Source organism: Podarcis raffonei, chromosome 9 (genome assembly GCF_027172205.1).
Source record: "Podarcis raffonei isolate rPodRaf1 chromosome 9, rPodRaf1.pri, whole genome shotgun sequence".
Classification (NCBI taxonomy): Eukaryota; Metazoa; Chordata; class Lepidosauria; order Squamata; family Lacertidae; genus Podarcis; species Podarcis raffonei.
In genome coordinates this window covers 70,598,633-70,882,251 of record NC_070610.1, presented here as the reverse complement: position 1 = coordinate 70,882,251, position 283,619 = coordinate 70,598,633, and the positions used below count along the sequence as shown (strand labels likewise).

The 283,619-nt window shown below is 45.3% G+C and overlaps 11 protein-coding genes across 25 annotated transcripts in view; 6 read left to right on the top strand and 5 right to left on the bottom strand.

The window, feature by feature from the left end:
• Window positions 1-3,520, top strand: part of SDAD1 (SDA1 domain containing 1) — a 26,095-nt gene extending 22,575 nt beyond the window's left edge. The window contains exons 21-22 of the mRNA XM_053404382.1: window positions 1-36; window positions 2,561-3,520. The exon at window positions 1-36 is cut by the window's left edge and continues 126 nt beyond it. Coding sequence (XP_053260357.1) covers window positions 1-36; window positions 2,561-2,611 — 87 coding nt within the window. The 3' untranslated portion in view covers window positions 2,612-3,520. The remainder of the gene's footprint in view (window positions 37-2,560) is intronic.
• Window positions 3,521-5,312: 1,792 nt separating this feature from the next.
• Window positions 5,313-21,646, top strand: LOC128421503 (N-acylethanolamine-hydrolyzing acid amidase-like). Its single transcript, XM_053404400.1, has 11 exons — window positions 5,313-5,824; window positions 6,812-6,976; window positions 9,457-9,583; window positions 11,222-11,312; window positions 11,698-11,774; window positions 13,442-13,614; window positions 15,753-15,815; window positions 17,972-18,038; window positions 18,653-18,681; window positions 19,119-19,200; window positions 20,700-21,646. Exons 1-10 carry the CDS (start codon window positions 5,586-5,588, stop codon window positions 19,192-19,194), a joined length of 1,107 nt encoding a protein of 368 aa, XP_053260375.1. The 5' UTR covers window positions 5,313-5,585; the 3' UTR covers window positions 19,195-19,200; window positions 20,700-21,646.
• A 3,342-nt stretch (window positions 21,647-24,988) lies between these two features.
• LOC128421504 (N-acylethanolamine-hydrolyzing acid amidase-like) lies at window positions 24,989-41,449 on the top strand. 2 transcript variants are annotated; one of them, XM_053404401.1, is made up of 11 exons: window positions 24,989-25,245; window positions 27,269-27,433; window positions 28,865-28,991; window positions 29,685-29,775; window positions 31,313-31,389; window positions 34,064-34,236; window positions 35,671-35,733; window positions 36,360-36,426; window positions 37,639-37,667; window positions 39,070-39,151; window positions 41,124-41,449. In XM_053404401.1, the coding sequence occupies exons 1-10, from the start codon at window positions 25,013-25,015 to the stop codon at window positions 39,143-39,145; spliced, it is 1,101 nt and encodes a 366-aa protein (XP_053260376.1). In that variant the 5' UTR covers window positions 24,989-25,012; the 3' UTR covers window positions 39,146-39,151; window positions 41,124-41,449. The 2 variants fall into 2 exon arrangements, with proteins under 2 accessions (XP_053260376.1, XP_053260377.1); XM_053404402.1 differs by lacking the exon at window positions 41,124-41,449 and having other exon boundaries at window positions 35,671-35,755; window positions 39,070-39,119.
• An 8,493-nt stretch (window positions 41,450-49,942) lies between these two features.
• Window positions 49,943-82,101, top strand: PPEF2 (protein phosphatase with EF-hand domain 2). The gene is made up of 16 exons (XM_053404381.1): window positions 49,943-50,107; window positions 51,856-51,983; window positions 56,028-56,085; window positions 57,501-57,679; window positions 60,699-60,813; window positions 62,690-62,736; window positions 64,825-64,991; window positions 65,087-65,123; window positions 67,754-67,903; window positions 69,809-70,036; window positions 74,985-75,170; window positions 76,728-76,870; window positions 77,878-77,981; window positions 79,080-79,249; window positions 79,737-79,824; window positions 81,553-82,101. Exons 1-16 carry the CDS (start codon window positions 50,035-50,037, stop codon window positions 81,795-81,797), a joined length of 2,118 nt encoding a protein of 705 aa, XP_053260356.1. The 5' UTR covers window positions 49,943-50,034; the 3' UTR covers window positions 81,798-82,101.
• Window positions 82,102-83,410: 1,309 nt separating this feature from the next.
• Window positions 83,411-98,595, bottom strand: NUP54 (nucleoporin 54). The gene is made up of 12 exons (XM_053404394.1): window positions 98,409-98,595; window positions 93,908-93,991; window positions 93,671-93,802; window positions 92,721-92,947; window positions 92,331-92,518; window positions 91,187-91,383; window positions 90,407-90,461; window positions 89,684-89,777; window positions 88,773-88,880; window positions 86,329-86,448; window positions 84,612-84,722; window positions 83,411-83,990 (listed from the first exon to the last, which is right to left on the bottom strand). The coding sequence occupies exons 1-12, from the start codon at window positions 98,461-98,463 to the stop codon at window positions 83,862-83,864; spliced, it is 1,500 nt and encodes a 499-aa protein (XP_053260369.1). The 5' UTR covers window positions 98,464-98,595; the 3' UTR covers window positions 83,411-83,861.
• Window positions 98,596-108,616: 10,021 nt separating this feature from the next.
• SCARB2 (scavenger receptor class B member 2) lies at window positions 108,617-140,512 on the bottom strand. 2 transcript variants are annotated; one of them, XM_053404398.1, is made up of 13 exons: window positions 139,950-140,512; window positions 129,477-129,634; window positions 128,530-128,677; window positions 124,754-124,942; window positions 123,921-124,012; window positions 122,333-122,452; window positions 120,920-121,098; window positions 119,282-119,400; window positions 117,119-117,192; window positions 115,902-115,953; window positions 114,109-114,267; window positions 113,816-113,887; window positions 108,617-109,882 (listed from the first exon to the last, which is right to left on the bottom strand). In XM_053404398.1, exons 1-12 carry the CDS (start codon window positions 140,064-140,066, stop codon window positions 113,858-113,860), a joined length of 1,437 nt encoding a protein of 478 aa, XP_053260373.1. In that variant the 5' UTR covers window positions 140,067-140,512; the 3' UTR covers window positions 108,617-109,882; window positions 113,816-113,857. The 2 variants fall into 2 exon arrangements, with proteins under 2 accessions (XP_053260373.1, XP_053260372.1); XM_053404397.1 differs by lacking the exon at window positions 113,816-113,887 and having other exon boundaries at window positions 139,950-140,510.
• Window positions 140,513-153,335: 12,823 nt separating this feature from the next.
• On the top strand, window positions 153,336-182,748 carry LOC128421473 (protein FAM47E-like). 2 transcript variants are annotated; one of them, XM_053404349.1, is made up of 8 exons: window positions 153,336-153,822; window positions 157,585-157,969; window positions 160,129-160,283; window positions 163,360-163,513; window positions 168,908-169,087; window positions 172,932-173,084; window positions 174,158-174,235; window positions 180,188-180,730. In XM_053404349.1, the coding sequence occupies exons 1-8, from the start codon at window positions 153,806-153,808 to the stop codon at window positions 180,404-180,406; spliced, it is 1,341 nt and encodes a 446-aa protein (XP_053260324.1). In that variant the 5' UTR covers window positions 153,336-153,805; the 3' UTR covers window positions 180,407-180,730. The 2 variants fall into 2 exon arrangements, with proteins under 2 accessions (XP_053260324.1, XP_053260325.1); XM_053404350.1 differs by lacking the exon at window positions 180,188-180,730 and adding an exon at window positions 182,243-182,748 and having other exon boundaries at window positions 153,343-153,822.
• A 10,573-nt stretch (window positions 182,749-193,321) lies between these two features.
• Window positions 193,322-198,758, top strand: STBD1 (starch binding domain 1). The gene is made up of 2 exons (XM_053404366.1): window positions 193,322-193,745; window positions 197,558-198,758. The coding sequence occupies exons 1-2, from the start codon at window positions 193,520-193,522 to the stop codon at window positions 198,325-198,327; spliced, it is 996 nt and encodes a 331-aa protein (XP_053260341.1). The 5' UTR covers window positions 193,322-193,519; the 3' UTR covers window positions 198,328-198,758.
• Window positions 198,759-204,171: 5,413 nt separating this feature from the next.
• Window positions 204,172-243,294, bottom strand: CCDC158 (coiled-coil domain containing 158). Of its 4 annotated transcripts, none has more exons than XM_053404334.1 (23): window positions 243,003-243,294; window positions 242,126-242,235; window positions 240,669-240,996; window positions 236,878-236,954; window positions 234,794-234,904; window positions 233,495-233,609; window positions 231,378-231,497; window positions 228,531-228,728; window positions 225,255-225,737; window positions 223,475-223,664; window positions 221,164-221,322; window positions 219,036-219,148; window positions 217,742-217,900; window positions 217,137-217,229; window positions 215,964-216,080; window positions 214,731-214,897; window positions 213,244-213,297; window positions 211,696-211,755; window positions 208,798-208,865; window positions 208,414-208,623; window positions 206,259-206,279; window positions 205,325-205,426; window positions 204,172-204,359 (listed from the first exon to the last, which is right to left on the bottom strand). In XM_053404334.1, the coding sequence occupies exons 1-23, from the start codon at window positions 243,228-243,230 to the stop codon at window positions 204,283-204,285; spliced, it is 3,360 nt and encodes a 1,119-aa protein (XP_053260309.1). In that variant the 5' UTR covers window positions 243,231-243,294; the 3' UTR covers window positions 204,172-204,282. The 4 variants fall into 4 exon arrangements, with proteins under 4 accessions (XP_053260309.1, XP_053260310.1, XP_053260311.1 ...); XM_053404335.1 differs by having other exon boundaries at window positions 221,170-221,322; window positions 243,003-243,293; XM_053404336.1 differs by lacking the exon at window positions 206,259-206,279.
• Window positions 243,295-244,877: 1,583 nt separating this feature from the next.
• On the bottom strand, window positions 244,878-254,708 carry LOC128421481 (uncharacterized). 3 transcript variants are annotated; one of them, XR_008332325.1, is made up of 5 exons: window positions 254,162-254,683; window positions 249,642-249,693; window positions 248,612-248,648; window positions 246,908-247,029; window positions 244,881-245,796 (listed from the first exon to the last, which is right to left on the bottom strand). XR_008332325.1 is itself a non-coding variant. In XM_053404367.1 (4 exons), exons 1-4 carry the CDS (start codon window positions 254,563-254,565, stop codon window positions 245,586-245,588), a joined length of 789 nt encoding a protein of 262 aa, XP_053260342.1. In that variant the 5' UTR covers window positions 254,566-254,708; the 3' UTR covers window positions 244,882-245,585. The 3 variants fall into 3 exon arrangements, 1 of the variants encoding a protein (XP_053260342.1); XM_053404367.1 differs by lacking the exon at window positions 248,612-248,648 and having other exon boundaries at window positions 244,882-245,796; window positions 254,162-254,708; XR_008332326.1 differs by lacking the exons at window positions 248,612-248,648; window positions 249,642-249,693 and having other exon boundaries at window positions 244,878-245,796; window positions 254,162-254,687.
• A 4,721-nt stretch (window positions 254,709-259,429) lies between these two features.
• Window positions 259,430-277,791, bottom strand: ST3GAL5 (ST3 beta-galactoside alpha-2,3-sialyltransferase 5). 7 transcript variants are annotated; one of them, XM_053404358.1, is made up of 7 exons: window positions 277,768-277,791; window positions 266,250-266,371; window positions 263,942-264,056; window positions 263,196-263,539; window positions 262,494-262,680; window positions 261,440-261,598; window positions 259,430-260,119 (listed from the first exon to the last, which is right to left on the bottom strand). In XM_053404358.1, exons 2-7 carry the CDS (start codon window positions 266,291-266,293, stop codon window positions 259,856-259,858), a joined length of 1,113 nt encoding a protein of 370 aa, XP_053260333.1. In that variant the 5' UTR covers window positions 266,294-266,371; window positions 277,768-277,791; the 3' UTR covers window positions 259,430-259,855. The 7 variants fall into 7 exon arrangements, with proteins under 7 accessions (XP_053260333.1, XP_053260329.1, XP_053260330.1 ...); XM_053404354.1 differs by having other exon boundaries at window positions 266,260-266,371; XM_053404355.1 differs by lacking the exon at window positions 277,768-277,791 and adding an exon at window positions 277,734-277,756 and having other exon boundaries at window positions 266,260-266,371.
• Window positions 277,792-283,619: the final 5,828 nt, after the last annotated feature.

The following is a 283,619-nucleotide window of genomic DNA, read 5'->3' as shown; positions in this document are numbered from 1 at the left end:
CGGTCCAAAAACAAGCGCTCGTTCAGGGAGAAGCAGGCAAGTTCCTCACAGCTTTGCTCCCCTTGAAAGCTTCTCACACCTGTGAAAAAGATCTGGCCAAAGACCCAAAAGGAGGGATTTCCCCAGTTAGGAGTGGCAGTTTACCACATTGGTGAAATTGCTTTCTTTGCTATATAGTTAAGTTACTCAACTTCATATTTCAACAGGGTACAAAAGGCCTCTTTGGGCACTACTTACTTAAAAATCACAGAATTGTAGAGTTTGAAGGGACCCTGAGGGTCATCTAGTCCAACCCCCTGCAATGCAGGAATCTTTTACCCAACGTGGGGATCGAACCCACAACCCTGAGGTTAAGAGTCTCGTGCTCCACCAACTGAGCTACTGAGTGTGTGGAAGGGAGCAGCAGGGCTACACCACCACCTCCACCCTAACAATATGTGGCTGCTCCCAACCCTGCCCATGTGCAGATGCCTGAAACCAGCATATTCCTCTCTGTCTTAAGCATCCCCAGATCCCGGAGTCATGCACAGTCAGGGCTCCAGAACACAGGGAGAAACCTCCATGTGCAAAGATAGATGCTTAACTACAGTTCCCTTCTGTACCTGCTTCGCATAATGTATTCTGCGCAAGGGGCAGAAGTCAGGTTTCCAAATGGCATGTCTGGAAGATGAGGTGGTTCCCCCTCCTTTTTTAATTTTGTGGCACTGCCTCTTGCAAACAAGCTAAGGGGTTTTAAAAGGTAAAGGGACCCCAGACAGTTAAGTCCAGTCGTGAACGACTCTGGGGTTGCGGCGCTCATCTCGCTTCAAAGGACGAGGGAGCCGGCGTTTGTCCACAAACAGTTTTTCCGGGTCATGTGGCCAGCATGACTAAGCTGCTTCTGGCAAAACCAGAGCAGCACACGGAAATGCCATTGACCTTCCCGCCGGAGCGGTACCTATTAATCTACAGTGGTACCTCTGGTTAAGTACTTAATTTGTTCCAGAGGTCCGTTCTTAACCTGAAACTGTTCTTAACCTGAAGCACCACTTTAGCTAATGGGGCCTCCTGTTACTGCCGTGCCACCGGAGCACGATTTCTGTTCTCATCCTGAAACAAAGTTCTTAACCCGAGGTACTATTTCTGGGTTAGCGGAGTCTGTAACCTGAAGCGTATGTAACCTGAAGTGTATGTAACCCGAGCTACCACTGTACTTGCACTTTTTGGCGTGCTTTCAAACTGCTATATTGGCAGGAGCTGGAACCGAGCAACGGGAGTTCACCTCGTCGCAGGGATTCGAACCGCCGACCTTTGGATCGGCAAGCCCGAGGCTCAGTGGTTTAGACCACAGCGCCACCCACAAGGGATTTACTGGAAACCAATAATTGCAGTGGCTATGTAAGAGGAGTACCTTGTCCCTAAAGAGAAGGCGGGAAACGGTTTCTAGTTAATTGCAATGGCAGTGATGCTTTCTCGAATCTTCTGCCATGAAAACAGGAGAACTATGTCTTATCAACAGGCTGCAAGGAGCACAGATGCAGCCGGGGTGCCTGTTTTCACGGTGAAGGTGGAGCGATGAATGGGTCAGCCTCCCTAGTTCTCAGCACCCCTTAGAACCTGTGCTTACCCCCAACTTCATTTTCACCTTTTCCACATTTCTAAATACGAGCCTCTGTCCCTCGTGTCTGGATAGAAATAACCGAGAAAAGGAAGTGCATGGTGAAATGACAGAAGCTGGGATTTCCAGGGCATCAGGCAGAGATTTCCCGTTTGGCAAAGTCACGTTTTGGGGAAGCCCCTTTCAGAAGCAGCTGCTGTTAGGAAAGAACGTCAGCGCGGGGGAATCCCCTGCAGTCAGCAAGCAGGGAATCTTAAAGGAGAAACACTGTCTGAAGCATGCACCGCCCTTTTCCTTTAAAGGAAGAACATCTGATGCTGAAAGTGTGCTTTTGAGAAGTCCTTTAAGGCAGCCCTTGTGCTGCTCCCATTTCGATTATGATTACGATACGATTACGATATCTTTATTGTCATTGTCCCTTGCAGAACAATGAAATTGAAAAACTACATAAAACTACCACAAAACTACCACAGAACCACATAAAACTACCACAAAACTACATAAAAACTACATAAAACATTCAAAAACCCATAAAAACTCTAAAACCCCATTTTAAAATACACTATACTATAGAGACCCCTTATGCTGCGTTTAGAACCAGAATTGCATTTGCGTAGAAACTGTTTCTCAGGCGGCTAGTCCTGGCCTTTTCAGGCTGAAACAGGAGTGCGGGGCTGTCTTACAGCCTTCTGAAGTCGCCCTGCATTCCCCACATAAGCTTTGGAGACTTGCAAAGCCCCACACTTAATAGGTGGTCGGGCCACACCTGTTAATCGTGTGACAATATGATGTTGTGCAATTGGCAGGCAGGTATCCCTGCCCACCTGCCAAATTTGGCCTGCAGGGCCCATTCCGGGAAAGGTGTGCCACATGGAGAAAGGTTCCCCATGCCTAGCTTGGGTGATGGAGTTTTAAGTATTACCAAAGTATTGCGTGCTGATGTTTATCTTTCTGATTTTGCAGCTGGCGTTACGAGAGGCACTCTTGAAGCAGAGGAAAAGGCTGGTGAAATAACTGGCGTGATGCCAGGACCCGGAAATAAAACCGACTGTGTTAACTAATCGTACTGAATGAACCAGCTCCAACAAAGACATCTCGTACCTGCAATTAACTTCATTTTGCCTGAGCTGTTAAGTTATGTTTACCACCTTTGGAGCAAGCCAGTATATCAAACCGACTTCAAACCATGCTTTAATATCCTGATTTATTCAGAACCGCAATTCCCTAGTTTAGACAAAACAGAGGACTGTAGCTAATTATAGTTAATTCCTGGGTTCCTGGCTTGGTTGTTCCTTCCACGAAGGATGCAGCGAAGGGGCTGTTCATTCATAGCTTTGTAAGCAAAGAGGTGATCATCCAAACCTGGCCATTGGTTGTGGTTAGAACCAGGTAAAATACCTGAAAGGTGTTTCGACCTTGGATGCAACAATGAAAACGTACAGTTTTTCCTTAACATAACTTAAAATATATTTCTAACTGGTGGCAGATTAAAGACTAATCATGGCTGCTTCCAGACGACTTGCATGTTGAGCATTCATTCTGCCTTGTTTGCAGAGAGGTTACACTAAGTTGAGTCAAGCAATTGTCACTTTTGCTCATCAGACTTTTGCAGTATGGAAAAAGATTGTTTTAGGGGTGGGCTTGTTGTAGCAAGGATGCCTAATCCACTTTAACTGCGCAACCTAAAACCGCCAATATGCTGGTTAATTCCACCTGCAAAATAGTCTAGAAGCACTGCTTATTCACGAAAGAACAATTATTTGGGTCTTAGACCTACATGCTCAGAGGAGCAAACCCTGTGGGCAGCAATGGGATTGATTTGGGAATAAATCTGTGTCTGAGCACAAATCTGTAAATGTTTTACATAGATGGAGGGATGTAACTTCTGTATTCCTGTAAAATATATTTTAGATCCTTCCCATGGGTACTTGTTAAGAATGTTATTCTGAGTACAGAATCCGTTCTGGAAGTCCATTCCAAAACCAAAGTGTTCCAAAACCAAGGTGTGCTTCACCATAGAAAGTAATGCATAATGGATTAATCTTTTCCAGACTTTTAAAAACAATCCCTAAAACAGCAATTTAACATGAACTTTACTATTTAACGAGACCATTGATCCATAAAGTGAAAGCAATAAATAATGTACTGCAGTCACAGTATCATTCAGTAGCTGAACTGGGTTCCACACAGTCACAAACACAAAACAAAAAAAGCCACAAAAACACAAAATAATAGCAATAATAGCAAAAACAGACAGACCTCAGCGTAACACTCAAAACCAAAGCGTGGCACTCAAAATAGAAGCATAACACTCAAAATGGAGCACGTTTGGCTTCCAAAAAAAGTTCACAAACCAGAACACTTACTTCCGGATTTGCAGTGTTTGGGCTCCAAGTTGTTTCTGTACCAAGGCATTTGTGAACCAAGGTACCACTGTATTGTAAAATTAAGGCGACTAACTTGGCTGAGTCTCATTGGACAACATTTGATGTTCGTGTGTGTGTCATGACACTACTGCCCTTCCTAGGGTAGGCACCAGGGATGGATAACCCATTTTCAGGCTGAGGGCCACACTGCCTTATGGAAAACTGCAGTCTGGGGGCTGCATTATGCTAATGGGTGGGCCCAGGGATAGAGGGAGGTGGAGCAAGAGGTGTCACAATTGTCTTGGTAGGATGACCAACCACACAAAAGTCTGAGGTTTCTACGCCCAGCTCTCCCCATCCGTCCTGGCAATGCAATAGACGATATCATAGCTCAAGGACACATTCCGGTTAGGCAAGAGCTCTCAGTGTTAAGCAGTGTTGCCTAGGGGGAGGCTGAGAAGCTGCACTTGATCCCTACAGTATTGTCCCACTAATACACGTCACATAAGAATGTTGTGGGTGTCCGTCGGTCTCGAGAGACAACAGACTACACCTTTGGGGGGTGAAACCTCTTTCCACCTGCCTTGCCCTACCCTCCGACCCTAGGAGTCCTGAGGGAGCTTTGCCTGGATGAAGAACTGTGAGGGGGGAGAGACTCCATCAAGCAAGGCCTCTTTCCACCTGCCTTGCCCCACCCCCTGGCCCTGGGACTCCTCATAAGGAAGCTGGTCCTGGATGAAGAACTGTGAGGGGAGAGACTTTGTCAGGAAAGGCCTTCTTCCACCTGCCTTGCTCCACCCTCTAGTCTCTGCTCAATTTGCATTGTATTATTTTATGTACTGTGGCTTGCCATTGTTTTATTGATTATAGTTTTGAAATTATTTATTGTAACTGTTGAATGGATTTCTGTTTAATTTTTACCCGGAGGGTAATCTGGTCCAACCCTCATCTCAACCTGTGGGCTTTTATGGCTGCACCACCTGTTGGGTTACTGCCAGCTCTGCAGCTATTAAATCATCTTCTTTGGCAATCACTCGTAGCCGAGGAAGATTGTCTTCCATAAACACAGTCTTAACAGTGAGTCCGTAAGTGACTGTGGAGGCCAATTCTGGATCCACACCTCCTTCCACACTGGGGACATAGGTTTCCAGGCAGGAGTTGATCACGGTGAGGGTTTGCCAGACCTGCCTTCCTCTTAGCAACTTTCTCGCTTTCGTCCTGAGTTCGAGCATCTTCAAAGCCCATGACACCTTTGGCAAAGGCTGTTCTCCAATGGGAGCACTCCCAATTGTCAGTATTTATACTTCATTTTAAAATATTTGCCTTGAGAGAGCCTTTGAACCTCTTTTGTTGACCACCAGCATTACGCTTTCCATTTTAAAGTTCGGAATAGAAGAGTTGCTTTGGAAGACTATAATCAGGCATCCAAACAACATGACCAATCGCAGGGGGAGGTGAAAGGAAAGCGGGGGGAGTGTTTCTATTTTTGGCCCTGCAATAACCCCTGATGCGCGCACAGCGGCGCTCCGCCTTTCGTTTGCATTCCCTCCCTCCGCGCCGCGTTTCCTCCCCATATCCGGGCTCCTGGCTTGAGCTCCTCTGTTTGCTTTTGGGTTGCAGCCATGGAGCGGCGGCTGCCACTGCTGCCCGGGCTTGCCTGGAGCTCCTTCTGCCTCCTGCTGTTGCTGAAGCTGCTGTGCAGGGGCGCTGCTGCCCCCCACATCGCCGGGGCTGCTGCTGCTGTTGCTGCGCCCTTGCTGTGCAATGTCAGCTTGGATAGCGCGCCCGAGGAGCGATGGAACCCGGTCCTGCGCCACTTCGACCCGGAGTTCCTGCGAGCTGCTTTCTACCAGCTCATCGAGTGAGTCCGCACTGGAGATACTGCTGTGGATTTTTTCCCCACTTGGAGTGGGAGAAAAGGGATTGGTGGTGGCCACATCAGCGCTTCGAAATTATAATTACTGTTATTTTTATTTTATTTTTAAACGGATATGGATACCTTTTCCATCATCTCCAAACAACTTTCTGCAAGTGCTTTCTGCAAGCCTGTTTGAGTAGCTGTTTCCTATTTTGTTTGGCTGCAAATTATTCCTCTTATTATAAACTTATTTCTACTCCTCCTGCAGATAAAAACAAGTGCCGCTAAAAGACCAAGCCTGTTTGAGTAGCTGTTTCCTTTTTTTGTTTGGCTGCAAATTATTCCTCTTATTATAAACTTATTTCTGCTCCTCCTGCAGATAAAAACAAGCTAAAAGCATGGGAAGCGCAGTCATTAAAAAACACTGAAACATTGATAAAATCTTAATTCATATGTGGGTTCACGCTTTCATTAAACAAGTAGAGGCAGCTTTTAACACCTGCATTTTTTTGGCGGGGTGTGCCTCCTGTTCCCCGCCTTTTTCTCCTTAATTGAGTTAAAGGTGCAGCACGTTATATAAAGCCAGGGTTTCTGCCAATAGAATCTGTGTATAAAAGCTCTGTATATGCAATTTGACATTTAATAAATAGTTTCAAAACTAAAAAAGGACGAGGAAGAAGCAGCCTTCATTTTGCTAGACAGGTGGCAATTTGAACCTTGGTCTCCCAGGTCCTAGTGCAACACACTGATCTCACTTGCTCTCTCAGAGACACCTTGCTTCTCAATGTGAGCTGCTATTTTCTCCTTGGGTTCCCATGGGTTTGGGTCTCAGCGGTTCCGTTCAAAAGCAAAGCAGGTCTTCTTGCTCACAATAGTCTCAAATCCTGACTGCCACCGTTTTGCATTCAGAGGTGGTTCTCCTGTCGCTCAGCTGCAGCCCCTCTGAAGCCAATGACCCCAGTTTATTGCTGTGTTTTCTTTGTTTTTCAGCAAAGTGGTTCCCAAGTGGGTTCATGCGATTATCCGGCCTCTGGCGGAAGAATTAGAATCCTTTGCCCCTCAGCCATTTGCAGGCGAGATCCGGGGACTTTGCCAAGCCCTGGGGCTGAATGTTGGGGATGGCTTGCTCATCAATTTGGCCTACGAATCTACTGCGTAAGTGTCCTTCATGTTGGTAAGGAAGAGCTCATTGGTGCAAGGGATTTCTTGTACAGTATTTTTAAAAACACTGTCTCCACAACGTAAATGTACACCTCTCTCCAAGAATCCTGGGAACTGTAGGTTGTCCGTTGTTGTTGTTTAGTCGTGTCCGACTCTTCGTGACCCCATGGACCAGAGCACGCCAGGCACTCTTGTCTTCCACAGCCTCCCGCAGTTTGATCAAACTCATGCTGGTAGCTTCAAGAACACTGTCCAACCATCTCGTCCTCTGTCGCCCCCTTCTCCTTGTGCCCTCCATCTTTCCCAACATCAGGGTCTTTTCCAGGGAGTCTTCTCTTCTCATGAGGTGGCCAAAGTACTGGAGCCTCAGCTTCAGGATCTGTCCTTCCAGTGAGCACTCAGGGCTGATTTCCTTCAGAATGGAGAGGTTTGATCTTCTTGCAGTCCATGGGACTCTCAAGAGTCTCCTCCAGCACCATAATTCAAAAGCATCAATTCTTCAGAGATCAGCTTTCTTTATGGTCCAGCTCTCACTTCCGTACATCACTACTGGGAAAACGATAGCTTTTACTATGCAGCTTACAGGGCTACTGTTCCCAGCGCCTTTAACGAATTGCAGTTCCCGAAATTCTCTGCTGGAAGCTGTGTGCTTTAAATGCATCATCATCATCATCATTTTTTATTTGTATGCCACCTTTCCACTGTTAAAAAACAATGCTCAAGGCGGCTGACAGCATAACAAGATTTACGTAATTACAAAAGTCATAAACAATAAATAAACCACATCAAAAAAATACGCAACCAAATGGGAAAGAATTTCCACATAAATTGAAATCTAAAACCAAGAATACAGCATTAATATCACAGTTTAAAATGACATAGGTAGAAAACAACAGCAATTTAAACCAAAAACAAAACAAAATGGAGCCCTCTCTTCCTAGCGGCGGTGGCAGCAGTCCTTTATAGAGCCCATCAGGCCCGCCCTGGGCCAGGTGGTGAGTGGCAGGACTGGGGCCCTCAGGCGCTGAGCAGGGATGAAAGCATCTCCCTTTGATCTTCAACTTTTGGCAGCCATGCCCTCAGGCTACTTGATCTATTCTACCCCAGCTGCTTGTTATAAGAACTATAACTGGTACCCAGGTTTGCTTTTCCTCCCTCCTCCCACCCCACTTTCCCTTGCATTAGAATAAGTAGTACCTTTGGTGGGGGACACATCATGCTCCAGGGAAGCCAACCTCCTCCCTCCTCCCTCCTCAGTCCTTTTTCCTTATGTGCCATGTATTTTAGGAAGCAAGCCTGCAGGCAAGGTCTCACTTTTTCTTTTTTACTGTTCTCTGCAAGCTGCTCTGAGAGCTTTTCCGGTTAAAAGAGCAGAGTAAAAATAATAACAATATCAATAATTTATTATTTATACCCCGCCCATCTGGCTGGGCTTCCCCAGCCACTCCGGGCAGCTTCCAGCAAAATATTAAAATACCGTAATGCATCAAACTTTAAAAGTTTCCCTAAACAGAGCTGCCTTCAAATGTCTTCTAAAAGTCTGGTAGTTGTTTTTCTCCTTGACATCTGATGGGAGGGCGTTCCACAGGGCGAGCGCCACTACCGAGAAGGCCCTCTGCCTGGTTCCCTGTAGCTTTGCTTCTCGCAATGAGGGAACCACCAGAAGGCCCTCTGGCGCTTGACCTCAGTGTCCAGGCAGAACAATGGGGGTGGAGACGCTCCTTCAGATATACTGGACCGAGGCCATTTAGGGCTTTAAAAATCAGCACCAACACTTTGAATTGTGCTCGGAAACGTACTGGGAGCCAATGTAGGTCTTTCAAGACCAGTGTTATGTGGTCTCGGCAGCCGCAATTTGCCGAGGCAAATTGACCCAGCTATACTAGGGGCGATGTTGGGCTTGGCTACTCAGAAGTAAGCCCCACTGTGTTCAAGGGAGCTTACTTCCAGGTGACTGCATTTTTATATGCATTTTTATATGTTATCATAACAGCTCCGATATAGGTGTACGCAGTTCTTGTGTAAAACAGACTTCGCCATTCATTCCAGTGGAGGGGGAGTGTTACGTAATTAGGTGTGCCTTAAACTACTCCGTCCATTTAAGTGAATGGGGGAGACCTTGTGGGGGGGGGGTTTCAAGTGCTCACAAGAGCTGTTGCTATCACAGCAATCTGTGCCCCCCCCCCCCAAAAGGGAAGGATGTCCATTTGATCAGTGTTGCTTATTTTCTAGATGAAATATCAGGGGAAACACATAATTTTTGTGTGGATATAGAACCATAGAATTATAGAATTGTAGGAACTTGGAAGGGACTTCCAGAGTCATCTAGTCTTGCCCCTTGCAATGCAGGAATCTTTTGCCCAACGTGGGGCTCGAACCCACGACCTTAGATTGACGTTCTCATGCTCTACCAACTGAGCTATCCCAGACGTGGAGTGTCCCTTTTCACCCCACGATCTTTTATTGTCCCACAGATTCTGCACCAGTATCATCGCTCAGGATAACAATGGGAACATATACCATGGCCGGAATATGGATTATGCTTTTGGAGATATTTTACGCAAGACAACCATTGATGTGGAGTTCATAAAGAATGGGCAGGTACAAAGAGCTTTTGGTGGTGATTAAGAATGACCGAGAGAAGGATAGAAAACGCAGGATGAGTGTGCATTTTGCATTTCAGAATCTGTCCTATCCAGGATTCTGAAACGGCATCCATCATATTTTACAGGGGCGGGGGCAGGATTTAGGCACCTGACTGCCTGTAACAGGAATGGGGGTCCTCCAGTGCTGTGTACACCCAGCCCAATTAAATCACATGACTAATTCCAAAGAATTCTGGGAACTGTAGTTTGTAAAGGGTGCCGAAAACTATAGCTGTGGGGGGGGGACTACAGTTTCCAGGATTTGTGTGTGTGTGTGCTTTAAACATGTGTTGTGTACACAACTGATTTGTCATTAGTCTGCAATTCACATAAGCCCCAGTTGCTGTGGCCAAAGGCCGGAGTGTTAGCTTGAAGCCTAGAGAGAAAACATTTGTTGAACATTTCCTCATTCTCTTTGTGTTACTAAATCAGAGGCCTTGAATTTTAAGCTTCTCCCTTAATCCTATTCAAGCATTTTATTGTCAGTACGCCTTTCAACCGATGTGCAGCGACTGGGCTCAATAACTGGTTCTGCCCCGACTGGGCTAGGCGACTGGAGCACTTTCAGAGACCTTCCAATCCTGGAAAACAGGTTCCAGTGCACTGGACTCACAAATGTTCATTGTGAGCACCAGACTCATGCAGAGTATAAATAACGCAGAAGCTAGCTGTGAAGCATAACTCCTTTTATTTCTAACAGCTACTACAAACTAAAGAACTACTGGCTTGCATGAGTGTTACAACTCCCACTCAGCCATTTAGTCACTACGTAGATAAGACTCTCTCCACACACAGAGTCAGGCAGTCAGTCAGTCAGGAGTGGAAGAGTAGAAGAACAGTTTCCGCCCCCTCCTTTCTCAAAACAACAGATCAGGAGATTCTGGCAATGGGAGGGATGAAAATATCAACATTTATGAATTAGGCCTTTATTTAAATGTGGGACTCTGAGTTTTAAAGTGACAACATCTCTGACTTGACCGTGTTTTGCAATGTGCTATGCGTTAAACCACAGAGCCTAGGACTTGCCAATCAGAAGGTCGGCGGTTCGAATCCCCGTGACGGGGTGAGCTCCCGTTGCTCGGTCCCTGCTCCTGCCAACCTAGCAGTTCAAAAGCATGTCAAAGTGCAAGTAGATAAATAGGTACCACTCTGGCAGGAAGGTAAACGGCGTCTCCGTGCACTGCTCTGGTTCGCCAGAAGCGGCTTAGTCATGCTGGCCACATGAGCCGGAAGCTGTACGCTGGCTCCCTCGGCTAATAATAATAATAATAATAATAATAAAATTTATTTATACCCCGCTCTCCCCAGCCAAGGCCGGGCTCAGGGCGGCTAACAACCAATAATAAAAACAAGTTGAATGAATACAACTTAAAAACAAGATTAAAATACAGCATTAAAACATTAAAACATTAAAATATTAAAATGCAGCCTCATCACAGGAGGAGAAAGAAAAAAAGAAAAAGGGGATGAGCGAGATGAGCGCCGCAACCCCAGAGTTGGCCACAACTGGACCTAATGGTCAGGGGTCCCTTTACCTTTACCTATGTGTTAAAAGCAGTTAACTGCAGACTGTTCTCCATCTTCGGATTTTCAGGTAAAGTTCAGAGGTACAACATTTCTCGGTTACGTAGGTTTATGGACAGGACAAAGTCCACACAAGTTTACAGTTTCTGGAGATGAGAGAGGTAAGGAAAGCTCATTCTTTCTCAACAGGGCAGGGTATAATCTACAGTCAGAATGAATTACAAAAATATGTGCAGTTGCCAATGTCTTGTTCAGTTCGTATCATGTGTCTTATTGTAATTTTGTTGGCTTTTTGCGTTTCGGATCTATTTTGCTAACCCCTGCTCCGTTCTGGAGCACAGTGGATAAAAACATACGATCCAGAATGCATTCATTCAAAAGAGAAAAACATAACTGAAATAAAAAAACTGCATTTTAAAAATTGCTTTTCTTCATCCCGGCCTTTTGGGGTGGGAGCAATTAAACACCAAAACAGCAAGAGGAAATGTTGATTCTTATGAATGTTGATTCTTATGGAGTGTCCCCCCCCCCCTTTCATTTTTATAGATTCTGGCAAGTGGTGGGAAAATGCCATTGCTGCTTTTATAAATCGAAATTCTCCAGTCAGCTGGCTGGTCAGGACTGTAAGTAGCCACAGTTTTGTCCTTTGTAGACTCAGTGCTCACTTTCTGAAAATCAGAAATTTTGAATTAGTCCATGCTTTTCTTGCAAAATTGCACTGGTAAATTGTTATGGAAAGCAGTTCTAGAGGTGGGACATGTACAGAAATGTTATGCATTTAGTTTATCACTCTTATTTGTTAAGAGATTTTCTGTGCTTCGTGTGACAGATTGCCTTTTCTGTGGCTCACAATGACAGATATTTGCATTGCCTTGTTGCAGATTCTTTTGTGGAATAGTAAACCCCAAGATGGTGCTCTCTAAATTTATTATTACTGTTCTTTTACTTTGATTCATTACCTGCACTTCACTCTAAGATCCCAGGGCACGTCACAACAATTTGAAATACAACGTTAAAAAGCGTTTAAAACAGATTACCACCCCTAGAATAGTGTGGGTCCTTTAAAAAATAGACATCTCAAGTGTCAAATGCACAGGCATGAGTCTTCAGCGTACAACAAAAACTGTATAATTAAGGTGCCAGATTCCTTTTAAGGCAGTGTTGCTTAAATTTTGGTCTCCACCTGCTGTTGGACTACAACTCCCATTATCCCCAGCTATCAGGACCAGTGGTCAGGGATGATGGGAATTGTAGTCCTATAACAGCTGGAGACCTACATTTGAGAAATACTGCCTTAGGGGCTTTCGCAGAGAATGCCCTCTCCTGGTCCGCTACCACCCTGACCTTCTGAAATGCCCGCTCTATAAGGAAGGAGGGAGTCTTTCAGATATTTGTTGGACTACAACTCCCATCATGCCTTGTGGCTGATGGGAATTGGAAAGTGACAACATCCGGAGGGCAGCCCCACATTGGCTACCTTGCCCTAGAGCAGTGGTGGCCAAACTTGGCCCTCCAGCTGTTTTGGGACTGCAATTCCCATTATCCCTGACCACTGGTCCTGTTAGCTAGGGATGATGGGAGTTGTAGTCCAAAAACAAATTTGGCCACCACTGCCCTAGAGCATCCTTGCACATTTTGTCTGCCATAGGGTAATCTGGCACATCTCAGCATGTGGATCTTGTTGGCTTGATGTAGGATGAGTTAAAGCAGAGGGTGTAAAAGGGAGAGAATATTCAAACTTCGACAATACTCAGGTTTTTGTGATGAGAACTCAAACTAGCAATAATAAAATTGTTTCAGATGTCACGGTGTTCAGAAGTCCGTTTTTCCTACACAGATGACTACAAACATTGTACGTTCTGTTGAATTAATTTCTTGCAAATTGGTAGGTGTTCCAATTAAAAAACATGGTTTTGAGGCCTGAGGTGAGCAAGGGTTATTTGTCATTTTCGCTTTTGCGTGACAGCTCTGTGCCTGGTGCTTTTCAGGTTAGCTCTGCAAATAGGAGAGCTAGAAACTTGCTTCCTTAAAATGGGAATTCAGGCTTTCAGGACACGGATAAGCGGCAACTCGGTTACTTCTGGAGCCTTGGGAGTAATGCACAGTGTGATAAATGTTTGCAGGTTTGCCAGTTCCAGACCCAAAGAGAGGCTTCTGTGACTTCTCCCAACTCTAGAGCAATGAGATAGGAAAATCTGTGCCTTCTATGCAACCCTTAAAGGCACAGGAGCCCCCTCATGGTGTGGACCTCCCAGTCCAAAATGTCCACTCTGTTTCTGCTTTGCTGCAGGTTTTGAGCGACGCTGAAGACTTTGAAGCTGCTGCTCTCATGCTGTCCAAGACACCGATTATAGCTGACGTCTACTACATCATTGGGGGCACCAGTCCCAGGGAGGGGGCAGTCATTACGAGAAGGAGAAGCGGTCCAGTAGATATTTGGCCCTTGGATCCTCTGACCGGAGGGTAGGCATGAAATTTTGTAACCTTGGGTTTTGCAGGTGGGGGAGGAAAAAAACAAGCTGTGAATTTGTAAGTGGAAGAAATATCAGTGCCCCTTGGTAGTTTTTGAGCAGGGCAAGAGGAAGCAGCTGTTTGGAGTAGCCGGAAGGGATATTTGTGCCTGGGATGGGGGATAGAAACTAGGAAACTAGTGTAAGCGACAGGAAGAGAAAGAGGCCAACCAAAACAAAAAGCCTAGAAGGATTGGAGAATCTTTAAAGAATATTTAGAAAACGATGGAATAAAAGGAAACATCTTGGCAGAGTTAGACTGATCCCTGTATTGTATAAATATAAGTTTGTAGGGAGGTAAAAAGAAATGATAGAAGAAATATGTAACTGTGCGGTATAAAGTAATGGATAGACAAAGTACAGTGAGATTAATTGGAAGTCAGCTTTAAATTTCTTTTCTATAAATTTTATAATTGTGTTCAATACCAGGAGTACATATGATGATAATTATATTAATCTTCTTATATCTTATAGTGTGGTGGTTTGTTTGATTTTTCTGTTGTTTGTTTGATTGTATGTTTGTTTACTTGTATGTATGTCTGTTTTTCATTAATGTATTTATTTTAAATTAATAAAGATATATTAAAAAAAAGAAACTAGGATTCTGCACAGAAGCAAAATGTACATTCATTGCTCCGCCATATTTGCCCCTAGCCCCACCCAAGAGCACCACGCAGCCCTCCGAAGGTTGCCCGGGAGAGACTGTGGCCTTGGGCTGAACAAGGTCTCCCATACCTGGGCTAGCTTGACATGATACGAGCAGCCATTTGTGCATAAAATCAGGGTGGGTCTAGTTTTTCCTATCCAATGTGATGTGTAGGTGAGCAGCAGCCTCTCTGAACTTCTCAGTCTGTGGTCCACCGCAGCCTGGCTATAATTCAAGCTAAGGGATTAGTGTCTATAAGTTATAGGGAGGCGAGACTGTTAAGTTGTGGGTGAACATATCAGACGACACAGCGATTCTTCAAACAGCTCTTGTTTATTCAGAGGCCAGAAGAGAACTGAACTGAAGAGCTCAGTCAGCCTACTTATATAGAACTCCAGTACAACGTTACTGTAGCGACTTTCTAAAACTATCCAATCATTGAACGTCACTTTCAATCCTTCATTTGCATACAAACTATCCAATCACTGAACGTCACTTTTGATCCTTCATTTGCATAACTATCTACAGTATCCCCCTGCTGGCCCAGGGTGAGAACTTCAGTACATAACAGAGACAGCACAGCACATCTGTATTGTGTCCAACTCCTAAAGGGATGAGCAGACCTGATGTGTGTGGAAAGCCAAAAAAAATTTATATGTAATATTTTTATTAAATTTTCAACAACAACCACAAACAAAGAAAAATATACATAAAAGCAGTATAAAATCCATAAATTGGGATTCCTCAAATCCTGTGATTTCCCTCCCCCCCCCCCTGGTTCCTTAAATTTCTTTTTCAGCTGCATATCATTTCTACTTCAAATTATTTTTTCTACCTCAAATTTCCCACACTATTTCTAAAATTACAAGTGTTCTTAAAATCCTGCCAGTGTATTAACCTGTTTACAATACTTTTGTAAGTGGCGATCCAATTTAAGCCAGTTCTTTTCTATAGTTGCCCATTTGTTGAGGGCAATTTTAACACTTAATTATTTAGGTTATATTGGTATTTGTATCCTCCCTTTTCTGTGCCAGGGGCAAATTTTGAGGTGGTGTACAGAATAAAAAGGCTTTAGTAATCAACAGGCCTTGTTCATTAGGATCAATGAGTTCGCCCTGAGGAAAATTTATTTGAGTATCATCCGAAGTGCAGTAACAAACAGAATTTGAAAAATAGCAACAAAAATAAATACAAACTTTGAGGTTAGTGTATAACCTCAAAAGGGTGGTATTCAAGGATGTTTTACTCAGAGAAGACCCGCTGAAATTAATGGACCTGACTTAATCTTGTCAATTAATTTCAGTAGCTTGAACCAAGGAACGTTACAGATCTGAAAATCTTTCTGAAGAAACTAATTAACCCCGTTTAAAAAATAAGTACTTTATTTGTATATTCTGTGCAAAAATAATGGAATGATAAACGTTTCAACCATGCGTTTTATGTAGGTGGTACCGGGTGGAGACAAACTACGATCACTGGACAACCCCTCCTCCTTTTGATGATCGAAGGTTTGTTTGACTGTGTGAAGATGATGTTCTCCTAAAGAAAAAAGAAAAGCAAAAGTACACACATGCTTTCTTATACCTGCACTGTTGGAGGCAATATGCAATTCCTTTCAGTTGCAGCTCCTCTGTCTCTCTCCTTCACCAATCAGTGCTGAAATCAGGCCTGGAGCCAGACCAAAATGGGTTGAGATCAGGGATGGAGAACCTCTGTCCCTCCAGATGTTGATGAACTACAACTCCCATCAGCCCCAGCAAGCACAGCTAGGGATTATGGGAGTTGAAGTTCAGCAACATCTGGAAGGCCAAAGTTCCCCATATTCAGTTTTATCCAGGCACAATTGAAGGTGGCTGGCCACCACTATCTCAGCTGCCTTGCCCATGAATGAGACACCTGCCACCAAGTTTTGGTTCTCCAATACCTCAAGGTTCAGGGTGTATGTCTTGAAATTCGGCGTCAACTCCTTCAGGGCAGTAGGCCCTGCCTTCTCCCTTGGAGGGGGACCCACCTGGTTGGTTCTTCCTGGGTTGTTTTATAATACTAATAATAATAATTTATTATTTGTGCCCCAACCATCTGGCTGGGCTTCCCCAGCCACTCTGGGTGGCTTCCAACAAAGATTAAAAATACATTAAAATGTCACACATTAAAAACTTCCCTGAATAGGGCTGCCTTCAGATGTCTTCTAGATGTCCGGTAGTTGTTTATCTCTTTGACATCTGATGGGAGGGCGTTCCACAGGGTGGGTGCCACTACCGAGAAGGCCCTCTTCCTGGTTCCCTGTAGCTTTGCTTCTCACAGTGAGGGAACTGCCAGAAGGCCCTCGGCGCTGGACCTCAGTGTCTGGGCAGAACGATGGGAGTGGAGACGCTCCTTCAGGTATACTGGGCCGAGGCCGTTTAAGGCTTTAAAGGTCAACACCAACACTTTGAATTGTGCTCAGAAACATACTGGGAGCCAATGTAGGTCTTTCAAGGCTCATGTTATGTGGTCTTGGTGGCCATCACCAGTCTAGCTACCGCATTCTGGATTACTTGTAATATCCGGGTCACCTTCAAAGGTAGCCCTACATAGAGCGCATTGCAGTAGTCCAAGCAGGAGATACCGTATTTTTCGCCCTATAGGACGCACTTTCCCCCCTCCAAAAATGAAGGGGAAATATGTGTGCGTCCTATGGGGCGAATGCAGGCTTTCGCTGAAGCCTGGAGAGCGAGAGGGGTCGGTGGGCACCGACCTCTCTCGCTCTCCAGGCTTCGCGGACCTCCGGAGTTGCCTGCATGCCGAAGCCTGCGCGCGCTGAGCTCAGCGCGTCCAGGCTTCGCGGACCTCTCCGCAAGCAGCGGGAGCGCTCCCGCTGCTTGCGGAGATTTGCCAGCATGCCGAAGCCTGCGCGCGCTGAAATCAGCGCGTCCAGGCTTCGTGGACCTCTCAGCAAGCAGCAGGAGCCAGCGCTGGGCTCCCACGGCTTGCAGAGAGCTGCCTGTTTGGGGGCTGGGGTCGGGGGAAGCTCGGGCCTCCCCCGCCCCAGCCCCGCGCCTGGGGGGGGGAAAATATTTTTTCCCCTTTATTTCCCCCCAAAAAACTAGGTGCGCCTTATGGGACGGTGCGTCCTATAGGGCGAAAAATACGGTAACTAGAGCATGCACCACTCTGGCGAGACAGTCCGCGGGCAGATAGGGTCTCAGCCTGTGTACCAGATGGAACTGGTAGACAGCTGCCCTGGACACAGAATTGACCTGTGCCTCCATGGGCAGCTGTGAGTCCAAAATGACTCCCAGGCTGCGCACCTGGTCCTTCAGGGGCACAGTTACCCCATTCAGGAACAGGAAGTCTTCTACACCTGCCCGCCCCCTGTCCCCCCAAAACAGTACTTCTGTCTTGTCAGGATTCAACCTCAATCCATTAGCCACCATTCATCCTCTTAGCCATGACAAGCAAGAGTCGAGAGCGTGTGGTACACAACAACTAAGACTGAGCCCAGAAAAAAAGACTACATGTTGCTCAGCTTTCTGTTCTTTTTGGTAATTTTTACATGCACAAACAGAATCCCATATAGGGCAAAACCCCAACACACCTCCCACCTGCAGTATGAAATAGTCTTTTGCACCGCGATTCTTCCCAGTTTTGATTCATCCACTAACATTTAATTTTTACTCTGCAGAGCCCACGCCATGAAGGCGATGAATGCCACCGGACAGAAAAATATTAATCTCGAGTCTCTCTACAAAGTAAGTTTTCCGTTTTACATCATGCCCTTTAAAAAAAGCAAAAATAACAAAGCCTTTTACTGTTCCTTTTATGCTAGAATAGTTTTCTGGTGGGATTTCTCGAGGGTTGCCAAATTTGCAAACAAGCAAACCTGTTGTGGGTAACGCACACGCAACTAAGCACACACTACAACAGATTGTATTGGCTACAATATTGTGCTGCTTTCAAGCCTAATTTCAATGTGGGGGAGAGTCTGAGGATGCCAGTGATGGCCTCTGTGGGCACCTGTACAAAAAAGCCTCAATTTCTGCACTCCAGAATGGACTTTCCTCTGCCCTGAGTCTTGTCAGGGAGAAAGGCAGGGTATAAATAAATAAATTTAATAATAATAATACATGAAGCATCATCCTTCAGTTGCTTCAGACGTCTTTATAAGGCTTTCCCTGACCCAGAAGATTGGACCCTATTATTACTAGAATTAAGTTTCTGTCTGTTTCTATAGTACTGTTTTTATCATACTGTGTTTTCTTCTTTTCCTTTTTATGCTGTATTTTTGTGTACTGGCGCTTAGACATTTCAGCCATTTAGAACTGCTTTTTAGTAAATGGACCCCTTCCATTTTGTTGTTTTCCAGGTGCTATCCGTACAGCCGGTCTTGAACAAGTAAGTTGGCATTTCATAGAATTTGAAGGGCTCTTGAGAGTCATCTAGTCCAATCCCTATAATGCAGAAATATTCTGCCCAATTTGGGGCTTGACCCCACCAGTCTCATGCTCTCCCAGCTGAGCTTTGCAGATTTCCAAGAATTCCGTAATTAAAGAAATAATGCCTGGGTTTCCTTCTCCCTCTCCTCCAACCCCATCCTTTTTCCTTGTGTGTCGTGTCTTAAGCTGGTCTTAACACTGACATTTATAAGTCTTTTTTTGTGGGGAAGGGAGCCTGTTTTGGACCAAAAAGCGAGATAAAGATGCTTCTAATAAATCTGGAACCCAGTGCAATAAAAGGGCCCCTCTACATCTGACCTCTGTTTTATTCAAGTTAATGTTTGAGTTAGAATCTTAGGTATAACATGACTCAGTTCCTTTCATATCCTTTGCCAGGCTCACAATTTATACCACTGTAATGAGTGCTGCAGCCCCCAGCAAGTATACGACATGCATCAGAAACTTGGAATGAAAACGAGTAAGTTACCATATTTTATGCAAATTGCCATTGGGATTGCCATCCAAATACCCAATAGCTCTGGCTTGTCATTAGGGATGTAAAGAGGCATCATTCATTGTCCAAACGTGTATTCCGAACGTGCAGTACTGTTTTCATTCTGCTGCAAATCACCTTCTGCCAAAACCTATGATATTTGTCTTGCTGTCCACTTGTGGTGATATGACATATGTTGTGTAGTTTTACATAGTCTGCGTAATTAATTACATAACTCACATTGGCATTATGTTATAAAGGTAAAGGGAGCCCTGAGCATTAGGTTCAGTCGTGACTGACTCTGGGGTTGCAGCGCTCATCTTGCTTTATTGGCCGATGGAGCCGGCGTACAGCTTCCAGGTCATGTGGCCAGCATGACTAAGCTGCTTCTGGCAAACCAGAGCAGCGCATGGAAACACTGTTTACCTTCCCGCCAGAGCGGTACCTATTTATCTACTTGCACTTTGACATGCTTTCGAACTGCTAGGTTGGCAGGAGCTGAGACCGAGCAAAGGGAGTTCACCCCGTCGCGGGGATTCGAACCGCCGACCTTCTGATCGGCAAGTCCTAGGCTCTGTGGTTTAACCCACAGTGCCACCCGCGTCCCTATTATGTTATCCCACTCCATAAATTTAAATGCAAAGGAAAACCAATGCAGGTTGTCCATGATCAATTGCATATCATTTGTGGTCTGAATGCAGCAGTGAACACCAATTGCATTTGCCGGATTGATTTATGTTCTGTGTGTGGGATGAGTAAGCGAACACCAGCAATTTCTGTTCCCGTTTCTGTTTTCCTCGGAATTCTCTGACATCCCTACTTGCAGTTCCTGACATCTAACTTGCAGCCACATCTAAGTGCATCTCATTGCAGAATTACTCTCTATCTTTTTTATATTTATATATAGTTTTTATTTACTTTCCATTTAATAATATACATTCACACCATCATTATCCACTTTACCTCCTTGGCTCTTTAGAGCCTATCAACTTCCTCCCCTCCCGCCTCAGGGCTTTCAAAATTAACTATTTTATCATTGCATTTTGTATGTTTTCCAGTTCTAATTACACTCATTACAAAATAGCTCAAAATTTAAATATAGAAAGGTAGAAAACTTCTCTTAAAAGTCTTCAGATAACCCTGCTAGTGATGTTAATTGCTTACAATTATCTTTTAGATATCGTGTAAATTTACTCCAGTCCTTTTGGAATACCTGATCGTGCTGGTTTTGAGAATTGCCCACTATTGGGAAGTTTTCACTTTGCTGTATTTTGCTGTATTTTTATTTTGCTGTATTTTTATTATGTTTGAAGCTACCTAGAATGGCTTATGCAACCCAGTCAAGATGGGTAGGGTATAAGTAATAAATTATTATTATTATTATTATTATTATTATTATTATTATTATTATTATTGCAGCTTGTTAAAGGTGCATGTCAACATACACTAATTTTAGTTTCCCCTTTTTTTTTGTCTCCATGCAGATCATGGAGGGATTTGGAAAAATGGGCTTCCCCTAGAACCCACATCGAGATTTATGCTCCCTGGACAAGCAGTTCAGTACATTAATGGGGAAATTTACCATCCTGTTCTTTTACAAAGAACAACAGACCACAGTGGAAATTCACTAAATGTGGCTGACTGCATAGAACTTGAAATAATCTTTCCCACCTATACAGGAATGCAACTAAGGTTGAAGCATAATCATCTGAATATGATTTCCAGTGGATGATGCTTTGAAGGCAGATGATGCAGGAACCTTGAGGAAATTAAGCAGGTCTGAGTCTGGGATGGCAGAGTACCTGGTAACCCTACTGACGATGCCTTGATTTCCACAGAAGAACAGCAGGATGGAGGCGCATCAAATTGTGTCAAGAGTATGCGCAGCTGTGGCCAATTCCAGAGAATGGTGGGCTTGAGCAGGCATCCCCAACCTGTAACCCTCCCCATGTTTTGGCCTACAACTCCCATGATTCCTGGCTAACAAGACCAGTGGTCAGGGATGATGGGAATTGTAGTCCAAAACATCTGGAGGGCCGAAGGTTGGGAGTGCCTGGGCTTGAGCATTCGCTGGGCTCCCTACATAGCCAAAAGGCCCACTGCCCCCAAAACCCTGCTACTTTGCACATGGCACTTGAGAAAGTTAGAGACTGCACAATATAATTCTCATTTTGCACACACATAATCTTTGTAGGCTAAGGGAGCCTGTTGAAGATGCTCTGCCTTTTAGGTGCTAGCACTGCATATAGTAATGCCCTGGTTCTGGTACTCAGAAGATGAAGTTTAAATATTTTAATGTTTGAAATCTTAAGCCTTCAGACAGGACTGAAAAGTTAATGGGTTGTTTTTTTATCGTCGCTCTTGGAATAAAATGATTGTTCTGCTGTTGATCTTTGATGAAAGGACTGTAAATAAATTGATTTATAAAGCAGCGGTGGTTGGTTGATTTCCCCCCTGCGTTATATCTTCTATTTCCCATACTGCAGCAAAAAGATATCTGTGAATTTGAGCCAGAGGCACGTAGTTCAGTGGTACGAAAAGCTAGTACAGCCTCTTCTTCATTTCTGGGAGCAACAATTCAAGGAGGTTCTCTGGAGAGCCAGTGTGGTGTAGTGGTTAAGAGCGGCAGTCTCGTAATCTGATGAACCGGGTTCGCTTCTCTGCTCCTCCACATGCAGCTGCTGGGTGACCTTGGGCCAGTCACACTTCTCTGAAGTCTCTCAGCCCCACTCACCTCACAGAGTGTTTGTTGCGGGAGAGGAAGGGAAAGGAGAATGTTAGCCACTTTAAGACTCCTTAGGGTAGTGATAAAGCAGGATATCAAATCCAAACTCTTCTTCTTCTTGACAAAAGGCCCCTTTTACACTTGTGTTGCAGCAGCTCTTGAAAAGCAAGTTGGCTTCTGTGGTCAGGGGAGAGTCCCCTTAGTCACCTAAACACTATTGGGTGGTTGGGCTTGATATGGGAACATTAGGTTGCTGGGCGAACTCTTCCAGGTTACTCTGGCTTGCATACAGAATCAGAGAACTCTAAAGTTGGCAGGGACCCAAGGGTCATCTAGTCCAGCCCCCTGCAATGCAGGAATCTCAGCTAAAGCATCCATGACAGATGGCCACCCAACCTTCTTAGAAGCCACCAAGGAAGGGGAGTCCACCACCTCCCAAGGGAGACTGTTCCACAATTGGAACAACTCTTGCTGCCAGAAAGTTATTCGGAATTTCCTTTCTTGTAAATTGAAGCCATTGTATGCACATTTCAGACCTTAGATCTGTTAGAAGGTGCAGAAGGGAACAACAGACCCCTGAAGGACCAGGTGTGCAGCCTGGGGGTCATTTTGGACTCGCAGCTGTCCATGGAGGCGCAGGTCAATTCTGTGTCCAGGGCAGCTGTTTACCAGCTCCTTCTGGTACGCAGGCTGAGACCCTACCTGCCCGCAGACTGTCTCGCCAGAGCAGTGCATGCTGTGGTTATCTCCTGCTTGGACTACTGCAATGCGCTCTATGTGGGGCTACCTTTGAAGGTGACCCAGAAACTACAACTAATCCAGAATGCAGCAGCTAGACTGGTGACTGGGAGCAGCCGTCGAGACCACCGGTCTTGAAAGATCTACATTGGCTCCCGGTACGTTTCCAAGCACAATTTAAAGTGTTGGTGCTCACCTTTAAAGCCCTAAACGGCCCAGGCCCAGTATACCTGGAGGAGCATCTCCACCCCCATCGTTCTGCCCAGACACTGAGGTCCAGCGCCGAGGGCCTTATGGCGGTTCCCTCACTGCGAGAAGCGAAGCTACAGGGAACCAGGCAGAGGGCCTTCTCGGTAGTGGCACCTGCCCTGTGGAACACCCTCCCACCAGATTTCAAAGAGAAAAACAGCTACCAGACTTTTAGAAGACATCTGAAGGCAGCCCTGTTTAGGGAAGCTTTTAATGTCTGACGTATTTTAATATTTTGTTGGAAGCAGCCCAGAGTGGCTGGGGAAGCCCAGCCAGATGGGCGGGGTATAAATAATAAATTATTATTATTATTATTTATTTCAGTTTTATTTACTGTATAAGATTTCTTTCCCTTTCTTTCACCAGAAGGTCAGAGGTGGGTTTGCCACAACCATAGAACGTATGCAATTACAAGAACAGATAAAGGTGTTGAAAGGATGGTGAAAGGTAAAATGATTCCCAATGAACCAGAACAGCTTGAGTCGGGTCAGCAAACTACGGCTGCTCCTCGTCAACAACACCGGTGAGCAGGCACCGCCGAGATGCGCTCCTGAGCGCGTGCAGAGTGCGTTCCTCCTCTAGGTCCGGAGGCAGCTGTGGGATCGGCTTGCAGGGTATTTATATTTTTCAAAATATAGTCCGGCCCCCTGCTAGGTCTGAGGGACAGTGGACTGGCTCCCTGATGAAAAAGTTTACTGACCCCTGGCTTAAGTTCAGCAGAAGAGCCGCACAAAACAAAGTGCATTATATTATTATTATTATTATTATTTATTTTATTTTATTTTCATTTCACTTTTAATTTGTATTCTGCCTTTCTATATTACTATGCACAAGGCAATTTACAAGCTGGAGAAACAACAAAATAGGCAGCAAAGTTCACGCAACTAATAACAATCTGACCCAATAAAAATAAGTCATAATAACTTTAAAATAAACGACTTAAATAAAGCAATATTCAATAATCCATTAGAATATAATAGTAAACAGTAAAATTAAAAAGCAATAAACAGTTTACACTTAAAAATTACAATGAAGAATTACTATACTGCAATCAATAAAAATAACGGCAATCACAATGCATAAAATCATAGAAATGCCACAAAAATATCTGCCATTTTCAGATATTGAGGAGGCAAGCCCCACCCCACATAATCGATCACATGACATGGTGCACACACGCCATTTGAATGGCAATGCCCATCCACTGGGGGTGGGGCGGCCCCATCAAATATTTTATGGGAGGGGAGGCGAAGAGTTGCGTCCTGTGCTGAATAGTAACAGATAAACCTTGCCCTCCGCTGCTTTCCTGCCTTTCAATGCAAGGTCCTCCTGCCTTTGAGCCGCCAACCATGCCGTGGAAAGCTTCACCTGTTGAATTACTGCCTGCCCACCCCTATGCCGTGGAAAACTTCACCTGTTGAATTACTGCCTGCCCACCCCTATGCCGTGGAAAGCTTCACCTGTTGAATTACTGCCTGCCCACCCCTATGCCGTGGAAAACTTCACCTGTTGAATTACTGCCTGCCCACCCCGCAGCTGTTAAAGCGGGTGGGAGTGCAAAAAACCCAAAGCGGTTTAAAATGTGCCGACTCTAAAGAGGTGCGGGATATACCTATTAATGATGATAAATTAACACGTGCCATTAAGGAATACGCAGGAGAAATGATTTTGAGGAGCTATGGAAGGTGTTTGTAGACTCCCTACTGCTAAAACGGAAAGGGGTCAAACCGTGGCAACAGGTGTTGAAGTTTTGGGAGGCTGGATAAGTTACAGTGGAATGGTCTCGGTGGTGGGGCGCGCATTTTTATTCTTATTTATTTATGATTATTACTTTGTCAAAATAAAAAAGAGGCAAAAAAATGTGCCGGCTATTAGGCAAGCCGCGCTTTCTCGCCACACCCCGAGATCCGAAGACGCGTTTATACATCCCCTTATGCAATAAACATTGCAAAGCGGCGTCCCTGGTTGCTGTTAGAGCACTTTCTCTCTTCGGGCTCCGCCCCCGGTCGCCTCCCCTAATCTTAAACTCGCCTCCCACGCGCAGCCCGGGCTTCTTTGAAGAGCCGCTTTTGCTCGCGCGCATCAATGGAGCGAGGGCTGCGCCGGCGGGGCGGGTTTGCGCGGCTCCCTTTCGCCCTCCCGCTCCTGCTGCTGTGCAGTGGGGCTGCAGCCCCCCAGGGGCCGGCGAGGACCGAGGTGCCCGCGCCCTTGCTTTGCAATGTCAGCTTGGACAGCCCGCCCGAGGAGCGCTGGCTGCCGGTCCTGCGCCTCCACTTCGACCCGGCGCTCCTCCGAGAGGCTTTCGTGCAGCTCATAGAGTGAGTGCAAACCGGGAGGGGGATTTGGGTCGGGGGCGTCAGTCTCTCCGCTGCTTTTTCCTTCCTTGCAATCCTGGTTCATATTAACATTAACTTCAGAAAGAGGGTGGCCGGATCCAGCTCTGGGCTTGACCGCTTGATGCACTATTAAAGGGACCCCTGACCATTAGGTCCAGTCGTGACCAACTCGGGGGTTGCGGCGCTCATCTCGCTTTATTGGCTGAGGGAGCCAGCATACAGCTTCCGGGTCATGTGGCCAGCATGACTAAGCCACTTCTGGCGAACCAGAGCGGCGCACGGAAACACCGTTTACCTTCCTGCTGGAGCGATACCTACTTATCTACTTGCACTTTGACGTGCTTTCGAACTGCTAGGTTGGCAGGAGCAGGGACCAAGCAATGGGAGCTCACCCCGTCACAGGGATTCGAACCGCCTACCTTCTGATTGGCAAGTCCTAGGCTCTGTAGTTTAACCCACAGCGCCACGCGCGACGCACTATTGGTCTCCACTCAATCCTACTGCATGGGTTGGCAAACTAAGGCCCGGGGGCTGGATCCTGCCCAATCGCCTTCTAAATCCGGCCCGCGATCAGACCAGGAATCAGCGTGTTTTTACATGAGTAGAATGTGTGCTTTTATTTAAAATGCATCTCTGGGTTATTTGTGGGGCCTGCCTGGAGTTTTTACATGAGTAGATTGTGTGCTTTTATTTAAAATGCATCTCTGGGTTATTTGTGGGGCATAGAAATGCATTATTTTTTCCCCAAAATATGGTCTAGCCCCCCACTAGGTCTGAGGGACAGTGGACCGTCCCCCTGCTGAAAAAGTTTGCTGACCCCTGCCCTAGAGCCCTGTCTTCGTCGGATAAACTCACCTGCAGGGCCGGATTTAGGTTTTACGAGTCTCTAAGCCAGTGGTGCCCAAACTTTTTTCAAAGAGGGCCAGATTTGATGAAGTGAAGGGCTGTGAGGGCCAACCAAAGGGCCAACGAAAGTTGTGCTTTTTTAGGATTTAAATTGTTGAGGGTTTTTTTAAGGATTTTACCCCAGGAAATAAACTGCTGGATTAGGCCCCCGAAACAGACTTTGGACATCCCTGCCCTAAAACTACTGAAGGTAATGGGGCCCTTTCTATGTCCAGCTGTCCTTGGTCAACAACAAATTGTTGCTGTTTTTTGTGTTGAAAAAATACTATATGGTAATTTATGGACCTAATAGGTATCTAAGGCCATTTGCACATGCAGAATGTAGGCACCCTATATATAGAAATGAGCAAACCCGTTATATTTTAGGGAGCCGGCTAGCAGGTGGGGCCCATGACTTACATCACAGGAGCCTACACAACACAAAACACTGTTGCTGTATGTAGGTTTTATTTTATTTGTTTTTTATCTTATACAGTGGTACCTCTGGTTAAGTACTTAATTCGTTCCAGAGGTCCGTTCTTAACCTGAAACTGTTCTTAACCTGAAGCACCACTTTAGCTAATGGGGCTTCCTGCTGCCGCTGCGCCGCCGCTGCACGATTTCTGTTCTCATCCTGAAGCAAAGTTCTTAACCCGAGGTAATATTTCTGGGTTAGCGGAGTCTGTAACCTGAAGCATATGTAACCTGAAGCGTATGTAACCCGAGGTACCACTGTATTTTGGAAATGTACATAGAGGTTTTTTTCCCTTTACATTTTTTTGGGGGCCCCAAGAGAGTGGGGCCAAGTGGACGCTCGGGTTGCGAACGTGATCCATGCGGGAGGCACGTTCACAACCTGCAGCGCCGCGTCTGTACATGTGTAGGTTATGATTCAGCGCTTCTGCGAGTGCCGAAACCCGGAAGTAACCGGTACTTCCGGGTTTCAGAGCGTCCGTAACCTGAAAACACACAACCTGAAGCATCTGTAACCTGAGGTATGACTGTATTCTGCAGCCAGGTGGCCACCGTTGGGTTCTACCACCCAGAGTAGGAGCAAATAAGCTTGTTCCAGCAGCCCTCTAGATATTTGATGTACTTGCTTTTTTGTCTTTCATTCCAGCCAGGTGGTTCCTAAGTGGGTTCATGCGATTATCCGGCCTCTGGCGGAAGAAATAGAATCCTTTGTCCCTCAGCCGTTTGCAGGCGAGATCCGGGGACTCTGCCAAGCCCTGGGGCTGAACGTTGGGGATGGCTTGCTCCTCAATTTGGCCTATGAAATTACCACGTAAGTGTTCTTCATGTTGGTGAAGAAGATGCAAGGAATCTTTGTTTGTTTGTTTTATCCATCAGTGAAAATGAATGAAAACATTAGTACAATCATCTGTTGTGTGGGGAGAAGTGGGGTTTTCCCTGTCTGTGCAAACTTAAAAACACACTTGCTCAGATTTCTTTTTAATTTAAAAACTCTTTACAAGCTCTGCAGCCACTGTTCTCAGAGCGCCTTTCAAGTGAGGAAATAAATTTTCTAAAAAAAAATTAATTAGTGCACAATACATAAAAGAATATCACAGCAGAGCAGAATAAAATATCAGCATTAAAATATCAACACCTAAAATGCATGGGAATATTCTTTTGCATCAGTGGTTGGATGCTGGCCGCCATTTTGAATCAATATGGCAGACAAAAACAGCACATTAGTGTGACTTTCTCTGTTTCTTTAGCATCGCTTTAGCTGATTCTCAATATATTGGCATCAGTCTCTGCATGAGGGTTCCTAAGGTGGAGGCGGCAGTCTTTGTTGATGTTTGGATTCCAGGGGCCATTTTGAATCAAGATGGCGGACCAAAATGTGGCTTTGGCATGACTTCACCTGTTTTTTTTGGCGTGGCGGGTCCAAACTCATAAAATTGCACTATCCATTTAAAGGTCTCAATATTTTTTAGTTTCTAAAAATATTTGGGCAGAATTAAACACTCCCAGCTACTTGTGTGCACGTAGGTAGGTCCTCTGACAAACTTTCAAATTCTAACGACAATGCTAATACAACTGAAATATACTCTGAGTCAAGTGTGGATTTCATGCTCTTTATTCAGCTCATAGTAGCGAGGAATGAAAGTTCCCCCCAAATATCTGCTTTATATACATTATTTACATAATGGGTTGCACGTGATTGGCTAATTCCGGGATTCTCCCGTGGCCCAATCAGGTTGCAGATTCACTTCCACCTGGAGCTGGATTGCGTGGCTCCTGCGGACCAATCAGACTGCTGCATTCTGTATCCTATTGTTCTAGGACCAATCAGACTGCTGCATTCTGAATCCTACTGTTCTAGGACCAATCAGACTGCTGCATTTCGGATCCTATTGTTCTAGGACCAATCAGACTGCTGCACTGTGGATCCTATTCAACTCAGTACATAACAACAACCCTTTGGTTTTGGCCCCATTTCTGTTGGCACTCACCATTTGAGTTCTCTATTAGAAGAAGCAATCTTCCTAGAGGTCCGTAGCCAAAGAATTGGCTGGCTATATCAAATCAGTGTGTGAAATTGAGCTTCCCCCTCTTGGGAACCCCTCCTTGGTTCAGTCTCTCATCATTGTTTGCCCTCCGTCGTGCTTGTTTTCTGGACAAAGCGTCGGAGAAAACATGTTCTTTTTGTGAACCTTTGTGAGTGTCCTCTTTTCCTACGCCACTGTCTTGTTTTCTTATCCCACAGATACTGCACCAGTATCATCGCTCAGGACACTAATGGGAGCATTTATCATGGTCGGAATCTAGATGCACCGTTTCTGGACATTTTTCAGAAGACAACCATAAATGTGGACTTTTTAAAGAATGGGCAGGTATAGAAAGCTCTTGGCAGCAGTTAAGTATCACTGCGAAAAGCACAGGGAGCATGCATTTTTGTCAGGTTGCTTTTTAGATTCTCTATTATCCAGGATTCTGCAATAGTGTCCGTCATATTTTCCAGGGAGGGAGGTGAGGTGTGAGATTTAGACACCTGACTGCCTAGGGCAGAGATGGGGGGAGGCTTTCACTTCTGCATAAGCTTGGCACATTTAAAGTGCATGACACCCCCAAAAGGATTCTGGGAACAGTAGTTTGCTAAGGGGAATTGTAGCTGTGTGAGGGGATAAACTGCAGTTCAAAGGGATCTTGGGGTGTGTTCTAAATGTTCAACATGTTTGCAGCCCACATATAGTTGAAGCCACAAACACTGTGGCCCAATGGTCAAGGTTTTAGCAAAGTCAAATAATGCAGGTGACCTCTAGAGAGATAATAATGTTTTTGGAGCTTTTCCCTCATTGGTTTTTTGTGTTGTTGTTTTTTTGCATTAGTAAATGAGAGAGATCGAATTTTAACCTTTTCTTCCTAAATCCTGAGCATTTTAACTATTAGAGCCTCAGTTTACATTCAAATAAAGGTCTCTGTTTTCTTGAAGTTAAATTACTTACCTGATCATGTTTTGGGTTGTGCTTTGCATTAAAAGCAGTTAAGGTTAACTACAGTCTATTCTGTGTCCTCTTTATTTTCAGGTAAAATTCAGAGGCACTACATTTTTCGGCTACGTTGGTATATGGACAGGACAAAGTCCATATAAGTTTACATTTTCTGGAGACGCAAGAGGTAAGCAAATTTCATTCTTCCTGAACAGAAGAATCACATTTCTGCCACAACCTACATGGGGAAAAAACCCACATGTGCAGTTTCCAGTATATTGTTCAGTTCATATTTTGCGTCTTGCTGCCATTTTGTTGAATTCTTACATGTCAGCTCTACTTTGATTCCCTCCCCGCTTACATTCTGGAGCATAATGTAGATTAAAAAAAAAAAAGATTTAAAAGAACGTTAAAGAGAGAAAACCATAATTAAAACCAGAAAATTACAGTAAAACACAGTACAACAGCCGTGATACATATCAGTACGGCCACATTTGGAAAATAGTACACTTCATACGCGGTGCGGGTGGTGCTTTGGGTTAAACCACTGTGCCGCTTGGGCTTGCCGATCGAAAGGTCGGCAGTTCGATTCCCCGCGACGGGGTGAGCTCCCATTGTTCAGTCCCAGCTCCTGCCAGCCTAGCAGTTTGAAAGCACACAGTGCAAGTAGATAAATAGGTACCGCTCCGGCAGGAAAGTAAATGGCATTTCCGTGCGCTGCTCTGGTTTCACCAGAAGCGGCTTAGTCATTCTGGCCACATGACCCGGAAAAACTGTCTGCGGAAGTATACAGTCATATATCGGCTCCCGAATGCCTTGGGAGTCGAATGTTCCGGTTCCCGAAAGATCAAAAACTGGAAGTGAGTGTTCTAGTTTTCGAATGTTCTTTTGGAAGCTGAACATCCGATGGGCCTTCCGCAGCTTCCAATTGGCTGCAGGAGCTTCCTGCAGCCAATCGGAAGCCGCGCTTTGGAAGTCGAACGTTTCGAAAGTCAAACAGACTTCCAGAACAGATTCTGTTCGACTTCCAAGGTACAACTGTACTTGGGTAATGTATACAGTGGTACCTCGGGTTAAGAACTTAATTCGTTCCGGAGGTCTGTTCTTAACCTGAAACTGTTCTTAACCTGAAGCACCACTTTAGCTAAAGGGGCCTTCCGCTGCTGCTGCACGCCGGAGCACGATTTCTGTTCTCATCCTGAAGCAAAGTTCTTAACCCGAGGTAATATTTCTGGGTTAGCGGAGTCTGTAACCTGAAGCGTATGCAACCCGAGGTACCACTGTATAGTACATTGCAATAACAAAAATAATGGTCCTGGTCCTGCCGCTGCAGGCAGGGTGACGGCGCTTACCTGACCTCCTGTCACTGTCTTTGCTGTGATGTACCAGGAGGAGGAGGGGCAAGGCCTGCAACTTATGCAGTGCCAGGAGCACCAGGTGGGCTCTGCTGGCAAGTTTGCACTACGTTGACCTTGCCACTCCCTTACTCCTCCTCCCTATCAATACACCCCCATAACGCAGGTGGAAGGACGCCAGCTAAGCACTGCCACTCTGTCTATGGTCTGTTCTGTGATTTTATTTTGCTTTGAAGAAATGCTTTTTATATTCATTCTGGCCATTTGGGATGGGAGCTCTTAAGCCCTGAAGCAATAGGAGGAAACGGCCTATGTTTGTGACGGCTGATTCTCATGAGGCGTTTCTCTTCCCCTTACACGCTCTTATAGATCGTAGCGCATGGTGGGAGACTGCAATTGCCACTTTCCTGAATCGAAATTCTCCGGCCAGCTGGCTGGCCAGGACCGTAAGTAGCCAAAGTTTTGCTCTTTTCAGATTCATTACTCACTAACCACCAAGTTGCTGAAAATCCAAATGTCATTAGTCTTTTCTCTCTCTTTTTACAATTGAACAGATAACGTTGCTTTGTAAAATAGTTCTAGGGGTGGTGAAGGTTCAGAAATGTTATAATTTGTGTAGCGCAGAAAAAGAATGGTCCCTGCCCAGTACATCTAAGAATTTGCAAGGGTGGTTTTTTTGGGTGGAGGGGGCGATTACAAATGGGAGAAATGTGCATTTAGTTTATTTCTCTTATTTATTAAGATATTTTCCCTGCTTCCTGTGACAGATGGTTTCGTTTTGGGTTTTTTCCGAGAGCAGGAGAAGCCAGCATGGTGCCCTCCAAATCTATTATTATTATTATTGTTATTATTATTATTATTATTATTATTATTATGATTTAATCTTAATTTATTTATTTATACCCCACCTTTTTCCTTGACAGGGGCTTAAGGCAGGGGCTTATTTATTACCTGTCCTTCACCCTGAGGTCCCAGGGAAGGTCCCAACACTTTAAAATGCAACATTTAAAACAGTTTAAAAGAAACCACAATTGCAAGAATAGAGGGTGGGGTCCTTAAAAATATGCGTTTCAAGACCAACAACACTCGGTTTTCTTGATAGAACTCAAACCATTGCAGCAAAAGTAAATTTCTTTCAGATGTCACGACATTCAGCTTTGAAGTCACTTTTTATCAGCACAGATCTTAAACAACAATCTTTGCATCCTCTGTTGAAACCTGTTCCAGGTTGCTAAATGTGCCAGTTAAGAACAAACATCATTCTGAGGCTTGTTTTGCTTGCCAGCTGTTTCCGGCACTCTGCCCTTGGTGCTTTTCAGCTTAGCTCTGCAAACTTTCCTTCCTTGGAGGCTTTTAAGCAGATATCAGATGCCCACCTATCAAGGTTGCTTTAGTTGAGGGGCCACCAGGTGGCGCGTTGGAAGATGGCCGACAATAACATCTCTCTGACCCATCGAGGTAATTAAGGGGCTGCTATGGGAAGTATGCAGCCTTCCCCCGCCCCCAGGATAATGGGGGCGCCCTGTCTTGCCAGCGGTGTTCACAATGCACCCCCTGATCCGAGAGATGGGGGTGCCGAACACTTGGTACAAGCCCTCGGTGAAGTCAGCTCTTCCTGACGCCGATTCCAATTAGCGTGTGCTGGTTGCTTCAGCTCGGATTTATATTTGGAAGATTTATGATTGGAAATAAGGCTGAAGCACATACATCAAGTAAAGCTCGACGATAAGGCTGCTGATTAATGGATCACTGTGATCGGGAGTGACGGATGGATAAGTAAATCTTCTGATGAATTAACACTAGGAGACTGTATGTTTGGAACAAAGGGGGGGTGGGGGAAAAGACTCTTTTTTCCTTTTTGCATAATGTGATAAAATAACCCCTCACCCCAGAAAGAAATAAGATTGTCGCGTTTTTATTAATCATAAGCAGGACTTTAAGAACTGTGTGGGAATGGATTACAACAGGAGAGAAGATCTGAGCCAAAAGGCCGAGAAAGAGGAAATTTTTATGACGCAGTTAAAAATGGCGTCTCACCAAGACAGGCTTGCCGGAGAAAGGAGGACAGGGGGAGGAGAATCAGGACTGTTTGAAAGAGAAGGAGTACTGGAATGTAAGTTGGACCTGACAGAGCCCCCTGATCTATCTGATTTATTTGGCTAGCCGGAGAAAAAACAAAGGACAGACCGAAATTTAATTTTGTTTATGGAAGAACTGAACAGAGGCTGTCCCTGGCTTTTGAAGAGTACAAAACCCACACAGAGACGTCAGTTTTCAGTCTGCTTGTGAGAATCATCAGAGATCGCAAAGAAAGGAATATATGATAACAAGATGAAGAAGAACGTAATAAAGGACTATTCGGATTGAACTGGATAGAACTGTCTAATTAAAGCAGTAAAATAAGTGATGCCTGGAGTTATCCGGAACTTTGGACTCGTGCCGAGCTTGATGTATGGGTACCCTAAAAAATAAATAAATTAAAATTTGGCTGTATAATTTGGAACTAATGTGATTTGAACAATGTGATGTGATTGGCCTGTTAATAAAATTATTTTTTAAAAAAAGGATGCTTTAGTTGAGATTCCTGCATTGCACAGAGGTCTCTTCTACGATTCTATGAAATATGAGGACTAGAAGGTTGCTTCCTTAAAATGGGAATTCAGGTTTTCAGGATTCTGATAAGCAGCAACTCAGTTACTTTTGGAGCCTTGTAGGTAATGCAGTGTGATAAATGTTTGCCAGTTTGCCAGCTCCAGCCCCAAAATGGGGCTTCTGTGACTTCTCCCAACTCTATAGCAACACAATGGGAAAAGCTTTGTCTGGTGAGAAGCTTGCTTCTACGCATCTCTTAAAAGAGCAGGAGGCCTCTCAGCATAGCTGTCAACTTTCAGATTTGAAAATAAGGGATCAGCAGCCTCGAAAATAAGGGATCAGCAACCTCACCTGTCCCGGGGGCAGTCTATGGGATATCTAACAATCAGGGATAGCAGCGGGAAGCAGTGGAAAACGGTGCTGAAATAAGGGAATTTCCCACCAAAAAAGGGAAGGTTGACAGCTATACCTCTCAGGGTGTGGACCTCCCAGTCCAAAATGCCCACTCTTGTTTCTGCTTTGCTGCAGGTTTTGAGCGAAGCTGAGACCTTTGAGACCGCTGCTCTCATGTTGTCCAAGACACCGATTATAGCAAACGTCTACTTCATCATTGGGGGAACGAAGCCCGGGGAGGGGGCAGTCATTACGAGAAGGAGAAGCGGTCCAGTAGATATTTGGCCCTTGGATCCTCTGACCGGAGGGTAAGCATGAAATTTTGTAACCCTGGGTTTTGTAGGAAACAAGTTATGAATTTGTAGATGGAGGGGTATAATTGCCCCTTGGTGTCTTATGAGCAGGGCAGAGTGTTGGGAAATAAATAACTGGGGAGCACCAGTAATTGTGAAGTGCTCCCCCCATGTGTGGGGAATCACAGAGAAAAAACGTCTGACTGCCTGAATTCAACAAGTGTACGGGGCCTGATTCACTCTTTAGCCGAAACAGCCCCCAGCAGAGTTTAAAACACAAATCTATGCATTATTTGCAAAGCACGGGGAATATAGATTGTTACACCTTTAAATGTCCCAGTATGAATGAACTTTATTACGGTCACAGACCAGGATAAAACAAACAAAAACAAACAAAACCAAAACCATATGATGATGAGAGTGGAGGCTAGCATCTGCCGAACATCAATCTGCAAATGGCTGACATTGAATCTGCTCCCCCGCGGGATAGCCCCATTGATTCTCTGTGACCAATTCCAGTCAGGCTGACAGACTGCAGTTCTGAACACGCTCCAGAAACTGGGTTTTGCCCCTCAAGCCCTTCTAAGTCTGGGCTTGGGCCAGGCAAAAGCTACGGTCAGGCAAAGAATATTAGACACCAAGAGACAACAGGACTGCGCAAGGTGCCCCGACTATAAAATTGGAGAAATCGAGAGAGACATATAGCCGCACCGGCAGCATATCTCTTCTTTCTCGTATCTAGAAATGCAAGAAGGGCCTTTACACTCACCAGAAGCTTGGCTCTTCCCTCGCCAGTCCTGGACGGAGCCTTCAGAAGGGTCCCGTATGCTCAGAGACTTTGCACCTGTCCATTGGGAGAGATAGGAAGCCCAGAACACTTGTTCTTTAGATGTCCCTTTTATGAAGAGGCACGTAGTAAGATCATTGATCCCCTACTGGTGAGGCTCGCAGACCTCCCGCAAAAGCAAAAATTTGACCTTTTGCTGTTAGGCAAAGATCAGAAGATGACCTGGATGGTCGCCAGATTCTGCGTACAATGTCCCAGTATTAAGCGCTTACAATTCTTCCCCCTCCTCTATCCCTCTCGGAGTGAATAGACTACAACCTTTAGTAAGTTAAAATGTTTTACTTACAGTAACCACAGCTCTCATCATGAATACAGCAGAAACAACACAGGTATTCTGGGTAACAAAATACAAAAAGGACCTTCAAGTAGTGTGGTAATCAACTTAAGTTTTGCTCAGAGAACACCCGCTGAAATTAATGGACCTCACGGGATCTTGTTCCTTAATTTTAGTGGCTTGAACCAATGAATGTTCTAGACCTTACAGATAGTAGGCCTGAAAAGCCTTTTGAGGGAACTAAATCCCCCCCTTAAAAAAAAAAAAGTACCTTATACCCATATGGCAAAGGATATAGTGATACAGTTTTAATGTTCATTTTATGTAGGTGGTACCGGATAGAGACAAACTACGATCACTGGACAACACCTCCTCCTCTAGATCATCGAAGGTACCGTATGTTTTGCTGGGAGGTAAATTGTGTCAAGATTATCTTATTTTAAAGAAAGAAGAAAAGGAACTGTATATGCATACTTTGTTATACTTCCACAGTTGGAATATCTCCCTTTTGTGCATAGGTAGGGTTGTCAGAGGGATGCGGGTGGCGCTGTGGGTTAAACCACAGAGCCTAGGACTTGCCGATCAGAAGGTCGGTGGTTCGAATTCCCGTGATGCGGTGAGCTCCCGTTGCTCAGTCCCTGCTCCTGCCAACCTAGCAGTTGAAAAGCACATCAAAGTGCAAGTAGATAAATAGGTACCGCTCTGGCGGGAAGGTAAACAGTGTTTCTGTGCACTGCTCTGGTTCGCCAGAAGCGGCTTAGTCGTGCTGGCCGGCATGCCGGCTCCCTCAGCCAATAAAGCGAGATGAGTGCTGCAACCCCAGAGACGGTCATGACTGGACCTAATGGTCAGGGGTCCCTTTACCTTAGGGTTGTCAGGCTGCGTCAATCGAAACGGATCTCACAGAGCAAGACTGCTGTTCTTTTATTATTTTATTTTTGCATGGACAAGGAGAATCGCAAAACACTCCAACACCTCTTACCTCCGGTATGAAATGGTTTTATTTTTACTCTGCAGAACCCAAGCCATGAAAGCGCTGAATGCCACCGGACAGAAGAATATTAATCTCGAGTCTCTCTACAGAGTAAGTCTTCTGTTTTACATCCTGCTCATTTTATAAACAAAACAAAACTCGCTTTTTTTGAGGTCTTTATGCTAGGAGAGTTCTCTCTTGGGATTTTTCAAGGTTTGCCACATTTGCAAACGAGAACCTTTTGGGGGTAACACACACACACACACACACAAACAATCACACACCACAGCATATTGTATTGGCTGCAACGCAGTGCTTCTTTCATGTCTAATTTCAGTTCAGGGGTTGAGCGATTACCTCTTGGGGTGCCTTTGGAAATGTCAGGCTTCAGGGAACCTGCTTCCTCCCCTGTGACAGCAGATAAGCAGAAGAAAGGAAAAGGAGTCTTCTTACCAGTTAGAAACTTTAATAATCACAGTGAGAGAAAAAGAACACATCTCCCAGAATGGCGGTGCTCCCAGTTAAGGCTAACACCCCCTCCATCCCTATTAGTCTACGCCACTCCTACATCTTGTAATCTGAGCTTGTACCCTCTGTGCTTTCTGTGCTGACACTTTCTGAGCTCTCAATGACTTTGGAGACACGTGTGTGTGTGTGTGAATGTGTGTGAATGCTGCCCAGAGACGGTGAATCTGTTAACCCTCTCTCTTCCCGTGTTTCTTCTCCTAGCTGTTCCCCTCAGTATTTCCCAGCTTCTGCCTTCTGAACTATGCCCCTCTGCAAACCACTGTTCCAAATCTACACTGTCCTCTGCTCCTAGGAAAATTCAAAATCCAGAGCAGGGGGAGCGGGAGGGGGAGACTCCCACCATTCCTCTTCAGCACACGCCTCCTCAGCACAGTCCCTGACACATACAGGTGCCATTGCCCCTGTACTCAGAGAGGCCCTTCCTTTTGGCATACCTAAACTACCATCCATCAGTTGCTTTGTGTGTCTTGTAAAGGCCTTTCTTTTTGCCCAGGCTTTCCATGGCCCACAAAATTACACCCTGTTGTTACAGGGAAACCCTTCATTTATGAGCTACCGTGTATAAGCACAACACACTGAACCCAGAAGTGACTCAAAAGCTTTAAGAAAGAGGCAGGATGGGGCAGGGTGCCTGCAGGCTTTTTCAAATGTCTTTCAAATATACAGGATTTCACTGGTGCATGTGGTGCCTCGGAATATAACCCCCATCAGCGTTTTGAAAGGTTCAGCTATTTAGAAATGCTTTTAAATACATAAATAAATGGACTCCTTTCATTTCATTTTGGTTTTTTCCAGGTATTATCAGTCTATCCAGTCTTAAATGAGTAAGTTTTGTTTGTGTTCTTTCTATAATAGGTTTGGATTCCACTCTGCCCGCCTTCCTTTAGGTCTCAGATGGGGAACCTTTGCCCCACCCACCAAATGTTGTTGGACTGCAAATCCCATCAGCCGTTGCAAGCATGGCTAATGGCTAGGCATTATGGGACTTGTAGTTCAGCAACACCTGGAGGCTGGCCTATCAATATCTCTATGGCAGGACTAGCTGACATGGCGCCCTCCAGATGTTGCTGGACTACAACTCCCATGAGCCCCCAGCCAGCGTGATGATGGGAGCTGCAATGCAGCAGCATTTCAAGGGCACCAAGCCAGATGAGGTTGTATGATGGAGTCCCTTTTAATTCCTGGGATCCAGCAAGGATCCAGCTGTTGAATTAGCCAGGCAAGGGCCATTACGGTCCCTTAAGTATGGGTCGCTAAGGTAACAAAGGAAATGGCTCTGTGCCAGAGGGCAAATAGGTGGGGGCCCCTCTCTTGCCTTGCTGGTAGTTCGAAGGACAAAAGCCAGAGTGGAATGTGTGCTCTGGAAGCAGGCTGTAGGCTGGGCAGTGGAGAGGCAAAGCCATGCCTGGTTTCTGCTGGATCCAAGACTGTGGCTATGGCAGAAGTAAGACGCTTTTGGGGCATTAATACAGTGGTACCTCGGGTTAAGAACTTAATTCGTTCTGGAGGTTTGTTCTTAACCTGAAACTGTTCTTAACCTGAAGCACCACTTTAGCTAATAGGGCCTCCTGCTGTCGCTGCACCGCCACTGCACGATTTCTGCTCATCCTGAAGCAAAGTTCTTAACCCGAGGTACTATTTCTGGGTTAGTGGAGTCTGTAACCTAAGCGTATGTAACCTGAAGTGTATGTAACCTGAGGTCCCACTGTACTGTGAGCCTCTCCATCGTAGGTTGTACAGTCTCTGCTGTCCCTCATTTCAAGGAAACCAAATGCTGGATAAGCACCTGGAACACCTGGAATCTCACGGTGCTCAGAGATTGGGGTGCCATTCGACAGTATATACCAGGGATGTCCAACAGGTTGATCGTGATTGACTGGTTGATGATAATAATAATAATAATAATAATTTATTATTTATACCCTACCGATCTGGCTGGGTTTCCCCAGCCACTCTGGGCGGCTTCCAAAAGAATATTAAAATGCTGTGATACATCAAACATTAAAAGCTTCCCTAAACAGGGCTGGAAGGTTTTGGTAGATTGCAGTCGATCGTGGACTCCCTTTCCTTTGCGGTGGCAAAAGAGTATCTTTGACCTGAACCCCCCAAAACGGGACTTTCCTCCCTAAAAAAATCTCAACAATTCTGTGAATAGATCACAGTCTCTTGGGAGTTGGACGTCCCTGGTATATACCATGACACAATTCGTTTCCTATTCTTTACCAGGGGAACAGTTTACACCACCGTAATGAGTGCTGCAACCCCTGGCAAGTACATGACACGGATCAGGAACTTGGTGTGAAAACATGTAAGTTCTGATATTTAATGCAGATTGTCATTTGGAATAGGAGTTCAGACACCCATCCAAATACCCGGCATTTCCGGCTTACAATAAGGGATGTAAGAGGGTTTTCGTTCCACCTTGCATTCGTCACATGCAATACTGTTTACATTTTGCAGCAGTTCTTCTGCCAAAGCCCACAGGATCTATCTTGCTGTCCTCTGTAGCAAAACTACATCATTTGCTTAATTACGTTATTGCACCCCATCCATTTCAGTGCCAAGGAAACACAATGCAAATTAAGCGGGTGGGTCGTAACTAATTACATATCATTTGCACACTGAAAGCCAACGACACCAGAAAATTCTGATTATATTCACTGGATTGATTTTAGTTCCAGACATGGAGCAAATAAGCAGCCAGTGGCAATCTCTGCTCCCGTTTGTGTTTTTAGAGGAATTCTCCAACATTCCTGCTTGCAATTCCTGGCATTTAACTGCTTTGTGCTGGCCAGAAAGCTCGGTATTCAAAGTCTCTCATTTTCTTATTTTCCCGGAAACGCAAGCTTATTTTATGCCCCCAGTAATAGAGAACTACCCCAACTGGAAAAGGAAAGAAAGGGAAAACCCTTGTCTGACTGCCTGTTTATCCATCAGGCTCTGCCTGATAAGAGAACTTCGTCATGATATTGTGGGTTGATGAACGCTGAATTAAAAACCTCTGAATGAGCCGCCCTCTTTGAGATCAGACCTTCTTTGATATCCTCTTCAGCAATGCAGGAAGCGATATCTGCAGGGGAAAACCCAGGAATTTTGTGGCTGTCCAATGTGCCCTGCTAGAGAGAAGTGGCTATTCAGTTTCATGTTGGGATATCCACCATGGCAAATGTGGTCCTGGAGTTTTGGTTTGCTATCAGACATCTGCTACTGAGCCAGTTTGTGAAGCTGGTGTGGGAATGTTCAGGGTGGCAGGAGGGGACATATTGTTTATTAATGTCCTTCTTAACTTGTGCTAGCAAGTTCCTTTGCATTGCAGAGTTACATTCCCCTTTTTACATGCACAGCAGATAGCTGGTTGCAGGCTCGTGTGAGCCTCTCACTATTACACAATTCAGTCTGTCTCAGATTGAATTTATGTTCCTAATAAGTTTCCTTGAATCCCTCTTAAAAGAATAAAGGCACCACAATCTTACTAAAAGTCAATAAAAGAAGTTTCTCACATCAGTTCACAGTTGGATTCCTGAAGGCAGACTTAGTAGTAATTATTATTATTATTAATTAATACCCCGCCCATCTGGCTGGGTTTCCCCAGCCACTCTGGGCAGCTTCCAACAAAGATTAAAATACAGTGGTCTGTTAAACATTAAAAGCTTCCCTAAACAGGGCTGCCTCCAGATGTCTTCTAAAAGTCAGATAGTTGTTTATTTCCTTGACATCTGAAGGGTTCCACAGGGCGGGTGCCACTACCAAGAAGGCCCTCTGCCTGGTTCCCTGTAACTTGGCTTCTCGCAGTGAGGGAACCACCAGAAGGCCCTCGGCACTGGACCAAATATGTACATGTGGATCTACCCCATATGGGGGAATAATCCCAGTGCTTCTGCCAGCTGAGAGCTAGCAGAGCAGTCATAACCAAAAGCTGCTCAAACGAAGAAGGAAGTCAAAAAGAAGGGAAGGGTGCTGTGTGACTTGTCCTTTTGTTACCTGGACAGGTTAGGTCACACCTACCTTCTATCACATGCAGAAGGAAGGATGCTGGAGCCCAGAGGAACAGGAAGTTTCGACTGGCTGGACCAAACATTCGCTTGCATGTCTACTCTAGCATTACAAGGAATGTTGTACTTGACTGCCTCTCATGGATCACTTCCCACAGCTGGGAGACAACCTACCAAAAGTTGCAGCTCATTACAGAATTGCCATGTGTTACAGATGCATGTCGGCTTAACAGTAGCAGGGCACTGATTTTAGTTATCTTTCTTTTTTTTATTCTGGTCTTTGTGCAGATCATGGAGCAATTTGTGGGGGGGAAACGGGCTTCCCCCACTGCATCGGTGTGGTAGATGCTATCCCAGGACAAATCAGATCAACACACTAATAGGAAAAACCATCATTCCATTCCCATTACAAGGAACAAAGACACCAGTGTAAACTTTTTATCAGTCTGGAAGTTAGCAGGAGTGGCGAAAACCGCGATGCCTTCATTTCTGCAAACTGCACCTTGCCAAGGAAATGGATGTGGGTATTTGTGTCTGGAAACCCTGCTGTACCAATTCACGGCAAACACATACCTCGGAGAAGAAGGGGTTGATGGAATCATAGAGTGCGCCCCCCCAATGCTATTCAGCCACGGTTTTAATAGGTGCACAATTTGGTTGCTTTAAGGGATGCTGTCTCACATGCAAACTCCCAGTTGCTGAAGATAATTTGTCTGCTGTAATAACAGCCTGTGTTGTCCTGTACAATATTTGTGAGTTAAAGGGTCACTCACTGGGTGCAGTTGACTGTACAGAACCTGAAATCATTCCTCCCTCATATACAGAGGAGCGCTGACCATACTGAAACAGAACTGCAACAGAGTGGAGCATTATTAGTTCCGTCTTCGTATGTTTTTCAGCAGATGATACTGGTTTTTTCACTTTGCATGGGACACTTTAGAAAGATGCTGTGGAAGAAAATTCCCATTTTGCACATCTCCTTCTTTTGTAGGCTAAGGAGACTCACTGAGGATACCCCAGCAGCCCCCACCTCCCGGTGTATAAAGTCATTAATAATGTACTGAATTTATAAGACCAAAAACATTTTAACTTACTAGTGCCTTTTTTCTGCTCTTGCAAAATGATTGGTAAGCAGAAGCTGAAGTTGATGAATTGATGAATTATTTTTATTGTGCCCCCACCCCAGAAATAAAATGTTTTGCTGTTGATCTATGAGGACAGAACTGAAATAAATGGATTTTTAAAGCGGTGGTGGTTTTCTTTCCCTCCACCCTCCCTCTTATCTTGCCTACTTCTTATACTGCAGCAAAATGGTATCAAAGACTCTGTGGTTTCTGAGCCAGAGCCAGCCTTGTAGTAAGGGTAAAAGGACCCCTGACCATTGGGTCCAGTCATGACCGACTCTGGGGTTGCGGTGCTCATCTCGCTTTATTGGCCGAGGGGACCGGTGTACAGCTTCCGGGTCATGTGGCCAGCATGACCAAGCCACTTCTGGCGAACCAGAGCAGCGCACGGAAACGCCGTTTACCTTCCCGCTGGAGCGGTTCCTATTTATCTACTTGCACTTTGACGCGCTTTGGAACTGCTAGGTTGGCAGGAGCAGGGACCGAGCAACGGGAGCTCACCCCGTCGCGGGGATTCGAACCACCAACCTTCTGATCGGCAAGTCCTAGGCTCTGTGGTTTAGACCACAGCGCCACCTGCGTCCCCAGCCTTGTAATACTGCAGCATAAAAAGCCAAAGCGGTATAATTGCATCTTACACGCATTTAACTTTCGCAGTTTCAACCACATGCAGCTGGTTGAAATTGCACAAGTCAAATCCAAGCAAGCTGGAGAGCTTAAAAGCTCTTTTCGTGCCAGGTATGATTGAGGTTACTCCGCATGGAAAGAGTTTTTAAGCCTTTCCTCTCACATGAAGGTGAGACCCACCCAGTACACCAGCTGTAGAGTACAAGGGATTCCATATCTCCCCTCATCCGCTAGACGTAGGGTGACACCAAGGTCTCGGGTATATGTGATTTTTGTGTGTGCGTATAATACAGTGGTACCTCTGGTTAAGAACTTAATTCGTTCTGGAGGTCCGTTCTTAACCTGAAACTGTTCTTAACCTGAGGTACCACTTTAGCTAATGGGGCCTCCCGCTGCTGCCACACAATTTCTGTTCTCATCCAGAAGTAAAGTTCTTAACCCGAGGTACTACTTCCAGGTTAGCAGAGTCTGTAACTTGAAGCCTTTGTAACCCGAAGCGTTTGTAACCCGAGCTACCACTGTACTTGGAATCCTCAGCTTATATATGATCATACTGTATAGCACATTCATTTCTGGAAACTACAATTCAAGGAGGATATTGACAAAATACTCACACTTACAAAGTAGTAGCTTTTGAACAAGTTGTTTCTTTGTGTGGTTCCCAGTCCCCCTCCCCAATGCGGCAAATTAAGAATGTTTGTAAGGTAAAAAGGTAAAGGACCTCTGGACGGTTAAGTCCAGTCAAAAGCAACTATAGGGTTGCGGCGCTCATCTCGCTTTCAGGCCGAGGGAGCCACAGACAGCTTTCCGGGTCATGTGGCCAGCATGACTAAACCGCTTCTGGTGCAATGGAAACGCCATTTACCTTCCCGCTGGTGCGGTACCTATTTATCTACTTGCACTGGCATGCTTTCAAACTGCTAGGTTGGCAGGAGCCGGGACAGAGCAACAGGAGCTCATCCTGTCGCGGGGATTCGAACCTCAGACCTTCTGATCAGCAAGCCCAAGAGGCCCAGTGCTTTAGACCACAGCGCCACCCTGTGGATATCATAAAATTGTAGAGTTGGAAGGGATCACGAGAGTCATCTAGTCCAACCCCCTGCAATGCACTACTTTTTCACCCAACATGGGGCTTGAACCCACAACTCACTTAGTGATCTAAGTGCTAGTTGGAAGTGTGGGAAGCTGGCTTGAAACAGGAACATGAGGTTGGGGGATACGTCTTGCGAGTTATTTTTGCTTGTATATATGTGTACACTTCAAGTACAGTGGTACCTCCGGTTAAGTACTTAATTCATTCCGGAGGTCCGTTCTTAACCTGAAACTTCTTAACCTGAAGCACCACTTTAGCTAATGGGGCCTCCCGCTGCCGCCGCGCCACCACGGTGCGATTTCTGTTCTCATCCTGAAGCAAAGTTCTTAACCTGAAGCACTATTTCTGGGTTAGCAGAGTCTGTAACCTGAAGCGTATGTAACCTGAGGCGTATGTAACCTGAGGTACCACTGTATTGGATCTGTCAGAACGTGGCAGATCATTTTCCGTTTTTAGCTGGATGGCAAAAATATCTGCCCCCTTCTGCTTGGTTTTTCTTATTCGCTAGAATGCAAAAGTGTTCAATACTGAGAAGCAGTTATCTAACCATTTTGTTCCCATTGCAACACATTTACTTGTAGTTCACCAAACGAAACAGTGACCCTGTTTGTCATCTCTCATCCCATGCTGTCTTAACTGGGCGACTGTTTTTTTAGAACTTCATATCTCATATTTTAAAAACGAAGTGAATTCTGTGCTTCTAAGGTAAAGTACAACAGACATGGACATACTTTCTCACCCCCCCACACACAAATACACACACTCCAAAATCCTTGCCTGTGAAATTGTGTTTTGAAGTCAACAACAAACATGTTGCCAGGGGCTTTAATAGGATCAAGATCTCACCCCAAGTGTTGCTACCTGCTTACCAACACGCTCTGCTTTAACCCTCAAGAGGGTTAAGGGAGCTTTTCATTGACCCAGTTTATACTCACTAGCGTTAAACAAGTGCCTAATGAGGTAAACAGTGCAGAAATTGAAGGCTTCCGTGCCAATGGGCTGAAAGCAAATTCTAGACAAGCAAAACAAAGTGTTCATCCTAAGTATATTTCTAGTGTGGAATTTTACCACTGCAGTTGGGTGCATCCGTCCATTTTGGTTCTCAAAGTTTATTTTTCCAATCTTAAACTTGAGCTTATCATTTTTCTGCAATGATTTACAGACCATGAAAATTTGTCAATGTTGTATGCAAAATTTCTCCCAATAAACAGCTTTTTGTATGCAGTTTTGTCTAACAAAACATTTTTGCAAGCAATTCCCCCAAAGATAATGAATTACTGTGTGTTATTTTCACTGTTACATGCTTTCCCTAGTACGCATTTATTGGCTATAGAGATGAGTTGCAAAACTCTACCAATTTTGAGGGATGGCTGTGTTTTGATTTGCATATTGTTTTGGAAAGTGAGAATTTAGTAAGTTTGCCTTTAAATGCAAACTGATTGGATTTCTCCCCCGTGTCTTAAGTACCACAAGATGTAGCAATGGATAATGTCTTAGCTAGCTCTTCAAAAAGGACTAGAGAAATCCATTGAAAGATAAATGCATTGCAGCCTGCAGCTCATAAACTGAAGTACAGGCAACTCCCTGTTTGCGCAGGGGTTGTGTTTTGGGTAATTGTGTGCGTCGGCAGTCAGGCATAAACCCGTGTTGTCCATTGTGCCCTGTTCCATCCCTGTTCTGCTCTCTTCCGGGGTCAAAAGTCCTGTTAACATTGTAATAAACAAAAATCTGCCCTTATTCCCTTATGGGGAACACAAGGGCCCTTATAGAGTCCTTTGTAGGTTCTCCATCGGTCAGAGAAAATAACAGGCCAACCAGAGAATATTGAGAAGCAAAGCAGCTCATAAACCTGATCTTTATTGAACTGTTGCAACAGGGTGCTCCCCGCACGGGCAGGAAAGGAGGAGTTGTAGTTCAGCAACTATCTGGAAGGCCAACGACAGAGGGTTTTTCAAAAACAGATGGAGTGTCCAGAGGTGTGCATGATCAGGTCCTCAAACGAGAAAGGGCAATGGACTATATCCTTTGTTCTTAATCCTGTATGTAATCCTAATCCATTTCAGTTTGCAGTCTTTCCTTGTCACATGGGAAGGCTCTTAAGACCTCTCAGAGCAACATCGAGTAAATAAACTAGACACTTCTCATACAGGGGGCAAAAAAAGGGGGGGAAATTTCCCCTTTCTTCCCACGGCGACTGTATCTAGAATAGAATGTTCATCTTGTTAAACCTCTGGAGATCGTTTATTCAGTCTGGAGTGTAGAAAGCTGTCTTGGAAGCATTTATAACAGCTGTCTTATAAATGCATACGGCTAGCAGGAAAAACCAACCTTCGAAATCAAGTAGACATCCCATCAAGGCTTCAAAGACAGAAGAACCCCTCTCTATAGCAGTCATCGGGATTAAGGTATGGTTTTCCCCCTCTTAATTGTCCTGAATTTCTATTTACGTACAGGCATATTGACCAAAACATCTCCTCTTCAGCCTGTATGTAAGAAGATCACTCAGAAGTCAGTCATGAATGGGCCCATTTATCATGGTGATTTGTTAGATTTCATGCTCTCTGCTCACCATAAGATCCCAGGGCAGGTTATGTAAGAATGCGGTATAAAAATCAGTTAAAACAATTTACAATCAGAAGACTAGGGTGGGTCCTAAACGTATATACCTTAGGTGTCAAATGTCAGGCAAATTTCCAGACCCTCCAAGTGTCCTTATTTTCCAGCGACACTCCCAGATTTATAGAAGCCATCCCAATTTCTGCTTTGATCCCAGAATGTCCCATTTTCACTTAGGATGTCCCCGTTTTCATCAGATAAATGTTGGAGGGTATGGTAGGATGTCCAATTTTTCGTCAGAGAAATGTTGAAGGGTATGCAGCACCTAGAATTCTTTGAGGGAAAGAATGTAATTTAAATGTGCCCTAAAGGAATACCACACATGCAGTTTGAAACTCTGGCAGTTTGAAAGTAACGTCACAGCAGTTCAACCAACGATGGAGGAAGAGAACACAAATTTGTCAATTTCTTGTTTTTCCAATCTTAAATTCAGTTCTCTGTATTTCTTCATCAGCCTGCAATATTTTTTTTGAAGTTCTCACAAACATTCCTAAACATTTTAGTACAAATTTCTCCTGATATGCACATTTTTGTATGCCATTTCTCAGAACACAAATTTTTCAAAACAATTTCCCCTCATGCGATGCATTTTTATGTTGTTGTCATTAATATAGAATCATAGAATCATAGAGTTGGAAGAGACCACAAGGGCCATGGAGTCCAACCCCCTGCCAAGCAGGAAACACCATCAGAGCACTCCTGACATATGGTTGTCAAGCCTCTGCTTAAAGACCTCCAAAGAAGGAGACTCCACCACACTCCTTGGCAGCAAATTCCACTGTCGAACAGCTCTTACTGTCAGGAAGTTCTTCCTAATGTTTAGGTGGAATCTTCTTTCCTGCAGTTTGGATCCATTGCTCCGTGTCCGCTTCTCTGGAGCAGCAGAAAACAACCTTTCTCCCTCCTCTATGTGACATCCTTTTATATATTTGAACATGGCTATCATGTTCATTCAGAATATATTCAGAATATATTCATTCTGATTCACACACCACCCCAGTGCTGCCATTTTTGTCCACATTACCGGAGTCAACAGCATCTCAAAATCCAGAGATGTGCAAATTCCAAAGTATGGTTGTGCTCTGGTTTGTGGATTGTTTCAGAAGGTGCAAATTAGGTCAATTCATCTTAATAGGAGTGAATCAAATTTCCTCCCCATCGCTCACAGATTGGGGACCACTGGCATGTAGCTTTTGCACATTTAAGATACTGTGTTTAATTGCAATCCGATAGGTGCGTTGCTCAAAGACTATGGGATGTGGTAGTTCTGCACACAGCACCTTTGTGTCCAAGGCAAACAGAGGTAAGTTATTTATTTCCTTTCTGAAACATTTTCAGTGTTGTTTTCTGATGTCCTTTCTGAGTAAACATCCGTATGTTCCTCCTTTCTCACTAGGCCATGAATTGCCAGATGCATCACATCCTGGTAAGTTAACGTTATATAATCTTTCCAGTAGGAAATTTGGTGGCCCTGTGAAATTTGACAACGCGCAGACAAGGAGGCATTGAGTCATATTCGGGGGGGGGGGGGACACTGGCCATGCAGAAAGGAACTACTTTGTAGATCTGAGTGGCTCATATGGTGTCCTCCAGATGTTGTTAAGCTACAACTCCCTGACTTTGGCTATTGTGAGATGTAGTTCAAAACACAGCTGCAGAGCTACAGGTTAGCCACCCCTGTTGTTGACAGTCAACTCCTGCTTCTCCTTTACCCCCTATAAATTAAAATTGTCATGGATGCAAAATACATTTTACTGATGGTCAACAATCTAAGCACACACATTATTATACATGATTTCATATCTAATAATTATGCTATATAGATATTGACACAACTTTGTTATTGTATTCAGAAATGTTTAATTGAGCATTCTGCATGCTGCTGATTTATTTTTTCCAATTTTATATTTTTAAGTTTCAACGTTTTTGACATAATGCAGTCAAAACACAATTTTGTCATTTATTTTTGTCGACTTCCCACCCAGTTTTCCATCTAGTTGTTGTTTCTCCCTTTCTGCTACACCCTATGTTCTTTCCATCAAATCATAAACACAGGATTATTTACAGTCATACCTTGGTTATCAAACAGCTTAGTTCTCAAATGTTTTGGCTCCCCAACGCCGCAAACCCAGAAGTGAGAGTTCTGGTTTGCGAACTATTTTTGGAAGCCAAACATCCGACGGGGTTTCTGCAATTTCTGATTGGCTGCGGGAGCTTCCTGCAGCCAATCAGAAGCCACGCTTTGGTTTCCGAACGTTTTGGAAGTCAAACGGACTTCCGGAACGGATTCCGTTCAACTTCTGAGGTATGACTGTACTCTTATTCTCGTTTTATGTAACTGTGCATCTCGTATGTAATAAATAAAAATTATTTTTTTATAAAAAGAATCTGAACAAGGTCTATGGAAGAACAGCATGTTAGAAAATTTGAGGGAAGGGAAAACCAATGAAGGAGCATGTGAAGAATGTTCATTCTCCTGTGGCAAGCATGGAAGGAAAGAAGTTATTCCCTGCCCACTATTGTTGATACTAGCTGGGGTTGGTGGAAATTGGAGTCCAGCAATATCAGGAAAGCCATTGGCTCCCCATCTCTTTTGAAAGCACAAACCCTCACTATATGTCAGGCTTCCGGGAAGCAGCTTCCTACCTCCCATTGGCCGTGGATAAGCAGAACAAAGCAAAAATAGTTTCTCGTCCTTTAAAGAGTTTTTAATGACCACAGCGAAAGAACAAAGAGTCCATCTCAGAGTAAGTAAAGGTAAAGGGACCCCTGACCATTAGGTCCAGTCGTGACCAACTCTGGGGTTGCGGTGCTCATCTCGCATTATTGGCCGAGGGAGCCGGCGTACAGCTTCCGGGTCATGTGGCCAGCATGACTAAGCCGCTTCTGGCGAACCAGAGCAGCGCACGGAAACGCCGTTTACCTTCCCACCGGAGCAGAACCTATTTATCTACTTGCACTTTGATGTGCTTTCGAACTGCTAGGTTGGCAGGAGAAGGAACCAAGCAACGGGAGCTCACCCCGTTGCGGGGATTTGAACCGCCAACCTTCTGATCGGCAATTCCTAGGCTCTGTGGTTTAACCCACAGCGCCACCCGCATCCCATCTCAGAGTAAAGGTGCTCCCAATTAAGGTTTCCACCCACTTTCCCCCTAGTCACCCCATCACTTCCGAGCCTTGCAACCTGATCTTGCAACCGCCATGCTTTTTGTGTAGCACCTTATCTGCTCTATGTGAGCTTGGACTGATAGGCTGGACAATCTCCAGTGAGAGTGAGTCTGTTAGCTCTCTCTTTCCCCGTTCTTCTTCACCTTGCTGTTCACCCCCCAGTTCTTCCCAACTTCTGTCTTCAGGACTACGCCCCTCTGCAAACCACTGTTCTAAATCTATGCTGCTCCCCTGCTCTTGGGCAGCTTCAGGATCCTGGTCAGTAGCAGGGGAAGTGGGAGACTCCCACCATTCCTCATCAGAGCAGTACTCCTCAGCCTGGTCTCTGACATTATATGACAATTTTCTATGGCAGGAGAGAAGCTTCAGGTTGGAACTTTCCTCCTGCTGAAGGTTCTAGCCAATGAGATCAGGACTTGTTCTTCCTGCTTTGCATCGGATTTTCCCATTGGATGGTTTCAGACAATGAACCCGTCCAGCTCAAAATGGGTTGATTGGCTTGTTTTGGAAGCCAGGAAAAGCCCTAGAACACACTAGCATTCTGGCTGAATCAGTCGTACAGTTGGGAGGGATGAACAAGAAAAAAAGTGCCAGGAATTTGGCTGAAGAAAACAAACCATCCTTTAAGCTCTTCCCTTTTTCTGGTTAGTGCCATACCCTCCGAGTGTCCCGATTTTCCAGGGACAGTCCCGGAATTGCAAAAGCCATCCTGGCTTCTGATTTGACCCTGGAATGTCCCTATTTCCCCTGCAAGTGCTATGAGTGTGTGTCTAAGGGGTTTTCTTAGTATGGTGGAATGTGTGTGCGCTATGTCCCACACATAGCAATGTGGAGCCAGCGTGATGTAGTGGTTAAGAGCGGTGGACTCGTAATCTGGTGAACCAGGTTCGCTTGCCCACTCCTCCACATGCAGCTGCTTAGGCTAGTCACACTTCTTTGAAGTCTCTCAGCCCCACTCACCTCACAGAGTGTTTGTTGTGGGGGAGGAAGGGAAAGGAGATTGTGAGCCGCTTTGAGACTCCTTAAAAGGTAAAGGGACCCCTGACCATTAGGTCCAGTCATGACCGACTCTGGGGTTGCAGCGCTCATCTCACTTTATTGACCGAGGGAACCGGCGTACAGTCATGTGGCCAGCATGACCAAGCCGCTTCTGGTGAACCAGAGCAGCACACGGAAACGCCGTTTACCTTCCCGCCGGAGTGGTACCTATTTATCTACTTGCACTTTGACGTGCTTTCAAACTGCTAGGTTGGCAGGAGCAGGGACCGAGCAACGGGAGCTCACCCCGTCGTGGGGATTCGAACCACCGACCTTCTGATTGGCAAGTCCTAGGCTCTGTGGTTTAACCCACAGCGCTACCCACGTCCCTTGAGACTCCTTAGGGTAGTGATAAAGCGGGATATCAAATCCAAACTCCTCTTCTTCTATTGGTGTGGAGGTGGTGGCAGCACTCGCCCTTCTTCTGATAGGAAATGCTTTGGGGGGGCGGGGAATGAGGAGGTCAGTTGGTGGGGAGTCAGAAATGTCCCCATTTCCATCTGAGAAATGTTGGGAGAGTATGAAGTGCTAGGAAGAATGGAAAACACGAGACTGTTGAACATGACGTGCGAACATGTTTATGTGCTGCTGCTTCCTGCACCCAGTGCAGCCAAACAGGTTGTGCTCCCCTAAATCTGCCTTTGTTGGGGGCAGAGGGCTTTGAGGTGTGTCAGAGATTGCCCTCATTTGGGCGAGGGGAGAGGGGAGGAGACTAATCCAATGGCAGAAGCTGTTCAACAGTTGAACGGACGATTTCAGAAGGAGGTGGGCTTCATTCGGGTTTTATAAACAGAGGTTGACTAGCCAGAGATTTTTGATTCCTGAACTGTGGTCCCTTGTGGCCCTACATTTCTATGGACAGCAAGAATATCTCCTACCAGATCTTAATTTCTCCAAAGCGCAGCACAGGCTTCCCTCTCCCATTTCTCATACCACACCGGTGACATAGTGTGGGTTGCCAGTGTCCGGGGCTGTTCTACCCATCTGAGAAGCTCCTAATGTTTCTTCCCTTCTCCAAAGAGCTTCTTGGACGATCGGAAAGGACAGGGTTGTGAGCTGCCTGCCATTTTACTTACCCACAATGCCCCAGTGGTGCTCTGCTATGGCACAATGTGGGCCATTTAAAATGGCGGGCTGCTTCCTAGGCCCAATCCCTACTACCAGTTAAGCCGATGGCAGCACCAAACTTCTGTGTCATGTGGACTCTACCATGATACCTGGCCCCAACAGCTGCCCAAGGTTGCTAGCTGCTGATGTCAGCTGTTTGATGGGCTTCATGTTTCTGCAAGCCTTTGGTGGGATTGTGCCAATATAGCAAGAGGCTATATCACACACCTCTCTTTTTGCATCTCAGCCTTCAGAGGAGCTATCCTGATCCAAACGTGGTATCGACGCTATGTGGCCCGGCTTGAAATGCGCCGAAGATGCACATGGCGCATATTTCAGTCCATAGAGTATGCGGGAGAGCTGGATCATCTCAAGGTATGATGGCAAAAGAGGAAGGCGGAGGGGAAATCCTTCCTTCTGCCTGTTCTAGTTTTCCTGTTGGTAGCGGTAAAAGGAATTTAGCTCTCAGAATTATTCTCCTGATTCTCATCTGCCCCCAACACAGCCCAGACTTGGCTGGAAGTACAACAGCAGGGAGCATTCAGTTTGGAACCTAAGGGTTAATTCTGTTCATAATTAGTAGGTGGGGTGGGGTGGAGGTGTTGCCTAGCAACCTGTCAGGATGGCATGATCCATGCTGAGGTAACTTGTGCTGATTGGCTGGTTAGTTCTAAGGGAGTTTTCCTCTTGTACGCATAGCTGAATATTTTTCTGATGTGTACAAGGCCCAAAGTAAGAGAGACAAAATCTTTCCCCCCTCAAATTATACACTGTTTTGGTTCAGTTGTCCACAGTCAAGTGTTATAAGGGTTTATTTTCTCCCTGGTCTCCAACTGTGTTGCTAACAGAATTCAGTGATCCAAATGCATTCTAAACCCTCTGCCTAAGTACTTTCATGCAAGCATAACTCAATCCAACAGTACTCTCATTCAAACTTTGCTTTCCTCGTTTTGAGCTGCGACTCCCATTCGTAATATATGTATATGTATGCATGTATGAGGGACAGAGGAGGCAGAAAACTCCAAACAAACCCAAACAGCCCCCTGAGCATCCTCAGTGGCTGCCCAACGATGCAGAGTGTGTGTTGGAAGGAGAAGCACTGCACACTCCAAAATTAGATGGCATGTGCCAGTTCCACACATCTTCTGAATCACATGCAGCTCTGTGTGGCACAGTGACCTAGCATGGGAGGGGGGCACAGTGTTGGTTGCCCCAGGCACAAAATCGTTAGGGGCACAAAATTTCTTCTTCTTCTTCTTCTTTTTTTTTGAAATCAATTTTATTTGACTTTTCCAAATGCAAATTAGTTACAGTGCCAAATACATATCCATAAAATGAGACTTTTCTGAATCTCGCGACTTGCCCCCATCCCTTCCATGGGTCCTATAGTCAACATTTCCAAATGCATATTATTTCATTGTGTTATGTATCCATCCATGTTGTCCGTAATATTTGTTACATGACAAGCGGGATTAAAATCCTGCTAATGTTTTCATCCGCTTACAGTGGTCTCCTAAATTAGTTTTAAACTTTTCCCATTCTTTCTTGAATTTCTTGTTTTCTTGGTCTCTGAGTTTCCCAGTCAGTTTAGCCATTTCCGCATAGTCTAACAGCTTAGTTTGCCATTCCTCTCTGATAGGGACTCTTTCTTCTTTCCACCTCTGGGCTAGTAGCATCTGTGCTGCTGTTGTCGCATCCATAAAAAGTCTTTTCTGTTCCTTTGGGATGTCGGTACCTATAATTCCTAATAGAAAGGCTTCTGGTTTTTTAACAAAAGATTTTTTAAACATTCCCCCCCCCAATTCATTATATATCATTTCCCAGAAGGCCTTTATTACCTTACAACACCACCACATATGATAAAAGATACTTCCTTTTCTTTACATTTCCAGCAGGTATTTGTACCTGTTCTGTACTTTTTTGCGAATTTACTAGGAGTTGAATACCACTGGTACATCATTTTCATATAGTTTTCTTTCAGTGTACAGCAGTACCTCTGGTTGCGAACGGGATCCGTTCCGGAGGCCCGTTCGCAACATGAATAGAACGCAACCTGCAGCGGTGCATCTGCGCACACGCAGGTTGCGATTCGCCACTTCTGCGCATGCGCGAGCGACGAGACCTGGAAGTAACCCTTTCCAGTTACTGGGGTCGCTGAGGGACACAACCTGAAAAAACATAGAATCATAGAATCATAGAATCATAGAATCATAGAGTTGGAAGAGACCACAAGGGCCATCGAGTCCAACCCCCTGCCAAGCAGGAAACACCATCAGAGCACTCCTGACATATGGTTGTCAAGCCTCTGCTTAAAGACCTCCAAAGAAGGAGACTCCACCACACTCCTTGGCAGCAAATTCCACTGTCGAACAGCTCTTACTGTCAGGAAGTTCTTCCTAATGTTTAGGTGGAATCTTCTTTCCTGCACTTTGGATCCATTGCTCCGTGTCCGCTTCTCTGGAGCAGCAGAAAACAACCTTTCTCCCTCCTCTATGTGACATCCTTTTATATATTTGAACATGGCTATCATATCACCCCTTAACCTCCTCTTCTCCAGGCTAAACATGCCCAGCTCCCTTAGCCGTTCCTCATAAGGCATCGTTTCCAGGCCTTTGACCATTTTGGTTGCCCTCCTCTGGACACGTTCCAGTTTGTCAGTGTCCTTCTTGAACTGTGGCGCCCAGAACTGGACACAGTACTCCAGGTGAGGTCTGACCAGAGCAGAATACAGTGGCACTATTACTTCCCTTGATCTAGATGCTATACTCCTATTGATGCAGCCCAGAATTGCATTGGCTTTTTTAGCTGCCGCGTCACACTGTTGGCTCATGTCAAGTTTGTGGTCAACCAAGACTCCTAGATCCTTTTCACATGTAGTGCTCTCAAGCCAGGTGTCACCCATCTTTATTTGTGCCTCTCATTTTTTTTGCCCAACATTTCTCCCTGTTAAAATTCATCTTGTTTGTTTTGGCCCAGTTCTCCAATCTGTCAAGGTCATTTTGAAGTGTGATCCTGTCCTCTGGGGTGTTAGCCACCCCTCCCAGTTTGGTGTCATCTGCAAATTTGATCAGGATGCCCTTGAGTCCATCATCCAAGTCGTTGATAAAGATGTTGAATAAGACTGGGCCCAAGACAGAACCCTGTGGCACCCCACTAGTCACTCTTCTCCAGGATGAAGAGGAACCATTGATGAGCACCCTTTGGGTTCGGTCAGTCAGCCAGTTACAAATCCACTGAGTGGTAGCATAGTCAAGACCGCATTTTACCAGCTTCTTTACAAGAATATCATGGGGCACCTTGTCAAATGCCTTGCTGAAATCAAGGTAGGCTACATCCACTGCATTCCCTTCATCTACCAGGCTTGTAATTCTGTCAAAAAACGAGATCAGGTTAGTCTGACATGACTTATTTTTCAGAAATCCATGCTGACTATTGGTGATCACAGCATTCCTTTCTAGGTGCTCACAGACTGTTTGCTTAATGATCTGCTCCAGAATCTTCCCTGGTATTGATGTCAGACTGAATGGGCGGTAATTATTTGGGTCCTCTCTTTTCCCCTTTTTGAAAATAGGGACAACATTTGCCCTCCTCCAGTCTGCCGGGACTTCGCCTGTTCTCCAGGAATTCTCAAAGATGACTGCCAGTGGTTCTGAGATCACATCTGCCAGTTCTTTTAATACTCTTGGATGCAGTTCATCTGGCCCTGGAGACTTGAATACATCTAAACTAGCCAAGTATTCTTGTACTATCTCCTTAGTTATTCTGGGCTGTGTTTCCTCTGCTGAATCATTTGCTCCAAATTCTTCCGGTCGGGCATTGTTTTCTTTATCGGAGAAGACTGAGGCAAAGAAGGCATTGAGGAGTTCAGCCCTTTCTGTGTCCCCTGTTTGCATTTCACCATCTTCTCCTCTGAGTGACACCACTGTTTCTTTGTTCTTCCTTTTGCTACGAACGTACCCATAAAAGCCTTTTTTGTTGCTTTTAACCTCTCTAGCAAGCCTGAGTTCATTCTGTGCTTTAGCTTTTCTGACTTTGTGTCTACACGTGCTGGCTATTTGTTTGAATTCCTCTTTGGTGGTTTCCCCCCTTTTCCATTTTTTGAACACATATCATGAAGCAAACGTAACATGAGGTATGACTGTACAACATGCCGTGAATTTCACTTTCTTATCTCTACAGCTGCGATCTCCTGGGTGATGCGGATGCCGATTGGCAGCTGAGTGCAAATGTGTCCATTACTCTCCCTTCCATCCCAGCCTCTCCACACGGCCCCGGGCTCTGGCAACCCATGCTACGTCACTGGTGTGGCATGAGAAATGGGAGAGGGAACAGAATGGGAGGGAGAGGCTATGGCAGGGGAAGAGAGTACAAAGATGGCTTAATGATGGACGTTGACAGCATTCTTCTTGTCTTCTGCAGCTCAACCATTTCTTTGACTACCTTATGACCTACTTCACGCCAAGCAACAACAAAGACAGTAAGCTCAAAAATGGGGAAATACAGTTTGTATTATATATCACTTTCTCTCTCGGAAATGCATTTTAAATAAAAGGACACATTCTACTCATGTAAAAACATGCTGATTCCCGGACCGTCCGCAGGCGGGATTTAGAAGGCGAGTGGGCCGGATCCAGCCCCTGGGCCTTTGTTTGCCTACCCATGCTCTGGAGTGTACAATCTAGATTTATATTTTGGAAAGCTGCACCTTTAACAACCATTGGCTTTAACCAAATTGGACACAATGTTGAAGAGCAGGCTTTTTTGTCTGTGTTTGGATACCATCACATCAAGATGGTTGACTGAACCTTTCAAAATGGCACTGACTTGAACCACGGGCTCTGATTGGTTGGTTTCTTAGGATTCTTGAGCCAATATAAGGCCAACTAACTTGTAGCTAACTGAACAGCACTCAGGTGTGCTAAATTTCATGGTGTGCTCACCTCTTTAACTGTCAGCAGGTGGCCTTTAGAATTGTTTCATTGCCTTCAGACTATTCTGATGCTTTCAACTGGTGTTGCCATCTGGTTTGTTTGTTTGTTTGTTTCTATTATTATTGTGTCTTTTTGGCTTTGGCGTGGTTTTAATTCCTTTGGCTTTTACGTGATACTCGTAAGATTCCTTTGAGGCTGCATGTGAGAAGGGGGTTGGGGAAAAAAGTCGTCAAAGAAACCGACATGCTTATTTTGCATCATACAATCCTAAGAGTTGGAAGGGACCCACATTTCCATGTGGAAATAACTAAATTAATGGTTCTTATTACCCTGAGTAGTACTGAGTTAAAAACAAAAGAGGAATGCAAATGGGTAAAATTGATGGTAATTGCAGCCAGACAGGTTATAGCGAGTAACTGGAAAAATGCAGAAGAGCTAGGGGTGAACCAATGGAGGAAAAAACTGAATAATATTATAATTTTAGAATACCTAACTGTGAAGATACATAGAATGAAAGGGTTTAAGGTCAGTGAGAAAGAGGAGGATTGGTTTGAGATGATATTGAATTATTTGAGTAGGTTTGAACAATTTGGGGCAATTAAAATGTTAAAAGTTAAATAAACCTTGTGGAAGGAGGAGTGTTAAGGTATATAGAAGTGTACATATGGTTAATTTGAATATGTTATTATTGAATATTATTGAATATGTATATTATTGAATATGTATATTATTGAATATTGTATACCCAATGTATCAGCCACCTGGGGGGGTTTCACTGTTTGTGTTTTGGTGGTTGGTAAAAATAAAATTAAATTAAAAAGAGTTGGAAGGGACCCAAGGGTCATCTAGTCCAACCCCCTGCAATGCAGGAATCTCAGCTAAAACTTACGCTGCTGCCCATGGAGAGAAGCAAAGAGTCACATTCTAGGAGCCAACCTTCTTGGTTTTCATCCCACCCTAGGAGATTTCCTTAACCGCATATTGTCAGAACCTGAAATCATCTTTGACCCCAAGCTCGAAAAACCCATTGAAACCTTTGAATCCGTTGTGGTGCCGGACACCTATGTGGGGCCTCGCCTTTCCTTCCCACTCGTGCCTGAGGATGCCACTAACTTACTGGAAGCGTACCAACACGAGCAAGTAAGTATCTTCACAGTAGCCGTCTACTTTTACCTCAGTTTTCGCTTCCAGAAGCTCCTGCTAGGTAAAGAATGGAACCGAAGGGGAATTTCTATAGCTCAGTGATACACAGGATTTGTGAGGTCCAGGCTGGGAAGGATTCATCTCCTTAAATCCCTGGAGAACCACTGCCAATCATTGTAAGCCTGGGATGAGGGATTTGTGGTCTGCCAGATGTTGTTGCACTACAACTTGTTCATGTTCCTTCTGGGATCGTTTGTCCACCTTTGGTCCTATGCCGAAAACGTACTTCTTTACCTTGGCCTTTGACACCTGAGCAGGTGCCATAACTAACCGTAACTTTGCCTGGTGCAAACCATAGGTTGCTATTTGTATAAACCAGGGGTCAGCAAACTTTTTCAGCAGGGGGCCGGTCTCCTGTCCCTCAGACCTTGTCGGGGGCCAGACTATATTTTGGAAAATAATAATAATAAATGAATTCCTATGCCCCACAAATACTTCAGAGATGCATTTTAAATAAAAGCACGCATTCTAATGTAAAAACACGCTGATTCCCGGATCGTCCAGGGGCCGGATTTAGAAGGCGATTGGGCTGGATCCGGCCCCCGGGCCTTAGTTTGCCTACCCGTGGTATAAACGATAAGCAGCCCAACCCCGAAATGCTTTGCTGATTTGGCTTCCCAGTATTTTACACCTCAGCCATTTAGCCGGCAACAGGGCCCTGTGGCTGATGGCTCTCAGACCCCGGCCTTAGCAATAGCTGTGGGAATAGACTGTTCTGGAAAGCATGAGCTGGTTTAGAGAAGGGACATCACTTTCTCTGCCTTTCCTGAGGATGTTGTCATCACGCCCTGTCTGTGTGAAGTCATGGCTATTTGTGTTGCAAGGATTTTTAAGGTACCTGTGACCCACTCAAATTGTGTCCAAGAATTGACAGACGCAGCAGTGGAGAAAAAGAATGTGATATTTATTGCTGAGCAATAATTGGCCCAGTGGAATGACTTCCAAAGACTGGGCCCCGGGCTCTAGCACCCTGAGGCTTTATACCTGAGTACATACATGGCATAATCAAATACAATCGAACACAGCAGCAAAAATAAGACCAACGAGCACATTCAAGCCTTGCCCCCTGATCATGTAAAGAGTTCCCTCCCAACTTCTGCTTTCTTCAGTCTGAACATTCAGTGTAACCTTTCCCCTGATCTATGGTAAGAAGGAGAAAAGGAAACTTAAGGCAAAAGGAACTTCGACCATTACGTTCTCCTACACGGCATCTGCTATACAGTGACATTTGCGGTTAGCATCTTCCTGTTTTTAGCTGCTCAGGACCCTGGGGAAAGTGCCAGCACATCAGATTTATTGCTTCCCCCTTACGTTAGCGAGACATTGAAAAGAACAAGGGAAGGGAACTGGGGCAGAGTGCGCAGCCTGGGAGTCATTTTGGACTCACAGCTGTCCATGGAGGCGCAGGTCAATTCTGTATCCAGGGCAGCTGTCTACCAACTCCACCTGGTACGCAGGCTGAGACCCTACCTGCCCGCGGACTTGTTGGAGGGGGATTTCCAGCCGGTGGCAGAGGAGAGAGTGACTCCAGGAGACATAGGTGTAAAAACCCAAACTAAAACAGAGACTTTATTACTAAATAAATAAACACAAACTCTGGTGGGTGTTATTCCTGCAGGCAGGCAACAAAACTCAGCTTTTTTCCTTTATAGCAACGGTCACCTGCAGCCAATTAATCCCAGAAACTCCTTAAAGGTATACACACGTTTCTGTGCCGAATGTCCTCTAACAGGACTGTCTCGCCAGAGTGGTGCATGCTCTAGTTATCTCCCGCTTGGACTACTGCAATGCGCTCTACGTGGGGCTACCTTTGAAGGTGACTCGGAAACTACAACTAATCCAGAATGCGGCAGCTAGACTGATAAGTGGGGGCGGCCGCCGAGGCCACATAACACCGGTCTTGAAAGACCTACAATGGCTCCCAGTACATTTCCAAGCACAATTCAAAGTGCTGGTGTTGACCTTCAAAGCCCTAAACGGCCTCGGCCCAGTATACCTGAAGGAGCGTCTCCACCCCCATCGTTCTGCCCGGACGCTGAGGTCCAGCGCCGAGGGCCTTCTGGCGGTTCCCTCATTGCGAGAAGCAAAGCTACAGGGAACCAGGCAGAGGGCCTTCTCGGTAGTGGCGCCCGCCCTGTGGAACGCCCTCCCATCAGATGTCAAAGCGATAAACAACTACCTGACATTCAGAAGACATCTTAAGGCAGCCCTGTTCAGGGAAGTTTTTAACGTGTGATATTTTAGTGTATTTTTGGTTTCTATGGAAGCCGCCCAGAGTGGCTGGGGAAACCCAGCCAGATGGGCGGGGTACAAATAATAAATTATTATTATTATTATTATTATTATTATTATTATTATTATTATTTAGGATTTTTCAAATCTAAGCAATTTGCTCTAAGCTTTGCAGAAGCCTTCATGATTCAAACATGGATTATATAAAAATCATCATAGAAATATTTGGTTATATATGGATATATGAATAACTGATTATAAGAAAGCATAAGGGTAAAATTCCTCCAGGTGGTCCTGCTTCTTTTGGAGAAAGACCGACTTTAGCCCTGGGAGCATCTTGGTGACTGTACCCATAGGTGTCCGAAATGGGAGCAGCGGGTTTAGGGGCTTCTGCTGGAGTGTTAAAGCTGCACCTGCTCCTAGGCTAAACTTTGATGTTTGCAAACGAATGCCATTGCTGCAAAAAGCCATAGGACACCAAATCTGGCTAAATTCCTCCGCCCCAGAAATCTCCCACCACTTGGAAAATTGGGGCATGCATAAAACTGTGTTGTTGTTTTAAATTGTGAACTGCCTAGTTTCTGTAGAAATGCGGGGTATAAATTAGCGCAAGTGAACAGTTAATTGTTTCTCCCCGAAGGATCCTGGGAATTGTAGTTTGAGAGGAGAGAAAACGCGGTTCTCCTCAATGGCTTTCTGTAATTTCCTCACTTTCTCCCAGTAGCATCTTCACGCTTACTATGTCCTAAGACTCTTGAGTGAGACTGAAAAGCATCTTGCCCAGCTTCCAAACATCACCTGCATCTCCACCTGCTACAGTGAGGAGATCACTGTATGTGGTAAGTGCTGTTGTTTACCAACGCTGCTGAGGTACATGCCTCAAGCACCGCCTCGGCCCATGTGATCTAATCCAGACCCTGCACTCATTATTTGTGCCAGCTCCATGAGAGGTACGGAGGGTGGCAACGCGAGAACAGGCCTTTTCTGTGGTGGCTCCCCACTTGTGGAATGCTCTCCCCAGGGAGATTTGCCTGGTGCCATAATGATATATTTTCAGGCACTGGGCAAAAAGTATTCACTCTCTCCAGGCCTTTTGCCTTTAACTACCTGTGGCTTTTTAGAAGTGGCTGGGATGTTTTTAATGTATTGTTATTGGCTTGTAGGTGCTAAAATTTAATTAAGGCTTGGGGCATCAGAAGCCAATTAGGATAATCTAGTCTCCTGTGTGAGGTGATGGCTGGACCCATGGGTGTATTTGACCTGTGTATTTCCAAACCCTCTTAAATTAGCATGTGTGAAAAGCTAATTTTGTTAGGCAAGCTTCCTAAACTGTGTATTAGGCACCTCTATAGCCTAGGAAATCAGCTTGTATTAAAAGCTAATTAACTCAGCCTAATTTCCTTGGAGGTGTTATCCTGTGGGGGTATTGATCCATTAGCACAGCAATGGCTCAAAGGAAACTCTGTGAGATGACAATCTGCCCTAAATCTTCCAACATACAAACAAATTGGAGATAAGAGGAACAGGTGTGTAACTGAAACAGATCTGCAGAAGGGAGACAGGGGAGGGAGACAGGTTGGGCATCTACAACAGAGTGCCGTTTGTTCGGATGCTAGTACCTGCCCTTTCCCCACTCTTAACATGAAAGAGCAGTGTGCCTCTAAGAATGTACAAAGTGCATTTTCTTCCAAATATTAAAGACCAACTGTAGTCTGTACCTTTCTTCCACATTTAAACATAAGGAGCAGGGCTAATGAACATCGCTTCCATTCAGATAAGCTCCAACATCTCTGTCTTTAGAAACCAGGCACTGCCCCTCTCACCTTTCTTAACAAACTGTATAACTTGTTTTCTATGGGAAAGTAATGCGATTAAAGAAACCCTGGTAGAGCAGAAACTACTCTTCCTGGTCCAGAAAGGAAACCTATGATGGTGTCGTGGGCTGGCTGGACTCAGAGGAATGGTGGGAGCAACCAGCTGGGGAAACCCCAAGGGAAGAAGACGCAGAACCAGGAGAGGGGTGATAAGGGCAGAGGAGAGATTGACTATGTGAAGGGGCACAGTCCCCAATTGCTTGGGTGGAAACCTGGAGAGGAGGAGGCTTAGGCAGCTGTGGGGAGTCAGGGACCACCTATCTCAGCAACTGATTCATGGGGTCAAGACCTGCCAAAGACAAGTCGCTGCGCTCATTAGCCTGACACTCCTGTGCAGAAGGTGTTTTTGCTAATAAAGAGTTAACTCCAGCTTGCTCAGTGCGATTTACTGCTGGCTCACTTCTGGCAGATGGTGACAGGCAGATCTTAATGGGGAGAAAAGCCACCATTCCCAGGGAAATATAACCTAGCTCAGTGCAATTTCCTGCTTGGCTCCCTTCTGGCAGATGGTGACAGGCAGATCTTAATGGGGAGAAAAGCCACCGTTCCCAGGGAAATATAACCACAGTTCCCAGGTCCAGTGGCATGGTCCGAAAGCACATGGCACCACCAGCTTGCTGAAGCTAAGCAGGTCTGGGGCTGGTCAGTGCAGGAAAAGGGACTATCTGTGAACTACTGAATAACACGTTGGGTTTCACAGCAGAAGGAATGTGGGATATAGAGCGTGAGAGGGGGGTGGGAATGTGAATAAACCAGCCCCATGAATGGAATACACTGCTTGATGTGAAATGCTTATAACTTTAAACCACAAAGCTGACTTTTTGCCCCCTTCATTTATTAGGAGATTTGCACGGACAGCTGAGTGACTTGTTCCTCATTTTCTACAAGGTACGTAAAGAATACGTCTTCGCATTTCATGTACGGCCGCATGCCAAAATGCAACATATTTTTTTTAAAAAATCATTTTTATTTGATTTTACATATATAAATTTATAACAATCCAAATGCAAATCCATGTATAGAAGTTACACTGAATCTTGAGACTTCGCCCCCATCCCCTCCACAAGTCCTATTGTCAACATTTACAACTGCATATTATTCCATAATCTATACTTTGCATCCATCCATATTATCCTTCGTATTTGTTACATTACAAGTGGGATTAAAATCCTGCTAATGTTTTCATCTGCTTACAGTGGTCTCTTAAATAAATTATAAATTTCCCCCACTCTTTTTTTAAAAAAATTGTTCTCTTGGTTCCTGAGCTTTCTGGTCAGTTTGCCATTTCAGCATAGTCCATCAGCTTAGCTTTCCATTCCTCTCTGATAAGGGACTCCTTCTTCTTTCCATCTCTGAGCTAGTAGCATCTGTGTGGCTGTTGTCGCATACATGAAAAGTTTTTTTTGCTCCTTTGGAATGTTAGTATCAATAATTCCTAATAGAAATGCTTCTGGATATTTTTTTTAACAAAAATTATCTTAAACATTTTTTCATTTCTTTATATATCATCTCCCAGAAAGCTTTTATAACCTTTTTATAACCAATTTAAAATGCAGGTTAAAATGCAATTTAAAATGCAGCCTCATTTTAAAAGTAGCCCATAGATCAAAACATAAGGGGAGGGAAACATAAGGGTCAGACTGAGTCCAAATCAAAGGCCAGGCGGAACAGCTCTGTCTTGCAGGCCCTGCGGAAAGATGTCAAGTCCTGCAGGGCCTTAGTCTCTTGTGGCAGAGCGTTCCACCAAGTCGGGGCCAGTACTGAAAAGGCCCTGGCCCTAGTTGAGACCAATCTAACCACCTTGCGACTTGGGACCTCCAAAATGTTGTCATTTGTGGACCTTAAGGTCCTCCGCGGGGCATTCCAGGAGAGGCGGTCCCGTAAGTACGTGGGTCCTAGGCCGCAAAAGAGTGTATCTGCCCCCTGACCTATCTGCCTGGGTAGGCTTGCTCTGCCTGTGTTGTTGGGTAAAGATGTCAGGTTGTCCCCTTGCCTTTAAATTTACAGTTGAATTGGGAGACGAGGCAGCTGTGGTTTCTCCCATTCTTCCCCTTCTTCTGTGTCCTCCTGTCAAGCCTATTCCCTTCACCTGTGGCTTGTGGAGTTCCTGACTGGAGATCTTCTCAAAGCATTGCAGAGTGGGAGCTGTGGAGGGTGGCTGGTAGAAACTTCCAACCATTTTGTCTCCAAATTTAGCATTTGGTAAGCATTTGGCATGTGGGTGGCGCTGTGGTCTAAACCACAGAGTGTAGGGCTTGCCGATCAGAAGGTTGGTAGTTTGAATCCCCGTGATGGGGTGAGCTCCTGTTGCTCGGTCCCAGCTCCTGCCAACCTAGCAGTTTGAAAGCATGTCAAAGTGCAAGTAGATAAATAGGTACCTCTCCAGCGGGAAGGTAGACGGCATTTCCGTGCGCTGCTCTGGTTCACCAGAAGCGTCTTAGTCATGCTGGCCACATGACCTGGAAACTATACGCCGGCTCCCTCGGCCAATAAAGCGAAATGAGCACTGAAACCCCAGAGTCGTCCACAACTGGACCTAATGGTCAGGGGTCCCTTTACCTTTACCTTTACCTTAAGCATTTGGCAGGAGCTGTGGTCTAAACCGCAGAGCCTAGGGCTTCCCGATTAGAAGGTCTGCGGTTCGAATCCCTGCGACGGGGTGAGCTCCCGTTGTTCGGTCCCAACTCCTGCCAACCTAGCAGTTCGTAAGCATGTCAAAGTGCAAGTAGATAAATAGATACCACTCTGGTGGGAAGGTAAACAGCATTTCCATGTGCTGCTCTGGTTTCGCCAGAAGCGGCTTAGTCATGCTGGCTGCAAGACCCGGAAAAACTGTCTGCGGACAAATGTCGGCTCCCTTGGCCAGTAAAGCGAGATGAGAGCCGCAACCCCAGAGTCGTTCACGACTGGACTTAACTGTCAAGGATCCTTTACCTAAGCACTTTCTGGATGACTGTTGTTGTTTTTCCATTGCAGAATGGTATTCCCTCTCCACAAAAGTTTTATGTCTTTAACGGTGACTTTGTGGACCGAGGCAAGTGTTCCATAGAAGTTCTGATCATCCTCTTCGTCTTCCTTTTGGTTTACCCGAAGGAGGTCCACCTGAACAGAGGGAACCACGAGGACTATATGATCAACTTACGGTATGGCCCCTGAAAACACGTTTCAGGAATTAAGAAATGTATGGGTTACGTTAATGGGTATCTACTTACAAGTCCTTTCTTCTCTTGATCTCTAGCTATGGTTTCACCAAGGAGGTCACGCGCAAATATAAGGTAAGCTTGTTTGCGAACCTTAGACTCACAGACGTTCTCAAAAGTCAACTAGTCCAATCTGCCCTGTCAACACAAGAAATCCACTGCTACAATCCTGCTGAGATCCAGCCTCTGCTTAAGAACAGAGGACAGTCCACCACTTTCTAAGCAAGGTTTCCCCACCCAATTATGCCATGTTTTAGTTTTTGCTATTTTGGTTAAAGTATCAATTCCTTCCGGTGATTGCTTAGTTTGCAGTTTAAGGTTCCTGAACCTGTGCTGCAAATATTTATGGTGTCGCCATTTGCAGTTTGAAAACTGCCCTCCACTGATGGGTTAATACTCTCAATGCCGCCAAAGAAACATTTATCATAACGTATTTGAGAAGGAACATTCAGAATCAATTTGTTGGATTTTGTATCACAGCTATTTACAGCTGGACTCTCCTCTTGCAAAAGAAGATTGTGTTCTTTGTCCCTGTTCCTCTTGTTTGCCTCTTGCCAGCGTGGTGTAGTGGTTAAGAGCGGTGGACTCGTAATCTGGGGAACCGGGTTCGCGTCTCCTCTCCTCCACATGCAGCTGCTGGGTGACCTTGGGCTAGTCACACTTCTCTGAAGTCTCTCAGCCCCACTCACATCACAGAGCGTTTGTTGTGGGGGAGGAAGGGAAAGGAGAATGTTAGCCGCTTTGAGACTCCTTCGGGTAGTGATAAAGCGGGATACCATGTCCAAACTCCTCTTCTTGTTTTGATTCCCTTGTCATTTTGTTGCTTAAATGAAAGGAATTTTGCTGGTTTGTGGGCTTCACAGAATTTAGATATATGCCCTTCTTTGTTACATCTGAAACGAGTAACTGTTTTTGGTGGAGCCTTGGCTTTTCTCTTAGAGTCAGGCATATACCGTATTTTTCGCACCATTGGACGCACCGGACAATAGGACGCACCTTGTTTTAGAGGGGGAAAACAAGGGGGGAAAATCTCCCCCTCTCTGCCCAGCGCCCCTTCCGCGAAGCGGCAGGAGGCGTTGCGCAGAGAGGGGGAGAATTTCCCCTTTTTCTTTCCCCCCTCTAAAACAAGGTGCCGTTTAAGGTGCGTTCAGTCGCCTTCAGGCGGCTACCTCGGAAGCCTGGAGAGGGGTGGGTGCGCAGCGACCCCTCTCCTTTCCAGGCTTCAGGTTCCTTTCGACCTGCTCCTTGGGGCTGGCGGGGGAAGCCCACCAGCAGCCCCAAAGAGCAGGTTGGGGAGAAGCGGAAAGGCGCGCGGCGGAGAGGCTGCTGCCATAGCCGCGCATCACCTCTCCAACCGGGAGAGCGCGCGCGGGGCTAAAGAAGCCCCCCGCGACCCTCTCCCAGCTCCTTAGCCCTGTGCACGCTCTCCCGGCTGGAGAGGTGACGCGCGGCTATGGCTTCTTTGCTCCATAGGACGCACACACATTTCCCCTTCATTTTTGAAGGCGGAAAAGTGCGTCCTATAGAGCGAAAAATACGGTAATGGCTCAGAGCCTCAATACTTCAAGGATCACCCCTCTCCATATGAACTGACCCAGACCCGGAGATCACTTTCTGAGGCTCTTCTTTGTGTGCCTCCTCCACGAGAGATCCAGAGGGTGGCAACACAAGAACAGGGCCTTTTCTGTAGTAGCTCCCCGTTTGTGGAGTGCTCTCCTCAAGGAGGTTCACTTGGCACCTTCATTATACACCTTTAGGCACCAGGCAAAAATGTTCCTCTTTAACCAGGCCCTTGGCTGAATGATATTCTATGGCCTTTAAAATGTGTATTTGGGGGGGGGGTGTTGTTTTGTACTTTTATTGTGTATTCTTATGTTGTGACCCACCCTGAGAACTTTAGATGAAGTGTGGTATATAATAATAATAATAATAATAATAATAATAATAATAATAATAATAATGCTCTATCTCCCCAATGATGCCCCAGTACAAAAAAACAAGCTCAGTCTGTGTTCTCACACTGTTAAATGGTTTGACACCCTGGTGAAGACTCCCAGCATTTAGTAATTCTGAATATTTAGTAATCTCTGGCATTTGTTGACTCTAGGAATTAAGGGTGCTTTTGCACCCACAAACTCTGGGACCTGGATACATATAAATATTTGTATATTGTTGTAAATATTGTATATAATTTTATATATTGTATATAAGATAATAAGAAATATATTATTCATTTTGTAATATATCATTTTCAACAGTCATTCAACATAAGTTACATCTTATACAATTTTTTTAGACTTCCATCAAACACATCTGAAAATTTTCCAATTTTTTCACTTAATTTACATTTCTTAATTTCACTATTGCTATTAATTATCTTATCTATTGACTCTCTCATCATAACCTTCCTTACAATATTTCATATATTCCTCCTTACAAAACTTCTTGCAGTCCTACTAGCGTAATCTGATGATTACTGTTGCTTTTCAAATAGTCCGCATATTTATTCCAGTCTTCTGAGAATCTCTGGTCCCGCGGGTTTCGAATCCTTCCTGTCATCTTATCTAACTCTGCGTAGTCCATTAATTTCGTCTGCCATTCTTCTTTCGCCGGTAATTCTTCTTGTTTCCATTTCTGTGTCACATATCAATATTTGTAGTGGGCCTTTCTCCCATTCTTCTTTACTGTTCCTGCCTTCTGTCTAGGAACACGGCAGCAAAATCCTGAAAGAGCTCAAGACGGTCTTCAGCTGCCTGCCTCTGGCCACCCTGATTGACCAGAAGGTCTTGATTGTACACGGAGGAATCTCGAACATGACTGATTTGGAGCGGCTAGCCACGGTCGACCGGCGCAAGGTACAGAGCCCTCCAGATCTGTAGATCTCAGGGCAGGTCCTTGGAAGGTTCCCTATGAGCAGAGCCAGCCCACTTATGAGGCAAGGGGAGGCAACTGCCTCAGGCGGCAGGATCCACAGGGGCAGCAAGGAATACATTGCCTGCTGCCACCTCTGTCTAGCTTGTTCCTCGGAGGGTGGACTTGCCAGCACCTCGGCAGTCCCCCAACCCCAAATTCTTCCTCTACAGCATCTTATTGGCAAATAGGGGGCACTGTTGTTCTCCTTCTGGGGTCTCCTGACCTTTGCACCTGACCAACGTTACTCGGAGTGGCCCCCTGCCATGATTCCCACTTCAACCGTTGTTGGATAAGATGGATTTGATGCCCCACTCCTGATGTAGATCTTCATTTATGCTTTCTTCCCCGGCTGGAGGGAGGGGTGACCGTTTTGTGGTTGACCTCAGGTGTCAAAATGTATTGTGCAGGAGCTGCTTATGGAAAGTGGTCCTTGGGATGGGAAGGCTTCTTCATCCCTGCTCTCAACCCAGTTTTCCTTCATCTCCTCTATAGGAGCGCAGGGCAATGGCGATTTGGCTCTAGGGACCACCCATTCGCTCCATAAGATGCACAGACATTTCCCCTTACTTTTTAGGAGGAGCAGTCAAGGACAACATTCCTTGTTTGCCTAGAGTGGACACACGGGGGGGGGGTGTTGGTCCAGCCAGTTGAACTTCCTGTTACACCTGGTCTGGAGCATCCTCCCCCTGCCTGTGAACAGGTAGGTGGGCGTGACCCTTGCAGACCCCACAAAAGGTCCAGTCACGCAGCTACCTCCCTCTTTTGATGCCATTTCTTCACATGGGCCCATCCTTGCAAGGATGTAAGCCACACTGTACAAGTTAAAGCCTGCCTTCAGGGATCCAGCTGTGAACTGAATGTGAGTAAACTTGTTATACATTTAAAAGAAGACTGTTTCGTCTTTATTCTTATTAGGAGGGAATCATAGGGGTCTTACCAGGAATATACTTCAATCTAGGCAAGCCAGATTGGATTGCTTAAGTAAAGAGATTCAAGCGAATCTACCAACTAGCTTCCTGCTATATACAGTGGTACCTCTGGTTACAGCCTTAATTTGTTCTGGAGGTCCGTTCTTAACCTGAAACTGTTCTTAACCTGAAGCACCACTTTAGCCAATGGGGCCTCCTGCTGCCGCTGCGCCGCCGCTGCCTGATTTCTGTTCTCATCCTGAAGCAAAGTTCTTAACCCAAGGTACTATTTCTGGGTTAGAGGAGTCTGTAACCTGAAGCGTATGTAACCCGAGGTGCCACTCTATTGGGGAATGTCGCTCTGCTGCTGACTCACAAGCGCGAGTTAGGAAGGATACTATTAAATCAATATATCCTCTCCTAGTATCTACAACGTTCCCACATTATCATCAGCCTCCACAGTGAGTCTGGGGAGCGTGATGAAGCAAACCCACCCCTCTCTCTGGCTCTAACCAGAGAACCAGTGTGGTGTAGTGGTTAAGAGTGGTAGACTCGTAATCTGGTGAACCAGGTTCGCTTCCCCGCTCCTCCACATGCAGCTGCTGGGTGACCTTGGGCTAGTCACACTTCTCTGAAGTCTGTCAGCCCCACTCACCTCACAGAGTGTTTGTTGTGGGGGAGGAAGGGAAAGGAGAATGTTAGCCACTTTGAGACTCCTTTGGGTAGTGATGAAGCGGGATATCAAATCCAAACTCTTCTTCAAACTCTTCTAACTCCATCACCTTGTCTTAAGTGCCTTGCGTGCAGCTTGAAGCCCATTAACTTGATCTGGGTGATCCGAAAACCAGATTAAATTTTTGTTCGGGGGGTGGGACAGGATAGCACCAGTCTCACAGTTCTGTATTTGGAATATCTGACTCCCTGCCTTGCTTTTCTTAGCTTCTCTCTGTATTGACCCAGAAGAGAAAACAGTCAAGAGTTTGGGGCGTCCATGAATCGAAAGCATCCCGATGTGGCAAGAGCAGTTTATCAAGCAGGTCTCAGCTGCCCCACTCGAGTGTCCAGGAAGAGCTCCGGTCCTGCCGCAGGATGGCTGGAATGTCACTTACCTCTGTGGATACCAGATCCGATGACTCATCAATCCTTGAAGACGAGGACGTTCAGCAGGTGGGTTGATTCGGAGAATGAACATTGCGCAAAAAAACCCACAACCCTGATGAATTTTCATGAGTTTTATTATTTATTTTTTTAATGATTAAATAATAATTATTTAATGATTATTTAATTCCAAAGTGTGAATTCTAGACTGGAAAAATGAGAAACAGAGGGCAGATCCACCCATCCCTTGTCATCTAGGGCTACAGGTTCCTCAGCTCTGAATTCAAACTTCTCCAGGATTTCAGCACTCTGGTTTCGTTTTTTCGGGTTACGGACGCGCCGAAACCCGGAAGTACCAGAACAGGTTACTTCCAGGTTTTGGCGGTCACACATGTGCAGAAGCGCTAAATAACGCTTCACGCATGCGCAGAAGCGCTGAATCACAACCCGCACATGCGCAGACGCGGTGCTGTGGGTTGCGAAAGCTTTGGGTTGTGGACATGCCTCCCGCATGGATCACGTTCGCAACCCGAGCATCCACTGTATATATATCAGTTCTTCCTTATTTTCAACAAAGTATAGTCAAATTATAACAAATATAGCCAGCAGAAGCAGCAGAAACAAAGTTCTCTTTTTCCGTCTTGACAGCTAATTTGACAGCTAATTTGACAGCTGTCAAACTCTTCAATGTCTTTTCAACAGGCTCTCTCGCGGATCACTCCCCACTTCAGCTCCCAAAATTAGCTCTTATCCTCCAGTAAAATTTCTTCTAGTGCCAAATCGTGAAATTAATGTCTTTTACCCAATAATAAAAGAAAGAATTCTCTCGACCTTAGTTAGCAGGTCCTTGCTTTAGGTTGTTTACAAGGCGGGGAGGCGGACTTCCTGTTTACGCCTTCCCCGATCGTGCCTAATTCACAAAAGAGAAATTTCCTTAGAAATCCAATTTCCGTAGTACTCACGGGTTGTTATTTTAAAGTCCAAATCACAAGAAGAAGTCAGCGCTCTCCGGCCATGGCAGCGCGGCTTCACTCCGCAGGAGAAGCAGTCGACTCTCAGCACCGCGCCGCTCACCCCGTCCCCCGTTCCAAAGCCTTTAAAAAGGCTCCTTCGCAGGTCGGGGGGGCACAAATGGTGCCCGCCGAGTCACCAGGTTCACAGGCTTCACCGCCTGTGATTTTTAAGGGTCCCCGCGTTGCCGCAGCGGTAAGACCCTAATCCTGTGGAGCCGATTCCCTCCGGAGCTCGGAGGGAATCCGCCATTAGCCGATGGCGCTAACCCGGAAGTCTCATCCACTGTATATATATAATTTTTTTATTTGATTTTCAAAAATGAAGGAAAAAAGGGAAAAAAAGAAAAAGAATAAAGTTACATCAAAATGTCATACACATTCACATATCGAGATTACTCTCAATCTCCTGACTTTCCCACCCCTGGGTCCTCTCAATTCTGTTTTCATCCACATATCAAGACTTCTCTAAAATCTTCCTAAATTATCTGTAGTTTCTATCACATTTCAAGAGTATTTAAAACCTTGCTAATGCTTTAACCTGTTTGCAATGATTTTATATACATTATAAACATTTCCCATCCTTATTTAAATTTCTTGTCGTCTTGATTCCTGAGCCTCCCAGTTAATTTTGCCATTTCGTTGTTTTTTATATGATATTTATTCAGAGTTTCAAAAATACATAAGTATGGAAAAAAAGAAAAAAAGAAGAAGAAAGAACAAAAAAATACAACAGAAAAATATATTTAAAAAAAGTACAAAAAGAAAAAACAAGAAAAGAGAATACAAATCCCATAGTGCATCTTTTCATTTGCTTGTTTCTTGGACCTCCTCACACCTCCCCTTTTGCATTCTAGCTTAATTCGTTGTTTCAGCAAATTCTTCCCATATTTCTCAATTTTTGTTTAAATAATTTATCTTAACAGTCTATCTTATTTATTAATTCAATATATCCTTTCCATCTTTTGCTATATTCTATTGTTCAATTTACATTAATTTATTTAACCTTATCTTACCTTAAAAATCTTAAAATTCAAATTTTAAACCATATTTCTACATAACTCCTTAAATCCTTTTTACTAAAGCCAATTGGTTCCATTCCAGCATAATCCCTAATATTTCATTAGTGTTACACTAATTCCAAAAATAAAAAGAAATTTTTCTTTTTATAGACTTTTTCTTTTTCTCTAGTTTTTATCCAATGTCCCTTCTTCCTGGTCTCGGGTTATGTCAGTCCTTTCTAACCATTGCATCCAGTCCATCAATCTGGTGATCTTATGTCCGAGGCCCTTAAGTCTCTTCTATGCCCCTTCTGCAAATTTTTTTGTTCTTGTTTATGCTTACGCTCTTCTTTGTCTTTTGTTGGTTTCTTTCGTAGTTTCTTTCCTTTCTCCTTGGGGAGTGGGTCTCTGGGGAATTCCAGCCGGTAATAATCTCCATTTTCAAGCTAGCCCATTCCCCGCAGTCCCACTCCCCGTCATCGTCATTGTAATCCAAAAAGTAGTTATCCAAAAGATAATTGTCAACCTGTTTCATAGTCCCACCAGAATTAAGAGCTTCCTTGACTCCAGACGCTTCCAGCCACACTCCAAGTTCAATCTTCCAAAGCAGCGGCTTTTGCTCCTGCAGGACTTTGGGTCTCACCATTTGTGTTGCTTGGGGTGCAGTCGCGACCTCTTCCGTCTTCATCTGCCCTTCGACTTGCCCTGTCGAACCAGTTTCCTGAATTGGTCTCTGTATAGTTTCTTTATCCTTGTTTCCTGTTAAATCATATTCACTGGCTACAGCAGTCATCAAGTCCAACTTTTCATTCATCAAGTTCATCTTCTCATGCAACTGCTCCAGCAATGCATTTGTCCTGCCAAGGGCAGACACCAAAACTTCCTCCCAGCACATTTCTGTTCAAGGTCAAACGACTGGTCCCACAATCTCAATCTCGCAGCTGTGAAGTCTCCGAATAAACTGCAACAGCAAACTGACAGGCTCCCTCTAGGGGACACAATTTCTATTTGTATCCATCTTTAAAAGTGTATCCAACAAAGGAAAATTACTTTCGATTTTCAAATACTTTGTTTCTTTAAAATGCAGAAAGCAGCGTTGAAGTTAGTTTGTTTCTCTCTTTTTTTGACTATCTGTCAAAGTGCTCCACTTTTAATCAATGGACGTCTCCAACGATTTCTGTCCTGACACCCCATTCCCAGGTTTGGGACGATGGAAACTTATATTCCTTTACTCTCTCTCCTGCAGGCTTAAACAGTCAAATCCCCCCCCCTTTTCTCCTGCTTCCAAGGGGGTTTTATTGGTAGTAGATGCAGGAAATTTCAATCTTTAAAACAACTTTCCAGGCTATTAGATTGCAAGGTTTTTGCTTCAGTCTGTTTACAAAAAGCGGAAGGCGGACTTCCTGTTTAAACCTTCCCGCTTCGAAGCCTAATTCACAAATTTCTTAATCCAATTTTCCGTTTTTACTCATGGGTACTTTGTTTAGAGTCCAATTGTCATCAGGAAAAAGTCAGCGCTCTCCGGTGATGGCTGTGCGGCTTCCCTCCGTGAAAGTAGCAATCGGTTCGCTGCACTGCGCTGCTCACCCCACTTCACTCCGGAGCCCCAAAGAGGGGTTTCCCTGCGAGTAGGGGAGGCGCTCTTGGTGCTCTGCTGAATCCCACGTTCCCAGGCTCCTCCGCCTGGGATTTCTAGCGGGTCCCCGCCTTCGCCGCAGCGGGAAGACCCAATTTCCACGGAGCCCGTTCCTCCGGTCGGAGGAACTCCGCCATTCGCCGATGGCGCTGACCCGGAAGTCCTATCTAATTTTGTCATTTCGACATAGTCCATCAACTTGATCTGCCAATCTTCTTTGGTCAGGGTTGTCTCTTCTTTCCATCTCTGGGCTAGCAGCATCTGGATGGCTGTTGTAGCGTACATGGATCTTTTGGAATCTCGGTACCTATAATTCCTACTTTAAAAAGCTTCTGGTTTTTTTTTTAAACAAAAGTTAATTTAAACATTTTTTTTCATTTCTTTTTTTTTAAATCCTTTATTGAAATTCATAGATATCATACAGTATCTTAAATCCACACATACAAATAAAATAAAATAAATAACCTTACATAAATTTACAGTTAAATATTAAATTACTCTTTCCACATATTTTCTAACTGAACTAAGATAAACTAAGATAAAGTAAAATAAAATAGACTTCCCATCGTTTCCCAATGTAAATTAACATTTGTAATATTGAATGTACTTATACAGTGGTACCTCGGGTTACAAATGCTTCAGGTTACAGACGCTTCAGGTTACAGACTCCGCTAACCCAGAAATAGTACCTCGGGTTAAGAACTTTGCTTCAGGATGAGAACAGAAATCGCGCGGTGGCGGCACAGCGGCGGCAGCAGGAGGCCCCATTAGCTAAAGTGGTACCTCAGGTTAAGAACGGTTTCAGGTTAAGAACAGACCTCCAGAACAAATTAAGTTCTTAACCCGAGGTACCACTGTAATTATTACCTTATTCTTAATATATTTTCTAATACTTTCTTACAACATGTCGTACCATTTCCCCTTATTTCTTAATATTTACTTTACACAAGGGTCATTCGAACACTGCCATAGATGTTATATCACTGTTACATTTTTGTAAATATCTCTTGAACACATCCCATTTTTTAATAAATGATTGTTTAGTATTACCCCTCAGTTTATTTGTCAATAGAGCCATTTCTGCCTAATCTAATAATTTTTTTCATTTCATTTTATATCATTTCCCAGAATTTTTGAATTACAGTACAGTTCCACCACATATGATAAAAGGTACCCTCGTTTTCTTTGCATTTCCAGCATGTATTGGTACTTGTTCTATACATTTTTGCTAGTTCTGCTGGGGGTTAAGTACCACCAATACATCATTTTCATATAATTTTCATTCAGTGAAGATCAGCACTCTGGTTTCCAATCTGGGTCGGCGCCAAAGCGGTGCTTAACAACTCAGCTCCCCCTCTCTCCATTTTCAGGTGACGGATATATTGTGGAGCGACCCCATTCCTCAAAACGGCTGCAGAGTGAATCAGGACCGAGGAGGAGGCTGCTACTTTGGCCCCGATGTGACGAAGGAGATTCTGGAAAAGTACAACCTGCAGTTCATCATCCGTTCCCACGAGTGCAAGCCGGAAGGTTATGAGTTCTGCCACGACCGAAAGGTAGCTCAGCAGAGCGTCAATCAAGGCTTTGGGCAGAGCTGGGAGTGGGAGGATATGTCTTGAGATACAGTATTTTTCACTCTATAAGACACACCTAGTTTTTAGAGGGAGAATGCAAGAAAAAAAATTCTTTAAAGGGAGCGCTGAGCAGAGCCTGTATGCATCCCAGGCCCTGCTCAGCGCTCCCTTTCATGAGCCGCGTGGAGCGTGTCTGCGGCGCTTGCAGGCTTTCCCCTGACGGGCTGCCCTTCTCCCTCCCTGGGGAAAAGCCCGCACACACGCTCCACGCAGCTCTTTAAAGGGAGTTCGGCTCTTGGGAGCTTTTCTGGGAGGGGCTGCCCTCTGTCCCTTCCCCCACCTCCTGGAAAAGCCAGCAAGAGCCACGCACTCTTTAAAGAGCCATGCCTAGCATGTGTGCGGCTCCTGGGGTCTTTTCCCCAAGGAGGGAGAAGGGACTGACGGGCTGCCCTTCTCCCTCCTCGGGAAAAAGCCCCCAAGAGCCGCACACACGCTCCACGCGGCTCTTTAAAGGGAGCGCTGAGTAGAGCTTCCCGCCTGCATTTGCTCCATAAGACGCACACACATTTCCCCTTACTTTTTAGGAGGGGAAAAGTGTGTCTTATGGAGCGAAAAATACGGTATTTCCTGATTGCACTTCATCATGCAGGGTGAAGCAGGGGTGCATGCATGCATCTTGCAGGAGTCCTCAGTCGCATATTCACATTACCTCCAGCCAGTTGCATTAGTAAGAGTTATAGGGGGAAATGAGAGGTGGTGTGGAGGGTGGAGTAGTGCAAATGAACTGGCAGGGGCACCAGATTGGCTCTGCCAGTGTGTTTGCACCATGCTAACCTTGCGGGCCCTCCTCCCCTTCCTTTCTGCCTCCACAGTAAGCAGCGTCAATGTGACTGATCTGAAGAAGCGTTTAATGGATATTTGGCATATGTTCAGGTCTAATTTAATATCTGGCAGAAAATGGAGGTAGAAAAATGAATATGAATGGGAAATCCTGCTAACGGACAAAAGGAGAATGTGGCATTTCATGATAATACAGTGGAACCTCGGTTTTCGAACGTAATCCATTCCGGAAGACCCGTTCGACTTCCGAAATGTTCGAAAACCGAGGATCAAGGGACTGGCTGCAAAGTCAATGGGGGGGAAATGAGAAACACGCCTCGGAAGCCATTCGACTTCCAAGGCGCATTCGAAAACGGAAGCAATTACTTCTGGGTTTTTGGCCTTTGGGTTCCAAATTGTTCGGCTTCTGAGACGCTCAAAAACCGAGGTTCCACCGTAGGTTTAAATGGAAGAGTTTCTGGGATCTTAGGCAAGGAAGAACCTCCCAGAGGATTTTATTCTCGGTTTTGCAATGTGAGTTTTGTCGCCAGGTAAATGCGGTTTTCATGGGGAAGAAAGTGCGTGGAAATGCTTTTGCAAATCTATAGGGCATGTTTATGGTGAGACTGTATAGCTGGGGGGAGAAGGGAACTGACTGTAAAGTAATATGTGCTTCTTATCGATTTGAAATTGCCGGTTTGTTTCTGTTTACTTGCTTAGGTAATCACTGTATTTTCCGCTTCAAACTACTATGCAGTTGGCAGTAACAGGGGTGCCTACCTCAAACTGGGGCCTGACCTGATCCCTCACATCGTCCAGTATCAAGCCAGCAAGGATGCACATAAACTGACAATGACTCAAAGGCAAGGATCTCCCTCTTTCTCTTCATCTCTTCCCCTCCCCATCAGTTAGGCCGTTGTAGAAAGCAATCCTTTGTAGGGCACTCGTGGGGCCATGCCATTTTGGGCCCTATCTTGCCCCATTAGCTTTTATTTATATGCTTGTTTATATCTGCCCCTTCCTGCAGATACGCCATTTAGAAACAAAAGCAAAGCAAAAACATTCTAAAACAGATGAAAAGGTTCTAAAAACAGTCACAGATAAAAAACATACTTCCATCCAATGACCTCGAGGTTGCCAGGAACTGTATTTTTCAGCTACTAGGAACACTTTTGGTTTCCTCCTGAAAGTTAATACTGATGGAGAGAGGAGCCACTCACTAGCAGGGGAGGGCATTCCACAATAGGGGAGCCACCACTGACAAGGCCCTGTCATGGGTCACTGCTAACTGGGCAGACCCAACTAGTGGGTGATAGTGATTTATACCAGGTGTGGCAAAGTTGGCCCTCCATGTGTTGCTGAACTACAACTCCCATCACCCCTAGCAAGCCTGGGCAATGGTCAACGCATAATGGGGGTTGTTCAGCAACAACTGGAGGACCAAAGCTTCCCCATGCCCTGATTTAGACAAAACCCTATGCAGGTTTGGGATCCAGTTAAGAATGCATAAATTTCTGTTCCCATCTGTACTTGTTAGTTTCTGTTGTTTCCATTCATCTGCAGTTCATCTTCTGCCACATAACTACATTGCTCATCGCACTGACCCCTATTTAACTTAAGTTACATATCTATTCATGTAACTTAAGGTCATTTTAGTATAAAGGAAATGCCAAAACAATATTTAAAAGGTCATAAATTAATACCTAATTTCCTTTTTGTGGTCCTTTCACCAAAAGCCCAGAAGAGCTCTTTGTTTCTCAGAAGGGGCAGTGACGTGTGTGTGTGTGTGTGTGTGTGTGTGTGTGTGTTTTGTATTTTCATCCCTCGTGTATGATGTTACATGGCAGAAATGTTTATCTCATCCCCTCAGGATCAGCCGGGTGGAGGAATCAGCATACCAGGTTTTAAGGGAGCAATTGTTTGCTCACAGGTCAGAGCTTGCCTCCGCCTTCAGGCAATGTGATCAGGATTCAGGTAAGGTGAAGGGTAAACACCTAATATATAAGGGTATTTAGAAGGAATATAAGGAATTTATTTATAAGGAATGTAAGTACCTGACAAAAAGAGTTTTCTGGCAGTGCAAGCTCCCTGCTGGATATAAGAAAACGAGGTTTGCCCTACGGATGCTCTGCAAGAGAAATGCTCCCCCCAAAACCGAACTCGTCATCGCAGGCTCTGCGAACCATTGGCAATTCTGCATGTGCAGACAATGAATTTTGCTGTGTTTGTGAACCCAGGATACGTCGACCATTGGTAGTGAAACCGTAGCAGGGGCGCAACAGGTAAATCAGGAAAGGGATGGGAAGACCTCCATGCTTGGCTGTGACACAGCCAGGCTTGCACTTCTGTCTGCCATTCCCACACTGACTGCCCTATTTGGGTGCTTCCAGATGAGCATTCAACCACATCTACACCATACTGTTGTGAGTTTTGGGGTGCCAAACACCCCCCCACAGCACTAAATTCCTGGGTCCAGTAGGGGTGAGAATTTAATCAATGCTTTGAGTCTGCCAGACAGCAGTGTGTGTTAAAAGGTAAGGCAGGGCAGCTTCTTGTGTTCAGGAGATCGCCTGAGAGATGGGCCATTGAAAGAGGGAAAAAGAAAAGGTGATGAGCCATTAAGGGAAATAAAGGAGGGCAGAGAAGTGGAGTTCTAAGTGTTTAATGGATTAAACCTTATTCTCTGCACTTTTGGAGTTCACTTTTTTATTTCTGCATGGTTGCTGCCTTCCCCCTTTCTGCTTCTGATCTATGGTCCTAAATAATCCACACTGGATTTGTGGGAGAGACTCTTTCCCTCGTGTCTCTCTTCTCATCACCCCCAAACTGATTTGGGAAGAAGGAGGCTGAAGAAGTGATCTATGGCTTAGTTTTAGAAGTCATTTCCTAGTGAGCAAACCTTTCCTGGAGGGGTGCATATTGGTGGGCGGGGTCAGAGGCAAAACCAGGAACGTAACTCTGCACAGTCAGCTAATTCCAGTTACACAAAAGCAATCTTTCTAGCTTCATGCCTACGGCAATTTTGGCAGCCCATTGTCCTTAAATCACCTTGTGGCTTCCCTTTCCGGACAGGAATGATCACACTAAATGACTGGGCAAAGGTGGTGGAGTCCGTTCTCAATCTAGGGCTACCCTGGAGGATGCTGAGACCACACCTAGTTTCCAACGCTGTCAATGGGATGCTGGATTACAATTTGTGGCTCAAAGACCTTGTGACGGAGCAGTGGTCAGCCTCTCAAGAGGTAACATGGACTTTGTAGTACATTGGTAAATCCGAAGTGGAATGCTGCCCCCAGTGGTTATCGGGTGGAACTGAGATTTCACCCTTTAGCTTGTTCCGATGTTTCCTGTAGCAGCAAATGAACTAAGGGGATGTGATAAATGATAGCGCCAGCTCCTATGGGAATAATATTATTCCCAGGTTCGGTTGGTTGGGGAGCGGCAATTTGACAAGAGGGGGGCAACGGAGCCAGAATGACCACAAATATTCTTAAATATTCAGGAGCTAAGTTGCCAGGCACATCTTTCATTCGGGAGGCTTCTGATGAAATGGCCAGTGGATGCGTTTTGAATTACTTACTATTATTTATAAAAGAATATTCATGTAGTGGTATGCCATGGGGGGGGGGAATCAAAGCTGTTTACAGCAATAAAACATTAAAACAGGCTAGCCATTTTTGTGTTTTGTTTATCTGTAAGGTAGTTAAGCCGTAGTCTTGTTTTTTTCAGCGCATTCAATCAAGTTTGCTGGAAAACATTTACCGAAACTTATCCAACCTGGAGACTCTCTTCAATATTATAGACAGTGATCATTCAGGTAAGTGCATTAATAATTCCCTATTGTTTTTAGTTCAGAATTTTAGATAGCCCAGTGTTGAAAAAGGAATAAATATCACATAGAAGGGGCAATAGAGGCCCCACTTTTTTATATTAAAACCCCCTGAAAGGAGTAATCAGAGAGGAGCACTACATAAAAAACGGAGGGGGAGTCCCTTAGATGGTTGTATGGTGTCTTGTATACCTCCTTCCAGCAACTCCTGCAGCAAAGCTGATACCAAATGTACAGTGGTACCTCGGGTTAAGTACTTAATTCGTTCCGGAGGTCTGTACTTAACCTGAAACTGTTCTTAACCTGAAGCACCACTTTAGCTAATGGGGCCTCCTGCTGCTGCGCCGCCGGAGCACAATTTCTGTTCTCATCCTGAAGCAAAGTTCTTAACCTGAAGCACTATTTCTGGGTTAGCGGAGTCCGTAACCTGAAGCGTATGTAACCTGAAGCATATGTAACCCGAGGTACCACTGTAAAGGTAAAGGACCCCTGGATGGTTAAGTCCAGTCAAAGGCGACTATGGGGTGCAGCGCTCATCTCGCTTTTAGACTGAGGGAGCTGCCGTTTGTCCACTGACATCTTTATATGTCATGTGGCCAGCATTACTAAACCACCTATGGTGCAACGGAACACCGTGACAGAAACCAGAGCAGCGCACGGAAATGCCGTTTACCTTCCCACCACAGTGGTGCCTATTTATCTACTTGCACTGGCGTGCTTTCGAACTGCTAGGTTGGCAGGAGCTGGGGCAGAGCAACAGGAGCTCACCCCATCACGGGGATTCGAACTGCCGACCTTCTGATTGGCAAGCCCAAGAGGCTCTGTGGTTTAGACCACAGCGCCACCCATATTGCTCTGCTTTCCTTTGGATCACATCAATGAGTTCCCTGGGCAACCTGAGACCTCCATACACACTGCGGTTTGAGGTGCACTCCTTTGCCTCTCGAGACAACAGAAGCCAACGGCAACAACAAAAAGATATCCCGTAAATAATGTGCACACACATAGCTGGTAAATCGTGTTCTCTCCTTTTGCAATTGGTGAATTGGAAGACTGGTGGCAGCAAGTGGAGTTTTCCGTAACATTTCTGAAGTTTGCTGCCATCGAACTGTTACAAGGCCTGGGGTTGAATTGTGAGAGGGTGAGACAGCAGTCAAGGTTCTGTTCTTAGATCTGCCAGAAGATGAAGGCCATGGACTTGAGACAGCTTAAAGAGGACTTTGGACGTTTACCTGTAGTTACTAGCCATGGTTTAGGGGCAAGGAGGGAGGGTCTGTTGTCTTCATGCTTGTTCCCAAAGACATCTGGCGATTGCCAGATGGATGCTTTAGCTGAGACCACTGCATTGCGGGAGCTGGGTCCCTTCCAACTCTTAAGTTTCTATGATTCTATGCTCCGGCAAACAGGATGCCGAAATTCCCGTTCCAGAACAGTAGGAGGGAAATAGAGGGTTCTGCTGTGAATAATGAGAATTTGTGAGTTTGAATTATCTGCTATGCGTCTGAGAGATGCAGCAGGCTACAATTCAGAGGTGGGGGAACCAATGGTCTTCTGGATGTTTCTAAACTGTGACTCCAAGCATCCCTTTGCCACTGGCCATGCTGGCTGGGGCTTGGGGTCCAATCCCCACCTGTAGGGTCACAGGTGAGCCACCACTGCTACATTTATTCCCCCGCTATTTGAGCAAATAAAATGCTTTTCCTCCACCACCTTCAGGGTTCATTTCTCACGACGAGTTCCGCCAGACCTTCAAATTGTTCAGTGCCCATATGAATATTGAAATCTCAGACCAGGATGTGACGAACCTGGTCAACAGCATCGATTTCAACAAAGATGGAAACATAGATTTCAACGAGTTCATCGAGGCCTTCCGCATTGTCCGACAGTCTTCCTCGGATGACATTAGCAGCTGGAATCCCGCCGTCACGGATGCCACCAACCCACAGACAGCATCTTTGTAGTGGTTTCTCAACCCAGGCTCATCTTTCAACCTAAGAACATGCCTCACAACTAAGTAGTAAGACAGTTCCTAGCAACTGCCTCACAACTGATACAGACATTTTCAGATTTCTTCTGTTGAGCAAGAGGGAAAAACAGGACATCTGCATCCCTGTTCCATACCAACGACGGCATCTAATATTAGGGAATTGCTGTAGCTTTTTTCAAAGCTTTTTTTAAAGCATTGGTGAGTCAGTCTTAGCCTGTATTGAACGTTTACTCCAGCCCAGCTTAAAAATGGATTGAATAAATGTTTATCACCCTGTGCCTCCCTTGACCCTGACCTCTCTAGGCAGCTTCCAATCCCCACTCGGCTATGAACCATGACCTCTCAGCCTGGCCTACCTCACAGGGTTGTTGTGGGGTTTCTTCAGAACTGTGTTATTCCTATGCAGTTCTAGTCCATATAGGCCACCCTGACAGTTCTTCAAGGCAGGCAGCTGTGTTAAAGGACTGGTTTTGTTTTTTAAAAAAGTTCCCTTGTCAAATAGGCTTATGTTAGAAAAGCCTGTTGTGAATACACTGGGAGTTTGCCAGATATTGCCACTTTCGCTCAAAGCGCCACAATTCTAGCATGGGCAAGAAGCCAGGATAAATTTGGCTCTGTAGCTTCCTCACTTCTCTGGGCCTGATACCCCTGAGTTGCCTTGCTTGCTCCACTGTCCTGCTGTTGCCCTGGTTTGTTCACCTCCCGCATACGCTTCAATTTATCTTTCTTTTTAGAACATTTGTACAGGACAGCCATGCATTCCACAATGATTCCCCCGCAATGCCTCTGGACTCGTGGAAGGGGCAGGGAATCTTGCAGGTGCTGCAGCAGGTGCTTGCTGGTGTTGACACCCACAGCTGCCGCATCTAAGGTGATTTTTTAAAAGGCATACCTAAATTGTTAACCCTTGTTTACAGAAATGCATTTGCACAGGAGGCGGAGTACTAGCAGCTGGATGGATGTGTTGCTGTTTTTATTAAATCGCAACAGCTTCTCCTGCTGCAATCATTGCTTGCAGTTTTTGCCAATTGTTTCTCCCCGCTCCAGGCATCTCATCCACTGCTATTTTTGAGGAGGGCTTTGTAGCAGCACTGCCCCCAGACCAGAGTCACGAAGCAAACTCTTGGCTTCGTTTCAGTGTCGGGTCACATGGGAAAAGTATACTTACTTTCAGCTCGGGGCTGTAGTTCAGTTTTGATCTTCAGCACATAGAAAGTATATAAGCAAAATGAGAGCTATAACTTAAACACAGAGAATTGTAGCGGTGATGTTAATGCAAGAGGAGGGATGCCCTGCTGAGGAATCAACAATAGAAAAATCACACTGTTGAAATGCTGCTCAGGAAGAAATTGCATCCACTGCACGAATTTGCAAACCTTGTTTTCCATTACAAACAGCATACAGCAAGATAATAAGGGTAAATATTTGATTTTATTACCTCTTAGAAAGAAGGTTTTGCATATTCTGTTGAATTAAAATGATATAAAAATATAGGCTTTAGATACCAATAGTTTTTTTGTTTTTAAACACCTTTATCCAGTGCTTCTTTTCCATCACCTGTCTTAAAGAAGCACATCAGACACCCAGTTTCCCCCCTGTAATGTAGAAGGTTCAAAGCTTTATTTCGAAGTTTGTTTAAACAGATTGGACAATGTCTTATGGGCACATAAACAACCAGCAGTTATTTTGGGGTGTGTTTGCTGTAAGCAATAGCATTGTATTTCCTCTCAAGATGTTAACACGGAAGGTGTTAACCTTCCACACCTAACCCACACAGTCGATATTGCCAAAATTGCAGGCTTAGATCACAAAGCAGCTTCTGAAGTGTCTAAAGTCTGTTCTTGAAACCAGCTGCACCATTAGGAAACCGAACCACTTGATGGCCAAATTGGGGAAAGGACACCAATACCATGGGAATCCTCTCGCCCCATACTAAGATTTATTGATAGATAGATATATTTTAAACCACCTAGTGAGTTTTGGTCATGGATAGGAAATTGCAGGTTCCATAAGCCTCTGCACAACGGAAGGGTGTCCATCAACTGAACACCCCTCCTCTGATAGGTAAGCTCTCATTTAATCCATGTTCTATGAGCTTTATATCTTCCAGGTCATCTTTTACAATGCTGATCAGGTGACTGAGCCCTTCTTGTTGCTGCTTCAGATGCTAAAAGAGAGGGAGGGGGAGAGAGAATAGCCGCGTAAACACTCCACTTTGACCTTCCCAAGCCTAGCCTGTGAATTTCCTGGCAACAGTCAGCCCTTCTGTTTGTAAAATGCTAGGCATCAGTCCTCAACTGAGAGATCACAACTGCTCCAATCTTTCCCCTATGTGTTTACATGAGAGACATGGGTTACTCAGTAGAAAGTCACATGCTGATATCCCCTCTTTCATACACATTAACACTGGAATCCAGACCCAGAATTAGGTCACAGCTCTTGTTGCCTTATTCAGCTTACTATGTTTCAATGTGTTGTTTTTTAAATGCAACTTTCTAGCCCTTATGTTTTGGAAGACAACCTTGGAAACATGTAAGCGTTGCCTGGTGGCAAATGGCCAAAAATTAGGGTTGACCAGGGCTTGCAGCGGAGGTTCTGCACCATGGAGTCCGTTCCCCAGGTTTTCTATGCTATCAAGCACAAATTTCACTGGCCATCCCGCTCCCTGACCTCATGCAACAGACACATCCAATTCTTTGGGAATAGAGATATTGGAAGCACAAAATATGCATCCGGGACTTTCTCATGTTATTGTGACGAAGGAATTTGCATTCCTGCCGATTGTTACCTGTTTAATTTCCCGCAAGAGGTCTGCATCGATGTAGTACCTCTCTTCCGATCTCACAGCTCCAAAATGGTTCTGCATTCTGATCTGGGACATCAACTCATTCAGCCGGCCCTGGAAGAAATAAAGGAAGAAACGCTGAATTCAGGGCAGAAAGCAGCTTCTTTTTCCCTGCCCTGTGGGACAAGTGGCACTTAGTACAGGGGTAGGCAACCTAAGGCCCTTGGGCTGCTCCCAAGTCACCAGCTCAGCCAGCCCCCGTGCGCTGCACTAAACCAGCGCGGCACAGGGATTTGCTTCCACAATGCTGGAAATTGCGTCTGCGCAGACGCCGGAAATCACGCACGCACACAATCCGGCCCACGGAGGAATCTCCGCTGAACAGCGCACGTACGACGTGATGGACGGGCACCCACAGTAGAAATTTCATGGATGGCCAGGCAACCAGGGCTCCCTAGGGATGGCACCAGGGGTGCTGGTGCTGGGTGGTGCTGGCAAGGTTTGAATGTGTGTGCGCACTGGTGGAGCCATTCCGCCAATGCTTCATCTACTGTATCCAACTGCTCCAACCTTGGTGCCACCATGACTTGCAATTGCCTTCCTGGCAGTGAATGGAGGAAGTCACCTCAGCTCTACTACCCACATAACATTGAACATGCTTTTCCCATTCTCTCCTACACATACCAAGATACAGTGCTATGTATAAAAGACCCATGGATCAAAAGTTCCAATCCTAAATGTAAGGTCTTGACCACACCAGCTTTTCATGTGTCATGGAAGCTACATGTCCTTGAAATTTTGAGCTATTGTCCCCATGACAACCCCACTCAATCAACCTTCATCTTGTTCCTTTTCAGCATCAAGTTTGGATTTCCCCTGTCCTGGATTAATCTGAAATGGGAAAATAATTCTACTTCAAAATGTTGCCATAGCTGTCAACCGTCCCTTATTTGGCAAGAAAGTCCCTTATCCCAGCGCTGTGTCCCGCTGCTGTCCCTTATTGATGATGTCCCTTAAATTTCCTGGGTTTCAAAGGAAGCAGCTCCTCTCCCTCCCTCCCTGCCTGCCGGCCAGGGAGGAAGGAGGCTCCAACTGTGTTCCTTGGCTGCGTTGCTCACCCGATAAGGAGTCTGAGAACGACTGGGGGGTGGAGCTTGCATGCCTTGTGCCGATCAAATCGGCTGCGTTGCCTGGGGACTCGCCTTTGCTCAGCGCTTCCCAGCGGAGAGGTGATGGTGGTTTTCCTTGCTGATTTTGATTTTTTCCGCTGGAGTGAACTGGCCCAGGCGAGGTAAACCTTGCCGACCCCTGCCTTAGTATCTCCAACAAGCAAGTATCTCAAGGCCTCTCAGACTGATGTGGCACCCTGCTGACTTGACTCAGTAACCTCCACTAAGGCTGCTTTCTTGAAAGGACGCATCAATGATCAGGTTGAGAGGCCTGCGAAAATATACCACTTACAGATTTTACCAGTATAGTTTGAAGGAGCTTGAGGCATTTCAAAGACACTGTCATTGCACCATTTTTTAAAGAGGCACTCTAAAATGCATCTAAACATGAACAAGCAGCATAGCATCGGTCCAAGGCGGACACAGCCTTCCGCGAGATGTAGGACAGGCATGAAATGCAAGTGCACAGAAGGAGCAAGCGCAAAGCACCAGGCAGCTTATTGCCCAGTTCTGTGTTTGGTATACGTGGCTATGCACCCTGAGTTGCTGACCTTGAACTGCGTGGGAGCATTGAGTTCACACTGGATCGTATCCAACTGTACGCGAAGCTGCTCCTCATCGGCTTGGATGGCATAGCCGCTTTTCCTCTGGATCTCTTGCTTGATTAACACCTTCGTGAAGAAATTGAGATGCTTTAGAAGGCTATCCCTTACCAAAAAACAAAAAGAGATTATCCTTTTTTGGGCAGCACAGCTGAATGTAGAGCACCTGGTCTGTTTTTCCCAAGGTGCCTTGGGGATGCAAAATATGCCTGGAAATGGGAAGGCCGTCCTCAGACACACCTGAGGTCAATAAGGCCACTCAAGGGAGTGGACAGGTGCAGAGTGTCTTTGCACAGAGCCACAAGAGGGCCTTATTGGTAGTGGCGCCCACCCTGTGGAGCACCCTGCCATCAGATGTCAAGGAGTTAGACATTTGAAGGCAGCCCTGTACAGAGAAGTTTTTTTAATGTCTGATATCTTACTGTGTTTTAGTATTTTGTTGGAATAATATTAATAATAATAATTATAATAATATTTGTCAGCGCTGCCCAAGGTCCCAGCTCACACAAGACCAACGCTGCTTCTTCCTCAAGTTAAAAAGTCTTTATTGAAGTTCAGTTTCATTTCCAGACGCGCAGCGCGCAACGCTACGTCTATGCATCAGACCGTAGAAGTCCCATCTGAATCTCCTCCCCCCTGACACCAGCTTAAGATTCTAGCCTTACTCCACCTCTTCCTCTGTTCCTTCTTTCTCTGGGTCCTCCTGCTAGTCGGAGTCTCAGCCCTCCTAGATTCTTCTGACGCTGATTCTGCCGACTCTTCTCCCCCCCTCCTTCGGGCTTTAGGACCTGGCTCCCAATCCGGGTTTTCTGCTGTCCCGCGCTCCTCCACATTTGAACTTGGCGCGCGCGCGCAGCCTCCCACTTTCCTTCTGACCGTTACACTTGTGTCACTGCTCCCCCTTTCGGGGAGGCTAGCTGGACCTGGCCTCCCCTCCGTTTCCCCACTCCCCGATGGAGGAGAAGCTGGTCCTGACTCATGTGACTCTTCCCCCCCACTGTGCTCTGGTGGGGGAACTGGTCCTAATCCTCCGCTACTCCTTTGGGACTCCCCTCTGGTTCCTTGTTTATGGATCGTCCCCCCTGGGACTCGCCTCGCCCTTACCATAGGCGCCCCCTCCTGGGAATCTTCTGATTCGCTGGAGAAGCTCATGGAATCTCTCGGTCCACTGTCATATTCCCCTACGCTCCCCTCTGATTCCTCTCCTCCGCTCTCTATTTGCTCTCTCCCCTGCTCTTCTGCTCCTGAGCCTCTGACAATATTACTAATTTATTTATACCCCGCCCATCTGGCTGGGTTTCCCCAGCCACTCTGGGCGGCTTCCAACAAAATATTAAAATACAATAGTCTATTAAACATTAAAAGCTTCCCTAAACAGGGCTGCCTTCAGATGTCTTCTAAAAGTCTGGTAGTTTGTTTTTCTCTCTGACATCTTGTGGGAGGGCGTTCCACAGGGCGGGTGCCACTACCGAGAAGGCCCTCTGCCTGGTTCCCTGTAGCTTTGCTTCTTGCAGTGAGGGAACCGCCAGAAGGCCCTCGGCGCTGGATCTCAGTGTCTGGGCAGAATGATGGGGGTGGAGACGCTCCTTCAGGTGGGCAGGGTACAAATAATAAAATTATTATTATAAGATACACATGGAGGTTTACAGGTAACAGAAGTAAAAAAAAGAAAGAAAGAGGAGCTTATAAGCCCATTTTCTCCCTAGTTGTGTAATAATTTATTTTTTAAGGTACAATTGAAAGTTAAGAGACCGTAAAATAAACATGTCCAATGTACACTATTCCATCCCATAAAACAACCATGTACCATATCAACTGTTGTTTTTTAATTATAAAAGGGGGGGAGGGAGTGGGGGGGGGAATGAGAAAGCAGAACCTAGAAAGGCAAGGGGCAGTGTGTGGCTAAACTGGGATCAAGACCAAAGTTTCTTTGATCTCCTATCCAAACAGCAGTTTGAATGGCTTTAAGAGGAGAATGAAGATATATCTACTGGTGGCTGATTAGCCAGGACAGCAATAGGGAACCTCAGTGTTCTACGGTAGCAGAGAGGTCTGGGAGAAAACACAATGTCAGGGAGAGCACTCTTGCCTTCATGGCCTGGGCTTATGGACTTCCCAGAAGCACCGGGGTGGCCCCAGATGGAATCAGGATGCAGGTATAGAGGGACCTGGGATCCTTTTTTATGGTCTTATCCATCTTCCCCCACACTGCAGATGGGAGGACTGAGGCAGAGACAACAGGGGCTTGCCTCAGGACCACCTTAGACAACCCTAGTTGAATTGAGACTTGACCTGAATATTTCCTGACCTTCATCTCGTGTTCTTTGCTACTGCACTTTACCTACATTCTTAATCACCACCCATTTTTACCACAGGGACAAGCAACAGCCTACCTGCAATGTTCTGTGTGAAAGATCCATTAGCTTCCGCTTGTACTGAGCTATTTTGGCCATCGTTGTAGTCTGGTTTTTCTGAAGCTCACTTATGTCTTCTGATATTATCTACAGACAGGGAGAGATTGGGTCAACTGTTTAAAGAGAATGCACAGGTTGTGAACTATCAGTCTAGTTTTACACCTGGGTGTCCTTTCATGTGTCAAAAGCCTTTTAAATCCTTTGCAGATGTAGCCCACAACCAGCTACAGAATTATGAAGCAGGGTGGGTCTACAGTGACTGCTCTAAAAATCCCCTGAAAATCAAAAACACATGCTTCAAAAATCACAACAAGCCAACTGCAGAGAGAAAACATGGATGCAATGTACCATAGCAGAAATATAAAAGTGTGAAGTAGAAAATGAAGCTTAGATAACGCAAGGGGATGAATGGAAGTCAAGAGAATGTGATGTTGTTTGTTGTGTTGTGTTTGGTTTGTGTAAAATGTATGTATTGTTCTAGTAAAGCTATAAATTAGAAAAATAAAATAAAATAGGGAGGTTAGACTTCACTTTGAGCATCTCAAGTGTAGCTCCCAGTGAAAGTGAAGAGACTGGGTTGATTTGTGCCCCTGGAACACACAAGCAGTAGCAGCTCAGTGGAAATATTGTAGAATGTGCTCTGCATCTTGACTTCTCAAAGTTTGGCATCTTCCACGCTCTTTACAATGGACTTGGAAATTGCTAACCCCAGCCTAGGTGGAGCAAGCGAGCAACCCCTGGCCCTGAGAGTCCAGAGTGCTTTATGGTATTAAGTTTCTGGCACCTGGAACACAGGATTTACAAAGCAAAAGGCAACTAGACTCTTAGCCAGAGCATCCATTGTCAGCCACAAATAATCACAACAGTGGTATTCAGAAGCTGGTGCTCACATCTAATCTGGTTTGATGCTGCTTTGTCATTTGGTCTTGGACTTTCAACCTCCTCAGCAGTTCTTTGAAACCAACCATCGGCACTGGAATCAGCCTAGAGAAGTAAGAGCATTGACGTGGTAGAAATTAGGCAACACATAGAAATGATTAGGCTATAGGAGCAAACAAGGCACTCTAACTAGGGAGTCAGGAGGCTTCACCATCCCTTTAAGGGGAAAGGATGGTGGTTTTTGTCTCTGGTAAATTACCATGAATCTGGTTCAAACACAGGCACACACACCCTTGATTGTGCTAACTCTGTTGCCAGCAGCTGGAAGTCTTAACAGATTCCACTGAAGATTGTTGGGTTTGACGTCCCAACAAGCTCTTAAGAGTACATATGAGGGATAGCATGCCTGAATATGCACCAACATCTAAAACTTTCTTCAACCTGCAAATTTAGCGTAGCTTCTCCCCAATGTGGTAGTAACAAAGCAAGATTTTAACACAGGGACACACTCAAGCATGCATTTCCCCACATGCATTCTTGTGATGGTTCAGTCTTGCATGCACCTCCTAATTGAAAGCCATGTAGATTTCAGTGTGGCGTTATGACTATTTTCCAGCTATTGCTCTTGGGAGCTTGGGTGCTCATTTTGCCCATCCCTTCTCAGAAAGACACATAATTCCCATTTCAAATTATCCAAGCAATGCAAAAACCACCTTGAAAACCACCAGACTTACTTTTCAGGATCTGGATTGTCAACTTTGGCCTGTTCCCAAATGATTGGATCAACTCCTGGAAAAGGAAAAACAAGGTAAGTCACTGAGGACAATATCGAGTCATTGAGCCTCAGCCATTGTTTAATAGGATCAGTTGACGGTAAGATTTATCTTGCTAAAAACACCCAGATTTAACACATGTATAACTCATAGCTCCCCCCCAAAAAAAACAACAGGTGAACTACATTTCAGAAGTGACAATTTTAACACACTTTAGATATTTTCTTCATATCACATTTCCAATTAATTCAGTCAATTTTTCTCTTGTGAGAACCCATCCCTAAAGAAGCATTAATCACTGCTGCAAGTACCTCTTTCTGTTTCTGTCCTGATGTTTTGTCTCATGAGGGAAAAGGAAAAAAAAACCAACCCACCATTGATCTACTGCACAATGAGTGAGTTAGATGATTATTTACTTGTTCTTTAGGTCTCTTTCCAGATTGTATCTACAAGCCAAGTCCAATTAAAATACATCCCATATCTAAAGCAAACCCCTTAAATGGCTGGCCAAACACTTATTTTTAAAGAACATGACAATTCTTTCAGCTTGTATTACAGAAGGACATGCTCCTCCATCATCTAACCTCGGCCCTCCAGATGTTTCGAGACTACAATTCCCATCATCCCTGACCACTGGTCCTGCTAGCTAGGAATCATGGGAGTTGTGGGCCAAAAACATCTGGAGGGCCAAGGTTGAGGAAGCCTGATCTAACCAAAGCACTTGGCTGCAGTACAGATTACCTGCAGGAGGATTCTGTAGCAGCTGCTTGACCTGCGCTGGAGAAAGCTCTGTCCTGGCCATGATGAGGGTGACTCCAAGCTGCTGCAGCTGGTTTTTGACATTCGCTTGTTCAAAGTGTGCATACAGAGTGGTAGAGGGGACTCGCCTGGAAGTCCCATTTGGAGATCGCTCAACAACATAGATGACTACTTCAGTCCTAAAAGAGCCAATGCAAACACTTACATTTTACACATTTTAAAATGATTTACTGTGGGACGCGGGTGGCGCTGTGGGTAAAAGCCTCAGCGCCTAGGGCTTGCCGATCGAAATGTCGGCGGTTCGAATCCCCGTGGCGGGGTGCGCTCCCGCTGCTCGGTCCCAGCGCCTGCCAACCTAGCAGTTCGAAAGCACCCCCGGGTGCAAGTAGATAAATAGGGACCGCTTACTGGCGGGAAGGTAAACGGCGTTTCCGTGTGCTGCGCTGGCTCGCCAGATGCAGCTTTGTCACGCTGGCCACGTGACCCGGAAGTGTCTCCGGACAGCGCTGGCCCCCGGCCTCTTGAGTGAGATGGGCGCACAACCCCAGAGTCTGTCAAGACTGGCCCGTACGGGCAGGGGTACCTTTACCTTTACTGTTGTTAAGCTCAAGGTTGATCTCAAGAAACCAAACGTATTCATAGCAGCATAGAATTGCAAGGGACCCTGAGGATCATCTAGTCCAACCCCCTGCAATGCAGGGGCATGCAGCTGTCCCATATGGGGATCGAACCTGCAACCTTCCCCTTATCAGCACCATGCTCTAACCAACTGAGATGGTCTGGCCAGCTTCCTCCAATTATTATCTGCCTGGCTGGGCTCTTCATCCGATGTATGTATAGAGCTTGCTATGGCACCAATTTCCACCCATCAGCAACTTGGATGGGACACTCTGTACATGGACCTCCAAATGAGAAGCCTCTGGGGTGCCTTCACTTGCTCCTGAGAGGGATGTCTTGCAGATAGGAGGAAGCACCTCAGCCCAAGCTGGCACAGAGAGGAGCAAAGGTGAAATGGGTGTGCCTACGCCTGTTAGCCATCCCTGCATCAAGCATGTTACTCTCCTTGGGCATAAAGAGGCCTTTTCTTGCCAGGAAGGGACACACATGCACCATGCAATTTACTTACTGATCATCTGGCATGGTCTTCACACCTTCCACGTTGACTGTGAGAGTCTGGTTTGAACCTAAGATTTTGTGCACAGATTCCACAAGCTGCTGCTGCTGGCTTCGAATTTCTGCTTCCTTCTTGTTGAAGACCAGTGCTACCAAGCCATCTTCATCCTTGTTGTTGGACATGCAGCTATAGCCAACAGCCTGTGAAAGGACAGCAGCCTTTTCAGCCAACAAAAAGATACCCAAACTTTTTGCTGCAGCAACACAAAGACATGAAAGCTACGATTCCACAACTCCGTGAAATGTAGCGAAGAAAATCAACTCTAAATGTCTGGCAGCAATTAAGACTAGCTAGCCAACCAACCGTTTCCAAGAAGGTGGTCTTCAGAAAAACCAATAATACCTTAAACCTGCAGAAGGGGTTTTCCTGCGAGAACTCCACTGGGGCAATGCTGTTGTTGAAATATCCTTTGCCTGTGCCCCAAAATGCCTGCAGCTGGTTCCACTTGGCCAAAATAGCATCTCGCTCATCTCCCAACAGTGTGGGTGCAGAAAGGGCACTTGCTGTGTTTATCAGCTGGTTAGACTGGGCAGGGGCTTGAGCCGGCTGACTGAAGAGGCTTCCTAGGGCTAAAATGAGACAGGAAGATAGATGGCAAATGAAATCCAACCACGCAAGGCTAGCCCACTATCCTCTCCTCAAAGTAGCCCCTTTGTAAAATAAGATGCTGACCAAGGGTTTACATATTTTCTGAGCTTATCGCTATTATATTTTTTGCAATTTAGGCAGATATATCATCATCAAACCTTTATTGGCATCACATACAAACATTCAGAATAAATAGGCCAGTGCGATCTCATTGCCATTTCAACAGTACAGTCATTTGCCAAAGGGAAGAAGAGGAGAGCAATCTATTTCATCTCTGTGGGTCCCCAGCAAGGGCAGGATCCTGTAGCGTACTTCGGTGACAAAAAAATCAAAACTTAGCTACTGTCTTGGTGAGCTCCTGGTTTCTCCCCTGTAATAAGAAGCGTATAAGCTCTGTCCCTGGTTTCCATATTGGAATACATAGACGTCTAGAAATTGTTGGCGGAGATAATCATACATTTTACATTTAAGGGCCATGTGAGCAAGATTCTCCACTAGGTGGGCATCACATGGGCAGATCCTATCTCCTTCAGGCACGCAACACTCAACCAGAATACAGTTCATAAAGTCCACTTCTTTGCCCAACAGGCTGTCACCCAGATGTCTGATGGGAGGGAGAAAGGAAGAGAGGAAAGAAGGAGCTCCAATATGAAATAAAGAGGTTAGATAAAACCCCTGGCACTATTTAGCCTTAGGGTACTTACTTGGTTGCTGCTGCTGCTGGGTGCTGAAGGCTCCAAATCCCAAACCAGTTCCCAAACCTGTGCCAAGGCCGGTACCTGTCCCGAAGCCAGTACCAAATCCAAACCCCTTGTTCTGGGTAGCACTAAACAACCCTTGAAAGAAGAAAAGCGGGACAACACAGTGTGAATGAGGTCATGCTAAGCTCCTGCAATGCTTTAACTGGAAAGACATGTGCAGTGCAATTCATGCGCTCTTACCACCAGCCCCGGTGTTGGTAGGTGCCGAGAAGCTGAACGTAGATCCAGCTGTGGTGTTTGCTGTCCCAAATCCTCCAAAGGCCCCTAGGAAACCAAAATGCCCAAGTCAAAAGAAGAAGAAGCCCGGAAGCCTTTTACGAGGCCACAGTTTTGACGATCACATGCCGGTAGGTTTTTTTAAGGAAGGGAGATGGTGACAAATGAATGCTGATGAGGAAACAACTCGTATGCGTTGCCCTCGTTTAAAGCCGAAGTGATTGCAGAGAAGGGGCTAACACTAAAGTAGCTAACACGCTTTCATCTTTTGGGAAATCATATCAGATGCACATTTTTGTTGTTATTTTTTGGAAATCATATCCTGTTACTTGAAGGAAAACACATATAAATTCTTTTTTAAAAAAACAACCTAATCAATGCAGTGCCTCTGCTTTAAACTACTCTAGAACATCAGTGCTCCTTATGTGGGCATAAATATGTCTTCTGAATTTTCCTTCCATTGTAGAAACCAGCTGCTCCCAGCACTCTTTGCATGCCTTTCTTTGTGCTAAACAAGCACAACAGAATTGATTAAATGGCTTTGCTGGATCTCCCAGAATAGGTTTCAATCAGAAGAAGGGTTCCAGCCTGCCATTGACACATTGGCCCTGCAACTGCTCTTCTCCTTGACCAAGCGCCAACCAGCACTGTTCCTGACTGAACTTTTTGGGTGAAAGATGCACTGGTTAAACCTGTCCTGAAGCACTCAAAACCTATACAGTCATAAAATTGGGGGATGGACCCAAAGACTAAGTTAGTTGTGCTTTAGCCCCACTGAAATCAGTGCTGCCCTGGGCACCTTTGGATGAAAGTGCAGGATTGTAAATGTATTAAACAAAAGAATAAATAAACAGATAAATAAATAAATACTAGTGTGAAACCAGGTTTTTATAAATGCATTAGAATTTGTGATCCCTGTCTGCACTCAAAAGATTCAAGTTCAGTTATAGCTGCCATCTTAAAACAATTACAGTATTTTAGTGTAATACTAGTAACAATCGTAGCTCAGTGGTGAGCTCTTTCTCGTGTCCTTCCTTGCACAGAAATTTTCCAAGAAGAATTTAAAAACTGATTGGAAGTGTGAATGCATTTGTATGCAGTGGGTAGAGGTGCGAGAGACTCACATTGTGAAAGCCATTCAGACCAATCACAAAGCAAACAATGTCACTGGGGTGAACAAATGGTTTCTTTTAACAGCTGAGATGAGAGTTACACTATACAAATAATTGAAACGGTTGCATATTACAGTACAGAAATGATAGGACTATGGAATGATATAATTTCCTATACGAACAGCCACAAGAACTGAAGGTTAACACTAAATGAGCGCATTAGAAATACTGAATATTAGAATACTGAATATTAATGTCAGGCAAATTCAGGTACAAAGATGGATCGATGCCTGGCTGTTCAAAATCAGCTAGTTGAATTATCAACTTGTTCTACAGACGGTAAATAGTTGAGAATGTTTAAAAGTCAGAATCTTTTTGTCAAAGCCAGCATATTTCTCAAAGACCAAAAGTTAGGATTGCTGATTTTTTTTAGCTGATCGTATAAAATTTGCTTCTCCATTAAGCCTTGATAAAAGTGTGGTGAGTTCGTGATGACTGAAATCCAATGAAGAGACGTAGGAAAGGGGGGAAACATAAATGCAGTAGGGTCCAAGAATTTGAGATACAGAAAAATACCTTTTCAAAGTTATTCAACTTTATTACCAAGGGATCATAATTTTATATCCCTGTTCGCAGAATGCACATGACAAATTTGGCCTGCTAAGACACTCTGGCTGATTTTCCTTGGGGAAAAACCATTTTAATGACTCAATCTAGATCTACATGGATTCAAGGTTAATTCACACATTACACTGTTTCATAGGCACACAGTAAACGGGAAAATTGTGAAAGGAAACTGAGAATTCAACACCCTCCCAAGCTTATAGGGCACAAACATGGTGGATGTGTACTATGGAGGCATGATTTGCCATGAATTCATCCCATGTTTGGAGAGGTTGTCTCCCCTTCACACTCTACATCACAGCAAGTAGCTAGTAGTCCCACAATGCTGTGTTCCGTATGTATTGCCTCTCACATGGATTTCCTGACTGTGCAGACTTCCTCATTTATTGAACGGAGGGACCTGATCAATAATTTCTTTAACGAACGCATAGACTGCATCCTTCTGTGAAGCTTTATGTTCCCATAAGCAACTGCTGGATCAGAGCAGTTTCTCTTTGCAGCTACTTCAGTGATAAAACAGCTTTGAAAAATTAAGCATTTCAGTCACACATTTAAGGAGTCCGATGCAAACGTTATTTTAAAAGCTACAAGAATAAAACCAAAAGAGGTATTCTGCTTCTACTCCAGTCCTTAAACACTGAAAGAGGTCTTCAATTTATTTTAATCGAACAATGCCACATGAATGAGTTTAGACCCCAGGGGCCTGACGCAAATTCTTGGACCCTTCCCAGCAACAATGCAATTACAAACACCACTTGTGTGCATTCTCTACCTGCACTGGCCAGACTGTTACCAAAATTGAATGGTGGAGCCGAGGTAGTAGACACACCAAAATTCCCAATATTAAAATTCACTGCAGGATTAGCAGTTAATCCAAAACCCCCAAAATTAAACCCGCTGGCAGTGGAGTTTGCTGTTTCAAGCCCACCAAATCCTGATGAGTGGGAAGCAGAAAAGAAAGCAAGGAAGTATTAGTGAGAAACAAAACATGTAAGCAGTAAAACCGTTTCTGATTAGCAAAAATGAGAAATTTCAAAGAACGCAGGAGAAGAAACATCAGTCCATAGCAAGAAAAAGTACAAGAGAGTTTCTCTGCTGTTATAGGACAAATGAAGTTTTCACTGCCAAATATTAGTTCTGCACCAAAAACATGCAAATAAAAATTCCTCCTCGGTATGAGAGCAGGGTGTTTTGAATGGTCTACGTTTTGAAGGGTTTAGAAGTAATGAGCTGAGCAGTACACTTAGGCTTAACATTTTGTAGATATGAATGACCAAGTAAAGAACCGTTAACAAACTTGATAGTGGTTCCCTTCCCCAAACTTCCATATGAGAATTACACTCTCCCCATGGCTGATTAATATGAATACTTTGCATTTAGACATGGATTTTTGTTCAAAGTGCTTCACATACATTATCACAACAGTCCATATCATCATGCAATTTGTGAATTCCCAAGTCAAATGCAGCCTGCCAGCCATATACTAGACAAACATATACTCTTTGCAGTACCAGGCAGACAACAGCAGGCTAGCACAGCACTTCTCAATTTGCTAAGTACTGTGGACCTCCTGTTTTTCAAAAGCCAAGCCACTGGACTCTACAATCCTATGTATTTTGGAGGAATTAGCACTAATTATGTTTATTTGTGGGGCTCTGCAACATGGGACTGGCAGCAGCCAGAGACCTAGTTTTGCTAATGGATGGGAACAGAAGCGTGGCAGTGGGAGAGCCACACTTTGCAGCCCCTTGGCCTTTCTCTACAATCACCCTGTGATATTAATGAATAATAATAATAATAAGTGCCTCTTTTGTGTGTGGGGGGGGGTGCTCGTTTTGGATATATATAGTTACATTTATACATAGACCCTGTGATATTAATGAATAATAATAATAAGTGCCTCTTTTGTGTGTGGGGGGGTGCTCCTTTGGGATATATATAGTTACATTTATACATAGACCCTGTGATATTAATGAATAATAATAAGTGCCTCTTTTGTGTGTGGGGGGGTGCTCCTTTGGGATATATATAGTTACATTTATACATAAACCCTGTGATATTAATGAATAATAATAATAAGTGCCTCTTTTGTGTGTGGGGGGGTGCTCCTTTGGGATATATATAGTTACATTTATACATAGACCCTGTGATATTAATGAATAATAATAATAAGTGCCTCTTTTGTGTGTGGGGGGGTCCTCCTTTGGGATATATATAGCTACATTTTTATACAAACCCTGTGATATTATTATTATTAATAATAATAATAATAAGTGCCTCTTTTGTGTGGGGTGGCGGTGGTTCTCCTTGGGGATATGTGTGTGTGTACACACACACACTTGCACTGCAGGGGTTTGGACTCCAAGCCCCTCGGGGGTCCCTTCCTGTTCTAAAACCCTTCGCCAAGCGGACATTCAGGCAACCTTAAGGCGCATCATCCTTTTGTGCTTCTTCGCGTCTTCCTTGCGCTCGCGTTCTTTTGCGCGTGTTGTCGTGCTTATCCTGAACTACGGCTGGAACAAATAAAGCTGACTTCCTCCCTCCCACCCCCTCTGATATCGCACTGCGCCTCCGAAGCTGCTGCTGCTGCTCCGCAATAGGCAGCCAGGGATTCAACAGGTGCTGCCCTTCCCCGCCACCCCCCCCCCGGCTACCTTCTCGGTTGCCACGGCGACCAGGGCTACACCCCTCCCTCTCCCCCTTCTCCGCCCCGCTGTCCCCGCACTCACCCGCAGGGTTGGGGGCGGCTGCAGCGCCGGCGGCTGGCCCGAAGTTGAAAGCCATGAGGGAAGCCGAGCGGCGGCGGCGACGGCGGCAGCACCCACTGACCCTGGGAAGGTCCGCTCAGCGTCGTCGTCCGGGTGGAAACTGCAACCCCGACGCGGGAGGCCGCGACCAGACCATAGAGATAGGAAAAGTGTAGAGTGGAACCCAATATTAGCGCCGGCCGCGGTTTTCTAGGGACCCGCCGCTCTGCCCTTCGGCCTCCCCTTTACGCATTTCGTGTCGAAAAATTAGAGCGGGAAACTAGCACCGGGCCTCCCGGGTTGAAATCGCCGTGGCGCGTCACTCCACACTTCTGCGTCTGTGGTGAAAAAAAGGTTCCGCCTCATCCCGGAGAGCGACGCTCGAGCTGGCTTGTTGCCCCGGCAACGAGGCGCTGTGGTGACGACAACGACGACGACGTAAGATGCCATCGCGGATTCCTAGACCGGCCCCTGAAGCGCCACCAATTGGGGAGCGGGCTGCGGGAAGGTAGAGGCTCCGCCTTGTGGACTGGAGGGGAAGTGCCCGATGGGATCCTGATGGGGAAAGTCGGCCGTAGAGCAACACATGTCGGAAATGTAGATTTTTTTGGGGGGGGGGTAGAATTTCCAACAACGTCCCCCCCCTCCAATAAAAAACCTCAACAAGTTTTCCACTTTTTGAAATATGGCAACCTGCCTTAGTGATCCTCACACCTAATGATGCGGGATATGGTGTGCAATAGGTTCAAACCCTATTCCTGAGGCATCTGATCAAGGCCTGTATTTTAAAATGAGCTTAAAGATATATTTGCAAATGTTTGTATGTTTCATGCCAGGCAGAAACCAGCTGGCTAAGTACTTTGGCAGTTGTTTATCTTCCTGCTCTCCTGAACAAGGCCCCCCCTGATTTATAGCAGTAGCAGGAGACAAGTTTCTCAAAGTTGTAAAAGGGAATTACAGGCTGGGAGCAAATGTTACACTGACCCTACATATTACAGAATACAATCAAGCTGCAAAAACACTAATTAAGAGTTGGTAAATAGTAAGGTAGTGTGGTTGCTGACCTTGAGCCAGACATCCTGGAAAGTGAAGTCAAATGGGCCTTAGAAAGCACTGCAAATAACAAGGCCAGTGGAAGTGATGGTATTCCAGCTGAACTATTTAAAATTTTAAAAGATGATGCTGTTAAGGTGCTACACTCAATATGCCAGCAAATTTGGAAAACTCAGCAGTGGCCAGAAGATTGGAGAAGATCAGTCTACATCCCAATCCCAAAGAAGGGCAGTGCCAAAGAATGCTCCAACTACCGCACAATTGCACTCATTTCACACGCTAGCAAGGTTATGCTTAAAATTCTACAAGGAAGGCTCAAACAGTATGTGGATCGAGAACTCCCAGAAGTGCAAGCTGGATTTAGAAGAGGCAGAGGAACCAGAGACCAAATTGCAAACATGCACTGGATTATAGAGAAAGCTAGAGAGTTCCAGAAAGACATCTACTTCTGCTTCATTGACTATGCAAAAGCCTTTGACTGTGTCGACCACAGCAAACTATGGCAAGTTCTTAAAGAAATGGGAGTGCCTGATCACCTCATCTGTCTCCTGAGAAATCTCTATGTGGGACAAGAAGCTACAGTTAGAACTGGATATGGAACAACTGATTGGTTCAAAATTGGGAAAGGCGTACGACAAGGCTGTATTTTGTCTCCCTGCTTATTTAATTTATACGCAGAATACATCATGCGAAAGGCTGGGCTGGATGAATCCCAAGCTGGAATTAAGATTGCTGGAAGAAATATCAACAACCTCAGATATGCAGATGACACAACCTTGATGGCAGAAAGTGAGGAGGAATTAAAGAACCTTTTAATGAGGGTGAAAAAGGAGAGCGCAAAATATGGTCTGAGGCTCAACATCAAAAAAACGAAGATCATGGCCACTGGTCCCATCACCTCCTGGCAAATAGAAGGGGAAGAAATGGAGGCAGTGAGAGATTTTACTTTCTTGGGCTCCATGATCACTGCAGATGGTGACAGCAGCCACGAAATTAAAAGACGCCTGCTTCTTGGGAGAAGGGCAATGACAAGCCTAGACAGCATCTTGAGAAGTAGAGACGTCACCTTGCCAACAAAGGTCCGTATAGTTAAAGCCATGGTTTTCCCAGTAGTGATGTATGGAAGTGAGAGCTGGACCATAAAGAAGGCTGATCGCCGAAGAATTGATGCTTTTGAATTATGGTGCTGGAGAAGACTCTTGAGAGTCCCATGGACTGCAAGAAGATCAAACGCATCCATTCTTAATGAAATCAGCCCTGAGTGCTCACTGGAAGGACAGATCGTGAAGCTGAGGCTCCAGTACTTTGGCCACCTCATGAGAAGAGAAGACTCCCTGGAGAAGACACTGATGCTGGGAAAGATGGAGGGCACAAGGAGAAGGGGGCGACAGAGGATGAGATGGTTGGATAGTGTTCTCGAAGCCACAAACATGAGTCTGACCAAACTGCGGGAGGTAGTGGAGGACAGAGGTGCCTGGCGTGCGCTGGTCCATGGGGTCACGAAGAGTCGGACACGACTAAACGACTAAACAACAACAACAACAACAAATAGTAAGATTTATTGTTTAACAGAAAATAATACCATGTGCCTCCCATCAGACTCTAGCCATATTTTCCTAAGGTTTAAGGTATACTGAGAGAGTTAAAGGGCAATAAATTTTGGGAAGAGCTAATGGGAAAAGCAGCTGGCTGGGAAAGGGGGGTGTAAACTGAAGAGGCTTCTTTTGAAGCTGTTTTTACTGAGTTCCTTTTTTACTTTGCAAAGGCCTTTTCTTCTAAAAAGCTATCTATGTTAATGTATGAGATTTGTTGGCTTAATGTAATTATGCAAAGGATTTAGAAAGTAAGAAATGTTAGATTCTTATGTTAAATTCTTATTTCATTGATGGTGTGTGAGAATGTGAACCCAAGATCTCTGTTTAGATAGAATTTAATACCATGAGCCATTTGTTTTAGTCATTTGTTTTGGAATGCAGGGGCAACAGGGGCAAAAGGTGATCTGGTAATTAAGGTGCCTTGTCAAGGCAAATGTAAGATATATGGCTACTTGTCTGCCATTTATGAATAGAAGGAAAGATAGCTCTTTGTCTCCCATAAAAGGTAATAGGAAATGGGTATACAAATTAAAAATGATGATGATGAAAGGAACTGCAAACTATGACTCAGTGAGGGGATTTAGGATGTGTGTTTCAGGCCTCGGCCAGTTTAGTCCTGCGCCATCCGGTCCCGTTTGTCACCTGTTAGTCCCGTTTATCACATGTTTAACTACACCACCATTGTGTTCTCCTGGAATCTGCTGCGGTGCATGCTTAGCAGTAAGGTTTGCAAAGGACACACTTGAGAATATTGCAAATGAGGTGCAGGGATCACTGGGAGGGCTTTTGTCTGTAACAGCTGCACACTTCCCCCTCTTCAGTGCATCTAGCCAGAATTCTGTTCTCTTTTCATTGGCAGGTAAACACACATGCCTCTTTGTCCAGGAGGGGTGAGGTGCACTAAGTATTGAAAATGTATTTTCTACTGCTGCTGCATGGCTATACAGTGGTACCTTGGGTTAAGAACTTACTGTAATTCATTCTGGAGGTCCGTTCTTAACCTGAAACTGTTCTTAACCTGAAGCACCACTTTAGCTAATGGGGCCTCCCGCTGCTGCCGGAGCACAATTTCTGTTCTCATTCTGAAGCAAAGTTCTTAACCCGAGGAACTATTTCTGGGTTAGTGGAGTCAGTAACCTGAAGCGAATGTAACCTGAAGCGTATGTAACCCGAGATGCCACTGTACCTCATTGTGATTTCAGTGATTTTGTGGTCTTTTGCTTTAGCTTTTTTGCGTTTAATCTAGCCATAATACCAAGATCCTTTTCAGAGGCAAGGGAAACTGCAGAAAGTATGTTTTAGGCCATACTAATGAGAAATGACTACCCAGAACTCTGGGACAGCTAGAAAGCACACGGTGCATACAGGGGCAGACTTTGGTCTTTCCAATTTCAATGGCGCCTCACCCGAGGCCAAAATTCAGTGCCCCTGCCTTCCGTCCTGCTTAGTGGAGTACATCTTCAATGTGATACCTTACAACACTCCTAGGCTCTGTACCCAGAGCGATGGAAATGGTCATTGCTGCCCTAAATTCGCCTCTGGTGTATAGTAGTTAAACTATGGCATTTGCTCCTACAAGAGGCAACAATGGCAATCCATTTTGATAATTTTAAGAGAGAATTAGACAAATTCATGGAGGATAAGGCTATCATCAGTAACTACTAGATCACGGGTGTCAGACACAAGGCCCGCGGGCCAAATCCAGCCCGCCAGACCTCGTCATGTGGCCCGTGTAGCCGCCGGCGGCCACCAGCCTTCACCTTTTATTCTCGCTTGTGTTTTTTTTTTTTACACAATAAAGTTTACATGGTGCGGCTCCCTACTCGCCTCCCCCCATCGCTCTTAAGGACATAGCTGCTGCTTCAAATGTCCCCTTGTCTCTCAACTTGCGCCTTCGTCGTCGGGGGCTGAACCGAGGCGGGCCGCGGAGGGGGAGTCTTTCTCCTCGGAGAAACTTTTTTATTCCAGCCTTAGATCTTCTCCGGGGATGCTGGATCCCGGCGTGCAAACTCGCCCTGCGGGAGGCGTCCTCTTCTCCTCCGCGCTGGATTTCACCAGCCTCTTCCTCTTCATTTCGCCTTCCTCTTCATTTCCCTTCCCTTCCTCTTCATTTCGCCTCCCTCTCCATCTTTGCACGGCCAGCCTTTCGAGGACCGACGATGCCCGTGTTCTTTGGGAATATGGGGTGGCTGGTGTGTGGGGGGGTTAGTGGGAGAGAGAGGCGCGTGCACGCACTCCAAACACCCTTAAAATAAATGTAAGTGGGGGCGGCGATGATGATGGCCGTGATGGGAGGGGGCTGTGTTCCCTGGCACTCCCTCCGCTCCCTGCACCCCACCGCCGCCTTCTCCTCCTCCTCCTCTTGCAATTTCGCGGCAAGCCAAGCGAGGAAGGCGATCTGGCGCCCGGCTCTCTATCTCAGCTCCACAAGTTGGACTCCGCGCCCGCGCAGCAGCGCTGGGCGGTTCTCCCCGTCCGGCACATGTCAGTCGCACATGTCAGTCCCGTTGGCACATTCCTGGGAGGAGATCGGACTGCGGCTCCTTGCAGCCCTTCCATCACTCGGTCACACAAAGAAGAGAAGAAGAAGAAGAGTTTGGATTTGATATCCCGCCTTTCACTCCCTTTAAGGAGTCTCAAAGCGGCTAACATTCTCCTTTCCCTTCCTCCCCCACAACAAACACTCTGTGAGGTGAGTGGGGCTGAGAGACTTCAGAGAAGTGTGACTGGCCCAAGGTCACCCAGCAGCTGCATGTGGAGGAGCGGAGACGCGAACCCGGTTCCCCAGATTACGAGGCTACCGCTCTTAACCACTACACCACACTGGCTCTCAATTGGGCGGCTCGCTCTCCGCCCTGCCAGCAGCTCCGCTTTGATCTCTCCCTCCCGTCTCGGGGAAGGAAAGGAAAAAGCCGGAGATCCAGTTGCAGGCAGCGTGCTCGCGCTCTTTCGCCTTTTGCACTATGCAATGGCACCCCGAGATGGGGGGGGGGCAGGGGAATTAGCCAAGGAAAATGAGAGTGCACAAGGCATGTTGATGCTTTCCTGTCAGAGCTCTCTCTCTCTCTCTCCCTCTCCCCCCCCCACATTTTATTTACAGCCCCATGCCGTGTATGTTTACTCAGAAGCCAGCCTCACTTTCTTCGACAGGAGTTTCAAGTAAATGCACATAGGATTGCAGCAATCGTCTCATTAGGGCTCATTATTTGTAACAACTTTGTTTCCTAGTTCTGCTGGATCTCTCAGCGGCCTTTGATACAATCGACCATAACATCCTTCTGGACCGTCTACATTATTACAAAAAACAGTAATAATTGAATGCAGTGACAATAATTTATGATAATAAAGAGTGGACACATGGTCCTACAGATACAACCGGCCCTTTGAGGGTGACCAAACTGCTGATGCGGCCCCCGATGAATTTGAGTTTGACACCCCTGTACTAGATGTTCTATCCTCCACTGTCAGAGGTAGCATGTCTCTGAATCCCAGTTGTGAGAATCACCCATGGGCAGAGTGTGGCTGCATTCATTCCTGCTTATGGACTTGCCACAGGCATCTGGTCCAGCTCATCTTAGCATTTGTCACCTGGACAACTGGCAGGTAAGAATGTATCTGCTCACCTGGCCCAAGCATATACAGTGGTACCTCGAGTTAAGCACCACATTTTTCGCTCTATAAGACGCACCAGACCATAAGATGCACCTAGTTTTTGGAGGAGGAAAACAAGAAAAAATATATTCTGAATCTCAGAAGCCAGAACAACAAGGGGGATCGCTGCGCAGCGAAAGCAGCGATCCCTCTTGCTGTTCTGGCTTCTGGGATAGCTGCACAGCCTGCATTCGCTCCATAAGACGCACACACATTTCCCCTTACTTTTTAGGAGGGGAAAAGTGAGTCTTATAGAGCAAAAAATACGGTACTTAATTCGTTCCGGAGGTCTGTTCTTAACCTGAAACTGTTCTTAACCTGAAGCACTACTTTAGCTAATGGGGCCTCCTGCTGCTGCCGCGCCGCCAGAACAAGATTTCTGTTCTTACCCTGAAGCAAAGTTCTTAACCTGAAGCACTATTTCTGGGTTAGCGGAGTGTGTAACCTGAAGCGTATGTAACCTGAAGCGTATGTAATCCGAGGTACCACTGTAAATAGACAGGATTTCCTACTGTCTTCTCTCAGAAGCAGCAGAACTAGAACAGGCCTGGTTGGCATTTTTTTTTACATAGAGGGAGTTTCACTAACTAAACAGATGTTCCTTTGGAGAAAAATATTCAGAAATGCAAGTTACAAGAATAAGGAGAAAAGGCAATGAAACAAAAAAGCCATTTAATGTGATATTCCACATTAGCATGACAACAGTTCATTGACATGACAACAGTCCACTTCGTTCATTACTAACAGGGCTGAGTGTAAAGAGTCAGTGTTAGATACCCCCCACCAAAAAAGGGCATTCTTTTTGCTTTGGAATAACTACCATGATTGACCTACAAAGAATTGCCCCAAATAAGAGCTGAATCTTTTCCATAGTTTGTCTCCTGATACTAGATTCCTCTTTTTTTGCATTAAAAAGCTGTCAACTGTGACATGTCCCTAGAGATTTTCTGGCTGCACCACTAAACATGTTTTAAATATGGAGAAGTATTATTGAAGAGAGATTTGATAGTAGGCTTTTTTACTGCTTCTACAGTGTGATGATTAAGATAAACTCGTCATCAACTATTGTTGTGGCCTCGGGAAAACTTAGGTCCACATCATATATGGGCCTAATACAGGTTTCGTGGCTTACATCAGTCTTATAAATATTCTGTACCTGAAGCTCTCCGAACAATTTAAATAAGCCCTTACAAACCATTAGTTATGTCAGCGCAGCCCACAAGAGAACTTATGTTCCAGGAAATCCCAAAGTCCCCTAGGAGCTCCTCTGTCGGAAGACGACAAGCTTCCTTGAAAGATGACTCATCCACAGCTTCAGGAGACTGTTGGACGTTTCTATTTAACAGGGAAACAAATGGTCTCCACTACAACTAGAAAAATAAAAGTGCCCACAAATGTCACCATCGCCACCCCTCAAACCAAAATAGCAAAGGATCCTGGGACTTTCAGTTTTGCTCTTTCACTAACTTTGTACTCACTCAGTCGTTCACAGCAAGCAGCTGGCCCATACATAAAAAGGTAAAGGTACCCCTGCCCGTACGGGCCAGTCTTGCCAGACTCTAGGGTTGTGCGCTCATCTCACTCAAGAGGCCGGGAGCCAGCGCTGTCCGCAAACACTTCCGGGTCACATGGCCAGCATGACAAGCTGCATCTGGCGAGCCAGCGCAGCACACGGAACGCCGTTTACCTTCCCGCTGGTAAGCGGTCCCTATTTATCTACTTGCACCTGGAGGTGCTTTCGAACTGCTAGGTTGGCAGGCGCTGGGACCGAACGACAGGAGCGCACCCCGCTGCGGGGATTCGAACCGCCGACCATGCGATGGGCAAGCCCTAGGCGCTGAGGTTTTACCCACAGCGCCACCCGCGTCCCATACATGGTTCTGTCTAAATTTATAGACACAGGACAGGCAACCTTTTCTGAGGGCTGCTCAGTATTTTATAAACATTGTGCAGCCCTCGCTTTAGCCACTTGTGATAGTACTGTGCGCAATCTCCCTGCCTTGACCAGACACTATAAACAAGGGAGGGGAGCCTGTGGCCTTGTGGAAGGTTGTTGCAACTCCAACTCCCATCAGTCCCAGCCAGCATGGCTAATAATCTGGGATCACGTTGAGTCGTAGTGAAGCAAAACCTGGAGTGCCATCTTTCCCAACTCCCACATAACATAACTTAAGCAGCCTAGGAGGCTTTGCGCTGTTAAGAGGGCCTAAACACTACTCAACCCCATAATACTAAGGCTGAGAGGCAGCATCAAAAGGGCAATTTCAAGAACTTGGAATTCCTTTTAAGGTATAAACGAACACTGAAAGGTGATCTGAGCCAATGACCTAGCTGTAGAGGCACATCTATCAGAAATAATACTATACTAATACTATTCATGGTTCTAAGTTATCTTTTGCTCCTTTGTACCCTCAGAAATATATATAAACAGCCTCTGCTGCCGCCTTCCAGTTATTTTAAGCAATGCTGTTTGCCAACTGCTGGAAGTGTAAATGTTCATGGTATAATTTTGTAAATGTACCACGGGAAATAATTTGCACAAGCTTCCAAGCAAACAATTAAGGATGCACATCAATCTGCAATGCCTGCAGCCTCCATTGGCCAACCACGGGGCAGCTTCCCTCCATTAGATGACTCTCAGGTTCTAGCAACGGGAGAATCATCTCTTTCTCCTACATAAACTTGAGGTCTTTAATGAAATCAGGAGTTGGACAACATCTGGAAGGCCACTGGTGAAACCACCGCTGGAAATGGAACAGTGGACCAGATGGGTCTTTCGGCTGCTCTAGAAAAGGAATTCCAGCAAGACATTCCGTGGTTCCCACACCAGCACAACCAAAATAAACGAATAACTGTTCTTAGTGAACACTATGAATGACAAAAAGTTGTTTGTCTTGACAACCACTCCAAAAATAGATGGGGAAACTGCTTTCTTACTGCAGCTTCAGGTAATAATTGCTTTTCCAATGGGAGGGGGAAATGCAATCAACTCAATAATGGGGCATTTGGATGGGGGAGATAGTTATACCATGTTACTCTGAAGAATCAATAAGAGATCTTTAAATATAATAGCAATAATGGGGCATTTGGTCAGCAGGCAGAATGAGATTTTAGGTAACGCCAGAAGCAATGCAGATTACATAAGGAAGAAAAAGTGTACAGAACACTTGTAGGTTATGTTGCTTGCTATACCTATCTAAGAATGAGCTGGGCCTCTCAGAAGAGGCTTAGCTGGTCATTAAGTAACATAGGTTGGTTTGACCTAATGGTTGGAGCTACCTTCTCTCCAGCGAAGGTAGCTTGCAATCCAACTCTTCCCTTCTTCTCCAGTGTGCACACCTGTGCAAGACAACAGTACAGCTCTTTTTCCATAGGCTTCTGATTCAGGTGTCATAAACTCCCCATTAGGCGACGCAGCCCTTTCCTCTTCCAGCTCTCACAATATGAGCTTGTGCCTTTTTACACTCAGGGAGGCTCAAATGTTTCTTTCTAGATAAGCAGACAGGAAGGGAGGGTTGGCACAGCTAGATGCCTCTCACTGAGAGATCTCTTAAAATGCTGCATGCTACTAGATCTGAGAAGCTGGCTTATTCGGAGATTATATCTAAAGAAACTAGGGAAGCAATTGCAACTCCAGGCTGGGAGCAGCGGGGCTGAATCAAGCAGCAAAACCACCATTGCATACAGAGCCCTCCTGCCACAGCAGAACAGGGTGGCAATAAAAGCTGCCCGTTGCTGTTACACCAACTCTAGGCTGGCTTGGCGAGAGAGATCAGGTCCATTGCCAATAGCTGATCCAGCTAAGGCAGCTCTCCCTGCCCATCCCAAAATCCCTGGGGGTTTTTTTTGGGGGGGGTGGCAGCGTAAGGTTTTTTGGGGGGGGTGGCAGCAAAGATACTGTTGATGGCTGCTTCTACCTGCCTGCACTTTCAGCATTTTTGCAATGATGGGAGGCTCCTGCTGGCAGAGCCGAGGGCAAAAGGACAGTGTTGACATTTCCTAGCCCCTTCGAGGTAGCATGTCAAGGGCTTGGTTTGGTCTGTAGGGAGACCTCACAGAGAATGCAAGAGGGGCGCGTCTTTGACAGTTTTAGGCAGCCCATGGAAAAAGAGCTATCAGTGATCTTTACAGGTGTGCTGATTCAAATGCACTCCCTTAGTGTTCCTTATCAAATACTTGAGAGCCGGCTCTCGGGGAACATTTTCTATCCACAGACCAGCTTTTAGAAAACATTTGCATGGTGGGCGGTGGGAAGACACACCAATTCACCTAAAAGGTGCTGAACTGGACACATTTTTAAAATAGCCCACTGGACCAGGTATCTGTGACTCCCAAGTGGCGCTGCTAGACGGGCTCCAGGTCACTTTCACAGGTATGCATTCATGGGGAACCATTCCAAAATTGATCCAATGGATGCAGAGCAGTATGGTACAATGGTGGACTGTGTTAGTTCTGCAGCCATACCCATGAAAAATGTGATGGAGGCTGGAGATCTCCCTTTGCATCGTAGGATCAAGATCATGAGCTAGCTAGACCGACAAAACATTCCCAGCTGTGCAATGTGAAAATGGACACAAGGAGAAAACTAAAATGCCTGGTATGTCAGAGAGGCTGGCAGTAAGTCAAGTTACTGAAGGACAGGATTGTACCTAGTGATTCTAATAAATAAAAACGGACCCATTGCAACTGACACAAACTTCTATGGCCCGCCAAACAGGCAAAGAAAAGGGGCCGATCCACAGACACCTACACTACTACAGTCCCATGGGAGTCAATGGGAGAACACCAGTGCAAGTGTCTATAGCCACACAGGGATATTAGAACGCTGCTTTTTGCAATCTCGGAAGACAACGGAAGTTGCCTTTGTTCCAGCTTTTTAGAAAAGGCAGCACCGCAACCTCCACTCTTCAAACAGCAGTCCACTTTTCACAAAGCAAACCCTTCCTGAATGCTGCAAAACCCGAAACAGAATGTTAACATATATTAGTGTGCAGGGGAGACGGTTGAGACTGTTGTACAGCGTAGTGGTTGAAGTTAAGAGCAGCTTGCATAGTTCAGTCATCACTAAGCTCATTTCTGAAAAGTGTTGTTCTTGTTGTTGCTGGGGAAATTGAGTCACGATGTCCGGATGAGCGGCGCTCTCTCGTCTTCGGAAGCCTGAAATTAAGACAGGTAGGAAAGACAAACACAGAACTGAAAGGTGCTATCCTGACAGGTATCAATATTGCAATCCAAGGCTGACAAATACATCATGCGCTTCCCCTACACTGTAGAAGTGTCTTGGTTTTATACCTGTAAAACTGTCACAGCTTCCTGCAAAGAATTCTGGGGCTTATGGTTTAGGGTGGGTGCTGAGTATTAAGAGATCCCCAGCTCCACTTGCAGAATTACAATTTGGGGGGGTGGGCAGAGAATTTCACGAAACTAGTTGAAGTCTGTGTTATGTATATGCCTTAAGAGATCACACAAGCACATATATTTGGAAAATTACAGTAGGGATATGATGTATATGGCTTTTAGGGAAATGACCTTAGATATCTGTCATGTCATGGTCAGAGGTTTTCCTTTGAAAAGTTGTGCATCTTAATGGGGCCGAGAAACCACATGGTACCATGTTCTAAAGACTGTACCATTCCATACTGGAGGTGTGGTACCACACATTTGAATATCCAGTTATAGCAATTATCTCCCTGCTTGTGGAAAATTAGCACACCAGGGACAGGCTTTTAAGTTTAGCCTCCTCCCTCATATGTCAGATTTCTACATGCGGGAAGTTTTCATCTCCACCATTGAACCGAGAAACCTGAAAGTAAGTCAAGATCACATAACTCTCCATTAGATGAAGTGTACTGCCCTTGAATGCATCTGGGATCCAATTTCTGGACAAATCTTCCAGTCTCCCCAGCCAACTGACAAATTGGGAATTGTACCCTCAACATTCCTATGATAAGAACCAGCTGTTGTTGCCGCTCGCCCCCCAAAAACTGGATACATTTTGCATACTGAAAATTCTTGCATAAAAGTAAATAACTGGCAATACCCCCCCACTCCCCAAAACCCATCACCATGGCCGCAAGACTTGGCCTCCCCTGGTCCATGCAGTCTCTTAGTCAACCCATAAGCGCAGTAGGTAAAATTGCTTCTGGGGGGAGCAGAGTGAGAAGGACAGGGAGAAGCAGGGCAGAAGGGGTTCACCTGGCGAAGCAGAATCGCTGCCGCTTTCTGTGAAAGCACTGGTGGAGCCAACCCAGGGTTTCCGCTGGTGCACCTGCACTGCGCTGACCTCCCCAATGCTTTCCGCTCTCACTTCAGGGAGAGGAAGTGATTGCAGCTCCATCCCACCGGGCAATGCTGCCTCTAGGTTCAACTGAGAAACCGATGTCCGGCCAGCAACAGAACAACACCCCTTGTTTCCTCTCTCTCTCGTTTTGGACAAAACCCACCACCGCGATGGACACCCCAAGCAAAGCTGCATGGCGCACACCAACACAGACGCAGGTTTGCTTTTGTGGTTGCAAGAACCTGCTCAGAAACGAAGCCCGCACAACAGGCAGAGTGGAGAAAAGACTCCTGGAATGTTCTGGTATCCCTCCACCAACTTTCAAACTAGGGTGGGCTCCAAAGTACTCAACTTGGACTGGGGAGACCTGGGTTCACGTTCTCACTTAGCCCATGATGATTGCAAGGAGACGCTGGGCCAATCAGCCTTGCGTGGTTGTCGTGTAATCTCCCGCTTGGGCTACTGCAATGCGCTCTACGTGGGGCTACCTTTGAAGGTGACCCAGAAACTACAACTAATCCAGAATGCGGCAGCTAGACTGGTGACTGGGAGCGGCCGCTGAGACCACATAACACCGGTCCTGAAAGACCTACATTGGCTCCCAGTATGTTTCTGAGCACAATTCAAAGTGTTGGTGCTGACCTTTAAAGCCTTAAACGGCCTCGGTCCAGTATACCTGAAGGAGCGTCTCCACCCCCATCGTTCAGCCCGGACACTGAGGTCCAGCTCCAAGGGCCTTCTGGCAGTTCCCTCACTGCGAGAAGCAAAGCTATCGGGAACCAGGCAGAGGGCCTTCTCGGTAGTGGCGCCCGCCCTCCCATCAGATGTCAAGGAGATAAACAACTACTTGAAATTTAGAAGGCATCTGAAGGCAGCCCTGTTCAGGGAAGTTTTTAATGAGTGACATTTTAATGTATTTTTAATCTTTGTTGGAAGCTGCCCAGAGTGACTGGGGAGACCCAACCAGATGGGTGGGGTACAAATAATAAATTATTATTATTATTATTATTATTATTATTATTATTAGGGAAGGAGGAATGAAAGAAAATGTGTATAAAATTAAAAGAAGAAAACAGTAACTAGGACTGTTCCTGACTAAATAAATCTAGATAAGGTGTTATAGGATTAGGATTATATATTATTTATTTCGGTCAATGGCCAGTAGAACTAGAAGAATTTTAGTCAGTGAATTAAATCCACACATGAGGAAAGTTGTATTTCTAGCTTAGGGAAAAAGACCACACTCACTTTCTTATTCAGTAGGGGAACACAGCAACACAGGAAGCTGTGTCATGCAGTCAGACCAACAGTTCATCCAACTCAGGATTGTCTGCACTGACTGGCAGCTGCACCTGCAGATTCTGGGGACTGGACTTGGCAAATACTCTACCACTGAGCTAGGGCCCTGACCCACAGCACACAGATGTCTGAATGGACATCACCTTAGAAGGGCATCCCCTTCTCTTGCTAGCACACACATGCTCACAAGGCGACTTGACTAATCAACCAAGCAACAGTGCCATTCTAACTACCGTATTTTTCGCTCCATAAGGCAGAAGGGACCATAAGGCGCACCTAGTTTTTAGGGGGGGAAATCAAGAAAAAAAATATTATGACCCCCACCCCCACCCCAAAGAGCAAAGAAGCCAAGATAGCGATGGATCCCGCTCGCTGTCTTGGCTTCATTTTTAGCCCAAGCTTCCCCCGACCCCAGCCCCCAGAACAGGTCTGGGAGCGGCGGCAAGGTTGCGAAGCCTTTGGAGCGCAGCGCGAGTTCCCGCTGCGCTCCAAAGGCTTCAGGGTTAGCCGCCTGAAGCCTTTGGAGCGCAGCGGGACCTCGCGCTGCGCTCCAAAGGCTTCGGGTTCCTTTCGCTGAAGCCAGGAGAGTCTTGCTCTCCTGGCTTTAGCAAAAGGAACCCGAAGCCTTCGGAGAGCAGCGCGAGTTCCTGCTGCGCTCCAAAGGCTTCAGACAGCTATCCCTGAAGCCTGGAGAGCGAGAGGGGTCGGTGCTCACTGACCCCTCTCACTCTCCAGGCTTCAGCGAAAGCAACGCGGAGCCGAGAGAGTGCGGAGGGAGCGCTCCCTCTGCGCTTCAGAGGCTTCGCATTGCTATCGCTGAAGCCAAGGAGCCTGCATTCGCTCCATAGGATGCACACACATTTCCCCTTAATTTTTGGAGGGGAAAAAGTGCGTCCTATAGAGAGAAAAACACAGTACGTCGACCCAGAAGTTAAGCCCTGCTGAATTCAATGGGGCTTACTCCTAGCAAGTGGGGTAAGAACTGCAGCCTAAACGTCCCAACCTTGCTTGGGCTGCAGGAGATTGCCAAGACCTTTAAGCGAGGAGTGTTGACCTTAAGGCTGGTTCACACATGCATGTGTTTGTAGTTCTCGACTCAAAAGATGTGTGCTTTAGGGTAAAATGCACTTGCACGCAGAGCGAAAAATACACATTTTGTGATAAAGTAAGTATTTAAATGTGTATACAAAGGTGATTTTCATACTGATTTTTTTTAAGTCAAAAAGGGAACAAGATGGGCATTGCAAACTGCCACAGATGGGGAATATATTGACTGATCCATCCATTCCCAGTTGGAGCTGATATTGGGTTATGTGAAAAAAACCGCCTTTGGCAATTAATTAGTCATGCAAATGTGCAAGTCATTACCGTCAATGAATGATGGCCATCACGCATGTGCGAAACAGACCTTAAGACTTTGGCGTTCACTAGCTAACCGTTTCTCCTTAGCGAATAAGGATTGTAGCTAGGAAGGAGGATTAGGAAAGAGATATGGACTTTGCTGATCTTACCATGTGACTCAAGACAGCTGCTGAACGTTTGCGGAAAGGTGCTTACTCTGTGTCTACTAAACCTTCGCTGCCCTAGAACCAGCATTTCGGAAGAAACAAATAAAAGGAAGACACAACAGAGAAAGGAATAAAACAAAAACACAAAATCTTTCTGGTGATTGCATGAAGAAAGTAAGTCAAAATCAAGAGAAAATTTTAAAAAAGGGAAAGGTTTTGATTTTTATGAAAATGAACAAAATAAGAGAGGTACAGAGAAAGCAAAGGGAAAAGGTCAGATCCAAGCGCTACCTTACCTCCTCCCTCGCCCGTAAGGGCTTGCAGACAAGCGCAACGAACAGAGCACCAAAAAGAATCCCTAGTGCCATGATAATATAGGGGACACTGGTCATCACCGCAGTTTCAAGAAGAACAGTCTTCAGTTTTGCCACGGATGCTTTGTCCAGCACAACACTCTGGAGGATAAAAAGGGGCAGGGAGGAGAGAGACATAGATTCATTCTGTTATCCACACGACTCTAGTCAAATATAATTCAGATCAGCCTTTGTCGACACGCTGCCTGCCAGATGTTTCCGACTTGCTATGCTGCCTGAGTGGGGCTGATGGGAGATGTAGTCAAAAAAGTTGGGAGGGCAAGCAGACTGGGGAAGGCTGATTTAGATTGTGTCTCAAACTGGTGCTGTGGAATGAGCTCCCTGCTGAAATACAAAAGGCCTCATCTGCATGGGCATTCCGCCGGCTCTTGGAGGCAACCTTCTCATAGAGACATTCCCTCGATCTGAGTCTGCTGTTTTAATCACTGCATTAATGTGTTAATGGGATGGGCTGCACTGAAACTCAACGTGCATCACTGCCCCATCCCTCCCAGAAGGAAATTCGGCTTGAAAGGCACATTCAATTATAGCAAGTAAAATACCTTGTAATTTGTGCAGGCTTGCACATTTTTTGTCGTGGGCATAAACATTTTATTGAGATTGCTTCATTTTTTTATTTTAATTACGGTGCGTTTCTAATCCATCTGTATTTCACCCATGTTGTGCAATTGGTTTTTATGTTTTGTGATCCACTTAGAAGCTATCCTGGCATTAAGCGGGATGCTAATTACATAATCATCAAGCTTCTCCTGCTTGTAAATTTGCCCCTGCAGCCTAAGGTAAATCTGTAAGCTAATACCCTGAACTCTTTCAGTGTCTTCTTTTCTCAGGACCACACCCAATATATTTTTGCTGTTGCAGGTGAGTTCGAATTTTGCAGCCGTTTTCTTCCCTTTCCTGTACTGCTCTCTAATTGTATGCTGAGTAACATAACAATGACATCAGAGGAAGGTCTTCTGGAAGTTTGATAACCCACCACCACCCTCATAAAGCTCCACACATAGGCAATGCAAATTCCGCACGAAGAGCACTGAATTCCGCAACCTATGCACATCGTTCAAGTAGACGAAGGCATATTTATTCCGTTTTTGGCAATCAAGGCAAGGAAGACTAATGATCTATGCACTAAAGCTTGGGTAGGCAAACTAAGGCCCGGGGGCCGGATCCAGCCCAATCAACTTCTCAATCTGGCCCGCAGACGGTCCGGGAATCAGCGTGTTTTTACATGAGTAGAATGTGTCCTTTTATTAAAAATGCATCTCTGGGTTTTTGAGGGGCCTGCCTGGTGTTTTTACATGAGTAGAATGTGTCCTTTTATTAAAAATGCATCTCTGGGTTTTTGAGGGGCCTGCCTGGTGTTTTTACATGAGTAGAATGTGTCCTTTTATTTAAAATGCATCTCTGGGTTATTTGTGGGGCATAGGAATCCGTTCATTTTAATTTTTTTTCAAAATATAGTCTGGCCCCCCACAAGGTCTGAGGGACATTGGACCGGCCTCCTGCTGAAAAAGTTTGCTGATCCCTGCACTAAAGTACTCTCTCCCTCTTCAAGTAAACATTATTCTGTAGCTTCTCTAGCTTCTGAGATTTCAGAATCCACATTATTCTCCAACAATTCTCCTTGCAGTATATGCCCCCCCCCAGCTAAGTTCCACCTGTCACAACACGCTGGGTTAGCAGTAAAGAAGCAGAAGGTGTTTTGCAAAAACGCCTACCTCGTTTACGTAGAACACAGGGAGGAACATGGTTTTGATGTTGCCTGTTTGGCTAAAAGAAGGTGAAAAAGTAGTTTAAAGAACTGTTGCATACGATATAGATTGCCACTTCACTCTCAGGTACTATGAGATCAGAGACTGGCTCTCTTCGCTACCCCCAACCCCAGTGGATAAAAGCTTTTGGAAATTCTGCTCCCCCAACGCAGTGTCTGCCCCGTCCATTGTACTGAGTGCAAGAGGTGAGGCTAAAAATTGACAACACAATGGTACAGCACAGGTGCCTAGTCAGAAGCTCGGCTGGCAGGGCAGCTCTCCCTATCCAGATGCCAAAATAGGCTGCTCACCTCTCTACACATGCAATTTCTCTCCTACTCATACCACAAGCTGCTTGAAGTGGCTTAGCAAGGTCAGAGGGTGGAAAAGAGAGGAGCACCCAGACAGCAGAAAGGCAGATCTCGTCACCCCTCCCCTTGCACTTATCCCTGGCCAAACCAGCACCAGACCTTTGAAACACTATTATACCACTTTGTAAGAGGCACTTTGTAAGGGATTAAACCACAAAGCCTAGGACTTGCCGATCAGAAGGTTGGCGGTTTAAATCCCCGCGACGGGGTGAGCTCCCGTTGCTTGGTCCCTGCTCCTGCCAACCTAGCAGTTCGAAAGCACGTCAAAGTGCAAGTAGATAAATAGGTACCGCTCCGGCGGGAAGATAAACGGCGTTTCCGTGCACTGCTCTGGTTCGCCAGAAGCGGCTTAGTCATGCTGGCCACGTGACCCGGAAGCTGTACACTGGCTCCCTCGTCCAATAAAGCGAGATGAGCGCCACAACCCCAGAGTCAGCCACGACTGGACCTAATGGTCAGGGGTCCCTTTACCTTTAAGAGTCATTTCTTCCCTCCAACGAATCCTGGGGACTGCAGCTTGTTAAGGATGCTGCCAGCTGTTAGGAGACTCCGCTCCCCTCTCACAGAGCTACAATTCCCAGAGCGGTTTAGTACTCAATCCCTGTTCCCAAGGAACATCAAAATGCTAAAGCGATACACTTTAAATAATTAAATATCCTAAAAATCTCATTCTTCTTTTCAAGCATCTACTGCGCCTTTTAATTTAACGTCCTTTGTTCCCCTTCTCCTATCCTGCTTTATATACAACTCATTTTAACCGTTTTCTTATACCGATTTTTTAAAAAAAATTAAAAACCCCAACAGAGTACTTACATAAAATCAGGTAGCTTTTCAACGTAAGTATTGATCTGCAGTCGCCGGGCTGCTCTGACCAGCACTCCTGTCAACTGAGGGATAAAGGAATTGTGACTCACTAAGATTTTAGAAATTAGTTATTGACATGCATTAGTGTGCGCACTTTATTTATTTGCATCTAAGCCTCTGCCATCATCATAAACAGTCCTAAGATGGTGCCCAAAGGAGACATCCCTACGAAGCACAGAATAGCGCTCAACCCAAGAGTCATTGACCTATCTAGCTTAGATTTACCTGCACTGATTGGCAGAGGTTCGCCAGGGTTTTACATCCTCAACCTGGAGATGTTGGGAGGTTAAACCTGGGACCTTTCTCATTCAAAGCATGCGCCGTGCCACTGAGTTATGGTGCTTTCTCGCCATGCCACATGGGCTGCAGCAGAAGCAATGGCTCCTGCTGCATATGGAGGTTCCCATATGCATGTTAATTGCTTGCTGAATTTGTTAATCTTGAATACAGGCAACTCTCCATTTGCGTTCAAGGCACATGTAACTGCAAACCCGGAAGCGGCGCAAAAAGGAGCAAAAACAGCCCTAAAAGAGCTGCGAAAACGGCACAAAAATGTTGTTGTTTAGTTGTGTCCGACTCTTCGTGACCCCATGGACCAGAGCACGCCAGGCACTCCTGTCTTCCACTGCCTCCCGCAATTTGGTCAGACTCATGCTGGTAGCTTCGAGAACACTATCCAACCATCTAGTCCTCTGTCATCCCCTTCTCCTTGTGCCCTCCATCTTTCCCAACATCAGGGTCTTTTCCAGGGAGTCTTGTCTTCTCATGAGGTGGCCAAAGTATTGGAGCCTCAGCTTCACGATCTGTCCTTCCAGTGAGCACTCAGGGCTGATTTCCTTAAGAATGGAGAGGTTTGATCTTCTTGAAGTCCATGGGACTCTCAAGAGTCTCCTCCAGCACCATAATTCAAAAGCATCAATTCTTCGGCGATCAGCCTTCTTTATGGTCCAGCTCTCACTTCCATACATCACTACTGGGAAAGCCATAGCTTTAACTATATGGACCTTTGTTGGCAAGGTGATGTCTCTGCTTTAGGCACAAAAATAGTGCCTAGCAATCCCATGAGCCCTTTGAGGCCTGTGGAGCATTGGAGTTTGAGGAAGAAGGTTTGGCGGGAATGACTGTGGTGTTTGCAGGCTTTTCCAATGGTGTTCCTAATAGACGCGATTTCACTTAAATGTGCAGTGCCTTGGAACATAACCCCCGCGTAAATGGGCAGTTGCCTGTACTACAGGTGAGCAACCTGCTGCTCCTAGCATCAGAAGAAACTGACTTCCAGCAAATAAAGCTTCTGGCCCATCCATCTCAGCATTGTCTACAGTGACTGGCAGAAGCTCTCCAAGCCCTCATAGAGGATTCTCTCCCAGCCTTATTCAGCGGCAACACCCACATTTGGCAAACGGCAGTTTCTCTGAACCATCATTTGTCTCCCCGCAGAGTCAGAAGTTGCGTTTCGAGCTCTGGTTTGGAGCCAAACCACTGGTCACTGGCAAACTATGGTTTGCCCAATTCAGATGCCAACGGCAAACTGTGGCTCCTGCGAACCAGGAAGTGGGAAAGGAAACTAGCACCCCTGAAAGGAGAAGGAAAGGGGCCCCCGTGAGCTCACATTCCCAGCACAATTCAAAGTGTCGGTGCTGACCTTTAAAGCCCTAAATGGCCTCGGTCCAGTATATCTGAAGAAGCATCTCCACCCCCATCGTTCTGCCTGGACACTGAGGTTCAGCGCCGAGGGCCTTCTGGCGGTTCCCTCACTGCAAGAAGCCAAGTTACGGGGAACCAGGCAGAGGGCCTTCTCGGTAGTGGCACCCGGCATATGGAACACCCTCCCACCAGATGTCAAAGAGAACAACAATTACCAGACTTTTAAAAGACATCTGAAGGCAGCCCTGTTTAGGGAAGCTTTTAATGTTTAACAGACCACTGTATTTTAATATTTTGTTGAAAGCCGCCCAGAGTGGCTGGGGAAGCCCAGCCAGACGGGCGGGGTATAAATAATAAATTATTATTATTATTATTATTATTATTATTATTATTATTATTATTATTATTATTACAGGTCCTTCCTGAAAGCCAAACCGTAACAACTATAAGGCACAGAGGGGTACCTACAGGGTTTATGTCCACATATGTCTCGTGCTCCTCCTGATTCGGATGCATGCCATCAATGTCCTGGACATACTTATCATCGGATAGGTAAAAATGTGGGGGTGATAAAAATATTGGTGCACCTGTAAGAACAACAGCTGTCAGAAACTGAACGGAAAAGGGCACATGTCCCTTTAAAAATTCCCTCCAGACATACAGCCACAGTTCTGCCCATGTGGTGTGGTGTCTTCAACCATGAAGCTCACTGTGTGACCTCGGGCCAGCCATTACCTGACCTCCCTCGCAGAGCTGTTGGGAAGATAAAATGGAGAGGGGCAAAGCCATATACACCACCTTCAGGTTGCTGTAGGAAAGGCAGGATATAAATTGAGTCTTGTATCCAAAGTAGGGCTAAGTAAGTGTCCTGATTTTGCTCACCCTTTAAATCTCATGGACTTAACACTATTATAATTATAATCAATAGTATCACTGTTTTAACATCATGAAGATGTAACTTTCGATGAATTAAAAAGCCAGATAACTAATCAACCGAAGCTGCTGTAATAATAAGAGCTAGCATTTATAAGGCACATTTTAAGCATTCAAAGGTCTTTACCTTCGCTCGGTGAGCCTTGCGACAGAACTATAAAACAGGCTAACATCATTATCCCCCTCCTGCAGAAGCTTCCCTGACAGACCACCAAATGAATTCGAGCCAGAGGTGAGAACTGAACCAGGGACATCCCAGCACACAAAATTCTCACTGGTGCCAAAGCAGCAGTTCATAGAATTGCAGAGTTGGAAGGGACCCAAAGGTCCTTTAGTCCAACCCCCTGCAATGCAAGAGTCTTTTGCCTACAGGGGGAAAGTGGTGTCAGGCTTCAGGGACTCGGCTTCCTCCCCCCGCTCCCCTTTGGCAGTAGATAAGCAGAACAAAGAGAAAGGAGTCTCTTACCAGTTAGAAATTTTAATGATCACAAAGAATCCATTCCTAGGAATGAAGGTGCTTCCAATTAAGGGTCCCCCCCACTTCCTCCCTAGACCCCCATGTCACTACCGCATCTCGCAACCTCATCTCGCAACCACTGTGCTTTCTGTTCTTCTTGACCTTGAGCTGAGCGGATGAACGCTTTCCAGAGAAATTGAGTCTGTTAACCCTCTCTCTCCCAGTGCTTCTTCTCCTAGCTGTTCCCCACCCAGCATTTCCCAGCTTCTGCCTTCTGAACTATGCCCCTCTGCAAACCACTGTTCCAAATCTATACTGTCCTCCTACTTCTGGGAAGATTCAAGATCCAGAGCAGGGGGAGGCTCCCACCATTCCTCCTCAGCACGGCCCCTGGCAAAAAAATGCTGCACCTTGGGGGGCTCCTGTTCAGGATTCCTTCCAGCCAGTCATACCCTTTCCCAGGATACTGCATTGCATGCCCCCCGCTCTGCCAGTTTCCATTTCCTGCTCCCTCCAACTGTCAGTCAGCATTCCATACCCACCGAGGATGCACAGTCCTTGCCGGGCTATTTTGGGGGTTTCCAGGAGTCAGAGATTACACACACACACACACACACACACACACAAAAACCTAAACAAATCTGCAAAATGACACAGGGAGGTGTGCAGGGCTGGCAACGTCTGTCCTGCCCTAGCATCCCTTTTGGCTCACGTACCTTGATTGCAGGCGCTGATGTTCAGGAGCCCTGCCCCGAGGCAGTTCCCTGCCGGCACACAAAACCCGGCATTGTCTGGATTGACAGAGGCGTTTGCAAAGAGCTTCTCAGGAGGCGAAAACCGGTAGGCTGAGATCCCTTCAACCGTCACGTACTTCTGAAACGTGAGGTACATGGACCTGGAAAGGACAAGAAGAGCCTGAAGCCTTCCGCCGCGGGCTTTGATCGGAAACAAAAGACGCACTGTGTGCTCTTCAGGACTGCTGTGGTGTGAATGGAGGGCCTGTGTCACTGGAAACCCCTGGGGCAAAAGCCAGGGACCCATCGAGCTGGAAACTGCTGCCCTACTCAGTGAGCCAACAAGGCTACAGGTTAGAGCATCGCTTGGCTGGCAATGGATTAATGGGCTCCAGTCAGACTTCACCCACCTAGGCTGGCCATTGCATCCCCTCATTAGAAAGAACGATGAAAGCTTCCTGTGCAGGGCTGAGTTGTTGCCTGGGCAGCAACACGCATTGGCTCTGACTTCCCAGTTTGTATTCCTGTCAGCATTGCCCTTGAGCCAGTGTCACCAACTGGACTCATCCACTCAGCCCCGACTGGGCTAGGTGAGCTGGGTAGCACTTCCAGAGACCACCTTCTGCCCAGGAACAGGTCAAAGTGCTGTGGACTCACAGCTTAGAGTTGTGAACACCGGATTCACTTCCACAAGAAGACAGTCGTCACACAGCAGAGTATAGCAGAGCATAAACGACTCGGAGAGCAGCTCTGTAGAATATCTTCTTTATTCTATCTACAACTATAATACACAACTATATACAGAGCTAAATGGAGTCTAAATGAAAATGCTGAACTGCACTGAGTGTCTGCAGCTGCTCTTAGCAGCAACCTTATCTATACACACGATCTCTCTCTAACACTCAGTCTCTCTCTCTGACACTTTGATGTGAGGCTGGAGCGGAATAAGTAGAAACCACCCCTCCTCTCTGGAGAATCAGCAGAGAACATCAGCAGATTCTTGGATATGGGAGGGGTGAAATCTCCTCAATTCCTGGCTTCTGATTCCTCTGGTTTGTGGCATCTGGTTCCCAGCTCCTGTTTGCTGCTTCCAGCTCAGTTTCTCCACCCCGTTTTCTCTCTTCCGTCTTCCAGACACAAAGACGTGGACCAAACACACACACGTGGTATGTTGGGGGCACAGCAGGGCAAGGAGCGATTTACATGGATTCCAAACAAAGTATAATCCAACGCTAGCAATGTTCACCAGCAAGTTATGGGCTTGGGATGCCCCATATATTCCACTGAAATGCACTAGTTAACTTTCCTTGTGGCCTGCTTGAATCTGCTCCTTCCTAAGTGGTGTTGTGACAGTAGGAAAAGCACTACGATATGAACACCTTCCACCATTCTTACCTACAGAAGTCTGACGAGAAAACGTAGATGGTTTCACCAGTGTCTATCAATGGGTGAAAAGTATCACCGTCGGTTCCATTTATCATGTTACAAGTTGGCGACGTCCACCAGTCTAGTGAGCTACAGAGGGAAGACATACAGAGGAGGAACAGCTTTTGAGCACGTAGAAAAATCAGTGTTTTGCAGCAGCCTCAAATAAAACAGTCTAGGGCTATTATTCCCAAGTCACTTCCCCATGCCCCAGATAGAACCTCATCTCTGTTTCTTCTTATCCCCTTCCATATGCAGAATAATTTCTTTGTCCTCAATTTAAAGATCTCCACTCCCCCTTCCTTTATTTTTACTTATAGCCCAATATATTTATCTACTGATCCCTGCCTCTCAACTTGGCTCCCTCGATCTTACCGCCTTAATAAGCATAGCTGTCAACTTTTCCCTTTTCTTGCGAGGAATCCTATTCGGAATAAGGGAATTTCCCTTAAAAAAAGGAAAATGTTGACAGCTATGTTAATAAGACCTCCTGGTCTTTTCAATGAGACGGCCCATTCTCCCCTGTGTGGAATCATTTTGTAGAGAACCAACAAAAGCCACCCCGTTCCTGTTTTTTTTAAAAAAAGAAACAAATAAGAACTACCTCTTTTTATTTAAAAAACAACAACAACACGACCCCTTCCACCAAGCCTTTGAAAAGTCCAGCAATCTCCAACCTGGTGCCCTTGTGCTCTCCAGACTCCATCTCCCACCATCCCCAGACAGCATGGCCCATGGTGAGGGATGATGGAAGTCGGAGTCCTAGAGCATCTGGAGAGCATTGGGCTTGGGGACAGATGCTTTAATCCTTATGCCCAACTAAAACGAAGCTTCAGCACCTGTCACTCCAGGTGTGCAGATTTATCCCATGTTAACTCCATTTCCATTTCCCCTGTCTAAATTTAGAGCTGCCAGTTCTTGGGGGGCGAAGACCAGCCTTTTGTTTAGAGTGGGGATTGCCGAGGCAGAGCACATGGGCGCCACAATGCTCATAAAGGTTTCTTTAGCTGCCCTTGGGCTTTTATTTAAATAAAAAAGTAAGACTCTATCCCTCCTAGAAATAAAGTTATGGACCCAAACATGCAGGTACCCTTCTAAGTGATTTCCGTGAACTAAGCCAGTGTTTTAAGCCAATGGGTGAAGTCAGAGCTGTGACTGATTTGTTTGGACACCTGGAAACAGAAAATCTTGGGGTCCTTATTTGCTGGGTTTCCCCTCTCCTTTAATGTGCTTTCCCCTGCTTCTGTTTCATTTCTGAGGCAGAAATGCAACAAGCTTAAAAGTCTTCTGGTATGGAATTACAATTCTGGGGAAAGCTTCCCCAAGACTGTGCTCCCTTTAGTGTGTCATGCCATGGCAACCATTTTCTGATGGGCACCCAAAGCACTCTCTCAAAATGTGCTCCCTGGCTTAGCACACTGATGCTGCTCTATCAAATCATCACCATCATCGCCCAAGAGCTCTTGCTCTGCACGTCCTTGCCTTTCAAAATTTGAAACGCGAATTATTAACCACGGAGTCCAGCGCTCAAATTAAAAGGAAAAGAAAGAAACATTACTCTTTCCCTCTCCATTTGACGATCTTCGTGAAGTCAAGGTAGTTCTTCTCCCCGCTTAGGACAATGTACTCGCCATCATCGGACCCGTTCATCTAGAAAGAAAACACGAGATAGAGAGAGCTTTCGCTTTCATGACCGCTTTTGTGGGATGAGGGGACAGAAAAGAACCAATTGATCCTTCACCCTCTTGCAGGACTTGGGAACCTTTTCAGCCAAGACTAATATGCAAATCTGAGTATTTATACCCCGCCCATCTGGACGGCTTCCAACAGAACACCAAAATGCAATAACTTATTAAACATTAAAAGCTTCCCTAAACAGGGCTGCCTTCAAATATCTTCTAAAAGTCTGGTAGTTGTTTTTCTCTTTGACATCTGGTGGGAGGGTGTTCCACAGGGCGGGTGCCACTACCGAGAAGGCCCTCTGCCTGGTTCCCTGTAACTTGGTTTCTCGCAATGAGGGAACCGCCAGAAGGCCCTCGGAGCTGGACCTCAGCATCCAAGCAGAACGATGGGGGTGGAGACGCTCCTTCAGGTATACTGGGCCGAGGCCATTTAGGGCTTTCAAGGTCAACACCAACAATTTGAACTGTGCTCAGAAACGTATTGGGAGCCAATGTAGGTCTTTCAAGACCGGTGTTATGTGGTCCCGGCCGCCGCTTCCAGTCATCAGTCTAGCTGCCGCATTCTGGATTAGTTGTAGTTTCCGGGTCACCTTCAAAGGGAGCCCCACGTAGAGCGCATTGCAGTAGTCCAAGCGGGAGATAACTAGAGCATGCACCACTCTGGCGATACAGTCTGTGAACAGGTAGGATTGTGCGGTCAGAACCTTACCTTTTTAAAAAAGCCGAAGTCTGGGTCAATACTGGGGCGGAATTTGTGTAGGGCGCTGAGCAGCTTGTCTGTGTAGCCCCACAGCAGTTCATGGACAGTGCGTGTCGTGAACAAGTTTTCGTCAAATAATATGAGCAAGATCTCTGCAGGGAAACGCATGGGCGTTGCTGTAGCCATGTTCATTGCAACCTGATGGAGGAGGAGGAGGAAAGCTTGTGAACATGTGCAGCTCACAGGGGCCAGCCAGGGGCTTGCAGGAAACCCACAAGGAGGACTCAAGCCCAAGAGCACTCTCCGTAGTTCTGACTCCCAGGAACTGGTAGGAAATGGAATCTAGAGGTGGTGTAAGGCCGGTTCACCCATGAGGTGGGGTGAGGCAGCTGCTTCAGGCAGCCCAAGATTGAGTGCCCCCACAGGCTCCATGCCCACCCCCGTACCACCATCTGTGGATAAGCAGTGCTGGCAGCGGCGCCACCTTCTGGCAAAATCTTGGATCCTCTGACTTTTGGCACCATTTTACTGGAGTCAATGTACTGCAGTAGCAGACCACCTGAGAAGAGGAACAGAGTGTTGGGCAAACCGAAATAGATGAAACTGAACTGAAAATTGGGAACTGGTTTTAATAATTGGATCTGCTATTTTTTTAAAAAAAGTATTCTGTGTTTTTTAAGAACTTCCCTCTGCAAGCTGCTTTGCATGTATTTTATATTGAAAAACTCGTTTTAAAACGAGTAACATGAGCCCCCAGTTTAAATTTCATGGTGGCCATAAAACTCAAGCAGGCGGCCGTAGGCAAGTCATTTTTCTCTCAGGAGCACACAGCGGCACCAACCTAGCTCACGGGGCCATTGCAAAGAAAATAATAATAATAATAATAATAATAATAATAATAATAATTATTATTATTATTATTATTATTATTATTATTATTATTATTATTTATTTATATCCCGCCCTTCCCAGCCGAAACTGGGCTCAGAGTGGCTAACAACAATAAAATAATACAGCATTCTAAAATCAATTCATTCTAAAATCAGTTCAAATCAAATTGATGGCAACCATTGGGCTAGAGTTCTGTGAGGATTGCCAAAGGAGGGGGTCAGGCTGTGCCTTGGCCAAAAGCCTGGTGGAACAGCTCCATCTTGCAGGCCCTGCAGAAAGATGTCAAGTCCCGCATGGCCCTAGTCTCTTGTGACAGAGCATTCTACCAGATCGGAGCCACAGCCAAAAAAGCCCTGGCTCTGGTTGAGGCCAGCCTAACCTCTCTGTGGCCCGGGACCTCCAAGATGTTTTTGTTTGAAGACGTGTTAAACTTGTGAAATGTGCTACTGAGACATCATTAGGGTAAAACTGCACATTGAGTGCATGCATGTTTTCCCTTTTGTAGCTGATGGTAGTCCAAAAGGAAAGGGGAGGCAGAGTTAATCCATCTTTTGGAAGTACTGAGTGCAGCTCAGCTTGTACTGAAAACTGGCAGGTTTGCATGGGTAGAGAGAGTAGATAGAGAGGGGGTCCTCCATACTTCCTAGACTGTATTTCTGACTTAACCTGCACTGACCTTCCTATGATGCCAGACTGACACCCTTAGGGTGACCGACCTCATTTCCTACTTTGTCCTTACCTTGGGAAAGGAGGCCTATTTGCATGTCTCTCCTGCATAGCTGTCAACTTACAGATTTGAAAATAAGGGGCCAGCAGCCTCGAAAATAAGGATCAGCAGCCAAAATAAGGGATTTTCCAAGCACAGGTATGTTCAACTTCTGAGCCCCTCCAAGCCAAAGGCAGAAAGCCCACCCAGCAGCCAAATGAAGCCTCAAGTGGTGGTTCCCACAGCGCAGCAACCCGGCAAAGGGGATGCAGTAAGGAAAACCACCGTCACCTCTCTGCTGGGAAGCACTGAGCAAAGGCGAGTCCCCAGGCAACCCGGCCAATTTGATTGGCACAAGGCATGCAAGTTCCACCCCCCAGTCGTTCTTAGACTTCTTATTGGGTGAGCAACGCAGCCAAGCAACACAGTTGGAGCCTCCCTCCTCCCTGGCCAGCAGGGAGGGAGGGAGAGGAGCTGCTTCCTTTGAAACCCGGGAAATTTAAGGGACATCATCAATAAGGGACAGCAGCGGGACACAGTGCTGGGATAAGGGACTTTCCCGCCAAATAAGGGACGGTTGACAGCTATGCTCTCCTGAAGGATGAAAGAGCAAGCATGCCTCTTTGTATCTCCACCTTGGCTACACAGAACGAGGATATTTTCTGTCAAGCATGTATTTCCTTTAACCAACTTAGCTCTTTTTATTATCTTACTAAACTCAAACGTCTCAGTGTGACTACATCCAATGGTTAAATGTGCTCCCTCCAAGCAAGGGTTCTGGTTAAGCTCAACTTCTGCTAATGCATTTGAACCCCAAATGCCATCACCATCAGCCCTATGCCAGGCATGGCTCCACAGCTCTTTTTGGATAAGAAAATTATGTGTGAGATTCCCATCACCTGCCATGTAATGTGTACTTTGGCCTATGGAATGCCTAAATGCCAGGGGTTCTTCAATCCACCACAAGGTGGAGCCCCAGCCCGTAACACCTTGAATTGCCTTCAAGTTCAGTAAGATCTTATTCTAAATAAGCACTCTGTAAAAAGAAAAATGAAAGGAAGATCAGGCAAGCTTCCTTCAATTACTCCATGGGCTACCAAGTGTAGAGTCCCTGCTGCAACGAAGAAAAGGAACTCACAGATAATAATAATAATAAAATTATTTATACCCTGCCCTCCCCGGCCAGAGCCAGGCTCAGGGTGGCTAATACCAGTAAAATTACAGTAAAAAACATAATAGGGGGGGAAAAACAATTTAAAATACAGGTTAAAATGCAATTTAAAATGCAGCCTCATTTTAAAAGTAGCCCATAGATCAAAACCATAAGGGGAGGGAAACATAAGGGTCAGACTGAGTCCAAATCAAAGGCCAGGCGGAACAGCTCTGTCTTGCAGGTCCTACAGAAAGATGTCCTGCAGGGCCCTAGTCTCTTGTGACAGTGTGTTCCACCAAGTAAGGCCAGTACTGAAAAGGCCCTGGCCCTAGTTGAGACCAATCTAACCACCTTGCGACTCGGGACCTTTAAAATGTTGTCATTTGTGGACCTTAAGGTCCTCCGTGGGGCATACCAGGAGAGGCGGTCCCGTAGTTGAAGCCTGCATGGCTAATCACTCCAGAAAAAGGATCTGTTCTTGGAAACTTATTTTTGAGTTTTACAGATAATAGCCACGAGATTTGTGTGAGCTAGGCTGGACAAGTTTAAAGCCATTTGTCTGAGTAATTTTGCTGTTAAAGGACACACAGGACTGTGATTTCACACACTTTGGGGTTAGGGAGTATGAACGCCATTTGCTTTTCATTGCATTTGTTCTGTTTTGTGATGCTTCTTGATGCTGATAATACGCCAGATTGCAATTTTTAAAGGAAAGAGGCTACTCATCCCTCATCATCAAAGTGTAGGGTGCACAGAGGGTTTAAAACTACAGGAACCAACAGCAAGGAGTGACAGGCACCTTCTATGCAGCAGCTGTGGCTAAACTTTGCCAGTTTGCACTGCAACTCCCATTGGGCACCGCAAGCGCAAACAATGGCGAGGGATGATGGGAGATGCGCTTCAGCAACACCTGGCATGACAAAAAGTTCCCCCACCCGTGCTTTACAGGCATAAGGTTCAATCACGGGCGTCTCTGCTTAAAGCAGCACAAAGGTGACAATAAAATCCTTGCAAGCTGCCCGAAAGAAACCTCACCAGCGCAGGCATGTTTATAGTCCTGATCAGATGAGCTTCCGGGTCCCCCACGGACATCTCCGGCTCGAAGAAGTAAGTCTTTGGATTCAGAGAAGACACTTTTGTGCCATTGTCTAAAAAGTGAACATTTACATGGAGCCTGTGTTCCCTGCAGAGAAAGAGAGGAGAGAAAGAGAGAGGGGAAAGTAGCATTTTTAAAATATCTCAGTTCATCCTAGTGCAGTACATCGACTCTAGTAAAACAGTGCCAAAGGCCAGAGGGTACAAGATCTCGCCAGAAGTTAAATGCCTTCACGGCAGAAGTTGGTGTTGCAGCCAGCACAGCTTCTCAACCCTGGTCAGAGCAGTGCCAGCTCAGAACCCCTAATCCATGCCCCATGTTGCGTATGCCACACTCCCATGGCAGCCATTTTCTGACTGGCACCCACAGCGCTTTCTGATTTTTTTTTTAATGTGCCCACTAGTGCAAAAAGGTTGATGACACTGCCTTAAGCTCTCTGAGAATGCACCAGGTGGCACCTTGGTTGTCGAACGGCTTGGCTCCCGAACAAATCGGCTCCCGAACACTGCAAACCCAGAAGTAAGTGTTCCGGTTTGCGAAGGTTTTTTGGAAACTGAACGTCCGATGTGACTTCCGATTGCCAATCGGAAGCTGCGCCTTGGTTTTCAAACAGTTCCGGGAGTCGAACGGATTAAGTTCAACAACTAAGGTACCACTGTATTACTTATACAATATTTTTTCTATATCCATGAGGGCTAGAAACTTATACAGATCCCAACTCTACAGTTAATCCTTCACCTACCAGCTCCTTTCTTCACAAGTTGTTGTGCCATTTTGACACCCTTGTGATTCCTGCTTTCACCACCATCCCTTGAATCTTGTTTTGGGACCCAAAGCACAATCTCTTTATAAACTGTCTTGGAGTAATGAATGAAGCAAAAAATACCTGTAAGTGTATGGTCCAACTTGTCTCACAATGGGAGGTTCACCTTGAACCACTTCCAAAGGATTGGTCAAGTTAAAAAAATAGAACTGCATATAAACTGGCGGCGGAGGCTCCTGCCACATTTCAAAAAATTCTGTACCATTTTTTAACACGGTTTGCTACAAGGAAGAAGAAGAAAGGGAGAACATTATTGATATACTTCCAGGATGTGCACCGAATAAGGGAATTGATCTACATGTGCAGCAGAACCACGTGATATACTGTAGCTTTCTGTGGACTGTGCTTTGCCTGGTGGTGGTCAGAAAACACTTCAAAAAGATCCAGCAGAAATTTAGAATCTTTCCCCCCTGACATTCTGATTTTCTACATGCAGGGATTTTTCCTCCTCTGCTCCCAAGAGCTCTCCAAAATGCAATCTCCCGACATGCAGCCGGAATGGTAGAGTCCAAGAACAAACCCTGCACCATTTGATTCTATGTTCTGCGTCGATGAAATTCAATATTCCAGAAAGGTAGCTGTTTTAATCTGCTGCAATGGAACAAGGAAGAGTCTTGGGGTGCTGTAAAGACTAATCAATTTATTATAGCACAAAGTGGTCAAGTTCACTGCATCAGACGCATGAAATGTTACAGGTACACACACACGTATAGAGAAAACCCATCACAAACGGTGGGGTCAAATGACCACGAGGCGCATAAACTCCAGTCTGTAAAAAATTGATTAAAGTTTGAAATATATGAACAATAACCACATTGATCACGCACAGGAGTAACTGTGATAACAAAAGTCATTGGTTGTGGCATTACAGTGGTACCTCGGGTTAAGTACTTAATTCGTTCTGGAGGTCCGTTCTTAACCTGAAACAGTTCTTAACCTGAAGCACCACTTTAGCTAATGGGGCCTCCCGCTGCCGCCGCACCGCCGGAGCACGATTTCTGTTCTCATCCTGAAGCAAAGTTCTTAAGCCGAGGTAATATTTCTGGGTTAGCAGAGTCTGTAACCTTAAGCGTATGTAACCTGAAGCATATGTAACCCGAGGTACCACTGTATAGTACATTCCTAAACGCATCAGAATTGTAGGAGTTGGAAGGGACCTCAAGGGTCATCTATCTCAACACATGGTCCCCCTTCCAAGTTGAAACCATACAGGACCCTGCTTAGCTTTGCAAATGTGCTAGAGTAACTCACAGGTCAACTGAACTAGGGCTGCTGCCTTAACTGTGAAGAGTTGTTGGGTGGGAGTTGAGGCTAAAATCCTTTCAATCCTTTCTATTCCCTTCCCTGCTTTCTATCACGTGTTCTCATGTGTCCATTTGAAGACTATCGACTGCCTCTTTCTGGAAGAAGATCAATATAAATTCAATTCTTAAAGAACTGTGCAAAGAGTTAGCCAGCAGTAATCAAAATATTGATTTTACGCATGCTTGGTGGCTCTCTTCTTGTGTTAAATCCCCAAGTTGTTTCAAGGAACTCTGGGTAGTTTTTTATAAGAGCGGCGGCAGCAACACCAAGCTTTTGAAGCAGACGAGGCGCAGAGATAATGACTATTCCAAGGCCACTTAATCAGCCTTGTGGTGAACAAATATTAGAACCCAGCCACTATCCCTGTAACGACCCTCAAAATGTAACTTATCACATTTGTAAGTTGTTCTTTCCACAAGGAATTCAGGGTAGCAATACAGGACGCTCTCACATTTTTTTCCTGTGAGGTAGATTAGACTGACACAACAAGTGGACCAAGATTGAAAAAATCACATTGGTAAGATTTAAGATCAACAGTTGAAACCTATGCATGTCCACTGTGAGTTCGGTGGGTTTTACTCCAAGGTAAGAAGGTACAGAATTGAGGGCGAAATTCTTGAATTGAATCTCTTCCCTTTGTCTCTTCCCTACTGCATTTTAGACTGTACCATCCTCAGGGCAGGGACCTGTCTTGTGGGGCACCTTTACACACTTAGCAATTACTCAGAAGTAATTGCTAAGTTTAGTGAGAATAAGTCCCATGTAATTGGGTTTTAGGGACGTGGGTGGTGCTGTGGGTTAAAAAAAAAATAGAACATCTGCTCTGCATGCAGAAGGCAAAGGTAAAGGTAAAGGGACCCCTGACCATTAGGTCCGGTCGCGGATGACTCTGGGGTTGCGGTGCTCATCTTTATTGGCCGAGGGAGCCGGTGTACAGCTTCTGGGTCATGTGGCCAACATGACTAAGCCACTTCTGGCGAACCAGAGCAGCGCACGGAAACGCCATTTACCTTCCCGCCGGAGTGGTACCTATTTATCTACTTGCACTTTGACGTGCTTTTGAACTGCTAAGTGGGCAGGAGCTGGGACCAAGCAACGGGAGCTCACCCTGTCGTGGGGATCTGAACCACCGACCTTCTGATCAGCAAGCCCTAGGCTCTGTGGTTTAGACCACAGCGCCACCCGTGTCCCCTGGTTCAATCCCCAGAATCTCCAAGTAGGACATGGAATGTCTCCCAAAAGCACTACCAATCCATATAGATGAGGGCTGGGGACATTTTCCACCTGGCAGACCATATCTTTCCCTCTCTCTCTTTCTCTCTCACCAGCAACCCATTGGCCAACTATGACAGGCGAGAGGGACCACCTCTCTGCCCAAGTTGGCCTGGGGGGGTGGGCTGAGATAGTGACCAAGCAGATCTGAACGCCCTGCTCATCAGGTGATGGGTAGAGAGTTCAATCCTGCTTCCTGTAGGGATCAGATGTGTGTCCAGCCAATCCAGACACATCTCAACCTGCCCCCGTACCTGACATCGCATATAACCCCAGGGCAGGTGGGTGAAGTTTGGGGGAAACGGCCTGGTAGGGCAGATTTCATAGAATCAGAGAACTGTAGTGTTGGGACAGACCATAAGGGCCCTCTAGTTCAACCTCCCACAATGCAGCAACCGTTGGCCCAATGTGAGGCTTGAACCCACAATCCTGAGATTATGAGTCTCATGCTCTATACTGACTAAGCTGTGAAAGGTCCATGGGTGAGAGATTTTCCCATCCCTGGTGTACACAATGCTGATCAAGACAGACCAATAGTATGACACCACAGAAGGCAGCTTCCATTATTCTCTATGTTGAAGGGTGCGTCTCAATGCAGGAGCCACTGCAACGAAGATGAAACTCTATTAGGCTTAGTAGCTCATTGCAATTTTCAAATTTAGGTTTCAAGCGCACGTCTTGAGATGTGCCGATTGCCAAAATCTATGCCACAGAATCTGGGCTCGGCTGCATTTAGTGGCTTTAATGAGTTTCATTGTATAATAAAGTATTCTGCAGTACCTTGTTCTACAAGCACTATTAAGAAACGTGACCTGCAGTTCGAAACAGCTTTTTAAAAAGCCTCCCACTCCAGAAGAGGGTGGTGGCCCCTAAGTTGTGGAATTCCCTCCTTGCAAAGCAGGGAATCTGGCATTCGCTGTCTAGCTTTCGTCATATACTGAAGAACCACCTTTTTATCTTGGACGTTAACAAGTGAGATAGCCAGGTGGCAGGCATGAGATGGTCCTCAGCAAACAGTCACATTTAAGCTAATCAGTCAAACTTCCTGCTTGGAATTCTAAGGAATATTCCCAAGAAAAATGATAACTTAAACCTCAGTCTCTCTCCCTCCCTTCACCTTTCCTGTAACCTCTCCCACATTCAAGAAAGCCCTTTGCCATAAAGCCTGCTGTTCCATCACCCTAAGAACAACTCCCTGAACAGAAATGGAGCAAGATACTATCTGAAAGCTTTTCACCTATTGCACCAACTACAAGTCATCTCCAGTTTTGCAAATATAAAAGACAGCCTAGTTTCTTCTTTACTTCTGTTTTCTGCCTCACAAGGAACCTGTGTATTTTGCTAAGAGATGGGCATGAGTAGAGGATTGGATTTTTAATTCTTTTAAAAAAATACTAGAGAGTCTGCCACAATTGTTTCTTTCTCTCAACGGCCTTGGTACAATCCTGCTATCACCCAATACAGGCTAATCTACTTAAGTCTTCAAACCTCTTCAGGTCTCCATCATGTGACTTTTCATCAGGCTTAAAGTTAAGGGAAATCTGCTAAACAATCAGCCTGATGGCAGGTTTTGAAGAACCTGAAAGTTGGCTTGATATTTTGTGAAATGTTAGTTGTTCCTAATAAAGCTACTGTCCTGTTGCAGATTTTGTTTTTCCGATGGACCAAGATGCCTTTTTCTGTTTGCATTCCAGAAGGCTCAGAGAGGCTGCTTCAGAAAAAACAAAGGCCTCTTTTTCTCATCGGACAGAGCAGGAAACGGCAAACAAGACCGTGCAGATAGCAGCAGAAGTCTACGGAGGTGGAAGAGGTTACAAATAGGCTCTTCCTCAGCTGACGAATGAACCTGGCACATAAAAGGATGCATTAGATGCACGGCTTGATTTTGCACAAAGCAGGGACACATGAAACACAAATAAGGGTGATGGGCAAAAAAGATAAGCAGCAGAGAACCCAGTCTTGCAGTAAGAGGAACATGTTTGACCAGGTTGGGTTTTGACATTGCTCGCCCACATAAACCACACCTTCACAACGGAACAGCACTGCTAACTTGGAGGCAGTGCCAAAGTAGGTCTAAACTGCATGTGAGGGCCTCAGAAATCACATGCAGATAAAGTAGATGCCCTTTTGAAGACTCCTCCAGTGGCAGAGCACCTCCTTTGCATGCAGAAGGTCCCAAAAGCACTCCCTGGAAGGGCTGGGAGAGACATCTGTTCGAAACTCTGGACACAGAAGCAGCCAGCCAGCAAGTAGACAGTATTGAGGTAGCTCAGGGGTCGGCAACCCACAAGTGGCCCATGGGGGTCATTTAACTGACCCATGGACCCCTGCCGCCTGCTCGGTTGGCTCCCGTGCGCTGCACTAAACCGGTGCGGGGACCGCCTTCCACGGCGCTGGCCGGCTTCCCATTGGCTGCAGGAAGCTGTGCACGCCTCCTCTGTGCCGGAAATAGTGTTTGCGCATGTGTGCATGTGCGCACACACACTCCGACCTACCGTGGCATCTGCGGGACCGTGAACCAGCCCAAGCCACAAAAAATTTGTCGACCCCTGAGCTAGCTGGATTCAGGGTCTGACTCAGTATAAGTGCTTATCTATATAGTGGAACCTCTGTTTGCGAATGGGACCCGTTCCGGAGGCCCGTTCGCAACATGAAAAGAGCGCAACCCACAGTGGCAAGGGTTGAGAGCCAGTGTGGTATAGTGGTTAAGAGCGGTAGTCTCGTAATCTGGGGAACCGGGTTCGCGTCTCCGCTCCTCCACATGCAGCTGCTGGGTGACCTTGGGCCAGTCACACTTCTTTGAAGTCTCTCAGCCCCACTCACCTCACAGAGTGTTTGTTGTGGGGGAGGAAGGGAAAGGAGAATGTTAGCCGCTTTGAGACTCCTTAAAGGGAGTGAAAGGCGGGATATCAAATCCAAACTCTTCTTCTTCTTTTTGCGACTCACCGCTTCTGCGCATGACATCATTTTGTGTTTCTGTGCATGCGCGAGCGGCGAAACCCAGAAGTAACCTTTTCCGGTACTTCCGGGTTGCCGCGGGACATAACCTGAAAGAACGTAACATGAGGTATGACTGTACACTGCTACAAAGATACAGTTTTTGCACATTATCTCTGCGGCATATTTGCCGATTCTGTGGGATCGGATCCCGTGTCATGGTGCTCATGTGACAAAAGGGTCACATGTCTAGGTTACCCCCCCCGACATGGCTACAGTTGAGGCAGCTGCATCACAGCTGCACTTGAGAATGCAAGAAGAGCTATTCTGAATCAGACCAAAGGCCTGTGTGGTCAAAAGGTCCCAGTTCCTCTTTGTGCATCTGGGAAACCCACAAGCAGTACTTGAGAGCAGTAGGCTTCATCTGCCATTGTATTCCAGCAGTGTTAGAAGCTCAAGATGCTAAATGGCTCCTAAACCAAAGTTACAGTCACCAAAATGGAATGTCTAGTCTGCCTTTGGGGCCAGGATGGCTCTAGAGTCTTATTTTTCAAATAATGGACTGACTGTGATTGACTCTCAGCTGGTTCAGGTGACAACCTTGAGCTAGGTTAAGAGCTTTGAGAACTTAAAGATGTAAAGTTGCTTGATCCAGGGACAGTCCACATATCTATCGGCCTGTTCTGACCTCTTTTTCTTAATGGTGACTGCTCCTGCTCAGGCTGCGCAGGAAAAGCATTTTGGTTCCAGAAACGCATTCCCATTATTCAGGGCCCTAAGGAAGTCAGATTATCCTCTACCAGGGCCAGGGCCTTCTCAGTGATGGCTCCGACCTGGTGGAATGCTCTGTCCCATGAGACCAGGGCCCTACAGGATTTCACTTCCTTCCGCAGGGCCTGTAAGACAGAGCTATTCCACCTGGCTTTCAACTTCAACTTAGCCTGATCTTTTATTCCCCTTTCTTCCTTCCTTCCCCCCCTCCCCTTTTTATAAAGATTACCCACTCTGGGATCCCACAGCTAATTCTCCCCTGGTTTCCTCGCTGGCCCAAATAGGACTAATTTAGCCAGCTAGCCCTGGTGATCATCTAATGTTTATTGGATGGATTTTCCTCCTGAATTGATTTTTGAATTCTGAATTTATTGTTATTCACATTTTATACTGCATTTTATGCTGTTTTTTTGTTGCATCAATTAAGTGTTTTAAATTTGTTGTTAGCCACCCTGAGCCCGGTTTTCTGAACCGGGAAGGGTGGGGTATAAATAAAAATGTACAGTGGTACCTCAGGTTACATACGCTTCAGGTTACATACTCCGCTAACCTAGAAATATTACCTCGGGTTAAGAACTTTGCTTCAGGATAAGAACAGAAATTGTGCTCCAGCGGCGCAGCGGCAGCAGGAGGCCTAAAGTGGTGCTTCAGGTTAAGAACAGTTTCAGGTTAAGAACAGACCTCCAGAACAAATTAAGTACTTAACCCAAGGTACCACTGTATTATTATTTATTATGGAACCTGAGACGGTGTTTGCTGTTTCAGAAGGTCTCCCATCCAAACACTGACCAGACTTAGACCTGCTTAGCTTCAGTAAGTCAGTGGCCTCACGTTCCTTTGGATCATACCCTGGGACAAAAGATTTGATTTATTACATTTCTACGCCGCTTTCAATTCCAATGAATCCCAAAGTGGCTTGCAAACAATGAACAACGGTAACATGGTAGAACAGAATAGAACATCACAGACACATAGAATAATGCTTAGCTCAGTTGGCGGAGCACGGGACTCTTAATTTTTGCTTTCTCATCCAAGGCTCTCAACTCTCACCCACTCATACCACACCCCTTGTTTCAAGTTTAGGTGCTTGCTCATACTGCTGCTTCGTACACTGGGGGGGGGGGGAGAGAGAGACCTTTCCAGCCCATGGCCTGCATTTCCTCACGAGGAACCGTACAGGGCCTGCTAGAAGGGTCACAGGTAAAAGAGGAGGGGGCAAAGGGTTCTGCTCTTCCATTTGCATAGCAGCCCACATTACATCCGTGCAAAAGTCTAGAGCTCTTACATGTACACACAGGAACCTCTTCATCCATCCATCCATCCATTCAGTAAGCAAGCAAGCAAGAAGCATTATCAAAAGTTCAAGGACTTGTGCCCAGCAGAAGCACTCCAGAAGAGTGAGGATCAGGGATGGTGAGGGGGGTGGCCTGGGGTGAGTTCCAGGGGCCAGACAGAGGACCCCCAGGGGTTCTCAACCCCTGACCTACACCGACAGATACATATACTGTACACATGTACAGTCATACCTCGGGTTACAGATGCTTCAGGTTGCGTTTTTTCAGGTTACGGACCGCCGAAACCCGGAAGTACCGGACCGGGTTACTTCCGGGTTTCAGCGGTCATGCATGTGCAGAAGCGCTAAATTGCACTTTGCGCATAAGCGTCGAATTGCAACCCGCACATGCACAGACGCACCGCTGTGGACACTGCGGATTGCGAACGTGCATTCCGCACGGATCACGTTTGCAACCCGAAGAGTCCACTGTACTTTGTATAAGAGCTTAGCAACATACACTGACACAAGTTAACTTTTACAGCAACTCTGGAATGGCGAGTTGTTCTGATGCTAAATAAAAGAAGGCCAAGAGAAAGTACCTGTCATCCAGGAGTAGCTCTTGACAGGAGAGAGATGTGCAAGAACATAAGAGACCTGCTGGATTAGGCCAGCGGCCACCTCTTCCTGCATCCTGTTCTCAGAGTGGCCAAACAGAGGTTTGTGGGAAACCCTTAAGCAGCACCAAGCAGAACTTCATATTGTTTTATGTGAGCTGCTTAGAGGCTATTTTGATTAAGCAGTATATAAATCTTGTTGCTTAAACAAACTCTCTCCCTCTAAATATCTGGCCGGGGCCTCTTTTCCGCCTGTGAAATTACTTCATGTGTTTCCTTCTCAGTATTTTGTTTAGCATTTACGATTCCCCTCCCTGGCTCCTAGATTAATTACTGTATACATTACCTCTCTTCCCAAACCACTGCCAAGCATTTCCCAGTTCTTTGTTCATCTCATGCTTTTAAGACTGCAAACCTCTATGAGAAACCTCTCTGCTTCTGTATAATAAACTATGAAACCTCAGTTAACAAATCATGTGGCTTTTAATCTCAGGGTCCTGGGTTCGAGTCTCATTTGGGCAAAAGATTCCTGCACCTCGGGGTCGCTTCCACCTCTATGATTCAGTGATTCTTCTCTCATAATGGCAGTGAGTTCATGGCAGTGAAGAAAGCTGATCAGGACTCCCCCCCTTCAGAGTTCACACTGGTAACCACCAAACTATGCCAGATCTACAGAACGGAACTATTTTATGTGAACGTACTGCCTCTGAGGATGTGCCGATTGCCGTTCGCTCACCGCCAAGTACCCTAACGCTCAGGGGCAATTCACACATGTATGTCAATCAACCACAAGGTCATAAAAAGGAGCTATCACAGCTTAACCACTAGGGCCAAGATCAGGCATAAGCAAACTCCAGCCCTCCAGATGTTTAGGACTACAGTTCCCATCATCCCTAGCTAACAGGACCAGTGGTCAGGGATGATGAGAATTGTAGTCCCAAACATCTGGAGGGCCAGAGTTTGCCTATGCCTGGCCAAGATCCGTCAACAGCATCTGGCACAGCTTTGAACATAGAACTTTTTCAGAGCCGTAAGTTCACACCATTACCTGCCAGTCATTAAGTGTTGGGCAACTGTGACGAAAAACCAAGGAAGGCACATGTTGTGCAACCCAAGTGGCGTTAGCTTTGAGGAGCAGGGATTCCATCACAGAAATACTGGCTTCCAAGAGTTGACTGATTTAATTTATGCCATGCATAAGGGGAAGGAGCTGCTGTCGCAACAAAGGGAGACACAATGCTTGTGATGAAAATGCAAAGATCCATTCCCAAGTTGTGTTGCTAGAACCATCGTTTTATACATGAGAGGGCAGTTGAAGAAGCTTGGGGGGGAATGTTTAAAAGTATTTTTCAAAAAAAAACACCAGGGTCCTTTTTGTTGGGAATAACTCAGACGGAAATTCCCAGGTGTTGGAAAAAGTTATTTATGTATGCTACTACCGCGGCTCGTATTTTGTTAGCCCAAAAAACGGAAAACGAGCAAAGTCCCAACTAAAGAAGTTTGGCAACTTAAACTGATGGAATGTGCGCAGCTTGCGGACCTAACATATAGAGTAAGATAACAGGAAGAACACACGTTTAAAGAAGATTGGAAAATATTTATTGAATATATGGAGGGAAATTGTGTTTATTTGAAAACACGGGCAGCATTATGATAAATTCAACAGTGTAAATAAGTTTTGATGGATGTAATAATGCAATACTGAATGGTTTAGTTTATATAAAATATGCAGGGATTTATGTTGTGCAAAACAAAGGGAAGTCATTGATATTTTAAGGTTGTTTAAATATATGTTTGACAATTTAGAATATTCACTTAATTTAAAAATTAAACTAAAAAAAGAAAGCAAAGCAACTGCACAACTTGGGTAGGTGTTTGTTCCCTGTCCTCCTTTCCTTCTATTTTACAGTAAACGTTTCACTACCCCTCAATGAACACCTTAATTTCTGCAAGTGATAAATACAAACAGCATCCACGTTTAACGGGAGTCATGTGTTCCCCCATGTATTGTCTTTTCCCACAATTATTGCCTGCAAATTTATTTTTTTTAATCCCCTGGAGACGGTGCCGTATGTTTGATGGGAAGTGATGGTGAGAAAAAGTTCTGTCCCGAGAGTGACGAAGTGCAAAGAGAGACAAACATGGGAGGGAAGTTTAAAGGGCGCGTTTTGTTTTTGTTTTTAAAAACACAACAGGTCAAAGCTTATACAGAACAACCCCCAGATAAGCCTTCAGATGATCTCCCCCCTCCCACGCCGCCTCGCCCCAACCACCTGAGCGCAACCCTAAGGCCCCAACCCTCCTTTAACCGTAACGTGTGAATGCGAGCGGATGCGCGGCGAGGCCATGCCTGCTCCTCACCTGTCGGACTTGCAGCTCCACGGCTTTCTGCAAGACGCGGGCCACGAGCAGGGCGACGCTGGCGACGAGCAGGGTCATGGACAGCACGCCCACCGTGCCCAGGCAGAGCTTCCTCATGGCGGCGAGAGGGGCGAGCGAGAGAGCGAGCGAGCGAGCGGCTAGGCCGGGCCGAGGGCGCTGCGTAAATGCGCCGGGCGGAGAAGGCGAGCGAGCGAGCTCCGCGCCCTTCCCACTGGGCGCTCCCAGCCCAGGGCCGACCAGGCGCTGCCTCCCGGCCAAGCGCCTCCCTCGGCCCGAGAAGGCGGAGGGAAAGAAGCCGGGTCCGGAGGGGCGGCGGAGGCGGTTGTTTTGGGGCGGAGCGACGCGCTTCGGTTTCGGTTTCCCCGAAAAGGCGCACGACCCAGCGAGGCCACCCGGCTCTCCAAGGCGCGCCGGCTGGTGCGCCTGCCCGGGATGAGCTCAGCGCTGGGCGAGGCGGTCAGCTGGTAGGGAAGCCCAGAAGCGGCCTGGCTGTCGGTGCTGCTGGGCTATTCACCGCCGGCCAGGCCCCGCGGCTTTCCCCATCCAAGGAAGACACGAGCCGGATTAGTCACGCAATCTCTTCCGCTATCTGCGCTGCCGGCGATGGCCTGCACTTTCCCCTCCACACAATCGGCTCGTCTTTTGTTTCTTTGCAGAGCCTTGATTTTCAATTTTGGCAGATTGATCTTTTGCAGATTCTTCACGCAGTGGCGTAGCGTGGGTTGTCAGCACCCGGGGCAAGGCAAGTAATTTGCGCCCCCTAATCCGTGGATTTGCGCCCCCTAACCCTAACCCCCAGATGTTGCGCCCGGTGCGGCCGGCCCCCCCTGCACCCCCCACGCTACGCCACTGTCTTCACGCTTGCTGGCAATCTCCCAGGTGGGGAGAGACGCTGGTTGCGCTCAATAATAATAATAGTAATAATAATTTATTATTTATACAGTGCTACCTCGGGTTACATACGCTTCAGGTTACAGACTCCGCTAACCCAGAAATAGTGCTTCAGGTTAAGACCTTGCTTCAGGATGAGAACAGAAATCATGCTCCGGTGGCACGGCGGCAGCAGGAGGCCCCATTAGCTAAAGTGGTGCTTCAGGTTAAGAACAGTTTCAGGTTAAGTACAGACCTCCGGAATGAATTAAGTACCGGTACTTAACCCGAGGTACCACTGTACTTTCTGCTTGAGAGTCCCATGGACTGCAAGAAGATCAAACCTATCCATTCTAAAGGAAATCAGCCCTGAGTCCTCACTAGAAGGACAGATCGTGAAGCTGAGGCTCCAATACTTTGGCCACCTCATGAGAAGAGAAGACTCCCTGGAAGAGACCCTGATGTTGGGAAAGATGGAGGGCACAAGGAGAAGGGGGCAACAGAGGACGAGATGGTGGGACAGTGTTCTCGAAGCTACTAGCATGAGTTTGACCAAACTGCGGGAGGCAGTGGAAGACAGGAGTGCCTGGCGTGCTCTGGTCCAGGTTGTCACGAAGAGTCGGACACAACTAAACAACAACAACATTTATACCCTGCCCATCTGGCTGGGCTTCCCCAGCCACTCTGGGTGGCTTCCAACAAAATATTAAAATACAGTACTCAAGTCCTGCATGCAAGCTTCCCACAGAAACACCTGGTTGGCCACTGTGTGAACAGGGTACTTCCAGTGCGGGATTTACGTATAAATTAAACAAGCTATAGCTTAGGGCCCCACTCTCTTGGCCCCCCCCAAAAAAAATTAAAGGGGAAAAAACAACAATGTACATTTCCAAAATATAAGATAAAAAACAAATAAAATAAAACCTACATACAGCAACTGTGTTTTGTGTTGTGTTGGCTCCTATTTGTTATGTGCAAATGGCTTTAGATACCTATTAAAGGTAAAGGGACCCCTGACCATTAGGTCCAGTCCTGGCCGACTCTGGGGTTGCGGCGCTCATCTCGCTTTACTAACCGAGGGAGCCAGCGTACAGCTTCCGGGTCATGTGGCCAGCATGACTAAGCCGCTTCTGGTGAACCAGAGCAGCGCACGGAAACGCCATTTACTTTCCCGCCGGAGCGGTACCTATTTATCTACTTGCACTTTGATGTGCTTTTGAACTGCTAGGTTGGCAGGAGCAGGGACCGAGCAATGGGAGCTCACCCCGTCGCGGGGATTCGAACCGCTGACCTTCTGATCGGCAAGTCCTAGGCTCTGTGGTTTAACCCACAGCACCACCCGTGTCCCATTTTAGATTCCTATTAGGTCCATAAATTACCATATAGCATATATTCAACACACAAAAAACAGCGACAATTTGTTGTTGACAAAGGACAGCTGGACATATAAAGGGCCCCATTATTTTCAGTAGCTTAGAGCCTCATCAAACCTAAATCCGGCCCTGGTACTGGACTGTTGTTATTTCATAGAATCACTGCATGGTAGAGTTGGAAGGGATCCCGAGGGTCATCTAGTCCTACCCCCTGAAATGCAGGAATCTCAGCTAATGGCCATCCAACCTCTGCTTAAAAACCTCCAAGGATGGAGAGTCCACAAGGGAGACCTTTCTAACAGCTCTTACTGTCAGAAAGCTCTTCCTGATGCCAAGTCCGAATCTCCTTTCTAGTAACTTGAAGCCATTGGTTCGGGTCCTACCCTCCGGAGCAGGAGAAAACAAGCTTGTTCCATCTTCCGTGTGACAGCCCTTAAAATATTTTAAAATGCAATATTTGAATATTATAAATGGTGACCCTGCACCATAGGGTCCCAGGGTTGGTTGAAACTATTACAATACAATGGTAATATTCAAAATATTCAAAAACCATGTTACACAATGTTAAAAGCAGCTTATTCAACACAAAATTAAAAATAAGGTGGGCCTCTGGCCTGATCCAACAGGCTTTTCTTGTGTTGTTTATAGAACAGGTCTTTGCAGATCTGTCAACACGAGTGGGGCACCACCAAAAAGATCTCACCAGCCGATTGTAGGGTCCAGGATGGTTTGCTGTTGAGGAAGGAACCCTATTAGGCAGTCCTGTGATTATTTCTCTGGGTTTTGAAACAAACCAAAAGGCCGACTTTTAGGAGATGAGAATGTTGGAGGAAGCAGAGGCAAGGGCTTTTTGCTGACATCTTCCCACTCAGACCCCACCCGATATTCGATGCTTTCCCAGTCGTGAAGGAAGTGATAAAAGAACAGATCAATATAGGCTTGTAGGAAAGCATTGTCAAGACCTGGGAGAAACATTCCACCACCTCTTTGCGTATCAAAGCCATTCTTCCCCGTTGTGAAGGAAAAAAGAAACTGAGCAAGCTCTTTTCTGGAAACCATATGAAATTTCCCCAAATTGCTGTGGCCTTGTCATATCTCCTGTTCAAAGGGTGTCTGTCTTGCCTCACCCCGTCTCTTGAACTTATGTATCAGTATCTCTTATTGTTGCAGATCGTAAACGTTCAGGCAAGGAAGTTGAAATATACTCAGAGTCGAGTGTGGATTTCATGCTCTTTATTCAGCTCATAGTAGTGAGGAATGCCAGTTCCCCCGAAATGTCTGCTTTATATACATTATTTACACAATGGGCCCCACGTGATTGGCTAATTCCGGGATTCTCCTGTAGGCCAATCAGGTTGCGGATTCACTTCCACCTGGAGTTGGATTGGGTGACTCCTGTGGACCAATCAGACTGCTGCATTCTGAATCCTATTGTTCTAGGACCAATCAGACTGCTGCATTTTGGATCCTATTCAACTCAGTACATAACAGAAGTGGAAGCCTGCTGTGTCCTCTACAACCATTAAAATACCCCCAAACAGATGTAAATTGTCATTTTAGCAGCAGAAATGGAGCCAAATGGCTGAATGCAATGGGAGTCCTAGGCAGGGTAAGAGATAATAGAGAAAAAATATATGACCTGTCTTTTTAGGGTATATGAGTCTTAGCTGAAATACAAAAATAGGACAGCCACGATCAATAAATTACCTGTCTGTTGTTTATTGATGAAGCATTAATTGTTACAGAGTAAATTTAAAGATCATCACACGGGACAGAGATGGGGAGGTAGGAGAAGGAAATAAGCCAAACCATCTTCCTGCTGATTTGTTTTCTAACCATCTCCCTGCTGTTTGTTTTCCATCCTGAAAAATACACATCTTTTAAATGATTTGTTGTCAGAATGCACTGCAGACCTGGAGTCAGAAAGAGGCAGGAAACCATTAGACTTGCATGTTATGTTTTAATACTATTTTCTTATAGCCTATGCGACAGTGAAATGTCTCTTGGTACTTTCTGAAAATCTCCTTTTATGTATTTCCCTAAGACTGCCATCAGGCAGGAGGCTGCTGGGCTGCTAACAAGTGTTGCAGAGAACTACAGCTTAAGGCAGGGGTCAGCAAACATTTTCAGCAGGGGGCCGGTCCACTGTCTCTCAGACCTTGTGGGAGGCCGGACTATATTTTTTTGGGAGGGATGAACAAATTCCTATGCCCCACAAATAACCCAGAGATGCATTTTAAATAAAAGGACACATTCTACTCACGCTGGTTCCTGGACCGTCTGCAGGCCGGATTTAGAAGGCGATTGGGCTGGATCCGGCCCCTGGGCCTTAGTTTGCCTACCCATGGCTTAAGGGATAGCCTTCTGAGAGCTGCCAGGCTATCAAAGCAGCACTAGACGGTAGTGATACTTCTTAAATTCTCTATTACTCTTAATTATCATTAACTAATAATTCTCCGCATAGTCTTTCTTGCAATATTTCAAATAATCATCCTTACAAAACTTCTTGCAATTGTACTGGCGTAATCTGTTCATTACAATTACTTTTCAAATAGTTCGTAAATTTACTCCAGTCTTCTAAGAATCTTTGGGCCGGCAGGTTTCGAATCCTTCCTGTTAATTTATCCAGTTCCGCATAGTCCATCAATTTCATCCACCATTCTTCTTTCGTTGGTAATTCTTCTTGCTTCCATTTTTGTGCCAATAATATTCTTGCTGCAGTCATTGCATATAAAAACAATTTACAATCCTGTAAGTTGGACAAGTTGGCAGAGGACAACCATGAAGGAAGTGGTGGCATTCCTTTTAGGTATAATCACAAACAATATTCCTGACAATCAAAGGAAAGTACCGTATTTTTCGCTCTATAAGATGCACCAGACCACAAGACACACCTAGTTTTTGGAGGAGGAAAACAAGAAAAAAAATATTCTGAATCTCAGAAGCCAGAACAGCAAGAGGGATCGCTGCGCAGTGAAAGCAACAATCTCTCTTGCTGTTCTGGCTTCTGTGATAGCTGTGCAGCCTGCATTCGCTCCATAAGATGCACACACATTTCCCCTTACTTTTTAGGAGGGGAAAAGTGAGTCTTATAGAGCAAAAAATACGGTATTCCTCTATGCGACAACAGCTGCCAGGATGCTTATAGCAAAAAATTGGAAAGGGAGAAAAATTCCATCAATGAAAGAATGGCAAATTAAATTTTGTGAATATATAAATCTGGCAAGACTCACAGCATTCATAAGGGGACAATCGGAACAAAAATTATTAAAAGAATGGGGATGTGCTAAAGAGTATATGAAAAAACATTGTTCTGGTGTAAGCATATTGGTATGTAATGAATGATGCTTTGCAGGGTTAAAGAAAGAGAAAAATGGTGTAAAAAAGTGTAAAGATAGAAGTAATCTACATTAGACACAACAACTTAGAAAGAGTAAAAATTTTGAGGTCTTAGAACAAAGGAAGGAAGTCAATATGTGTATATGTATGTACTGACTAGATTAGAATGATGATATTTGTTATTTGTTATTTGATATTTTATTTGTAGATGTGTATTTTTTGTTCTTTTTTCGTGTTCTTTTCCCTTTTTCCCTTTTTTCTTCTTGTTTGTACTGTTTTATTTGGGATTCAATGTTTGTAATTTTTGTTGTAATTTTGCATTGAAAATAAAAAAATTAAAATTAAAAGAAGAAGAAGAAGAAGAGGAAGAAGGAGGAGGAGGAGGAGGAGGACAGAGCAGCCACAACCTGTCGTGACTGTTCTTGTGTGGTGTGCCTGGACACACCTGTTTGTTCCATCGTGTTCTCACCATGGCCTCCCAGATACCTGGGGGAAACCCACAAGCAAGATTCAAGAACAAGAGCGCTCTCCCCTGCTATGGATTATAGCAACTGGCATTCAGAAGCATTGCTGCCTTCGACTGTGGAGGCAGAGCATGGCCATCATAGCTGCTAGCCATCAATAGTCCTCTCCTCTGTGACCCTCATGGTCACATTATTATTATTTGTTATTTATTGAATTTATATAACGCCCTATACTCGGAGGTCTCAGGGGGGTTTACAGAATAAAATCAAAATATAAAACCACAAAATACATAATGAAAATAAAAACAACAACCCAGTAACCCCTCCCTCCCCCCAAAAACGCCATCCACATTTTAAAAGGGCATAGGATGTCAATCAAATCAACCAAAGGCCTGGTTAAAAAGGAAAGTTTTTGCCTGGCGCCTAAAGGTATACAGTATAACGAAGGCGCCAGGCAAACTTCCCTGGGGAGAGCATTCTACAGACAGTCTTTTGTTTTTGTGGAAAATATTGTGTCAAAAAACCTAGATGGAAAACTTTGAATGAATAACTGCATCTTGGGATAAAGGATTGAGCTATGGTTTGGGAAGACCCTGGTTTGACTCTTGCCTCTGCCATAAACTCAATAGGTGGTCTTAGGCAAGCTCTGCTCTCATGTTCTGCTCTCAACCTCAACTGCCTGCCCCTCTAGCTGCAGTTTGGAGGTAATAATACCAACCTTTCTTAAAGTGCCCTTTATAAGGACTGCAAGATTATGGTCCAGTTAACACATAAGACATAACACAGAATAAAATTTCCAGTATCATAATGCCATTATGCGAGTGCAGCTGTGTGGAAAAAAAACCCTTTTAATTCCTATGATCCTTGACTAGAATTGAAGGGCATGGAAGGATCTGTCAGTCTTGCTGAATGGAGGAGGCCATGATCTCAGTAGCAGTTTAATGTCATAGTCCGGTGCTGCCAACCACGGCTGAGCTCTGTGGAGGGAGAAGCCAGCCAGCCAGCCAAGTCTCAGGGGAGGTACTTGCCTGGAGGTAGAGTCCATATACAAGATCCAGTCCAGTCCTAAGGTCAGGAGTATCTCAGTTCATGTATAAAACCATCTATCAAAAACTTCACTCTTGTGGCCTATCCCCACAACACCTAGTCACTATGGGCCCTACTAAAGCAAACAGTCTAATTGGTCAACGTCTAAAAGATATCGCGCATCAGAACAACCTGGCCACTATAAGGAAATTCTGCCCTTGGTATGTTCAATTTCCACCTCTCCATTTTGATTCTATGGCCCCATATCTGCACAAACTTATTATCCCAAAATACAGATGTGCTTTTACACTTGCAAGACTAGATGTTTTGCCATCTGCGGTACTTGAGGGTCAATTCCGAAAGGTCCCACCTAAGAAACGTCTTTGCCCCTGTGGAGATGGTAGCACCGAAACAGCGGCACACGTCCTCCTGTCTTGTACTCTCTACAAAGACCTGAGGAATGAGATCATCACCCCACTCGTACTAACCATCCCAGGGCGCTCAACCACTGTCACAATGTCCTTTCTTCTATCAGATCAAAATGAGCAGATAACAGCAAAGGTTGCTAGATTCATAGCAGGGGCAATCAGAATAAGGGCCACTAACTGACTGCTGATTCAGGACTTTAAACTGTGCTCTTATATCAAATTACCTTTTCTGCGTATACTGTAGTGTTTTACTGTTGCTATGGCCATTGGCTAATGAGAATAATTTTTTCTTTAAAAAATATTTTTATTAATAACAAAATAACATATCATCTTCATCATTCCCCCCAATTTCCCCCCTCACCAAAAAAGAACCCTCCGCCCTCCACCCAAGACTTCCCTCAATACCTCTCTCTGATTTTTTAACATATGTTGTTCTCTGCCTATTATAAAATTATGAAAATCCTTAAATTGTTTATCTGTTATATGAACAGTCAATAAATTTGTGTATGTTTATTCAAAACCTGCCAAGGAGTCCAATTCATTTTGGTGTTTTTTTTAGTAGTTTGTAAAAAGTTTGCATTCTTCTTTAAAGTCACAGTTGTCCTTCTCCTATGTCAATTTCGCAAGTTCTGCATAATCCATCAATTTCTCTTGCCACTGTTCTTTTGTCGGGGTTTCCTCATTCTTCCATCCTTGTGCTATTAAGACTCTTGCCGCCGTTGCCGCATACATAAATAAATTCTTTATTTTCCTTGGCAGGTCTTTCCCTACAATCCCTAACAAAAATGCCAAATGTGAATAAAGTTTTATCAGCTATCTCAGTTCACGTAGTCAGATGATCTGGGGGTCAAGAAAGCTGAGGGTCCAAGGTCACGAGAACCCAGAAGCAGGAAGGAACCACAAATGTTGTTTCCAGCAACTGACTGAGGCTGGAAACCTGCTTAAGAAAGCTGGAGCCAGCCGGTTCTCCTCAGGAGCAAGAAGGCTGATCAGCAGGAGGTGGAATCACTTCGCCTTCTGCTCCTTCAGGCTGCTGCTCAACAGGTGAAGCTGACTCCTGGCTCATGACACTCATGGGAGAAGCTCTATGGGGAGGGGGCGAGAGGTTTGGTGAGTTCCAATGGGCACTGGGGGCTTTGGTGGGGGGGTTGGGGTTGGCACTCCTTTGCACCTCTGCCATGGGTGGGGGCAAAGCGAAAGATGGAGGAGGATGGCAAAAGGTCGACCGGATCAGCACAGGGCAGGGTTTGCAACCCTCCCTGTGCTTTCAAAGCGATGTTGGGATTTGGGCAAGCCACCTGCCAATCAAGCGACATTGAAGTTATGTCAAATGGTAGACCTGTGGGTTGCCCCGCCTGGCTGTCAAGCTTGGCCTATGGGGTGGGAGCCAAAATGTCTTCCCCACCCCTGGTCTAATGGGCCAGTAGTGTGTGGGGTTTGGCGGGGTGTGACAAGGGATGGGGGTTGCTTTGGGGGCGGGAGTGGTGAGCGGTTTGTGCAGGGGTGGCACCCCTGAGTTTAAGAATAAAATTCAATGTGGCGTATTATTATTTTAAGTCTTAAGTACTGTCTCTGTTGTTGCTGCCTCAGGGGATCCCGAATATTCAGGCAAAGCTGGCAACTCATCATGCAAACATGCCGAATCATAGAAACATTTAGTTGGGAGGGATCCTGAGGGTCATCTAGTCCAATCCCCTGCAGTGCAGGAATATCAACTAAATCATCTATGACAGATGACTAAAAAGGTAAAGGACCCCTGACAGTGAAGTCCAGTCACGAATGACTCTGGGGTTGCGGCGCTCATCTCACTTTAGTGGCCAAGGCAGCTGACGTTTATTCACAGACAGTTTTTCCTGGTCATGTGGCCAGCATGACTAAGCCACTTCTGGAGAGCCAGAGCAGCGCACGGAAACGCCGTTTACCTTCCCGCCACAGCGGTACCTATTTATCTACTTGCACTTTGATGTGCTTTTGAACTGCTAGGTTGGCAGGAGCTGGGACCGAGCAACGGGAGCTCACCCCGTTGCGGGGATTCAAACCACCGACCTTCTGATTGGCAAGCCCAAGAGGCTCAGTGGTTTAGACCACAGCGCTACCTGCGTCCCAACAGATGACTATCCAATCTCAAAAAACTTCAGGGAAGGAGAGTCTACCACCTCCTGAGGGAGTCCAGATGTCCCAATGCTAGTAAAAGCCCACCTCACCAATGGAGCTGACATTCCCTTCCAATAGAGCACTCAAGAAGGGTGAAGGCAGCATGGGAGAATTTTATATGTGCATGCCGCACCTGTTCTCAGTCGTTGCCATAAATCCTGTCTGGATATTAATTTTGCTCAACATAATTGTTCAGCGCTAGGATAAGCTCCCCTAATAAATATTCTCAGATTAGCAGAACCAAAACGACTTATGTCTTGATTGTTTTCATTTGAAATAAAAGGCCTTTACATTGCCATTTTTTAGCGTGTTGCTTCTTGCGCCTAACTCACCCTTGCAACCGGTGTGTGATGCATGAAATAAATAGAGCCAGACTCTAGTGTGCGTTTTTCACTGGATGTACGTTCCACTAAGTTCGATGCACCTTGCTGGCAAGTGAACGTTTCCAGGCTTGCCGACTTATTTCGTGTTGCAGCCTGGGAGAGTCGCTCTTTAATATGTGGGTGAGATTGCTGGCAGCCACAAACCTACATCTGAAGGTGCAACGTTAGAGGTTTTATTCACAAACATGTATCCACATGCCATACCCATGCTCTAACTGCAATGTGGAAAGGGTGTGTGCAAGTCTCTTCATTTTTTTAAATTGCTGTTTTGATGAGGCACAGATAGAATAGATAATGAGTTCAGACACAAATATCACAGGAGTGTCTCAGCCTCTAATCAAGAAAAGCAAACACTGATGTAAAGCTCGTAGGTTTCCCATAGGTATCTAATTGGTCACTGTGAGAACAGAATGCTGAACCAGGTAGGACTTTGGTAGGATCCAGCATGGCTCTTATACAGGCAACACTTACGTGCACAACCACATATATGCACAGCGCTGGGAAATAATTTGATTCAAAGCTGGAAATGGTGCGAGAGCAAGAGAGCTGGAGAGTCCTCGTTGTTTGCAAGGAGATCTGCCCTGGAGCTCGAAGAGGATATCAGCGAAGGCGGAGGAAGCCCCAAAGAGACCAGAGGCACAGTGGGACTTTGTTTACGCTGCTCAGCCTCCCCGCTTAACAGCTGGTGTGTGGGTAGCTCAGCAGCTGCTTCCCTGTACGTCCTCCAGCCTCCTGCTGGCCCCAGAGCTTCAATTCTAGTTGTGGATATTTTTGGAGACAGCTTTTTTGGTATGAATTGGAGAGTGGCAGACAGGACCTTTAAAGGGTGTTTAGAGGGTGCTCCCCACTTTATGCAATATCACTTACGCGTGTGGGCCCGGAATACAGGAGGTGCCTATATTCTTAATTTATAATATAGTGTTTAAGACTAGGAGCTATGAAGTATATAAGCCAAATAATATCTCAGCCACTTTTATTAGGTAGTTTTAGACGAGCCTCTCTTTTTGTTGCCTCAGCCTCACCATCTACCACGTGTGTCCTGTCCCTTTTAATATTATTGCTGCCAACTACTTATTATTTATCTACTTACAGCATTTATACCCCATTGTTTGGACAAAAAGCGGCTGACAGAAATCGGTATTTTGACAGTCCCTGCACTCAGTCTTACAGTCTAAAAAGACATGACACATGGGAAAAGGAACAGGAGGGATGAGGAAAAAGCAAACTCGAGCATACATGCTTAGAGTTACAGTTCTTACAACACAGTTGAGAGCAGCAATTCTTTGTGGGTGGCAGTGGAACCATTTTCACAAAGGGGAACTTTACTGAGAAGACAAAGGCCTGGCTCAGAGTCTGTTTTCATAGCCACTAACTGGCCTCGCTATCTTAAAGGTAAATGAAATATACTTGGAGTCGAGAGTGGATTTCATGCTCTTTATTCAGCTCATAGTGGTGAGGAGGAATGGAAGTTCCCCCAGAATGTCTGCTTTATATACATTATTTACACAATAGGCCCCACGTGATTGGCTAATTCTGGGATTCTCCTGTAGGCCAATCAGATTGCGGATTCACTTCCACCTGGAGCTGGATTGGGTGGCTCCTGTGGACCAATCAGACTGCGGCATTCTGGGTCCTATTGTTCTAGGACCAATCAGACTGCTGCATTCTGAATCCTATTGTTCTAAGACCAATCAGACTGCTGAATTTTGGATCCTATTCAACTCAGTACATAACAGTAAAGGTAAAGGTAAAGGTACCCCTGACTGTAAGGTCCAGTTGCGGACGACTCTGGGGTTGTGGCACTTATCTCACTCTACAGGTTGAGTGAGCCAGCGTTTTTCCACAGACAGCTTCCAGGTCATGTGGCCAACATGACTAAGCCACAGCAGCGCACGGAAACACCGTTTACCTTCCTGCCAGAACGGTACCTACCTACTTGCACTTTGACATGCTTTCGAATTGCTAGGTGGGCAGGAGCAGGGACCGGGCAATGGGAGCTCACCCCATCACAGGGATTTGAACCACCGACCTTCTGATCGGCAAGCCCTAGGCTCTGTGGTTTAGACCACAGCGCCACCCACGTCCCTGTCTTATGCTAGTCCAAAGGGGACAAAGAAGACCACAGAGAAATCTTAGTCATCTTTATTCAGAAGTTCCAGCTGAGTTTTGTGTGACTTAATTCTGTATGTAATAATGTATGTAATAACGCAGTCTTAGTGCCTTAGATTCAAGGGTCAGCAAACCAGATGTGCAGGGGAAACTCCTTAATGATACTTTCTATAAAATCTCCTCCCTTTTCACCTGTCATTTGCATCATTTCACTGTTAACACCTATAGGCAACTTCTAGTTGCAAAACTGGCAGCTCAAGTATATCAACCTGAGCAGCGTACAATAATACAGAGTAGAAGAACCTGTTAGCAGATGAGATATGGAATTATTTCAGCATCAGTTGAAGAGCATACATGCATAATCAGGCCTCTGTGTAGGTTACCATTCTACAGAAACACAAAAAAACTACAATCCAGAATGTGGTATTGGGTATAGTATCCATCTTTCTAAGAATATACATCAAGGTGCAAAATATGCTTGATAATATGTGGGTAATGCCTGCTAAACTCTCAGACACCACAGGGGTAGTGGAACAAGATTTCCAGTTTTGTCCTGCACAACTCCTTGTCCTGTATAACACATTACAAATTGCAGACCGCATTATGCAAAGTAAGTAAAATGTCAAAAACGTGCATAACTGACAGGAGCAAGCCAGCAGTAAATCACACCAAACAAGCTGGAGTTAACTCTTTATGAGTAAAACAGGATCTGCACAGGAGTGTCAGGCCTAATGAGTACAACGACTCAGGTCTTGCCTCAGCGAGGCTCCTCCCCAGGTTCCTTCCCCAGCAGCCTAAGGCTCCCTTGTCTTGTCTCTCTTTGCTCAGCCCTCTTCATTTCTCTGTGTTTTCTGAGAGATGAGGAGGGAGGCAAGGAGCTGGTTACAGCAGGAGGGGCAGACTCCCTGATTTCTTCAGCCGCCAGCCTCATCTCTGTCTCCTGGCCCCCCTCCTCTCCAGCCTCTGATTCTGGACTGCTCTCCGCCACAGACTCTTCCTGCTCACTAAACCCTGTTGCCTTTTCAGCTTCCGACACCTCCTCCTCCCAGTCTTCCCTTTCTTTTCCCTCTGACACTCATCGTCATGCCACCACCAGTCCCCTGGCTCGGAGTCTTCTTCCCATAGGGGTTCCCTAGCTGGTGTCTCCCACCATTCCTCAACATCCAGCCAGTCCATAGCTTAGCTGTGTGCTGTGCGAATAAGTGCTTTCTTTTGCCTGGCGTGAACCATCCAACATTCAGCTTAGCAGAACATCTCCAAGTTCTAGTACTATGAGGGGGGAATACCTTCTCTCTATCTCCTTCCTTCATACCGTGCTTAATTTTACACATCTCTACCACGTTCCCCACTTACTTGCCACAATATCTAGGGAACGTTTAGCATCAAACTTTGCAGGAGAGAATATGGGGAAGAGGGGAATTAGCTTCAGCACTGGTTCAGAGAATGTAAGCCAGAGCCTTTGTGGCAGTTAGTCCGCCAACTGTTGCCACAGCTTGGCCACCACTGTCTCCTGGCAACCAGAGTCTTTCCAGCATGAGAACGAATGAATGGTTGGCTTTGAACTGGTTGCTGGAAGTTAGAGACTCACAGTGCTGCTTTGTTCTGCCTTGCCTGGCCGAAGGAGAAGCAGAGGCTCGCAGCTGAGCCCTCATCTCATCCACAGTTGCAAGAGCCCTTGCACCCATCACCATGAACTACCCCCCAGGGTGAGCCAAGGAGCGAGTACTCCGCGGAACTGAACGAGATGTGTTTCTGCAAGGATCCAAACGCTTGTATTGTGATGATGAGCTGGCGTGACAGTTATTCCAGAACAATTTAAGACAGCGGTTCTCAACCTGTGGGTCCCCAGATGTTGTTGAACTACAACTCCCATCATCCCTGAGCTCTGGCCTTGCTAGCTAGGGGCGATGGGAGTTGTAGTCCAACAACATCTGGGGACCCACAGGTTGAGAACTGCTGCTTTAAGAGATGCTTACCTCCTGACGGTGCTCAGACATCCGTTCCCCTAGTTGGGAAGTCTCTTTTCTATTTATTAATTTTATTTGTATACTGCTATATCGTAAGAACAAATCAAGGTGGTTTACAGCAAGAAAAACATAGAAGCATACAGTAAAAGTGTTTCCAGACAGCAAATCTACAGCCGCCATGCCTGTACGCGGCCTCAGTGTGTAAGGCAGCCCCCGCCTGAGCCCAAGCCCTGAAAAACCAAGCATTTCCTTTAAAATGTAAAAATCTGCCCGGATGGGCATGTTGCCAGCACCCCCCCCCAAAAAATTATGACATGTCCGGGTTTTCTTGGACGTATGGCAACCCTACCTTGCATACATTCACACACCCTCTAGCTATAGATAAATGTTGGGCTTAAGCCAAATGGACATGAGTAGAGGGTTACATCTTGTTATTTTGTACTGTGCAATATTCCTGAAGCGTTACATGGTACTAGGAACAGTGTATCATCTTTAAGCTGTTGGTTGGTCTGGTGCAAAATGTTATGACTGCAGGCCCAGCTATACCTCTCTCTCTCTCTCTCTCTCTCTCTCTCTCTCTCTCTCTCTGTAATACACACAGAGACTCAACATTTGATTGCGTTTGATTTTGCATAATGTTTGATTGTGACTGGTTTGTGATTTAACATTTCTACAGTGGTGCCTCGCAAGATGAAATTAATCCGTTCCGCGAGTCTCTTCGTCTTGCGGTTTTTTTGTCTTGCGAAGCATGGCTATTATTGGCTTAGCGGCTATTAGCGGCTTAGCGGCTTAGCGGCTATTAACGGCTTAGCGGCTTTAAGAAAAAGGAAACAAACTCGCAAGAACTCGCAAGACGTTTCGTCTTGCGAAGCAAGCCCATAGGGAAATTCGTCTTGCGGAACAACTCAAAAAACGGAAAACCCTTTCGTCTAGCGAGTTTTTCGTCTTGCGAGGCATTCGTCTTGCGGGGCACCACTGTATAACGGAAGCTGCCTTACAGAGGTTTGTCACTAAAAGGCCTAAAATACAGTGGTACCTCGAGTTACAGACACTTCAGGTTACAGACGCTTCAGGTTACAGACTCTGCTAACCCAGAAATAGTACCTCGGGTTAAGAACTTTGCTTCAGGATGAGAACAGAAATCATGTGGCGGCGGCGCAGCAGCAGAGGGAAATTAGCTGAAGTGGTACCTCAGGTTAAGAACAGTTTCAAGTTAAGGACGGACCTCCAGAACGAATTAAGTTCTTAACCCGAGGTACCACTGTATTTTAAATGCCGTTGTACACCATTCCACTCTCCAAGCGTTGTGAGATCCCAGGGGTTCCAGATACTTACCTAAGGTCTGTGTTTCCTTTGGGGAATGAGGCACAGCGGAGACTGTGGTGTCTTTATGATAAATGGTTTATTTACACATACAGTGGTACCTCGGGTTACATATGTTTCAGGTTACATACGCTTCAGGTTACAGACTCCGCTAACCCAGAAATAGTACCTCGGGTTAAGAACTTTGCTTCAGGATGAGAACAGAAATCGTGCTTTGGCAGCGCGGCGGCAGCTGGAGGCCCCATTAGCTAAAATGGTGCTTCAGGTTAAGAACAGTTTCAGGTTAAGAACGGACCTCTGGAATGAATTAAGTTCTTAACCCGGGGTACCACTGTATATACAACCTGGGCCTCCGAGGGAGGAGTTCACAGCATCAACACCCCAAAAAGGCCTTGTTTCTCCCAAAGCCACAGCCTTGGATTCAAACAGGAATCAAGCATTGCTCTCAAAGTTGCTCTGACTCTCTTTCCAGTTTGCTGCTTTACTTCTAGGTCACACCACAGCCCCTTTCGACGCTAATCTCAGACACTGTCCCTCTCTCTCTGAGTTGGAAGGGCGCCCCATACATTTGCCATCTCACACAGAGCCCCCTTTCCTTTCTCTTAATTGCCCATCACTCCGACGGTCATCTCAACACAGGAAGCTAGCCTGCTTTATATCTGCTGGATTGAGGGGTTAGAAGGATCTGGTATACAGTCAGTGCTTTTTTCCTGGGGGACACAGGGGGATGCGAACCCCTAAACATTTTGTGTTGCCTCGACCGACGTACAGACATGCCAGCTGTCTCCGCAGCAGCAGCGCAGACTGGAGCTCTGTCATTCTCCCTGCTGGTGCCCAGGGAGGGGAGTCTGGGGCGGCTGTGATGGAGGTGACGGCGCTCCTCCTCTTGCCAGGCTAGAGCCAGCTAGTGAACACTTGTCTCTCCTCGCTCAAGCCAATTCTGCCATTGCCATCGCCAGGGGCCTTCCCATCCTCTCAGCGCCACTGCCGCTGCCTCGAGTCCCTTGTCCGTGGGTTGGGGGAAGGAAGGGGGCAAGGGGGAGGGGGAGCAGCCAAAATGAGAGTACCCCTAAACATTTTTTTAAAAGAAAACACTGCATAAAGCCTATTTACTCACCAGAAATGTGACTTCAAAAAGGAGTGTAACTGACAGCGATTGTTTTGCGAGTGTTTTAGGACAGCAAGAAACATGTTTTTGAATACTTCCTGTCCCAAAGGAGTGAAGACAATTGAACTATCTCATGTAAATTACCTCTTTCCACAATGCAGCTCTGATGTCACAAAGTGGGACTCTCATATCCTTTGGTTTAACCATGTCAATGAATCTCATAATCTTATGGGTACTAGAGGAACCATGTGAGCTCTGAGATTTTTGTGCTTTGTCAGCAGCAAACAGGGTTTGGAGCCTGAAGAATTGTGATACTCCTGAATCTTGTATTTCTGTATTGTTAACATTGGTGGTCTGAACAGAAATTGCAAAAGGGGTTAACTTTTAACTGTTTCTCTTTATGGGGATTGAATTCAGTAAAGGGAAAACAACTTGTACTTTGACTTAACCAACCATGTATTTGTTAACCTGTTTCTTAATTTCTTTTTTTTTAGCAGGAAAATGTTTAGCCTTAAAAAAAAAAAAAGACCAGGATAGGGAGACCTAATATTTGTTCAGAAAAGGGTTGGTGCCTTTTGTTACCAGATTACTGGCCTATCCAGTAATAAGGAAGATACTTCCTTAATGGCAGCTAATGACTAGGTAAAAACTGGATATTTCTCTGAAATGTTCTGAGTGGGGCGATTCATTAGTTTGCCGGTATATGACTGAATTCCCCCCAGAAATAAGCAACCGTCTGGAAGCACTCCTGTCTTCTCAGTCATCTAGTCCAATTAAATGCTAATTCTGAGCAGAACACAAAATAACTGTGGTGGAATGGCTCAGGTGAATACTGTGGGGACACCCATAGAATCAAAGAATCCTAGAATTGTACAGTTGGAACCCAATGCAATGCAATGCTGTCCACAGCCATCCCTGGATGGGCTCGAACCACCAACCTTCTGGTTATCAGCCAGATCCAATGACCCACTACGCCACTTGAGAGTCTCCAGTTGAGCTCAAGCACAGTCTGGGGTATCCAGGCTGGGACTGATTTGCTTCAGGTGTTGACCATAATGCTTTGCTTTCAGGTATAAGGAGAGATTGGCTACCAAGTGCTTTCAAGAGCGTGTCGCTAACAAAGAGAAGTTTTCTGATGCCCTCAACGGCCAGCGATGGAGATTTTTGAAAAGTGGCCTGGATGACTTCAGAAATGGCTACCCTCCCCCTTCTGATAACATCATCATCCGAGGCAAAAAGGGGCCCGTACCAGTAATTCTAGAGTACAAAAAACCAGGTCCTTCACAGCTCGTGCCATATACAGACACGGGAATGAAGACCAGAAGCGACATTGTGTTCTCCAAGCTCAGTGCTTCTCAGAGAGCCAAAAAGGAGTACATTGCACAGACTGAGCGCTGCCTGGCCCAACATCCACTCGCCCTTTATCCTCATCTGGAGGACAGTTTGCCCCCAGAGGTAAAAATCATCATCATCATCATCATCATTGACAAGTTTCCACCAATATACATTCAATCACAAGGGGGAGTTTCAGGTTCCTTGACCCTTAATTTCACATTTCCCATTCTCACTTTTTGACCAAAGTATAGCCAATGAAGGGTTAAACCACAGAGCCCAGGACTTGCTGATCAGAAGGTCGGCGGTTCGAATCCCCGCTACGGGGTGAGCTCCCTTTGCCCTGTCTTTGCTCCTGCCAACCTAGCAGTTCAAAAGCACATCAAAGTGCAAGTAGATAAATAGGTACCGCTCCGGCGGGAAGGTAAACGGCGTTTCCGTGCGCTGCTCTGGGTCGCCAGAAGTGGCTTTGTCATGCTGTACGCCGGCTCCCTCGGCCAATAAAGCGAGATGAGCGCTGCAACCCTAGAGTCGGTCACGACTGGATCTAATGGTCAGGGGTCCCTTTACCTTTACCTATAGCCAAGGAAGGGGGGGGCAAATACTTTAACTCTTTGCGTTAAACCGCACCAAACATTTGCTTCAATCACTTACTGGTATCAAAAAGACTGTGTAGCCTACATGGAAAAGCTTCCACAGAAACTCACGGTATTTTTAAAATGGGTAGATGCATTAAAAGTTGGTTGGCCTTTACAACATATGTATCTACTGAGGGAAATAATGTACTCAGGTACTTGAAGGAATGTCTGTTTCTATACCAATGTACCCATATATTCAGGTAATTTCAGAGGCTTTCCTCCAGGTAATCCTGCCATCAGAAACAAGAGTAGTGGCAATCAGAGACAGAGTATTCTTGGCCGTTGCACCCTTTTTGTGGAATTCCCTCCTCCAAGAGGCCTGCCAGGCACCAACACTGTTACTTATCGAGGGCCAGGCCAATATATTTTTATTCTCCAAAGCTCTTTAGTGTATGACAACACTTTGGAGGTCCCAGGTCGCAAGGTGGTTAGATTGGTCTCAACTAGGGCCAGGGCCTTTTCAGTACTGGCCCCGACTTGGTGGATCTATGGGCTACTATTAAAATGAGGCTGCATTTTAAATGGTATTTTAACCTGTATTTTAAATTGCCCCCCCCTTATGTTTTTATTGCAATTTTACTGGTGTTAGCCACCCTGAGCCTGGCTCTGTCCGGGGAGGGCGGGGTACAAATTAATTTTTTTAAATTATTATTTATTATCATTATTATTTTAATTACTTTTTAAACGTGTTTTATTTTTGTATTTTATCTTACTTTTTATAAGGCACCCTGGAAATGCCACTGAAGAGCAAGTTAGAAATCTTTTAAGCAAGCAAATTAATGGTTGGGAGAGGGCTATACAAGGCTCTAGGGATGGCAGAGGGGGGGGGGGGAATTGATTTAGCTTGTGTTTAAAAATGAGCCTATCTAATTGGCACATTCTGAAACAATTTGCTAAATGAAACACAGCCTCTTTCAGAAAATTGTTCAGATTTTGCAGTGCAGTTCTCCAGCTGAGTAACAGTATATTGTGTGCATAAGAAGGCACATGTTAGTGAAAAGAACAGACAACTATGCATTATGTTAGGGAACATTACATCCTAGCATATATGCTAGGAGAAATTCACACTAAAACAAAACATGTAGAAATGTGGCGAAGTGAACTCAAGCTTTGAAGAATGAGAAACTGAGAGAAATCAAAATTGACAGATTTGTGCATCCCTAGCAAGGACCAAGACTCAGCCCCAAATGATAGAATTAGATACAAATAGATGGAGAATACAATTTGGACATGCCTGAACTAATAACGAAATAATGGAACCATGGAGAGGGCAGAGGGAAATCAAGGGATTTAAGAAATCCCACATTTGGATATTACATTAATTGTATAAACAGTATGAAAAATGTTACCGTTTTATTATTTTAAATTTTTCTTTTCAATGTATATTTTTATATGATGTTTGCTTTAATTAAAACTAATAAAAATATTATAAAACAACAACAACAGTGCAGGAGAAACTGTGCACTTGAATGAGAATGGAGAATTGAAAAGAAAAAAAAAGACTCAACCCCAACAGAACAAAATCATATCCCTGAAGCTGTGAGATTAAATATATACATGACATGTATATGTAATTGCAAGGCCAAGTCTGGGTTTCTGCAGCCACATTTCTGAGGCCTCAGCTTCCCTTTGCTTTACCCACAGATGTTTCAGGATGTCGTGAAGCTCCTAGACCCTGAAATGCATCTGGCCAGAGGCTCACCTGACTATAGCAAAACAGAAGTGGTTCCCCCTACAGTTCAGTATCGGCTGCAGCAGTACGACAAAAAGTCAGAGTCGGGCTTCAGCCAAGTAACCCCGTGAGTACAGTGTCGCAGGAGGTGAAATGTGTAATGCGAAAGAATACCTCCCTAAACTGATCTCCTGTTAACTCTGGGGTGACTTTGAAGCTTCTGCTCCTTTGAAATGGACTGCGGTGTGACCAGGGCCATACCTAGGGGTTGGCTAGGGTGGCCCTCACCAAGGGCACAGCCATGGGCATAGCCAGGATTTATTTTACGAGGAGGCAGGCTTTATGTTAGGGGGGGCAGAACTGTGTTATCTGTGATGCAGTCAGTTGTTGTTGTTGTTTAGTCGTTTAGTCGTGTCCGACTCTTCGTGACCCCATGGACCAGAGCACACCAGGCACTCCTGTCTTCCACTGCTTCCCGCAGTTTGGTCAAACTCATGCTGGTAGCTTCGAGAACACTGTCCAACCATCTCGTCCTCTGTCGTCCCCTTCTCCTTGTGCCCTCCATCTTTCCCAACATCAGGGTCTTTTCCAGGGAGTCTTCTCTTCTCATGAGGTGGCCAAAGTATTGGAGCCTCAGCTTCACGATCTGTCCTTCCAGTGAGCACTCAGGGCTGATTTCCTTAAGAATGGATGCGTTTGATCTTCTTGCAGTCCATGGGACTCTCAAGAGTCTTCTCCAGCACCATAATTCAAAAGCATCAATTCTTCGGCGATCAGCCTTCTTTATGGTCCAGCTCTCACTTCCATACATCACTACTGGAAAAACCATAGTTTTAACTATTGATGCAGTCAGTCAGTTAGTTAAGTATTTTTTATGATTTAATTGATGGGAAGGAAGCTGCCCCCCTAGCTACTCCCATGGGCGCAGGCCCTGTGGGCATGGAAATCACAGCTTTCCACTCTGGTTCAGAGTGGCCAAGACCCCGTCTACCTGTCTGCACACTCAGACAGATGGACTAATAAAGGAGGAGGAGGAGAGGCTGAACAGAGCAGAGTGGACCCAACCCTGATGGCCATGGAGGAAATTGCTGGCAGAGTCTGAAAGGTGGCAAAAAGCAAACTTTGTGTTTCTGGTCCATGGTCTTCGGAGGCACTGCCAAACACACAAGGGAGCCTAGGTACGCCTTTGGGTGTGATGAAATACAGAGGTGCATTCGCTTAGAGGTTAACCATTAGAAACAGCTTGATGTCTGTTGGGTTTTCTGCGTGACCAGTCAAGTGTGCCTCAAAACATTTGATTTTGTATGATGCTTCTATGTCTCACTTTAAATAATGATGACGATGATGCAATCTCTCATCTTCTCATAAGGAGCGGAGGAAGGAGATATGGCTTAACAGGGCAGTCTTGTAGCTGAGGGATATGTCAGCAGTACCATCGCTTGCTCCAACCCACCCTGCTTAGCCCAGGCTGCAAAACAAACTGCCGAATTCCTGGAAGCTACATATCAAGAATGCTTGTGGTGTAGTCAGCAAAAACGCTATTCTCCTAGACACCAACTACCTTCATCCATTCTGGGATCTGGCAATGGTAGCTGGGATTGTCAAGATGGAGAATTCCATGCTAAGCGCCTGTCCCAGTTTTTGAATCTGCCTTGCAAACCCATATAGCCACATGGAAAGCACACAGCTTGGTTATTTTCCTGTAATCAGAGAGAGATGCAACAGAGAGATAAACAGAGCAGAGCTTATTTTGAGGCCCGTATTTATTTACTTATTTTGACCTTTATTGACCACTCATTAAGAGCATCCTCTGGGAACTTGACACAACCCATAGAAGCTGATCCTATCTATAAGCAGGCAATGTTGCAAGAGTTTCCCTTCTCTAAAGCTACTGCAAAGGCACAATAAATCTCTCAAAATTCTGCCACTTCTCATTTTGCTCTCCTTGCCTTTCCCCTGAATCTATGATTGTGATGACTTCTCGCCAACATCTTTCTTTGCCATACAGCACTTATAGCATTTCCACATAAGGAAATAAGATAAGCTGGATGACTCTGATGACTAATGTGGGAACAAGGTAACTGGCATCCCATGGTCAGGGCTGGATTTAGGTGTGATGAGGCCCTAAGCTACTGAAGGTAATGGGGCCCTTTATATGTCCAGCTGTCCTTTGTCAACAACAAATTGTTGTTGTTGCTGTTTTTGTGTTGAATATATGCTATATGGTAATTGATGGAGCTAATAAGTATCTAAAGCCATTTGCACATAACAAAAAATGTATTTTATCAAAGTAACACAACACAAAACACTCTTACTGTATGTAGTTTTTATTTTATTTGTTTTTTTATCTTATATTTTGGAAATGTGCATCCAGTTTTTTCCCCCTTTAACTTTTTTGGGGGCCCCCAAGAGAGTGGGGCCCTAAGCTATAGCTTGTTCATCTTATATGTAAATCTGGCATGGCCCGTGGTAGCAGCAGAATTCAAGCCAGATCATTTACAGTACCAGATCCTGCACATGAAACTCTGGGAATCTTTTGCAGGGATTTGTTCTGGGATATAAAAAGGTAAAGGTAAAGGTACCCCTGCCCGTACGGGCCAGTCTTGCCAGACTCTAGGGTTGTGCGCTCATCTCACTCTATAGGCTGGGAGCCAGCGCTGTCCATAGACACTTCCGGGTCACGTGGCCAGCGTGACAAGCTGCATCTGGCGAGCCAGCACAGCACACGGAACGCCGTTTACCTTCCCGCTGGTAAGCGGTCCCTATTTATCTACTTGCACCCGAAGGTGCTTTCGAACTGCTAGGTTGGCAGGCGCTGGGACCGAACGACGGGAGCGCACCCCGCCGCGGGGATTCGAACCGCCAACCTTTCGATCGGCAAGTCCTAGGCACTGAGGCTTTAACCCACAGCGCCACCCGTGTCCTGTTCTGGGATATAAGAAGGCATTATTGTCCATTTTGCTCAATATTCAACACATGCAGCACTGTTTCTGTTCCGCTGCAGTTGTTCTTCCACCAAAAAGTTACATTATTCCCCTCACTATCCACTGTGGTGAAATCATGTAACATATGGAAATAAAGTCGTCACTATGTTATTCCTCCCCATTCAATTAAATGCGGGGGGGGGGGGGAGGGAGGGAAATGTAATCAATTCCATGTGACAGAAACTTGATGATCATGATGTATTTTTCATTTCTCTTTAGGCCCTGGGCGCCTAAAAGCAAGAACCCTTATACGTGGTTTAGTAAAAAAGAAGTGACTGAGAGAGAAAAGGCAGCCCAAATAGCCTATATTCCTCCCTTGGATGAGAATGTAAAGCGTGCAACGAAGGAGTTTGTTGAGTGGGTCAGCTCAATGGTAAGCTAAGAGAGGTGCAATGGAAGACTTCAGGGCAAAACCATCAAGGGTTCAGCTGATCCAGAATGAGGGACTTCACAAAAGTCATAGAATCATAGAGTCCAAAAGGACCCTGAGGGCCATCTAGATTGAGGTTGAATCCTAACAAGACAGAAGTACTGTTTTTGGGGGACAGGGGGAGAGCGGGTGTGGAGGACTCCCTGGTCCTGAATGGGGTAACTGTGCCCCTGAAGGACCAAGTGCACAGCCTGGGAGTAATTTTGGACTCACGGCTGTCCATGGAGGCGCAGGTCAATTCTGTGTCCAGGGCGGCTGTCTACCAGCTCCATCTGGTACGCAGGCTGTGACCCTACCTGCCTGCGGACCGTCTCGCCAGAGTGGTGCATGCCCTAGTTATCTTCCGCTTGGACTACTGCAATGCGTTCTACGTGGGGTTACCTTTGAAGGTGACCCGGAAACTGCAATTAATCCAGAATGCGGCAGCAAAACTGGTGACTGGACAACATAACACCGGTCCTGAGAGATCTGCATTGGCTCCCAGTACGTTTCTGAGCACAATTCAAAGTGTTGGTGCTGACTTTTAAAGCCCTAAATGGCCTCGACCCAGTATACCTGAAGGAGCGTTTCCACCCCTATCGTTCAGCCCGGACACTGAGGTCCAGCGCCGAGGACCTTCTGGCGGTTCCCTCATTGCGAGAAGTGAGGTTACAGGGAACCAGACAGAGGGCCTTCTCGGTAATGGCGCCTGCCCTGTGGAACGCCCTCCCATCAGATGTCAAGGAAATAAGCAGCTATCCTATTTTTAAAAGACATCTGAAGGCAGCCCTGTTTAGGGAAGTTTTTAATATTTAATGCTGTATTGTTTTTAACACTCGATTGGGAGCCGCCCAGAGTGGCTGGGGAAACTCAGCCAGATGGGTGGGGTATAAATAATAAATTAGTATTATTATTATCATCATCCCTGACCACTGGTCCTGTTAGCTAGGGATGATGGGAACTGTAGTCCCAAAACATCTGGAAGGCCGAGTTTGCCTATGCCTGAGATAGAGCAACATTCTGAAGTGTGGTGGATGTGGTCTGATTCATATTTGCATTTTTTTTCAGGGCTGGAAATGTGTATTCAGACTACTTCCATGAAACACAGAATATTTGTGGGAAATGGCTATGTGAGGGATTTTTTCAGCATCCCACCCGATAGCTGTTTCTGTGTTCATCTTCCATAAATGTAAAGTCCTTTGACCAGTCTCTGTGCAGTATTTAAAACTTAGCACAAAATAGGGCACCACCACCTCACTAAGCATAATGGATATGTTTGTAATATCCTTATTTATTTTAGTGTGCTTGTTGTTATTGTTGACGTCTGTCTGTCTTGAGAGACAATGGAGTTCACCTCTGGGGATGAAGTCAAACCGCTGTGTTTCCAGAAGAGTGTTAATGTGTGATGAGTGCTTCTTACACAGGCAATTTTTTGCAGTGTCCACACAACATCGTTGGCATCAAAATGTCAGTCCGTATTTTTCCTCATTTAATTCAGATTTACTCTTTTGGCATAAAATCCAGTAACCTTAATATTGGGTGTTGTTTGCAATATTAAGCCGCCATTTGGATTCTGAAAGCACCCTTAGCTATTAATAATACAGTAGGCAAAATAGAAGAAGAATTGTTCACTCAGAAATCAGAATACAAAAATACATAGGGGAACTTTGACACATTTCTTAATCTTTGTTCTGCTGTTGAGTAAAAACCCAAGGAAAAGAGGAACTGAGAAACTTGTTAATTCAACATCAGTGAAAGTCTCCAGTGTGATTCATGTGCAGCATGAGTTGGTCAATCTTGTGAGGTCCTAAAAAATAGCAGCAGGGCGTAGAGCTAGTGGTTTAACGTCTGCACTTTAGCATTAGTGGAAAAAACTTACTGCATACAGTATAATAGAGAATTTTGTGGAGCCCAAAAAAACGATGTGGTTTTGGAATATTGGTTATCTTATAATTTGCATATTTTAAGGCAATGCAGATTCATAGTACCCTTGGCCTCTCACAGTTCCTGCTACTCAGACACATGTGGGCCTTTGCGCCAGTATAATTTAGCTATTTTCCCACTTGCTTCTTTATTACAGCCGAGCACTTAGATCAGGGGTGCCCAAACATTTTTCAAAGAGGGCCAGATTTGATGGAAGTGAACATGCATGAGGGCCGACCAAAGTTGAGCTTTTTTTTAGGATTGAAGAGCTTTTTGGGGGATGTCCCCCCAAGGTTTATTGACCTTCTTAAAGGATTTGACAGCAATAAATGAATGAACTGCCACAGGAGGGCCGAATTGGGCCCCAAAGCAGACTTTGGATATGCCTGCCTTAAGAACTAGCACAAAATAACCGATATATAAAACAAAGTACTTGTTGCTTCTTGTTATGTGTCACACACACACACACACACACACACACACACACACACAACACGGTACTTCTTGGTTCTAGCTCCTGAAAGCTCTATCTTAAAAGACCTCCAACCCCTTTGCCACCATCTATTTCCCGAATTCTTCCAATGTCCCCCTGTTGTTGTCTTTTTATAATATAGCATTCATCAAGAATACAAACAACAAGTAATGGATACCGGTCACCAGCTACAAAGCGAAATGAAGTGGAAAATAATAGCAGCATGCTAAAATTGTACTTTGGCTTCAGGATCAGTGCTACAAACTTTTCTGTTTGTTTGTTTTTTGGAGGGGGGAAGGAAAGCTGCACCCTACTTTGCTAAATTCCGACTTATCCTCATGACGGAGGTTATAATCCCACCGACACCAGCCCCATATTTTTCCCACCTCTCTGACTTTCCCCTCTCTCATATCTATATCGGGGGAGGCAGCCTCGCCTGCACAATAAGCAATAAAAAGAAGGGCGCTGCTGCTGCTGGGCTTTTCTTCGCGGGCTTTCTGCTGGGGGGGGCGGACGAGGAGGAGAGCGCTCTGCACATTCTCAGGAGACCCCTTAGCCCACAATAAACACCCTCCCCCCCGGACCCTGAGGAGGCAGCCCGGCCTCTCTTGGCGGCTCCCCACCTGCGCCGCTCCCAGACGAGGCTCCGCCGTTCTCCTCCACGGGCATCGCGCCGCCGCTTCCAACTCGCGCCGGGTTTCGAACGCCTCGCGGCGCTTCTGGCGAAGTGGGCAGGGGAGGGGGGGGAAAAACCCCGCGCTTTCCAAATATCGTGAGATAAAAAGCGGCGGCTTCGCGGGAAACTGCCGAGACAACAAATCCCTAGACTGGCAGCCGGCGCCGGCTACACGGGCCACATGATGAGGTCTGGCGGACCGGAATCGGCCCGCGGACCTTGTGTTTGACACCCGCGACTTAGATGCATGAACAATAGCTTACGTAATGTGAGCCATACAGTTCTGTCGTGCAGTTGTCTGTTTATTTGTTTATTGCACACATGTTCAAAAACTTTAATAAATACTTTTTTAAAAAAGTAACAGGGGAAAGGATAGAACAAACGTTTTGCTTTCAACCAGTTCTGGTATATAAATTAACAGGAACTGATGCTTCCTCCTTCAAATTAAGAGAGATAACATTTAATGCTGTACTGTTTTTAACACTTGATTGGGAGCCGCCCAGAGTGGCTGGGGACACTCAGCCAGATGGGTGGCGTATAAATAATAAATTATTATTATTATTATATAACATTCTGTAACAGTTCCCCGGGAAGAGCTGGGCTTTGAGAAGGGGTATATTCTTATTTCTCTTCTGATGACTTGTTTGTTTGCGGTCTCTCCCCCCATCTTTGCATGTGATTTCGGGTGCTCTCTGGAGCAACGTGGTTTGGAGGCAGGAAGGTGGGTGATACAGTGTTATCCGATGAAATCTTTGGAGTGACTTCATGTTCAGGTCTCATTAGTCATCTCCTCTAGGGCAGATGACTAGTAGAATCAAGAAGTAAAGTCCGCCCCTCTTATATTACATCACTTCAGCTTGCAGGCAAGGAAAGTATGATTTTGAATGTTGGTGTTGGGATACTGCCAGGGAGGCAAAGTCCATCATAGCCCCCAAGCCGGCTGCTGGACGATCCATCGATCTCCCGTAGACAGGCAATATCAGCAATTAGCAACACGAAGCCTCAGAAATAGATTGCCACATTCTTAGGCTGGTGCACACTCTATCAGCAGAATTCACACAGCGAAAGATGCACAGCAGGAGAGCATATTTACAGTTTATTCAGCGTTGGTCAGAACAAAGAAAAACATGACCACCTGCATCGGTATGCTTAGGCAAGAAAAAGGAAACGAAAGCAACTGACAACATAAACATCCTGTGAACAGGAAATACGCGGACTCTGTGACTCACAAAGCCTGCTCCCTTTTAAGGTGGAACGGAAATATCCTAACAGTTGGGGCAGTAACATATGGGACCGCCTCTCCTGGTATGCCCCGCAGAGGACCTTAAGGTCCATGAATAACCATAGTTTAGAGGTCCCGGGCCCTGAGGAAGTCAGACTATCCTCCACCAGGGCCAGGGCCTTTTGAGTGATGGCTCCAACCTGGTGGAATGCTCTGTCCCATGAGACTAGGGCCCTTCAGGATTTAACCTCCTTCCATCGGGCCTGTAAGACAGAGCTATTCCGCCTGGCCTTTAATTTGAATTCAGCCTGATCTTTTATTTCCCTTCTCTTCCCTTCCCCTCCCCTTTTTATGAAGATCACCCACTCTGAGACCCCACAGCAAATTCTCCCCTGGTCTCCTCGCTGGCCTAAGTAGGACCAATTCAGCCAGCTAGCCCTGGGGATTATCTGATTGATTTTTGATTTTTATTGTTATTGATGTTTTTATACCGTATTTATGCTGCTTTTATAATTAAGTGTTTTAAAGTGTTTTAAATTTGTTGTTAGCCGCCCTGAGCCTGGTTTTTGAACCGGGAAGGGCGGGGTATAAATAAATGTTTATTATTATTATTATAGCATGGGGAGGTTGCCCCAGCACAAAATTGTTAAGGGCACAAAATTTCAACACTCGGTGCTGCCTCAATACAGCTGTCCACACTTCCATCACTGGGCACCACTGAAAATGGCTTCTCCATGTGAACCAGTAAGTGACTCCTCCATACAACGAAACAACTCTTTGCTGCTGAAGTAACCTGCTGTCTTTTGAGTGCATGTGTGAATGCAGAGCACCCTAAAAGACTGCAGTCATATGCCCACAATTAATCAGCGTGACCTAACGGCGGCGAAACAAAATGCCAAGGTTTTTGCTCTAAAAGCTGTGACTATTAGAGCCGGTGATACAACTAGTCTTCTTCCAGGCCCATCTGCTGAAATGTGCAGCTCACCACTATTATCTTCCTTAGAGAGTGTTTGAAATGATTGAAATAGCTGCCTTCTGAAAGTGTTCTTGGGCTTCTAATTCCAGGGAGTCGAAAAGTATAACATTGACGAAGCCACCATCATGAAATTGTTTGACACAAGCTACGAATCAGAATCCAAGACGTCATCGCCCATGAAAATTGTGCAGCTTTACAATGTGCCAGGAGAGCTGAAGGAGTGCCTGGGACGCCGTCCGGACTGGCAAACCATCAAGAACTCGATGAAGGTAAATTGCAAGAAAATCCCAGTTTCAGTGGGCTGTGAGTTTTAGCAAAGGAATGGCAGTGGGACGGGTGGGGAAAGGAGTGGTTGCTTAACTCTTGTGGATTTATACTGGAGCTTCCACACATCACTGTGCAGTGTTTCCTTGGTGTTCCAATATTATTGCCATCTGGAAGGGCACTCTTGCACTACAGCACAACAAAAGTGGCACAAAAAATAAACCAGAACATTTGTGTTACAAAAATAATTTCGACAGGAGCTTACAGGACATGCAGTTTTTGCAAACGCAGCGGTACGACTGCCCAGAAACCTCTGCAGGTGCAAAACAGTATTGAAAGCCAGATTGTATATAACTGGCCTGATAACGTCATGATCACAAGCCATCATGAATGCACAAGCCAAAGGATATCTGGAGGGTTATGAATTGTTTGGCGTTTCTGCTACTCAGAACAGTGTTCTTAGATTGCCACTTGCTGGGAACTCTGTAGTACTGCATTCACAGAGATCTGCAGACTGGTGGCTTCTCTCTTCATTAGATACCAGGAAAATGTCCAGCAACTGGTGGGAATATGTAGGGAAATTTGGCCCTTTAGCCTGGAGAAGAGGAGGTTAAGGGGTGATATGATAGCCATGTTCAAATATATAAAAGGATGTCATATAGAGGAGGGAGAAAGGTTGTTTTCTGCTGCTCCAGAGAAGCGGACACGGAGCAATGGATCCAAACTACAGTGGTGCCTCGCAAGACGAAATTAATTCGTTCCGCAAGTTTTTTCTTCTTGCGAGTTTTTCTTCTTGCGAAGCACGGTTTCCCATAGGAATGCATTGAAAATCAATCAAAATGTTCCTATGGAGACCGTCTGGGGACAGAGGGGAAGCGCCGCGCACCTTCCCCTCTGTCCCCGGACCTGTTTTAAAGCAAGGGGCAGCGGGGAGAAGATTGCTTCTCTGGAGGACTTCCGGGTTGGCGCCATCATCTAATGGCGGATTCCCTCCGAGCTCCGGAGGGAATCTGCTCAACAGGGGTCGGGTCCTGCTGCGGCGGCGACGCGGGGACCCTTAGAAACCACAGGCGCTGAAGCCTGTGGACCTGGTGACTCAGTGGGCACCATTTGCGCGCCCCCCGACCCGCAAAGAAGCCTTTTTAAAGGCTTCGGAACGGGGGACGGAGGGAGGTGTGGTGCTGAGAGTTCGACTGCTTCCCCTGCTGAGTGAAGCCGCATGCCATGGATGGAGAGCGCTAACTTCTTCTTTTGAACTTTTGGATCAAAAGTAACGACCCGTGAGTAACACGGTAATTGGACTTAAAAGGGAAATTTATTTCTGGGAATTCGGCAAGATCGGGCAAGGTGCTAAAAAGGAAGTCAACCTACCCGCCTTGTAAACATCGTAAAGCAAGGATTTTATTACTAAGGTTGTGTGAATGTCTTTTTTTTTTTGTGGAAAAGAGCAATTAACTTTATATTGGGCCAATTTAAGTGACTGTGCTGGAGGATAAGAGAACGGAATTTACCCCTCCCCCAAAACCCGGGAGCGATCGGGGAGAGAGCCTGTGGAAGAGGTTTATAGATTTTGACAGCTGTCAAATTAGCTGTCAAAGTTGGGGGAAAAAAGGAGAACTGTGTCTTTGCTGTCTTTGCTGGTTACATTTGATACAATTTGGTAACAAATTGTTAAAAATAAAGAAGAAAAGGTTAATTTGTCATTAAGTAACTAGAATCCCTCTAGAGGGGGTTCAGGACATTACAAAAATGGCTGTAAGTGGAAAAATACTGGCTTAACTGGAAAAGACCTTCCGTCTTTTGGGAAACCTATAGGATAAAAATTGCTGAGCTAAAAATTGGAATTGGAATACAAGAAGGGCAGGTGTGGGGAAGTCAAGGAAATTGGGTATGGAATGTAATTAAGGTAAACTTTTTTAACTGCTGTTTTTGCTTCTTCTTTTCTTTTTTCTTTCTTTCTTCTTTTCTTTTCTGTTTTCTTTTGTACTCTTTTTTGAATATTTTAATAAACATTTAAAAAAAAAAAAGAAGATTGCTTCTCTGTCCCCGGAGATTGCGGGGCTGGCAATGGGGAGAAGCGATCTTCTCCCCGCCGCCCCTTGCTTCAAAAGAGCTTCCCCGCTATCCCCGGAGCTTGCGGGGCAAGCTTCGTTTTGCGAAGCAAGCCCATGGGGAAATGCGTCTTGCGAAGCGGCTAAGACAACGAAAAACTCCTTTGTCTAGCGAGTTTTTCGTCTTCCAAGGCGTTCGTCTTGCGGGGTACCACTGTACAAGAAAGAAGATTCCACCTAAACATTAGGAAGAACTTCCTGACAGTAAGAGCTGTTCGACAGTGGAATTTGCTGCCAAGGAGTGTGGTGGAGTCTCCTTCTTTGGAGGTCTTTAAGCAGAGGCTTGACAACCATATGTCAGGAGTGCTCTGATGGTGTTTCCTGCTTGGCAGGGGGTTGGACTCGATGGCCCTTGTGGTCTCTTCCAACTCTATGATTCTATGATTCTTCTATGATTCTATGATGGTCTGCAGTTGAATGGGACTCACAGTTGTTCCCTGCGTCCTTTCTTGATCCTTAACCTCCAAGCCTGATGGGCACAAGTATGTTTGCTCTTGGGTTGCTTTTCTAGGCACACAAATAGCTCTGAGGTGAGGGCAAGGATTGGTGCAATCAAGGTTGCGGATATCACAGAAGTGCAGGTGGTTCCCTAATGTTGCCTGCAAAGGAACATTTGGGGACAGTTCTCTCCTTGGTGAAAAGGGGCATCTTTCCCCAAACATTGTGTTCCCCTCTCTCCAACTTTGCACCAGGATTTCCCCTATCTATACCAGCAAAGGTGGGTAGTGCTCGTTGGGGCTGGTAGAGTGGAAGGCAAGGAGGCCAACAGTGGGCGGAGCCAAGGTCAAGGACGGGCAGAGCCAGAGTCAACTAATTCTAGTTTTGTCGCATCTTCCTCTGAAATATACTCAGAGTTGAGAGTGGATTTCATGCTCTTTATACAGCTCATAGTGGTGAGGAGGAATGGAAGTTCCCCCAGAATGTCTGCTTTATATACATTATTTACACAATGGGCCCCACGTGATTGGCTAATTCCTGGATTCACCTGTAGGCCAATCAGGTTGCGGATTCACTTCCACCTGGAGTTGGATTGGGTGGCTCCTGTGGACCAATCAGACTGCTGCATTCTGAATCCTATTGTTCTAGGACCAATCAGACTGCTGCATTCTGAATCCTATTGTTCTAGGACCAATCAGACTGCTGCTTTTGGATCCTATTCAACTCAGTACATAACATCCTCTCTGCTGAGCTCTGCAAGGGCAGCACTGAGGCTACAGAGGAGGAAGCCAACAGGCAATGCCATCCCATGGGCTGGTTGCAAGTTGGAAGGCAAGCAGGTATGGGGGTTGCCTGGGGGCAGAGTGACGTTGGTGGGGCAACCCCTGCACTTGCCCTAATGGATCAGCCTCCGTTGCATGCCAAACCAACAAGACTACATGGATGGTGAGTAATTTTTATGCCATTATGGTGAGATGTAAGCACAAAATGAGTACAGTGGTACCTCGGGTTACAAACGCTTCAGGCTACGGACTCCGCTAACCTAGAAATAGTACCTCAGATTAAGAACTTTGCTTCAGGATGAGAATAGAAATCACACAGCAGTGGCGCGACAGCAGCGGGAGGCCCCATTAACTAAAGTGGTGCTTCAGGTTAAGAACAGTTTCAGGTTAAGAACGGACCTCCGGAACGAATTAAGTACTTAACCCGAGGTACCACTGTATTTATAAAATGACAGACATGGCAAAAAAAAAAAAAACCAACCCACTTAATACCGTGCACTTGTTCTTTTGCCTATCAGACACCTCCTCCGCCAAAATGGGACAAGATTAAATATGGAGCCTGGTATCTTCCCCCCAAGAAATGGAAAAAGAAAAAAGTCAGAGATGAGGAAGAAATCCCTGTATGTCTGCAATCCTTTATGGATTTAAGGAAGAAGAAGGCGGCCCCAAAGGTAATGAAAATGCCCATAGTGTTCTGTGCTGGGCAAGTCTTGTTATAGGGCATTCATGAGGTAAATAAATGTCGGTAATTTTTAGCCATCTGCCAGCAATGTTTTTGTGCTTGATAGGTTCCAGTGGGACGCGGGTGGCGCTGTGGTCTTAACCACAGGGCCTAGGGCCTGCTGATCAGAAGGTCGGCGGTTCGAATCCCCGTGACGGGGTGAGCTCCCGTTGCTCGGTCCCAGCTCCTGCCAACCTAGCAGTTTGAAAGCATGTCAAAGTGCAAGTAGATAAATAGGTATCGCTCTGGCGGGAAGGTAAACAGAGTTTCCGTGCACTGCTCTGGTTCACCACATGACCTGGAAGCTGTCTGCGGACAAACGCCGGCTCCCTTGGCCAGTAAAGCGAGATGAGCGCCGCAACCCCAGAGTCGTCTGCGACTGGACTTAATGGTCAGGGGTCCCTTTAACTTTAAATAGGTACCAAATGCACTCACTTTGCCTCAGTTTTGAATAGACACATGCATTCAAGGAACTCATTTTCTGTGTGACAAAAAGCAGGCACTGGTGGCCTTTGGGAAACATGAAAAGTGGTAATTTGAATGCATCTGTGCCATTCACAACTGACATGAGGTGTCACGGATTTTGTCCTTGGGTATCTGTCAAGATTTCCCTATTTATAGAGAGGGGCAGTGTGGGTTGGAATTTCGCCACTCAACGCAGCTTCAGGGCTCTAGCTGATGTGCTGTCAAGTGATATGAAAGTTCAGTAAGTGGAATTTAATGCATGCTGGCTAAGATTTTCACTCACAGAAACAGTACTTTTTGATGTCGCAGTGAACAAGTATAAGCAAACAGTTCCGAAGTTTCTGAATGAGCAGCAATTCAGAAACTGACACACAAAATAATAAATGTGAATGGAAAACGCACCACAAAATTTATTTACCTTATATGTAAGAAAATTATCCAGGTGTGCTGGTGCGCCTCTGGTTCCTAGGGGCAATGATAGAGGTAAACCTGAATATGTGGAAAATAGTGTCTGAACATTCCTTTCATGTGTGAAATTAGTAAAATCTATTGTTGCAGGTGGAGGAGGCAAGTGGGTTCCATGCAATCTACGCCTTTGAGCAATTTCTTGACAGGAAAGGCTACAGGAAGCCTCAGGTGAGCAAATCCCACTTTCTGTGATACAACTAGAGATCAGAACTGAAGCAGCTGCAGCTGTGTCAAGTCAGCGTTTTTATGTGGCTACATCAAACCTTCCCAACCATGTGTGACCTGCCAAGCCTAACTTGACTTACTAGTGCTTGACAACCCATTGTTTTTGCAGTCAAGGCAGCAAAATCAGGCATCATTCATGGCTGATGGGTTGTATAGGTTTGGTCCAGAACAGGTGTGGGGAACCTCAGGCCAAGGGGCAGATGTGGCCCTCCACCCCTCTCTTATTTGGCCCTTGAGATTCTACCTAGGCCACACCCCTACCTAACAACACCTTCCTGAGGCCACACCCCTCACCTGCTATGCTTCACACGTTTGAGTATTTTTCCCTTGTGACGGCTGCTTGTCTGGATAGAGGATAGAGGGGTGTGTGAGTGTGTGTAGAGAGTAGCCTACTATATAAAGGTAAAATTTACATTAATTGCCCTGCCCCCCCTTTTGCCCCTGGCCCTGGCCACCACTGGTATGTGGCCCCCAGAAGGTTGCCCAGAAGGGAATTAGCCAAATTGGTGGCTTTCACTATATCATGTGGGAGTTCCATAGTTTAACTATCCTCTGTGTGAAGAAATAAGATAATGATTTGAGATGGTATGGGAACTTGCAGCATTTGCATAGCACAAGAGTGCTCAAAGTGCTCGATATATATTTTCTCAGTTGTTCTCCTAGTGACCTTGTAAGGGCAAGGCAGTTTTATTTATTACTATCCCCTTAATGCTGACAGAGGTGTGCTAATGGCCATCAGATCAATTAATTAATGGTAGAGAATCAAACCAGGGACTTATTGGCTCATAGCTTAGGCTCTTCTTATGCATTCCTTTTGTTTCACTGCTGACCAAACACACTGCAGGTTTCCTGAAACAATATACAGTACAAACTATCGCCTAACATAACCCTCTCCCTATTTAAGAACTGTAATTTATAAGACTATAACAATGTAAGAAAACCCCTACTGGATCAAGTCAAAGGCCCATCTACTCCAGCATGCTGTTCACAGGAGGTCAACCAGCTGTCTAGAGGAAGTTCGCAAGCAGAACCTGAGCGCAACAGTTCCAGTGTTTTTTAGGTGCTTTGGTGTTGTGTTGGTTCACTCTTCTCCTAATGGATGGTAGTCAACTAAGTTTTACTCAGAGTACACCCACTGAAATTAGAGGGCCTACCTTAGCTATCTTGATTAATTTATACTATTACTATAGTTATTATCACCCACTCTTCCCTCTAAGTTCCCAGGGTGGGTGCCAGCCATTTAAAATGCAATATTAAAAACAATATTTAAAAACCTGGAACTACAAACAAAAACACCATCTAAATAATACAAGTTCACATGGCTGTATACAATTTAGATTTACGGTGTTCATTCAGTGTGTGTACTCTGCATAAAGCTCAGTTTAATATAACCCTTTGTGTTTGTTTGGGTGATAAAAAGTCAACCATGCATTTCTCAAAAGGATATTAACAGGACAGCTGCTGGTATCTGAAGGCATGCAGAATTTGGCAGGGAATAAATTGGAGGGCTGTAATATGGAAACGAAGAGTAGCCCCCCCTACTTGTTACAATGCAGCCACATGTCCCATTAGAGAGGCAGCTGCTTCTTTTTTGCAAAGCACCTTCACAAAGATGTGATTTGCAGAAAAGGGGCAGGAGGGGAGGAGTACTAAACCAGGCCATTTCTCCGAGATGCTGCACACCCACCCACCCACCCACCCACCCCTGTGCCACTTCACCTTGCACTCTAGGCTACAGTTCGCTTCATACGTTGCATTTTGTGGTATGCGCACCTAAGACCCCCCCAAGTGAGGCCATCCAGTTAGCTCACATGGCTAGAGCCTGGTGCTGCCGATAATGTCAAGATCGCGAGTTCAATCCCCATACGCGCCAGCTGCGTATTCCTGCATTGCAGGGGGTTGGACTAGAACCAGCGGTTCTCAACCTGTGGGTCCCCAGATGTTGTTGGACTACAATAATAATATTTTATTATTTATACCCCGCCCATCTGGCTGGGCTTCCCCAGCCACTCTGGACGGCTTCCAACCAAATATTAAAATACAGGAATGCATCAAACGTTAAAAGCTTCCCTAAACAGGGCTGCCTTCAGATGTCTTCTAAAAGTCTGGTAGTTGTTTTTCTCTTTGACATCTGGTGGGAGGGAGTTCCACAGGGCAGGTGCCACTACCGAGAAGGCCCTCTGCCTGGTTCCCTGTAACTTGGCTTCTCGCAGTGAGGGAACCGCCAGAAGGCCCTCGGCGCTGGACCTCAGTGTCTGGGCAGAACAATGGGGGTGAGCTCATCCCTGAGCTCTGGCCTTGCTAGCTAGGGGTGATGGGAGTTGTAGTTCAACAACATCTTGGGGACCCACAGGTTGAGAAAGGCTGGACTAGATGAAGCCTTGGGGTCCCCTTCCAACTCTGATTCTAAGTGTGCACCTAATGATTGTACAACGGCCACAAGCACATGCGTTGTATGGGTATATGCATAAGGATCAATGAACAGCAACAGTATTCTGCTAAATGTATGTGTGGCGACAAATGTGGGTGTGTTGCAACATAATGTGTGAAATGGCCTTGGTGTATACAGTAGTGGAGGGTGGAAACAATTTTACAAGGCTGATCCAAAGCTGATGGATGGACCTCTGCTGGGAGATAGACAGAAAAAGCAACATCCCTCCTGGTTTTCCTGGCTCTCTCGAGCCAGCCTTTGATACACTGATCACACACACAGTGGGATGGCTTAAGACTGAATCGTCTTGGTAGTGGAACCCACATCTGGGTAATTCCTTGATGAAGACAGTTCAGCTGTCATGCTTTGTTGGCTTTTTGAAGCAAGGTGGTCCAAGACTGTTTCTCTGAATCAGGATTTTTAAGACGGAGAATGCCTGTATATTTTTTATGACGCTCTTGTAGAGTAATTTTATTGTATTTACTGTACCGTATTTCATTGTAAACCGCCCATATCGCTCACTATTAAGCAATAAAACAATAAAGTTAAGAATTCATGGTGAGGATAAGAAATATTGCAACAATTCAGAATCATGAACACAGTGAAAACAACGACTATCAGTTGCAAATTGAGTTCAGACTGGGAGTATTCAAGAGGTATCAACCCTGGGTTAAACTTTTGGTTAGAGCTGGGTTTAGCCAACATTTCAGTAGATTGGGTATCTTTTTCTTTGCACTGAAGCAGCTGTGCATGTGGGGATGGGGGCCAGTGGACTGTGGCTGCAGCAGTGAGGGCAGAGGAACATCAACCTTGGTATTTTATGATGACCTGATCTTTTCATTACCTGCCATGCTGTTTCTGGTTTTAATTATTTTAATTAATTACTTATGGATTATTGTCTTTTAAATGTTGTTTACACCTAACGCTACTATGTTAAGAGGAAAGGTGGAATATAAATTAGCCATTAAGGGGGGAATAAACCTTCCCCTATCCCCCTGCAATACCATTTTTCTAATGGGAATTGCACCCATTAAGCTGCTTTTAGATGGGGTGTTTGTGGAGTTTCCTCTACTCGACCTCTTTTTTCACCTAATTTGGGAAACTCCATGGGGTGTCAGGTTAACTTCCATCCCTACAGGATTGTAGCGTAAACCACTTTGCTAGCCTTCCCCAGCTTTGTGCCTGAAATATACTCGGAGTCGAGAGTGGATTTCATGCCCTTTATTCAGCTCATAGTGGTGAGGAGGAATGGAAGTTCCCCCACAATATCTGCTTTATATACATTATTTACACAATGGGCTGCACGTGATTGGCTAATTCCGGGATTCTCCTGTAGGCCAATCAGGTTGTGGATTCACTTCCACCTGGAGCTGGATTGGGTGGCTCCTGCGGACCAATCATACTGCTGCATTGTTCTAGGACCAGACTGCTGCATTTTGGATCCTATTGTTCTAGGACCAATCAGACTGCTGCATTTTGGATCCTATTCAACTCAGTACATAACAGTGCCCTCCAGATGTTTTGGACGCATGCTGACTGGGGCTGATGGGAGTTGGGGAAGGCTGCACTATGCTATGCCAGCAGTCATTCTGCTTGTTATGCAGCTCCCAAAGTCACAAAGTGCCTGTTTATAAAAGAGTGGCAGCCCTAAGCAGAATAAATTACATTCTCAAGCATTTTTGCAAAGCTTGACAAAAAACCAACACAAAGTAGAACAAGAAGTCCCTGTGGGCCCTGAAGGCACAATGGGCTGATTTGACACACACTCTGCCCTGCCCCTGGCTGTTCCTGAAGGAAACATCCCACACCTTCTGCCTCTGATGCAACAATTGTGCTGCTCCCATAAAGTTAAGGACCCACCAACTGGAATAATTACCGTATTTTTCGCTCTATAAGACGCACCAGACCATAAGACGCACCTAGTTTTTGGAGGAGGAAAACAAGAAAAAAAATATTCTGAATCCCAGAAGCCAGAACAGCAAGAGGGATCTGGCTTCTGGGATAGCCTCTTGCTGTTCTGGCTTCTGGGATAGCCGTGCGAAGCCTCTTCAGGGCAGTGGGATGAAGGCTCCCCCAAGAGCCACACACGCTCCATGCGGCTCTTTAAAGGGAGCGCTGAGCAGAGCCTCCCGCCTGCATTCGCTCCATAAGTCGCACACACATTTCCCCTTACTTTTTAGGAGGGGAAAGGTGCGTCTTATAGAACAAAAAATACGGTACTCACAATGTTCTGGTGTGGTAGTGTTTCATGGCAGGTGGGTAGAAAGAAACTCTTGGAGATGACACCTGCACAACACAACAAAGCCCCTTAAGTATTTATCCTTGGAAGACTGTGCCCAGGGCCAACCAGAGGACTGCGGCCCCTCCTACGTGGCCAGTTCTGCAGGGTTGCCAAACTGAGTGGCTTGCAAAACTGGGCTGCAAAATCTCGCAGCGTAAGAGGGCCTCCTGCTCTCGGGCCTCACTAGCAATGCCCACGAGCTGCCTCTCGGGAATGTCCTGTTTTGCTGCCAGCTGCCCCCCTGTTCAAAGTGAGCTGAGGCACTTTCCTCAGTTGAAGATCTAGCCTCTGGAGGTGAGCGCCACCTCTGTACCAGGCTACCACTCCCATTTTCTCTGTGCCCAACTCCTCCTCTTCCTCCACACCGGGGGGTGGGGTGGAGTGCGCAAGACAGAGGAAGAGGTGGTGGCATTTTCTGTTTTGCCTGAAACAGCAAAACATCCTGGGCCAGCCCTGAGCAGAGGGGCAGTCTTGGTTGTTCCTCTGCCCCCAGAGGGAAAACATGGCTCAGGAGAGGGCATTTCTCAGTGGCAGCCCCTAAGCTGTGAGACTCCGTCTTTCCCTCTACCTGGCACCTTGATTATACAGCTTCCAGAGAATGCCGAAGTCTCACCTGTTTACCCTGGCTGTTGACACTTGAAATGAATATTTTTAGCACCCGCCTTATTTTGTGATTTTAATATTTAATACTGTGCTTTAATGCTGTAAGTAGCGATGGGACCTTAGGGTGAAGGGCAATCAATCAATCAATCAATCAATCAATCAATAACAAAGACTCAGCTTAACTTAGTACCCACTTCAGCTAAGCATCAAGGCAAGCACCAAACCTGTCCACCACACAATATTCTGGTTGTGCCAGAATGTGGACAGTGATGTGCATTTGAACATGCCTCTCCCTGACAGAAATAGATGGCTGCTGCATTTAGATGCCCGTTTAGGTCCTCATTTCTGCCTAACACTTCCTAATCCTGCAAGTGATTCCCTACAGCAGCTTCCTTATGCAGATAAGGTTTTGGATCTGCTTTCTACATTTTTGGTGTGGATGCTCCACTTCAGTATGGTAGATATGCTATATGGGTATCTTACCATTAGAAACTAAGGGGATATGTGATACCAAAAACCTCCCCGTTCCTTTCCAAACCTCTTCCCTGTGACCATATTAATGCACATTTATACGTGATAGGGCAAAGCTGTTTGCAAACCCAAAAGGTTTGGCGATCTAACAGGGAAAACTAAGACAAAGAAGACTGGAGCAAAGGACCTGAACAGATCTTCATCCGAGAACCTGAAGGAGCTGCATGAAGCTAAACTAGAGGAGTTCAAGAAAAGTGTTTGCTTTCCTCCCATTTATTTGAAAAGGAAACCTTTCCTCCGTTCCCCCCGACCCGGTCTCTACTTGTAACACGAATAAAGAATGCTTTAGATCATTCTTGGAAGTGTGTGGTTATATCCACATACATTTTCTTTCCTATTGATCCTTTCTCTTTGCACTACTTTTGTTTTTGAGCCTGTTTTTATACATTCAGCAAAATCAAGTCATAAAGCACATCTTGCACCATGAGGCTGTCACAGCTTTTGAATACTCTGTGTGAAGGGAGAGAGAGAATTTCTCTGCACAGGAAAAATAAAATCTGTTAGCAAAGTGGCACGGAAGGGGAAAGGTTTATACCTAACTTGGAACGTAGAGGGGGCTGCTCGCATAGAGCCCAGTTAGAAAAAACAGAAATAAGTACAGTGGTGCCTCGCAAGACGAAATTAATTCGTTCCGCAAGTTTTTTCTTCTTGCGAGTTTTTCGTCTTGCGAAGCACGGTTTCCCATAGGAATGCATTGAAAATCAATTAATGCGTTCCTATGGAGACCGCTTGTCAGGCTGGCGGTGCGGAGAAGGGCTTTTCTCCCCACCGCAAGCCTTCAGGACAGGTACGGGAACAGAGGGGAAGGCGCGCAGCGCTTCTCCTCTGTTCCCGGGGCTTGCGGTGGGAGGAGGGTTTTTCCTCCCCACCGCCAACATTCAGAACAGCATTCTGAATGTTGGCGGTGGGAAGGAAAACCCTCCTCCCACCGCAAGTCTTCAGGACAGCCATCCGAAGGCTGGCGCGGGGAGAAGGTCTCTCCGCCCCACCGCCAGCCTTCGGAGGAGCCTTCCGAAGCCTGGCGGCGGGAGGAGGTCTCTCCGCCCCACCGCCAACCTTCGGAGCAGCCTTCCGAAGGCTGGCGGTGGGGCGGAGAGACCTTCTCCCGCCGCCAGCCTTCGGAGCAGCCTTCCAAAGGCTGGCGGCGGGAGGAGGTCTCTCCGCCCCACCGCCAGCCTTCGGAGCAGCCATCCGAAGGCTGCCGGTGGGGCAGAGAGACCTCCTCCCGCCGCCAGCCTTCGGAGCAGCCTTCCGAAGCCTGGCAGCGGGAGGAGGTCTCTCTGCCCCACCGCCAGCCTTCGGAGCAGCCTTCCGAAGCCTGGCGGCGGGAGGAGTTCTCTCCGCCCCACCGCCAGTCTTCGGAGGAGGTCCGAGGACAGTGGGGAAGATGCGCTGCGCTTCCCCGCTGTCCCAGAGATTTCCCTATGGGCTTTCGTCTTGCGAAGGAAGCCCATAGGGAAATTCGTTTTGCGAAGCGCCTCCAAAACGGAAAACCCTTTCGTCTAGCGGGTTTTCCGTCTTGCGAGGCGTTCGTCTTGCGGGGCACCACTGTAGTTGTTTGAGAGAAGCATGCTGTGCCCTAATTAAGTCTCTTCATTCCTGACTTTCCACTCAAGCTTATAGTTGCCTCTGAGGTTCTCTAAGTGGGCTCCACATGTACAGTGCAGTGGCTTCAAGCTGATCTACAGCATAAGAGTTGCAACTACTCTGACTAGCACAAGATGTTAAAGAAAAATTCCTAAATTCCCAAACCAGGTTTGGTGCTGTCCAGATGTTTTGGATTAGCACTCCCATCAGCTTCAGCTGACAAAAGCTGTAGTCCAAAACTTGTTGAAGGCCAAGGCTGCCCTAGACCAACAGAATACTAACTGGACCACACTGGCTTACCCATCCGACCACACACACCGTGAAAGCTGTCTCAGTTGGTTACCAATTTTACTTTAACACAGCAAGTTTGTTTCTTACAACTGATGTAGTCATCAGACAATGGCTAATATGCCACAGAAAATACAATTAAGTCGTGATTTACCATGAAAAAAGTTGCAGCCCCCTATGTAGCTTATTGCCATGGCAACATGATAATTCTTGTGTTTGTCTGCTTCAGTTCCTTCTGCAGATGCTGGCTGCAAATAATTCTGCCAAGCAATTAGAGGAGGATGACCCTTCCTCAAGGAAATTATCTATGAAGACCCTTGAAGAAATGAGATTGAATTCCTCCTCAGTCTTCTAAGTATCCAGCCTGGTCAGCGAGTGCCTGTTTTTCCTTACGAAAAACCAAGGCAAAAAGTTACTTGTAAAGAGATTGCCAAAGTTCTTTCAGATTTCACACTTCCCTTCATCAGAAACTGCAGAGACAAGCATAATTTGTTACACACATAGATAAATTAACTAAGGAAATGGGTGAGGCCATAAAATTCAAATAAAAATTGGCCACTAAAATGTCTACTATTACAGGGGTAGCAGAAAGAACTATTCAGACATTATACATTAGGAGAAACTTAGTACATGTATTATGAGTGTAACTGTTGTTTAACATGATAATTTGCATACTGCACTTTAAATACTGGCTGTATCTAATAAAATAAACTTTGTCTCTGAGCTTGACCAACATTACTACCTGATTTTGTACTTCAATGTAGTGTGAATATTTATTACAGTCATACCTCGGGTTGAATACGCTTTGAGTTGAGCACGTTCGAGTTGCGCTCCGCGGCAACCCAGAAATAACGGAGAGTGTTACTTCCGGGTTTTGCCACTTGCGCATGCGCAGACGCTCAAAATGACGCCATGCACATGCGCAGAAGTGGCGAAAAGCAACGCACACGTGCGCAGACGTGCCGTCGCTAGTTACGTTTACCTCTAGATGCGAACGGAGCTCCGGAACGGATCCCGTTTGTATCTAGAGGTTGTTGTTGTTGTTTAGTCATGTCCAACTCTTCGTGACCCCCTGGACCAGAGCACGCCAGGCACTCCTGTCTTCCACTGCCTCCCGCAGTTTGGTCAGACTCCTGCTGGTAGCTTCGAGAACACCATCCAACCATCTCGTCCTCTGTCGTCCCCTTCTCCTTTTGCCTTCCATCTTTCCCAACATCAGGGTCTTTTCCAGGGAGTCTTCTCTTCTCATGAGGTGGCCAAAGTATTGGAGCCTCATGGGGACAGAAAACATATGTTCTGTCCCAGTTTCAACCCATGAAGTTGCAGGGTGAGCCAATTAGTTGCAGCACCCTAAAGAACTCTGAATAAGCAGCTTGGTCCCCAAAAGGATGGCTTTATTCCTCTAATTCTGGGGCCAGATCATTCCTAGTAGGAGCCATCCCTTCCCTGAGAAGTATAGGACCTTAAAGGGACTGTTCCTTTGGCTTGGAAACTGAGCCAAATGGGCAGGGTATAAATAAATTATTATTATTATTATTATTATTATTATTACCTAGCAGCAGTGGCTGGTGACCATTGAGACTGATAGGATGGGAGGCAGGGAGACCAAGGCTGTGTTCACACCCGTTTACTGCACACTCACCATGTTTCCAGTTCTGTGTTTCTAATCTATGCTCACATGACGTTATCCAAAATGCATATGTATCCCGTTCTTCGTTATGAGATACTACTGTTTTATGTGTTGTTTGCCCAACAAGTTTCGCATCAACTGGAGTCCTTTAAATGTTCCTAAGTTGTCCTGACCCCACTACCACTGTCTCCTGGTATGTACACAAATGGAACCGAACTGAAGCAATGCTGATGTGAATAAACACCTAGAGGGGGAAAGAGCTATGAAATGCACAGGGTGGGATGGGGACTTCACCACTCTCTAATGTGAATAGACCCCAACAGTAGGTAGAGCCACAGATAGTGACAGCAATGAGCCAAGTAATTCTTCTATTGTCCTTATCCTCCTTCCCGAGTTCTGCAACAGCAACATTAACACTAAGGGGAGGAGGAGGACAGCCAATGGCACCTCCAGGGCAGGCAGCTGGGGGATGGCTGAGAGCAGATCAAGGTTGGTGAGGCAGTGCCCCATTTGCCATAATGAAGCAGCTTCCACTGGATCTTGGCATTCGTCCTCCTCCTCTGGGTTAATTCTATAATAGTTCAGCTGGTTGGTTATATGTTCTGAACCAGTTACTGGCTCTTTGCTGGCCTGAACTGGAACCAAATGGGTTGCAGCCAGTCAAGCAAAAACAAAATTAATAGTATGACTCCTTGCTTGGAAGTACACAGCAACGAACTCTGAATATACCGTATTTTTCCGTGTATAAGACGCCCCCGTGTATAAGACGACCCCTATTTTTTGGAACTCAAAATTAAGAAAATGCACTATCCATGTATAAGACGACCCCTTATTTTAAACTTCAAAAATTTAGGGGGAAATATAGTCTTCTACTATATTTCTACTACTATATGGGTGGCGCTGTGGGTTAAAGCCTCAGCGCCTAGGACTTGCCGATCGAAAGGTCGGCGGTTCGAATCCCCGCGGCGGGGTGCGCTCCCGTTGCTCGGTCCCAGCGCCTGCCAACCTAGCAGTTCGAAAGCACCCCCGGGTGCAAGTAGATAAATAGGGACCGCTTACTAGCGGGAAGGTAAACGGCGTTCTGTGTGCTGCGCTAGCTCGCCAGATGCAGCTTGTCATGCTGGCCACGTGACCCGGAAGTGTCTGCGGACAGCGCTGGCCCCCTGGCCTATAGAGTGAGATGGGCGCACAACCCTAGAGTCTGGCAAGACTGGCCCGTACGGGCAGGGGTACCTTTACCTTTACCTTTTATAGTCTTCTACACGGAAAAATATGGTAGCTTTCTGAATACAGGACTGCACAGGTGTTTGATTTTGGCTGGCCTAAATAAATGGTTCTGCTTGACGTCTAATTGTAGATTTGTCCAGGAGCTGTCCTTGAAACCACCCACAGCAGGAGAGCCACCTTTATCTGCACAGGCTTCCTGGAAAGCTGGCTGTGATTTCACTTTTACAATATCAGCAGATTGGTCCTGACAGTCAGTAACAGATGGTTAAGGTGCTAAATGCTTCATAAGATAAATAAACCGCAGTGCTATTCATTATGAGAGGGTTAGTCCTCTTGTTCCAGAAATGGGAGGGAGTTGCTCTGGACTTGCTCAATCGTTTCTAAGTGGTTTCAGGAAAAAAACATTCGTTTTCTGCTTTTTCTACTCAATAAACCTAGGGTTGGACCTTCAGATGTTGCTGTGCACTCCATTATTCTCAACCATTGACCATGCTGGCTGGGTCTGCTGGGAGTTAGAGTCCAGCAATATACAGAGGGCCACTGCATAGCTACCCTTGCAGGAAAGTAAGATCTGAATGTGCAATGCTAAGTTAACAGTGGGGAGGTACCAATGGATATGCAGCTTTAAGGATGCCAAGTCTTCCTGGGGCACAGTCCACTGGGAACTTCATCTGCATAAGTCCAAGTGAAATGTATGGAAGATGTGCAAGAACACTATTTCCATGGGGCTTACACAGGAGAACTTTCTGGTGGATTGTGCGCTCAAATGTACAAATTCAGATAATTGCAAAATGGTACAAGCTTAACACTGTAGCTTTTAAAAAATCTGAAAGGTTACAAATGTTACTACTGTTTTCCACTTCTCAAAATACAAAATGTAATGAACAAGTGGGCCCTGCAGCAAAAATTGTATATTGCTCCTGTTCAAGATACTCCATTCCACTTCTCCCATACATTTTAATACACCCTAAGGTCTGTATAGTTAAAGCTATGGTTTTCCCAGTAGTGATGTATGGAAGTGAGAGCTGGACCATTAAGAAGGCTGATCGCCGAAGAATTGATGCTTTTGAATGATGGTGCTGGAGGAGCCTCTTGAGAGTCCCATAGACTGCAAGAAGATCAAACCTATCCATTCTGAAGGAAATCAGCCCTGAGTGCTCACTGGAAGGACAGATCCTGAAGCTGAGGCTCCAAGACTTTGGCCACCTCATGAGAAGAGAAGACTCCCTGGAAAAGACCCTGATGTTGGGGAAGATTGAGCGCACAAGGAGAAGGGGACGACAGAGGACGAGATGGTTGGACAGTGTTCTCGAAGCTACCAGCATGAGTTTGACAAAACTGCGGGAGGCAGTGGAAGACAGGAGTGCCTGGTGTGCTCTGGTCCATGGAGTCACGAAGAGTTGGACACGACTAAACGACTAAACAACAACAACATATTATACATTTAAAAGTGCATTATGTCCCCCACAAATAAATCATGGGAATTCTAGTTTTTTAAAGGGTGATGGGAATTGTAGCCCTGTGAGGTGTGAACTAAAGTTATTAGGATTCTTTGGAGAAAGCTGCAGGGAGCATGCTTAGTCCTCACTGAGTTCTTTTTGCCCTCCCCACGTAGGTCTGCACTTCTGCAAACTTCTGCTGACTTCCCTCTTGTATGTGGGGAATGCTGTTTTGGCTGCGCAAAACAATGGCACTTACAACCTGAGGTCCAATTTGGACGGAAGGTTGTTGTGTTTAGTCTATCATAGCAAAAGGAAGGAAAGAAAACCACAAGCACTAACAGCACAATCCTACACGTTTACTTTGAACTGAGCCACATGGAGATAAAGACATGATTGTTTCATTTCTGACTATGAGCTGTGGAGAGGCAGGCATTCAAATATGAGAAGTCTGATGTTGCCATTGTGAAGACTGGAAACTTGTGTGTCTATAAATTAAAATGACATTTAATATCCCATCTAGTTAAAAGCTCTGAATGACATGGGAAGATTAAGAACTCTAACTACTGGAAATAGATTCACAGAGACATCCAATTAGCCATTCCCTTTTTTAATGAGATAGCTGGGAATGAGATCTCATTAGTGCGTCTTAGAATTCAAATTATGACCATGATTAAAGAAAGATAAAAATAATGGATTGAAAATAAATATTTTATTCAGTAGGGATGTGGGTATATTTTCCAGCATTTGAAGCAACAACTAAATTAGTTTCTTGATGTAGAGTCTCTCTACTGACATCTAATTTATCATTTTTTGTAGCTCTGCAAAGTCTGTATTGCAAAGCTTCTTGCAGTCAACTTCCTTGGCTGTTGGTTTAATCTTTCACCAGAATAATCTTTTAATCCTGTCCTAAAATCTGACATCACTGCTTCAAGAGTAGCATCAAAATGGGTAATAAAATTGAATTAGCATAATTAGTAAATCTAATTTGTTTTAATAGGATCTGATAGCCCTGACAAGACTTACCCGCCCACTCTTTGCAAAATCCTTCATTTCTTTGGACTTCATCACAAATAAGGAAGGGCAATGTGGTATTAAGAAATGTAATCTAGTTTGTGGAAGCTTTTTTTTTTTTTTAATAGAAAAAAAGGAATTCCAGAAGAGAAAAGGGAGGGGTGGACTTTGAATCCAGCATTTAATTATAGCACTTAGAAAGCTCAACAATCCTCATAAATATCCGAATTCTGCTTGCAATTGTTGGAATTCGTCTTCACAGCACCTGATGCTGAGCTTGTTGTGAGAGGGTGATAGAAGCAATAACCCTTCTATTACATGGGAATAGATTAAAATTGGTTGTTGTTGCTTACAGGAAGGAGCCATGGAGGGTTTTGTGTGTTTGGGGGGGGGTATATTGGGCAACCACCACCCATGGCCCCACACTTTAGGCTCCCAACCTCTTGTGCAAAATTCTGCCTGCCTTGTCTTTAAACTAGCTGTGCTGCAAGCAAGCAGGTCAATTCCTACAATAACAGGCTGAGGACCTTTCTCCCACTTAACCCATTGACATCAGTATGCTAGTTCATTGAACGATGGCTGTCTGTATGTCTCCCCCTTGCGCATACATGCCCATTTGCCCAGTTTACTCAGGACATCACAAGAATAGTGCCACTATATTCTGCTCTGGTCAGACCTCACCTGGAGTACTGTGTCCAGTTCTGGGCACCACAGTTCAAGAAGGACACTGACAAACTGGAACGTGTCCAGAGGAGGGCAACCAAAATGGTCAAAGGCCTGGAAACGATGCCTTATGAGGAACGGCTAAGGGAGCTGGGCATGTTTAGCCTGGAGAAGAGGAGGTTAAGGGGTGATATGATAGCCATGTTCAAATATATAAAAGGATGTCACATAGAGGAGGGAGAAAGGTTGTTTTCTGCTGCTCCAGAGAAGCGGACACGGAGCAATGGATCCAAACTACAAGAAAGAAAATTCCACCTAAACATTAGGAAGAACTTCCTGACAGTAAGAGCTGTTCGACAGTGGAATTTGCTGCCAAGGAGTGTGGTGGAGTCTCCTTCTTTGGAGGTCTTTAAGCAGAGGCTTGACAACCATATGTCAGGAGTGCTCTGATGGTGTTTCCTGCTTGGCAGGGGGTTGGACTCGATGGCCCTTGTGGTCTCTTCCAACTCTATGATTCTATGATTCTAAGGAAATAGGCATTTTGTTTTAATAAAAGGGGAAAGAGGACTCTCAGCAAAGTAGAGAAGATAATGTCTTTCAGTCTTTCACTAGAAGAAGGGGTGGGGAGATGGCTCTAGAAGGTGACTCAGTTATTGGCCAGAATATCTCTAAGTATCTCCCTCCCCACCAAATGGCAAATAAAAAATGTGTTCCAATTAAGGGAAGTCATGGTACCGCTCTATTCTGCCATGGTCAGAACAACCACATCTGGAATACCGTGTCCAATTGTGAGCACTCCAATTTCAGGAAGACATTGACAAGCTGGAATGTGTGCAGACAGAGCAGCCAAGATGATCAAAGGTCTGGAAACCAAGCCTTATGAGGAACGGTTGAGGGAGTTGGATATGTTTAGCCTGGAAAAGAGGAGACTGAGAGGAGATATGATTGGCATCTTTAAATATCTCAAGGACTGTCACATGGAAGATGAAGCAAGCTCTTCTGGAGGGTAGGACCAGAACCAGTGGCTTCAAGTTAGATGAAAGGAGATGCCGACTCTATATCAGGAATAACTTTCTGATAGTAAGAGCTGTTTGACATGGAATGGACTCCTTCAGAAGATGGCAGACACTCCTTCCTTGGAGGTTTTTAAGCAAAAGTTGAATGGCCATTCATCTTTTATGATTTAGTTGAGATTCTCGCCTTGCACGGGATTGGACTAGATGACCCTCAGGATACCTTCCAAGGCTACAATTCTATGATTCCAGGAAAAATATGGAGAAGCTCTATACAGTCAGCAAAAACAAGACCTGGAGCTGACTGTGGCTCAGATCATCAGCTTCTTATAGCAAAATTCAAGCTTAAACTGAAGAAAGTAGGAAAAACCACTGGGCCGGTAAGATACAATCTAAGTCAAATCCCTTATGAATACACAGTGGAAGTGAGGAACAGGTTTAAGGATTTAGATTTGGTGGACAGAGTGCCTGAAGAACTATGGATGGAGGCTCGTAACATTGTACAGGAGGCAGCAACGAAAACCATCCCAATGAAAAGGAAATGCAAGAAAGCAAAGTGGCTGTCCAACGAGGCCTTACAAATAGCGGAGGAGAGAAGGCAAGCAAAATGCGAGGGAGATAGTGAAAGATACAGGAAATCGAATGCAGATTTCCAAAGAATAGCAAGGAGAGACAAGAAGGCCTTCTTAAACGAGCAATGCAAACAAATAGAGGAAAACAACAGAATGGGAAGAACCAGAGATTTGTTCAAGAAAATTGGAGATATGAAAGGAACATTTCGTACAAAGATTACCATAGTAAAGGACAAAAGTGGTAAGGACCTAACAGAAGCAGAAGACATCAAGAAGAGGTGGCAAGAATACACAGAGGAATTATACCAGAAAGATATGGATGTCTCGTACACCCCAGGTAGTGTGGTTGCTGACCTTGAACCAGACATCCTGGAAAGTGAAGTCAAATGGGCCTTAGAAAGCACTGCAAATAACAAGGCCAGTGGAAGTGATGGTATTCCAGCTGAACTATTTAAAATTTTAAAAGATGATGCTGTTAAGGTGCTACACTCAATATGCCAGCAAATTTGGAAAACTCAGCAGTGGCCAGAAGATTGGAGAAGATCAGTCTACATCCCAATCCCAAAGAAGGGCAGTGCCAAAGAATGCTCCAACTACCGCACAATTGCACTCATTTCACACGCTAGCAAGGTTATGCTTAAAATTCTACAAGGAAGGCTCAAGCAGTATGTGGATCGAGAACTCCCAGAAGTGCAAGCTGGATTTCGAAGAGGCAGAGGAACCAGAGACCAAATTGCAAACATGCGCTGGATTATGGAGAAAGCTAGAGAGTTCCAGAAAGACATCTACTTCTGCTTCATTGACTATGCAAAAGCCTTTGACTGTGTCGACCACAGCAAACTATGGCAAGTTCTTAAAGAAATGGGAGTGCCTGATCACCTCATCTGTCTCCTGAGAAATCTCTATGTGGGACAAGAAGCTACAGTTAGAACTGGATATGGAACAACTGATTGGTTCAAAATTGGGAAAGGAGTACGACAAGGCTGTATTTTGTCTCCCTGCTTATTTAATTTATATGCAGAATACATCATGCGAAAGGCTGGGCTGGATGAATCCCAAGCTGGAATTAAGATTGCCGGAAGAAATATCAACAACCTCAGATATGCAGATGACACAACCTTGATGGCAGAAAGTGAGGAGGAATTAAAGAACCTTTTAATGAGGGTGAAAGAGGAGAGCACAAAATATGGTCTGAAGCTCAACATCAAAAAAACGAAGATCATGGCCACTGGTCCCATCACCTCCTGGCAAATAGAAGGGGAAGAAATGGAGGCAGTGAGAGATTTTACTTTCTTGGGCTCCATGATCACTGCAGATGGCGATAGCAGGCACGAAATTAAAAGACGCCTGCTTCTTGGGAGAAGGGCAATGACAGGCCTAGACAGCATCTTGAGAAGTAGAGACGTCACCTTGCCAACAAAGGTCCGTATAGTTAAAGCCATGGTTTTCCCAGTAGTGATGTATGGAAGTGAGAGATGGACCATGAAGAAGGCTGATCGCCAAAGAATTGATGCTTTTGAATTATGGTGCTGGAGAAGACTCTTGAGAGTCCCATGGACTGCAAGAAGATCAAACGCATCCATTCTTAAGGAAATCAGCCCTGAGTGCTCACTGGAAGGACAGATCGTGAAGCTGAGGCTCCAGTACTTTGGCCACCTCATGAGAAGAGAAGACTCCCTGGAGAAGACACTGATGCTGGGAAAGATGGAGGGCACAAGGAGAAGGGGGCGACAGAGGACGAGATGGTTGGATAGTGTTTTCGAGGTTACCAGCATGAGTTTGACCAAACTGCGGGAGGTAGTGGAGGACAGAGGTGCCTGGCGTGCTCTGGTCCATGGGGTCACGAAGAGTCGGACACGACTAAACGACTAAACAACAACAACAACATCAATGAAAAATATTCAATAACATTTAAAAAGCCCTGTTACAGTATCTCAGTGATTTTGGAAAACAGGAGCAGGTTTTCCTGCTCAGTGCTTTCCCTTTCTCCGATCGAGAGGTGTATAAATTTTATGAAATCGATAAATGAATAAATAACAGGATATAAAGCATAGAGATGGGGGCAAAACATAAAAAAGGAATTCAAGTTATACTTCTTTACAGTATTAGCTTATTAATACTGTACAGTATGAGGTTTTGTTTCTAAAATTATTGGGATGACGGGAGAAGCAAAAAAAAACTTCAAATATTGTCTTTTTACAAAAGTATCAAATGGTGAAGAAGAGGTAATAAATCTAAATCTAATAATAATACTTGTATCTCTCCCATTCCATTTTTTATTACTGCCATGTTGTTATTTAGTGTTGCAGGATTGTGATTTTTTTTAGATTTTATTGTTTTGCCTGTTTGTAAACACTGCTTTGAGGTGTGTACATTTTTTCCGTTCATTTTGGATGTGTTTCTTAAAATGTTTAATTTATTGCCTATGACTACTTTTGTTAGGTGACCGTTTTGCATCTCTCCATGCTGCAGTTGTGTAACTTTTTTTCATGTTGTAAGCCACCTTGAACATGGTTCGGATTGCGGAAAGGTGTCAGACACACAAAATCATGCATGCTGTGATTTATGTGGAAATTGTTCAGTTTGGATTTTTTTAAAATATTTGATTTATTACCTATGAATACATTTGTTACACTGCAGTTATATATTCTTTCAATGTTGTAGTTATGTCATCATCATCCCCCCTGTAGTTATGTGTCTTTTTTCATGCTATAAGCCACCTTGAACTGCTGGAAAGTGGCATACAAATAAAATAATCTATGGGGGGGGGGCTTTTTAAAAAAGCAGGAACTGGGCAAACCTGATTTCTCTTACCTTTTAAAAAATGAACTAATTAATTGGGGGGGGGGAGTTTTGAACGGATATACACCCAATGCCTGAGCCAAAAACCCACCTATATCAATAAAGTTGTGGCCATTTCTAACCCAGATCATTGTTTGCTTGTGTTTTATTAATCACATCTTACATTTAGCCATTGCAGGAGGTGTTTTTGTGTGTGGCACTTCCACAAACAAACTTGGTGGTGAGTTCCCCCACCTTTCCCCCCAGAAAAAAACAACAACTTCATACTGTTGTGATCTTTTCATGTGTATATATATATATATATATATATATATATGTTGGAAACCGCCCAAAGTTGCTGGGGCAACCCAGTCAGGTGGGCAGTGGGGGTACAAATAAAATAAAACAATTCATGTAAATAAATGGTGCGTGGCTTGAAGTGAAATGGAAGGAAAGTCTCCTCAAGAGTAAAGCCCCGGCTCGAAATTTTGGCCATTCATCTTTTATGATTTAGTTGAGATTCTCGCCTTGCAGGGGGTTGGACTAGATGACCCTCGGGATCCCTTCCAAGCCTACAATTCTACGAAAAATATTCAAGAACATTTAAAAAGCCGTGTTACATTATCTCAGTGATTTCGGAAAACAGGAGCAGGTTTTCCTGCTCAGTGCTTCCCCTTTCTCCGATCAAGTGGTGTAGAAATTTTATGAAATCGATAAATGAAATAATAGCAGCACATAGAGATGGGGGCAAAACATTCAAATCAAAATAAATCAAGTTATTATACTTTTTACAGTGTTAGCCGTAAAGCCCCGCTGCGTTTCTCCCAGGAGGGAGAGTCAGCGAGTGCAGGCGCGGAATGAACGGCTACCTCGGAGCTGGAGCCGAAGCTAATCCGGAGTGACTCCGCTTCGCCGCTGCTCCACTTGACACGACGAGGAGGAGGAGGAGGAGGAGGAGGAGAGGAACGAGCAGGTGCGACGGCGGGCGGCGGCTCCACCCCGAAGGCCCGTCCTGGGCCTGGGCAGGCTCCTCCCTGGGCCGGGCTCCGGGCTCCTCTCCGGGCCCATATAAGGCTCCCGCCGCGGGAGGGAGACCCCTCCAGCCCTCGCTCGGGCCTGCCGCGCATCGCCTCACGTCTCCCCGGCGCCTCGCCTCGCTCTCCGGCCATGGCTGCGGCGGGCGAGGAGGGCGGCGACGCCCCGACGACGCCTCTTCGCCCCGCGCCTCACCCGCTCGGCGACGGCGGCGGAGAGCCCGTGGCGGGTCTGTGGCCGGCCTTGCTGGTGGCGCTGGTGGCGGCGCTCCTCGCCTGGCTCTGGTACGGCCGCGGAGACGGCAGGGGGAAGGAGGAGGAGGCCGGGGGGTCCCCTCAGAGACAGCGCGGAGACCGAGGTACGGCGCCTGGTTCCCTCCCTCCCTGAGAGGAATTCCATAATAATAATAATAATAATAAATACTGAATGACAATAATAACTTTTATTCTTTCTACCCCGCCCCTCTGCGTTGCAAAGTTTTCCTGGCTCCCCTCCTCTCCTAACTTTTTCCTTTTCTCCTTGGTTTCGTCCCTCAGGGGTTTTTTTGGGGGGGGTTCTCCTCGCTGAACCCCATGTCTTGGAGGGGGTGTGACACCCCCAACCCCCCCGGGGGTTTTTTCTCTTCTCCCCGCAAGGGATTGCGTGCATCATGCGCTTTCCACGCCGGCCCCGCTTTCCCTTCTTCACGTGTCTCCGGTGGTCTTGAGAAGGGCGCGCGAGTTGGGTTAGGAAAAAACCCAACCAAATTAAATCTGCCCTCCGTGCATTGGAGAGCTTCTAGGTCAACCTACTCCTTTGGCTATAGTCTTTCTCCACCCCCCACATCCACTCCAGCAAAGTATGTGTCGTGGGGTGGGTGGGTGAGTTGAAGGGGAATCAACCCCTCTGCTTTTTAAATTTTTTTTTCATTAAATTGGTATATTGCAAATTTATACCCGCACCCCGGTTTGCTAGATGCTTAAAAATAAAATAACACATGCAAGTATGTAAGAAATGTTCTGCAGGGGAACAGAAAGGCTGTGGACCCTCTTTCCTCGGAGGTTTCAAAGCAGAGGTTGGATGGTCCTCTGTCCTGTATGATCTAGTTGAGATTCCTGCAGGGGGTTGGACTAGATGAACCTTAGGGTCTCTTCCAGCTCTCCAATTCTGTGATTTCTACGCTCCTTGGAGAAGCCCCCCCCCAAACCCCCCATCCCATGGTCCTCCAGATGTTTTAGGCTACAGCACCCATTATCCCGGTGCAAAACTAGCACCTCCTTGGGGAAGCCTGCCCTGCAGGGCTGTTGTGCCCTGCATGCAAATTCAGGAGATGCCACTTCTACCCAGGATGGAGTGGGGCGCAGTAATTATTCCTGATTTTCCTCCCATAACATGCCTTATGGTTCCTGATCTGAAGTAATGAGGGAATAGGCAAGAATTAAGGCTTTCTGGGAAATGATCTATAATGAAATGAAAAAGGTATTTAAGTATACCTTCCTGAAGAAACCAGAGGCCTTTCTTCTGGGCATTGTCGGCCAATTGGTGCCAAAGAAGGACAGAACTTTCTTTATGTATGCTACGACAGCAGCAAGAATACTTATTGCAAAGTATTGGAAGACTCAAGATCTACCCACTCTGGAAGAATGGCAGATGAAGGTGATGGACTACATGGAATTGGCAGAAATGACCGGCAGAATCCGAGACCAGGGAGAAGAGTGGGTGGAAGAAGATTGGAAGAAATTTAAAGACTACTTACGGAAATATTGTAAAATTAATGAATGTTAGAAGGATGTTGGGTGAAAAGTTATATGGTTTTTAGCTACAATGCTATAAGGAGTATGAAAATATTGGATTATTAATAGACAAAAATTTAATGTTACATTATTTTAAGATTAAAGATTAGGATAAGTAAAGAGGGGAAGGATTTGCTGAACTAACAAATTAAATTGGAATACAAAAAGGGAGGTTTGAGGAGGTTCGGGAATCAAGCAAATGAAAGAATGTGATGGAAAGATGGAATTGCTTTTTATTTGTATTTTTTCTTTTTTCATTTTGTAAAACTCTAATAAATATCTTCTTTTTTAAAAATGAAGTAATGAGGGAATAGGGAGCGCCTGCTTCCTTTAATTGCTTGAGGCCCCTTTCTGAAAAACCTGTTCCATGTTTTGCCTTTCATTGCCTCCTCCTGCTGCTATGTGTGCAGGAAGTAGAGAGTCTTATAGCTGGCGCTTGGTCCTGGGTGAGTCTGACCACTGTCTCAGACTTGGTGACCTGTGTGCAGAGTGTTCCCCTCTTCTCCTCCTGGAGGAAATGGACCCTTCAGTCTTTTCAGATCTCCTGAGCTCAGAGAAACACAGGAAGGTGCCTTATACTGAGCCTAAGCCATTAAAGCAGGTGCTGTACCACTGAGCCACAGCCTTTCATACATGAGCTACTGCAAAAACCAACTCTGATCTTCTGCTGCTGCTTATGCATGTTGCTTGGTTGCTGATTTTAATGCATTTTTAATCTTTTGTTGGAAGCCGCCCAGAGTGGCTGGGGAAACGCAGCCAGATGGGTGGGGTACAAATAATAAATTATTCTTATTCTTATTGTTGTACCAAAGATTTACACATGTGGAAGTGTTGTGGTTGCAAACAGGTCTCATTTTACCACGTTAAATGAAAACGGAAGTGAAAGTAATCATCTAATGGGAAAAGGAAGTGATTCACGTTCGTGTATGAATCAGCTTTTAAAGCTGTTAATCTCCCTGCAACCTGCTCTCTACGCTTCTGTTTCTGCTTGTTCTCAGTAATAGAAAAGGAGATACGATCAGAGCACATAGCCTGAAGGAGTGAGCTGGAATCTCTTGGCTTCTTGCTAGCCTACTAAGCAACTCTTCAGCATGGCTTCAGCTGCTATGGAAAGGCAGGCAGGAGAATTATATTGGCAGTTGTGACCTTTTGCATTGCCTTACTTCCATCAGGCAGAGAGCTCTTGTCTTTTAGTTCTGGCTGTCCCATGGGAATCCTCTCCTAAGAACTTGGGCTGCACACTAGCCTGATGGACACTTATGGGCAACGCTAATGTAAATCAAGCCATCAGCTATTTTTAGTTCCCGTGTGGGAATAGCATGTTTGTCATTAAGCATATTCACGTCAGAGCAGAACAAGAATCTTGCAAAACCTAGCAGAGTCCAAAACAATAAAATGCAAGGTTATGGCTGGGGAACCATTTGCTGACCAGGAGTTTAAAAATAAACTTCCATGAGAAAAAAAAGAAAGGCAAATGAGTGTCAGTATATTACTGTTTAGGAAAAATAATGATGGCTTCATGCCACTTTCATCTGAGTTGATACTGCTGTGTCCAACTTCTGTCCAACTAGGACAGAAAAAAAGAAGGGGAGGGATTTAGTGATACATTTGTGGGGAGCCAAATCTGGGCAACATTCTTTCATTGGGCCATTTCTGTCATTACGTGGCCAAGCCGTCTTCTGCCATGACTATAGTTGCTCATCTGCCAACTGGCTTCAAGTACAATCTGGCATCTAGCAGCAGATAGTTGGATGCGGTCCAGTATGTGGTGCATTAGAGCCCTTCCCCAGGGTTGGTTGTCTCTGCCAGTTTTCTTGCTTATATATTTTTAGTTTTGTATAGTGTTTCACTTGCAAAGCTTCAGCCAGATCAGGGTAATGGTTGTGGCTTGCTCACTCATGTGCAGTTAAATTTGCTTTATCCTTGTAGTTTGGGAAAAAAAACCTTTCAGCACTCCTGTACGTGCAACGAAAGCATTTTTTTTTAAACTTGCACACACACTTACAAGGATTCCACAGACAGGTGTGGCTGAAGGTGCTGCAGTTGGGAAAGGCAGGAGGAACTTGATGAAGATGAGCTCCCATGGTGGTGGAAGGTGGGAATTAGTAGAAATCTGATGTTCACCAGTTGCTGCTGGAGACAAAAATAATGTTTGTGTGCTAGTGTTAGATTGCAGGGGAGAGCACAATTTGTGAGGGGTTAAATTCCTTTGAGTGGCACTCAGCAAAATTCTACTCCGAGTAAACCTACTGAAATGAATGAACCTGGGACTGGTGTTGGTAGAAATAGCAAATACCATCCCATGTAAAGAAGCCCAACTTGCTACAGTGCATGAACTGAGACACAGAGACCTAGAAATTGTGTTCTTCCTAGCTAACTAACATTTTTTTCTGTTTAGAATCCCTTCAGAGAAGCTATGAGCCTGCCATACCTGAAACAAAGCCAATTAGTGTGTCCAGCCCCCGGGAGCCAGTGGGGAACCAGCTGGGTCCTCCAGGAGAACATAGTTCCCCCGATGTTCCTGGAGAGTTTCCTGAAAAAGAGCAACCGGCCGAGGAGCCTACGACCCCCTTAATGAACTACAAGGAATATCTCAGGAATGAAGCATTTGGTTACCCCACGACAGCACCTCAACAGAGCCCAGAAGCTGAAGTTCATGAGGCGAGTACTTCAGCAGAAGCAGGTGCCCCTAGTGACAAGCATGAGGAGAGATTCACGGAGCAGAGGTGCCACCACTCTGTGGACCACGAGGAATGGGAAATTGTCCCTGAGCATTCGTCGTGGGGAGAGGCTACGAGGAAGAGCAGCGTGGACGACGCAAGCAGCAAGGACCCAGAGCAAGCCAAGAGGGTTGCTGCCGTGTCTCCAATGCCTCAGACTGTCCATGTGACTTTTCGGGTACATTACATCACTCACTCGGAAGCCCAGCTGATTGCCATCACAGGTGACCACGAGTGTCTAGGCCAGTGGCACCACTATGTACCACTCAGGTGTGACAAGGATGGGTTCTGGTCGGACTCTGTCGTCTTACCAGTTGATACCAGAGTTGAGTGGAAGTTCATAGTGGTGGAGAATGGGAAAGTCAGGCGGTGGGAAGAATGTGACAATCGAACCCTGATGACTGAACATGAGGATCGAGTAGCCCATAAGTGGTGGGGATTTCACTGAATCTGGCCTAGCTCAGGGGTTCTGTTTTTATTCCATTTCACTATAGGGAGTTTTCCTGTTTTTGCCTACCTTAGTATATCTCTGTGCTGCATGTTTTGCCAGAATTGCCTTAGATTAAAGTGTCTCTGCTGCTAGCTTAGGCTTTTAAGATATGAAGAAAACTCTTCAATCTGAATCAGACCAAAGCCTTCCTAGTGCAGACATGTTAGAGCTGTCTAGCGGGTGGTGTTTCAAAACAGCTCCCTGCATAAAAAAGCTTTAATCCCTAAATTTGAGATTGTACTGTGCAAGGAGATAGGAGCATTGAGCGTGGACACTGGACTGACAGAACAGGAGAAGGTGCAGTTAAACTACACTGTAACTGTCTGTTAAAATGTTCTTAACTTATCATGACTGCAAAAGGAAACAATAAAGATTATTTTTAGACTGGTGACCGTCCTTTATATCTTGAGACCTAAAGCAGAAGTTGTCTCTGCCTTCTAGTCAGTAGGAATTAAACAGAAGCTCCTTTGCCCTTCCCAGGTTGCCCTCATGATTCAACAGAAATCCTTTGTTGCCACTGTTCTCACAATGTACCGGTACTTTTGTGAGAAACAGAGAAATGGCGATGGGCTGGTTCCTCCCATTTGAGATGCTCAGCACATGTTTGGGACGAGTTAACTGTTACAGAAGCATGTTGACCATAGTGAAGATCCTAGTTTCCCTGGCTTATTCTCCCCTGATAGGATTTCAAAATTGCTGCTGCTTTGCACAGCAGGAATATCTGCAACTACATATCCAGAGTTTGTGGATCTTTCCAATGGAAGGTAATGGTTTCTTTCTAACCAGTGGTGGGTCTTTGACAGGGGGCTGTTGAAAGACTTGAAGGAAGTGTAGCCCCCTCTCCCTTAAGAAGAAAACAATGAAGGGAGGTTGAACTGTTACTTGGTGTAGATCAGCGATGGGGAACCGCTGGCCTGCAGGGCCTATTGAGGCTGCCCTGTTTGGCCCATGAGGCTCTTTTGGCCAACCATGCACACACCTGCTATAAGATATGATGTCAAATGTAGGGCAGGTAAAGGTGGGGCTGGGCTGAAAGGGGGTTTGCAGCATGCAAAGTGTTGCTAGTCAGATGATAGCCCTTTCAGAGCACTGTGGCTTTGACCACATGGGTTGATTTCAGATTGAGTGGGCAAAGGAAAGCAGCTCAGCTGACATCATTGCAATACTGAGCAATTGACAGGTGAGCAGCCCTGCCCATCCGTCAAACATGGCCCAAGTGTGAGAGGAGGATCCATTCAGCCCCTGGTCTAAAGTTCCAGGATTTTTTCATGTTTCAGTGTTCGTTTCTGCACAAAATCTGATCCTTACCTCAATATTACATTGATGGACTTCAAATTAGGGATAAAGGTAAAGGTACCCCTGCCTGTACGGGCCAGTCTTGCCAGACTCTAGGGTTGTGTGCTCATCTCACTCTATAGGCCGGGAGCCAGCGCTGTCCGCAGACACTTCCGGGTCACGTGGCCAGCGTGACAAGCTGCATCTGGCGAGCCAGCGCAGCACACGGAACGCCGTTTACCTTCCCGCTGGTAAAAGGTCCCTATTTATCTACTTGCACCCGAGGGTGCTTTCGAACTGCTAGGTTGGCAGGCGCTGGGACTGAACGACGGGAGCACACCCTGCCGCGGGGATTCGAACCGCCGACCATGCGATTGGCAAGTCCTAGGCGCTGAGGTTTTACCCACAGCGCCACCCGCGTCCCTTCAAATTAGGGATAGAAGAGTTCATTCAGTGCACTTTTTGCAGCAGACGCAATTCAGTGGGTCAGAACTTGCTTGTGGATCAGAAAGTAACTCCCAATTGGGTTATGCAGTTACCTTGATTTTGCGGTGCAGTTTGGGTGCACAAATGCATATAAAAATACATACAGTATTTCACAGTTAAAATACAAAACACATATTCTATGGAAAAACTTATGGGGCGAGGAGTGCATACAACTTAAAATGTAAATTTTATGCATTCTTTGAAAAAGATCTCTACAAAGTAGGATTGAATGGGCCTATGACTGAATGCCAGGGAGAGTGAAATGGGATGGACTTTGGCTTATCTGTGCATTCCTATTTGGAATTAAGGCAGCTGAGATAAGAGGCACAAAATGTTAATAGGGGTTTTTTTTACCCTCCAAATGGCTAGGTACTGGTATCGGATAAGGCCAGCCCTCTTGTTTGGCTGCAAAGAAGTGAAGGTGAAAGTTGTTCAATAAGATGCCTCTATACTTTTCCTGAAGAGCTCAAAATGAACCAGGGGATATTATTAGCATTGACCACAGACCATCTTAAAGTACAGTATTATACCGCAAATGCTTTTGGCATCACACTTAACTTGGCAAGTGTATCGGGAGGGAACCATGGGAATTTGCTTCGGGCTTCCACAAAAGCTTCTGCCATACTTAATGAACTCATTAATCTTTAAAGGTGCCTCAGAGCTGGTTGTTCTCTCCTCAAGGAATTGCAGAGAGGGTGCAAGAAAACAGCAACAAACATGCTCTGGCCAAATGGTAAACATTGCAGTATCATTGGAAGGTCCTGGCCACGCTACCCAACTTTGAAGAAGTCCTAAAGTCAGTGGGATTACCATTAATATGAGGTTTTGTGCCAAAGACGACAAAATGGTGTTCATGCAATTGTAGGTATGGCTTTTAATAATGTAATAGCAGTTGTGGGAAGGCAAGCTGATCGTTGGGACCTTGGCATGGAACAACTAAAGGTAAAGGTAAAGGGACCCCTGACCATTAGGTCCAGATACGGATGACTCTCGGGTTGCAGTGCTCATCTCGCATTATTGGCCGAGGGAGCTGGCGTACAGCTTCTGGGTCATGTGGCCAGCATGACTAAGCCGCTTCTGGTGAACCAGAGCAGTGCACGGAATGCCGTTTACCTTCCCGCAGGAGCAGTACCTATTTATCTACTTGCACTTTGATGTGCTTTCGAACTGCTAGGTTGGCAGGAGCTGGGACCGAGCAACGGGAGCTCACCCCGTCGTGGGGATTCGAACCGCTGAGTTTCCTGTAGGTATCTGCTTGGCCACCATGCAAACAAGATGCTGGCCTAACAGGCCTTTGACTTGATCCAGCAGGACTCTTGTGTTCTTAAACCTACTGTGGTCCTAGTCCTGTCACTTGGCACTTGCTGTGGTGGGTTTTCTCAAGCCCCCCTCTAGTTCCTTTGCTCTCAGCATTCAATAGAAAAACATAAAATACTCTTTGTTTTGTACCACCACCAGCAGCTTTTAAGAACGGTATATGAAGACTTTCATGCATACTTGAGCTGAAGCTTGCCATGCTCTTCATACACTAAGACAGAAGGGGCTTCCTTGAATGCAAATATTTCTGCTGGTGTTCAGAGTTTTTTGGTTGACTGACACATTACAAAGGTTAAAGCAGTCTTAACAAGGGCTTTTAAGTTTTGCAAATGGGTTTAAAGGCATGTTGGAGGCCTGTCTGAGAGGATTATCTGCATTATTTAGCTGATTCAGATGTTCGCATCTGAAAGCCACTTACCCTTCACTAGAATAGCTCAGTGTCTGTTTCTGGGGAGTTTATTCTTGCATGGACAGGAGTTGGGCGCATAATCTCAATTTGCAAAGCTGTGTTTAGCAGATAGCTTCTGTGCTGCTGGTCCAAGTTGATAAAGGAAAATCCACCTGGAACCTGTTTCAGAGTCCAGAGATACTAAGCAGTACATCTCATTTCACACAGCATACGTGCATATTGGACTTTAGTACTGGATGGTCTGCAGGCTTATGCAGAGCTTGTCTGGGGGTCTGGGTCAGCAGTGGAAAGGACTCCCTCGGGAGGTTGTGTACTCCTCCCTTGGAGGTTTTTAAGCAGAGGTTGGGTGGCCATCTGTCATGGATGCTTTACAGTTGAGATTCTTGCATTTTAGGGGGTTGGAATAGATGACTCTTGGGGTCCCTTCCAACTCCACAATTCTATTATTCCACAGAGCCACAACAGGCAGCAGGGAGGTCAAAAGACCTGCACTACCACTTGAAAGAAAACTACTGCCTCACTACATGGTCATTCTTTAACCAGAAGGTTTGCAGTGTAACGGTGCTGTAGCAGAGTTCATGAGAGTTTGCTCTCAAAACAGAGAACTGACCTTCCAGATAAATACATTTTGAAACCGACTAAGTGGTACTTAAGCCTTCAGATCACCTTTTTTCAATTAAAATCAAGACCTGTCTGCCCATGCTAAATGGCATATATGTAAAATGCCATGGTTTTGCAAATACGCCTCTTTTAGGACTCGTTCATTCCCATTACAGCTGAAATTGTGGTGTTTATTATAACAGACAGATACAGGGAGGTGCATCTTGTGTAAGGCTGCAGCAGTCCAGCTCAAACCTGTTTTGAATCTGTACCCATCTGAAGTTAGCTGGGGCTTCTGGCTAGCTGTTTAGGGAGACAGTGCTTAGAGCACATTAACAGATTGTCTTTTCTAGTACAACAATTAATTAATTAATTAGATCTAGGGGCTGGGCATATAATAGCTTTTTTTTTATAATCTAGTACTAAACACTAGCTCAGTTTTAGGAAGGTCTTAACCTATTCTTAGACTCAAGAGCGGGAATATTCCAGTTTTCTAAAAAAGGTAACAGCCATGTTAAAACACACCTAGAAGACAGCAGGGAGAGTGTTCCGTATGCTATATATGTATCTCTGAATGTCTGGCATGCTTGGCATATTAGATTTATTTTTAAACTACCCAAGAACATCAACATGTGTGTTTGAGTAAATGGCAGGCTCTGATCAGTCTGAAGTAATGGGTAGCATGCAAGCCCGGGTCAGTATTTTCATTCTTCTTAGTTAACCCAAGATTATACCAACTGTAGAATTTACTCCATTGACTTGGCAGTGGATTAGTAACTTTTAAAATCATGCTGTATTTGAATGCAACCCTTTGGAAATGGGCGCTGTTTACATTGGCTGAGATGTATAAAGGGAATGAAAGAGGAATGTGCTGTGCAACCTTACAAAAGACCAAAGTCTACATAGGAACTGAACATAAACACATATACCAAGGGGGTGCGGTTTCATGAGGAAGGGAGAACTGATGGCGCTTCTGCCAGCCTGCAGGAGCGGTCATATGGTGGGTGGGTGGAGAGGCAGCCTTCTAAGCAGAACATAGAAGACAGTTAGATGGCACCCGTTGGCACCTCCATTTGAGACAGGGCACCCCTTAATTCACTGCACAGCCAGCCACCTTGGCAGCAGAGAAAGGAAACTGTGGCTTGTGTTTGCGTTGAGTAAGAGTTGCATGAATGTACAAAGCAACAAGATAAATATCTCTGAGCACTGGCATAGATTTCCTTTTTTTAAAAAAATATTTATTAACAGTTTAAAGATTTCCAACCAGCCCCTCCCTCTCCCAACTTTGACTGGAAAATGCCCTGTGGGAGGGGGGTCCCCAGTTCATTCTGCACAATTGTTCTAAAAAGGAAACGTACTGGTGTAAATATAAGATACTCATTGAAATCATAGCGTTGTAGAGTTGGAAGGGATCACAAGGGTCATCTAGTCCAACCCCCTGCATTGCAGGAATCTCCTGCCCAACGTGAGGCTCGAACCCATGACCTTGAGATTAAAAGTCTCGTGTTCTACCGACTGAGCTACCACATTGGGTCTCATAAAACTCCTAATTAAATAATAAAGGATAAGATGCAAGTTAAGGTGGTATGAACATTTAGGGAGTTGTTTGTAGCTGAGCACATCCATTTGATGAATATGGCCACTGCCTTGTTTATGCCAACAAGAGACTGGCACTTTTGTTTGCCAAACCTGCTTTTTCTACACAGAGAGGCAGATTACAAAACTATGGCAACTTTTATTATTAAACAGTAACGGTAGGCTTTTAGCATTCCATTTAACAGAGCACAATCTACATACATCTGAGCGACTGAGAACCACACCACATTTCATTTGGACAGCTTCTTCTCCTTCTCCTTCGCCTTCTCGATCTTCTTTTCCTGGCATCGGATCATTGTGGACATTGCTGAAGGTAGCATTGAGGGAAGGAACGTTAATACACAACAAAGGAGGGTAGAAAACACAAAAGAACAACGCTCCTGTCCCCCTGCAGGTTGGCTCTTCACGAAACCCAGGACTGTATTCAACAATGCACACCAGTGGAAGGGATGAGGTTGGCAAAGAACCTTTTGCATTTATGACCAGAGCTTGTTCCTCTTGTCACAAGTACCATCCAACCAGCGTTGGTAACAGCAGGGCGGTCCCCAGTGCATCACAAAGGAATGAAGGTGCCTTTTCCCAGCATTCTCCACTCCTGTTTTCTGCTTGGCCTGTGTCAAATGACCGCTCCAGGTAGAGATGTGTCCTTGTACACTCAAACATACTGATGGCACGATATAAACATTCTGTCAGCAAGGGGTGGTTTGAGTTATTGCCCTTCCTCTGCAGGGGTGGTGCCAGAGCAGGTGCAGGGATAGGGGGGTAAATGTCTGGGACCCTAGTAAGCGGAATAAGCAGCCCCCCCAATCTCCATAGCAGGATTGGCCTACCATGCTTTTTGCTGTTTTTATTCTACGTTGCCTTGAGACTGATTGTACAGAAGGCGATTAATAAACTGGTGTTTTGAAATAATTAATACACATTGCTAACTAAAGGGTATGCGTGTCCACACCCCCACGACTATTAAGTTGAAAATCACCTAACTGTACCACTGTTTCCTTTCTTGATGCGTCTACTCAAACGTTTGCAGCAGCTGTACCAGGACTCTCAGAATTACTCCTCCCAAGTACTGTATACATATTTGCATACATATTGCATACATATTTGCAATGGGCAGTAAAATAATTTGCAAAATAGTTAATTTGACAACTTTTTAGTAAGTAGTACATCCTGTGTAGAAAGTCTTCTCTTTTTTGTTGACAGCAACATGTAGGAAGACAAGTCTTATTCCAGGCAAATTACTGAATTGTCAAACAGTGTATCATTTCATACCTTGGTTTTTCAACTGCAATGTTTCCACTAGGTTTTGCAGACTCTCCATCTTATTCTGTAATTTCCTGCAGGCGTTTCCATTGGCTTCCCCTGCCTGAATAGCTACAGACAAAATATTAAATCACAGTCAGAGATATAAACGGCGTGTTCATCTGAAAGCAGGCTGGCCATAGTGTTGAAGACCCTGGAACTGGGCCAGGTCACAATTTACTAGTGGTATCACATTAACACTGGCTGATGGTGGTGGTCATGTTGATCTTCTGAAGATCAGCACATTTACACTTGAAATCCTAGTTGTTTAAGGGCCAAAACAGATGCAATGGGAATGCTGCTAACATTTCTGCCATGTTCACAAAACAGGAATGAAGTGTGCTTTACACTTTTCATGAAAAGAAGGGAGATTATACATGAAACGGGAGCTGAACTAAAACCCTGCAGATTCCAGGCTAAGTTCACCATCATCTGTGGGGAAACCCAGCTGGAACTGGCTTAACATGAAGCAATGTGAAGCAGTTGCTTGGGGAAAACACATTCCAGAAAGCTGGCCATTTTCCTATCACCAAAATCTGTCTATCAGTAATTAAAAGCAAGCTCAGGCCTGTGGCTATCTATGGCTTGTGAAAGCATAGGGGAGAAGAATGTTACTATTATGAATATTTTACTATTAGGCTGTCTAGCAGTGTGCTTTTTACTTTGTTTTTATCATTGATGTTTTGTAATGTGTTTCTAATGTACACAGCCCTGAGATCTTTTGATGGTATATAAATTGAAGAAAGAAAAACCACCACCACCAAGGCAAGGATGAAATGGAATGTGTGAAGTAGGCAGAATTTCTTTTTCTCAATATTTCAGTGAGCTGGGAGACATTACAGCAGTGGGAGCAGAATTATTTAGTGAGAAACGTTGCAAAATGTTTAAGCAAAAGTTCACTTACAAGAGGTGCCAAAGGAGATACCTGTTTGGAAAGAAGGAGGAAAACCCCAGTTAAGATAATGTGGGTTTAGATCATGATTTCATGACAATAAAAGGTGCCACTTGACCTTTATTTACACCTGGAAGTTTTGAATGTTTGCACTGACTGGCGTGCCAAAAGAGGCCCAACTTCTGCACACGGCATCCTTGGGCACCTGGGAATGGGGCTCCAACACCCAGCCAAGTAGCTTGAGACCCACCATTTTTCACATGCCATGACTTGAATGTCAGGGGCATTGTGGGCAATTTAAAATGCTCACTTTGCTGACACCTTTTGCTATGCTGCTGCTTGGTGAAAACCACAGGGGAGCACTGTGCTGATGGCTCCCTCAGGCTTGTAGCTGGCTCTGATGCCAAAAAGCTAAATTTGGGCCGAGTCCTCCTTATGCCCCTACATTTTCTGTTCTTTCCCTTTCCCTTGTGATGTTATCACCAAGCCTGTGGGCAATGTCTTCTCCCTTTAATAATACAGTTATACCTCGGGATAAAAATGCTTCAGGATAAGTATTTTTGGGTTGCACTCCGCGGCGATCTGGAAGTAATGGAGCACGTTACTTCTGGGTTTCGCCGCTTGCGCATGGGGTCAAAATGACGTCACGCGCATGCGCAGAAGCGGCAAAATGTGACCTGCGCACGTGCAGTCATGTCTTACGTTCTGTTCAGGATGTGAACGGGGCTCCGGAACAGATCCTGTTCACATCCCAAGGTACCACTGTATATAGTACTTGGATGTTGAAGCACATTGCCATTCTGCCAGAGGATCCAATAGGCAAAAAGAGGCAATTGCCTCAGGCTGTGTGTGTGCCTCACAGCCCTTATTTGCTTTGTCACTCAACTGCTGCCGCCACTCCAGATCTTGCGAGGCTCTCTGGTAGAGTCCTTCCCCAGAGCAAGACTTTCTGGGTAAGGGGACCTGGGAGAGTGGCTACACTGCAACAGCTGTTCTGTGGCGGCGGCTAGAAATTCTTTTTAAAAAATATTAGTTAAATGTCAAGCTTCCACTTTAATTGACATTTAAGAGAGAATTCCAAGCCATCGTAGGAAAGCAATGGCAGAGGCATTTTGCCCAAACGCTTCACTCTAAGGACCCCCTTCCACACAGCGAGGCAGAGAGCCTGCCAGCACTGCCGCCATATTAGCAGCAATGAAACACTTGAAAATTAAGGAGGAAGGGGGATGGGATGATGCAGTATCTTGCAGCTGCCCTGCTCATGGCAGCAATTATAGAATCGTAGAATTGGAAGGGGCCACAAGGGTCATCTAGTCCAACCCCCTTCAATCCAGGAATCTTTCAACCAACATGGGTCTCAAACCCACAACCCTGGGATAAAGAATTTCATGCTCTAGAATAGAATAGAATTTATTATTTATACCCTGCCCATCTGGCTGGGTTTCCCCAGCCACTCTGGGCGGCTTCCAACAGAGTATTAAAATACAGTGGTCTATTAAACATTAAAAGCTTCCCTAAAGAGGGCTGCCTTCAGATGTCTTCTAAAAGTCTGGTGGTAGTTCTTCTCTTTGACATCTGGTGGGCGGGTGCCACTACCGAGAAGGCCCTCTGCCTGGTTCCCTGTAACTTGGCTTCTCGCAGTGAGGGAACCGCCAGAAGGCCCTTGGTGCTGGACCTCAGTGTCCGGGCAGAATGATGGGGTGGAGACGCTCCTTCAGGTATACTGGACCGAGGCCGTTTAGGGCTTTAAAGGTCAGCACCAACACTTTGAATTGTGCTTGGAAATGTACTGGGAGACAACGTAGGTCTTTCAAGCTATCCAGTTGGCTCTCTCCTAAATCTAATACAGTTGTACCTCAGGTTACATACACTTCAGGTTACATACGCTTCAGGTTACAGACTCTGCTAACCCAGATATAGTACCTCGGATTAAGAACTTTGCTTCAGGATGAGAACAGAAATCGCGCGGCAGCAGCGGGAGGCCCCATTAGCTAAAGTGGTGCTTCAGGTTAAGAACAGTTTCAGGTTAAGAACGGACTTCCGGAATGAATTAAGTATGTAACCAGAGGTACCACTGTATGGGTTGGGAAGACCATATGAAGAAGCCCCAACCACACCTTGTTCCAGTGGTTTTATGGCTGGCTTTAGATTATAGCTTGGCACTTACTTCTACAGGCAGAAGATGATGTAGCTTCCGGGGAGCTGCTCTTCTTCAGACTTGACCGGCGTTCTGAACAGGTTGCAGGAGTTACCTTCAGGTCATCCAGATGAGCCGTTAACAGTGAGTGCACGGGAGACCTGTCTTTGTACCTCTCCTCTGGGGACAGTTTATTTGAAGAAGTAAAACGAGGAGTGGAACTGAAGATTCCTTTAGACACTGAATGTGGCAAAGACAGCATTGCAATGATAAAGGGTAGTTAAAAAAATTAAACAAACCTTATAGAAAGAGCACGTTAGGCAAGGCCTGGAAAACAAAACTCGAGTCCATATTCCAAGCCGATACTGTGCCCTCCCTGAATATTAGTTCTTTAATTGTTTAATGGAAACTCACCACTGGACGTGAAGGGAAGGGTAGCATCTGAATCTTCGAGGTCTGTAGCATGTAACGTTAAAGGTTCCCTGTGCACAAAGAGAAGAACACAAGAGTAGCCCAGCTGGATCAGGTCCATGGCCCATTTAGTCCAGGAGTCTGTTTTCACAGTGGCCAACCAGATGCCCATGCAAAGCCTGCTATCAGGACCTGAGTGCAACGGCACTCTCCCCTCCAGCGCTGGCATTCGGAAGCACACAGCCTCTGACCATGGAGGCAGAGTATAGCTTTCTTGGACAGTAGCCTTCAAAAGCCTTATCCTTCGTTCCAAGAGGCAGAGCTGCTAGATAAGCAGAGCTTTGCAAGAGCCACACACAAGTCCAGGAAGCAGTCATTTTGCTCCAAATAGCACAAGGGCACAGAAGTACTTTGCAACCACACCATTTCATACACAAAAACACCACTTGGCCACCACTGTCTCCTGGCAACCAGAGTCTTTCCCGCATGAGAACGAATGAATGGTTGGCTTTGAACTGGTTGCTGGAAGTTAGAGACTCACAGTGCTGCTTTGTTCTGCCTTGCCTGGCCGAAGGAGAAGCAGAGGCTCGCAGCTGAGCCCTCATCTCATCCACAGTTGCAAGAGCCCTTGCACCCATCACCATGAACTACCCCCCAGGGAGCCAAGGAGCGAGTACTCCGCGGAACTGAACGAGATGTGTTTCTGCAAGGATCCAAACGCTTGTATTGTGATGATGAGCTGGCGTGACAGTTATTCCAGAACAATTTAAGACAGCGGTTCTCAACCTGTGGGTCCCCAGATGTTGTTGAACTACAACTCCCATCATCCCTGAGCTCTGGCCTTGCTAGCTAGGGGCGATGGGAGTTGTAGTCCAACAACATCTGTGGACCCACAGGTTGAGAAAGGCTGATTTAGGTGCTAGGGGGTTATGTTTCTGGAAGCAGTCACACTCTTACATATGCACACACAAAAAAGAATTCATCAATTCTCAATTAAACCTTAGCATTATGGCTGGGTGTATAAAATGGTTGAGATTAAAATATGTCTCTCATATACATATACATGTGAGTGTAAAAGTCTGCTTTTCAAAATATTTGTATTATTATTATTACTATTATTATTATTATTATCATAATATAAAACCACAAAATACATAACAAAAACAATCCCACCTCACATTTTAAAAGGGCATTGGATGCCAGTGTGGTGTAGTGGTTAAGAGCGGTAGTCTCGTAATCTGGGGAACCGGGTTCGCGTCTCCGCTCCTCCACCTGCAGCTGCTGGGTGACCTTGGGCCAGTCACACTTCTTTGAAGTCTCTCAGCCCCACTCACCTCACAGAGTGTTTGTTGTGGGGGAGGAAGGGAAAGGAGAATGTGAGCCGCTTTGAGACTCCTTAAAGGGAGTGAAAGGCGGGATATCAAATCCAAACTCCTCCAATCAGCCAAAGGCTGTCAGGGACCGGGCAGAGGAGGAATGGTGGAGACCGCTTCCCCATCCTGACCCTCCCAGGGAGGAGGAAGAGGAAGACAGTATAGATTCACAACAGTGGTTTGCAGGAGGTCACAGCTCAGAGGCAGATGAGGGGGAGAGTTGGGAAATAATGGGAGAGGAGGACCAGGCAGAACTAGAGCAGCAGCTGGCTGACACGTTGTCGCTAGAAAGCATTCCAGACCCACCATCTCCCAGAACCTGGTGAGCCTTGAAAGTAGAAGAGCAAGGAGCTCAAAGACAGAGAGCACGTAGCAGCACTCGCAGAAGTCACGAATGAGGGAGAGACGGGTGTGTGTGTGTTTCACTCGGGACAAGGCTATTATCCAAGAGGCTAGGTTCTATAGCCTTTCTCTGGAAAGACTGAAATAAAAAAGGACGGTAAGAAACTTTTCCTTGTCTTTATACTTCCTGGGCAACCAGCCGGGAGCCTCTGACAGCATCCTGACAAAGGCCTGGTTAAAGAAGAACGTTTTTGCCTGGTGCCTAAAGGTGTATAATGAAGATGCCAGGCAAACATCCCTGTGGACAGCATTCTACTAATAGTAATAGTTTGTATGATTGCATCTTTTGAAACAACTATTCTTGTTTTGTAGTTTTGATTGATAGCATTTTTAATTGTATTAATTAGCAGCTAACTTAGGGTGTTAAAGAAATAGTGTCTAAGAGCATGCCCACAGATGGATACAAAAAGCAAGTTTGACAGTTTTCTTGTTGAAAGCTGTCCACTTGTGTGATATAAATCTGGTAAGCCACACTTACTCTTAGAAGTTTTGTATTATCCGTGCTATGATTTTGTGAATTTTTGTATTAATCTCATCTTACGTTTTTGTTCTGTGATAAGATTGGTTGTTGTTGTTTTTTACTAGCAATTCAACTTAGTTTGTCTCAGAAAGTCATTCCTGATATAAAAATATTTCCATGTGTCTAATTCTCAGCGGGGAGAGACAGCTGTCCGGCGCAGCCTGCTGTGCTCTGTTACCAGCAAGTCTATGGCTTTCTAAATTAAAGGGTAAAGTCTTCGTATAGGGCCTGATATGTCGCAGTGTGTAGAATGGACCAAATGAATGTACAGTGAAACACACCCTTATTTATTTATTTATTGAACTGCAGTGGAAGATTTTTACCTCTAGCTACACTCAGACCTGCAACTGCTGTTGGCAACAGCAAGCTAATATGCTACAGGAGTTGTGTGTGATCCTCAGGGGCTGCATAAAACTGCCAGGACTACACACACACACACACACACACACACACACACATTTACGGAAACTATGCTAAGAGGATGCTGCCACTGTCTCAGTGGTGAGATTGTCTCTCCCCCCCTAAAACATTTCTCCTTTGTGTAAAAAGGGAGGAGTGACAAATTTGTCATGTCAGAGGACCCAAACCGAAGGCATCATTTCTCACCTGCTGAAACTATCTTGCCCCATGCTGACATCGGAAGGCATGTCCCGGACTGCAGTTTCCCTGTGTTGAGAGACAAGGGTCTCATTAAAGTGAGAAGTGATGATGCTTGGGCACAAAGCAATACTTGAGCCCCTCTGGAGAAACCCTCTGAGTGAAAAAGGAGAACAGTCTTTTAAAGGGGGAATAGAAATTAAAAATAAAATTAAGACTCCTCTGAGCTGGAACCCACTATGCAAAGAAGGGTGACCAAGACGATCAAGGGTCTGGAAACGAAGACTTATGAGGAACGGTTGAAGGAACTGGGCATGTTTCGCCTGGAAGAGAAGAGAGGAAAGCCATCTTCATATACCTCTGGGGCTGTCACATGGAAGATTGAGCAAGCTTGTTTTCTCCTGCTGTGGAGGGGAGGACTCTCGAAGCAATGTGTGGACTCGTAATCTGGTGAACCGGGTTCGCTTCCCTGCTCCCCCACATGCAGATGCTGGGTGACCTTGGGCCAGTCACACTTCTCTGAAGTCTCTCAGCCCCACTCACCTCACAGAGTGTTTGTTGTGGGGGAGGAAGGGAAAGGAGATTGTTAGCCGCTTTGAGACTCCTTAGGGTAGTGATAAAGCCAGATATCAAATCCAAACTCCTCCTCCTCCTCCTCCTCCTCCTCCTCCTCCTCCTCCTTCTTCTTCTTCTTCTTCTTCTTCTTCTTCTTCTTCTTCTTCTTCTTCTTCTATGGCTTCAAGTTACAAGGAGATTCCAACTAAACACCAGGTAGAACTTTCTGACAGAAAGAGCTGTTCAACCGTGGAATGGTCTCCTTTGGGAGGTAATGGACTCCCCTTCCTTGGTGGCTTCTTGGTGGCAAGCAGAGGTTGGGTGGCCATCTGTCATGGATGCTTTCACTGAGATTCCTGCATTGCAGGGGGTTGGACTAGATGACCCTTGGGGTCCCTTCCAACTCTACAATTCTATGCTTGTTTTTCTTAACCAGTGCTCTTCCTGAGCAAGTTGCTTGGGTAGCAGTGGTTCATAGGCAAAAGCAGTGCACAAAGAGTTTCCTATCTGGCAGCTGCTCTATCCCACACTTTAAGAAGAAGTGGTTCATTCTTCCATGCTGGATGGAAGCTGCTGGAGAATCAGGGAAGCATTTTGTATCTTTTTGCTTGGGCAAGCCTCCTCCCTAAGGGAGCTGCTCAGCAGGCTGTAGTTTCCGGGCAAGTCCCACCCTGCCTCTAGGCCAGACGCTGATGTTGGCTCCTGCTGTGCTTGAGTCAGCTCAAGAAACACCTGTAACTGTGGCACAAAGGCAAAAAGGCAGGCTGGAGGGATCGCCATCTGTTGGCTGTCCCTGGAACAGCTTTTTGAGCGGCCAAGTAACGCTCATAGATATACAGATATCACAGAAGTGACCGGTAGGTTTTCATGAAACTGAAGAGCAACTTGTACATTAAAAGAAATACAGAACTGTGAAAAATGCATCCTCGTTCTTCTACCTGACTGCACCACAGAAACTTTGATCTTCAAAGGAATTTCAGAGCCTTGGCTGAATTGGCTCACCTGCTGTAAGTTTCATGTGATCTCCTGCCAATGCAGTCTCTGCTTGCAAGGTCCCTGTGTGGGAGGAAAATAATGCATGAGAGGTGCTTGTTTAAATTCCTAATCTGCCCCCACCCTGCAGAGTAATAGAATGCTTTGAAACAAATAGGTAAGTATAGGGTTGCTAAGCCTTTGTCCAAAGGTGCTGCCTATCTATAATGTAGCACAGTGGGGTTGGTGGGCAAACTTCAGGCCTGAAGGATCTACTTTGAGTTGTTGTTTTTACTAGAATCCTGAGATTCAGCAGCAGGGAGGGGGAAGAAATTCAGTTCAGTTCAGTTTACATTTAAAGCTGAAACCATCACATATGCAGGCTCCAAAACAATACGAGAACCGAAACACAGACATCCTTCGAAATTTGCACTTATCCGAATGTTACAGCACAATTCTCTAACCAGTATTTACAAAAAAACCCACGTATTGCTGGAAGTGTGAATTAAATGAACATATCAATGAATGTAACATACAAAAGTGTGTTATATTAGAAATCGCTTGCAAAAATGTGTGTGTTAGACAAAACGGCATATGAAAATATGTTTATTATGAAAATTCGCACTAAGGGGCTGAATAATTTCCATGAGCATTAAAAAAACACAAAAGCAAAAAAACCCCAGCAAATTGCTGCAGAAATGTGGAAGAGTGAATAAAACACACAGTCCTTCCATATCAAAACCCAATCGGGGTTACCCCAAGCTTTCTTCAGTAGTATAATTTAAGGTGGGGTGAGAGTGATTTTGTTGCGGCTATTGTTAGTCAGAAATCCTTGTTGATCTACTGCAAATCACCCTGTGATCTCTCAGTAGATCCTGATCTACTTTCTGCCCTCCCTTGATGTAATGTACTTAAAAGATTTTGTGGTGGTGATTAAGCCTCTCAGTGATTGGCTGAGCTGCCCTCCTGAACCCAGAAGGGAATCTGTGGGTGCTAGTGGTTCAAGCTGCTGAGATCATAGAGAGGGGCAAGGCTGGCTGAAGAGCCTAGAGAGAGCAGGTGTTTGGAGGGGGCCAGAAAAATGTAGGAGAAAGGGGAAGATCAGAGAGAGGAGTCTGAGAAGAATAAAAAGAAGAGGGGGGAGAAGAGAAGAGGGAGAAATGAGAGGTGTACATGGAGTTGCATGGGTGAGGGACACCAAGTTCCATGTTCATTTGAAATAACTAGCTCAATCTGAATTTCAAAGTTCACCTACTACATCAATCACCTTTCACTCCTGCCTGCCTGCTGCAGGGCAAAACTAGAATCCAATTTGAAGCCTGTCAGTGGATTAACACAGCATGGGTGATGTATCAGTAAATCAGAGACCACAGTACTTGTCACACATTGTATGAGAAGAAAGTCCCTTGCCTAAGAATCGTTCATTTCTGAAACGAATCATTCTTCTCCAAACCCATGGATAATAAGATTTCACCCATTTCTGAAGGCATGTCCATGGTGTTTTTGTACATTCTTACAATAAATTGCTAGCGCCTTCCAGAATTGAATCGGGCTCGCTGTCACTTTCTCTTCTGGGGAGAATGGTAGAGGGGATCTCATCGATGGTACACCGCAATTCTTGAAGGAGTTGCTTTAAATCTCGTAATGGGTCATCCTTGCCAGGGCAGCTGGCCCTGGATGGTATCTGAATGGAAATATGGATTTCAAATACTATGAAAACAGGCCTTCACTTTTCAGAAACATAATGAAACACCCCCAAATAAATATGGTAATTTTTTTTTTTTTTTGGCACTAGTTAAAAGCAACATCTAGTTTCATTTTTATATTGTCTGACCAATTACCAAGAATTGTTATCCCACAGGAGGTAGTGATGCCCACCTGGTCCAAATACTATGGATGCCTTCGCTTTTTTTCTTTTTTTCAAAGAGGAGGGATGTTCCCTAAACTGCACTGCTGTATTAACCAAGTTACCGTACTTTTCTGTGTATAAGACGAGGTTTTTTTCTTTAAAAGTTATGTCCAAAAATTGGTGGTCGTCTTATACACGGATAGTGCATAAGGTGGGACGTGGGATTGGTTGCTGCTGTGAGCCGGAGATCGTCAGCGGCTATTGGGCGTGTTATTGGTGGCTGTGGCAAGGGCTGCGGATGATTGGCTGCTGCTGTGGCCATAGGGCGGGCGATTTGCGGCTTCTGGGATGCGTGGAAGTGTCAGCATCGGGCAGACAGGCGAGTGATTTTCGGCAATCTTAACAACTTTGTGCCCCCCCCCAAAGCTCAACAACTATAGGCAATTCTCCCCATTTTCTTAATTTTGAATCCCCCCAAATAGGAGGCGTCTTATACACAGAAAAATACGGTAATTTATGGAAGTTAAAGGTAAAGGGACCCCATTAGGTCCAGTCATGGCCAACTCTGGGGTTGTGGCGCTCATCTCGCTTTATTGGCCGAGGGAGCCGGCGTACAGCTTCCAGGTCATGTGGCCAGCATGACTAAGCCGCTTCTGGCGAATCGGAGCAGTGCACGTAAACGCTGTTTACCTTCCCGCCGGAGTGGTACCTATTTATCTATTTGCTCTTTGACGTGCTTTTGAACTGCTAGGTTGGCAGGAGCAGGGACTGAGCAACGGGAGCTCACCCCGTCGCAGGGATTTGAACTGCCGACCTTCTGATCGGCAAGTCCTAGGCTCTGTGGTTTAACCCACAGCGCCACCTGTTGCTAAACCTGGCAGGGATAGTTTGTGATACTTACGATGTGGCCAGCGAAGGCTTGGGATGCTGGTGCGCTAGAAGAGTGGGAATGAGGCAAGGATGAGAGGCGTGGCCTGGCTGAAGAGGAGCCCAGCAGGTACCCCGGTCCTTGCAGCTCCTGTGGACGAAGGAGTGTCTGAGTAAGCAGAATAAAAATTATGTTCATAGGGCTTCGGTTTCGGCAAAGAATCCAGAATGGAAGGTTGCCAGAGAAATGTTAGGCCTGTGCCCACTTACAGAGAGCTCCCTAATCTACAATCTACAATAGCTGCCCAGCATTAATAATAGAAATATAAAATATGGGGACTAGGCTGTTCAACAAACTCAGATGCCAACTCCGGTCAGATCTTGCAGGGTGGGGTGGGGTGTCTGCAGAATGATGATCAGCACACTCTGAATTGGGACTCTGTAGTCACTTTTTCTTCAAAATAAAACATGACCAGTTCAGGCACATTTTTAAGAAAGCATGTTTCAACCCAGTCTGTGCTTTCTCGCCGTATCTATGCAGGAAGAACTATTATAAGAGCTAATAACATCAGCTATGCCATCAAAGGCTCATACACCTGCTCATCCCACAAAGCGATAGATGCCACACTGGTTGAGAATAAATGGATGCAGATCCGACATAAAAACTGTTGATATTCAGAAACCGAGAGGAGATTTGCCCCTGCTTACCTGAAAGAAGCTTCCATTTTGAAACTGCTGGACCAGACTGATTCTATTCATTTAGGGCTCAGTCAAGAGTGAATTTATGCATAAGCAATGTTGCAGAAAGGCTCGTACAAGTTTTAATTACCAGGCAAATTATGAGGCACCAGCTTTCATTAGTGGACTTAATAGCTCAGTTGGTAGAGCACAAGGCTCTTAATGTCAGGGTTGTGGGTTCAAGCCCCACGTTGGGCAAAAAGATTCCTGCATTGCAGGGGTTTGGACCTTCCAACTCTACAATTCTATGACTTTATGATTCTGAAGGAAACATGGGGTGCAGTTTGGAAACCGCAAGCTACCCCCTGCACCCAAAAGTATGCTTTGGGACAAAGTGTGCAATAATTAGCTGGTGTGGGCATGCATTAAGAATGTTCTGGGGTAAGAGATAAGCATGGTTTTCAAAAATTAAATTTAGTTGTAAAGGATATGCTCCCAGTGCACCTTTTCAGTGAAGCCGAAAACTTACTTTCACATCTAAAGTGTGCTGAAGCTTGAAGCGCATCGCTTCCTGTTCCTGCCGCTGCATAATGCACTGACATTCTGCAAACTGCATAGAAGCCTGTGAGAGAAAATGGTGGAGATTATTCACCTTCATGAGGGAACTTTGTGTAGTAAAACATGAGGCCCTTGAAGAGTTTTTCTTGGTAAACTCACACAAGCTTTTCAAACAACAACAACCCTAAAAGCCACTGGATGGTATTCAGCTAAGTTTTGCTCAGAGAGCAGACCCACTGAAATTAATGGCGCCAATGCTCATGGTCATTCATTTCAATGGGGCTACTCTGAACAAAACTGAGTTAAATACCAGCCACAGTCCTGTTTGGGGGCTTGGTTGCGAGTATACTGAGTGGTACAAAAAAGGAAATAAATCCCAAGAAACTGAACATGTGATTAAAAAAAAAGCTTGGGATCAAAAGATGGTTACAAAGTGGCATAAATACATGTGGAAGAAAATTTTAAAAAAGTATGCCATCTTATAACAACTCAAAACAAACAGTATGTCTACTAATACCAGGGACAAAATAATACAAAGTCAGATAGGCATGGTACAAAATATATTATTATTATTACTTTATCCAGTGCTGCCTCCATGGTAGCAAGTTTTTCTCTCAATCGTTTATCCTGTGACTTAAGAACCTCCAGCTCTCCAGCCATTTTGTTGTTTAAAGAAGCCACACAGCTCAATTCCTGGCTTAACTTATTTCTCTCTTCTTTCAGGTAATGTTTCTCCTAGATGGACAAAGTTGAAAGAATAGAACAAAATTTGAAGAAAAGGTAAACACAGCACTGCATTTTGATTTCAAAATCTGAATTTCTGATCATTATTTCCTGGAATTTAGTCAGATTGTGATTACCGTATTTTTCGCACCATAGGGTTCACCGGACCATAGGGCGCACCCAGTTTTTAGGGGGGGAAATCAAGAAAAAAAATATTCCCCCCCCAGCCCCAAAGAGCAGCATACAGGCTGCACACAACCTCTCCCTGCCAGAGGGGTTGCGCGCAGCTATGGAACAAGCCAAGGCAGCAAGCGGGATGGATCCTGCTCGTTGTTTTGGCTTCCCCTTTAGCCCTGTGCAGCCTCTCCTTGCTGGGAGACGCTGCGCAGGGCTAAAGAAGCCATAGCCCCGTGCAACCTCTCCCTGCCGGAGGGGTTGCGCGCGGCTATGGCACAAGCCTGCATTCGCTCCATAGGACGCACACACATTTCCCCTCAATTTTTGGAGGGGAAAAACTGCGTCCAATAGAGCGAAAAATATGGTAAATGGACAATGACCCCACTTCTATGAGGTAACACATAGAAACTGATCTTAATTATCTATCTGCAAACCAGCTGGTAGGTTAAATATTCTAGCTGGACATGATCATTGGCCCCAACTCAGAATGTGATATAGCAAATCATTTTTTAAAAAAATCAGTATTGAAATATGCAGCTTGACAAATTCAAAACCTCCCTGTAAAAGTTATCATAACATTGACATACTGTTCCATTTCAAATGCCCTATCAGCTTGACTGATCTTCTGTCCTTTCTACTAGCCAAAGGAAGATGCTTCTATGTGGGTTTCATGTAAACAATCTACATATTTTGACTGAACTCTCCTAGCAAATGCTGCTATATCACAGGTACCCTGAGGGCTCTTTTAATAAACAAAAGGACCAACCGTAAGATAATGTTCCGTGGGATTTGTGAGCTTAGTTAATTTGATTTTTTTCCAGTAAGAATCTTTGCTAGTGCAAAATACATACGTTCAAGGCAGATTTACACCGATAACACTCATTTTAGCATGGCTTTGGCATGTTAGAATTTGGTCCAGCCATTCTACTGGGACACATTTATCTAAATTATGTATCTTAGCTGTTTTGACCTTAGTTGCGTTGGTCATTGCTTCCTCCAGGAACTTAATCTTGCTCTGCAAAGCATCTATCTGTCCGCGCTTGGCTGTGATTTGCTTTTGCATCCCCATTGCAACTTTCATTGCTATAAAAGACAAGATTTCCAAAGCATTAGCGGCATCGTGTTTGACAGCAAAGTTTAAGAAATGCCTTGTGGGTAATATACTGAGCTTTCGGTAGAGGCAGGGCCTAAGGCTTCTTGCCCTGGGCAAAAATAACATTATTCTACTATGTCTCAAATGAGAGGAAGACAGTGTGCATAATTAAAGTATATTTATACTATAACGACTAATGATCTAACCCAGCTGTTCTCAAATGGTAGACAGGACGCACAAATAGCTTGAAGGTGTTTAAGATTGATAAGGCTGACAGTAGGGAATTGAAGTGTAGAATGTAGGTCTAATTTTACTTAGCATGTAATCTAGATTCTGGGATTGGTCCATGCCCCCCCCCCCAAAAATTTCCATTGCTGAGCTCTTACGTAAACAGAAGCATCTACACTATAAATCTACCCCCCCCCCCGAAACCTGAGAATTGTAGTTTGGTTAGAACACTAAGAATTCTTTGTTAAGATATTTCTACCCCACCCTTTTCAGTTTTCTCTGGAGAGGGGGAAAGATGGTTAAAACGTGGGAAACTGATTGAGGATTAAATCTGTAGATGTAGATCTAAACCTCCTATCCCAAATACGAGGGAGAAATCCAAAAAGAAAAGCTGGGAAGAATTTTCAGCCGATTAAAGCACATACATTTTGCAGCTAATTAAAGCTTAGTAATTAGGCAATTCCACCTTTTTATCCCTTCTATTTGTGGTCTGTTGACTTCTCTTCACCATCATTGCAGAGAATGAACCACATTTTTGTTTGGTTTGTTTGGTAAGATAAATGGAAAAGGGCTTTACAGTACTTACATTTCAATGCAAGCAACATATACAGCAAAGCAATGTGCAGAAAAATACTTCTAATAGTTGGTAAAGATAAAGGGCCCCTGACCATTAAGTCCAGCTGTGGACGACTCTGGGGTTGCGGCGCTCATCTCGCTTTACTGGCTGAGGGAGCCGGCGTACAGCTTCCGGGTCATGTGGCCTGGATGACTAAGCCGCTTCTGGCAAACCAGAGCAATGCACGGAAACACCGTTTACCTTCCCGCCAGTGGGTACCTATTTATCTACTTGCACTTTGACGTGCTTTTGAACTGCTAGGTTGGTAGGAGCATCTAATAGTTGGTAGTCTTAGCTAATACGGCTGAAGCCAGGTGCCTTAGTCATCGATGTGTGATCATCTTGAAGGCATGGTGGAAAGAGAGAATCTCCTCACAGGCAGAAGGAAATATAAAGGATTGTCTCCTTTGTTATAGAGATCCCACCCAGAGGAAACAAAGGAAGTGACTATACACAGAGGGTTCTCTCTAGGAAGATCAAGAACTCTCTGTGTACTAGCCCCGTGCTTGTCTAGCAAAACATGCATTTGTGATTCTGACAGCAAACCCCACATAAGCTCTAAAGCCTAGTACGTATATGCTCGTTCACAATTTGGGAACCACTAATTTTGATCATCTCTAGCTTCAAGATTCATCAGTTCCATGGCTTTATAAATCTACACTGAACACTCCGTTTCGATTAAGTGTTGTCCACGGCATTTTTCCTATCTGAAAATCCATATTAGAAATATCAAATGACGAAATAAAACAGGTTTACAAATTCTGCCTGAAAGGTAAAAAAGGTAAAGGGATCCCTGACCGTTAGGTCCAGTCGTGGCCGAATCTGGGGTTGTGGCGCTCATCTCGCTTTGTTGGCTGAGGGAGCCAGCGTACAGCTTCCAGGTCATGTGGCTAGCATGACTAAGCTGCTTCTGGCGAACCAGAGCAGCGCACGGAAACGGCGTTTACCTTCCTGCCGGAGCGGTACCTATTTATCTACTTGCACTTTGACGTGCTTTCGAACTGCTAGGTGGGCAGGAGCAGGGACCAAGCAACAGGAGCTCACCCCGTCAGGGGGATTCGAACCGCCGACCTTCTGATCAGCAAGTCCTAGGCTCTGTGGTTTAACCCACAGCGCCACAAGGTAACGATCTTACAAAATAAAATGAAATAACACTTCCACGATTACCGTGGCCATCAGATCCCTCCATAGTTTTTACAGTGGCCCTGGTTTGCTCCAGCTCAATCTGAGCAGACTTCAGTTGCACTCTCAGCTTGCCCACGGTGGTTTCCATCTCTTCACTTTTATCTCGGTAGCTGCTCTTCATATTTTCCAGTTCATCTGCAAGGCACAAGAGTCACAATGAAGTCACAGCGTTGCGTATCTCCAAACACATGTGAACGAAATGAACACAAAATCAACATACGTATCTCAGGGACCAGTTGGAGGAGCAGTATTTAAGGTTTTACATGGCAGCACCAAGTGTATGACAGAACTGGGTCGAGGGTGGAATCATAAATGGATCAGTCACATAGCAAATTGTAAGTGAGGATCCAGGGCAGACAGGTAGGAAGCAAGGATGGAGAAGGAAGCATCTGAAGCATGTAGCACAGAACTGGGAAGCCTCAGGTTTAGGGACCAAATCATAGAACTGCAGAGTTGGAAGGGACCGCAAGGTCCAACCTTCTGCGACACAGGAATATTTTGCCCAACATGGGGCTTGAACCCGCAACCCTGAGATTAAGAGTCTCATGCTCTACCAACTGAGCTATGATCCTCAGGAATCTCTCAGGCTAGAGGACAACAAACATGTTTACACCATGTGAATACACAAAGTAGGCATTGCTGTATAGAATTAGCTACAAAAACACAGAGTCCTGTTTATACTGGAAATAAAATACCTGCATCAAATGAAGGAGATAGTGAAGCTGACATACAAAGCACTTTGTATTTATCCCTTCCTATAATTTTGAAGGAAAATGTAACCCATCCACTTTAAATTATTTGATTGCAATGGTTCAGCAGCCAGCAATTTTTAGAGGAGCACATGGAGTGTGTAAACTGAGCCTTCCGCTGCAGGCCTCTACTAAAAAGCAAGTCCCACTGAATTCAATGGAGCTTACTCCCCAAGTAGCTAGGTAAATGCTGTGCAATCCTAAACATTTCCTAAGCAGTCCTAAGAACCTTGCCCCAGAAAGGAAGATCTTTAACTGGGCTATTATTATTCAGAACTTCCTGGTTTAATTTTTAAGTACAGATCTCCACTGGGGCCGTTTCAGAGCAAGAAAAGTACTCCCAAGAGGGATGTGTGGATTGGAGAAATCAATTAAAAATGATATCTGCAGAACTCCATGATTTATAAAAGAAATATAGATATCTTTCCCCTCCTCTTCCTGGTCTATAAAGTAAACTGAGAATAACACAGTATAACACAGAAGGGGAGTAGCCAGTGCAGGACCTCAAAATAGGGTATTACAGGTGTGTGGCAGGGCTGGTACAAAACTGGCTATGGGGCCAGTGAATTTTAAGTTAATATATTCCTGGAGGGGAAATATTCAGGCCTATTAACTGCATTAGCCTGGAGCTGACACTGTCGAGAACCAGTGCCCCAAGACCTGGGACACCCCTGCCTCATTGTTTGTTCAGCAGAGCAGCGGAACTTTGATAGGCACGTGAATTCCAACAAGACACAGAATGCAGGAAAAGTCTTTAGTAGAGGTTTAGTAAGGCATAAATCATATCTTTCCTTGCCAGATCCCTAGCAAGGCAAAATTTAGGTCATGTAGAGCAAATCCAGTTTCAGGAGGGAAAAAAATACACCACACAAATGTAAATGCAAAGATACAAGTAAAAACAGAATAGCAGTAGGAGAGAGAGAAAGAGAGTAACGGAGCACCCCAGGCAGGCAGTTGGTGTTTCTCAACCTGTGGGTCCCCAGATGTTGTTGGACTACAACTCCCATCATTCCTAGTCAGCATGACCAGTGGTCAGGGATGATGGGAGTTGTAGTCCAACAACATCTGGGGACCCACAGGTTGAGAACCACTGGATAGTCTGTCTCCTTGAAGAATTGAGATAGCGCAATAGGAAAGCAACATCTGCGCTTTCTCTGCCTTCAAGAAGGCAGGTCCTCTAGCACCTGAATAAACCAAGTCACTTCATTGCAAGCCACAAAAGACAAGACACCCCTCCTGAATTCTTCTGTGACCAACAGCACTTCAGATGTAAATCTGCCACTCTGGTGTGGTCTGCAGCTGGTGTTTGGATGCAACAGGGGATGCCATGGTGGGGCTGTGCTGCTAACCTGACCTACCTCTGGCTTAGTCACTGCTACACACCGGAGAGGGGAGGGATGTGGCAGCAGAGAGGTCAGCACAGTGCAAATGCACTGGCAGGGCCAATCTGGCCTTCCTGGGGCGCGTACTGTTTGGTTGTGAAGGCAACCCAAAGAAAGATGAAGCAGGTGAACAATATCCTGTCTGGTGGTCCATACCTGCAAGCGTAGCGAGCTCAATGCGGCTGCTTTTTACTTCACTCATAAGCTCTTCTTTTTCCATGCTTACTTCTTTCAGCGCCCGGAGCCTCTCAGAGCTGGCGTTCATCAGTTTCACCTTCTCCAGCTCCATCTCGCTCAGCCTGGCCTCCAGCTCACGAACCTGGATGTCTTTCTTGTCCAGCAAAATCTAGATAAAACAAGCTAATTCTCTTTTATGCTCCTTGACTAAACGTGCTAGCCCATTTGACCTTCACAGGGCTAGTCTAAATAAGGAGGAGGGGACACAACTTCTGCAAAACTTCCCTCCATAGCTGGTCACCTGGAAAGCAATTCTTACTTGCCACAGATGACTAGAAAATGGTAATTTCTAAGCTTGAGAATTGAATGGGAAAAGACACACCACTTTGACAGCAGGGTGCTGATAGCACAGTCTTTGTCCAAATGACAAGTTGCTCAAGACTGAGACGATAGATGAGAGTTAGAGTATTTGTACGGCCAGGGCTATACCCATGGGCCTACTGTATTACCTGACCACTGATGAGCTAGTAGTTGCAATAGCATCCTCAGGCCATCTGCAGTGATGGTGCCCAAGGGCAGCAGAGAGCAGTTCCTTCTGGAAAACTGCCACAGTAAGCTGCTTGTCTCTGGCTGCCCGGGCCCCTGATTCAAGACCCCCTCAACCCTTGAGGACAATGGATTCATCCAGATGCACAGCTATCTTTTTAGATGAACAAAATAAGCAAAATCAGCTGTGGGAAGGGCAGTTTGACCCACACACTAAGGCAGCATTCGTCAACCTGCTGGCCTCTAAATGCTTTGCACTACAAGTGACACCTGCCCCAGCCACCATAGCGGTGCTGGCTGGGGCTGATAGGAGTGGAAGCCCAAAACATTTGGAGGGTGCCATGTTAGTGAAGGCTGCACTAAACACATTGAACAGTATAGAATATATGAAATATGCACTCTCTGCAAAACCAAATAAACAGAAATCTTATAAATCGCTGAAAGTCACAAAATATGCACTCTTGATGGATTCTCTTAAAAACATAGAACCAAATAAACATAAGTCTTATAAGTCTCTGAAAGTCTTTGTAGACTATGCAAGTCTCTGAAAGAAGCAATGGGTCAGATTCTTATCTGGTGAAAACAAGCCATAAAGCTTTGTTTTATGACGTCCCGTCCAACCCAAAGTGGCCCGCAAACAGACGTAGTGAACAGTGATTCCGGATATACCCACTGTTTCGTGGAATTCTTCTTCAGCCCAGCAGAAGGATACAGAAATGCTTCATAAAACCATCTATATGGTAAATGGAATTGTATGGTTACATAACTTTATGACTACTGCTCCATAGCAATTGTTCTATGTTTTCAAGAGAATCCATCAAGAGTGCATATTTTGTGGCTTTTGGAGATTTATAAGATTTCTGTTTATTTGGATTTGCAGAGAGTGCATATTTCATATATTTCATACTGTTCAATGTTCTGTATAGATTATATAAAGAGTTTACACTGACATCGCATTGTTGTACTTGGTCATCATGTTGCCTTGGATATTACTGATAATTGTTTGCAACACAGGAGGTTAATTGTTTGCACTAAAGACATGCCATACGAACTGCCTTCCTGGACCAGATCAATGTGCATTTAGTCAAGCATTCTGTTTAAAGCTAGCTCTTCTGGCCTAGTTTTCTGACCGAGAATTCCCATGACCAAAAGAAAAGCTTTATCTTTTTAAAAAGGTACCAACACTTCACCCCACACAGCGAAACATGCACACCTTAAGCTCATGGAGTTCCATTTTCTTGTCGTTGACTTCTTTCGCGAGCTGGCATTTTTCCATCTCCATCGACCCAGCCGTCCGACTGTGCTGGCCCACGATCTGAGTCATGTTCTCGACTTGCTTCCGCAGGATCTCGATCACCTTCTCCTTCTCCACCACCTGCAGCCTCAGGGAGTCGCAATCCGAGCGCACGCTCCGCATGTGGTCACTCTCGCTCTTCAGCACCTGGAGCTCCTGCAGCTTCCCGTCCACGCGCCCGCGCAGCTTCTGGATTTCCTCGTTGGTCGCCTCGATCACCTTCTCCTTCTCCTGCAGGCACGAGGTCAGCTCTGCCACGTGCTTCTCTGCTGCGTCCAAGCTCACCTTCTTCTCCGTCAGCTCCTCCACGACTTTGCGGAGCATCTCTTTGGTGGACTCTTGCTGGGAGGCCATGGACGCCATCCTCTCGATGCTTTCGTTCTTTTCCTTAATTGCAGACATCTGGTGGGGACAAATTTTCCATATGTTTTCATTGTATCAAGGGAGGTTATTATAATTTTGACTGCCCTGGGTGGGACTGGGGAGCCACGGGGGCTGAAGTGTATGTGGGGTCAAGTCAGTAGCCTCCACCTCCCCCACAGAGCCTCAGAGCAGAGGGGTGGGCTTAATGCCTTTATCCACTTTCTCCTCCAGTAAACCTTTCCCCTAGGCACCTGTGCAGGATTTCCTCATCACCCTGTCACTCCCGCCATCTCTTTCTTTCTTGCCTATTCTCAGCCACTTCTTCCCTTTGCATAAGACAGTGTCCAGCATGTTTTGGATATCTGGTAGCCACATCCATTCTCTATGGCAAAGCGTGGTTTCCAGGATGGAAACCATGTTTGGGGGAAAATATATCTTGTGATGCTTCTAGAGGGCCAGGGGCTCCCTCTCCTTGCCACCTCTGTGGCATTTAACACCCACCAAGCCGTCTGCTCTGAGCCATCCCTCTTGCCAAATGGCTGAAAGACCTTCCCTCACAGCAGCGCATGAAATACTAGGCCTCACAGAATTCAAACAAGGCTTTAATCTGACTCAACAGATTCAAAACCTTTTCAGCTTCAGACGGACACTGAAAGAAGAAAAGGGGTAATGTTGCTAGAACTTAAATGCGCTTCCAAAAGAGAGGAAGCGCTCTTTAACAGTGCATCAGCATGGCTTCCTCCTTTACTTATCACATTTGTATCCTGTCTTTCCTCCATGACTCTCAAGGCAGTGTATAAAGCTGTCTCCACGACTCCCCCCCCCCCAATTTTATTTTCACAACATCAGGTGGGCCAGGCTCAGAGAGATCAATGGGGCCAAAATGAGCCTGGTGGGGATTTGAACCTGCCTATCTCCTTGATTCTAGTCGGTCAGCATGCTGACCATTGCATTCACAACACACTTGGATGGCATCATTCAGGCTGGGTTAAGCAGATGCTGCCCCACTGCTATTTTTCATAACTTTTCGTCACAAGCATTAAAATAAATTATTTCATCCGAGCACAAAAGCGAGATGTCCAGGGCCGTGGTACTTACAGTACCGCCTGGTACAACTGCTCAGTGCCTCAATTTTTCCTGCAGTTGCAGCCCCACCACGGTCTTTAACTCCAAAAGCAATCATGCCACCTGCAGGCCAGTTGAAGAAATACCCATAGATTGCCCACAACTGAAGCCCCAATGTCAGGGATGGAGGAAGGGGGGTGCAGTAGGGGCGGTCCGTCCTGGGTGTCACCACCGAGGGGCGGGGGTGACAAAATGCCAGGCGGCACTCACCACGGGGCATGCAGCGCACCTGAGCCACACATCTCTCCTGGGAGACATGGTGGCTTGGGCACGCACAGGCTCCATGCTGCCCAAGCAGTCCGCCCGCTGCCCCAGCTGCAAGACGGCTGACTGAGAGGAGGCAGGCAGACTCTGCAGGCCCCGCGGTGCACCACGCCCCTATGGGCGGCTCGCCATACCCCTGGGCACCCCGCCCCAGGCGCCTGAGCAGCTTCCTCCGCCGCTGCCCAACATAACCCACTGCAGGCATAATAATAAGAATAATAAATTTTTATTTACACCCCGCCCTTCCTGGTTCAAAAACCAGGCTCAGGGCAGCTAACAACAAATTTAAAACACTTACAGTATTTTTCGTCCTATAGGGTGCACCGGCCCATAGGACGCACCTCATTTTTTTGGGGGGGGGGGAAATGAATAAAAAAAAATTATTCCTCCCCCAGTCGCGGCTGCCGCCCCAAGCTTTGTGCACACCTGCCCGAAGCACGGGTAGCCCTCCGGAGGGCTCCCCGTGCTTCGGGCGACAGGCTGCCGCCCCAAGCCTCACGCGCTTGGCGGGACCTCCCGCCGGGCACGCAAGGCTTGCGGACACTCGCAGGGGCTGCAGGCTGCTGTCCGCAAGCCTTGTGAGCCCGCGGGAACTCCCGCCGGGCTTGCAAGGGTTGCGGATAGCTTCCTGAAGCCTGGAGAGCGAGAGGGGTTGGTGCGCACCGATGCCTCTCGCTCTCCAGGCTTCAGCGAAAGCCTGCATTCGCCCCATAGGACGCACACACATTTCCCCTTCATTTTTGGAGGGGAAAAAGTGCGTCCTATGGGGCGAAAAATACGGTAATTAATGCAACAAAAAACAGCATAAAACAACAGTATAAAACATGAATAACAATAAATTCAGAATTCAAAAATCAATTTAGTGGGAAAATCCATCCAATAAACATTAGATGAGAACCAGGGCTAGCTGGCTAAATTAGTCCTATTTGGGCCAGCGAGGAGACCAGGGGAGAATTAGCTGTGGGGTCCCAGAGCGGGTAATCTTCATAAAAAGGGGAGGGGGAGAAAAGGAAGGGGAATAAAAGATCAGGCTAAGTTCAAGTTGAAAGCCAGGTGGAATAGCTCTGTCTTACAGGCCCTGCGGAAAGAAGTTAAATCCTGCAGGGCCCTGGTCTCATGGGACAGAGCATTCCACCAGGTCGGAGCCATCACTGAGAAGGCCCTGGTGGAGGATAATCTGACTTCCTTAGGGCCCGGGACCTCTAAACTATGATTATTCATGAACCTTAAGGTCCTCTGCGCGGCATACCAGGAGAGGTGGTCCCGTAAGTACGAGGGCCCTAAGCCACAAGGCACAAGAGTGAAGCACACCTCCAGCTTCAATTGAAGGGGTTAGCAGCATCAGGAACCTGTGAAATGTTGCTATACAATCTGCAGTATGGATGTTTCCCTTTGGCTTGGGGGCATTTGCATTGTTCCCGGCTTGGGCCAACCTTTCCTGACCTGACGTTCCATTTGCCCCTGGGACTCCATCTTCATGGACGACACGATGGACTCCATGCGTTGCAGTTCCATGTTTTTGTTGTCCAGTTCCCTCCGCAAGTGGTCAATGGTGATGCTGCTGCCGGTGTCCCGATCCCAGAGCCGCTTGTTCTGCTCTTTTTCCAGATTCAGCTCCATATCTTTCTTATGAAGCTCACTCTGAAAGGCGGGGCGTTTCCCAAGCATTAAATAAAGCTTTAAAAAGTATTCCATGGGTTTAGTTAGCAGCTATTACAATAGGCTGTAGAAGAGGAGAGGAGGGACGTGGCGTCACAATTAGCACTGCTGGGAAATCGGGCTCCTACTTTCCTCCCTCCATCTGGCAGCAGCCTTTCTGGCAGGGTGCAGCAGAGGAGAGAAGAGAAGGGATGCCAGATCACTCCATCTAGGGTTGCCATACATCCGAAATATTTTGGATATACAGTAGCTGGGATTCCAGGATCCGGCCATCAGAAAGTGCCCAGGTGGAAATTGCAAAAATTTCCAAAAAATGAGAGAACTTTTGTGCCCAGATTTTCACTTTTTGAAATATGGGAGCCCTAAGTCTCCATCGACACAGCTGGTCCTTATGGGAATTTGTAACCAAGAACAGAGTTTTGCTTAATTACTTATTTATTAACAACCATTTCTTCCTCCCACCCAATCCATTTTCCTGTTTCGTTGTGTCTTCTTAGGTTGTAAAACTCTGAGGACAGGAACTGCTTTTTGCTTGTCTGTTTCAATTATTTGTTAAGTCACTTTTGGAGCCTTTTTTGAAGGAAGAGTGCGATAATTATTATTTCTGATGATATTTTCTTTTAAATTCTTTGAGAAAAATAATAATAAATGACTAATCCTGCAGGGCAGACCTAGGTGAGTGACTCATTTGCGTAAGCTAAATGCACAATGAACTCCAGCTCAAATTAAACATAGGGTATGATTTCCAGTATCCAAAGTATCGGGAGAGAGAGGGAGAGAGAGAACATGCAAAAGGTACACTGGCCCTCTGGCAGGCAGACATCGGCTAGCTATTAACACCTGAAATGTCGTCCTTGATTTGGGCTAAAGGCCAACATATATTCTTCCCTTAAAATGTTTCTCCACCCCCAAAGCAAGGCTGTAATCTGAAGACGAGATGGAGCCTAAGAAGTTTCCTATTACTTTCCATCTGTGCTCACCCCACCATGATGAAAAGAGCCACCCCAAGCTCCCTTTCCCTAATGAGTGGGAAAGCAAGTTGGAAAAGCCAGGGCAGGGGTGTTCGGGAGGGGGGGGAATGGCATAAGGGTATAAGAGGCTCCTCTTTTCCCTGCTCCAATGCCCATCTTCCCCTTCACCACCACTCCTTGCTTGCTGCCAGGTGCTATGGTGGTTGCTCAAGAGCAAACAAGCAAGACTCCGACCTGTCTTTTCCAGCTTTATTGTTAGTGCAACTATTTACAGTGAAGAGCGTCGCAAGTTCATGTCTGGCTCAGTCGCTAGCAGAATCTGGGAGTGGGCAGTCCTTGTACCTCCCCTAGCATAACGGTCGCGTGACCCCCAACCTTCTCCTCCCTTCCCTGCACCTAAACCTACTGCGCAGAATGGGCGCTGAAAAAGGGGTACTTCCCTCCCCTCCGGCTTGCTCAGGCTCGGTGTTGAGGCTCTCCCTAGCATCCCCTGGTCCCACCACCTCCTCTCCACTGGAAGAAGAAGAGTTTGGATTTGATATCCCGCCTTTCACTCCCTTTAAGGAGTCTCAAAGCGGCTAACATTCTCCTTTCCCTTCCTCCCCCACAACAAACACTCTGTGAGGTGAGTGGGGCTGAGAGACTTCAAAGAAGTATGACTGGCCCAAGGTCACCCAGCAGCTGCATGTGGAGGAGCAGAGACGCGAACCCGGTTACCCAGATTACGTGACTACCGCTCTTAACCACTACACCACACTGGAGAGGGGGCTTCCCTCCTCACCAGAGGAGGAACTGCTTCGCAAGATTTTCGGAGGTTCCCTATAACACAACTGCCCTTCCAGCTCTCGCCTTTGAGCTGATGGCAGTTCCCTGACACTTAGTCTTTTACTTATGACTGATGCACCCAACTCACAATGAAATTATTCCTGTCCTAAATGAATCCTGTTATGTGGTGGTTGTGTGATAGTCAACAGCATTCCTCAGACTATGCCTGTGTGATGATCTTTTACATGCAGCTAAAGAACCCTCCCCAGCACCATTTTCCAAGTCCTGAATGATCTGTGCTAACTGTTCAACTTTCTCAAAGAATTTTCCGATGTGTGTTTTCCTTTTTTAATGTAAAGGTAAAGGTACCCCTGACCATTAGGTCCAGTCACAGACGACTCTGAGGTTGCACGCTCATCTCGCTCTATAGGCCGAGGGAGCCGGCGTTTGTCTGCAGACAGCTTTCGGGTCATGTGGCCAGCATGACTAAGCCGCTTCTGGCGAACCAGAGCAGCACACGAAAACGCCATTTACCTTCCTGCCAGAGCGGTACCTATTTATCTACTGCACTTTGATGTGCTTTCGAACTGCTAGGTTGGCAGAAGCAGGTACCGAGCAACGGGAGCTCACCCCATCGCGGGGATTCGAACCGCCGACCTTCTGATCGGGAAGCCCTAGGCTCTGTGGTTTAGACCACAGCGCCACCCGCGTCACTTTTTTTCATGTAGCGGAGGGTTTATGTAGCATGCAGATTAAAGCTGGCTCTTCATTACAAGCTCTGGTGTCCCCCCTTTTCACACAAAGGATTGGAATTTGATTTACTTACGTAGCTGGACTGTTAAAGTGATTTACAAAAAGCAAACTTTATGGAAGTGATTCAGTCTCAGATGCCTACCACCAACTGTTGAACCTGATCGTCCAAGTTTCCAGTTTCCTGGCTATACTGGTCCCTTTCATTTTGAGCCTCCGCCATCTCGGAATGAACCAAATGCAGCTGTTTCTCCAGCTCTTCTATCTAAGATATTAACACAAAGACACACAAAATAGTCTTACAGCAGATTTCTACGAGGAAGAAAGGGGTAGCATATCTGCTGTGATCCAATTTCTGCAACAGGACAAACGTGGTACCACAGAATGAGGTACTAGGAGCAGAACTCGGCTTCCTGGGAACCTTAGCTCTCCTTTCTGTTTAAACAAAAGCTTTTTCTAGCCTGCTGTTTTGAAGGCACATTTGACAGTATATGGAATGTGCCTCCTGAATTGTCAGGAATCCAAAAGGTGCCTGGGTGGCTATTTGCAGTGCTCGGGGGCCGGCCTTCAGGTTCCTACAGGGCAACTAGCTGCTTCTGATTAGCAAAAACTAGAATCGTGCAAAGTAATTAAAACTGCCCAACCAATAGTGCAAAGCAAGACATAATGCAAGTCTGGTTGGTTTGCAAAGTTGACACTGCTTTCAGGATTCTCCTTTTTTCCCTCAGCGCATAATTTGGATTGCTCGCTTGGATCTTTTTGGTTGATTGAACACCCTCTTAGTTGGTGGAGGTAGAAAGCAAGTCCTGTTACTAGTTTTCACTATGGCTGCTAAAACAACATCCAATACTAATCTGGAAGTGGACTGGGCTGTTAAGACATTAACAGAATACTTCCAAATATTTGTTTGGAAAACTGGCACAATTCATAGATCAATCAAATCTCAGCACAACTTCACCTGTGGTCTTGACCAACACCCATTCATTGCAAGAATACATGTGCTTAGTGATTCACTTCCGTGATCAATACATGAAAAAGTAAATGAAAGGCATGTGGAACTCAATAAAGCACATACTGCATCACTTTACCAAAAAAACCTATTGATATCCACTGCAATGTCACTTTGATCAGCCTACCTGTTATTTGATTTCTTGGACTTTTCTATATAAGAGAAAACATAATTCATTTGTAACGTGGAAGAAGGAACCTGCCCAGCCCAATGTGGCTTGTAACCTAAGCTGCAGTTGGGAATGGAAGTCAAATGACTATGTGTGAATTATTGCCTCTAAATTTTAAAAGACAAAAATACAGTGGTACCTTGGTTCTCGAACTTAATTGGTTCCGGGAGCCCGTTCAAAAACCAAGGTGCAGCTTCCGATTGGCTGCAGGAGCTTCCTGCACTCAATCGGAAGCCATGGAAGCCCCGTCGGACATTCGGCTTCTAAAAAACGTTCACAAAACGGAAAACTTAATTCCGGGTTTGTGGCGTTTGGGAGCTGATTTGTTTGACAACTAAGCCGTTCGGGAACCAAGGTACCGTTGTATAACCTTCCTCTAAGCAATCATTGTCGAAGGCCCTTCTTTGTGTACCTCCATTGTGAGAAGTCTGGAGACCAGAAACATGAGGACAAACCTTTTTCACCACCCTAAAATACTACTACTACTACTACTACTACAATAATAATAATAATAATAATAATAATAATAATAATAATAATAATAATAATTTATTATTTGTACCCTGCCCATGTGGCTGGGTTTCCCCAGCCACTCTGGGTGGCTTCCACAAAGACCAAAAAGACACTAGGATGTCACACATTAAAAACTTCCCTGAACAGGGCTGCCTTCAGATGTCTTCTGAATGTCAGGTAGTTGTTTATCTCTTTGACATCTGATGGGAGGGCGTCCCACAGGGCGGGTGCCACTACCGAGAAGGCCCTCTGCCTGGTTCCCTGTAGCTTTGCTTCTCGCAGTGAGGGAACCGCCAGAAGGCCCTTGGAGGTGGACCTCAGCGTCCAGGCAGAACGATGGGGGTGGAGACGCTCCTTCAGGTATACTGGACCGAGGCCATTTAGGGCTTTAAAGGTCAGCACCAACACTTTGAATTGTGCTCGGAAACGTACTGGGAGCCAGTGAAGATCCTTTAGGACCGGTGTTATATTGTCCCGGTGGATAATACTAAATGCATTACATTCACGATCACAGAACACATACACAGAATTTAATTTGCAAGTGTCACGCCAACATCATTTTGCAACCCACCTTGTCCTGAGACATCCTCCTTGATTCTCGGAGCTCAGAACGCAGCGAGGACACAGTGCTTTCCAGCTGATTGATCTGTCGCATGTACAATGAGTTCTGGTTTCTTGCTTGCTCTCTAAAAAATATAGTAGAAGGAAGAGAGAAAGTGAACAACCTGAAACCAATGTGAAAGTGCAACATGTACAGAGATGATGGTGCAGACATAAAGCCACGACCCTGAGATTAAGAGCCCCATGCTCTACCAACAGAGCTATCCCAGCTCCCAAGCCCTTCAGAAATGGAATACATAAAACAGACTTATAACTACAGTACACCTGCAATGGCTTACTACTGGGTGATAAAATATTTCAGATTCCTAATATTCCAAATAACTTTAATTGTGCCGTTCACATTTATATTGTGTAGAGAGCACAGGATGGGGCTCAATTGCACTTTCACTTGACTCATATTTTGATCATACTGCAGGCTTCCTCAACCTCGGCTCTCCAGATGTTTTGAGACTACAATTCCCAGCATCCCTGACCACTGGTCCTGCTAGCTAGGGATCATGGGAGTTGTAGGCCTAAAACATCTGGGGGGCCAAGTTTGAGGAAGCCTGGTGTACTGCTTTTAATATTTGATGAATTATTGTATTTTAATATTTTGCTGGAAGCAGCCCAGAGTGGCTGGAGAAACCCAGCCAGATGGGCGGAGAATGAATGAATGAATGAATGAATGAAGAACAACAACAACAACAACTGATTATCCCGTTTCCAATAGCTTTTATTGTTATTCTGCAAGCTGTGCCTTCCAAAAAATATATTGCACAATGAATTGGATTTTCACAGATGTGGGAAAAATCTGAAGAGAGTTTTTGCTTAACCGAGGTTCAATTCAGGGGGTACGATCAGTTTTTGGCATGGCACAGCCACAGAACAATGAAAAAAGTTCTCGGACCCAGGGGAATTAATTGATAAACAATGCAATACATTCAAGATATGGATCAAGCAAAAATGTGAATGAGCCCTAAATTTGCTGCAGCTATAGCCTACTACACATTATTCCTGTGTCACTAGAATTTCTCTTCTACTTAAATTTATACTGCATTACACTGGGAAAGCAGGAGGGCAGGGGTCCTAACCAGCTTTCTTCCACCCCAGAATTCTCACCCTAAAAGGTTTAATGAATCCTAAGAGAAATCTAGTAAACAATCCGTGTCCTGCATTGGTATAATCAAGGGTTTCTGTGTATTCACCAGACAGTGTTTGCTTGCAACTTTTCAGTGATGTACTTGCAGAACAGCATTACTGAGACACTTACTGGATGATCTCCAGCTGGCTTTCGATGTTGCTTGCATGGCTGCGAGAGCTGTTCAGCTTTTCGTTCAGAGCTTCCAATTCCTGTTCATGTGTACTTATCAGTCTCTCAACACTGTTATTAAAAACCCCCCACAAAAAACAGAAATGCAATAGTAAGACATCAGTGATCTATCAGTAGAGAAGGCAGTGGCAAAAATAGAGGGCTTATCCACACTTCACTTTGTCACGTTGCTTCCCACTGCTCCCCAGAGAAAAATTTGTTCCACCTCTAAAGAATGGGTTTTCCCTTGGAAGGGAACAAGGCAAGGGGAAAATTGCTCGGACCCATGCCTAAAAAGGGTGTGTGAAGCAGAAAACCTCTCAACCTCGTGCTTTCTAGGCACAGCACAAATCCTCAGTCATGCTTTAGAGTGATAAAGACACAACTTAGGATGAAGCAATGCAGATAGCAGGGGGCTTGATTTCTAATGTCTCTGGGATTGTACATTCTTGTAGGGAAAGTAAAGCTCTGTGTTCAGGGACAATCTAGGCTGGGTACACACCTCACATCTTTTCCCCAAATAATCCTGGGAACTGAAGTTTGTTAAGTGTTACGGGGTCCTCACCGTGGGATCACATTTACCCCGTGCTATACCAGCTGCACTGGCTCCCGGTGGAGTACAGGATCAGGTTTAAGGTGCTGGTTTTAACCTTTAAAGCCCTATACGGCCTAGGACCCTCGTACCTACGGGACCTCCTCTCCTGGTATGTCCCACTGAGGACCTTACGGTCTTCAAACAAAAACATCTTGGAGGTCCCGGGCCACAGAGAGGTTAGGCTGGCCTCAACCAGAGCCAGGGCTTTTTCGGCTGTGGCTCCAATCTGGTGGAACGTTCTGTCACAGGAGACTAGGGCCCTGCAGGACTTCACATCTTTCTGCAGGGCCTGCAATACAGAGCTGTTCCACCAGGCCTTTGGCCAGGGCACAGCCTGACCCCCTCCTTTGGCAATCCTCACAGAACTCTAGCCCAATGGTTGCCATTGATCTGGTTTGAACTGATTTTATAATGAACTGATTTTAGAATGTTGTATCATTTTACTGTTGTTAGCCGCTCTGAGCCCGGCTTCGGCTAGGGAGGGCGGGATATAAATAAATTATTATTATTATTATTATTATTATTATTATTATTATTATTAGGATAGCAGCTCTGTGAGGGGTAAACTACAGTTCCCAAGATTCTGCACACAGCCCGGTCCATGGGAGGAAAGTCTTTCATTTATCCCCGATGGGAGTTCAGCCATCATGTTTTGCTAGACTAGCACTGGGCTAGTACAGAGAGGGTTCTTAAACTTCAAAGAGGACCCTCTGTGTGCCCACTTCCCTTGACTCCTCTGGGCAGGAATTATGTAGCAAAGGAGATAATATTTCATACTTCCTCCTGCCTCTGACTTACTCTCTTCCATCATGCTGCCAAGCTAAGCAAACATGCTTTGTTGAAGCTCCTGGTTTCAGCCAAGTTACTGAGACTACCAACTTTTATTTTACTGTAACTTGGAAGTCATTTTCTGCATACTATTTTGCTGTATTTTTCGCCTGCATTGAAATGTAAGTAAACCTTTTTTTGTTTTATCTTACTAATAACTTGTGGTTCCTTCTCTGCAACAGGGGTGAAGAGAGGAGGTCAGCAGGCCACAAATAAAAGGGATTAAAAGGTGAAATAGCCTAATTCCTAAGCTTTAGTAAGATGCAAAAACATAGAAGTGTTTGCTAAAAAGACTTCTCAGCCTGCTCAATTTCTGTATTTCCCAAGCCAACCTCGTCTCAGCTGACAACTGTTTCTAGATCAGGCCAGCTTCTCTAACTTAAGAGTGGATGTGCAGTGAGGTGGGAAAAGAAATGGGAACTCTCCCTGTCTATGAAACTGGATGGGCTTTTATTGGACTATTTACTGATTTATTAGATTTCTATCTCACCTTTCTTCTGAGAGTTCAAGGTGGCAGCATATTTTGACAAATGCAGTCATTTTCTGTTCTTTGTTCTAAATTTTAGTCTTATGAATTATTTTCTAAACAAATATAGAGGAAGAAGATAAGAGCACAGTGTACCTCTCTTGTTGCTGTTGAAGCAAAGCTTCAGTTTTGCACTGTGATTCTCTCCTCACCATGTCCACTTGCTCTTCCATCTGTTATTAATAAACAGTCATGATTCACAACCAAGTGAGCAATTAGCGTATCTCATAAAGGACCTTACAGCGGCCTATTTACAGAGCACAAGCATTAAAGGGGATAGTGAAGTTTGTTGATTCAGCACTCCTATGTTTAGACTGATAAGGATCACATGGTGGTTTATCATTAACAGACAATCAGTGCTGACTGTGTATTTTGAGTAACTCCAGCTGCATCTGTGGTGGGGTGGGAGGTGTATGGGGTGTCAGATGAGGGCTAGTGCCTCTGGTGGGGGACATATTGTGCTCCTTCTGGGGTAGTTTGTCCACCTTTGGTCCCCACCTGGCACTTAGCTTTCACCTGGGGCTCCTGGAAGCTGTCATCATGCAAAAGCAGCCACACCCCAGGGAATAGCTTTGATTGGCCGGCTAAACCAGGTGAGGGTAGCTGATGGGTCTCAAACCCTCAGCAAGATAGGGACTTTTCCTGCAGGCGATGACAGGCTCTGGCGGATTGAGCAGATGAGACCAATAGTAGGTACAACAGTGGAGAAGGTGGTTTCTGCACATGCTGTAGAGCAGGGGTCAGCAAACTTTTTCAGCAGGGGGCCGGTCCACTGTCCCTCAGACCTTGTGGGGGGCCGGACTATATTTTGGAAAAAACTAATGAATGGATTCCTATGCCCCACAAATAATCCAGAGATGCATTTTAAATAAAAGCACACATTCTATTCATGTAAAAACACGCTGATTCCTGGACTGTCCTGGATTCAGAAGGCGATTGGGCCGGATCCGGCCCCGGGCCTTAGTTTGCCTACCCATGCTGTAGAGCAGCGGTTCTCAACCTGTGGGTCCCCAGATGTTGTTGGACTACAACTCCCATCATCCCTGAGCTCTGGCCTTGCTAGGTAGGGGTGATGGGAGTTGTAGTACAACAACATCTGGGGGCCCACAGGTTGAGAAAGGCTGCTGTAGAGGGAAGTGAGGGCATATGAGGCTTGTCAGCCTCTACTGCCTGGCAGGATATCTTTGGAAGAAGAAAAGGCTAAGGAATAAACCCTACACAAATCCAGAGTCGAGTCCCTAAGACAGCTGGATGGCGTCTTGTATGCCTCTTTCCGCTAACTCCTGCAGTCAAGCTGGTGCCAAACGTATTGTTCTGCTTTCCTTTGAACCACATCAGCCAGGCCTTGTTGACTGGTCAGCCCAGGACCTCCATACACACTGCCCGGCTTGCACCCTGGGGAGTTCACATTGGTGCTGCGAACTTTACCCTCAGAGTCGCACTCCATTGTCTCTCGAGACAGAAGGATGCAAACAACAACCACATTTGCACAAGATAAGCTTGTGGTTATTGCTCCCATCGTTGCTAATTCCAAGGTACTTGCCAGAGCCTAGTAGCTGAAAGAAGAAAATGCCTCTACTTGGCTCTTTCTCCACCTGACAGAGGCTTCAACAACTGTCCTGTATGTGCTCCACAATTCACCACAGTGTCATCTTAATTGCCAGGCCCGTTACCAAGGGGAAGAGATTGCTGTGGTTCAGAGGCTTCAACACTCATCCTATGGAAGTATGAGATTGGCTGCAGCCTTTCACAGCTGTGTGCTTTCCAGATGTTTTGGTGAACAACTCCTGCCAGGCCCAGCCAGCATGGCCAATGGCCTGGGATGAACTGTGGTCCAAAGCATGTGGACGTTTTGGCCCAGAGATTAGGGAAGGCTGAAGTAAGCAGCATAACACCATGAGTATGAATGAGCCTAGTTGACTCCTCAGAGAGGCAATGGGTCTTCCAAGGTCTCAGGCTCTTTCCCAGCTCTGCTACCCAAGATTCTCCAAAGGGAGATGCTATTGATTGAAACTGGGACGTTTTGCATGCTGGGCTGGAAAAACCGACCTGATCCTGACCCCCTTTGGGTGAGACATTTTCCTGTAGTTTGAAACCGGACTGCTAAGGCATAGGTCCAGGGGTTTGCAGGTGTCATTGATCAGCTGACTGGCAGCACCTGCAATCCAGCTTTCAGCAAGGAGGCGTGACTATACCTGTCCTACACCTGATGTCACTTTGTCTTAAGAGACTGATGCTCTTTGGACTGGGGGGGGGGGGTCTGCAGCCATTTGCCATCCAGGCCAAAATGTATTCTCATACCCTTGTTGTTGTTGTTTAGTCGTTTAGTCGTGTCCGACTCTTCGTGACCCCATGGACCAGAGAACGCCAGGCACCTCTGTCCTCCACTGCCTCCCGCAGTTTGGTCTCATACCCTACTGAACCATTAATTAGAGTAATGAGAGTTTCCCATGGCCTTTGGATCCCAATAAACCATGATGAGGCATTCGGACTGGAAACTGGATCATTTTGGAGGCACTCCAACCAAAGCAAATGAAGTTGGCTGCAGACACGGAAAGGAGGAGCACCCTAGGAGGATGTACAAAACTCCAGCAGAAGAAAAGGAAGAGGTTCAAGGTCTCTGTTTACATCTTTTAAACTCCTTATTGGTGCCATCTGCATTATTTGTTGTAAGCTGCTATTTTTCTTGGGTCTCTGACAAAGAAATACATGGTTAAAAACACCCCTGTTCCACCATGCCATAGTCCTGGTCCACATTGGGCTCACTGTGGCTATTTAATATAAAATAAATAAATGCACAAGGTCAAACTAACGATGCATTTAACTTAATTGGAGTTTGGTGGAGTCTCTCTGAGGAAAAAGCGGTTCTGCATAAATAAGAGAATAATAATACTTGCGGTTATTAACAATAATTTATTCATGTTAGGGCTTTAAAGGTAAAGGTACCCCTGCCCGTACGGGCCAGTCTTGCCAGACTCTAGGGTTGTGCGCCCATCTCACTCTATAGGCCAGGGGCCAGCGCTGTCCGGAGACACTTCCGGGTCACGTGGCCAGCGTGACATCGCTGCTCTGGCGAGCCAGAGCCGCACACGGAAACGCCGTTTACCTTCCCGCTAGTAAGCGGTACCTACTTATCTACTTGCACTTTGATGTGCTTTCGAACTGCTAGGTTGGCAGGCGCTGGGACCGAACGGCGCGAGCGCACCCCGCCGCAGGGATTCGAACCGCCGACCTTTCGATCGGCAAGCCCTAGGCGCTGAGGCTTTTACCCACAGCGCCACCTGCGCTTTAACACCCATTAAAATCTTAGTTGATTGTTCTGCCTTCGTCAAATCCCAGCAAGAAAAAAAAATGACAGGAGGTAAGAATTCATTCTGGGCAGAGGTGGGTGAGATTTGGCAGGAGCTCAGTGCCCCTTCCCACCTGCCTTTGCTGCCCTTTGAATCTCCACCCCCAGCTCCAAACTCCAGCCTTAATAGGAGTGAGAGGTGACCCAAATTTTGACACATGGAATGGCCGTTTTCACACCAGGTCTGGCTCAGAGCCCAATCAGAGGTGCAGTCCAGTTATCTGCATTTAAGCCTCAGTGTTTTCAAAGGGACCAGAGCGTGCATGGCTGCGCACCTGAAATGTGGCCGATGACACTGGCCAACGAAAAGAGATGCCACTGTGGTTAGATCCAAAATTGTTACCTAATTCTATCCTGTGAAATAGGATAATCACGTGTAAAAATGACCACAGGATGCGAGCTGAGCTTGTGCTCCCGTTACCTGGTTACAATCCAGCTGTCAATATGACCTTGGTTATGCCACCAGATTCCCTCCTGTCTTGAGTACACAGTGATCTTATGCTTAAATTTCATTCAGAATGAGTTGAAGGGCACTTACTGGAGTAAGCCTCGCTTTGAGCAGGGATATCTCTGTATCTAGATCTCGCAGAACTTTACTGAAAGCCCTGGGAAGGTTGCAGACGTGAAGGTTGGCGATGCTCTCCTGATCAAAGATCTTCTTTCCTGAACTTTCTTCATAGGCCAGTAGGACATTGCGAAGTTCCTGGAGGATGTCTTCATGGCCCTGTACCATCTTTTTCAGATGTTCTGTTTGATTGTTGGCTTCCTTCAGCATCTCTTCCTGAAGGTGATTGGCTGTTTGCAGCTCATTGATTGTAGCCTTCAGCTTGCAATTGAGATCCTCTTGGGTTTGAGACTCTTTTCGCCTATTTATCAGAAAAGGAAGCATGCAATGCAAATTCAGGGGCTTCTGACAACATCCCACAACTGTGTTTTGTGGTTTCTTTTGCAGTCTCAAACAGGTGTACAGCTTCAGTCTTTTAGTGCTATTCTGGGTACACTTCTATGCTGACCTAGACTATTGTACAAAGGTAAAATTTACATAGGTCTCCCCACCCACTTTTGCTTTTGGCTCCACCCACCAATGGCATGTGGCCTTTGGCAGGTTGCCCAGAAAGAAATGTGGCTCTTGGGCTGTAAAAGCTTTCTGCCCCTGGTCCCCCCAAACCCGCAGCAATATGAAAAAGAAACCACTGTTAAACTTCTGATATGCCATCGTCACAAGACAACTGACCGTGTAGCAAATTGACTCTGGAACTTCCCACTACCTGGGGAAATGGGAGGTCTGCAAAACAATACCAGCTACCTGAGTTGCACAGGGCATGGGGCCATTCCCAAGATGTTTTCTTTGATCCCAGGTCATAATTTTAGAGCCTAGCTGGGAAGCTGCAATTGGAATATGCAAATGGTCTTAGAACTGTGGCCCCCTGACAGGAGTGAGCCAGCAGTAAATCACACTGAGCAAGCTGGAGTTAACCCCTTATAAGCAAAACTGGATCTGCCCAGGCATGGGAGGCCTAATGAGCACAGCAACTCAAGTTCTGCCCCCATGAAGTAGTTGCTGAGACTAAAGGTCCCTGCCTCCCCATAGACAGCTGTGTCTTCTCCTCTTCCGGGTCCTCCCTCCCCCAAGCAATTGGAGACTGTGCTTGCTTGTCTGTATTTGCTCCTCTCGCTTCATGCCTCTCCTGGTTCTGGGAGACCAAGGGGAGGGGAGCGTGTTGCTGCAGGAGGCGGAGACACCCATGTTTCTTCATAAGCCTGACCTATCGCTGCCACAGACTCTCCAAGCTCACTAAGCCCTGATACCTCTTCAGCATCTAACACCACCTCCTCCCAGTCTTCTCCCTCTGACCACTCATCACCATCCTACCACCACTCCCTGGGCTCTGAGCCTTCTTCAATTGGGGGCTCCCTAGCTGGTTTCTCACGCCATTCCTCTGTGTTGAACCAGTCCATGATACCCTCTCTAGTTTGTACCATGAGGGTGCTCACCTGAGATCAGTTATAGACTCTTTTTCCCTCGTTACCTCCCGAAGGTTTGTCTGCAACTCAATTATTGTCTGTCTTAAAGTTAATTTCTGTTGCTCATGCTGTTCTGTAGCCTGCAGGAAGCGAAATAAGATCATGAAACAGTATTAACAGTAGACAAAATGCAATTTGGGAAATGGAGCCAGGCAAATATTGGCGGCACTGCTCTAGGACAGATCTTCCGATTTGCAGAAGTCAGATAATTGTAATTAAGAGAAGGCTTGCTGCAGTTTTCCATGATGAATTATCTGGCTCTGGCTGTTTTGCTAATCTGATGAGCGCAAAAGGTATCATTTAGACATGGCAGACCATTTTCATTTAACAGAACCAGCCATAAAAGGGAGTCTGATCTATCCCTAGCCTTCAAAAAACACCCCCTCATTTTCACAAACATGCACTACACGAAGGCATGCAGTTGCAGATTAAAATCCAGGCTCTGAAAGCATATCTGCAGAATAAAAACTAAACTAGTTAAACTGGGCTCCTGAACTGGGATGAAGAGAGGCTTCCTTACCCTTAACAAACAGTTCCCAACATTTTGGTAGTGTAACCAATATCAATGTGTGCATTTATTTATTAAAATGTTTTTATTAAAACTTCCTAAAAGTTGATGAAATTTTGAAAAAAATTATAATCAATTATAAAACCCTTCCTGTATGATCCCAATCTGCTGCATTCAGATTTTCTTGGTGCAAAACTTAAGTTACCTTGGTCTACGGTTTTGATTCTCCCGCCACCACATTTAGTGCAGGGAAAACACTGCCGTGGTTGTGATATCCACCCGCCGCACTTAAATGACAATCAATACACTGAGAGCCTTTCTGCCAAGCTTGAAACTCACTTCATTTAGCTTCTTCTGCAGATCTCTGACTTGCTGAGAATATTCTTCCAAGATGGACTCAATGGACTCTTTCCCTTTCCCTGGACATTTCTTGGGCCTTTTACCAGTCTCCATGTCAATGTCCAATTCATATTTAGTGTATAAAATTTTGGGAGGGCTACTGCTGGTGGCAGCAGCAGCAGCAGCAGCAGGGGCTGTACTACAGGTAGAACTTGTGGAGCCCTCCATCAGTATGCCGAGCCTGGAAGATGGTGCATTTGGGTTACTCTTATATGCAGAAGTGCCTATGGAAAACAACAAAGATGTTCAGGGCAGCTGAAGAAAGTGAAACAGTAGCAATAGTGGTTCAAGTGCAGTAAACAGTGACTGGCTGCTTGCCTATTCCACAACCATTCACATCCATGAAGAAAAAAATTGAGAGCAAACAATAGGTTAGCTATTAGAGCAGGGTGTGGTGTGTTGGAAGCTCCTCTGGTTGAGCATTTTATATCACAGAATCATTCTGATAGGGATTTGCTGTTCACAGTACTGTGGGTGAATCAGAAAACTATCAACAAAAGACAAGATCATGAAAAACGGCTACGACAGAAAGAATCTCAGTTCATTTTTATGTTTAAGACCATTCACCCTGAAGGACTCAATTCTGAACTGGATTTAAATTGTTTTATTTGATGTTTTCTTATTGTTGTTATATTGCTTTGTACCTTTAAATTGAATTACTGCAATTCATTCTCCCTGTAATGAGCGCCACCGGGGAATGGTTACTGATGCTTCAGGTATCATGCAACTGGTAGAAGTGGTTACATATCCACTGCTCCTTGTGCATTTTACTAATCTATGGGGTATGTACCTGTGCTCTTCTTATTGTAGTTGTAGCATATGGATTGTAATGTGTGAAGTTTATATAGTTTTCATGTACACAGGTCATTGTTTCATATTTGAATTCATTTGTAGTTGTGCTGAAGAAGATTCCAGCGAAACACTCAGATTATCCGGGATCACTGTCCGTTTTTATTCACCTACTACATCGGCACCATGAACGCCTAAAAAAAGTTTTACCGCTTAGCCCACAGGATAGCATCTATTACTTTGTTTCAACCATAGACTTATTATACTTCTACGGACCTTCAAAGATTGATAGACGTGTGTTCAATTGATTTCAAATACAGTGGTACCTCGGGTTAAGTACTTAATTCGTTCCGGAGGTCTGTTCTTAACCTGAAACTGTTCTTAACCTGAAGCACCACTTTAGCTAATGGGGCCTCCTGCTGCTGCTGCGCCACCGGAGCACGATTTCTGTTCTCATCCTGAAGCAAAGTTCTTAACCTGAAGCACTATTTCTGGGTTAGCAGAGTCTGCAACCTGAAGCATATGTAACTGAGGTACCACTGTATATTAACAGTATTTACAAGTGTACACGTTTTGTTTTTGTTACTAAATCCTGTATATTATGCAATAAGAATTACAGTGCTATCTAGTATACTGATCTGCGTGTTGCTTGTATCGTTTGTTGTATTAGAGCAGGGGTCGGCAGCCTAAGACCCATAGGCCACAAGCGGCCCACGGGGGTCATTTAACTGGCTCATGAGCTGCTCCTGAACCAAGCTACCTGCTTGGCGAGTCCCCGTGCGCTGCGCTAAACCACCGCAGCGTGGTACGTGGACTTGCTTCCGCGGCACCGAAAATTGCATCTGTGCAGACGCAGACGCCAAAAATCGCGAGTGCGATCCAGCCCACGGAGGGATCTTCTCTGGAGCGAACTGGCCCTGGCGAGGTAAACTTTGCCAACCCCTGTATTAGAGTCAAGTACACAGAGTAGAAGATGGTAGGAGCCCCAAGGATGCACCTTACGGGGAGCTAGCTTCAGCCACCAGGCTCGTTGGCAGAGCAATTCTGTGCTACAAAGATGTGTGCAAACATGACATGAAGGCTGGCAGACATCAAGCCTGCCATGTGGGGAACCCTTGCAAATGACCGCAGTGCCTGGAGACAGGCAGTCAGGTTAGTGACCAGAGGAGGAATGACCGCTGTGAGGACCGCAGAGAGAGATGAAACACCACGGTGCATCTGCAGCAGCACAACTGGATGCCTTCATCTGCCCCAGCTGCAACAAAACATGTCCCTCCTGTATTGGTCTCTACAGCCACAGCAGGCGCTGTAACTCTCCAACAGTTTGACTTCACCCTCCTGTGGCACACTCTTCCAGTAACTCTCAAGGCAGGCAGTGTCAGGAGTTCAGCCTACACTCGAGTAGGACCCTGGCAGAGACACATGCCCGACTGGCATGTTCCCTCCCTATTGGTCAATCGTTCGGGAGCTTCATAAGCTTTCTTCAGCCCAAACATCACAGCGCCTGATGCCAACCGACACCGGCACACTTAGGGTTCCGCAGAATTTGCGCACCTTGTGTGACAGACCTCAGTGACTCAGCATTTTGGCTAATCTACTTTATTTACATATAAACACACACGGAGCACTGCAACATGGCTCCCTCTCTCTCTAGCATCAGACAGCAAAGAGAAAAAGAACAAAGGACAATAGTCCCACTTCATGGAACACAGTAACACAAACATCCTGTTTCCATCACTTCCCACTCTGTAGAGTCAAAACATATACCGTCATGTGAAAGACAACAATCCTATGACTGCAATCATGGAGCAGGAATCCTAACAGGCAGATGCCAACAGCAAGAGACAATAACCTTGTGGAAGTTGTAGTGTTTGTCTGAACTGCAGCAAGATATGGGCTGCGTTCTGGGAACTGTAGTTTGTTAAGGGTGCTGAAAACTGTATCTCTGTGAAAGAGAAACCATATGATGAATTAATCCTAGGAATAAGAAGGAATATATGATTAAGGACTTTTATACATACAGCACTGAAGGAGCAATTGGTTTAGGGCAGTGCTTTTGCTCATTATGGCACGAAGGCATGACAACCCAAAAAAACTACAACTCCTATCTGTGAGCGTAGAAGTTGCACTGGAACTAGTAGACTTCAAAGCTCATAGGCCAAACAATTTTTGAACACAAACTTGCAGGAAAGATTCTAAAATTGTGGTGTGTAGAGCATACACAAGCTTCAGGAAAAGAACTATTCAAACAGTTAAAGAAAAGGATGTATTGGGCCCACAGATATTGGGCTTGATGAGGGTATCAACTGGATGACAGCTACAGATGTGACGGAAAACTCAGACTCTTAACTTTCCTGTTTTTCATATAAACCTTTCCTATTTTTCATTTGTATTGGGTTAACTATAACATTTTTTGTTGTTGCAATATATAATATTGTAGAATAATGTAGAATAAGTGTTGGGAGGATAGTTTTAAAGAGTGAATCGGGTATATGAAAATTTAAGCAGGATGCTTATCAGGGAAGTTTTTAACGTGTGATATTTTACTGTATTTTTGGTTTTTATGGAAGCCGCCCAGAGTGGCTGGGGAGGCCCAGCCAGATGGGCGGGGTATAAATAATAAATTATTATTATTATTATTATTATTATTATTATTATTATTATTATTACACTTGATTACCTTATTGAGTCAGGTATCTAATTTATTGGAATGGTATAAAAATCCCAACCTTTTGAGCATAGATCTAGATCAGTTTGAGGGTATTTATTGTCTGAATGAAGAACTGGTTCGAGTAAGTAACATATCTGAAGTGAGTTTTGCTCCATTTTTTTTAATATATAGGGGGAAAAAATTAAGTCTCTTGCTAAACTGATCTAATCAACTCACTTTTTTGTAGAGTTTTAGCCAGGGCTGCCAGTTTGAAATTTAAGAGGCTTAACCTTTTCATCCATCTTTTGAACGCAAGTAGTAGCTCTGAAATCACCTTGTTGCCTCTATGGTCAACTGCAAGGCATTCTCCATTTTTACACTTTATGTACATGCAGGTTGCACATACCTGAATTTGTCAAGAGGTTTGAAGGAGAGGAACACCCTTGACGTGTGAGGGATTCCACTGAGAATTTGGTTGCTTCTTCCTGCAGTTTCAAGGTCTCTTGGGTTTGCCTTTGCAGCGCTTCCCTGTGGAGTCAAAAGGCTGCATATGAGTAGAGACTATGCTGGATGGAAAGCAAAACACCGATGGACAACAAAAGAGGTTTAAAGATGCTCTCAAGGCAAATCTTAAAAAAAAAAAAGCAGTATAAGCACAGAAGATTGGAAACACTGGTGCTCCAGTGCTCCAGTTGGAGGACAGCCTTTACCAAAGGTGTCGTGGGTTTTGAAGATGCTCAAACTCAGGGCAAAAGGGAGAAACAAGCAAAGATGAAGGCATGTCTGGCAAACTCTCACCTTGATCAACTCCAGCCCGGAAACCTATGTCCCCACGTAGGTTTGGAAGGACGTGTGGATCCAGAATTGGCCTCCACAGTCACTTACGGACACACCGTTAAGACAGTGTTCATGTGAGACAATCTTACTTACAATCTACAAGTGATCGCCAAAGAAGAACTACACCACCTACAGGTGACTTGCACCTTACAGGAAAAGACACTGTGGAAAGAACTTTCTGAGCCCTCTTCCTTCAACCAGAGCCTGCTAAGCAAGGCGGTGGACAAGGCCCACTCCAGACAGGTATAGATGGTTGGGGGGGCAGTTCTGGGGTTTCCTGGCTTTATGTGATTTTGAGTTTACGCATTGACTCCAAAACAGAGCCCTTCCATAAAATGTGAGTTAAAAGGTAAAGGGACCCCTGACCATTAGGTCCAGTTACGGATGACTCTGGGGTTGCGGCGCTCATCTCGCTTTATTGGCCGAGGGAGCCGGCGTACAGCTTCCGGGTCACGTGGCCAGCATGACTAAGCCGCTTCTGGCGAACCAGAGCAGCGCACGGAAACGCCATTTACCTTCCCGCCGGAGCGGTACCTATTTATCTACTTGCACTTTGACGTGCTTTCAAACTGCTAGGTTGGCAGGAGCTGGGACCGAGCAACGGGAGCTCAAAATGTGAGTTAAAAAGGTAAAGGTACCCCTGCCCGTACGGGCCAGTCTTGCCAGACTCTAGGGTTGTGCGCTCATCTCACTCTATAGGCCAGGAGCCAGCACTGTCCGCAGACACTTCCGGGTCACGTGGCCAGCGTGACAAGCTGCATCTGGCGAGCCAGCGCAGCACACGGAACGCCGTTTACCTTCCCGCTAGTAAGCGGTCCCTATTTATCTACTTGCACCCGGGGGTGCTTTCGAACTGCTAGGTTGGCAGGCGCTGGGACCGAACGACGGGAGCGCACCCCGCCGCGGGGATTCGAACCGCCGACCTTTCGATTGGCAAGTCCTAGGCACTGAGGCTTTAACCCACAGCGCCACCCGCGTCCCATTCAAAATGTGAGTTACTTGTATATTAATTCCATAATCTGGCCTAATATTTTCATTCAGATCACATTCCTAAATGTACAGTGACAGTTAAAAGCATTTGCACACTTCACACCTTAACACATGCACTGTCTGCTGGACCTTTCTGAGAAATGATAGTGTCGACTAACAGATAAATACTTTACTATTAAATTCTCCCGAGAATCTATTAATTATCAAGGACATTCCTGTGCTCAAATTGTCAACTGCAGATTATTGACACCTCTGTAACAGGGTAAAAGCAAGCAGGTACTACCTTAGTTCTTTAATATTCTTGCTCATTTTTGCAAAACCTGCAAACAACAACAATTATTTCATAAGAAATCAATTTGAGAAAGCCTCTGTGATAAAATATACAAATGAATGCAAGAGCATTACAAGTATACACGGGATACATTTATTCTGGAATCCATCCATGGTTCTTAAATGTTACATATTTTAACAAACTGTTTATGTATATTACCGTATTTTTCGCTCTATAAGACGCACCAGACCACAAGACGCACCTAGTTTTTGGAGGAGGAAAACAAGAAAAAAAAATATTCTGAATCTCAGAAGCCAGAACAGCAAGAGGGATCGCTGGGCAGTGAAAGCAGCAATCCCTCTTGCTGTTCTGGCTTCTGGGATAGCTGCGCAGCCTGCATTTGCTCCATAAGACGCACACACATTTCCCCTTACTTTTTAGGAGGGAAAAAGTGAGTCTTATAGAGCAAAAAATACGGTACATATTTTTGCTCTTTTCCATTTCAAAACAAACAAAAAGTTTAAGAAAAGCTCCTTTCACGAGAAAGCTTCTTTACTATAACTTTTTTTTAAAAAATGAACACCTTGCCTTGTACTATTGAACAGGTGAGCGACCTGGAAATCAGGGACCAACCACATTTTATGTGGTCTCCCAAGCCTCATGAAACTGACCTAACTTTCCACCCCATCATGATTCCTTCCTAGCTGTTCATTTTATCCTTATTGTTCCTTGCCTTTTCAGGCTTTCTATGTAGTGTCTGAATAGTTGGAAGGGAACAATATTTTAATGAATGAAAATAAGTGTATGGCTTTTAAATAAAAGTGTTTTTCCTGGTTGTGTCGATGGGGGAAAGAGGTATATTTATTTGAGACTATTCCCATTATACCCAGTGGTTACACTCACAACGTACATTTAAAGTGGATGGCTTTCCCCAAAGAATTCTGGAACTGCAGGGCAATTCAACTAAATACACACGCCCCTTTACTCAGCCAGTGCCAGATAACAGCAATAAAAATCTGATCTACCACCAAAATATTTATACCTCAAAAGGAGTTTGTCCTCTCCAAGAACCGCAAAAGGATTTCACGACAAACCTAAATAGATATAAACTTTATCAGCATTCAAAGGTCGCACATACTTTTAGAAGGCAGAACCTTTAGAAAAGCAAGATAAGAGATTTCACATTTTCAGGATACAGCTTCCAATTTCAAGTTTAAAAGATGTAGTATAAATTTGCTCAATTCTTTGCTTATGCAGATACGACACAAGAGGATGCAGACCGAAGCCAGATACATGTGACTGCTTTGCCTTTTTGCCTTTTGGTCAGATCACCAATCAGCGCATTATGCTCAATACGCTGGATGACAAATCAGCAAAGTGCAGCAACTTTGCTGGTTCACAGAGTCTCAAAGATGCACATGCAAGTCAGGAGGACTTTAGATGTTTCAACAAAGAGCTGCAAACAATGGTGATGTGGAATTTGCCAAAGGGGCTAGATGCAGAAGACAAGGAGAGTAGGACTAATTTTGTGCTAATGATGTGCTGGACTGGGAGCTGCCTAAAAGTTCTTGAAAATAATACAATTGCCTTATGTTTCATGGAGCCTGGATGTCCTGAAGGATCATAATATTTAATTAAAAATGAGGGATGTCAGAAAGCACTTGCATTGACGAAAATAAGATGCTAATATCTTGCCTTTGCACTGTCCAGAAAAACATATCAGGGGAACATTCTCAGGGGATCTTCCCACCACCATCCACCAGGGAAAAGGGAGGCTTTGCTGATTCTCTAAAAGGCACAATCCAGTTAACACACAGGAAAATATTTTGGCTATGTTGTAGACATTTAACCTTTTTATATAAATAAATTACATTTTTGTGCCTGTGCAACCACAAATGAATGGGAGGTCTTGCAAGAATAACTAAGCCTGGGTGAACTTCGATGCTCTGGAACAAAGTGAACACTTATTAGGGGTCATTGTCTAGAATAATCTAGCTACTGTATATTGATGGAAGGAAAAGATATAAATCCCCAAGTGTGTACAAGAGTCTTGTATTTAAACACTCACCTTGTTGCCATTGGCAACCCGGAATTCCATGCAGCTAAGTGTGTGGAATTCTCTCCAGGAGAGTTAGCAGGTTTCACCTTCATCATCCTGTTCAACTTCCCCACTGGGTATGGAGGAAGACAAAACAGGCTGGTGAAGAAGAAACTACGGACAGTTACAAAAGTATGGAGTTTATACTAACCTTAACTCAGATAAAGAAATCTAGACACTCAAGGGCAGGTGAAGAATTGGGAGGAAAGGTGTAGCAGTTTAACTTTTATTTCTTTACATAACACTGTATTCTTGAAAATCAATAAATATATGGGGGGAAAGCCTGTGTGTGCTGTCCTTCCTTTGGCAGTCTGCTGTGGTTTCAGCAGCATAAAAAAGGCAAGTATTTTTTATTTTGCAGGCTGCTACTGGGGAGGGGGGCTTATTTACAAGGCTGAAATACATATATTTATTTCTTTTTGAAATGGTTTTATTCCCCTTCCCCCACACTCAGTATCAAGCTTTGAGGGGTGACCTAAGAAAAGCTGACAACTGAGCTCAGTAACAGGCGAAGAGGAGCACTAGCAGTGTTTAAATATGTTTTTATAGTAACAAGGTCTCTCTAGGGCATGTCACATACAGTCTTCTTTCATTTATTAATATGGTAGTGTAGAGTACTATAAGATGTTTGGGATCTGCCTTTCTTGACTCTCTTTTAAAATGCAACATATAAGGCCAATGCATAGGAGAAAAGAAAGAAAGAATGAAGCTGGCTGAAAAGGTGAAAAAGGAAAAAACACCAAGAGGACCGCTCAGGATTTGGGAGGGGAGAAGGAATCATTTAAAACCAGGATGTCAGAATTTTCTGTATTTGTGACATATTCACCTTATTGGTGGTGCCACCCCTGGGGTGGTGAGACTGCCTGGTTGGTGCTGACCTGTAACAGAACCTTTGCACTTCCCCTGTTGTGAAATGTTCTCCCTGGTGAGGTGTGCCTGTCTCCCTCATTCATGACTTTCAGGATTTTTTTTAAGAAATCCTTTACCTAGGCATTAGATGGCTGAAAGACACTTCCTGGCAACCCTGAGCTCACTGGTTGAGATAATGTTTTAAAACACAATGTTTTATGAACACTTTAAAAAAAAATCATGTTATTATTGATGCCATTTGCTCTTTCAGGAGAAAGGTAAAGGGACCCCTGACCATTAGGTCCAGTCGTGGCCGACTCTGGGGTTGCGGCGCTCATCTTGCTTTATTGGCCAAGGGAGCCGGCGTACAGCTTCTGGTTCATGTGACCAGCATGACTAAGCCACTTCTGGCGAACCAGAGCAGCGCACGGAAACGCCGTTTACCTTCGCGTCGGAGCGGTTTACCTTCCCGCCGGAGCGGTACCTATTTATCTACTTGCACTTTGATGTGCTTTTGAACTGCTAGGTTGGCAGGAGCAGGGACCGAGCAACGGGAGCTCACCCCGTCGCAGGGATTCGAACCACCGACCTTCTGATTGGCAAGTCCTAGGCTCTGTGGTTTAACCCACAGCGCCACCCGCGTCCTGTTCAGGAGAAAAGGTGGGGTATAAATAAAATAAATTAATATAGGGAAGCAGCTGCCAAGGCGACTTGACAAGCTGACATAGGCAGGTTCCAGGCCTTTCGGACCCTTTGAGCAAAACAGCAGATTTAAGAACTCAACAATCAAGAAATCCATAATCCTGCATCCTAACCCACAATCCACTAGCAGTTACCCAGGGACCAGAGGACTGGGCTGTGCTGACAGAGTCTGCATGCTCTGGGTCCTGCGAGGAAGGGGTGAAATTGTCAACAGTCCATACCTGTTGTATTGTAATAACTCTCAGAGAAAACCCACCAGTGCCGGATCTAGGGCAGTGCGGGCAGTTCCCCTGCCAAGCCGAAGGGGCGCAAAACGGAGAAGAGTCATAACTGAGAAGATCCGTTTGGGGGCACCGGATTCTGGCCTCGCTCAGGGTACCATAGGATGAAAGATGACCAAAATCCGCCCCAGACTAGACATTCCTCAGAAACAGGAAAGCTAAGGGCAAAACCCCCCGAAAAAGGTATCCCTGTGTTTCAAGTCCCAACACTCTCCCCTGCTAAATATGAAAATGTGGGTCTGGATGCTCCAAAAGCCTTGTCCGACTGCTTGAACACCCTGCCAGGCCTGGGGCGGGCCAAAAATCGAGCGGATAGGTAACCCCCCCCAAAAAAAAACGTAGCTCTTAGATGGTGGCGGTCCCTTGACTACGCATTAGGCGGAGATGCTCTAATTCTTTAAAACTTTAGAACCGCAAGGTCAGTAAAGGTTATTTGGGGAGGGGCGGTAGAGTAGGGGGTGGCTGGCCCCTTGGCCTACACGGAAACGCCATCTTCTCCTAGGCCCAAGGCCTGTGTCCCACCTGCTACGGATTGTCCTCTTCCCACTCCTCACCTGAAAGAGGATCCAAGTAGGGGAAGGAAGTGGACACACCTGGGGCAGGTGAACTAGGAGCCCACAGCAGCCCCTGCTGGTGGGAGGTGGAACTGCAGAGGCCTCCCTTAGGCCCAGGCCTTCCCTGCGCCACCATATGTATTATATATGAAAATTTCATATATATATGAAAGACCTCAATGCGGGTTTGCCAAAAGGTAGAAAAGCAATAGAATTGGGTGTGGGGTAGACAGTCATGCTTTAAAAAAGAGATTGCTCTTTATTTATGTCATAACACACTGCTTGGTTGCCAAAAACCACCAAAGAAAACCACTCAAAGCAACAGAAGTAATTAGATCATAATATTGTGGTGATGATATGATAGGAGATCAGGTGCAACAGAAGGGGAGAAACAGCAACTCCATGGAATAAAAGACTGGGAAGTCGACAAAAAATCAGAGAAAAGACGAGATGGCGTTTCTGCCTGTATATGCTAAAAATGTTGAGACTTAATAAAATATAATTGTAAAACAAAAACCACACGCCTCAAAGCAGGTTTACAAAAAGGTAAAAAAACCAACCCAATAAAATCAAAACGGGGTGGCTTTAAAAAAGATTGTTTCATAATACACCACTTGATTGAAACGAACAAACCAAGCTTCAAAGCGGGTTTACAGAAAAGTAACAAAAATATTAAAATCAAGGGGGAAAAGCAGCCACACTGTAATGTTTGTGATAATGTGCAGGTGTCAGGTACATTAAGTGTTCAATCTGGAACTTTTAGGGTTGTCCCCCAAAATAATCTGCAACAGAAATTCAACCCAGACTCTGATACAGTATGCAATGAGGGTAGGACATCTATCTATCATCTATCTATCTATCTATCTATCTATCTATCTATCTATATCTCTGCACTGTGCTTCATGAGAAAGGAACCAAGGCCGTAAAAAGCCCCTGTGTGAGAATCCAAGAAGGGGGAGGGTATCAGGTGGAAAAATCCCACTGCAGTGCTAACAGGAGATATGTTTAAAAGTGCAGAGAGAGAAATAAATTTCCAAACAACAAAGTCCCATCCTGGGACTTGTTGCATTGCACCTACCTCTGAGAGCGACACCTGCGGGATTTGTGCCTTGCGGTCTTTTGCGAAGTGTGAAAACGTTTGTTAGGCCAGGAGTTGTGCTGAACTGCCTTGCGCGATGATGACCTTGCTCTGCACACACAAGGGGAGAAGGGACCACATTGCTTCTCTCTGAGGGCTGCCCTGCAGTTCATGCTTCCCTCCTTCTTTTGCACACGACACACGGGCCACAGTTGAATGCCGAACAGGACTCCTGAAGTGCAGAACCGTTGAGAGTCAGCCGCCCTCCCTCCGGCTGGCGGCGTATGGAATAACCTAGGCAACAAACTCCACCTCTGATAGTAGCTGCTGTGTGCATGTGTGGGAACCAATGAATGCCACTTCTGGTGTTTGGTTTCTCCAGAAGACGGCTTTTGTTCATGCATCTCGGTAATTGCTGTGGAAGGAAACTGAATACTGCCATGCTACAGGGCTTGCTGGTGCTTCTCTGCTGCGGGTCAGCATAAGCCCTTATGCACTTGGGGTTGGGGAATTTATAGAACCTCCTATCACAATACAGTGGTGCCTCATGTTAAGTACTTAATTCGTTCTGGAGGTCCGTTCTTAACCTGAAACTGTTCTTAACCTGAAGCACCACTTTAGCTAATGGGGCAGAGAAGAGGCAGAAAGGTGCTTTATTATCCCCAAGTTTGCTGCTTTTATGTCATGGCTCCCTTCCCTAGCTGTGGGGGGCTTGAAATGCAGCAGGAAACCTTTATGGCACATTTCTGGTGATTTGTGGTCCTGATGCTTTCAAGGCAGTCACATGCTTTCAACGCTGCACCTGCAAAGGTTTTGGGGTGGTCACACAGCTTCATTACCAATCAGAGAGCGAGAGAGAGAGCATGGTATAGTGGTTAGTGCATTGGATTTCAGCTGTGTAGCTCAGTTGGTTAAAGCATGGTGCTGATAACGACAAGGTTGCAGGTTCAATCCCTGTATGGGACAGCTGCATATTCCTGCATTGCAGGGGGTTGGACTATCAGGGGTCAGCAAACTTTTTCAGCAGGGGGCCAATCCACTGTCCCTCAGACCTTGTGGGGGGCCGGATTATATTTTGAAGAAAAAAATATGAACGAATGCCCCACAAATAATCCAGAGATGCATTTTAAATAAAAGGACACATTCTACTCAGGTAAAAACACGCTGATTCCTGAACCATTCATGGGCTGGATTTAGAAGGTGATTGGGCCGAATCTGGCCCCCGGGCCTTAGTTTACCTATCCATGATCCTCAGGGACCCTTCCAACTTTACAGTTCTTTGACTGAGACAAGGGTTTGAATCCCCACTCAGCAATGAAGCACCCTGGGAAGCTGGTTGGCCACTCTGAGAAGCGGAGTGCTGGACTGGTTAAGCTTTTGGCAGGCTCGTTCCAATCATACTCTATCCCCCACCTCCTTCTCACATTGAACAACATCTTCTCCATCCAATTCTTCATTTATCTTTCCCCTCTGTCTGCCATGATGAATAAAAATATAAGGTAATGAAAAAAGAGAATAGAAAAGCTCATTATCAAATTCCTGAATTAGGGAACTTTCCCCCCTCAGAGAGATTTTCAAGCTTTTCAAGAGTTCATCACCTTGTTTTTAGAGGAGGAAAACATGGGGGGGGGGAATTCTGAATCAAATGTTGTACTAAACTATTTAAAGCAGCAAAGCGGCTCCCATCTGTCCCTCCTCTGTGGCTCGCTTTAAAGCAGCAAAGCGGACAGGAGCCGCCCGCTTTGCTGCTTTAGAGGAGGAAAAAAGTATCTTATGGAGTGAAAAATACAGTACTTAATGTATAGGGGACATTTAGATTTCCATTGTTGCAAAACCAAGCACTTCAGCTCAAGTACTTGAGTGAAAAGAAGTGAAAAGTACTTGTAGCTATTTTGCTTCCAGAGTGGTTCCATACAATTCATCTGCACAGATTTTGGGTCTCCGTGACACAAAATGAGGTATAACACCTTAGGAAAGTAGTGAGAGGCTCATGAAAGAGGCCCTTGACTCATATTAAAAAGAGATGTTGCACGGTATTTTCAGTATTCAGAATGTGCATTTTGAAGAGTCCATCGTGCAATGTACTGAGACCCACAAGACAAACCACAGCGCTACTCTCCTTCAATTCACCCGGTGCAGTGTTGGAGCCAGGCCTGAGAGGTGAATTAAGAAAAATCCCAAACCCTCTTTTGAGAATTAGGAACATGCAGAAGTTTGTTGTGTTTGTCATTGGGTTAATGTAATTCTTTTAGAAATTCAAAATAGGGAACATTTGTTTTATGTTATATTTAGTGACTGCCAGTGTCATCATCTTGAGACATTGGTATTAGGCAAGGACCTCTCTTTTATCCTCCCTCTGCCCTCCCTCACCTCAACAAATATATTGAGAAAATAGACTACCTTCTTTGCACCACAGCTCATGTGTTTTAGCTGGATGTCTACTTTCCCATTAACAGATCTGATTCATTCAGAACTTGCTGCAAACCATTTGACTGAAAAGCAGATGACAGCTGTCTTCAGTACATATAAGCGGATATCAGGAACACACACCTTCAGTTCAACAAGCCAATAAAAGTTTGATGGAAATAATGTTTATTATAACCGATGCAATTCATACAAAAATTCATTAGTACTTAGTAGGCCCCTCCAGACATCATTTTTTATTGCGCACATTCATAATAATTTGTGCTTGCAATGCCAGTGTGGTGTAGTGGTTGCAGTGTCAGTCTAGGATCTGGGTTCAAATCCCCACTAGGCCATTGAGCTCACAGGGTGGCTTTGCAGCAGCTACTGCCTCTCAGCCCAACCTACCTCACAAGGCTGTTGTGGGAATTAATTGGGGAGGGGGGAAACCATGTACCACCTTCGGCTCCTTGGAGAAAAAGGTGGGATGGGACACAAATACAATAAATTAAATAAATAAAAAAATTGGGTGTACTTTCCAATATTGTTTCCACCTGCAAATGTTTTGGGGCGATCTTGCCGCTTCGTTTCCAATCAGTGCATATCCTGCAATGTCCTGCTAAAATCCTATCACCTTTTCTGCCACAAATGTTCTGGTTTATTTTTGTTCTGCTTTGGCTGTGCTGGGGAGGGACCAAAGCTCAGTGGCAGAAGGTCTGCCTTGCAAGCAGAAGGTCCCATTTTTGATCCCCGCCATCTCTAGGTAGGGGTTGGGAGAGACTCGTGCCTGAAATACTAGGGCGGCTGAACATTGTGCTCCTCAAATTCTTATTATATGAATTCAAGCATGATCTAAATTGGGTGCTTTCTTACCGAGTGTGTCTAAATTGAGGGCAAGCGCCTCTTATGTGCAACACGAGCCAGATTTGGATGTAGCCAAATCCTTGAACTTGCTGAGATATTTGTTCAATAAACATAGGCTCTTGGGAAGATGCATGTACAGGGTTCCTCCCATTTAAGTGTGTTCAATCTACACACAGCTCTGGAAACCTGGAAACCTATTATTATTATTCCTTCTCCACAAGCACTTACAACACTGATTGAGAAGAGTGCTCCATCAAGACTGCCCACCTCTTCCTTGTCCACGTTATGTTGTCAACCGCCCTGTGATCTCCTGATGAAAGGTGCTCTATAAATTTAATAAACAATGATAACAGATAGCACTGAGCTAGATGGGTCAGTGGTGTGATTCTGTATAAGGCAGCTTCTTACGCTCCTATTGCTCCTCTGGAGATCAATAATGTGGCATTGGGAAGCATCGCAGAACAACTAATAAAGCAGAACACACCCACTATTTTTGCACTATTCATGTGGCAAGAAAATGATGCAGAATATGCCTGCAATAAAACACCAGTCTGGAGTGGCCCTAGGTCCTATGTTACCCATGATAACTGCCACAGTCTTGCTCCCTGCTATAATATCAGGGTAATAACTTGAGAAGCCAACACTGCACTTTGACCGTACACCAGGAACCACCCCTGGAAAACTGGGCTTCTTCCACATGATCTTCTGCAGGGGTTTCTCTTGTTAGGAAGAAGCATCTGTACTGTGGGTCTCATCCCGCCACTGGGACCACATGGGAAGCCCATCTTAACAGAAACCTCATTCTTCATGAAATTACTATTTCACACCACAGCAACCAACCAACCCGTGACAGTGAATACTATTTCATTTGTCGTTTCTACATACGCCATCCTTAACATTAGGATTGGGGAACTGTCAACCCTCGAGACGTTGCTGGACTCCAACTCTTACCACTTGGTGCGAGGATGGTAAGAGGATGCTCGTTGGTGTAATGGTCCCTTGGCAGCGGCACTCTGCAATAGGCAGCAAAAAAAAAAAGAGGCGCCGAAATCTTGCCTCTCCTCCTGTCCCCATCTACCGCTGCTAACAGATGAGTGCTTCAGAAACAGGAGGGAGCTCTCTGGGTTTGCGATTCACAGCAACCACCCACATTGGGGGTAAAGGTACCCCTGACCATTAGGTCCAGTTGTGGACAACTCTGGGGTTGTGGCGCTCATCTCGCTTTATTGGCCGAGGGAGCCGGCGTACAGCTTCCGGGTCATGTGGCCAGCATGACTAAGCCGCTTCTGGCGAACCAGAGCAGCGCACGGAAACGCCGTTTACCTTCCCACCGGAGCGGTACCTATTTATCTACTTGCACTTTGACGTGCTTTCGAACTGATAGGTTGGCAGGAGCAGGGACCGAGCAACAGGAGCTCAGCCCGTCATGGGGATTCGAACCACCGACCTTCTGATAAGCAAGCCCTAGGCTCTGTGGTTTAACCCACAGCGCCACCCGCGTCCCTCACATTGGGGGTGCCTCCCCCCCAAAAAAATCATGGGAGGAGGGCTGCATCAGGTCCACAGGTTTACCACATTTGAAAGACTGAATCACGTGGGATATTCAGATCTTATGGGAAGCTGCCGTATCATTGTTCTACCTCCCTAGGTAATGCATGACTTGGAAGGAGAGAAATACTTAATACCTAAAAACCACCTATACTGTAATACTGTACCGGGTTATCAAAATTGTTCTTATTTGCTTGTTTCAAGGAAGTCAGCGTCTTCACAGTAAGACGGATTTCAAACAGCCCCAGCCCAGACCATGCTTGGTGATTATTAAAGGCCTTGGCCTCTAAATTGGGAGTAGATGCTGCACTTTCTGGCCGTGTCACTGAAAAGGGGCTTGGCTCTGCAGTGTAAAAGGCTCACTGGAGGAAGAATTAAGATGTCAGGAATATGGTCTAAGGAAGGGAATGTAAGTGATCACTTCACCCAGTAATGAGAGTCACTTCCATATCCCAATATTCATGTTCTCTAATAATAATAAAAATAAATCCACACATTTAAAAGTGCTGCTGCACAACGTGAGAATGAACCACCAACTGAGAACTTTTTCCTTCATGAACTCAAGAAACACAGCTCTAGGCACAGTAACCTATATAATAAAAAGGTTCTGGATCTCTTTCCAAACACTAAACCATTAAATATGCACTAAGGAAATTTAAATTACCCACAAAATCCTTGTGGGAAGCAAAACGTTATTTTCACGTACATTAAAAAATACTTACCCAACTGAACATAAAATTAAAAAGGAAAGCAGCTGAACACGGTAATAAAAAGTCCTTTAGGGCATCCTGCAAGATGGAAAAACAGAGAGTGCCTCCTTTGGGGAGGAGGAGGCTGCAGGAACACACAGAATCCAGTCTTTGGGCTCATTTTCAGTCACTAACTTGTCTTTCTGCAGAAGTCGCAATGTATTCCTCCACTGAGGTCTCTTACAATTCTCTCTTTTATCAGCTTCTGAAGAAATTTTGCTTCTGTAGTCACATTATGCATTCTCTGGCTGTTCATCGCAGCCATGCAAAGATTGTCAAAATAGTGCAATGGGGTGTTGGGCTGACTCAGATCGTATCCAAATCCAGCTATACTCACTTCGTCACATAAATGTGAGGCCAGAACCACGGCCATCACACCAATTGTAGGCACATTCTAAAGGGGAGGAAATTACATTCCCAAATTAGAGTATGCCTGTTATATTAGGGTGACAATGCCATATTACACACTACTGCTGCTGCAAATCAACTAATTACTAACAAATATAGGAAAGGAATCAATTAACAGATCATCATCTTGTCCAAACACAGGCAACCACAAGATTCCCTAGACTTAAGCCATGCCTGATATTCTTTGCTTGGTTTAAAAATGAAGAAAATCATGGAGAATGTGCATGCAATTATGATTTCTTATGCTATGTCTGATATTTTGCATTCCACTGCAATTTGCTTAATTTGCACAAGTCTGTCTTAAGTTCCTTTAGATACTTTTTTGGCTGTTGCAATATTCTATTTTACATGACCGTTTTTTGTTTTTGTTTTGAAACTGCAGTTTTACTGCGAAATTGTGATCTACCGTTATTTACTGAATTTATTTAGTTACCTAATGCCAAAGGCACCAGGTGACATCAATAAAAATTAGTTAAAGCCGTCCAATGCAGTCAATGGCAACTAGTAAAGAAAGAAACAAAACTGACCACAGCAAAACAATCACACTTTTGTTCAAGAATAAAAGTAAATGATGTTAAAGGTACAGTGGTACCTCTAGTTATGGACTTGATCCGTTCCGGGATGCCATTCGCACCCCGAAAATCTGTAACTGGAGCGCTGCTTCTGCGGGCGCAGAAACCCATAAGTATACACTTCCGGGTTTGCCGCATTTGCAAGCTGAAAAGACGCAACATGAACCTAACACAACACGAGGTATGACTGTATTAGCTGATCATAGATTTGTAGAGCTGGAAGATGGCCAAAAGCTGATGAATCGATTTGTCTTTCAGGTGCGACAAAATTCTTGGCTGTTTTTGCTGCACAAGACTATCAGGGCCACACCTCTGGAAACTTATTAGCTTTGACAGGGAACACCCAGGGGAAGCTGCTGGTATGTAAATATTGTCGATAGATGAGATATGTGTGTCTGTTGCACGTTACATAAAAAAGTATTTCCATATCCATATCTAATGGAACTTGTGCAAATTAAACAAATTGCAGTGGAATGCAAAATATCAGGTGAAAGTGTGAATGACTGTTGGAATGCAGGGTTCCTCAAACTTCAACTGTTTCTGGAGTACAATTCCCATCACCCCTGACCTCTGGTCCTGCTAGCTAGGAAGTGATGGGAGCTGTAGTCCAAAAACAGCTGGAGACCCAAGTTTGGGGAACCCTGGATTAAGGCATTTTCATGTATCCTTAACAATGACTGAACTGCAGCAGAAAAATGCAAGCATCTTCTTTTATCCGCAAAACATACACACACCTTGTCCCAGCCCCAGAACATTGCTCGAGGTTCAGGATACTCCAGAATATCAAAAGCCGTCTCTTTGACTATTAATGGGTTTAAGATGCGAATGTGTTTAGGTAGCACTGGTATTTTCTCGGCTACCTGCTTCCAAAAAAACAGCCGCATCCAGAGTGGCTGCAAGAAAAAGAATATTAAAATGATTACAAAGCTTGGAATCCATAACGTACGTATAACACACACTTCCCAGGGTTATGAGTCATAATACAGTCTAATTTTTATTATACAACTGCCCTCCCAAAACACATTTAGGTTTGGAAAAAGTGAAGAGTACACATAGTAATAGTCCCTACTAGCTATTTATGTATAAATCATGGGACTTACATGTTTAAATCATTCCTAGCCATGATGGAGGTAATGCTTTGCCTCCATGGTGGACTAAATGTTCTTATGTAAAGGTAAAGGTAATGGGACCCCTGAACATTAGGTCCAGTCGTGGCCGACTCTGGGGTTGCGGTGCTCATCTCGCTTTATTGGCCGAGGGAGCCGGCGTACAGCTTCCGGGTCACGTGGCCAGCATGACTAAGCCGCTTCTGGCAAACCAGAGCAGCACATGGAAACGCCGTTTACCTTCCCGCTGGAGCGGTACCTATTTATCTACTTGCACTTTGATGTGCTTCGAACTGCTAGGCTGGCAGGAGCTGGGACCGAGCAACGGGAGCTCACCCCATTGCAGGGATTCGAACCGCCAACCTTCTGACTGGCAAGTCCTAGGCTCTGTGGTTTAGACCACAGCGCCACCAATTGGAAGAACAGTGCAATACATTCCATGAAATGGGATAGACATTCTCAGATTATGCAGACTTCCAAGAATTTTGAACAGTAAACACGAAAACCGTATCGATTCTGGCAGTTCTAAGCTTAAAAAAACCCTCTCAATGTTATTTACACAGGTAATACCAGGGCTTTTTTTCAGCCAGAACTCAGTTCTGGAACCCCGTTTTCTGGAAAGATAGCACTGGGTAACAGGAAACCCAAACGTTGATAAGGTGTTTATATGGCTATTACTTACAAGTGTTTCGTTTTTCACCATTGCTTGAATCCAGTCAAAATCAACACTTTTAAACAAAACAGCAACAAATAAGCCATTTGGATAATACTCATGTTCAGATAAAGGGGCACCCTCTGGATATGTCATCCTTATGGTAGTTTTATTACCAACATCATCTGTGTATCCCTGAACTGGTGCATTATTTAACCTGTAAAGTAAAATAAATCACATGAATGAGTGCCCATCTTAATGAGTTTTGTAAAGACAAACCTAAAAGATCCCTCTGTAGTTCCTGCTTAGCTACAATTTTAGATTCATTTTGAAATGGAAAAGCATACAGTGGTACCTCTGGTTACATACTTAATTCATTCCGGAGGCCTGTTCTTAACCTGAAACTGTTCTTAACCTGAAGCACCACTTTAGCTAATGGGGCCTCCCACTGCCGCCACACGATTTCTGTTCTCATCCTGAAGCAAAGTTCTTAACCTGAGGTGCTATTTCTGGGTTAGTGGAGTCTGTAACCTGAAGCGTATGAACCTGAGGTACCACTGTAGTGACAATCACATTTTAAACGGTCATAACCGGAAAAAGACCGATCACAAACTGAGCACAGGAAGCACAAATCTAACAGAGGCCAACGTTTTTTCAGCAAAGATCCTGAACTGCAGTCATAGCTCTATGTTTCACTCAAAACGTTCAAGGGGGAAAAAAAGCAATATCTACCTTATAACAATGTCAAATTGGTTCAGGGCATAGCCCAACTCCAGTCCATTAAGAACCCCGCCACTCCCAACAACAACGCAGCGTTTACAAGGCTTCGATTGCAAGCTTTTCGGAAGGTCATATTCGGGTAAAAGTTCCAACAGGTCTTGAAGTTTTTCAGAAAACTTGTGAAATCCAAAGGGCGGTTTGTATTTGAAGATGGCTTCTTGCGTATTTATGTCTCTTCTTACAAAAGGAGATGCATTCATACTGTACTTTTCCATAAATAATCTGCCCATCCCTGTCTTCACAAAAGATGGCCGGCACTCAGCTTGAACAACTTTCTCAGCATACTTCTGTGCTCTCTAGAAGATGAAGACACAGAAGTTAGGCTGTACAGTGGTACTTTGATTTACAAACTTAATCTGTTCCGGAAGTCCGTTCTTAAACCGAAACCGTTGCGTGCTTTTCCTCATGAGGCCTCCCGCCGCCAGTGCCCTTCCACCGTTCGGATTCCGTTCTTAGACCGAGGTAAAGTTCTCAAACCAAGACACTATTTCCGGTTTTGCGGAGTTTGTAAACCAAATTGTTCTTAAACCGGACTGTTCTTAAACCGAGGTACCACTGTACATGCAGTCTTAGAAACTCAGATATCTAAGCTAGGGGCCAAATGGCTCCTTAAACCAGGGTCACAGTCACCAAAATGGAATGTCTAGTTGCCATTTGGGGGCTAAAGTTGTATTTTTCAGTATGACATAATAACTAACCTTTGCGTGCTCAGGGTTGACATAATGAATTCTTGCCATGTCACATTCTTTGGAATGAAAGCTTAATTTGACCATGTAGACAAAGCAAAGGCCAATCACAACTAGGATGACATGTCTAAAAATAAAAAGGAGAAATTTTGTTATTTCTCTACAAGCATAAAAGCACTAAAAGGTGTCCCATAAATGTAATATTTATTTGCAATTCAACACTAAAATGAAAATTACACATACCAATAAAATCAAGAAAGGCTTTCTTTCATTGTATATTTTTGTGTGCAATTTTCTAGAAATGGAAACTGGACAACTTGAGAACAGTCCAAGAACAGTCAGAGTTGGCACACCAACTGAAGCTGGAAATGGGCACTCCAAGCCACTGATGCCATCTGGGCCTCTAGCAACAGCAATGCATCTAGAAGCTCCCCAAACTGTGTACCTGCTCCTTCAGGGGAAATGCAACTCCACTCAGAGCTGGTACACAAACCAATTCCCAGACTTGAGAACTGCTTGCCCATGTTGTTGTTGTTTAGTCGTGTCCAACTCTTCATGACCCCATGGACCAGAGCAGGCCAGGCACTCCTGTCTTCCACTGCCTCCTGCAGTTTGGTCAAACTCATGCTGGTAATTCGACAACACTTTCCAACCATCTCGTCCTCTGTCGTCCCCTTCTCCTTCTGCCCTCCATCTTTCCCAACATCAGGGTCTTTTCCAGGGAGTCTTCTCTTCTCATGAGGTGGCCAAAGTATTGGAGCCTCAACTTCACGATCTGTCCTTCCAGTGAGCACTCAGGGCTGATTTCCTTAAGAATGGAGAGGTTTGATCTTCTTGCAGTCCATGGGTCTCTCAAGAGTCTCCTCCAGCACCATAATTCAAAAGCATCAATTCTTCGGCGATCAGCCTTCTTTATGGTCCAGCTCTCACTTCCATACATCACTACAGGGAAAACCATAGCTTTAACTATACGGACCTTGGTCAGCAAGGTGATGTCTCTGCTTTTTAAGATGCTGTCTAGGTTTGTCATCACTTTTCTCCCAAGAAGCAGGCATCTTTTAATTTCGTGACTGCTGTCACCATCTGTAGTGATCATGGAGCCCAAGAAAGTAAAATCTCTCACTGCCTCCATTTCATCCCCTTCTATTTGCCAGGAGGTGGCCATGATCTTCGTTTTTTTGATGTTGAGCTTCAGGCCATATTTTGCGCTCTCCTCTTTCACCCTCATTAAAAGGTTATTTAATTCCCCCTCACTTTCTGCCATCAAGGTCGTGTCATCTGCATATCTGAGGTTGCTGAGGCTCGTCCATAGGGTCCCCCTATTTCCCGATTCACATCTAATATTAAGACTTCAGCTCTTGACACAAAAAACAGACCCAAATAGCAATCCAATGAACACTCACTGGGGTTTAAGTCCCAATGAAATAAGCAGGACTTGAGTAAAAATGCAAAAGACTGTGCTATCAAAACCATTTGATTACGTTATCAACAACATACCGTATTTTTCTGTGTATAAGATGATGCTTTTTGCTTAAAAAAAATAATAGGCAAAAATTGGGTGTCATCTTATATACGTATCTGAAGAAGTGTGCATGCACACGAAAGCTCATACCAATAACAAACTTAGTTGGTCTCTAAGGTGCTACCGGAAGGAATTTTTTTATTATTTTGTCTTATATATGGATAGTGAATGCAGAGGGGGGACGTGTGGTTAATGGCAGCAGCAATCAGGAGATTGGCAGCGGCAATTGGGGGGTAAACAACTTAATTTCTTAATTTTGGGTAAAAAAAATAGAGGTCGTCTTATACATGGGGGCGTCTTATACACGAAAAAATACGGTAATCTGCCACTGGATTAAGGGCTCATCCACATTTCTGCTTGTCCAAGCGGTTTTCCCCTGGCCCTGCTCTTTTCCAAAGGAAAACCTGCTCTTTAGCGATAGATCAGAACAAAAGGCAACTGGGACAAACCTGAATTGCCATTTGTTCCGATTGAGCGCTAAAGAGAGGTTTCCCCCCCAGAGGAATGCAGTGGCACAAGAGGAAGTACGGATAAACCCTAAGTCTGAAAATAGTATTCAGAAAGCAGTGGAATAAATCAGAATCTTTTTGTAAGCAAAACACAACTTCTTTTTTCTTGTGCTTTCACTGAACCAAGCATGGGTGGTGTTCTTTTTTTAAAACATTCCAGGATTTAGTGGCAAATATAACTTTTAAAACAAAGCCAGCAGTCAGGCTTTAACACCCTACCCCGTAAGGAGAAATAATAAACGAGATGTTAAAACAAGAATTTACGGCTGATATAGACAGAGTCACTTACTTGAAAGTACCTTTTAAAAACCCACTTGGCCTTTTCATCTTCATGTGCAGGTACCTTAGAGCATGGCGCAGAAGACAAGCACTCCTTTTTCAGGTTAAAAGTGTGATCTTCACTCCGCATTGCTGCAAAAAGAAATCCCGTTAACAAGGTTACCCTTGCACTTTAAAAGAAAACACCCACCCACAGTAATTGACTGTTTCCTCCATGGAAACAGTATCTCTTGCATTTTCTAAAAAACATGACAATAACATGGTGAAAGCTTAATTACAATTTTAGCTCAAAATGCACCCTTTGATAATGAGGTTCTTACATTGCTGCAACATGCAAGAGGGTGCTGACTGAACAGGACTCGGAGAAGATAAAATCCGTTAGAAAGTGTATTTAAAGACCAGTGAATGAGACCAACTATAGTTTGTTAGTCCAGTAGAACCTTAGAGACCAATTAAGTTTTTATGAAAGATTATAATAATATCAAACAGAAATTAACACCACATTATACATGAATGAATTTTGGAGGAGAAAGAAATAAGGAACAACATATACAACTAATGATTATATGGAAAACAAAACAAAATATGAATAAAATATCAATATTTTAACTATTAAACTTAGCTCAAAAGAGCATCTCCACCCCCATCGTTCAGCCCGAACACTGAGATCCAGCGCCGAGGGCCTTCTGGCGGTTCCCTCGCAGCAAGAAGCCAAGTTACAGGGAACCAGGCAGAGGGCTTTCTTGGAACGCCCTCCCATCAGACGTCAAGGAAATAAGCAGCTATCTTATCTTTAAAAGCTTTCTGAAGGCAGCCCTGTTTAGGGAAGTTTTAAAGTTTTTAATATTTAACACTCGATTGGAAGCCGCCCAGAGAGGCTGGGGAAACTCAGCCAGATGGGTGGGGTATAAATAATCAATGATGATGATGATGATGATGATGATGATGATATGCAAGATTAAAATTAACTATGCCTTAACCACTGCTGAATTCTACATTATCCTGGCTGTCTCACCTACATGGCTTTTGGTTTAAGAGTTCCCAATCCAGTGTGAGATTCCAGGGAAGAGGCTCCTGTGGTTTTAGATAGAAGTTAAATGAATCTGTTATTCTAGGATATTTGATCCTGGAAAAATCCAAACAAAAAATGACTACAGGTAAAAATTAAAGAAAAATGTTTTAATTCCCCCCCCCCATAGTGAAGCCTGAACCTCGAGTTCAGAGCAGGGCAGATAAGCTTCACTTAGTGTAAAATTATTACAACTAGTAAGAATGGAAGCTAAAGGCAAAGTTTTCTTCTCCTTGTGTATTCCAGAGAAGATATGCTATCAAAGGACGCAAGAATAAACTGCATCTGTGAAAAAGAGATGAAGCGAAGATGGAGTCCAGAGAAGGAAAAGGCCACTTCTATCTTTTCCCTGACACTCCAAAAATCTTCTCGTGCTTGTTAATCCAGGCAAAGGCAAACTCGGCCCTCCCGATGTTTTGGGACTACAGCTCCCATCATCCCTAGCTAACAGGACCAGTGGTCAGGGATGATGGGAATTGTAGTCCCAAAACATCAGGAGGGCCGCGTTTGCCTATGCCTGTTTTCATCCCTGCTTGCTCAAAACTAAAATCTGCCTCGATCTGGCAAGTGGCAGCTCACAGGGCAAACACTTGCAGAAACAGTTCCTCATTGTTTTATGGTCTGGCATTGTCCCAAGTCTTATCGGGTATAAGGGATTCTCACGAAGGTCACTCAGAGCGGCTAAAGAGCCTTATGTCTTCTTCTTCATCCTGGTACATGATCTCAGCTGACTGAAACCTTGCCAATCTTTATCTTGTTATATGTTCTGGCTGAGGTCCCTGGGAGAGAGCTGCCCTTAAAGCAGACAATCCGGCCAACTGCATGGGGACAGAAATACCTGTGTGCATTCCCAGAACAAGCTACTGTAATGGTAAAAAGAGGGCAGGAGTGATTGAAGGGAAGGGCAAAACAATAACCCTAGATACACTCTAACCACTAAACCACACCGGCTCCCCAAAGCACTTCTGCTATGGGGCAGCTTTATAAATTAAGTAAGCAAATAACTAAATGTGGGGAAAGCAAAACGTTATTTAGAGAAGGATCTGAAATATTTCCCTTGAGGCTTGAATTTGTTCTGAAGATTGAAAGCTCTTGACTGGCTTGGGAGCAGAAGAGTAGAATCTAACCAAACTGAGCTAGATTCCGGATTATTTGATGTTTTAATGTGTCGTAAGCTGCTTGGAGATTTTTTTCTTTAATATATAAGCAGTATAGAAATGCAATTAATAATAATAATAATAATAATAATAATAATAATAAATCTTATGTAAAGTAAAAAAAAGGCAGCTAGATATTCCATTGTGGAGACCATAACCTAGATTTAAGGTGCCATTTGGCGATTCTCTTATATATATGAGTTTCTAAGTAGGTCAATAACTGTGACTCAAGTCAGTAGATAATTAACTCTAAAGTGGTTGACCGCACAGTATGAATCTTCCCTTGTCCTCCAGATAATTAGCTGTGATTCTCCCTTAACACATTTCCCAGGAACTTCTGGACTTTGAAGGGATCCACTTACGATTCACACTTTTCTGCTTTCCCCCATTCTAAAAAAAGAGAGGGTATTTTCATTCTCTATAACTGCTTTGCGTCATACCCTCCACCTGCCTTAAAGAGGTGAAGTGAATTCCACTGTGTGTCGTAAAGCTATCCAAGATCACTGACTGATAAAGGACTTACAGAAATAAAATACCGATTGTCAAAATGACAGGGGGCTATGTCTTCACCACGGGGCAGCAGAGCCTGTAACTGCAAACACCCCCTGGAGGGTGGGTGCGCATATGTCCCTGCATTCTGCGCATGAAATATACTGAAAACCTCCTTGAAGAAAACCACACGGAGTCAGGAGTGAAGGCCATGTTTTATCCTCACTGCAACAGTATTGTCAAGAAATAACAGCAACTCCTCCCGTATACGGAAGAACAAAAAGCTGTGTGTTCAGGACACAATTTGACGCATTTGCTGCCTGGACCCAATGACTTCAATCCCTGAGAATCAAGTCTGCTTCTGCCTCCATAATCTTATCTCAGGTTTCTTGAGCAGCTGGCTATTAAACTGTGCAGGCATGACCATGATTTCACAGCACCACCCGCATCTGCCTGCCATCTCCACATCTTCACACTATTCCAGCCCAAGGAAAACTATGCAGTGTAGGGTTTGTTTTTTTAGCAAGAGAGGCACCTGCGCAGCCTCACAGCTCATCCAAGAATTAACTGCACCCAGACACCAGAGTATGCAACATTTTGAAAGGCAGTTATAAAAATGTCTGCCAGGTTCTCAAGTTCCGTTTTCATTCAGGTATTTTTAAATATATATTGGGCACACATCATGCTTGCATTGTTTGCAGGGTACTTCTAATGTAGGAGTGCAAATATCCAGAGTGTGAAAATCAGATGGGATTACTATGAGGAATTATAAAATATGCATCAAGCCATTGTGTCCGCTAAGAAAACATGGTGTTGACTGGGTTTGAGTCATTGACAATAATTTCTGATCAAATCCCACAACCCTCTGCATGTCTGGCCATTTCCTCTACTGTCCATTTCTCTTGCTTGACAAGTCAAGTACACAGCCCAGTTGCCAGTTGCTTCGCCAGGCATGCATCCTGGGCCATAAAAGATGTATATCATCATATGTTAATCTTAGGGCCAGGAAACAGATTTTCACATAAAGGTGATAATGAACTCTATCCTCCTTGCCATCCTTCTTATCATGCATATTGCTCGTTATGACCTCCAGGGTTGCTGAATGCGCTCCTTTGTAGTTCTGTGGGACTGTAATGTAATTGAAAAAATTTGGGAAATGATATACAACGAATTGAAGAAAATGTTCCATTTAACATTTGTTAAAAAACCTGAAGCATTTTTGTTAGGGATTGTAGGGAAAGATCTGCCAAAAAAGCTGAAAAAACATCTTCATGTATGCGACAACGACCGCAAGAGTTCTAATAGCACAAGGATGGAAGACTGAAGAAACCCCAACTAAAGAATCATGGCAAGAAAAATTGATGGACTATGCAGAACTGGCAAAACTAACATATAAGCCACGGGACAAGGATAACTGTGACTTTAAAGATGAATGGGAACCCTTTATAAAGTATTTGAAGACGCAACAAAGTGAACTGGACTCCTTGGCTGGCTTTGAATAAACATTCACAAACTTTTTATTGATAATAATCAGCACAATAGTTTGAGGATCTATACAACTTTGTAACATGCAGAAAACAGCATTCTCAGAGAAACCAAAGACTGGAACTGAGGGAAGTTGGGGGGTAGGTTTTGTGTGGGAGGGTGGGGACAGGGAGGAAAAATGGGAAAAAAGTAAGGATGATATGTTTTTGGATAATATGTTTTGTTTTAATTTTGAATTATTTTTTTTTAAAAAAGAGAGATAAAAAGAAGAAATCAGATTGGTTCTTACAAACACTGTGTAAAGGGATCTTTTTTAATAAATCAGCCTGGATGGGGGTGTGGAGATACGCACTTCCTCTGAGAGCCTTGCCGGTCAAAGCCTCGGTCTTATTTTAATCAGGGTCCAGTCCTTTTCCTTTGGCCCCAAAACGCCACATTCTAACTGCTGTTGTTTGAGCATGAATTAATATTTGCAACATGATACAGCTCTGACTCTATTCTAGAAGCCTTCGGCTTTTTCAAAGTACGATCTCTAAGTGTTTTAGCATAAATGCATTTTATATTTATCTATGAAATGTTTCCAAAGTTTGAAAGCAAGTGCTAAGAGGACAGTAATAAATTAAGAATGGAAAGGAAGCAATGGCAACTGCCTCATTAGAGGTGCCAAAATTCTGTTAAGCCACCCACTGAATGCAAATATCTACCACTGTTCCATCTACAGTGGTACCTCGGGTTAAGAACTTAATTCGTTCTGGAAGTCCATTCTTAACCTGAAACTGTTCTTAACCTGAGGTACCACTTTAGCTAACGGGGCCTCCCACTGCCGCCGCCGCGCGATTTCTGGTCTCATCCTGAAGCAAAGTTCTTAACCTGAGGTACTATTTCTGGGTTAGCGGAGTCTGTAACCCGAAGCATCTGTAACCCGAAGCGTCTGTAACCCGAGGTACCACTGTATTTTTAAACACCAGTGTTACATTATAAAAATGGTGTACAGATGTATTTCAACACCAGGGTGCCAAAACTTCTAGACAATGGCTGTGTACACACTACTAGCTTGAAGGTCATTTTCACTGTGTTTTAAATGCATTTGCACCCTGTTGTACACATAAGCACAGTCTGAGATGTATCTACATCACTCACTGCATGTGAATGGCATGCAGAGATCAGTCAGGAATGCCTTTACCCAATGAGCAGTTCTCAATTCAAATCAGAGCTGATTTGGGGCGGGGGGAATGCATCAAAATGCAGTATTTCACAAGAAATTACAGGATAGATACGGATTATGGCTGACGTTGTGTATACAAGCTTCTCGAAGACAGCAGTGGGAGAACATAGGATGCAGAGTAAACAGAAATGTGTAGACAACCAGTGTTAGAAATTCAGATATATAAGCTAGGAGCCAAATGACCCCTTAAACAAGGATTACAGTCACCAAAACGGAATGCCTAGTTGCCATTTTTGGGCCAGGTGACTCAAAAGTTGTATTTTTCAATATGATTTTTAGGTTCCTAAAATTCACTCTGATTGTGCATACAAAATATAATGGGTAGAATTCGACAGGATGTGAAAACAGTCAAGATCCAAGGATTCCCCAGGCATGCACCTCCAGATGGTGGAGACAGCGTGCATCATCCTGGCTCCCGCCCAGGCATCTTCACTTGGTTGCAAGCGGCCAATAGCCAGCTGCAAGATACAACAGGCGCCTGGCAAATTTTGAATGCTGTACATGGCCTCAGACACTGAGCTGATCCACACATGATGGTAAGCCATGGTTTGCAGAGTAAACCATGCCTTCCTGTTAATAAATCACTCCCAGTTTGCTCCACCCTGCCTGCAGCCAGGTGCAACAAACCAAGAGCCTTGGCTTAGCATTACATGTGAACCAGCACTTGCAGTTTTGCTTCTCTCCAGACCATGAGCTGCTCATTCGCAATAAACCACAATGCGCAAACCAGTTCAATTATTATTATTACAGTGGTACCTCAGGTTAAGTACTTAATTCGTTCCGGAGGTCCGTTCTTAACCTGAAACTGTTCTTAACCTGAAGCACCACTTTAGCTAATGGGGCCTCCCGCTGCTGCCACGCCGCCGGAGCCCGATTTCTATTCTTATCCCAAAGCAAAGTTCTTAACCTGAAGCACTATTTCTGGGTTAGCGGAGTCTGTAACCTGAAGCGTATGTAACCTGAAGCGTATGTAACCCAAGGTACCACTGTATTATTTTACAACCAAGCAGTGTATAAATTTTATGAAATAAATAAATAAAATTAATATTCCCGCTGGCAGTGCCTGGCAGAAAGCTCCAAAATGGGGTGTTCTTAGAGTGGGGCTGAGCTGGGCATAATCTGCCTGCTCACCTTCTGCTGTGAGTGGCCAGACTGCAGAAGTGCAATAGCTCTGCTGTTCCACCAAAATGTTGCAGTGAGCAGTCTTTACTGCTACTGACTAACAAAGCAATAAACAAGCAAATACATCTTGTGGGATTCCTCATATAGTATGTGCAAGATTTGTACAGTATCAGATAATGTGGTCTCTGCCCCTCATAGCTTTACACCACAATAAAGCATTTAGGCTCAATGCTCTAAAAGACTGTTTCTTCACCAATGATTTTGTCTCACAGTCATGCTTGTGGTTATATCAAACACCACCAGTTTTGGATACACCTATTATTTATTTTTGTTTTATCTACATGTTTAACAATACTTTAATGTGCACAATCACCACTTTCCTTTAAAATGTGAACACTTTTAGATCAGAAGTGCATTTCTTCAGAACAGAATGGTGGAAGAATACCATTCTATAAAACGAGAAAGGAACTGTACTTCAAAAGAACTAAATACACACACACAGCATCCATTTAATTGCAGGTTTTACTCATACAAAAAGCAGCTACGAAGAGTGAAATGTTCACTGTGTGTTTCACATATATCTTTATCAAGGGGAAAACATTCATATTTATTCCTTCATGAAAACTTCAGAACTTTGAAATTCTGTTTTTGTTTGTTTGTTTTACCATTATTTTAATAGCTGTTTTTGCCCCCCCCCTTTTTTTGCTGAATTCGGAGGCCAGGCTGCTCACGGTTTGGGCATATTATACCTATCCTGGCCCAACTGCACTCAATTAGCTTCCGGGCCCAATTCAAAGTACTGGATTTGACCCTATAAAGCCTTAAACGGCTCAGGACTGCAATGCCTCAAGGACCATCTCTCTCCATATAAACTGTCCTGGACAGATAATAATCTGAGGGCCTTCTTTGTGTGCCTCCTCCGTGAGAGGTCCAGATGATGGCAACACGAGAATAGGGCCTTTTCTGCAGTGGCTCCCTGTTTGTGGAATGCTCTCCCCAGGTAGGTTCGTCTGGCGCCTTCATTATACACCTTTAGGCACCAGGCGAAAACGTTCCTCTTCAACCAGGCTGAATAACATCCTATATCCTTTTACATGCATTTGGTGGGACGGGGAATATTGTTTTGTTCTTGTTTTTATTATGTATTTTGTGTTTTTTTTCTTGTATTTTTAAGCTGAGATCTACAGATGAAGGAGGGTATACAAACTTAATTAATGTAAATAAATAATAATAATAATAATAATAATAATAATAATAATAATAATAATGGCCAGGTGCTCTAACCTACTTAAAGCATTTTTACCCAGTAGAGGCTGGTCCACCAAAATGAAGGGGCCACTACCTCATCCATCTTTAGGGTTCAGGGAAGCTTTTAATGTTTGATGAATTCCTGTATTTTAATATTGTGTTGGAAGCCACCCAGAGTGGCTGGGGAAACCCAGCCAGATGGGCGAGGTATAAGCAAACAAAAAAACATCATCATCATCATCATCATCATCTCAGCCTGCCCATACCTGCCTTCTTTCTTATACCCAAGTCCAGGGGGTAGCACTGCCTATTGGTTTTCTCTTCCTCAGCCTCAGTGCTGCCCTCGAAGCACTTCAACAGAGAGGAAGATGGGGAGAAAACTAAAATTACAGTGGTACCTCGGGTTACATACGCTTCAGGTTACAGATTCCGCTAACCCAGAAATAGTACCTCGGGTTAAGAACTTTGCTTCAGGATGAGAACAGAAACTGCGTGGCGGCAGCGGGAGGCCCCATCAGCTAAAGTGGTACCTCAGGTTAAGAACAGTTTCAGGTTAAGTACTGACCTCCGGAACGAATTAAGTACTTAACCCAAGGTACTACTGTAGTTGACTCTGCCTCATTTGTTGACTCATTAGCTCCAGTTCCAACTACTGTCCGCCATTTGAGTCCCAATAGGCTTTATTAGAAAAAGCTCCCTGAGTGGCGTACGAAAGCCAGTAGTCAGTTCTTGTCTTCAGCCTTACAAATCTAAAAGACAGAAGACACGCGAAAGAGGGATGGGGGTGAGGGAGGAAGACAGAGGCAAGCTCAGGCACCAGTTCTTAAAGGTTCCAGTTTGTTTGTTTGCACATTTATAGTGCACATATAATGAAAGGGTTGGTGCCGTGTTGTTTTTACTGTAATTATTTGTAGGGTTTTAATAGCTTTAACAGATATATTGTTCTACCACTGCTAAGACTGTGACTGTCAGCACTTTCAATATACAGGTGAAACTCGAAAAATTAGAATATCGTGGAAAAGTTCATTTATTTCAGTAATTCAACTTAAAAGATGAAACTAATATATGAGATAGACTCATGACATGCAAAGCGAGATATGGCAAGCCTTTGGGGTTTTCATCAGCTGTACGCCATGATCATCACAATTATAACAAATAAAGGCTTGCCATATCTCGCTTTGCATGTCATGAGTCTATCTCATATATTAGCTTCACCTTTTAAGTTGAATTACTGAAATAAATGAACTTTTCCATGATATTCTAATTTTTCGAGTTTCACCTGCACACTTCTCTTCTGCAGTTTTAAAAACCTCACTCGGTGGTAGAAATTGGCGTAAGAGGCCAATTTTTTCCTGAACCATGTTCCACAATGCCAATCCAGTCATCATCTTGAGCAAATGCAACACTCTACTCACAGGCAACTGTTCTTTTAATTAATAAAACGGGTGTTTAAAAGGTCACAAGGGCCTGCGGGCGGAAGGTGGTACTTGGAACCCGTGTTCAAAATTCACCTGGAAGTCCATCTTTAACAGGGTGGAATTTATGCTTTTCATTCTGAACCAGGGCAAAGTGTAGGTTGAGTGTACAGTATTCTGAAAGGGGCTGGATGCCCATCTGTCATGGATGCTTTAGATGACATTCCTGCATTGCAGGCGGTTGGACTTCAGAGTCCCTTCCAACGCTGTGATTCTAAGAAAGAGTTTTAATTCTAACAATGTTTAATTGGTTTTTAATGATTGCTTCCCCCCCCCCCAATGTTTTTAACTGTTCTTATTTTTATCTGCAAGCCACCTTGAGTCCCTGTAAGGGAAAAAGGTAGATTACGATGATGATGATGAAGAAGAAGTAGAAGTAGAAGAACAACAACAACAACAACACAACACAACAACAACAACAACACATAGAGCGGCTTACAGCAGGCAAAGAAGAAAAAATATTTTTTTGGAAAAACAGTACGTATAGGAGAGGCAGGGCCAGAATTCTAAAAATTCGAAAACTGGCTGGGATGGAAACAATTCAGGTAGCCTGATGGAATAACTGCAGCTTGAAAGAATGACAATTTACATGCACCCAAAAGCAGCAAGAGAGATGGAATAGTGCTGCTATTTTTTCTACCTCATGCTTTCTGGTGGAAGAGGAGATCTATAACCCCCCTCTTCTCTCAAACTTCTCACCCCCCTAGAATCTGGAAGAGGGGCCAAAAATATTGTATATAAATACAGAGGTTCAGAAAGCCTGATTTAGTCTCCAACTACACCAAAACTATTATCCAATTCACACAAACCTGTTACAATTCTCCGGAGCAAAACACTGAATAGTAAAGTCGCAGTCACTAAGCCACACTTTCTTATTCTGGAATTTTATTTTCACGAACCATCACCGTCATTATGATATTGCTTTGTCGATGTAATTACATTAAAAATACTGAAATTTCTGATTGTGCATATTAATGGGGGGAAATAGTCGCAAAGCAAGTGAGGGAAAGGGTCAGCAGATTAAAAAGAAAAAAGGACAGATGGGCATGAAAGGAGATCATAGATCTATATCACTGGCCATTTGTCAGCCAAATACAGGAGACTGTAAGCAACACCAGCCCTACTCAGAGTACACTTACTGAAGTTCACAGACATGGCTAATTTAGGTCCATTAATTGTAATAGATCTACTCTGAGCGGAACTTTTGGGGCACCACCCCAGGTGAACCTAACTAAGAGCTGAGCAGTTTGGGGGCATCAGGATGAGCAGGAGACCGAGAGTGCCAATCCACAACAATGAGGGCACAACCCACCGGGAAACCTTATAAAAGTGAATGGGACCTTTCCTTTTCTTGCGAGAAGAGTGGGTGTCACATAGGCTGGGACCCGGGAGACCAGGGTTCAAATCCCTGCTCCACCATGTGAAACTCATTGGTTTGACCTTGGGCCTCTCAGCCTAACCCACCTCACAGGGTTGTTGTGGGGGATTAAATGAGGGGGAGCAGCTGGGTGGTTAGGAAGAGAACCATGAGCCCCGTAGAGAAAATGCAATAAATGCAACGAAATGCAATAAATAAATAAATGCATTAAAATTCAGTAAATAAATGCAATAAAAATTAAATATATTAAAATGCAATACATAAATAAATGCAATAAAATGCAATAAATAAACAAATGTTGTGGGGGATTAAACGAGGGGGAGCAGCTGGGTATTTAGGAAGAGAACCAGGCGCACCACCTGAGCACTGTAGAGAAAATGCAATATATGCAACGAAATGCAATAAATAAATGCATTAAAATGCAATAAATACATTAAAATGCAACACATAAATAAATGCAATAAATAAACAAATGCAATAAATAACCCAACCAACCAAATAATCAATCAATCGCCCAAGAAAATGCCAATAAGGCTTTGCTAGGGAGAACTTACCCGGGTGCGGGCCGTAGCCCAGCGGGAAAGAGCGCCTGCTCCGCATGCAGAAAGTCCCTGGTTCGATCCCCAAGCGCTGCGCCTCCCACCCGAGAAAACCCTGCAGTGCCCACCTGCCAGTCAGTGCAGCCAACGCTGACCCAGGCGGGCCAATGACCTGGCTCAGCCTAACGCAGCTGCCGATGCTGCTCTCCCTCTCCGAACCAGGGAGCCCTCCCGTTACTTGGCGACCGCGCGGGCCCGCCTCCGCAGCAAGCCGGGCCAATCACCGCCGCCTGTACCTGCCCGTTACCTCTGCACGGCCGGGCGACGACTCGGCGCTTTACCTGCGGAGGGATACGCTGCTTCTACGTTTCAGAACCCGGCCCTGCTTCTCCCTCCGCGCTGGGCCTCGTGAGCGACAAAGTCCCATCGGCGAGAGAGGCGCCCAGGGAGAAAGCGGGGGCACTGGCGGGCAGCGGGATGGTGGACAGCCGGGCCCGTCGCCGAGCACGTGGCCCAGGGCCAGCCAATAGCTGGCAGCGAAAGAGGGAGCGCGAGAGGGGATGGGTGACCAAGAAGCAGCCCACAGAGCTAGGAATGATGCAGAGCGACACGCTGGAGCCCTTGCTGAAGGAGATTTTTTAATTTATACTTTTCGTTAGAGTTCCCCCCTTCTTATTCAGACAGGAGTTGTTGTTTTTTTTAATTGTCTGTTGTAAACAAAAATTGCCCTTTTCCCTTATGGGGTATCCAATATCCAATATATTTCCCTATATATTATATAGAGCGAATGCAGGCTGCGCGGCTAAGCTCAAAGCCAGAACAGGGAGACGGAGTGCTGCGCAGCTGCCTTCCCCCCCTGCTGCTCTGCGGAGGCTACAAAGGCTGTACGAAGGTGGGGGGAAGGTGGAACACTGCCCCCCACCGCCAGCCCCACAAGCTCGGGGGCAGCGGGAAGGTGCCGCGCCGCCTCTGCGCTGCTCCGTAACCTGGTTTTGAGGCTGGCAGTCCCACAACCAGCCCCACAAGCTCGGGGGGCAGCAGTAAGGCAGAGCGCTGCCTTCCCGCTGTTCCCCGACCTGGTCTTTGGGGCTGGCGGTGGGGGAAAGCAGCGCTCCCCCCCCCCGCCAGCCCCAAAGAGCAGGTCGAAAGGAACCCAAAGCCTCCGGAGGCTTCGGGTGAACGCACAGAACGCACGTTGTTTTAGAGGGAGAGAACAAGAAAAAAATCCCCCCCCCACCGTTCTCCCCCTTCTATGGTCTGGTGCGTCCTATAGAGCGAAAAATACGGTAGATCACTGGACGTCTGTGGTAGATCACTGGTTCCCCCCCTCCAAGAAGCTCAACAACTTTTGCTCCCCTAAAAAAAGCGCCACATTTACCCTGCACACCCCCAAAATGGGACTTTCCTTCCTTTAAAAAGCACAACAACCTTGACCTGAACCCCCCAAAAGGTAGATGACTGCCAGTTTTTAACTCTGTGAGTAGATCGCAGTCCACCCCTGGAGAATCCTGAATTTATTGCTGAAGCATCTACAGCAGCAAGGAACCTCAGGCCTAAGCGTCAAATGTCGCCCTCCACGCTTTTCTGTTTAGTTTTCAGGACTCCGCATAGTCTATTTCCTCTCCCCAAGCAATTTCCTTCACCAACCCACCTCAGTCATTTTTGCCTGGCTAGGATATATCCTTGACTGTGATAATCCTTCTTGGTTGCCTGGATAGTGCAGCTCTGTGTGTAGAAACCTTTTGGAGTGTAGCCTACGATGCAAATGTCGGAGTCCATTGCACGCCCATTTTTGCTTCTGCCATCCTGTTTTCACAGTGGCCAACCAGATGCCAATGGAAAACTTGCAAGCACAAAACCCGCACGGATTAAATTTCTAGATATAAATAACTATCAGCTGCAAGAATATGGTCAGTAAGGACTTTTCAACAAAACTGGACAGTTTGATTCGTATTAGAATTAGTGTCGAACAGACGGATTGGTAACAACTTACAAGGGTTGATGTGCGTAGCTCTCAGCAGCGCATCCTTGGTCTGATTTAAATCATGAGGATCATCACATTGTTCAAGCTTAGTCACAGCAGAGGAAGCTGTGGTAAGCCACTTCTGTTTTGACAATGAAGTTAAATGTCATTTAGAAGTCAGCCAGCATATCACGTAGGTCCAGTAAATCCTGCAAATTAAGCCAGTAATAGAAGCCAGTTTTAGAAGAAGGACTGAATTTCAGGAAAATCACAAAGGATTAACATATATTTGCATAATAAATTTCCAATAAAACTCTTTCTTTTCTTTTCTTTTACAGCTTACCTAAAATCCATAAAGGGAATAAGTACCTCAGGGTACCATTTCATTCTTTAGCATTTTTTCTACGTTTGTGGATTAACTTTGTAAGCCATTTGTTCCTTTGATTCCCTCTTACACACAAGATTCCATGGACTATAAATAAGAGTAACGTAATAGAAGCGGATGATAGTGACACTTTAATAACAATAGATGTACAATAACTCTATACTAGTATTACCTCTTGACTCTGCATCCTAGGAAGGAAACTAGAAAGACATCCTGCAACCCATTTTTTCCCCTCTTGGTGACAAAAATAGTTTTGTACAGGAACTATTTCTTGTTTGACAAAAGGGGTGGGGAGCAAAATGAAGAAAAAGATGTATCCGTTGGGTGTAGCCTCTGGCTGTAGTGATGCCCAATTTATGAATGGAATACATATGAAAAGAGATTTGTTCATTCTTTGAAGAATCCATATGTAATGTGATCTGGTGACATTCCATTGTGATGTTTGATCCAAGTTAATGGTGGCAACCGTAACCTAGGTTTGTTGATCAGAGTCGAGAGTGGATTTCATGCTCTTTATTCAGCTCATAGTGGTGAAGAGGAATGGAAGTTCCCCCAGAATGTCTGCCTTATATACATTATTTACACAGTGGGCCCCAAGTGATTGGCTAATTCCGGGATTCTCCTGTAGGCCAATCAGGTTGCGGATTCCCTTCCACCTGGAGCTGGATTGGGTGGCTCAATCAGACAAATTCTGAATCCTAGTGTTCTAGGACCAATCAGACTGCTGCCTTTTGGATCCTATTCAACTCAGTACATAACAATCAGCTTAATAATGTTCATTCTTTGAAGAATCCATATGTAATGTGATCTGGTATATAACGTAATGGCCTGAATATAACCTCACTTTCCCCTAAATTCCAACCTTGAAAAGTTAAAGTGCAGCTTATATTCACAACCTTACAGTATGCAGCCAGGAGCAGCGAGGAATGGAGCGGCTTATATCCGGGTATTTTTTCTTTTTTCTTTTCTTTTCCCCCTTCCAGTTTTAAAGGTGCGACTTATATTTGGGTGCGGCTTATATTCGGGCCAATACGGTATATTACAGTTGGAGGGGAGAAGCGAGAATTTTGGGGGGAATTTTTGAGTGGATTAATTCCAAAGCTACTAATATCCACTTTGATATATGTCAGAATTACAATAATTTTTGGTTGTTTTTAAAATTTTATTTGCTTATTAAAAAGGAACATAAACACTCGAGCACATCTATAGATAGTCCATGGATGGAAAAACCTACTGTAATAGATCTTAGCCAACACTTTTGCATAAATATTGGACTCTCGGTGCATCCCTGACCTATTAAAAGCAGACCCCACAATTCTTGAAGGAGACACTAGAGAATTGCTTTGCTATGTTTTATAGGATGCAGTCTGCAAATGGAAAGGAAAGAAAATAAATAAATATTGGAACTTGATCCTCTACTGACACCTGGTGGCTTTTATTATTAACTACATTCTAGGTATTAACTTCTAGTTGAGGGATAAAGATAAGGCAGTGATGACCAAACTTGGCCCTCCAGCTGTTTTGGGACTACAATTCCCATCATCTCTAACTAACAGGACCAGTAGTCAGGGATGATGGGAACTGTAGTCCCCAAACAGCTGGAGGGCCAAGTTTGGCCATCACTGGTACAGTATAAGGAATCTGTGGCATTCGATATTGCTGGACTATGCCTCCCATCACCCCCGACCATTGTCCATACACCATACCAGGAGTCAGCAAACTTTTTCAGTAGGGGGCCGGTCCACTGTCCCTCAGACCTTGTGGGGGGCCGGACTATATTTTGGGGAAAAGAAAAAAAAGAACAAATTCCTATGCCCCACTGAAATATACTCGGAGTCGAGAGAGGATTTCATTGCTTCAGGGCGCCCCACGCTCCGGGCAAGCAGGCTGCGGATGTCTGCCCGAAGTGCGGGGTGCTCTGCTTCAGCACGCCCCGCGCTCTGGGCAGCAGGCTGCTATCCGCAGCCTAGGGAGCCCTGCGGGAACTCCCGTGGATTCCCCAGGCTTGCTGATAGCTTCCTGAAGCCTGGAGAGCGAGACGGGTCGGAAGAGGTATTTGTCATATCGTCTTCAATCATGTCATATGGGAAGCTGAAATGAGAAACTGCTGCAAATATTGTCACCACTTCTTACTTTTTGAACATCTCAAGTGTTACATATTATTCTCTGAAAGAGGAACTTATTTTACAAGGAGTTTCAGCTTGATATTTGACTTACGGATTTCATGGCACTAAAAAAATATCTTGTCACTCTTTGCTGAAAAAGCGCATCACTGTCTTGCATTTTATGGAACTGGGGAAAACTTTGACGATACACAATCTTAAACTGAAATATTTGTGATCAAAGATAGAAGCGTGTTCCATGGTTTAGCAGTACAAGAACATGATAAGAATTTCATAAAACAAATCTCATCCATCCCTTTCTAGAGAGAATCTATCCACATTTTAAAACAACAACCAGAGCACATATAAAAAATAAAATGCAATACAGAAACCAGCTGGTAAAGATCTGTTCCTATGAGATGGGTGCTTGATAATAAAATGTATTTGCAATTAATAATGATAAATATTAATGATTATAAAATAGAAGGAAAATCATGCAATATGCCCTCCAAAAGGCTTGCAACCCCCAAGGCTCCCCCATTCAAAAATGGAGATAGGGAGACCAAAGACAGCCCCCTTCCCCCGTGTTGAAGTAGGTAAAAAAATATGGGGAAAGTAAAATGTCGCTTAGAGAAGGATCTGAAATATTCTCCTTGAACCTTGATTTTTTATTATTATTCTGGATTTGATGCTTTAATGGGTTGTGAACCACTTTGAGATTTTTTTCTTTAAAATATAGAACGGCACAGAAATGAAATGAAGAAGCATAAATTTCACTGATTAAAAAAAATAAAAGACCGCCAGACATTCCATTGTGGTGTTTGATCCAAGTTAATAGTGGCAACCGTAACCTAGGTTTGTTGATCAATGAAATATACTCGGAGTCGAGAGTAGATTTCATGCTCTTTATTCATCTCATAGTGGCAAGGAGGAATGGAAGTTCCCCCAAGATGTCTGCTTTATATACATTATTTACACAATGGGCCCCATGTGATTGGCTAATTCCGGGATTCTCCTGTAGGCCCATCAGGTTGCGGATTTACTTCCACCTGAAGCTGGATTGGGTGGCTCCTGTGGACCAATCAGAATACTGCATACTGGGTCCTATTGTTCCAGGGCCAATCAGACTGCTGCATTCTGAATCCTATCGTTCTAGGACCAATCAGACTGCTGCATTTTGGATCCTATTCAACTCAGTACATAACAGAAGTTAAGCCAGCAAAAGCAGGGGGAGGAGTTTGGAGGATGAGAAGAAATGACCAAAAGATGGAGGCCCTTTATTGGCCCTGTAAGAAAAGAATTTTAAGAAAGCACTCCATTCATATTGACATTGGGAGCTGCTCCTTTGATTTGTCATTGAATTGGAGAGTTGGAAGGGATCCCATGCGTCATCTAGACCAGGCGCGTCCAACAGGTAGATCGTGATCTACCGGCAGATCACTGGACATCTGTGGTAGATCACTGGTTCCCCACACAGAAGCTCAACAACTTTGACCTGAACCCCCCAAAAACGGGGGTAGATCACTGCCAGATTTTAATTCAGATCGCAGCCTCTTGGGAGTTGGCCACCCCTGATCTAGACCAACCCCCTGTAAGAATCTCAGGATATAGATTCCCTGAAGTGGTATTTGCTGGTGTATGTTGAGTTTTGTGGTGGTTGCTTTTTTAGAGGAGCTCTGAGGGTCAGGATAAGGAGGTGCTTAAGACATGGTGGTAGTAGTAGTAGTAGTAGTAGTAGTAATA

What these genes read in the sequence shown, in the direction of transcription:
- LOC128421503 (XM_053404400.1), top strand. Translation starts at nt 5,586, where the DNA reads ATGGAGCGGCGGCTGCCACTGCTGCCCGGGCTTGCCTGGAGCTCCTTC. An exon ending in GCTTTCTACCAGCTCATCGA is followed by an intron (nt 5,825 to 6,811) that starts GTGAGTCCGCAC and finishes TTTGTTTTTCAG; the next exon opens with CAAAGTGGTTCCCAAGTGGG. An exon ending in ATCTCGAGTCTCTCTACAAA is followed by an intron (nt 18,039 to 18,652) that starts GTAAGTTTTCCG and finishes GTTGTTTTCCAG; the next exon opens with GTGCTATCCGTACAGCCGGT.
- LOC128421504 (XM_053404401.1), top strand. Translation starts at nt 25,013, where the DNA reads ATGGAGCGAGGGCTGCGCCGGCGGGGCGGGTTTGCGCGGCTCCCTTTC. An exon ending in CCTCCTCTAGATCATCGAAG is followed by an intron (nt 35,734 to 36,359) that starts GTACCGTATGTT and finishes TTTACTCTGCAG; the next exon opens with AACCCAAGCCATGAAAGCGC. An exon ending in GTCTATCCAGTCTTAAATGA is followed by an intron (nt 37,668 to 39,069) that starts GTAAGTTTTGTT and finishes ATTCTTTACCAG; the next exon opens with GGGAACAGTTTACACCACCG.
- PPEF2 (XM_053404381.1), top strand. Translation starts at nt 50,035, where the DNA reads ATGAACAAGAAAAAAAGTGCCAGGAATTTGGCTGAAGAAAACAAACCA. An exon ending in TGTTCCTCATTTTCTACAAG is followed by an intron (nt 62,737 to 64,824) that starts GTACGTAAAGAA and finishes TTTCCATTGCAG; the next exon opens with AATGGTATTCCCTCTCCACA. An exon ending in AGGTCACGCGCAAATATAAG is followed by an intron (nt 65,124 to 67,753) that starts GTAAGCTTGTTT and finishes CCTTCTGTCTAG; the next exon opens with GAACACGGCAGCAAAATCCT.
- NUP54 (XM_053404394.1), bottom strand. Translation starts at nt 98,463, where the DNA reads ATGGCTTTCAACTTCGGGCCAGCCGCCGGCGCTGCAGCCGCCCCCAAC. An exon ending in ACCCCTTCTGCAGGTTTAAG is followed by an intron (nt 92,519 to 92,720) that starts GTATTATTGGTT and finishes GTCCTTTCACAG; the next exon opens with GCTGTTGGCTATAGCTGCAT. An exon ending in AGCATCAAACCAGATTAGAT is followed by an intron (nt 88,881 to 89,683) that starts GTGAGCACCAGC and finishes CCCTGTCTGTAG; the next exon opens with ATAATATCAGAAGACATAAG.
- SCARB2 (XM_053404397.1), bottom strand. Translation starts at nt 140,066, where the DNA reads ATGAGGAAGCTCTGCCTGGGCACGGTGGGCGTGCTGTCCATGACCCTG. An exon ending in TTCTCGTCAGACTTCTGTAG is followed by an intron (nt 121,099 to 122,332) that starts GTAAGAATGGTG and finishes TGTCCTTTCCAG; the next exon opens with GTCCATGTACCTCACGTTTC. An exon ending in CCTTACGGGCGAGGGAGGAG is followed by an intron (nt 109,883 to 114,108) that starts GTAAGGTAGCGC and finishes TCTTAATTTCAG; the next exon opens with GCTTCCGAAGACGAGAGAGC.
- LOC128421473 (XM_053404349.1), top strand. An exon ending in AGGACAGTTTGCCCCCAGAG is followed by an intron (nt 157,970 to 160,128) that starts GTAAAAATCATC and finishes CTTTACCCACAG; the next exon opens with ATGTTTCAGGATGTCGTGAA. An exon ending in AAGGCTACAGGAAGCCTCAG is followed by an intron (nt 174,236 to 180,187) that starts GTGAGCAAATCC and finishes TATACGTGATAG; the next exon opens with GGCAAAGCTGTTTGCAAACC.
- STBD1 (XM_053404366.1), top strand. Translation starts at nt 193,520, where the DNA reads ATGGCTGCGGCGGGCGAGGAGGGCGGCGACGCCCCGACGACGCCTCTT. An exon ending in GAGACAGCGCGGAGACCGAG is followed by an intron (nt 193,746 to 197,557) that starts GTACGGCGCCTG and finishes TTTTCTGTTTAG; the next exon opens with AATCCCTTCAGAGAAGCTAT.
- CCDC158 (XM_053404334.1), bottom strand. Translation starts at nt 243,230, where the DNA reads ATGGAGGGCTCCACAAGTTCTACCTGTAGTACAGCCCCTGCTGCTGCT. An exon ending in ATCTGATGGCCACGGTAATC is followed by an intron (nt 219,149 to 221,163) that starts GTGGAAGTGTTA and finishes TGTCTTTTATAG; the next exon opens with CAATGAAAGTTGCAATGGGG. An exon ending in AAGCCTTCGCTGGCCACATC is followed by an intron (nt 214,898 to 215,963) that starts GTAAGTATCACA and finishes ATTTCCATTCAG; the next exon opens with ATACCATCCAGGGCCAGCTG.
- LOC128421481 (XM_053404367.1), bottom strand. Translation starts at nt 254,565, where the DNA reads ATGCATGAACAAAAGCCGTCTTCTGGAGAAACCAAACACCAGAAGTGG. An exon ending in CGCAGGTGTCGCTCTCAGAG is followed by an intron (nt 249,694 to 254,161) that starts GTAGGTGCAATG and finishes ATATCTATTTAG; the next exon opens with GTTTGTCGTGAAATCCTTTT. An exon ending in AAACCTCTTGACAAATTCAG is followed by an intron (nt 245,797 to 246,907) that starts GTATGTGCAACC and finishes TCTCTTTCACAG; the next exon opens with AGATACAGTTTTCAGCACCC.
- ST3GAL5 (XM_053404352.1), bottom strand. Translation starts at nt 277,487, where the DNA reads ATGCGGAGCAGGCGCTCTTTCCCGCTGGGCTACGGCCCGCACCCGG. An exon ending in GCCAAGTGGGTTTTTAAAAG is followed by an intron (nt 264,057 to 266,259) that starts GTACTTTCAAGT and finishes TTTTATTTTTAG; the next exon opens with ACATGTCATCCTAGTTGTGA. An exon ending in TCAACCCTGAGCACGCAAAG is followed by an intron (nt 263,540 to 263,941) that starts GTTAGTTATTAT and finishes TTCATCTTCTAG; the next exon opens with AGAGCACAGAAGTATGCTGA.